The sequence below is a fragment of the Equus asinus genome, chromosome 4, assembly GCF_041296235.1.
Source record: "Equus asinus isolate D_3611 breed Donkey chromosome 4, EquAss-T2T_v2, whole genome shotgun sequence".
Taxonomy (NCBI): domain Eukaryota; kingdom Metazoa; phylum Chordata; class Mammalia; order Perissodactyla; family Equidae; genus Equus; species Equus asinus.
In genome coordinates, this window is record NC_091793.1 from 110278042 (window position 1) to 110566399 (window position 288358).

General features: G+C 37.1%; 2 protein-coding genes across 2 annotated transcripts; one reads left to right on the forward strand and one right to left on the reverse strand.

Moving 5' to 3' along the window:
• The first annotated feature begins 8324 nt into the window (after nt 1–8324).
• GORASP2 (golgi reassembly stacking protein 2) lies at nt 8325–40010 on the forward strand. Its single transcript, XM_014846604.2, has 10 exons — nt 8325–8684; nt 23843–23923; nt 25027–25230; nt 25750–25836; nt 26571–26701; nt 29967–30099; nt 31799–31922; nt 35760–35846; nt 36898–37008; nt 38659–40010. Exons 1-10 carry the CDS (start codon nt 8622–8624, stop codon nt 38997–38999), a joined length of 1362 nt encoding a protein of 453 aa, XP_014702090.1. The 5' UTR covers nt 8325–8621; the 3' UTR covers nt 39000–40010.
• A 19192-nt stretch (nt 40011–59202) lies between these two features.
• Nucleotides 59203–196159, reverse strand: TLK1 (tousled like kinase 1). Its single transcript, XM_014846602.3, has 21 exons — nt 195577–196159; nt 152054–152172; nt 134160–134231; nt 115752–115827; nt 112672–112718; nt 112147–112242; nt 110737–110826; nt 109609–109701; nt 105220–105330; nt 104969–105105; nt 101480–101668; nt 91913–91979; nt 80356–80453; nt 78153–78234; nt 74488–74579; nt 74314–74403; nt 73993–74162; nt 73551–73686; nt 70503–70614; nt 69471–69578; nt 59203–60990 (listed from the first exon to the last, which is right to left on the reverse strand). Exons 1-21 carry the CDS (start codon nt 195713–195715, stop codon nt 60814–60816), a joined length of 2301 nt encoding a protein of 766 aa, XP_014702088.1. The 5' UTR covers nt 195716–196159; the 3' UTR covers nt 59203–60813.
• Between the last annotated feature and the right edge of the window lie 92199 nt (nt 196160–288358).

The following is a 288358-nucleotide window of genomic DNA, read 5'->3' on the forward strand; positions in this document are numbered from 1 at the left end:
AAAGTAACAAGGTTTGTTTATGCAGACTCCTTCCATGAATTCCCTGGCTCTGGTGATAAGGATGCCTGTCCTGCCGTTGTATTTTGTAAGCAGGTTTGATTTCACAGGTTCACAGCTGGCGAGCAATTTGACTAAGATGACTGTCCCACCCATATCTAAGTGTCAGGGGAAAAGAATTTATCTTAACATGAAACAGCTATCCCCTTGGGGTAATTTCTAGGGGGAATGAGGACTAATGTGTTACTAAACCCTTTGTAAGTCCCTGAGAGCCCCTTGGCATGTTGTGACCTTTAGACAAGAGACTTTCAACAATCACCCTTAACATCTCTGTACATATTGTGCTTTAACGAAATGATTTATATTGTCCATGATACAGAGCAGGGGCAAGGAGAAATACACTGCCTAGGCTGGCAAGATAGGTTCTTCTCTGTCACCCAGGACCATATAGAAACTCTACCAACCTCTTCCCCTTTCTGAGGAAGTAATTTGGTACAGCTCATGAGTTTCCATCTCTCCACAATATCAAGGGGAAAAAACCCATCAAGCAAGTAAGATGGGTATCAGGAGGTCAACATTGTTCTGACTGCACTAATCACCAGTCCCACCAGCACTTTCATCTTCAAAGGGCCCACAGGTAATAATTAACCTAAGCACTCATTCCATAAAATTAGACACCTACAAAGTTGCTAGAAGGATTCAGCTGCTAGGAGACAGCTGAAAGAAGTAGATCTGGGAAAGCTGTTTCAGTAGGTTCTTCTACCTGCAAAAAACCAGACAGGCAGTCTACCTCAAGTAATAGAGGTTTTAGTTAAAAATACATGTAGTTGTAAAGGCGATGGAAATGTCAAAGAAATGCAAGAGCATTAGTACATTTTGGGCCTTATTATTGAGCTTGTTTGCTGGGAAGATTGCACCAGCTCTAGAGATTCCCTTTGACAAAAGTGCAAAGACAATTCGACGGAGAAAGGATGGTCTTTTCAAAACATGGGCTGGGACAATCAGATGTCGATATGCAAAAGAAATGAGCCTCATCACACACCTCACACCTTATACAAAAATTAACTCAAAATGGACACGTACCTAAATGTAAATTGTAAAACTATAAAACTTCTAGAAGAAAACAGAAAATCTGTGTGACCTTGGGTTTAACAATAAGTTTTTAGATACAATACCAAAAGCACAATACATGAAAAAAATTGATAAATTGGACTTTTTGAAAATTAAAAATGTTTGCTCTGTGACTGACATTGTTAAGAGAAGGAAAAACCTGGGTGTAAGTCACATATTTGGTAAGGATTCATATCCAGAACATATAAAGAACACTTAAAATTCAACAATATGAAAATAATGCAATTTAAAAATGGTCAAAATATCTGAATGGACACTTTGCCTAGCAAAATATATGGATGGCACATAAGTATATAAAAATATGTGCAATAGCATTTGTCATTAGGTAAATGCAAATTATAGCCACAATCTGATACCACAACATACCTAATAGAATGATTAAAATCCAAAAACTGACAATAACGAGGCTGATAAGAATGCAGAGTAGTAGGAATGCACATTCATTGCTGGCGGGAATGCAAAATAGTATAACCACCTTGGAAGACAGTTTGGCAGTTTCTTCTAAAGTTAAATATAAATTTACCATAAAACCCAGTAAATCCACTCCTAGCTATTTACCAAGTGAATTAAAAATTTAGTTCACATAAATCCTATATGCGAGTGTTTATAGCAGCTTTATTGATACTCGCCAAAAACTGAAAGCAACCAAGATGTCTTTTAACAAGTAAATGGAAAAACAAACCATAGTACATCTATACAATGGAATACTATTCAGTAACAAAAAGGGTGAGCTCCTGAGTCACACAAGATGCATGAATCTTAAATGCATTGTACTAAGTGAAAGAAACCAGACCCCAAAGTCTACAGATTGTGTAATTTTATTCATATGACATTCTAGGATAAGCAAAATTATAAGCATGGAAAACAGATGAGTGGTTATCAGGAGTTAAAATAAGGGAGGGAGTTTATCACAAAGGGGACACACAAGGGAATTTTTAGGATGATTGAAATGTTGTGGATGGTAGTAGGGTAGTGGATACATGCATTTGTAAAACCCATAGAACCGTACATCACAAAGAATGAATTATAATGTGTGCAAATCAAAAGAAAATCAACCAGGATGTCAGGGATCCCAGGATGGAATACAGACTAGAACTAATGAATCTAACTGTACTGCACAGGTAAATATTGCCGTATCTCTTCACTGTACTGAAGAGCGTAGAGGGAAAAAGGAACCAACCTGCGTAACTTTGGAAAATGATGTTTTGACTGGAAAACCTAAAGCGAAAGATAAAAAACTGTAGATAAATACAATACTCCAGTTGGTAAATTTGTTTCTCACAGGAGTTTGTTGTTAGTGCCGTCAAGTCAATTCCGACTACTAGTGACCCTGTGTACTGCAGAGCCAAACCCTGCCTCGTCTTTTTCTTCCATTCTCTCACCATCCTTCCAGTGCCATATCTGACAATGCTCCACTGCTATTCACAGGGTTTTCATGACCAATTTTTTTTTTTGAAAGTGGGTGGCCAGATCCTTCTTCCTAGTCTATCTTAGTCTGGGAGCTCCACTGAAACGTGGGTGACCCTGTTGGTATTTGAAATACAGGTGGCATAACTTTCGCCATCACAGCAACACACAGCTGCCACAGTATGACAACCTACAGACAAGTGATGCGGTTCCCTGACCAGGAAATGAACCTGGGCTGCAGTGCTGAGAGCACCAAATCTTAGCCACTAGGCCACCAGGACTAGCTTCTCATAGGAGTATGCGTTAACAATTCTGAAACTACTTTATACGTATACTAAGGTTGAAAAAAATAAGTAAATAAATGGTAGATAATGGGAGCTAGGTTTCTCACTGTCAGAGAAAGAAGTTACAAATAAGCAAAGGGAAAATGCTAGAATGAATCCTGTGGTTCTCAGTTAGAGTTGAAGACAGTATGAACTCATATTTAGTGTACATACAAATAGACATAGAAATAATTCTAGATATGTGTGTATATATATATACACACATATATATATATATTCACATGTTTCCTAGCTCTGATGAGAAGGCCTAAAAGCAGTAACACTTCCGCAGCAATGAGCACCCAGTACCCAGATCTTGGTTTTTAAATACCATTCTCTGACTAAAGGAATCAGGGCTCCTGGGAGGAATGGCTGATTGCAGGGCTGGAACAGGAAAAATACAAGATGAGCCTGGAGCATTTTATAGTGCCGGAAAGTAGGGAAATGTTCAAATAACAAAGAATGGTTGCATAACACTGTAAATGTGCTTAATACCACTGAACTATATACTTAGAAATAGTTAAGATGGTAAATTTTATGTTGTGTGTATTTTACCACACAAAAGAACTTGGGAGCCTGGGAAAGGGACGCAGAAGCCAACCTGAAAGTGGTCCCAATGGGCAAAGCTGGAACAATTTAAACAACAAAATATGCCATTTTGCATTCCCACCACCATCAAATAACATAGTATTGGATTACAATCAAAGTACAAAATAAATATACATGAGCCCGTACTGATATAAATAAAATGATGGAACAAATAAAAAGGAGAGAAGAGGTAAAATTTCTTACAGAAGAATTCTAAATTATTTCTATGGATGCTCCCCTCCAGGAGGTGGAGCATGAGGGTGAGCTAGACTAAGTGACTTACTTCCAGGAAAAAGGGAAAAATAGTAACTTTACTATTAAGGCAGACAGCGCCTTCACAAAGTGATCGAAATTAACATCACCAGTAATGAGTCATGTTACTAGCATGCACTTCTGATATGACGTAATGAAAAAGGCACTTCACCTCTGTAGTCTTCTTCCCCCAAACCCAAAGCACAGTCTAATCATGAGAAAAACACTAGACACACCCAAATGCAGGTATATTTTGCAAAACACCTCATCAGAGCTCTTTGAAACCATCAAGGTCATGAAAACAGGAAAGTCTGAGATACTGTTACAAACCAGAGAAGACTAAGGAGATAGAACAACTAACTGCAGTATAGGATCCTAGATTGGATGCTGGAACAGAAACAGAACATTAGTGGAAAAACTTATGAAATTTGAATTAAGTTTAGAGTTTCGTTAACACTAATGTACAAATGTTGGTTTCTTGGTTTTGATAAAGGTACCATGGTTATGTGAGACGTTAACAATAAGAGAAACTAGGTGAAGGGCATACGGGAACTCTTTATCTGCAAGTTTCCTATAAATCCAAAATTATTCCAAAATAAAAAGTTTGTTTAAAAAAACTAAATAAAAAGAAAAATTTGATGATAAAATTGTTGAGAACATCAAAGAAACACAAGAACATCAGTTGACAAGGCAAATTGGGCCTTGTCGCTGTGATTGATGCCTAGGAGCATCGTTCTCAGCTCTAGAGATTCTCATTTGTTATCTCATTGCCCACAAAACAGCAGGGGTTTATCGAGCATTGCTCTAGTGGGGTAGTTCTCAAATTTTGTGTGTATTAGAATCACCTGGAAATTAATAAAGACTATTGGGATCCAGGCTCATTGAAGTAAACTAGCACTTGGCTTTCTGTAATTTCACAAAGTTCCCTGATCATTCTGATACATATCCAAGCTTGAGAACCACTGCTTAGCACTCTGCCATTAACATGACCATTCATCATTCATTCATTCAACAACCATTTATTGAGTAATTATTTTTTTAATTGATTTCATAATAGTTTACATCAATGTGAGATTTCAGCTGTACATTATTTCTTGACTGTCACCACATAAGTGTATTGAGCAACTATTTTATGCCAGCCCCTTGTTAGTACTAAGTATACAGTAGTAGTCACACAGGCAAGAAATTCATGGAGCTTACATTCTAAAATGCAAATAAATATACACTGACTGAGTCTTTTCTTGTATTTCCCAGTTCCAAGTTCCCAAAGAGAAAATATGATTCACCTTTCTAGTCACCATCTGTAGTTTTTTTGAGGGGTGAGGGCAGAGCTTTTCTTAACAGGCCACTTCATAGGTTACTGGTTAGTGTAGGTGTTGGTTGCCAGTAGGTCAGGACTCTACTTCAGTCAACTATGGCTGGGGCTTCGTGGCCCATAACGTGACCCCTTCTGAGATTTGCTCCCTTACCAAAACAAACTCAGTCGGGAGGGAGTCCTGGATGAAGGAGCCCTGCTGTCTGACTGTGCAGAGTGGTTGTCATCCAAATGCTTGAGGAGCCAAACTTTCCCAGGGCAATCTGGAGGCAAAAATATTAGGCTACACTAGCCAGTATGACACAATGACGCCCCCATCACAAACTTCTTATTTATGGGAACTCGGAATTAATGAAACCAAGAAGAGACACACAAAATGGCATCTCAGATGCTTCTTCCAGAAAAATAGATTTCTTCTGGTTTGATTTTTCAGTCTGTAGATATTTTCTTTTGCTGGGCTTTGCTTCTCTGCTGCCTGTGATGTTTCAGAATGCCAACTTGCCTGCAGCAGATTCCTACTTCCATTGAAACTGACTTGGACAGTAATCCCCCATGTGTTCCCCTACATCATGTTGTATTTATTTGTATCAGCTTTGGCAACATCTTTGGGATTTTATTCTCTGTCCTCTGAGCTTGTTCCCTAACTAAAAGAGGAAAACTGGAGCAAGGGTAGTGACATTATTTCAGGTGATCCTTGTACTTTACCCTCTACCAATTGCCACTAAAGAAATAACACAGGTTTTGATGAGGCACAAACAGGAGCAGCAGAAGTAATTTATTAACTGATCCGAAAAAGAAAAGGCTTTGCAGCTATTCCTTACACACATTCAATTCAAATCAACAAACACTGCTACCACGTTCCCAAAGCTCAACCAGAAACTGAGGATCTGAAGACGAAAAAAACATGAGCCTCACCCTGAATGATGGACAGGCCTGTGATGATGATGATGATGTTACCAAAAATGAAGGAACTATTTCAGTAGCTCAGAGTGAGGAGAAACTCATTCTGAATTTAGGGATAAATAAGTAACATTCAAGATGGGCCTTAAGGGATGGTTAGAACTTCTCTAAGTAGAAAATGTAGGAAAGAACATCCCAGACATATGGATTAGCATGAATAAAATCAAGAAGGTAAGAAAGTAAATGGCCTGCATGGGGAAGAGTAGGTAGTCATTTGTGGGGGTGAAACACAATACAGCTCTAAGGAAGGGCTGGAGTTACTCATGAACTCCCAAATGCCTGCAGCCTGGGTTCTGCAAACCGTGGCTACTGTCAGGCATCTGGGAAAGAAAAATTTTGATCACTGACATAGCAACAGCTTATGACACCACCATGAAGATTATAATTGCCAAGCTGAAGAAGAACATTATCATCAAATGTAGTTGTTGTTATTTTTTTTTTGAGGAAGATTAGCCCTGAGCTAACATCTGCCAATCCTCCTCTTTTTGCTGAGGAAGACTGGCCCTGAGCTAACATCCATGCCCATCTTCCTCTACTTTATATGTGGGACGCCTACCACAGCATGGTGTGCCAAGCGGTGCCATGTCCACATCCAGGATCCGAACCGGCAAACCCCGGGCCGCTGAGAAGCAGAACGTGGGAACTTAACCACTGCGCCACCGGGCCGGCCCCTAGTTTTTTATTTATTCCTTTGTGCTAAATTTATTAATTTGTTGAATTAGCTCTTAGACACTCTGCTAAGCATTGGGAACACAGAGCTGACCCCACTGCAGTCTGTCCTTGAGGAGCATAATAACTGGAGATTTCATTTATGTGTAAACCTCCTAAAAACCTAGTATTGGTTTGTTGACAGCAAAGAGAAACGATTTTTTATTTTGAAATTTTAAATACTGTTTTATTGTTATAGAAACATTCCATGAGCATTATAGAATATAGAACCAGCAAAAACAAAAAATAAAACATCTCTCTCATCACCCAGAGATCAGCACTGTACCTCTTGGTTCATGTCTTCCCACATCTTCACACATGTGTATAAGTATTAATATGTATCTTGTCTACAAAAATACTTTCATATTGTTTACAGATATATTCTGTCTTGTAATCTGTTTTTTTAGTCAATAATTGCCACTTTTCCAAGCCAATAAGTGCTTTTCTTCTAATACTCAGTACGTATTCAAATTTTCCCAGTAGAGCCACAAATGTCCTTTACAGCTAATTTCTCCAAACCAGGCCCCAATTCAACACCTTTTGTTGCATCTCTTGGTTATGTCTTTCATATCTCGTTTAATCCAGTATAGTCCCTTTCTTATTATTCTGACGATGAAAAGAACTGGCCAGCAGTTCTGAAGAACAGTTGCCTCCTGTATTTGCCTAGTTGCTTCCTTGTGATGTCATTTTACTTGTTCCTCTATCCTCTGTATTCCTGTAAACTGTAAAATCTAACTAAAAATGTGATAGAAGCAAATTAAACGTTTCGGGCTAGAATACTTCATGGGTGACAATATTTATTTCACATTGCTTCACATCAGAATACACATATTCTGATATCTGATTGATCTACCATTAGAGATGGTCACGTTGATCCCTGAGCAGCGGCCGTATCTGTGGGTTTTCGCGGGAAGGAGCAAAAGAGGCAATGGAGTACGAAAAGCATGAATACAACTTGGCCACCTAAAGGAAGCGGGATCAGGGGCTGGCCCCGTGGCCGAGTGGTTAAGTTCGCGCGCTCCGCTGCAGGCGGCCCAGTGTTTCGTTGGTTCGAGTCCTGGGCGCGGACATGGCACTGCTCATCAGACCACGCTGAGGCAGCGTCCCACATGCCACAACTAGAAGAACCCACACCGAAGAATACACAACTATGTACTGGGGGGCTTTGGGGAGAAAAAGGAAAAAAATAAAATCTTTAAAAAAAATAAAAAAAAAAAAATAAAGGAAGAGGGATCAGGCACCCAGCAGCAGGAACACCGAGGACATCCAAATGTGCTTCTCAGTCTGGCATCGCTCAGATTGATCCTCCGATCTTGTTCTCACAATTAGGGAAGGCAACAAACAAAAACAGAACTTGGTGGGTCCTCTATGACTTTTTGGGACAGCTGAGCGGATGCGGTATTCAGCCCACGAAAAGCCACTATCACCTTCCTCTGTACAGCCTGGGACAAGACCTGTAAGCCTAGACTGGGAAGTTGAGTGTGTCTGCATCTTCCCTCTTTTTAGCAGCAGCCCTTCTCCCTGCCTCTGGCCACCAGGGGGAGCTACAACCAAGCAACCGTTCTTTCGGGCCGGGGGAACAGGTCTAGATGCATTTTGTCCCACCCAGGAACCCGTAGTGAGGTGCCGAGGCCGGATGAACCGTATTTCTACTGTCTCGCGAGCACGAGTAGGCTCCGCCCCCGTATTTCTCCTCTGACCTTACCTCCTAACCCGCGCGCTCCGGCCCCTCCCCGTGGCTCGCGGCAGGTGGCGCTGTCTGCGGCGTCCCAGCCGCCTTGGCTGCCGCGGCGACGACCTCCCAGAGGGCAGTGCGGCCCGGCTCTCCGGCGGCAGCGAGTGCCACGTCCCAAGTGCTACGCGGAGGAACGGAGCGGGAGGTGTGTGGGGGGCGGAGAGCAGCGCGGAGCCAGGCCCGGCCTCACTGATCGCCCGCCGCCATGGGCTCCTCGCAGAGCGTCGAGATCCCAGGCGGGGGCACGGAAGGCTACCACGTCCTGCGGGTAAGGGCTCCGACGGCGGCCCGGGAACGGCGGGCTGGAGGCGGGGCCTGGCCGTGCGGAGGTAGAGGCCCCGACGGGCCTTTTCCCGGGACAGCCAGGCCCGACCCCGCGGAGGATCGGCGGCCGCGGGCGCTGCCTTGGTCGAGGCCGGTTTGGGCGGTCGCTCGCATCTCGCCTCCCCGGAGCGCGCCGGGCCCAGGGTCCGCCGCCCTGGGAGGACGGGCTGGAGCCCGGGCTGTCGGCGGGGACTTGGCCGGGGGACGGCCCAGGCGAAAGGGGGACCCCCTTGGCTCTTCCTCCTTACGGCCTTCTCAGCCCCCTCCCTCTTAATTCTTAGTTTCCAAAGTTAGGAAAGGCCTGGGAGCAAAGTCTGCAAATAGGTGATGGTGAAGGTAGCATTTGAGTTTTCCGAGAAAAGGAAGCCTGGAACCCGCAGACTGCAGGAGGGGCATGTGACGGCAGGTGTTAATTCACCTTGGTATTGTCTAGGTGTCCAGAAGGACCAGTTAGGCAAACAGAATACCAAATGACCTAGAAGTAGGTTTGATGGACTTAAATTTATTTGATTTCGACAGGACTTTTTCCTCTCCTATGTCATTCCTGACCTTTCCAACCTTCCTCTTCCACATCTCCTGGCGGGGGGACTTCCATTCTCTTGTTTGTAGAACTGCTTAGGGTGTGGTGGAGATTAAGGTTTAAATCCACAGTGGTAAAAGAGGTAATGGAGAGGAATGTTTAAAAAAAATAATCTAGGTAAACAAAGGAAACCAACCTGAGTCACCAGGATTCTCAAAAACGTTGTATCTCAAAAGGTGTTAGCTAAGCCCTTGTTTGTGAACAACCTGGATTGTACAAAGCGGGTGATCCTTTCCTCGTGGAACTGGGAGTCTTTAAAAGTAGCATTGATGGTTGTGTGCTGTGACACCTGCATGAGTGGTAACATGATGGACTGTCACAAAAGTGGCCTCAATCTGTAGCACCATTTCAGTACGTAATGAAGTGTCACTAAATATTAGCTCCTCACAGGCAAGAGCGTTTTCACTGAAAGTGAGAAAATGCACTCCCTGATGCTACACTCATTTTCTGCCTTAGGTCCCATGTTTCAGGTGAGACAAACATTCTTAAACTAAATTACCCAGATATCTGCGTGTTAGGGCTGTGATCCATCACCTTTCTGATCTTCAGGGTTGTCATGCCTAGTTGCCTCTCCACTCTACTGAAAATCCCTCTTGAAGACAAACTCTTGGTAGGAAAGGGTAATTTTCCCAGAAGATAAAGAGAATGTATAAGTAAACCATATTACCTTCCTATTTCCTTCAGCTAAGCCAACCCTCAAGTGCCACACTGGTGGGGGAATGGAAAAAGTGTCAGATCCCAGATTCAAAATGAAAGTTGGTGGCAGTACTTTTCTGTTACCAGGTTTGATTTTGAGTTCTCTGCTCTGTGCTGTGTTATCCAGAATTACCAGCTGATTCTCACAGTGGCTGATTGTAGCCATGAATCCTTGGGGATTTGCTATATTTTATAATACATGCAATGAGTAAAACACAGTTTGAGATTAAAAAGTCTGTTAGAGAGCTGTACACATCATAAAGATTCCAATTCAATGACTTCTGTTAATGACTATGTTCAACGTAAAACAAGTTGAAGTGTGCTTTCTTTACATAGGTACACCTCAGTAAATCACTGCTCATACACATTCAGTAGTGCAGATATGTTATTAATCTATAAATCTGATTTTTAGAAGCACTAGGGACAAGCTTAGTTTCAATCTGCATCTGAAGCATAAATGTTGCACAAGATGAAGTAATTCTTACTTCATTTGAGTTTTATTAGAGGGAGCTTTAAAATAGTAATTATCATTTAGTTTAGAAGAATCTTTTAAATGTTTCTGAGTTCCTAACCTACTCTGCCCCTGATTCCGTAATTGGTTTCCTTATTTTTATTTTTAGGGGGGAAAGTACTATGTTAAATCTGAACATGTAAAAGTATCTTCCCTTTCATTTGTTATTGCCTAAGTGTACAGCAGTATATTCCTCTGCTGGGTTAATGAACTTGAAAACCAAAGTAAATATGGCAGGATAACCTTGGAATAAAATCACCCATGTTTAGCAAGTTCTAGAATGATTTAATTTGAAGTTTTCTTTAATAATCAATTCCCTGGCCATTTCCTTGTTAGTAATAAAAACTTCCATGCCTGGGTTTTGAAATGTCAGTTATAATGACACCCGTATCTACTGCTGTTTTATTATTGTTATTTCAAAGTCGCTACCATTCAGATAAATTGAACTTTGCATTTTCCCATTATTTTTCTATATCCACTATTAGATTCTGCTGTAAAAAATCTTTAGGGGACAGCATTGAAATGGTTGCAGATTTTCTGCTATGAACGGTGTACTTTCCTTTTGATGTATTAATGCACATTTTCATCTTGTGATCGTATTGAGTACCCAACTCCCCATACCCACCCTAGAAGTAAGCACTGTAGATAGTTTCTTATGTATCCTTTCAAAAATGTTTTATGCATATTAAAGAATCCCCCCCTTCACTCTTTCTTTTTCTTTCTTTTTGTAACTGTTGGGATCATATGATACATACTGTTACACACCTTCATCTTCTCATTTGTTAACTGTCTTGGCATTCTTTCCCTAGCAGCATGCTGAGCTCTGCCTCTTGCTTTTACTTAGCTCCATTGTAGTCTGTTGTACCATAGTTTGGTTATGCAGCACCTCCTGGTGTTGGACATTGAGTTTTTCTAGTCTATTGCTGTTACAAGTACATGTCTACAACCTTAAATCCTACCTTTTGTTTTCCCGTAAAATATACATTTTCCCAAATTATTGAATTTTATTGTTGTCTGTTGATATAAACGTTGATCTTCATTTTAGCAAATTACTGCATTGTTTTCTGATTATCAGCACCTGTTTCTTAGTGATTGGATAAGTTCAAAAAGTATAACAAAGAACCTAAATTACCTGTACTCCTACCATCTAAAGGTAAATATTGTTGAAATATTTTTCCTAGTCTTTTTTTTTTCTGTGCCTAACATTGCCCCTTAGTCATGTGTCACAAAGATTTTGAATGGTATGACATATTCTAATATAGTATGGTCAAAAGTTACCATGAGATGTTGGCTTTACAACTTAAATATCCAACAGCTGAGGAATTGTTAAATAAATGAGAGCCTAATCACAGATTGGAATGCTGTGCATTCAGTGAAAATTGTGTTTCACAACACTCTCTGGGCATAGGTATGCACCTCCACAAACTTTCATATATTTTCTAAAATTTATGCAGTCATCATGAACTATTTGTATATTCACAAAAAAATTAGTTATAAAAAGTTATTTTTAAAAAGTGGACTCCTAGTGGAAGATTTTAAAATTTGTTCAGAAGCCTTCTTTTATTTTTATTTATTTTTTTTTTTGAGGAAGATTAACCCTGAGCTAACTACTGCCAATCCTCCCCTTTTCGCTGAGGAAGACTGGCCCTGAGCTAACATCCATGCCCATCTTCCTCTACTTTATACGTGGGACACCTACCACAGCATGGCTTTTGCCAAGTGATGCCATGTCTGCACCCGGGGCCTGAACTGGTGAACCCCGGGCCGCTGAGAAGTGGAACCTGTGCACTTAACCACTGCGCCACTGAGCCGGCCCTGGAAGCCTTCTTTTAAAAATAACATCATATTTCAGATTCCCTTATGCAGTGGGGCTGATTGTATGTTCACCATGAGTACCACTTTTATTCCCATCCTCTAATCCTAACATTAGGCAGGAAAAATGTTAGCCAAGGCTTCTCAGTCTAGTTAAAAGTAAGTTACTACAGTTGAAATAACTTGAATACAGAATTCTTGCCTAGATTTTCTTTTTCACTTTGGATTCTGAAAAGTGAATCCATCAAGGCCATTTACAAAATTATATTTTTGGAGTTGACTCATGGATGCCCATTATAAGAGCTGTTTCTAAATTAAAATGTTCAAATTAATTCCGTTCTACACTTGATACTCTTTGAGACGGGAGATATCTGAGGACGTTCTGGAACCAGTGTTCACACTAATATGGGGACATAGAAGACATCATGCTGCACTATTCCTTACAATTTCCTCTGAAAGAGATTTTTGAGGTGATGGATGTTTTCCAGGAAGGGCCATCGAGAGAAAGTGATGAAGTGTATCTCTGGTGTAATAACAGGACTTTATATCCTGAGCATTTGCGGCAGATGGGGCAGCATTAGGTACTCTCCTTGGAGGAGAAAGTGATAGTAAGTGGAATTATTTCCACTTACCTAGACCGTGTCTACTGTTATGTGAATTTGCTCTTTTTTAATGGTGCCTCGCTAATCTACATGAAATCCTGTGGGATCTGACCTCAGTACTTATTTTGAGAAAGTGAATTCCCAATATTTGATAGTCATAATTTTTTCTTTATTCTACTAACGTGGTGTTTAGCAAATTTTTTAAACTCGTGCCCCATCTGAAAAACATAAATATCTCACTACTGCCCCCTTCTCTTCTCATTCATTCTGCAAACAGTGTGTAAAAAGAAAACAGTTTAATTATTTGATGTGATTTTCCAAATATAAAGTTACAATTGAAAAAAGCTTTATAAACACCACCTAAAGACTCTGACCTGCTCCCAAAATTGATCTCTTCTAATAAAAGGCTGCAAAGTTGTTTAATTTTTAAAGAATAAGCATTCTTTGAAATTGCTTTCAAGTATAGAAATCAGAATATTTCAGTTTATTAATGCCATGGAATACAATGCATGTGAACCTTAGGGACATTTTTAGGAATTGTAAGTATCATTAGATATAAACTTTTCCAGATATCATTAGGCCTTGAACAAATTAGTGTCATGTTGTTTATATCCACATTCATATTTTTTGTCATGAAATGTGTTTTAGTATATGGACTGTCATCCTCAGGATCCTCATTTGGGGAGACCTGCTGTTGGTGGGTACTTAGGTTTCTGTCTCTGGTCAGTAAATAGTAGAATGCACAGCACTCGCTCTAGTGCCTTCTGGGTAGGATACTGACAGGGCTGTTTAATAATTCCCCCCAAATTTTCCTAAGAATTGAACTTAGAATAACCACTAACATCAGTACATTCATTGTCCTGGCAGTAATATTCTACTGAAACGATTATGTTATTTTGATTCATTCACTAATAAAATATTGGTTAACTATCTGAACTAGAAAATATTTGTCCATGAAGGTTTGATAAGTGCTTTGGAATCTGACTGTAGATTGCCTTGGGAGGACTTGTTTTCGAACAACATGTGCAGAACCAAACTAGTTACTTTGAGACACTGTACACATCCCTCTTGGCATTGCAAATAAATTTACTGTGGCCTGAAGAGAATGATGCTGGGGTTTGTTTCTGTTTTAAGCACCAGTGAGAGATCATTCAAGCATATTATCAGCAGTAAGGAACCTTGTCATCTTGTGGGCATGAATACATTGAGAGACATAGTAGGCCGCCAGAGACCACCCTTGGGAATCACTGGATTCTGGTGTCAGCTCCATCACTTCGTTATATTTTCTTGGGCAAACCCTTCAACTTCTTTGAGCTTCATTCTTTTTATCTGAAAAGTGAGGGTAAGAGTAGTGCCTCCTCCACCTTTTTTACTAAAAACTACATTAGGTATTGCATATGAAAATATTTTGAAACAAAAAATTGAGCATGTTAAATTTCTTTATTAAAACAGTGCTGTCCTTCATTGGTTACCCTGAGGGTTGGATGAGATATTCCATGTAATGCACTTGACATAAGGTCTGGAATATGATAAAGACTCAATAAATGATAGCTGATGCCTTTGTTATAAGCATTTGCATTATTGTATCACCCATTGAGAACCACTATTCTAGTGGCAATGTCAGTTAAAACATTCTTGTTGTAAACATTTTAAGTAGTATTTCCATTTAATCAATCATTCAGCAGCTTCTTTTTGTCCATCTATCTAACTTTGTGCTTTACTGCTGTTTAAAATGAGTTTTGGATCAAATCTGACCATTAATTTTATAAATGTGCCTGTTAATTTTTAACATTCCTCATTTTTAAGGAAATTTTACATGTGTTTTTTAAAAGGTAGTGAGAACCAGTGTCTATTTCATTGCTTTGCCACTGTGTTATTAAATGTGTTAATTAAAATGACTAAAAGAGTCTATGTAATTAAAATGATCTTGCTGGGTTTCATCTACACTGGAGAATCTGTAGATAGCTTAGTGACAGTTAGACTTATTTCATGGTGAGTTATTCAATCTTAGACTGTCTAGTCAGCCTCCTCACCTTACAGCTAAAGAAAGGGAGCGCAGAGAGATTGTTCCTTAGGGTCACATAGCAAGTTTTCTTTCCCTTAAAAAGCAAATACCTAAGTTGGTATGAGATGACAGGTTGTCACAGTTTTTGCTTCTTTTGAAGCTGACTTCAGTTTGTTTCAACATCATTTTCCTAGTGTACAGATCTTTTCTAGGAAGCTACTATGTATTGATGGGTTTTGATTTCCTTTTAGTTACCATTAGAATTGTATTTCAAATTGCTTTATATGTTACAAGTAACATCATAGGGTCAGTGTCAGGAGAACATGCTGTTTGAGTTGTTTGGGTAGAACATGTGAGCAGAATGTTTTAGCAGGTGAGGCTTGAACTCTTCTAGTCCACTGCAGAATTATTTACCACACGTTTGTGTCAAGTCCCAAATAGGAAGACTGGCCCTTTTCAGATGTAGAAGAGCTCCCTCCATTCCAAAAGCACCTTTTTATAACTATGAAGGATTTAGGGTTTATTTTTATTACATCGCATTCCCAAATATTTTCTCATCATTTTGATCCCCTGAGCACACACATATAACACGAGGCTTTATGTGTATAGTTGAAATGAGTCATCATTTAGATGTTACTTGGATTGAATTTATTTTTTAGTCTTATTTAATATCTCTACTGTTTTTAAAAACAGTACAAAGGTGAGAGTATTAACCTTAAATTGAGAGCTAGAGGAGATGATGGTGTAGACAGAAAGTCAGTCAAAGGGGCTTATCTGCCTTCTGTGTGTGGAGAAAGAATTTGTGGTCCAGTAATAAAAAGGAGACAGTTACACATTCCACTGAGCCAATTTTATGGAAACATCTCCATGGTTAGAAAACTTAAGGGAGATAATTCACCTACCAGCCAGAAACTTGGTTAAGTGTATCTTTGTGTATCACCTTATAGAATAGCCAGTCTGATGATATCCTGTGTTCTGAAAGTAGCCTTGTGGTTGCCTTTCTTTCTTTAAGGTAGCAGCCCTGTATTCCTCAGCTGTATGTATATAAGTAAATAGACCAATGCAATTGGGAGAATGCCTTCCCCCCACTCTACTCAAACTCTTCCTCCCTTCTACTCTGCTGTCCCTCTCTCTCCCAAGCCAAGATTTAAAAGAGAGAGAAAGGTTCATGCCAAATAACCCAAACCTGGTATAAAGTACTGTTGTACTTTTAATCCCGGAAGAAGAGCTGGGTGCTTCACTGGAAAGCAACCAACATAGAACAATTAGATCTGTACACAGAGAGAAATTCATTCTAAAGCTGGTAAAACTTCATAATCAGGATCAGAAGGTGAGGAAAAGTCAAAACTTTAATTGCTTTTATTACCTGAAAGTTGATTAGACAAAACAGTTAATGGTATCTTATAGGGCAGTTTTTCAAACTTTTTTTTTCAGCTCAAAGTAAGAAATATATTTTGCATTGCAGCTAGTACATGTTACTACATTTCCTGGAAAATACCCTTATTAAATCATGAACTTTTGATATTTGTCTGTTCTAATATTTTTCTATTTTGCCATTTGTCTGCTCTATCGTGATCCACGAAATTGATTTCAACCCACTGAAATTCCCCAGAGTAGTTGAATGACACCACTTTAGAGATTATTTATGTATTCAACTTCTAATCATTGGTGCTAATTTTTTTTTAACGTAATGAGGATGGATGCCCCTTCACTGTGCAGTTTCCATCACAAGCTTCTCAAATTTTGCTTCTTGAGGAGTAAAAAATCTCTATCAAATTTCGTCTTTCTTACTGTAGCTGTTTTTTTCTAGAGTGCTTATGAGAGCAGTATTCCTTTAGTGTTGTGATTTTTATTTTGGTAACATAACTTCAAAATGTAACATTTAAACTTTTATAAGTGCCAGTAACTGTGCTCATAATTTCTTCTACCTGTCCATGTTTTGGTTACATTTCTAATTATCATTTTATAAGCAAAATTGCTTTTTAGTATTTTCAGCTGCTTTGTTAGGTTTCTTAATTGTTCCAAGTAAACCATGTGGCCTGAGAAGAGTTGGAAAAAGAACAACTTCAACAGGCTTATTAGAACTCTCAGGGAATGGTTTTGTATAGAGTTGGACTTTTCCTTAGAACTGAATATTTTCTGCTTTAAGTATCAAAACTAGGTTATAAGAAAATCCGTTTTTAAAATGTACTGCCTGCTTCTCAGCATCATAGATAAGTGCTAAATATAATTTGACCGCTTTGTGTCTTATTTATTATGATGACCATCAGTGTGCCACATTGGAATACAGATTATACAGTTATTGCCTAGACCTGTGCTGTCCAATACAATAGCCTCTAGCCACACATGGCTATTTAAACGTAGGTGTAAATTAGTAAATGAAATTAAAAATTAGTTCCTCTGTCGCACAGGCCTCGTTTCAAATGCTTCATAGTCACATGCAGCTAGTGGCTACCATATTGGACAGCTCACATACAGAACATTTTCACCATCACAAAAAGGTCTATCTAAACAACTTAATGGCAAAGACTTTTTTATCTTTGTATTCTCTACAACAAGACACCATCACAGGTATACCCTTCATGTAAGTGCACAGTAAGTACTCAGTAGGTAGAATTTGATTAAGTGACTCAGACTGGTGGTTTTCTTTTTCTTTTGGTTTTTGATTTTTGTAATTTTTATTTCTTCTCACTTTTTACCAGCTATCATTTTTTGCTATAATTAAGTGGTAGTAGTGTCTCTTTCCTCTTTCGCTTCTTTCAGCTATTATTCTGCCTATTGGTGCCTTGTAAATTGGGTAGCCAAATTATGTAAATAGAGTTTGAGTGGTCATGAGACCACAGTTCTGAAACTGTGTTCCTTATCGGTGAGGTGTTGGGTATGTTCTTAGATTATAGTAATTTTGTTTCTACTTTTTGGATAAAGGGGGAGCATATCTTAAAACTTTTTATATTAAAAAAAGTGCACGTAAGTGGACAGCTTGATGAATTTTCGCAAACAACACAGTCTTGTAACCAGAATCTCATTCCTTTCCAGTCACATCCCAACTACCCCCCACCCCTCAGGGTGAATACTATCCAGATTTCTAACAGCATAGGTTAGTTTGGCCTGTTCTTATACTTTATATAAGTGGAATCATGATATGTACTCATTTGCATCTGGCTTCTTTTGCTCACATACTGCTTATAAGATTTATCCCTGTTGTGTATTGTTACAGATTTTTCATTTCATTAATATATGTTATACCACTGAGAGAAGACAACAAAATTTATTTATCTATTCTGTTGGTGGGCGTTTGTGTAGTTTTCACTTTGGGGCTGTTACGAATAATGCTGTGGACATTATGCTGTATATATCTTTTGGAGGACATATGTATGCTCATTTCCATCAGATGTATAATAAAGAGTAGAATATTGAGTCAAAGGTGTATGTATTTCAATATTAATAGATATTGCCAAATAGTTTATTAATTTACATTCCTACCAGCAGTAATTGAGATTTCTGATCGTTCCATATCCTTACTAACACTTTGTGTTTTCCATCTTTTTTAGTTTGGCCATTCTGGTAGGTGTGTAGTGGTATTGCATTGTGGTTTTAATTTGCATTTTCTTGATAACTATTGAAGTTGAGTACATTGTTGTATTTATTGGCCACTTTGATATCCTCTTTTGTTTAGTATCTGCTAAAGTTTTTTCCCTATTTTTCTATTAGGTCGTCTATCTTTTCTTTTTAGCAGCTTTATTGAGTTATAATTTACATACCATTAAATTCAGCCTTTTAAAGTATACTTTATACTGTATACTTTTAAAGTATACAGTTCAGTGGTTTTTAGTGTATTCACAGAGTTGTGTAACCATCACCACAGTCTAATTCCAGAAGCTCTTTATCACCCCAGAAAGAAGCTTCATACCTGTTAGCAGCTACTCCCCATACCTCCTACCCCCAGCCCCTGGCAACCACTAATCTACTTTCTGTTTCTCTAGATTTGCCTATTCTGGACATTACATATAAATGGAATCATACAGTATGTGGTCTTTCTGACTGGCTTCTTTTACTTAACATAATTTTTTCAAGGTTCATTCATGTTGTAGCATGTATCAATACTTCATTCTTTTTTATTGCTAAGTAGTATATTCTGTGGGTGTACCACATTTTCTTTCTTTATTCATCAGTTGAGGGACATTTGGGTTGTTTCCACTTTCTGGTTATTATGAATAATGCATTTATGAAATTTGTGTACGTATTTTTACATGGGCATACTTCGTTTCTCTTGGTTATGTACCTAAGAGTGGAATTGCTGGGTCATATATATACATATGTACAGTTATAACTCTTTGTGTTTAACACTTTGAGGATCTGCCAAACTGTTTTCCACAGCAGCTGCACCATTTTACGTTGCCACCATCAGTGTGTGAGGGTTCCAGTTTCTCCACATCCCTGTCAACCCTTATTCCTATCTTTTTTATTTTAGCCATTCTTGTGGATGTGAAGTGATATCTCATTTGGTTTTTCTGTCTGCCTGTCTTAATGCTTTGCAGTGGTTCTAAATTTGTTCTGAATAAGTTCCTTGTTGGGTGTGTAGTTTTCACTCTCTTGTGTCTTTGATGAGCAGAAGTTCTTAGTTTAGTGTGGTTTAGTGTATCACTTTTTTAGTTTATGATTAATGCTTTTGTGTCCAGTTTAAGAAGTCTTTTCATCTCAAAGATACTTAAGATCTTTGATGATCTCAAAGATAGTCTCCTGTGTTTTTCTCTAAAAGCTTTATTGTGTTACCTTTGACCTTTATATCTACCATCCCTTTGAAATTGATTTTTGAGAGAGAACATTTTAAAAAATTATCTCTCTCCTCTTCCTAGCTGACACTTTACTTCTTTTTTTCTTTTCTTTGTTTGAAAGGGATGAGGGATAGTTAGTACATGGTTAGAAAAACAATGTCTGGTGTTCAGGAATTAGTTGATTATAAAGATTTGCCTTCAGGTGGTGATTGCTGAGTTAGGAAGATGAGCTTCAGATTTGTAAGACTCCTATTATATATCAGACTTAGCTAGGCATTTCAGAAACTTAAACTTATTGACTCTCTGCAATATTCTTGTAAAATAGATGACATTATCCCTTACTTGCAGATGAGAAAACTGAGGCCCAGAAAGGTAAATAAACTTTCCCAAGCTCACAAAGCTAATAAGTAGGCAAAGCCACAGCTAAACAGCAAGTCAGTCTGGCTCTAAAACTCGAGTATCGTTTCACTATATGTTTTTTCAAAATCTATTTGTAAAATCTTAATTATTAAACTTTCAGATTTAACCTATTCATCTTAAATTGCTATGATAGATGGCCCAATAATAAATGTTAAATGGCCTATGGAGTCGTGTGTGTGTGTGTTTTTTTTTTTTTAATAAAGATGGTTTGAAAGAAGCAGACGGTGAGTCAACAAAGGAGAGATCTTACAGGGACAGAAAGTATTGAAGTGGTAATCTGATGCTTGAGAGATTAGGTGCCTAAGAGATTCTTGTCAGTGGATAATATTGCCAGAGAAACTTACCCGTGTGGATATTTAATTTGCTGTGTTGTAGATCTTACTTTCCATGCTATGAGATGTAGGAAATTTCTGTTAAGTGTATTAGAGTTGGAGAGCTGTTTTCTTGGGCTCCCTCTGCTGGCTTCCTAGCAGCAATTAAGATACTTGATTGCCAGAATTGTGCTGGTACTAATGATGTATTAGGACAAAAATTAATTTCAAGGTCCATTAGAAACAGAAAGGAGATTGATATTTGTAGCAAATGAAAATGGAAAAACCGAGTTAGAGGATTATTTAAGTTTATTTATTTATTTTAGAATTCAAGTTTAGCTATTGAATGTTTCTTGAGTTATGGGCAAAAGTACTTCTAATGGTATTGGAAACTTTCCATTTCAAACAAATAGTGGTAAAACTTTATACTTGAAGGCGACATGATAAGAATCAGTGTGTGGGATCAACTTTCTAAGTTGTTGATGACATTACAAAAGTACTGTCTTTACAGAGAAAGACAAACACTGTATGATTTCACTCGTGGAAGATAAATACATGGACAAAGAGAACAGATTAGTGGTTACCAGAGAGGAAGGGGGTTGGGGGGGTGGACATAAGTAGTAAAGGGGCACGTACATATAGTGACTGACAAATAATAATGTACAACTGAAATTTCATAATGTTATAAACTGCTATGACCTCAATAAAATAAAATTTAAAAACGTCCTGTCTTTAGTCCTTTTTAGCTAAAAAGTAAACTTTTGACAGCCTCAGTGGAGAAATCTGAAATTGATCAATGGACTAATTGGTTTCTAGAGAAAATGGTCATTTGGAAACACTCAGATTCAGAGAATTAGGTGATTAGATGTGGACCCTATTAAATGAGAAACTCCACTCTGAGGGGACTTCTAGGATCTATGGTAATTAGCCCGTTTTCACACCTGAGGCATTTCACACCTAATTGATGGGCACAAGATGACAGGCATTTCACACCTTAGTAGAACATGACTTTTTTCCCATGACTTTTCCCCCAACTAGCCGATCTCACTTTTCTTCTCCTATTAGGTCCAGGCAACTACCATTTTCCTTTCAGAGTTGCCATTTGAGGAGAAATCTGCCTGCCATTTTGAGTTCTAGACGTTTTGCTTGATAATACATAGAACACAAAATATCCCCCATTTAAGAAAACTTAGTATGTAGAAACTAAACAGGTATGTACTGATTATTTTTATTAGAGTCAACACCTTTAAATAATAAATCCCTTTGGTATTTAACTTGTTTAATTTTCAAAAATGATTTCATCCCAAGTTTGCAGGAAAATTTGCAAGATCAAACAGTTTTACTAAGTTAAATATTGAACCATCTTTATAATGGACGACTAACTGTTCCTTACTGTGACAAATGAAGAAAATCTAGTTTTACTTCTTCAGGGGCAATGATAGTATAATTTGCCTTTAAATAAATAAAAAGTAACATTAGTCCAAGAAGTAAACATATCATTAATCTAAGAGTAAGTGTCATTAATCCAAGAAGTCTGGTATTAGAGGCACATATTCTAGGAACAATCTGGGTTCCAGTTTGAAAGCATTAGAATGATTTGTTACTGTGTAAATAGCTGCAGCTTTGGTTATTGATGAATTTGTGTATCTGTTATTTGCCTAAGCTCAGAATTGACTTTTAGAACTTTTTGGACTTACAGAAAATCAGCCTACAAATATCAAGGCAAACTTCATTTTCATAGCATAGTTTTGGCAGTATCTAATAACATCAAGCAGAATAAAAATTCCTTAATACAGTATGAAAATATTTTGGAAGAGGAAATGCAAAGTAGATTATATTAACTTTTTACTTTTTTGTCATATTACTACTGTTACTAGCTACTAATATTTTTATTACTGCAAATTTAATACTTTATTTCAATCCATTTCAAATTTGGGATGCTAAACATTTGAGTTGTTGAGAAGCTGAGTAATCTTAATCTTCCATTTAAAGTCCTCTATAAGTCTGGCTCCAACGTTTCTTTCCAGCCTTCTTCCTAGACTAATAGTTGAAAGATGGACTTTTGAGTTTCCCCTCTACCACTACCGAGCTATGGGACCATAGGCAAGTCATAAAATAAAATAAAAGAACTGCACAAAATCCTTGGTTTTAGCACTTTATTTGAATTGTGGAGAAACTCTTTGAGAATCTGAGAAAAACAGGGATCTTTATACCCTGAAAACTGCTGATTTGTACAAAATATTGCATAGAATTTCAGGAGCTGCAGGGTTCCCTGAAGCCATCCACAGACCTCAGTGTAAGATCCCTTGGCTTAGAGGACTTCTCATTTTCAAAATCTGTAATTCTGTATTTCTATCCCACACACCCTGTTGTCTCTCTATACTGTATTATGATCCTCATTTTTCAGACTCCTGCTTCTGGATTTTTACTCATTATTTCTTCAACTTTCAGGTGTCCTTTCTTATCTATCCCTTTATCCATCTTTACCTTTGAAAGGTACCCCCCTTTTAAGGTACAACTCAAATTTGTTTTTTTCTGTTAAGTTTCTTCAATCAGGATTAGTCTTCTCTTTAGCACTTTGTACCTCTGTTATAGCCCTTAACCTGTTTGGTCTTGTATTACACTGATTAAAGGGCTGTGTGTCCTCTGTCTCCCCTTCTTCTTTTCGCCTGTTCCTCAGCAGATTATAAATGTCTTGACTTCCATGGCTGTCTTCCTATATTAGCTTTATAACTGAATGGTGCCTTGCCAGTAGTAATCATGGAATAAATGCTTGCTAAATTAATTTAGATTTGTCACTTAATTATAATGATTAACTGCTACGTCATGTGCTAAATGCTGGGAGGATTTAAAAGTAGAAAGTGGAGGCCAGCACTGTTGCTGAGTGGTTACGTTCGCGTGCTGTGCTTCATTAGCCCAGGGTTTTGCTGGTTCAGATCCTGGGCGCGGACATGGCACTACCCATCAGGCCACGCTGAGGCAGCGTCCCACATAGCACAACCAGAAGTACCTCCAGCTAGAATATACAACTACGTACTGGGGGGCTCTGGGGAGGAGGAGAAGAAGGAAAAAAAAAGAAGATTGGCAACAGATGATAGCTCAGGTGCCAATCTTAAAAAAAAACCCAAAAAAACGTAGAAAGTGGTATGAAATAGAACCATAGAGGAAAGCCTCATTTATGAGATGAATTTGAAGAATGGGTAGAATTTAGGGAGCTGCAAGGGCATTATCTGGGAGAGATGAAGAGAAATGAGAGAACTAGTGTGTACCGCTATTTCCTTATCGGTAAAATTAATCTATTTTTACTGAAAAGAAATAGGTATTAAAATTTAGCTTCTAATTTTAAATTAAGTTTTGCATTTTTCACTTTTGCTGTTTTTATTTTTACAGGTACAAGAAAATTCCCCAGGACATAGAGCTGGACTGGAGCCGTTCTTTGATTTTATTGTTTCTATTAATGGTTCGAGATTAGTAAGTTCAGCTTTTTGTAGTTTTTCCTATGATATTTTGTAGTCTTTTGAAATGAAATTTTTCAGATTCTCTGGGATGGATGTTTATTCTTTAGTTACAGACATATAAAGTATGATACCAGTTTGTAAAAATAATAATGTGTTAGTAAACACATGAAAATGTCAAATATAGAATACTATACCTCATACTCCATTGATTATTTTAAGAGAATCAAATCACTGGAGACTTTCAGTTTATATGTTATTTAATTTTTTTTAGCAGAAAGAAATAGTTAAGATGAAAAGGTTTGCTTTTTCAAAGATGTCAGACTTTTGTAGGTTATTGACAAATGAATTAGTAAAGACTCATTATCAAATAATTTTGTCAGTTTTCTTGGGGCCTAGTTCTATGTTATATGAATGATGTTATTAGAACCAAAGAGATATGTTCCCAAAGTGCAGAATTAAAACCACTTTTTACAAGTTGCTTTCAGTTTATCCATAGTAAAGGCCTATAACAAGGAAATTATATAATTTCAGCAAAGGAAGTTCTTATGACAGTAGCTGCTTGCTTGGTTTATTTTTTCACAGTCTTAAGTTTTTGTTCATTACTTAACATCTCCTACATAATGGCCTTTATTCATTTGTGTAATGAAATATTTAAAATATTGCTTCCATTGTCTTTTAATGCCACTTCTTGATAAATAAGTAAAGTGTATATTTAAGAGTAAAGTCCAAAATTAAACTTCAACCCCAGCAAATCTTTTAGATTTTAAAATCAAAGTCATACCAACTCTTAATAATGTGACTTCTAATAGAGTGTTTTGGTTTTTTATCACTGAAGCCCTAGATCACTTCAGATAATGTTGAGTTGAAAATTCCATAATCCATACTCAGCTATTAGAAAAAAAGTCAGAAGTTGTTGCTAACATAAGAGTTATTCTTAATTTATTGACATTCTTTTACTTAGAGGAACATATGAACATTAATGTAACCTTTACCTGTTGAATGTTTTATTTTGTGTTGATTATTAATATTACACCAATAGGGCCGTAGGATGCTTAAGGTAAGATAGTTAACATTAAATTTTATTTATTAAGAAAGATAATTTCTATGTGTTCACAGAATAAAGACAATGACACTCTTAAGGATCTACTGAAAGCAAATGTTGAAAAGCCTGTAAAAATGCTTATCTACAGTAGTAAAACACTGGAGCTGCGAGAGACCTCAGTCACACCAAGTAACATGTGGGGTGGCCAGGGCTTGTTGGGAGTGAGCATTCGTTTCTGCAGCTTTGATGGGGCAAATGAAAACGTTTGGCATGTGTTGGTAGGTATCAACAGTGAGCTATTACTTGCAGTTTAAGAAGCAATGGAGAAAGGGGTTTTAACATGGTTGTCTCCAGTTTGGTGAGATTATAGGGGTATTATTATTATTAGGCTATTTTTAGTGTCTGAAAATCAGAATTCATTGCTTTTAAAATACCGATTAACTAAAAAACAAAAAGAAACCTGAAGAGAAGCAAATATAGGTGCCTCAGAACTATTTTTCTAATGATTTATCCATTAGAAGAAGAAATCTTAAAGCAGATAGCTACAGGAATGTTTTAAATATTTAACAAAGATTATGTGATTTTTATGCTTGGGAGATTTAAATATATATTTATATAAACTCTATGTATATATATTAACTACACTTATATAGTTTCCAGTGTCTCACATTATCTCTAACAAGACAGTTAGAAATATAGGGTTTTTAAAATCACTGTAATTGAGGACTATGAACTATAAAATTTGGAAGATTATTTTATATACATTAATTTCAGGGTATGTTTTTGTGTCATCCTAGGAAGTGGAATCAAATTCTCCTGCGGCACTGGCAGGCCTTAGACCTCACAGTGATTATATTATTGGAGCAGATACAGTCATGAATGAGGTAATTAGTGTGTTTATTTATAATGAAAATTATGTAACATTTTCTCATTAATGTTTAAGGTCAGAAGTATATTTGCATACTTTGCATTTAGAGTTGAAATGTAGCTCTTTGCTGATCAAGATAGCTTGTACCTCAGGGTATTAAATAGAACATCTGGGAGGTGTCTTATTAGTTGCTAAAGCTTTGAGGAAAAACACATACGGTGTGGCAATTGTACAGATTTTGAATATGGCGTACAGAAATCTCTTATATACCTCAAGACTAAATCAGATCCTCATTTTGGTTATTCATTTCATTTTCTGTTCTCCTTTTTAAGGTGACAAAATTGGCTCTCCTCTGTTAGTCAGATCCTTTTCCTTATCTCTTAGCCACTGGAAGTATATATTGCTAAATCAAAAATGAGAGAAAAAATAAAGTGCCCAGATAACCAGGTCTTAATAATGGAGAGTAAAAGTAGAATATGTAGCATTTGAGTGTAGAAAAGTTTTACGAAAATTGTTGAGTAGGTCTTAGAGAACTGGACATAAGATCTTGCACATAGTAGATAGGTAATATATTGAATTAAACCTTGCTTGGAGTAGTGGTTTTAAGAAATGATTTTTTTATGTTTAGAGATAGGGCCCAGAATCTATTTTTTTTTAAGTTCAGGTGATTCTGATATTAGCCAGATTTGAGACCCACTGTTTTAAAGGTCAGTAACATAAAAACATTTTTCTCCTGTAATTCTTTTGCAGTCTGAAGATCTATTCAGCCTAATTGAAACACATGAAGCAAAACCATTGAAACTTTATGTGTATAATACAGACACTGATAACTGTCGAGAAGTGATTATTACTCCAAATTCCGCATGGGGTGGAGAAGGCAGGTAAGGTCATTTTTTTAGACTAAGTTGTGACTGCTTAAACTTACCAGTCAGATGTGTTGTAAACATTGATTGTTTTTATTTTGAAACGAGTTATTGGCTTCTCATAAGATTTCTCTTAAGAAAAGGAAAGAGCTGACCTAGAATATTGAATCTAATAATTCTTTTTTTTTTTTAAAGATTGGCACCTGAGCTAACAACTGTTACCACTCTTCTTTTTTTGTTTTTTTTTTTTCCTGCTTTATCTCCCCAAATCCACCCAGTATATAGTTGTATATTTTAGTTCTGGGTCCTTCCGGCTGTGGCATGCAGAACGCCACCTCAACATGGCCTAATGAGTGGTGCCGGGTCCACGCCCAGGATCCGAACCAGTGAAACCCTGGGCCGCTGAAGCAGAGCGTGCAAACTTAACCACTCAGCCATGGGGCCGGCCCCTAATTCATTTTTTAAAACATATATTTAGGGAGGATGGTATATACTATAGTCCTTTTCCTTTGCTAATCTAATAGCTAACAGCCTTTCTGTTGTTGTTGTTATTTTAATAAAATGGTTTTTAGTTTTGTTTTCCCAATTCCCCTCCTTAGCAGTGAGACAACACATTGTAACTTTCTCCAGCTGCTGGGGAATTTTGTTAGTATTTTGTAGAAACTGTTGGCTTTCCAAAATGGACAGGCTGATTTGAACCAAAAGTTAGACAAAACACAGAATTACAACAACAATAAAAAACAATTTAGAAAGAGGATCAAGCCAAGCAGATAAGCAAATTTAATAAAATCAGTTTTCCAGGACTGGTCATCAAGTCAGTTCCCTAATTTCAAAAAGCCAGACCAAAGAAGCTGACTTACATTGTTTCTTTAGATCTTTCAGCTGTTGTTTAAATTGTACAAATTTTTCATTATTTTGAAACTCTTAACAGCCTTTTTTAATTTGATGAATTATCAAGCATCAACCATAATTATAGGAAAGCCTAGGGTTTGGAAACTTTTCCAAACGTTTTGTAAATGGTCCAGCACTTGCTGGGAAAAGGATAACTTAGTCGATGTAGGCAGAGAAAGCCTGTATTTCCTCCCAATATCTTTACCCACGCTACCTAAAATTCTACAGCTGAATGTATTTTGCCACCCAAGTGCCAACTTGTTGCAATTTGAGAAAATGTGATAGAAGCATCATCTTAAGGATCTGGCCTATCTGGGAAACAGTGATCAAGTTATCATTGTTTATTGTACAGGTTTGTAGACACCTAGAAATATGATCTTCTCACAGCTTTCAAAATTGATTTATTTTGAAAGTACTGCCTCATATAAATTAAATTTGCAAAGAAGCTGCTGTATTCATTAGTTTGGTAAATTTTCAGTTTACAGTGGAAAATTACCCCCTCTCCAGTTAGATGAATACTCAGGTCAGATTAGTACCACAGGAAGTGCTTAGTGACATGAAATCAAAATGCAAGGAAGAGATTCTGTGGATGGTGAAGTCCAACAGCAAAAAAAATCACTAGTTCTTTCATTTTTAGTTACATTGACTAAATACCGCTGTATTCTTTTTCTTGGAGCCCTTCTTTTCTATTCTCAGTGGCAGTTATTCCTTTTCTTTGGAAGACATTTTTCCTTTGACATGGCTTAGTACCGTTGTTCAGCTCTCACTTTAGACAAGCCCATACAGATCACATTCCTGAGTCCGCCTTCATTTGGCATATGTGTGCCTCTGGTTTTCTTTCCTTCCTCAGAGGCTGACTACATTTCATTTCATTACATCATATTTCTGTTAGTTTCATTCTGGGGCTATCTTTAAGTTTGCAGAGGATCTCGCTGTTGCCTCAAGTGCTTTCTCTACCACTACTTTGTTATTTTGATTAACAAGCACCTTGTATTAAAATGCAGCTACCTCTGAAAGGCTATCATTGATTAGTCTAAATTATTTAATCTTCCTTATTTCCTCTAAGTCTGTCTGAGATCCAGTTCAGTGAGAATTGCAGTTTTGATGGTAGAAGGGAGGAAAAGTGAAAAAAAAAGGAGTGAATAATTTTGTAGTATGAAGGATCATTGTGGAATCAAATCTGGATGAGGAAGAGCTGAAATTGGCCACTTCCTGCTCTCCCAGCTTTCAGTGGTAGTGGTACCCATGGAAATAATAGATGCTGTGGCAGGGGAGAGGCACAGAGATATCTGTGCATGGCCTATTCAGAAAGTAGTTTGGGAAATAAAAGCAATCATATTGGGAATGTAAGTTGGAACCTGATTGTGAAGGACCTTAAATACCATGGTCAGGAATTTGGATATACTTCAGACAGTGGGACTGTGATATTATATCAGTGGGGACTCTTAGGTTCCAAACAGTAGAATCTGACTATCACTGTCATAAGCAGACATGAATTTACTGATATGGAGTCACTCATATAATCAAAGAAACAGCTAAAGAATCAGGCTTGGAAAGGACAGGACTCAGAACACCTCTAGGGATTTAGAGAGGACGGACTAACTGGCAGTTTCATCAGTAGTCTACTGAAGGGATAAAGCCGTTTTAGGTTTTTCTGTCACTCCCAAGATTTTCGCCCGTGGGCAAGAGAGGTGGGTTGGCCTGACTTTGGTCATGAGACACTCCTCGGTTTGGGCAGGACAGGCCCCCTGATTGATGGTCCCACCAGTGCTGCAAACTACGGCAGTGAAGTAATTCTCTAAAGGAAAGGAGGAGGAAGGCATATTGGGAGGCCACACGACTATGGAAAGAAGCAATGCAATCGTATCTTACTAGAAAAGTGCCTCGAGTGGCAGTGGGAGGATGAACTAGAAGGAATCTGGATTAAACATACGTGACAAATGATTTGTGTCAGGTTCTGAATGGTAACTATGGGATATGTAAATGACATCATCATGTAAAAGTGCTTGAAGCTCTTCAGTGGAAAGGCTGTGTGTCATTCATTCAGCAAATAGTTATTGTGTCTGCCATGTGCCAGGAACTGTTATGGCTATAAACAAAATAAGATCTCTGCCTTCAAGGACCTTAACATTTTATTGGAGGAGACAGAAAATAAATAAATACACAGTCTGTTAGATGGTGATAAATGCTTGAAGAAAAATAAAGGAGAGTAAGGGTAGTGTCCATGCTGGGAGGGATGGGTGCTGTTTCATAAAGGGTGGTCAGAGGAGACCTCTGATAAGATGACATTATTTAAAAGAATGGAAGTGTGTTTGTATTTGTGTTTCAAAACTTCAAAGAAATGCAAGCTGTGATTGATAACAATAACTTTAAGAAAAAAATGTTTTCATAGCCTAGGATGTGGCATTGGATATGGTTATTTGCATCGAATACCTACACGCCCATTTGAAGAAGGAAAGAAAATTTCTCTTCCGGGACAAATGAGTGGTCCATCTATTACACCTCTTAAAGATGGGTTTACGGAGGTGAGATAACTTTACTACCTGATTATATCAGTTTCCACGAAAACCAGTGAAGCGCTGATGTGTGTGGTGGTGGCACCAATTGAGATAGGGCAGATGATGAGTGAAAATTGATCATGTGGGATTTGAAGTTCCTGTACATATCCAGATGGATATCCTCTGGGTCTGGATTTCAGGAAAGAGGACCAAGGCTAGAGATACAGATTTGGGAATCATCAGCAAAGAGAGGTAATTTAACCCAATGAACATTGATAAAAATTTTCGAAGGATTGGGCCTGGGGGGGTCAGAGGACTGAGGGAGGTCAGAATCTTGAAAATTCCTAGTATTTAAATGGATGGGCAGAGAAAGGGGATCCAGCAAAGGGAGCTCGGGAGAGGTCCAAAGGGAGAAAAAGCTTCAAGAAAAAGGGCATTGTCAGTTATGTGAGGTACTGCAGAGAAATCAAGTGACAGAGGGAGTGAAAAAAACATGTCCTGGCCTAGAGCAATTTCAAAGACTTAGCAGGGTGCAGATAATAAATTACAGGGGATTGAAGGAGAACAGTGAATGATAAGGTGATGGTAGCTGGTGCTTACTATTTCAAGAGGCTTCACTGGGAAAGCAAAGAGAGCTAGGTGTTTGGGGACTGTTACAGGATCAAAGTGAAGCTTTTTAAGGAATAAGAGATATTCGTGCAGGCTTATAGGTTTTTAAAACATTTCCTGTGCAGGCCTCATGAGACAGTTAACTCTTGTCTGACAACCAAATAAAAACTAAAAACCCAAAAAGAAAATGCTATGTTGTAAAGAAAGGTCTGCTGTCACTGTCATTTTGTGGTACACACTTTGGCCATCCCCAGTTCTAGAAGAAGTGAGGCGGGGCTAGTAAGAAGTCTAACCTCTCCTCACTCCCCACCCCCACGATTGGCTTCTGGCCAGAGCCAGTGTAGTTGTCAGTTCAGACTCCTCCTATCACATCTACTGCCCCTAATCAGTGCTTTCTGTCTCAGATGAGCCTCTATGGGCACTCTGAGAAGACCAGAGGGTGAAACAGCACCCAGGGAAATGGGCCAGAACACAAATTGTGTTGGAATGTGCCAAAGGGCGCTGGAGCCAGCAGAAGTTGGAGTTTCAGAGGTGAAACCACCCATCTGTAAAGTCCATCTACACGCATTCCCCACCTCACCTCCCGAAAGTGGAGATCTGGCAGCCACATTCATTCATTGATGAGAAAAGATAAGATAGACTCATGAGTTTAGATGTCTTGAGAAACTTCTAAGGAATCTGTCATGGTATTAAGATTTCCAGCTGATTTCTTCCATGAGCAATGAAAGTTAAAAACAAAAACTGGCTGAGAATTCAGAGAAGAGGAAAGCAGTGGTGTTTTAAATGTTGAGTAAAATGATTTTGAGGTAGCTAGGGAGGAGAGAGTAGAATCTCCTCCTAGTGTAGAAGTAGCTAGAACAGTGTGTGTAATAGGAGGTAGATGCCATGTGTCGAGAGACTAGAAATGACAGGATGGGGAGATGTTTACAGTGCTTGGTCCATGGCGTGTGTTAAGGAAAGAAGGAGTGTCTGAAGGCAGAAGTTCCAGGTGAAAACTTCTGACAGCTAGTATATGATCAAAAAAGGTATCTGTAGGACAGATGAGAGCCAATATTTATATTTTCTTTTAAGTAAACTTAAGTAATTTTCTTTTTTTCTTTCTTTCATTTTTTGGAAGGTCCAGCTATCCTCAGTTAATCCCCCATCTTTGTCACCACCAGGAACTACAGAAATTGAACAAGGTCTGTCTGGACTTTCTATTAACTCAACTCCACCAGCTGTCAGTAATGTTCTCAGTACAGGTATGCAGAAAAAGATACTCTGTTTTCAGTCTACTTTGTTTTACATGATATTCTTTTCTGTTTCAAGCTATAGAATTTTAAAAATTAATTCCGGTGAACTTTGAAAGTTGTAAATGTGCTCTGCATTGACAGACAGGCCTTGTCTGTAAAAGCTAGTGCTAAATCACCATGCACATACATAGGGCCAGCATTTAAACTGTTTTCGGTGTATTTTAGACTCTGGGCTTCTCTTAGATTGTACAAGTTGTAGAGTCATGACTCTACCTTTAAATTCTGTTTAGTTGCTCTGTTTACTCAAATATTTGCATATCCCCTAGGTAGCAGACACTGGGGATGCAGAAGTGAGAAGGATCCTGTTTCTTTCCTAGGGTCTCAGTCTTGCTCAGAGAACATGTACCTTTCTCCCTCCTTTTCTTTCTTCCTTGTTCTACCAAATACAGTCCTTTTTTGTTTTAGTTTTTTTGCAACAGCTTTGTCAAGATATAGTTCACATACTGTCCAATTCACCCATTTAAAGTAGACAATTCAGTGTTTTTTTTAGTATATTTGCAGAGTTGTGCAACCATCCCCTCAATCAATTTTAGAACATTTCATTACCCCAAAAGAAACCCTGTATGCATTATCAGGCGCTCCCTGTTTTTCTCCAACTCCCCCAGGCCGAGGGAATTACTAATCTACTTTTTCTTTCTGTGGATGTTTGCCTAATCTAGACATTTCACATAATGTATATGGTCTTTTGTGACTGGCTTCTTGCACTTAAAATAATGTTTTCAAGGTTCATTGATGTCATAGCATATATTAATGCTCCATTCCTTTTTATGGCTAGATAATGTTCCGTTGTCTGGACACACCACATTTTGTTTATCCGTTCATCATTTGAGGGACATTGGATTGTTTCTACTTTTTGACTATTATGAATAATGCTGCTATGAACATTTGTGTATGTTTTTGTGTGGACATATGTTTTCATTTTTCTTGATTATATATCTAGAAGTGGAATTGCTGGATCACATGATATAGTTCTTGTTATGTTGGTAGAGTTTATTTTTCCCTCTGCTTTTTTTAAATCTCCTGTTTTCTGGTTTTCTTTCTTCATAATACCAAGAGTGTATTATGTACTCAATAAATGTTGAGAAAGTGAATGAAGTACTTTCATGGTTTAGTTTTATTTGCCATTTATTCTTGAGGTCTTTTTAATATTTGTATTCAGAATTTGCTTGTAGTCCAGTTTGGTCTGGAATGGACTTGTAGCAGCCTGCCAAGATGCAGTGAAGTCAGCAGTGTGATCTCTGAAGTTGGACCCTTAGGTTCAAATCCAAGCTCCTGTCAGAGTCTTTGTTTTATTTCCCAAAGATGTGTTTTTCTAGATGAAATTTTAAAATTTTGTTTTATAATTAAAAATTTCATACATACTCAAAAGTAGACGGAATGGTGTAATGACCCCCCACCACTCTGCTTCGCCAGTTATCATTATGCTGATGTGCCTCCACACCTCCTACTCTTTGCTAGTTTTTTTCCCAGCTTTATTGAGGTATAATTTGCATACCATAAAATTAACTCACTGTAAGTATACAGTTCAATGATTTTTTAGTAAATTTATGGAGGTGTCATCACCTCAGTCCAGTTTTAGAACATTTCCTAGATGAAATTAAATATTAATGTTATCAGTATCAAGTCATAGTCATTCAAGTGGTGTTTGAGTCCTTTTTATGACATTAAGATTTTTTTCTTACATCCCATCAGGTGGTCCTCCAGGTTATTCCTGAATAGACTTAGTAAAGGTGGGTTTTGGCATTCCTGAGGAAGTAGCCTGTTCCATGTCTGAATAACTCGTACATGTTTTAGAGTAAGAGTATGCCCATGCCGTACAGGAACTCTTCTGATTTTAGGAGGTAGCTGACATCTCTCTTCAGCTCCCAGTTTCTTTTTGACATTTTAATTCTTCCTTCATTACATTACAGTTATGCTTGTATTGTCTTATAAGCACATGCTCTGAGATCCCTGGCCTTATTACACCGTAGAGAAATGGCTTCTTGAATATTAAAAGACAGAAATGTAAATAAAGCAGTAATTGCTCAAAAGAGACTGAAAGAAATCAACATTTTCACTTTGAGTAAATCTATTTAAAAACACTCAAATCTTCTAGCATCATGACCTGTGAGAAACCACTTTTAGTTAGGCATTTATTTTTCCATCTTTGCTTGTTTTTTTTTTTTTTTAATTTGGAAAAGAACAAAATGCTTTATTAGTCAAAGTGTTGGTGAGATTACCAGACAATGGGGATTGTTTTTTTTTTTTAATTTTTAAAGTAATTTTTATTTTATTTTATTTTTTTATCATTTAACGTGCTTTATTTTTTATTGCAGTAACATTGGATTATAACATTATATAGCTTTCAGATATACATTGTAATATATTTTGAATTCTGTGTAGATTACATCATGTTCACCACCCAAAAACTTATTATAGTCCATCCGTCTTTGCTTTTAATAATATTGCTGCAAAGTAGACCAAACAGTAACTGTAGAAACATAGAAGCGTATGGTTTTTAAGAAAACTTTTCTGTGAATTTGAAAATTTGGGGGTTATGAAATTTTTAGAAAATGAATATTTCATTTTGAAATCACGTTAATCAGCGTGACCTTTTTGGTACACTCCTTCACACTTCCTGTCCCCCTTCTTTGCTTGATTTTTCTGCAGAGAACTTACACTGTTTTACATGCTGTGTATTTTACTTGTTTGATATCTGTCTCCCTTCCATTTCCTGCCCCTCATTACAATGTAATTTCCTAAAGATAGTGATTTCTATTTTCTTTGTATTGTAAAGTGCCTCAGTGCCTGGAACAATGTCTAACGTATAGTAGGTGCCCCCCAAAAGTTTGAATGAATGCACATACCAACCAACTATCCAACCCCTTTGAGAATCTGATGAACACAAAGACACCTCTTCTAGTTTTGCATGCTTCCAATTTCTGTAGAGAAGTAAATATGTGAGTAAGTAAAAAACTATCTGAAAATGGTCGCTTCCAACTTTTAGGCACAATTCATTCTTGCTATTCTACTGAAGCAGATCTTTACAGGACAAAATCTGGAATCCATGTTCAAATATTACTGTTGTTTGGACATTAGCAAGACCTCCCTCCTGAGTAGGTGGTAAACATTAATAGATAGAACTTTATTAGGTGGTATCCTAAGAGTTACTCGTGTATGAAGAACATAACCTCCTCAAGCTAACATCAGAAAAATGGGCCTGTACTAGACTTCAAAGCAGTGTCATAGAACCTAAGGTCAAAAGGAAATGGAGATTCAGGAAGCCAGGTCGTTCCCTCCATCTGTGGAGGTCCACGTGCTCTTTTGTCTCTTTCAGCCCATCTCCTGCACTCTGTTTCACAGACCAGCATTCGCTGTTTCATAGGGCACATGGCCCTCCGCAGCAGGCCACAGGTTTATGTCGCCTCTTAGTTCAGGAGTGCAATAGACATTGACTAGAATCCTTGCATCCATTTCTGAATTTCTAAAACAGTTTTCTAATCTAGCCCTGCTTAGGTCAGGTGTAAAGCTCTTGTCTAGTAAGCTTAGCTGGGGTGGGTTTGCAGAGCCTCCTGCCCTCTTGGCCCAGGCTCTGCTGATTGTCTTTGTTAAGGGCCATGGGCAGAGTAGGTAGATCAGCCGTGACTGAGAGTGATGCAGCCAGAAACGGACTGAATGAAGTCCCACTGAATGAAGACCTGACGGAGGGGGCAGGAAAGGGGACTGAAGACTGTCCTAATATCGTTTGTTCATTCTTTGTCAACTGAGTTTGTTAGAAATTTTAAAAAGATTGTGCTTTTATTTTAGGTGTACCAACAGTACCGTTATTGCCACCACAAGTAAACCAGTCCCTCATTTCTATGCCACCACTGAACCCAGCTACTACATTACCAGGTGAGCAGAAGGAGACTAGAGATGTGTGTAATAATAGTAGCATCTTGAAAAACAATGAAGAAAATCTTACCCCATGTGGTGACTTCTTATGTCTTTTGATCTCATTTTGTCTCTGCTATAACTTTGTGACAAATGAGAGCAAGTGGCAATGAGTTGTTAGTCACCAGCTAGTTAGCTGCTGAGCCTTGGACTCCTTACCCGCAGTCACCTATCACCCCCCTACCCACCCCACCAACCCCCACAATGCAGCATGAGGCAGGAATAAGGAATATGTAAAAGTTCCGTTCTCCAGCACTTTCTTAGTTAAGGCTTTCTCATAGAGTTTATGTGAATAGACATTGTGTGTGGGAAGTGAGTGCTCCTTATTTGGGTCTTTAGTAGCTCTAACGTTGTTCGATTTTTGTTTATTTCTCTTACTGTTCCCAGTGAAGACCAAGTTCCTTTATCCAACCAATAATGATCAAATATTGTTTCAGTGATCAAATACACTTGCATTATGAGAGCCTTTAATTGTATGGCTAGAGATGTCATTGCACAGACTTACTGAGCCATTAACAAAATGTGTACACACCAGGATGATAAAGCAAGTGTGGTAAAATGTTAACATTTGGGGAATTTGAGTGAAAGGTATATATGGGGATTCTTTATATAAACTACTTTTGCAACTGTAAGTCTGAAATTATTTCAGAAGAAAAAAAACAGACTGTAAACCCCAACCATCTAAGAAAAATTCAGTTCCATTACTGCCATACTTGGTGAGATAAGTCAGCTCTTTCTCCAGGACACTCAGGCCGTCGTCATTCTTGTTCTCAGGTTTTAGAAGTATTCCTATTTGTCTTAACCCTTACCCGCTTAGCCCTCTAATTGCTTAGGTCTATAGAGAGACATTTTGCTTAAGTGAGATTTTGTTGTTACGATACAGAACTGCCACACAATAAATGGGCTTCTGGTTTTCTCACTTTGAAGCACGTAGTATTTTTTTCAGTACACAAGGGTTGAATGTTTTCCCCAGGCAAAGTGGTTTACTGTTTGTTCTCTGCCTTCTCTTCAGGTCTGATGCCTTTACCAGCAGGACTACCTAACCTACCCGGCCTCCCCAATCTCAACCTCCCCGCACCACACGTCATGCCAGGTGTCGGTTTACCAGAACTTGTGAGCCCCGGTATGTTGCCCATCTTGCCTTCTTAGGACTCCGTCTAATAAAAAGCTTTATCCAGGAAAGCCAGTCCTCTATTTTAGTTTTTTTGGAAAGGGCAGGTCAGTTTAACAAATTTCAGCTGCTTGAAATAAGTATTAATCTTTTTTATTTAAAAAGCTTAAAAAGGAAGAGGAAGCAGACTGTCTCTGTGCTTCTCCTCTACCTCGCCGCCTCCCCTCCCCCTTTCTCCTCTCCCTGCACCCTGACAGCTCAAGCACTGTAGAGGCCCATTGTGGAAATAAAGACGTGTGGCATGGCGTTTCTGTAGCTGAATTGAATGGGAGGTGTGCAGTTGGCCCAGTGGAGGTTAATGAACTCCCCTGAGTCTCCTCATGTTTTGGGTGGCTGCCACCAGTGGTGCCTGTTTGCGCAGCACAGGCCCAGAAGCTTAGGCTTAGAATTCTTGCCCCTGCTCAGCTGGCTGGGCTTGTTATTTGATTAATATTCCCCATTATTAACAAATGTTTTCATAGTAAAAACTGTAAACGATTTTAGCTGCAAATAGTCCAGTTAGCAGATATTCAGAGTGTTTCCACTCTGATTCAGTGCACTGATGGAAGGAAAGCAGCAGAGTGTCCCACAGTCTGCCCCCTAGGTAATGATTGCCCAGCTTCCCTTTAACTCTGAGATGGCTGCACGTCAGGACTGAGTTTTAATTGCCAGTCTCAGTCATCTGGCCCATCGGTAGTGTCAATAAGTGATCTTATTCCACTAGGGTGTGCATTGTCACGTGTGTGTCTAGATCACAACCTCACTTGTTGCACACTCACCATCTGTGTATATTCGTTACCACTCGTCATTAACCTGTTTGCTTTTCAGCACAATGGTTTAAAAAACAAAGGAAGAGTAGTAGTACACACTAACTAATGGTTGCTGTCTTAGCATTCCCCTTGTCTTTTCTTTTGTGTCCTGTATTCTTGGCTTCTTCCTCTGCCCTTTCCCCAAATTGATGGACAGATTCTAAGAACATTGAGGGTTTCACCAGCCCAGTGCTTACCCTGAACCTTTTGTACAACCTACCTTTCCTTTGTTTCTTAAAGAAGTCATACTTTTTCCCTTCATTCTGCATTTCAGAATCATCACAATAAACCCTACAGGTATAATATGAATAGTTACCAATCACAAGGCTTGAACAGAGGCTGGGTACTTATGGGGAGGTTAATCCAGGGGGCTGCATGATGAGCCTCTCCCTCCATGACCTTCACAGAAGGGCTGACCCCTGTGTCCCCTCTTCCTCTTTGTCCACGGGGCAGCTCTAACTCAGCTGACAGCTTGCCTGGGTTGGCAGGGGGAGTTCATCTGCCCAACACTCAGCGTAGCTGCATCATTTGCTAGGTGGGCTCCTGTCCCTCCTGACTGGGGGAATCCTTTCTTCCCTGAGCCAGGCTGTCATAGGGAGCCTGGAAGCCAGGAACCTTTCCTCCTGGCCAACTGGTATTGCAGTGAATATTTAACTGTCCTGGCCTCCAACTGAGGATAAGCAGAGGTTGTGATTTATGCTCTCTCCTCGGCTTCAGTTTTCTCAATGAAATGCAGATAAAAATAGTTGTATGATGATGACTACTGCTCTTTTAGTGCTGGGCCAGTGTATGATCTATGCCATTTTTGTCCTAGGTTTGCCACCTCTTTCTTCCTTGCCTCCCCGAAACATATCCGGCACTGCACCTCTCCCCATGCCATCTGAGTTCCTCCCGTCATTCCCTTTGGTTCCAGAGGTCTCTTCTGCAGCAGGCTCAGGGGAGCTGCTGTCATCCCTCCCACCCACCAGCAGCCCACCCTCCAACCCTGTCACGACCACTGCAAGGGCAGACACTGCCTCCGCACTCACTGTGGATGTGACGCCTCCCATTCCCAAGGCCTCCACCACTGTTGAGGACAGAGTCGGCGAATCCGCCCCAGCCAATGAGAAGCCTGTTTCTGCGGTTACGGATGCAAATGCCTCTGAGTCACCTTAACTTTGAACTGGTCTTCGGAATTGGCGTGGTGTGCTTATTTAACCACGGGAGCGTGTCTGGAAATGCAAACTATCATTAATTTCATACTAGTTTGTACCGTATCTGTAGGCATCCTGTAAATAATTCTAAGGGGAAAACTAAGCAAGAGGAGGTGGGCTTGTATCCTGCCAAGTGGGGATGGGGCTCACCAGCCGGGGAGGGAAATGTCAGAAAGTGCTTGTATTTTAAAACAACCAAAAAGAATTCTGAGGGTGGCTTGCTGCCAGGTTTCCACTGCCATTCTTGAGGGTGTACATCTTTGGGAAAGGTGGTGACAGGGTGTTCACTAGGCTCCCTGTCTTCCTGCTGCTCCTTCTATAAGAAAGCAGAGTATCTTATGCCTAGTACTTACATGCAACATTTCTTGTATTTTGTAAATCGTTTGCAAGAATGCAGACCAACTCACTAAACCGTGAAGAGAAAAGGTATTTTACTTTTGGTCTCCGTGAGTCACATCTCTATTGAGGTTTACACAGAAATTCCAACTAAAGATGTTTGTTCAAGTTACACAATGTGCACTATTAATTGAACACCTTTTTATTCAGCCTATACACAGATCTTTGTTTTGAGCTCTCAAAATTACTCAGACAACATTTTGTAACTGCTGCTGTTGCTTTATATGTCCACCATAAAATGGCATTTAAAAAGAAATAAAAGAGATGTTGCACAGTTTTAAACCAGAAGGTGGCACTTTGTGGCTACTTAGAATATCATAGTTATACTGGGGAAGCATAGATAAAGCAATAAATTACAGTCATTTTACTTTTCTGCTTGTGATACATTTAAATGACAACTTCTAACTGCCGTGTGTGCACTTGTTACTCTCCAGTATGTCACACATCTTTAATGTAATTTTTCATGTCTTATGTTTGCTTTCTCCTAAGTTTTCTAAGAGATGGTAAGTTAAGTGGAATTGATTTATTGAATGAAATTAAATGCATATTGTATCTCTGTTTTTCAAATAAGATGAAAGAGGTTCATCAGTTATTGGCCTGGTACTAGAATGAATGTTGTTAAGGGAGCAGCACCACTCAGCTGGAAACTGGAGTGATCAGCACCTCCAATGGGAGGCCCGGCACCAGCTAATTTTAGGATACATCCATTCGTGGAGCCAGGTTTATATGTAAAGCTAAATGGTAAAAGAAGCCTCCAGTTCTAATCACAGCTTCTTCTGTTTACATTATAAATATATTTCTAGAATATTTCTCTCAGTTAACAATCCTATTTTATGAAAAGGAGCTTTAACAAGTAGGGAAAATATTCACAAGCATGTTTAAATGTTATAATTTTTTACTTTGCAGGACAGGAAAAGTTGAGCAAGTTGTTACTACTTTCTAAAAGATGCTCATATTTTTAAAAATGTTAAGGTGGTACCTTAGTGGAAAGCAAGAAAGTAATTTTTAAGCTTTAAAAACGATTTTTTTGAAACAACAGCAGTTCTTCTACTGCAGTGATTCTTAACTCTTGTGACATCACAGTTCTCATTTGAGAATGATGACAGCCCTGGACCATCTCCCCAGAAACAGGTCCATAAGCGCATGTAAAACACTAAGCTCTGGGAGGGCAGGGGGAGTCTCAGCACTCACTTGGAAGGTGAGCACAGACTTGGCCTAGATGGGTTCACTGGATCTTCTGGAGGTGGAAAACACTTATTTTAGGTATTCTCTATTTTCTTCAGAAAAACTAGTTTTGGTGTAGTAGTAGATCCTGTAACAGGAGTCAGAAACACGGATCTGAAAGATGGTGTTCCTACCAGGAGGCCACTCACTGTGGGGTCAGTCCTCAGGGCACTGCAGGGTAAGTACTCTAACCATGGAGCTGTGCTCCGTGGCCAACCCGTGAGGCAAGGATCACATACAGTCAGAATTACCTTGGAACCCCTGTATCACTCACTTTGTGCCCACGTTCACACAGGAGGCTCACACGAGAGTCACGAGGCAATGATGGAGGAGGACGCCAATAGGCTCAGTTATCACAGAAATTCTCAAAATAATAGTGGCCTAAACAAGAAAGTTTATTTCTCTTCCATGTTCAAATAGTCAGAGGTGGTCTGGCTGAGGGAGGACTGGCCCATTGTGATGTCAGAGACCTCAGCTCCCATCTTGTAGTTCTACTGGATGTGCTTTCCATTTCCAAGGTCATCACATGGACCCAGATGGCAGCTGGAGCCCCTTCATGCCATCCTCGTTCTAGCCAGAAGGAGAGAAAGGCATGCCCCCCTTTGGGGACAGTTCACAGAATTGTCACGTAGCGCTTTGACTTACATCCTTCTGGCCAGTGTGGAGTAATGTGGCCACTTGTAGCTGAAAAGGGAGGCTGAGTAATGAAGTCTTCAGCCTGCCGTGTCCCCAGCATTACTGAGGAGGAAGAAGAGTAGTGAGGCCCAGGGACAGCCCTGCTCCACCACATGGAGCTGAGCTGAGCCCTCTCTGTGACCCACAGGTAGCGCCGTTTACCCAAGATTTGATGGAGCCTAAAGGGGCGCTGTGGTCAGGGCACTGGGGAGAAGGGCAGGGAAGTTCCTAAGAGATGACATTTGACATGAAGAATTACTCAGGCAAAAGGAAGGGGCAGGGACCATTCAAGGTTAGGAAAAGTCTTAAGTGTTTGAGGAAGGGTGAGGAGTGAGTGCACAGGGGCTGGATCCTGGAGGGCCCTGAGTGCCTGGCTGGGGAGCTGGGGCTTTGTCTTAAAAACAGAAGTCCCTGAGGGGGTCCCCGTCTGCATTGGAGAAAGCCTGTCTAGCAGTGTGGAGGCTGGAGGGGCAACAGCAGTCCCGTCAGGGCCAGCAGCAGAAATAGACTCAAGGGAGGTTGCTGCTCTCACCCAGCCAGTTTGGTAGCTAAGACTGAGTCTATGATGGTGGCTTTGCCTTTCCCCTTTGATTTCTGTTCCTATTTTGTGCTTAGTCCATTACTAAATGCACTTACCTTAGAAGAGCCCAGTTTAGCTCATTTCCTGAAAATTGAAAAAAAAATTGAAAAAGACCTTCCTCATTTGTGAGACGCCAACTAATGTTCAAGGATGGCTCTGCCTTGACCTTTGAAGGTGAAGGCCTCCCTTTTAATTATCTGACCACCCAGCAAGGTTTCAATCCTCGCTGCAAATTAGAATCAGCTCAATTAGAACATGGATTCCTGGACCCTTGGAGTTTTGAAAAGCTTGCCAGGAGATGGAACCGCTGAACACTGACATTTCTCTCCCTCATTGAAGCTGTCCCCTCCCAGGCCACAAGCAGCAGCAGGCTCTGTACCTCCTCCTAGGTAATAATTGAGTCAGACTGGTCCATAACTTGGGGAGGTAATAAGGCAGCAGAAAGGTCATTGTCTACCAAGACACTTTCAGCACTTAGCAAATTGCACACATTAGAGAAGGGATCTTTTTATCACTAATGCTTTTTGCATTAGATCTAGGAAGAACAATTTCCGGTATTGCTAGCCAACACATTCCTTTATAGGCTTCTTGCATATGAGCCAATTTGATTAAATAGAAAAATGGAGAATTAACGCCACAGCCAGTTATTTGAATGCCAGAACCACAGGCCAGTGGAAGGGGAGGTGGGAACTGCTCCCAGGCTGGCATCACCCTGGGACCTGGAGAGGGAGAGAGTACTGTTCACAAGGATGCTGCCAGTGGCAAAGGCATCCATCAGCTGCGGGGAGCCAGGGACAGAGTTTACATCTGTTAAAGAGCAGCTGAGGACTGAGAAGTGCAGAAAAAGCTGCCTCTCCAGGGAGTTAACGTGAACACGGGCGCCCTCTGGCCACTCTTCACCAGTTCAAACAAAACATGAGAAAACACTCTCTGTCTGCTGGTGGAGGTGGGCCCCAGGGACAGTCAATGTTAGAGTGTGAGTTTGCACCATATTTCCTGGCAATAGATGGAAATAGGCCCCTGCTTCACGAAGGCCATGGGGCCCTGGGATAATAACAGTAGCCAACATTTATCAAATGCTCAGTGCTCGTGCCATGAAGAATGAAGCCAGGAGCTGAGCCAGTGCTGTGCAGAGCCCTTTGCAGGACAATCTGTCCAGTGAATGAGAGGTGGCAAAATCAGAAAGTTCCACATAAATCCAGATTGCTGGTTTCTCTTAAGAAGTTCCAAGATCTGGCAACACTGGATCCTCAGTCCCACAAGGAAACAAGCACCCTCTTGAGCCTACACCCTCCTGTTTGCCACAGTCCCCATCTGGCCCACTGGTTTCTGCCACCTTCCTGGCCCTCAGATGTCTGAATGTGCAATGTCTTGAATGTTATCCTAGTAGAGAAGGGTGGGAAACCAGGACTTCAAAAAGTTGGAGGGTCCAAAGCCCAGAGGATTCAGGATCAGAAAACAAAATCCTTCATGGACTTGATTATTTGGGATCCATGAGTCATGGTGGAATGGGCACCGAGGTTGGCAAAATTTGAAGTAGTCACTTAAACCATAAACCCAGGAGAAGTAGGTCTCTGGACAATGACTAGAACAATGACAGGGATTTGGGTTTCATCATACGCTTCCTGAAGCCAATTCTGGGACCCCAAACCTATTATTTACTTGACAAACAACTCTACTGGAATTTATTATCAGTTCTCTTTTTTAGGGACCAAAGAGTAGGTAGTAAGAGGTCCTGAATTCCCGAATGGCTTTCTTGCCCTCTGCCCTGCAGCCTCGCATCCTGATGAGAGGCAAGCCGTTTACCTTTGCCCAGCTCTGGCCAGGCCGGCCTGGTTTGAGACTGGAACTAAAAAATGCCTGAGGGTGGGGGGAAGCGTCTTCGAGAAGCACTTGAATTAGGGTGGCTGGGGGTATGGTTATGGGAACTTCTCGTTTCTTCCCTTAGACACTTGAGTATTGCTAGAATTTTTTAAAAACACATTTGAATTACTTTTTAATCAATGAAAACAATGGAGTTATTTCCACGTAGGGGAGAAATGGGAGACACATAGAACGGGAGAGCCTACCCTGGAGGGGGCTGCTGGCAATGTTCAGCAGCCTTTGAAAGGCTGGGCATACACACAGGGAGCTCTCTACTAAGAAACCCCTACCACTGGCCCCAGATTAGCACCATCAGTGACCTTTGCCTTAATAGTCCTGCACTGTGACTGGTCTGCAGTGTTATGTTGTGATGGTAAATCAGTTTGGCTGGAAATGTCCCGGTGTGGTTCAGACAGCTCCTGTGAGCAGAGTGGCCTAGAGATGTGATGGCAAGAGTCTCTAGGCATTGTTTTGGCATTTAGTTCTCCAGAAATAATGTTAGCCGTCAGGCACATGAAGTACACACAGTGCTCACAGGGTTTCATTTGCCATCAGCCGCTGAACACCCTGTGCACTTTGGGGCAGGGGTGGGGAACATAAATGCGAGAGCAAACTCCATCTGTCTCGTTAGGGAGCTGAATAAAAGCAAGAAGAAACAGGCTCCTGCTGCAGGAGTCCAGGGGCTCAGAGCTTATTCCAATTTTAATGAACAAGGCATTTACCCACCCTGGTCCCCACCAAGTTATTTTTTTTTCTGGAATGACTAGAAATAATAACAGCACAAAACTTCAGAAACAATGAAATTCATTTTTCCAAATTCAGATCTCTACTAGGCAAATAGCATAAGCTGAGAAAAAAACGCAACTCACTTGGGTGTTTGGCACCTCGTGTTGCCGCGTTTCAGGAGGGGACGGGTGAAGGTAGACTATGGTTGGAACATGGAAGAAGGCAGAAGAGACATAAAGAGAAGGGGCCCTTGGGCAGGCACGGGTTCTGGACTTGGTCCCGTGGACTGGTGTGGCCAAGTGTGGTACATGGAGGAAAATTTTTTTTCTTATTTTAACACCTGTATATGAATGAGTTGCTTCGGATGAGGCTAAAGTAGGGTCTTTTACAAATAAACTTTAACGAGAAAAATGAATCAATTTAAAGAGAAGGATTGAATTGACAGCAGGTGCCAGGCACCGAGCTGGGCAAGTTTTCCTATTATAACTCCAGGGCATCCCAGCAGGTGGTAACGATATCTCCACTTCAAGATAAGAAACCTCCAGTTCGCACAGCGGGAAAGCTTTGGGGTAGGAGCTGACCCCAGGTATGTCTGTCTGGTCCCAAGCCTCAGTTTTGTCCCCACGCAGCGGGCGGCCGCAGTGCCGAACACTGACTTTACCCCAGGGCCTCCTGTTCCCCCCTCACCCCCCGGGCCCAAGTGGCGAGGAAGCCGGGCCGGGGCGGGCTCCCGAGCAGGGCCCGCAGTGCGCACCGCGGCCACCAGGTGGCGCCGCCAGTCTGGGAAAGCTGCACCCCACCGGAGGCCGCGGGGTCTCCGGGCCGGCCTCGCAGGGCACCTGGGCGGGGCTGGGGCGTCGCGGGAGTGGCCCCAAGGGTTGGGGCGCTTTTTGTTCTTTGGAAAAGGGCTGTGGGACTTAGTCCCCTGCTTTCCTTCCACCACAGACGTTTATAGCCTCTGTGCGTTCCCCCAAAGGAGTCCCTTTTCAATACAGTTTTAAAGTAACTATATCAACCTGAGGATTAAGATAAAGATGAAAAGCCCTTTAGGTGTCTTGTCAACCCCTCAGACACTCCAAGAAACAGGAGTCTGAGTACCTGGTGAGGGAGGTGCAGGGGTCCTGCTTCCCAGCATTCCCAGCCCCCACACTCCCGACTTCCCCTCCCTCTTGCTCCCCAACCCCAGGCCTCCCCCTAGGGTTAGAGCCTGGCTGTGGTCATCACACCTCCGTCTGCCCAGCAGCCCCTCCGTAGGCACACCGGACTCGGGCCCAGGCCCTGTGCTGGGTTCTTCCAGCCTCTCTAATGTTCCCCACAGCTCCACAAGCAAAGGTTCCTGCTTCACAGACAGGCCCAAAGGCACCCAAGTGGCACAGCTGGAACCCGTTGTTTCTGAATCCAAAGACATTCTACCACACTGCTTTATAGCAGCAATTTAGTGTCCAGGATGATGAGTGTAAGGGAAAGAATACCACAGAAGCAGGATAACTTCCATCTGAGGAGGTCAGGGAAAGCTTTCCTGGGGAGGTGATGTCAGGGCTTTGAAGGATGGATAGAGGCGCTCTCAGGCGGTCAACGTGGAATACATGGTAGGCAGAGGAAACAGCATCTGCAATGACAGGAAAGTATGTAGCACATGGTGTGTGCTGGAACTACAAATTGTTCTGGGTGGCTGGAATGTGAAGGGTAAAGTATGGAGGGTTAGCAGTTGCAGCTGGAGGGGGCGCAGGGCCAGATCATGAAAGGCCCTTGATGCCACGCCAAGGAGCTTAGACTGTGCCACAGTGGGGAGTTGATAAAAGGTGTTTTGTTTGGGGCAGGGGAGTAAAGAGCTTGCCCTTTCCAAAGATCAGTGGTTTTAAAATCTTCCCTTTTAGCAAGCAGATAGCCTTTTGAAAATGAAATATCATGAAACATAGACTTAAAAACCAGGTCAAGGTGGAGCCACTGGCAGTTCTCCTCTGAGCAGGAGAGAAAGGCGTGGCATCCTGGAGGAAGGCGGCCACGGACTCCCCAGAGCTGAATGGAGTGGGGAAAACTTTAGAATCTCATCTTATCCCCAAAGAAACTGAAGCCCAGGGAACTGATGCCCCAGGTCTCCTGCCTCCAAGCCACCTCATTCCACACCGTCAATGCCCTGCTCTAGATGTGGCTGGAGAGAGTCTTCCATTTCTCCTGGTCTTTCAGAGGTCTGGGAACAGCCCAAAGCAAGATGAGGTGAGACCTCTTCCTCTTCTCCAGCCAAGGCAGCCCTTTCCACGTGGCTCAGAAGAGCAGCCCAGTGCTTCTTAGTCTTGGTTGCTTTAAGAAGAACACCAGTGCCTATGGCTCAGGAAAAGCAGCTGGGGGGACCTTGGAGATCTCCTCCCTCAATCCCTCGTTTTGTAAATACAGAAAGTAAAATCCAGAGAGGTTAAATGACTCCCCCTCAGGCTCAGGGCTAGGAGGTGGTAGAGCTGGGTCTAGTACCCGGATGGAAATAGGGACGTGGCTGTTCATGTGGGGATGGGGCGGGTGGAGCAGCTCACATCATGGGAGACACACAGATTACTGAGGCCACGGGAGGGCTGAGGTAGAGGAGGTAAGTGCCTTGTCCTGTGAACGTTCATAGGGGGTACTTTTAATGCAAACCAGAGCTAACAGTACCCTCATTTTTATCAGAATTTAAAATGCCACTGATTTTCCTTTTTTTTCAACAATAAGACAGTGCAGACATCAGGACTCTTAGTTGTGATAGGAACACAACTTGAGGCAGCCTAGTCAAACGGTGGCCATTTAATGGCAGGCTCCTCAGGGAGCTTGTATTGGAGGGAGCCATGCACCTGGGCTGCAGCTCTCTCTGGGCACGGCGTCTCTCTGCTCCTGCAGACAGGATGACTCAGGTGGGAAAGTGCTACAAATGTGACATGTGAGGAGTGGAGGCTGCCCCTAGGGTCAAACCATCTGTCTTCCCACCTTGGTGGCAAGGACGACGGCTGGTTTAACTGTCTCTGTAGCATCTAGCACATCCTTGGCTCACAGCAGGCACTTAACATCTGCTGAATGAGTGACCATCAGGATCTGTCCCCATCTAGCCTGGACTCTAACAATGGGACCCAGATGAGAGTGAACCATCCATGTGGTGAATGCTAGGTTACAGCAGAGTGCCTGGTGCACAGATCCTAGCCCCGACCCCACCATGTCCCTCTCTAGGCCAGGGACCCTCAACAGGGGTTTGACGGGGGAGGGGCTTGCCTTCGCGGGGGGGTGTGGGGGGGATGGTGAGTACAGGATGGGGCAGGGGAGGAGGAGGGAGAAACCACTTTCCTTCTCCCCAGGAGGCGAGAGCTGCATGATGGAGGTTGCTGTGCGTGCAGTCTAGTGACTACAGGGCAAGAGCTGCTCACACCTGCTGCGCTGCCTCCAACTCTCGGGTCAAAGGCTTCGATTCTCTCCTTCCCCATCTAACGGAGGCGGGGGGCGGGGCGGGGGAGAGTGTTAAAAACAACGAGGTTTTGAGGTTTTTAAATTTTTGCCTTTTGTTTTAGTTCTCTGGCTCAAGAGTAAACAGTTGGTAAGTTATGGGCAGGAATCTAAAAAGTATTTGACAGGATTCTCACTTTCAAAAGATGCTATTCAGAGACTTATTCTTTTACTTATAACAGATTGGGAGAATTAATAAAAGTTCTCAACACTGAAAATATAAAATGTTTGAAATATTTGAGCATATCAGAAACTAGCAGCTCTTTGCTTTATCTTAGGGGAACAGAATGGTGTCTGGAGAGCACTGCATTTGATAAAATATTGGCAAAAGGATTAAAATACTATGGTAATATCAATAATATCATCCAGGGATTTAAGAAGGTTCATACATGTAGTAAAAACGACACAAATTGAGAACCTTGTTAGAGAATTACCAAGGAAAGATTTTTAGCTTAAGTGATTTCCTATTTTTTAGGGCTAAAATTTGTCCAAAAGTTTCTTTTTCGAAGACTCAAGCAGGATAGACGGGATTAAAATATACCTACGAGCTTCTTCAGATTAGAATTCTCTAACTACCTGGAGTGTTGTCAGCTATTATTGCCAGTAGTCTCAGTTTGCAGCCTAGAAAATATAATTTTGGGGATATGACTATGTCATATTATTTCATCTCCAAAGTGAGGAGTTTTGGGGGTTTTTTTCCTCATTAAGATTAGCCCTGAGCTACCATCCATGCCAACCCCCCTCTGTTTTTTTTTTTTCTTCTGTATGTGGGACACCTCCACAGTGTGGCTGGTGAGTGGAGCAGGTCCGTGCCTGGGATCAAACCTGTGAACCCAGGCTGCCGAAGCAGAGCCCGCAGAACTTTAACCACTCAACCATGGGGCAGGGCCCCAGAGTGAGGAGTTTTTATAGTGAAATGATCTTATTTTATGCTGGAGTAGCATAGACCTTTGACTTGTTCTATGTACCTCTTTTTATTTTTTTGTGACACTTATCACGTTGTCTGACCACTATGTAATTTCACATTTATTGGTGTGATTCTATAATTGATGTCTGTTTCCTCTGTTGGACTGTATGTTCCACAAGGATGCTTTCCTTCTTCCTTCTGTATCCTCAGTCCCTGGAAAAAGAGTCTGGCATAGAATATATGCTCCATAAATTCTTCTTGGGTGAATGAAAGGACCTTTGAGGGATTTTTAGGCTAAGCTGGATAAGAACCTAGTTTTACAGCATACCTGACTGCATTATTTTCTAAGTGCTCAAAAAGCACTGTAAAGGATTGAACTGTCATTTAGCAGCCTGTAGCTTTTAAATGATGCCTTTTCCCATTTTGATAATCCTTCTTTGATTTAGTTGCATTTATTCATAACTAAAACCACTTAGATACGTTGACTTGTCTGATTTTCCCAACAACTTTTTTTCCCTTCAAGAAAATAACATAACATATATTTGACACTTTTGCCTTTATTTGCAGATGAGGAAATTGAGGTGAAGTAATATTTTTTATTGTGACATAATTGATATATAGCATATTAGTTACAGGTGTACAACATAATGATTCCATATCTGTATATATTGCAAAGTGATCACAAATGTCTAATTAACATGTCACCATAGGTAGTTACAAAATTTTTTTGTTAAGAATTTTTAAGATCTACGCTCTTAGCAACTTTCAAATATACAATATTAACTATAGTCACCATGCTGTATATTACATCCCTGTGACATTTATTTTATAACTGGAAGTTGGTACCTTTGACCACCTTCACTCACCCCCTCCATCCACAACCCTTTCCCCCACCCCCCAGCAACCACCAACATATTCTGTACCTTTGGGCTTGTTTATTTTTTTGTTTGTTTGTTTAAATTTCACATATAAGTGAGATCAAGTGGTTTTTGTCTTTCTCTGACTTATTTCACTTAGCAGAATGCCCTCAAGGTCCATCCATGTTGTCACAAATGGCAAGATTTCCTTCTTTTTTATGGTTGAATATTCTATTGTATATATACACCACATTTTCTTTATCCATTCATCCATTGATGGACACTTAGGTTGCTTCCACGTCTTGACTGTTGTAAATAATGCTGCAATGAACATGGCGGTGCATGTTTCTTTTCAAGTTAGTCTTTTCCTTTTCTTCAGAGAAATGGGATTGCTGGATCATATGGTAGTTCTATTTTTAAGTTTTTGAGGAACCTCTATATTGTTTTCCAAAGTGGCTGCATCAATTTACATTTCTACCAACAGTGCACAAGTGTTCCCTTTTCTCCACATCATCACCAACACTTGTTATTTCTTGTCTTTTTGATAATAGTCATTCCAACAGGTGTGAGGTGATATCTAATTGTGGGTTTGATTTGCATTTCCCTGATGATTAGTAATGTTGACCCCTTTTCATGTACCTGTTGGCCATCTGTATATCTTCTTTGGGAAAATGTCTATTTTTCCAAATAGACCTGAGATCCTCCACCCATTTTTTAATCAGATTTTTTTTTGCTACTTTTATGAGTTATTTATATATTTTGGATATTAACCCCTTATCAGATATATGATTGCAAATATTTTCTCCCATTTGGTAGGTTGCCTTTTCATCTTGTTGATGGGTTCCTTTGCCATGCAGAAGCTTTTCATTTGATGTAGTCCCACTTGTTTTTGTGCTTTTGTTGCCTTTGCTTTTGGTGTCAAATCCAAAAAACCCTCACCAAGACTGATGTCAAGAGGTAACCTATGTTTCTTCTAGGGCTTTTATGGTTTCAGATCTTATGTTCAAGACTTCATCCATTTGAGTTAATTTTTGTGTATGGTGTAAGATAGTGGTCCAGTTTCATTCTTTTGCCTGTGGCTGTCCACATTTATTGAAGAGACTGTCCTTTTCCCATTGATATTCTTGCCTCCTTTGTCACAAATTATTTTACCATATATGTGTGGGTTTATTTCTGCACTCTCTAGTCTATTGCATTGCTCTATGTGTCTGTTCTTATGCCAATACTGTTTTGATTACTATAGTTTGTAATATAGTTTGCAATCAAGGAGTGTGATGCCATCACCTTTGCTCTTCTTTTTAATATTGCTTTGAAAATTCGGAGTCTTTCATGGTTCATACAGATTTTAGTATTATTCTATTTCTGTGGAAAAAAATGCCATTAGAATTTTGATAGGGATTGCATTGAATCTGTAGATTACTTTGGGTAGTATAGATATTTTAGTTATATTTATTCTTCTAATCTGTAAGCACAGAATATCTTTCCATTATTTGTGTCTTCTTCAGTTTCCTTATCAATGTCTTATAGTTTTCAGTGTAGAGGTCTTTCACCCCCTTGGTTAAATTTATTCCTATGTATTTTTCTCTTTTTGATGCACTTATATAAATGGGACTGTTTTCTTGTCTTTCTGATAGTTTATAATTACTGAATAGAAATATGCAACAGATTTTTGAGTATTGATTTTAAATCCTGCAACTTTACTGAATTTGTTGGTTAGTTCTGTTTTTTGGTGGAGTCTTTAGGGTTTTATGTACATAATATCATGTCATCTGCTAATAGTGACAGTTTTACTTCCCCCAATTTAGATACCTTTTATTTCTTTTTCTTGCCTAGTTGTTCTGGCTAGTACTTCCTTTTTCTTTTTTTATTGAGTTAATGATAGGTTACAATCTTGTGTGATTTCAGTTGTACATTAATGTTTGTCATTCGTGTTGTAGGTGCACCACTTCACCCTTTGTGCCCACTCCCCACCCCACCTTTCCCCTGGTAGCCACTAATCTGTTCTCTTTGTCCACATTTTTAAATTCCTCATATGAGTGGAGTCATACAGAGATTATCCTTCTCTAACTGGCTTATTTCACTTAACATAATTCCCTCAAGGTCCATTCTGGTTAGTACTTCTAATCCTATGTAGAATACTATGTTAAATACTATGGCAAGAGTGGGCAATCTTTTCTTTCCTGATATTGGCAGGAAAGCTTTCAGGTTTTCCTGGTTGAGTATGATGTTAGTTGTGGGTTTGTCTATATGGCCTTTATTATTGAAGTATGTTTCTCTGCACCACATTGTTGAGTTTTCTTTTTAAATCATAAATGGATGTTGTATTTTGTTAAATGCTTTTTATTTATCTATCGAGATGTTCATATGATTTTTATCCATTTTATTAATGTGGTGTATCACATTGATTTGTAGGTGTTGAACTATCCTTGCATCCCTGGAATAAATCCCATTTGACCATGGTGTATGATCCTTTCAATGTATTATTGAATTAAGTTTGCTTATATTTTGTTGAGGACTTTTGCATCTATGTTCATCAGAGACCTTGGCCTGTAATTATCTTTTCTTGTATTGTCCTTGTCTGGTTTTGGTAACAGGGTAATGTTAGCCTCATAAAATGAGTTCTTAAGTGTTCCCTTCTCTTCTATTTTTTGCAAGAGTTTGAGAAGGATTGATATTAATTATTCTTTAAATGTTTGGTTAATTTACCAGTGAAGTTGTGTGGTCCTGGACTTTTTTTTTTTAATGTGAGTTTAGAAACATCAGTGTAGAAGTACCTGCACTTGGTTGACAATTTTTTTTTTAAAGATTTTATTTTTTTTTCCTTTTTCTCCCCAAAGCCCCTGGTACATAGCTGTATATTCTCAGCTGTGGGTCCTTCCAGTTGTGGCATGTGGGACGCCACCCCAGCGTGGCCTGATGAGCAGTGCCATGTCCGCACCCAGGATTCGAACTGACGAAACACTGGGCCGCCTGCAGCAGAGCACGTGAACCCAACCACTCAGCCACGGGGCCAGCCCCTGTGTGGTCCTGGACTTTTGTTGGGAGGTTTTTAATTACTGATTCAATCTCCTTACTAGTAATTGGTCTGTTCAGATTTTCTACTTCTTCATGATTCAGTCTTGGTAGGTTGTATGTTTCTAGGAATTTATCCATTTCTTCTAGGTTGTCAAATTTGTTACCATGTAATCCTTCATAATAATTTTATAATCCTTTGCATTATCTATGGTATCAGTTGTCATGTCTCCTCTTTCATCTCTGATTTTGAGTCTTCTCTTTTTTCTTAGTATCCAGCCAAAGGTTTGTCAATTTTATCTTTCAAAAAAATCTGCTCTTAGTTTCATTGATCTTTTCTATTGTCCTTTTATATTTACTTTTGCTGTGACCTTTGTTATTTCCTTCCTTTAACTAACTTTGGACTTTGTTTATTCTTCTTTTTATAGTCCTTGAGGTGTTAAAGTTAGGTTGCTTATTTGGGATTTTTTTCTTGTTTCTTTATGTATTTATCACTATAAACTACCCTCTTAAAATTGCTTTTTCTGCATTCCATAAGTTTTGGTATGTTATATTTCCATTTTCATTTGTCTCAAGGTATTTTTTGATTTCTCTCTTGATTTCTTCTTTGACCCATTGGTTGTTCAGTAGCATGTTGTTTAGCCACATTTTTGTGAACTTTTCAGTTTTCTTTTTGTAATTGATTTCTAGTTTCATAACATTATGGTCAGAAAAGATGCTTGACATGATTCAATCTTCTTGAATTTACTACTTGTTTTGTGGCCTAACATAATGATCTGTCCTGGAAAATGCTGCATGTGCACTTGAGAAGAATGTGTGCTTGTTGCATTGGATGGAATGCTCTGTATATATCTGTTAAGTCCATGTGGTCTAATGTGTCATTTAAGGCCAATGTTTCCTTATTGACTTTCTGTCTGGATGACCTATCCATTGATGAAAGTGGGGTATTATAGTCCTCTAGTATTATTGTGTTGCTATTTCTCCCTTTAGGTCTGTTAATATTTGCTTTATATATTTAGGTGCTCCTATTTTGGTTGCATAAATATTTACAAATGTTATATCCTCTTATTGGATTGACCCTTTTATCATTACGTAATGCCCTTGTCTCTTATTACAGTCTTTGTTTTAAAGTCTATTTTGTATAAGTATAGCTGACTGAGCTTTCTTTTGGTTTCCATTTGCATGGAATATCTTTTTCTAGGCCTTCACCTCCAGGCTGTGTGTGTCCTTACATCGGAAGTGTCTTGTCAGCAGCATATAAATGGGTCTTGTTTTTTGTATTAATTCAGCTACTCTATGTGTTTTGAGCAGATAATTTAATCCACTTACATTTAATTATTGACAGGTATGTACTTATTGTCATTTTGTTGTTTTCTGGGTTTTTTGTACTTCCTCTGTTTCTTCTTTTCTTGCTCTCTTCCTTTGTGATTTTTTTGTAGCGGTATGCTTAGATTCTTTTCTCTCTTTTGTGTATCTACTATAGGTTTTTGCTTTGTGGTTACATTAGGCAAGCTCAATTTCTTATAAAGCTTTTTACTAATAACTATGTATGTATATATCCTTCATCTTTGGAAAGGAAGCTCACAGGAATAAAATTTTAAAATATTCCTACTGATGAAGTTAAAATTGTCAAAAAAAAACCTAATAAATTTTGTTGCATTAGTCCAGTGACCATCATGCATTATTTACTATTTATGTGGTTTGAACAAACACAATCTTGGGATCCAAAGAGCATCCCTAAAGTGAAGAAAAAGGAACAGAACTCTGAACCAATTAGGTCTCCAACTCACAAAAATCAGGTGCCTTGGATGTGCAAACTTCCAAAATAGCTGCCTCTCCTGGAGAAGGGAGTCATTTACAGAGCCTACCATACATCACTGGTGACAAGCAGAGCTCATACTAGGTAGATATGCACAGATACGAGTTAAAATACAAAAACTTCCACACTGGTTGGTGAGTGGCTGCTGCCTGGAGTCTCCTGAGCTCCTCATCCCAACTGCTGCCATCCTTTCCTCAGGGCGTCCCACAGTGACTCTGAGATCGGAGCCTCTTGATCCTCTCTTCTGCACTATGGCCAACATTTGTTTTGATTGGTCAGAGCCTGTGCCTATCAGTTGGAGAAACTTCTGAACCCACTCCAGGTGCTAGGTGCCTGCAAGGCAGGTGCTATTAGTATAAAGAGTTTACATTTATGAAAGGTAAGCCTAGAGAAGTTAGTGACTTCTCTAAGGTCACACAATTATTAAGTAACAAAGCTGGAATGCAAAGCCAGGTCTGACATCAAAACCCATGCTTTTCTCATTTTTCACTACTTAACAGGAAGTTATGAATTTGGTCATTAGCAGACACAGAGAGAGACTCTAGGATGCAATATGAATGACATGAGATAACTTGAAACACCCAAAATGACTAGTATTAAGAACAAATTAGCCATACTCGTTCTTTGGATCAGGTAATTTTAGTGTTTGTTTGACATCTGTTGTATTCTAGAAATAAAGCCTCAGTATCTCTCTGATCACGTCAATGGCACTTACTCCAAACTAAGAACAGTGGGATGTTGGTCATGCACATCTGTTTAGCTCAACTATATGGTTATGGGAACAGCATACGTTTCTTCAGAAGAAAATGGATCACATATTTAAAGAAAAATTTCATCTTAATTACATTCAGATTTTTTAAACCAAAGAAAGAGTCATTTCTTGAAGTCAGGATACTCATTTGTGATCTCTGCACTGGAGTACCGCCCATGGCTGATTTCACCAGACTGAGAAGACTTTTAGAAACAAAGTTCAGGGGCCATATATGAACAACTAGTGAAGTTTCTCTCAAGTTTCCAGGACCTCCTTTGGAGAAAGTTAACTTAATACAGTCAGTTTTACAAAGTTATTATTAGAGACCAACTGGTACCACTGCAAGGAAAGCAGATAGGATCTACCTACCTTCTGTGCTCATGAAAGTGGGCCAAGGATGAGAAAGATGAATTTATCTCTTTAAGTTAGGCAGAACCGGATCTGATCTTTGACTTCAAAATGCAACAGAAAACAAATGTGAAAGCAGGAAAAGGTTTGTGACTCACTCTGCACCTTACCTGGAATGAGCCTGGGACAAAAGCCCCTTTCTCAAATGACTCAACAGCCATCAAGGCACAATTCAGATGGCATTCCTGATCTAACAGTTGAAGAATTCATTAGATTTGGCTTTTCCCCCTTTTTTGGTGAGGAAGATGGGCCCTGAGCTAACATATGTGCCAGTCTTCCTCTATTTTATGTAGGATGCTGCCACAGTGTGTCCTGACAAGTGGGGCTAGGTCTGTGTCTGGGATCCAAACCTGTGAACCCTGGGCCACCAAAGCAGAGCGTGTGAAGTTAACCACCACGCCACTGGGCTGGCCCCTAGATTTGCTCTTTTATGGTGAGAATTATCTGTTTGTATCTATTCAGTTTTGTGTCATCTTTGAAGAATCATGAAGATTTAACAAACTAAAGTTTTATAATAAAGAGGCAAGATGTTAACATGGTAAGAAATCTTGCTCTAGGACTCCAAAAGCTGTGCTTCAGTTCTGGTACCACTCCTTACTAGTTATGTGGCCTAACCGAGCTTTTTCTTTTCTCCAAGTTTGTTTCCTCCTCTAAAACTGGGATAAAAATGCCTATTCTACCTCAGATGGTTGTCACTAGCAAGGAAAAGCCTGGAAAGTATGGTAGAACTGCCTCTGATAAAATAGCATAAATGGTTAGGGTATGATCCTTTTGGCAATTACAATTTTACACAAAGAGTTGCTATTTTTTGTTTTAAATTGCTACTCTTTCTCCCACTTTCAGGTAATCTAATCATCACTGTTTGAAGCTTGAGTCAAGCATTGTAAAACTATTTCTTGAAAGAATTTAAATTATCACAGGAAGCACCGCAGACTGCATTGTATATGTAAAAAGCAAGAGAATACTCTTTGAGTCTTAAGAAAGAATGATGGTAATAGCAGCTTATTATACATGGTATTACAGTGTACTGAGCACGGTTCTAAGTGCATTATATATGTGAACTCATTTACTCCTCACAACCACTCTGTATGGTAGCTACTATTATCCTTATTTTCAGATGAGGAACCTGAGACACAGGTAGTAAATGGCAGTCGACATTTGAATTCAAAGAATCTGGTTCCAAAATCTGAGTTCTTAACTGGTATATTGCATTGGCTTTCTTATAGCAGTCATATGTGAGAATATAGTCAATAATATTGTAATAACTTCGTATGGTGACAGATGATTACTAGACTTATTGTGATCACCTCACAATGCATGTGTCAAATCACTATATTGTACACCTGAAACTAATATAATATTGTATGTCAACTATACTTTAAAAAACAAAAAGTCATGTGTATGTATGTAGGTAATCTATATCCCTAGTATTTTAAATGAGTGACAATTTCCAGGTGAAAATCACACATTTTGGTCCTACCTAAAAATAACTCTTCTAAGTTCTCCTCTGGCTCTGTGCAAATTTTTGAAGTTGGTTTATACACATTTAGTCAAATCTTTCCCATTCAAAAATTAAAGAATTCCCAGGGGAAAAATCCTCAAAAATCAACAGATAAATTATATAAATTCTAAAACTGTTGCAGAATTCCTGAAATTCAGGAATGAGAATTCTAATAGTATGACTTATAAACTAGATGCTAAATGCACTCCCCACCCCCTGCTTTTTCTCCCCAAATCCCCCCAGTACATAGTTGTATATTTTAGTTGTGGGTCCTTCTAGATGTGGCATGTGGGATGCCACCTCAGCATGGCCTGATGAGCGGTGCCATGTTCACACCCAGGATCCAAACCAGCGAAACCCTGGGCCGCTGAAACAGAGCACGTGAACTTAACCCCTCAGCCACAGGGCTGGCCCCTAAACGCACTTTTTGAATTAGATTAAGCCTACAGAACATTAAAGTTTAGTACATTTGGGAGGAAAATTATCACCTAACACGTCAAAATTTAAAGTGGGATTAGAGAAAGATCTGCCAATGTGATTTTAAAGGTATAAATAAGACTGTCTTTTTTCACACACAAATCCAACAGCAATGTAATTAAATTCTAGAGTAAACTAACAATCTAAAAGGACAGCAGAGTCTGCACTGCCACTAAAACATAGCTAATAACATCTGATGATAATCAACATTATTGCATTTAATAAGTAACGATGAACAGCAAAACAAACAATATACTCTTAAAATGTTCCACTGAAGCTCTCCACCACTTTGGCTTCATGTAATGAGGTATCTGTAAAAGTATTCGTTCACATTTTATGTCCCTTTAAACGGAAAGAGTTCTGTTTTTTAGGAGAAGGGGATGGCAGCCAGTAAGGAAAAAAATAGACCGAGACTTTATTTTTGAAAAACAACCAAGTATCTACCCAACTCCCCGACTTACAGATGATTAGGGTGATTTCTACCCTTACTTCCTCTCAACATGCACACACTATAGCTAATTCACATCGAAGAAACTTTAAAATTATATGCAAAAACTGTACATTTTACCTTGCATCAGTGCTGACTCTCAAAGGGAGAAGACCTTGGCTACTGTCTTAGGGATACAAGACATGCTTTAATTCTGAAGACAAAATTCAAGAGACCAGAAAACAATTTAAGCTTCAAAGGATATTAGAGCCAAAGATTGCCAGAACAACTGAAATTATTTAGTGAAAGACACCGATTTCCCACGTGAAGATAACAGTAAATTATTCAATTTGGCTCAGCTGGCCATCTTGTACTTGCTGGGTAACTGACATAGTACCCTAAACCTATAGCTTTTGTTTGGAAAACTTTAAGATGAAGAGACAGTCTATGAGTTAATTCATCTCCAATACATCTTTGATTCTAAATGATTACCAAACCCAGGTCAGGGAAGCAGTTTTATGGCTTGTTTTCCTCCTTTCCTACATTTTGACAGCAGCAGTCATTTTCATTCATTTGAAATTAATATGGTAAAGCAGTGATCTAGGCTAGGTCTATACTAATTCAACTTCATGTGAGATGTACAGTCCACTTAATATCTCACCAAAATTTTAAGCAAAACTGGGCATTTTCTTTTAATTCAGGACTTCAAATAATAGTTACTATATGAACATAGCACTTTATGATTTGGAAAGATAAAAACCCAAAACAACAAAACTGAAAAATTTTCGGGCAGCACCTAAAGCACTCAATCAATGCTAACATTTCATTACTGTGTCAATATTTTTTTTATAGGATTTCTATCTTAATCTACAGAGGAGCAGGTATAGCCCTTACGCCATTCCTGATAGTGCTAAGTGTTACTTACCTAGGATTAGCCTTGATAATGGTTATTAGGTTTACTTTAACAGCTTGAAACACTTTATACTTCTCTTGAAGTATACTTAAAGGATTTATTCAGCTGATTCTTAAGGAGCCAAATCAGTCAATACCCTAAATCTTGAAAGCTCCCTTCGAATGTAATTTTCATAGTCTTTAAATTTTAACTGTCATTGTTTATTACTGTTTTGGCTACATTCTCTACAATTTCAGCAGCATCTTAAAGAGACAATGTGTCTATGTACAACGAAAAAACAAAATGGCTTGCAACATCAGAAATAAGAGCCACAGTTTAACTGTACAATATTAAGGAGAATCTGTTGTAAGTTATAGCCTCCTTTTCGGCAACATGGACAACTTACATGTAAGTATCAGCATTATGAACGTGACAATAAAGAAATAATCTTACAGGAGTGAAATACAGCATCCTGAAAAATAATGGTTTCTACCATACAAGGCAATTAGAAAATGTTCACATTTTAACAAATCTGTACAAACCACAAGAAACTTGTTTATGGGACCATCATCCCATCTTGCTGATAAGAACCTTCTAGAAATGCAGAATAACCATGAACAGTTTATAAATCTAGTATCTATGTGCTCCACAGCCCTAGAACCCAAGAAACTGATTTAGAGAACTCTACAAGTCCAACATGGATCAGTTTTACATGCCTTGATTGTTAATGAATGTCCGCTTTTAATATCACTCTATGATGTACAGTCGACTTGCACCTTTAAGGAGGTCATTCGATTTTTTAGCAAAGAAGCAACATCATTTAGCAGCAATTAAAGCGCCTTCAAGAAGACTTAAAAAAAATACAATATCCAATTAGAAAAGCCCTATTTTTAAACATTTGTACAAGAATAAGCTGCTGAAACTTGGTAATTGAAATACGACATCTGTACAACAATTTACAATAGAGCTAGAAGGGAATTTATCATTATCCTGCATAGAACTGGTCTGCATTTGGTTACATACTGTCACTTGTTTTAATGAACAAGGCCTGGTAATAAAAGAAAAATATCTGTTAATTGTAACATGTTGAAAACACTGGAGATATTACAATTTAGTGAATTCAACTGATTTCAAAACAAGCAGCTCATTTTGTCAAGGGTGTAAAGTATCTGAGCTCTCCCTTTAACATAACCAGTGAAAAAAACGGACATGATTTCGAGGTACAACTTGGTAAAAGCCAGAACAAGCAAATGACAAAGTCTAACTTTGTCCAGAGTCTAACTCTCACATTCTATTACTATAAAACACAACTGTCACTGTCATTCAGTTCTTACTTTGGTTTCAGCAGGTAACTGCCGAATGCTGAAGAATGTATCCAGGCACTATAGTTCGTGTGTGAGAAATATGTCTCATATTTTTTTCATGTGTTTTTAAATAATGAAAAACTACCCTTCATATTAGAACTCTCTAGTAACAACCAAATGTATTTAAGTATTATAAACGTTATTTACAGTGTTCCCCCAAACAAACAAAAAACCATTTTTCTTCTATCTTAACATGGTACTCCTGTTTCTGTGCAACAGGCCGTCATCCTTCACTGCTCAAGGTTATAGTCAGAAGTGTACATTTATTCATTGTCCATGATCCAGTCTCATACAAATGACGCTATGAAGAACTTCATCACAGTTCTCAACCATGTCCTGTGTAAAAAAGAAAACAACAAAAACACTCAAATGCTCTCAAACTCAAGTGTGCATCTGGAAGCAATTCAAAGATATCATGCCAGTTTTGGAGGGAAGTCAGTAAGTAATTATGCTTGAAGAAGGGGGTGTAGGGGATGCTGTCAGCCCAGCCATGTGTAAGTTTCCTGAAGAATTTGATCTTCTCATGTGCGGGAGAAGGTATGGGTCATTTGCCAGTTGGTGCACATCAAATCGATCTTCTTTTCGGTATGCCAAACAGCGTCTTATAAAGGCCTTTAAAAAAAAAAAAAAGTCATCTAAGGCCCCCTTTTAAATATCAATCAACTGAACCCTTTAGAAGGATGGACAAAGTTAAGACAATAAATAGATTTCATTTTATTTGAGGTTCAAGCCTTAAAAAATGTTTTTCTGCAGCAATAAAATTCTCATTCCAAATTCAACTTTTAACTCATAGCCCCTAGTGGTTCACTTTGTAGTCTAACTTTTTTTTTTCCCATCACTGTACAAATGTGCCCTTGTACCCTTTTCGCCCACCCCCTCTGGTAACCCAATCTATTCTCTGTGTCTAAGCATTTGTTTGTTGTTTTTTTATCTTCTCCATGTGAGTGAAATCATACTGTATTTGGCTTTCTCTGTTTAACTTATTTCTCTCAGCATAATACCCTCAAGATCCATCCATGTTGTCACAAATGGCAAGATTTCATCTTTTTATGGCTGAATAGTATTTCATCATATATATACACACCACATCATCTTTTATATTTATTTATTTATTTGAGGTCATACAGGTTTATAACATTATATAAATTTCAGGTGTACATCATTTTTCAACTTCTGTAGATTGCATTACGTTCACCAGCAAAAGTCTAGTTGGCATCCATCACCATACACATGTGCCCCTTTGCCCCTTTGCCCTTCCCCCTGCCCCCTTGCCTTCTGGTTCCCACCAATCTGTTCTCCATATTAATGTGTTTATCTTCCACATGAGTGAAGTCATACAATAATTGTCTTTCTCCATCTGACTTACTTTGCTTTGCACAATACCCTCAAGGTCCACCCACGTTGTCACAAATGGCATGATACGTCTTTTTTATGGCTGAGTAGTAGTCCATTATATACTTCCTTATCCATTCATCCACTGATGGGCACTTAGGTTGTTTACAAGTCTTGGCTATTGTGAATAACGCTGCAGTGAACATGAGGGTGCATGTATCTTTTCAAATTCATGTTTCCATGTTCTTTGGATACATATCCAGAAGTGGAATACCTAGATCTTATGGTGTTTTCTATTCTTAATTTTTTGAGAAATCTCCATACTGTTTTCCATAGTGGCTTCACCAGTTTACATTCCCACAGCAGTGTATGAGGGTTCCTTTTTCTCCACATCCTTACCAACACTTGTTATTTCTTGTCTTTTTAATAACAGCCATTCTGACAGGCATGATATGGTATCTCACTCTGGTTTTGATTTGCATTTCTCTAATAATTAGTGATGTTGAGTATCTCTTCATGTGCCTGTTGGCCATCTGTGTATTTTCTTTGGAAAAATGTCTGTTTACATCCTCTGCCCAGTTTTTAATCGGCTTTTTTTATTGTTGAGTTGTATGAGTCCTTTACATATTTTGGATATTAACCCCTTATCGGATATATGACTTGCAAATATTTTCTCCCAATTGGTAGGTTGTCTTTTCATTTTGTTGATGGTTTGCTTTGCCATGGAGAAGCTTTTTAGTTTGATGTAGTCCCATTTGTTTATTTTTTCTTTTGCTTCCCTTGCCTGAGGAGACACGGTATTCAATAAGATACTGCTAAGATTGACATCAAAGAGTGTGCTGCCTATGTTTTCTTCCAGGAGTTTTATGGATTCAGGTCCCACATTCAAGTCTTTAATCCACTTTGAGTTAATTTTTGTGTATGGTCTAATATAATGGTTAACTTTCATTCTTTTGCATATATAGTCTAAATTATTTTTGCTACCATTTAAACTTACTGCTGGAAAGCTGCATTCTTTCTTTAAGTGCAATAAAATATAAATAATATAAAAAGTAGCATTTTAATCCTTTTGGAGTGTACAATTCCGTGACATTAAGTACATTCACAGTGTTGTGCAACATCACCATTATCCATCTTCAGAACTTTTTCATCATTCAAAACTGAAATTCTGTACCCATTAAACAATAACTCCCCAATCCTCCTTCCCCCAAGCATTGGCAACCACTATTCTATGCTCTTTACCATCTGACTATTCTAGATACCTTATAGTGGAAACATACAATATTTATTTGTCCTTGTGTGTTGCTTATTTCATTCGGCATAAAAGTCATCCGTTGTAGCATGCATGAGAATTTTGTTCACTTTTAAGGCTGAATAGTATTCCACTGCATGTATATGCCACATTTTGTTTATCCATTTATCTGTTGATTGACATTTTTTAGTTTTTTCTACCTTTTAGCTATTGTGAATAATGCTGTTATGAATGATCTGTGTGAGTCCCTGCTTTCATGTTTTTTGGGGTATTTACCTAGAAGTGGAATTGCTGGATCATATGGTATTTTTTTTTTTTTTTGCAGTATAATTGACATATAACATTGTATTCGTTTCAGGTGTACAACATGATTCAACATTTGTATATACTGTGAAATTATCATCACAATAAATCTAGTTAATATTACAAATTAGCACAAATTTTTTTCTTGTGATGAGAACTTTTAAGATCTTTTCTCTCAGCAACTTTTAAATATACAATATGGTATTATTAACTATAGTCATCATACTGTACATTATATCCCCAGGACATTCTGTAATTGGAAATTTGTATCCTTTGACCCCCTTCATCCAAACCAACCCCACTCCCCCCCACCTCTGGCAACCACCAATGTGTTCTCTATATCCATGAGCTCTTTTTTATTTTTTTAAAGATCTGACATATAAGATCATACGGTATGTCTATTTCTGACTTAATTCACTTAGCATAACGCCCTTAAGCTCCATCCATGCTGTTGCAAATGGCAAGATTTCCTTCTTTTTAATGGCTAATATTCCATTGTATATATATACACCACAGTTTCTTTATCCACTTATCCATTGATGGACACTTAGGTTGCTTCCATGCCTTGGCAGTTGTAAATAATGCTACAATTAACATGGGGTGCATGTTTCTTTTTGAGTTAGTGTTTTCCTTTTCTTCAGATAAATACCCAGCAGCAGAATTGCTAGATCATATGATATTTCTAGTTTTACTTTTTTGAGGAATCTTATTGTTTTCCAAATTACATTCCTACCAACAGTGCCCAAGTGTTCCCTTTTCTCCACATCCTCTCCAACATTTCTTGTCTTTCTGATGACAGCCATTCTAACAGATATGAGGTGATAATTCATTGTGGTTTTGATTTGCATTTTCCTGATTTACCAGTGATGTTGAGCATCTTTTCATGCACCTGTTAGCCATGTGAATGTCTTCCTCGGAAAAATGTCTATTAAATTTTCTGCCTATTTTTAAATTGGACTTTTTGTTGTTGTTGAGTTGTATGAGTTCTTTATATATTTTGGATATTAAGCCCTCATCAGATATATGGTTTGCAAATATTCTCTCCCATTCAGTAGGATGCCTTTTCATTTTGATGGTTTCCTTTGCTGTGCAAGCAGCTTTTTCATTTGATGCAATCCCACTTATTTTTGCTTTTGTTGCCTTTGCTATTAGTGTCAAATCCAAATAATCCTCTCCAAGACTGACGTCAAGAGCTTAACTGTCTACATTTCTTCTAGAAGGTTTATGGTTTTAGGTATTATGTTCAAGACTTTCATCCATTTTGAGTTAATTTTTGTGTATGGTCTAAGATAGTGGTCCAGTTTCATTCTTTTGCATGTGGCTGTCCAGTTTTCCCAGCACCATTTATTAAAGAGACTGCCTTTCTCCATTGTATATTCATGCGCCCTTTGTTGTAAATTAATCACTCATACCTGTGTGGATTTATTTCTGTGCTCTCTATTCTCTTCCATAGATCTATATGTCTGTTTTTATGCCAATACCATACTGTTTTGATTACTACAGCTATGAAATATAGTTTGAAATCAAGAAGCATAATGCCTCCACCTTTGTTTTTCTTTCTCAAGATTGCTTTGGCTATTCATGGTCTTCTGTGGTTCCACAGAAATTTTAGGATTGTTTGTCCTATTTCTGTGGAAAAAGCCATTGGAATTTTGATAGGATTGCATTGAATCTGTGGATTGCTTTGGGTAGTATGGACTTTTTAACAATATTAATTTTACCAATCCATGAGCATAGAATATCTTTCCATTTGAGTCCTTTTTTTTTTTTTTTTGCTGAGAAGACTAGCCCTGGGCTAACATCTGTGCCAATCTTCCTCTATTTTATATATTTTATATGTGCCACAGCATGGCTGATCAGTGGTGTAGGTCCACGCCCAGGATCTCAACCAGGGCCACCGAAGCAAACCACGCTGAACTTAACCACTAAGCCATTGTGCTGGCCCCTCCGTTTGTGTCTTTTATCAATGTCTTATAGTTTTCAGTATACAGGTCTTTCATCTCCTTGGTTAAATTTATTTGTAGGTATTTTATTCTTTTTGATGAAACTGTAAATGGGTTATTTTATTTTCTCTCATAAGTTTATTAATGTAGAGAAATACAACAGATTTTTGTATATTGATTTTGTATCCTGCAACTGTACTGAATTCGTTCATTAGTTCTAACAGTTTTTTTGTAGAGTCTTTAGGGTTTTCTACATATAATAGCATGTTATCTGCAAATAGTGACAGTTTTAATTCCTCCTTTCTGATTTGGATTCCTTTTATTTCCTTTTCTTGCCTAATTGCTCTGGCTAGGATTTCCAGTACCATGCTGAATGTGGAAAGCTGCATTTCTTAGAAAATTCTGGAGACTTTTTTTCTTCTAGAATTTTTCTTCTGCTAAAACAATCCTCTCACTCTCCTTCCATTTTATTATCAGTATAGTTTGGCCAGAGGTAATTATGCCATTTTTGGCCATAATATTTTTTCCTGTTGAGCATAAAGACTTTCTTTAGATGAAAGGAATACTGAAGTGACACTTCTATTGGTATTTTCATTTCCTAGGTTAACAGTGTGTATCAGGACACGTTTGAAAAACCTAAATAATGGAATAATGGAATATAATAATCACTGTTTTTTTTATTGAGTTCATAAATAGTTTACATCAATGTGAGATTTCAGTTGTTCATTATTTCTTGTCTGTTACCACATAGGTTCCCCCTTCACCCCTTGTGCCAACCCCCCACCACTCTTCCCCTGGTAACCAGTGAACTGTTTTCTTTGTCCACGTATTTGTTTATATTCCACATATGAGTGAAATCATCTGGTGTCTGTCTTTCTCAGACTGGCTTATTTTGCTTAGCATAATTCTCACCAGGTCCTTCAATGTTATTGCAAATGGGATGAATTTGTCATTTTATGGCTGAGTAGTATTCCACTGTATATATGTACCACATCGTCTTTATCCAGTCATCAGTCAATGGGCACTTGGATTGTTTCCGTGTCTTAGCTATTGTGAATAGTGCTGCAATGAACATGGGGGGACATATGTTATTTGGGATTGTTGATTTCAAGTTGTTTGGGTAGATACCCAGTAGTGGGATAGCTGGGTCATATAGTATTTCCATTTTTCCTTTTTTGAGGAGTCTCCATACTGTTTTCCATAGTGGCTGCACCAGTTTGCATTCCCACCAGCAGTGTATGATGGTTCCCTTTTCTCCACACCCTCTCCAACATTTGTTATTTTTAGTCTTAGTGATTATAGCCATTTTAACAGGCTGAAGGTGATTATCTTAGTGTGGTTTCGATTTGCATTTCCCTGATGATTAGTGACATTGAACATCTTTTCATGTGTTTGTTGACCATCTGTACATCTTGTTTTGAAAAATCTCTGTTCATATCCTCTGCCCATTTTTTGATTGGGTTGTTTGTTTTTTATTGTTCAGTTGTGTGAGTTCCTTATATATTATGGAGATTAGCCCCTTGTCAGATATATGATTTGCAAACAATTTCTCCCAATTGGTGGGTTGTCTCTTTGTTTTGATTCTAGTTTCTTTTGCCTTGCAGAAGCTCTTTAGTCTGACGAACTCCCATTTGTTTTTCTTTTGTTTCCCTTGTCTGAGAAGACATGGTATTCGAAAAGATCCTTTTTAGTTTGACGTCAAAGAGTGTACTACTGATGTTATCTTCCAGGAGTTTTATAGTTTCAGGACATATCTTCAAGTCTTTGATCCATTTTGAGTTTATTTTTGTGTAAGGCGTGAGATAGTGGTCTACCTTCATTCTTTTGCATGTGGCTGTCCAGTTTTCCCAACACCATTTATGGAAGAGACTATCTTTTCTACTGTATCTTCTTGGCACCTTTGTTGAAGATTAGCTGTCCGTAGATCACTATCTTTTTTCCTTCTCAAACTGGCTTTATATATTCTATCCTTGAGAATAGCTTCTTACGTTATACTTCAATAAAGATTTTTTATATTTTTTAAAAAGGTCACAAATCATAAGTGTACAACACAAAGTGAATATATCTATTTAATTCAAGAAAAAGAACTTTACCAGAACCTGCTAAGTCTCTTCATGCCGCCGTCCAGGCACTGGCTCTGCCCCCAGACTACCTGGGTAACCTCTATCCTGACTTCTAATGCCATAGTTGAGTTTTTATTATTTCTTTATATAAATGGAATGATAGATTATTTTCTCCTTTGCCTGGTTTCTTTCATCTAATATTATATGTGAGAGATTCATACATTTTTTGCAAAAGATAAAACATTCTTAAGGGATAACTCTTTCCCTTTCTTATTGCTCACACTAGAAATAACCTTATCTTGAAATTCTTAATTGCCACATAAATTCACGAATTAAAGTATCTGTAGGAAAACTAAGATATATAACTTTAAGTCAAAGTTTAACCATATTAAGAAGTAACTCTTGCATTTTCTTTGCTCTGATATTTATTAAAAGTAATTTTTTTCTCTAAAAACAAACTAGCTCTTCCCATTATCATACCATGGTTAGCTTACTCACATTCTTTCTGATCACATAGGTTTTATCTTTTTAAGTCTTTAATAAATAAAAAAAGTTTCAGAGACCACTCTGAAAATGATTAAGATGGAGGAAAGAAATTCAAGAGTGACTGATATGTTGAAGACAGAGTGTGAGAGGATGAAAAGTACCAACAGCAAGGTTAAAAATTCTGTGAGGAGTAATGTACTTAAGATGCCCACACAAGGTCAACGGAGGTACTTGGTGAAGGAGGACAAGAGGTTAAAAAAACCAACAATGTGACCTTCCCCAGATTCCAAAACAGTGATTGTGGCACCTATAAAGAGCCTAGGCTAGAACCAGAGATGCCTAAATGGGACTTCTTTTTGGCACACTACACTAATTCCTGGTCATTTTTGTCAGTATTAAGAAAAAAAAAGGATCTTGCATTGACTAAATTTAGTTTCTGTTCTCACTGATGCTGTAGATAGAAAGGGAAGACAAAATTCAGACGCTAGTTACTATCAAAATCTTTTTAAAGGAGTCATATTTACCTCTTGAAAATAATTGTGCTTTAAAGAAAGGATATGTTATCTTTTTAATTGTCAAAATCTTCTAAAAATCATTCAAACAACTTGCAAAAAACCAATAAAGATGTTACAGAAAATGAAATAGAGGACATTTCCAATAAATACTGAGATTAACAAAAAGCAGTACATTTTCAATTCAAAGGCCACTATGACCTCGATCAGGGGCAAGATCCAGCAGTGCGTATCTATACTCTGAGAGTATAGAAACTATATAATGCCTGTTTATGAATTATTCTTATGGCCTATTCATACCAGAGAAAATGGGAACTTCATGTGCTTTTTACGAATTTCACAGGGTTTAAAAAAAGAGAAGACTTCAATGGGGGAGTCACAGAAAAATGAGCTTTGTGATGAGTATAAAAAAACAAGAGTAAAAATACAAATGTGAAAGGCCAACAGGATGAAGGGAAGATATTAAATACCATAAAAGTTTTGCTATTTCATGTTATTACACAGGCATTTATAAATTAGAACTACAGGAAGCTGTCTGTTATAGATTCACAGACTGCTACACATAGCAGAGCAGACGATGAGGTCAGGCTTTCTCAAGAGCTAGTGCAGCACAGCATAATGGACAAAGGTGTGCATTCTGGAGTCTAGGAGAAGCGGATATGTTGAGCCACAGCTCTGCCATTTTATTAGCTGGTCTGATTCTGGACAAGGTACTTTTGCTATGGCTTGCCTGGTTTCCTACTTTATAAAATGGGAATAACAAAAATACCTATATTTAAAAAGTTTAAAAAGATATATAAAAAGTATGAACACAATGTCTAGCACATAATAAGCATTAAATAAATGGCAGTTATTACTACTTTTATTATTTCTTACACACTTAAATATCTCAGTATTAACATAAGCTGATATGTAAAACATAAAGGTAACAACAGGCCCAGATCTTATGATTTTCCCTAATTTTCAAAGCAAGTTGGTACAAACAAAGAACCAGGGACCATATTTGGGTCCTTAAAAGATGAAAACTATCACAACCAAGGGCCTAAGCAACTCTTTCTCACAGAGCAAATCACCAGCCCCTACTGGACAGACTTTCCTGTGGTAGCAATCCCTTTTACTTTACTTACTAAGTACTTATTTTGTTTTAAGCACAATTTATGAAATAACATTTACTTCAAAAACATTTACATAAACTTAATACCTTTGCCTCACTGCTTACAACCGGTTTTACAGGGAACTGGACTTCTGTGGCTTTCAATATTGTATTTTCTTGAAGAATGTCTTGTTGAGATTGATTGTGACCAAATGGCTTAAAAAACAACAACAATAATAAAATGTTGAGAAATTTATCTCACAAAATATTTAAACAGAGATATTGTCGTCAATAAATTCCCAAAATACAAATGATTCGTGTTCTAAAAAATCCTGTCAGTTATTTGGAAGCTGGGATACAATCTCATAGAAACAAGGTTATAACTGATAGCAGGCTGCAAAAGCCCATCTAATCAATCCTCAACATGGCTGAAACACTGCAAATACACCATAGAAAATAATGCTGCTACAATATAAGTAATAAAGATAAAATACAAACAAAAAGAAATTTAAAACTTTACTCTGAATGTTTAAAAAATAAAGTTTGATTAGAGAAGAGATAAAGAAGTAGTGGAAATATCTGTAAAAAGCCCAAAGAATAAAATAAATGAAATAGCTCTGGTTTTGGTCCTAACTTGCAGTGAATTCCCAGACAAGTCCCTTAACCTCTCTTTCCATACTGAGGAAGGGATTAGATATCATCTATGGGAACCTGTAGTTCCCACTTTAATATAAAGAGGGGTTTGGGAAGAATTGAGATTAAGTTTGATGGAATTTCCCTGAGGAAGCACAGAGGGAAACTAGGCCTAGGCCAAACTGTGTGTGCATGGGGTAGAGGATGTGAGGAAGTGGGGAGAAGAGAAGATAATGGAAAGTGTTCTGACTCCAGTTTAACAGGAGGAAATGTTAACACTGTTGACAGATAGTTACTTCTCAAGGAAAAAAAGGCAAAAAGCAGGCCAAGTAAACTGTTGTGACATTAAAATAATTCTGATGCATAGAAATTTTAGGAAGAAATAGAGAAGAAGCCTAGCTTTCCTTGGAAGAATTTAAATTGACTTCAAGTTAATGAGACTTTGCATTTAAGAGGGGAAAATTCAACTTATCTCTCTACAGCTGAATCTGGTCTACATTAACTTACCTTTCTACCGTAAAGACACTGAAAGAAGATGACTCCGACTGACCACACATCAACCTTGTTGGAAATCTTTGGTGGTTCTTTTCCAACTACAAAACATTCAGGAGGTAAATACCTATAGTTTTTTTTTTTTTTTTTTTTTTTTGGAGAAAAAAGGCAAAGATACTATTAGCAATCTATAATTTAAAATTTTCTAAATGTAAAATCTTGGAATGCTCATTTTATCCATATACAAAGTTTAGAAATTTTATCAATGAAAATCACCAAACTTTTGAAGCATTTACATCCATGTATCATTTCACTCTAGAGCCAAAGCGTAAAACGTTGTGATACAGTATGCAATATATTTATATATAAAATATATATTATCTACAGAAAGAAAAATTATCATTAGAAATTATGATGTTCTAATTTGAATAAGTCTCTAATAATAGTAGAAGAAATCTTCTCCCATCTGCCTTTACCAGCATTCAAACTGTAGGCAGTTCTCTTCCTAAAACACATATCTGATCAGGTGGTTTTTTTTGTTTAAGGAATCTCAGCATGACTCACCGCCCAGGTGAGACCTCACATCTCGTTTGTAACACAAGACCCATCCTAATCTAGCAGCAACTTAAATTTCCAAAATCTGCACTCACCCCCTCTAACTGGCTAGGCAAAAACAATTCACTTGGTTCCCCACACAACTTTTTTTCCCCATGCTTTTGAATATGACAATCCCTAACCACTCCACTTCACGTGGTGAGCACCTTTTCTTCTTCAAGAACCCCCCCACCGACCTCCATAAGCCCTCTCTGCTACCCTCCAGGCAGAGCTTTCCTTCTTCCTCACATATGATGGCATCACTCTCAACTCACACTAGACTGTGAGCAGCTCAAGGAGCTCCTTTCATTATGCAGTTTCGAACACTAGCAGCGTCTGAAATACACTGAGTATTCAAAAATACTATTTTCTCATTTGTAAGTACTATTTATAAGTTCATAATTTTAGATAAAGGAAAGGTAAAAATAAATGTCACCTTAGGTTATAAGTAAAAAGATCTATAGGGATACAAATATCTCAAACATCAAAAATTTAGATAAGTTAAAAACCCTGAAAAGGAATATTATAGATAAATGCAAATCTACTCTCTTTTTATAGTTTTATACTCACTATGCTAAAATCATTTAAATTTCAGCAGGATGTTGACAGATCTCTTAAAAAACAGATTAAATTTCTTGAAGTAGAACCACCAAAGATGACCAATAACTTACTTGTGATGTAAATCCTTTCCTACCCCTCAAATCAAGTAAAAAGCCAGATTTGTTTTACGAATAAAAGTGGATATTTTGCGTAGGTCTACGTGTGTGTGACTGAAACAAGAATGGCTCTTAAACACTGCTATGCCATCTCTGGAGGCAAAAAGGAGTAAGAAGGGGAGGAATTGTAGGGATAGAGACAAAGCTTTCCAGGAAAAATGAGCGCCAGGATTTAATGGATGAGTGCATTTAAGACCTTAGGGGAGGGAGGGACAAAACTGATTTTCTTCTAACTGATAAAGACAAAAGTTTAAGTTTCTGGGGATGAATGGTAATTTGTAAAAGCACTATATACATGTATTCTAAAAGTTTGAACAGGACATCTCAGTTTACCAAATACATAACTAAAAAACTAATATGACTGTAGAAAACTAACCATGTTTTGGAATGCTGTTTCTACGGGAAATACAGCCCAGGTTCCTACATGGAAATGCCACAACTATATCCTCCTTCCTATACAGCCCTCTAAATATAAGGTTTCCTGTCTCATGCCCAGCTGTCAGAGGGAAACTTCCTTGCCCTGCCCTACACTAGCGAAGCCAGAGTGAGAGGGAAACGACACAGGGGGAGTTTTCCATACTGTTCCAGAGGACCCCGGGTTCTACCAAGAAGCTTTGTTTTTGTTGGTTTTATTTTTTAGGATTCTAAGATTTTCTTGTGAAAAAAGGAGCCTTGTTGCTAAAAGGAAAAAGTCTCAAGACTACTGATTGAGGATACTTTTGGGGTTTACTAGTTTGAATGATAATTTTCTTTAAATGTGAAAAAAAAAAAATCCATGACATATTATCTTATTCGCATTCCTAGAAAATGCCATAAGCAGAATTTGAAACTTTAAAATGGTTTTAAAAGAATACATGAACGTGACTAATCCCTATTCATGAAAGGTAAAGTCCATACAGACCTGCGACATCTTATGGAACCGGTTATTATGTGCTCAGGCTAACTGTGTGCAGACTGTTCCAGAAACCCTCATGTCACATTTATGTTTCTAGCCATTATATTGTTCACTGAAGCTGAGTACAGTTATCTCTCTTACAATTAAAATTTTACCCCTTTTCGTAAACTAATTTATTCTGAAAACTGCGTTTGTTTTGTAATTTTATAGTCTATGCTACTTCACTTTGGTAAATTTAACAGTAAATTTGAAAATTCACACTGAAATAATTTTTATCAGCACCTAGGTACTCTGGAGGGAATGACATTCATTTAGACTTATATCTGTGAATCTATGGTTCTGTCTAAATTTGTATTTACATGTCCGAAGTCATTAAAAGGAATTTTTGAGAGTCAAGTCTGAAGACCAAGAATATGCCAAATTTCTCTTCCATCCTTGATCAACAAAACATTCATCTCCAACAAAAACTGTAAGCAGAAACGTCTACAAAGAGGGCTTGATGATTATGGCTATTGCTTGTAATAGCTAAGATATTGTATTTATATAAGTATTTTTATTCATGATAAACGTCACTAACATTATAGAAGAAAATCCATTAATTCTCCATGTCAGGAGTTTCTGGCTGGTAGGTACTGAAGTCACTTACTAAGGCCAAGTCATTCTCCCTCCAGTTTGCTGATGTTTACAGTTAAGAGGAGATGAGAAAAGAGGACTGACTTAGTCTCCCTCTTGACTCAGAGACTTCATATCACAACTCTCACCACAGTAATCTCAAAGGTAATAAAAATGAAAATTAAACTCTCATAAAAAGACTGGGCATTAATTTAGACATTTTGATATTTTTAATAATACATTTACCAGTAAGTGCCTGCCCCTTGGGAAGTTAGATCCATTCCATCTACACCATAGCTATCATCATCCATAATCTTGGACAGACCGAAATCAGTGATTTTGATTTCTCCACATGCTGTTCCATCTACCAGAAGGATGTTTCCTAAGAACAAAACATACAGTTCCTTTAATGATACAGAAATGAAAAACATTATCTTTACCACTTAAGCTGACTTTTGGGAATTATATATATTTAAAATACATATTTTAAAATCTTAAATATAATTAAAGTATACACTTAAAATGTAATTTTAAAGTGTGGTCATATAATAAAAAGACTTTAAATTCTAGTTTTCCACTGACTTTCAAAAACTAAACTGAAAAGCATGTTTTCAGATAGTAAATATGACTTTTAAAAACTATATTCTTTAGTGCTTAAAAAATTATTTGGACACATTTTATTAATTACCTGGCTTAAGATCATAATGTATAATAGGTGGTTTGATTTCATTGAGATATCTTAGTGCATTTACAATTTGCATTACAATAGACCTAGCTTCTTTCTCTGACATTAATTTATGTTGCTTCAGATAGAAATCCAAGTCATTGCCTTCACAGTATTCTAACACTGTACAAAACCTGCAGTGGAGAAGAGAAAAACATTAGACAAAATATTATCCAATAATTCAGAATCACAATGAGAAATGACAAGTACTAATATCATTACAGAATAGGGAAAACAAAAGCAACTGTATTTTTTCTTAAAAACTAAATCCCTATATTCACTTACGTATCTGTATCCAAGGAGAAATAATCATAGAGTTTAACTATTCTGGGGTGATCCAGTTCTTTGTGTATTCTGTACTCTCTGCAGGCATGTCTACGGGAAGAGACAGTATATTAATTTTCCATGACCATCACATATATTTTCAATTGATAAAAACTATAAAGTATTAATGTTTACTTGTGGTAGTTTTCCTTCTTCTCATCCCTCCAGCTTTTATTAAGCTGATGGATCTTCACAGCAGCATATCTTTGTTCATAAAGGTCAAAAGCCTATGAATCAAGGCATAGAAAAGTTAGGACCAAAGACCAAGTGAATAGCTGAAGCGATTTTTAAAAAAAATTTTGGTGATAATTTTTGCAATATTATAGAATTAGAATATACAGTACAATTTTTGGTGAGCATCTATCTCTGTTAAGATTATATATAGTTCAATGACACATTTATTATCAGAAACAAAATACAAATTCCATGGTGCTAAATCAAAGAGAACCTTAATGTGAATTTTCACATTCAAATTTCATAAATGTCAATATACTGAATCAAGATAAAACAATAAAACTATTACTTGGTTTTAATATGGACCTGGTCCTCTGTACTTGGCAGTAGCAGTAAGCAGCCAGGAAAACAGATGGCTGTAATGCTTTTTTGTGGATTGGATAAAGCAACTTTTTTCTCTACCTTTACCTAGCAACTCTCCACTTTTTTCACTTCTTTGAAAATTAGCAAGTTCCTAACCATTTCCCAACTGTAAAAAAAAAAATATCAACTTTGATTATGAAACTGTTCAAACAAAAGTAAGCATTAACCATATATCATTTGCACCTAATTACATCACACCTTAATCTCATCTAATACCTAACTTATCTTCAATTTTCCCTAATTGTCTCAACAAAAGGTTTTATACTGATTTGTTCAAATCACCAGCCTATTTTCTAAATAAAAAAATAAAGACTGATCAGTATTATTTTAAGGCTTCAGATGACATAATTTTTTTAAGAAAAAAACACTGCATATCATTAAAGAGAGATTTAAAAATTTAGGTTCCACTGTAATTTACATAGAAAGGTGCCCCTTTAACAAAACACTTAAAATTAAAAGCTTACATATTTATTAGAAAGAAAGTCCCCAGGCCCCACTCTCCCATCAATTTAACCTAAAAATAAGTAGTAGGGGCAAACTGTTTGTCACAAAATTATAAATGCGTGAGATCAGAAATAACATAGGATGCAGTAATTAAGGATATTCACTTTAGAATTAAATGAACTTAGCTGCATGACTTTGTGCTAATACTCTCTCTCAGTCTCATTCATAAAGTTTGGGTTGTTCAAAGAATTAAATGAGGTGAAACATATAAAGTGTTTAGAATAATACATGATACATACTAACTATCCAATAAACATTAGCTAATTAAATTATTATTAAAAGTTAAATTTAAAGAAATAGAAAAGAACAAAAATAAAAGAAGTTCAGGATAAAATTCAAAGGCAGTTGTAATAAAGGATAGTAGAAGAAAATAAAATTGTAAGTATACTGCTAATAAAAAGTTATTATCAGTGCATATTGATTATAATAATTAGATAAGACACATCTTTCTCCCAAGATTAGGTGAGTAAAGTATACCTTCCCATAAGGCTAATACGGTAATCACTGAGCAACTGATTCACTATTTTCCACCTTGGTACAGATAAAAGTCTATATTTTTACAACATGTTGCTTTGTGTGTTTCCCAGTGGACTTGACAAACTTGAAAGGACTTTGAAGGGGCTGGAGGGAACTGCTGTTAGTATTTAGGTCAGTACTGATGGCTCAAGTCGTTAGACCCCAATCTGCATTTTCTAATTTCTACATAAGCCCTTGCTTCAAAAAGAAAAGCCCCTTTTAGCTCTATTTATGGGGCTAAAAACAGTGGAAATACTATTGGGTCATGGCAGAAGGTTGTCATGAAAGCCATTAGTAGGCTCAGAAGCTGGGCACCTTTTAGGCTGAGCTAGTGTAAGCTAACTGTACTTCTGGTGATTTTTAGATCCAGAGTGAGCTATTATCATTGTCTTTTCTACCTTGTGCCCTGGGTAAGCCTACTTCAAGCATTAAATGCTTGAGGACGAACTACCATTAGAATCAGAGAAATAGGAACTGGAAGAGAGCTCACAGATCACTCCTGATGGGTGAGGAAGGAGAGGCCCATGATGCTTAATGCTTGTCCAAGTTAAAACAAAAACAAAAAATAGTTCATGGTTGAACCAAGATCAGAAATAAAGTCCTCTGAATCCAAATCCCATAACTTTTTCCAGAGTCAGAACTAGAATCCAGGCTGTCTTCAGAAAACCAAGAAGGTACAGGTGCTTGTCTAAGTGAACAGTGAGGACTTCAAATAATCATCTGATGAACTTACATTTACTTAAGCACCACTGTTCTATGTGATTTACCGGTGATAGCTCACTTAATCATTACAACAGTCCTATGAGGTAGGTATGTTTTTATTCCCAGATGAAGACAGTGAGGATGTTGAGTAATAATCCCAAGTTTATACAGTTAGTAAGAAGCAGTCAGAATTAGTCAAGATTCAAACCCAGCCTATCTGGCTTCAGAACCCACACTCTTAACCACTAACTACACCAACACATAATGAAGCACAAAATGTCACAGGGAGCCTATAAAAGGGCGGACCAATAGGGAAGCCTTCTACAGGAATTAAGGTTAAGGTGAGAGTAAGACCTTCAATATGACTTCATCCTAACTAAGAGCAAATGGGATGCCACTAGAGCTTATAAGCAAGGGAGTGAGATGATCAGACTGCATTTTATAAAAAGGCCACTCTAGCGGCAGCATACACAAATGAACTGGAGAAACTCAATGCCCAAAGGAAAGTGATCAGCTAGGAGGCTCAGGAAGCAACACAAACAAGAGACAATGAGGCCTTGAACTAAGAGAGAGAGAGTCATTGTGGGATTTAGGAGAGCCTAATGACATTAATTAATCACAGCAGGCATCAGCAACTGGTTATATGTTGGGGGAAGTGACTTAAAGGAAATGTGGAGTGAAGGATGGCTTTTATGCTTTCCACTTGTGGGACTGGGCAGGTGAATAGAAATGCTTTGTTTTGAAGTAGGGAGCAGTGTTAGAAGAAGGGATTTCGGAGAAGGGGAAGATAACTTCCATTTCAGACGCTGACTTTGCAGTGCTGAAGAAGGTCTACTCACATAAGGTGAATACGGTCATTCACCTCAGGAGCTCAGAAGGGAAGTGTGGCTGGAGATACATATCTGGGGGTGAAATCAAATAGACCGTAACTCAGAGAACGGGAGGGGATATACTGGAAAAGGAGAATACAGAATAGAGAATAAGAGACCTTAGGAACTACAATATTTAAAGGCTGGGCAGAAAGATACAAGGTAGAGCAAAAAAAAGTAAGGTATAAAACATTGAACATGATGAGTAAAAATTTTGACATTTATAGGACGCATTTGAGAAACACTGGCCTTAAAATAAGTAGAAATTTGGGTAAATTCAGGACACGTAAGACTTCTGACACATGTTTAAATTAAAGGATACAATCTTTCCATAAATGTACTGTTTTAAATGGCCATCTCCCTATCTTAATCCTAATGGCTGTTGGTAACTAGGTGCCAAATATCAGAGGGACTGTGCAGGTGCAAGTATAGTCTTTACACTCTTGAGATAAGACAACATAAGTCACCAGACTCTTTTTTTGTAGTAAGAGTCAAACATAAAATTAGTCAAAAAAATTCTAAAAGCAACAAATAAGAGACAAGTATTTCTTAACCACATACTCCTATATCTTTGCTATATTAGTGTGAAGAACAGAAAAAAATTTACATTACCTTATACACTTCACTAAAGCCACCTCTACCAAGCAGATGAAGTAATAAATATCTTTCATTTAACGTTGGGTGATCCTTGAACCTTCAGGGTGGGGGAAAAACACTCAGGCATATGAAAACACACACAAAAACGTTCCTTCCACAATAAAGTCCCATTCTCTTATTCTACTCCTAGCTATTTCTTTCTCACTCTACTCCTAACTTTGAATTCTGCTGCATACTTCTTTTCTTTCTCTACCTGAATGACTATCACTCATCTTAATGCTTTGGTGTTCACAAAGCTTAACATTTATAGCTGAATATTCAGGTTCAGTGACCAGTTACAGCCTCTGATAAAGACCTACCAACCACTGTATTGCCAAGAGCTTTATGAAATCCTGTGTCTACTCAGCAGGAATTACTTCCCTTGGAAAAATACACTTTTATATTGAAGTTTATGGTCAATCAAGACTTTATAGTATTGACATATGATTAAAAATAATTATATTTATAAATTGGCCTTCATCCATGAATAAATTTTACTATCTTTGGATGTCTATAAATAAAATTTTAATGTTCAATTAAAAAAGGAAAGCTTTTTAAAAAACTTAATAAAGAATCACTCACAGATGATACTACTACTATTTAACGTTTATTGTGCCTGCTATATATTGAGCACTCACATGTATTAACTCATTTAGTTCTCAACCAACTCTATGAAGTAGACCCTGACACTACCTCTGTTTTACAGATGAGGGCGCTACTGCACAGAAGGGTTAAGTAACCTGCCCAAAGTAAACAGCAAATATACGTGAGGACTTAGAAGAAAAATGTGGCACTCTTGGAATTAAAAAAAAAAAAAGTCAATCATAGCTTTGTAATTCCAGATGCACTATTTTATTATTTTATTTAAAATCAATTTACTATTGCTTTGATAATTTTTTCTTGAAGAACTTGTAAATAATAGAGAATTCTGCTTAGTTTTAAAGATAAATGTAAAACTCTAACAATTCACTTAATTTTCATCAAGTAGACTAAGACATATCCACAAAACAAACTTGAACACAATTTTCAGAACAGCCAATTGTAAATTAGCTTTGTCCTATCCGCTTTGTTAGAATTTTCATCTGGTACAATTTAGGTTATTCCATAACTATATTATTTCATTCACCTTATACATTGGAATGATCTGTTTATGAATTACTCATACTCAAATGATCATGAAGATGCCTTCCTTTAAGCAAGATTATTTACATTCACAGCAGAAATTGGTCACCACTAATTCTGACACTCAGATCATGAAGCTTTAAATTACAAATCTTAAAGTGTAAAAAGAAACCTCCCTCTCCTCCACATTGATTAAATCCAAGTAGTGCCTTGCTTAATTTCTATCTTAATTTCTCATAAAGCTCCCACCAGTCCACAGGTATTTTCTCTTCTCTGAATTCCTTTAGCATTTAATATCTATGGCACTCCTTTTGATAACCAGGGATTAAGGACATAGACTATAACTTCTTTTCTATTTCTTCTCCAATTTTTGCATAATGCTGGATACATGGCTCACTGAAATCCCTTTAGTTGAAATAATTTCTCCTTCACTACTGCAATATTAAGTGTGGCACTCAGTCAACGTACATTTATTGCATACCTACCACATGCTAGGCACTAGCCTAGGCTCTGGCAATACAGCAAGAACAAAACTAAGTCCTTGCTCTCATGGAGCTTACATTCAAGTGGGAAGAGACAGATAATAAATAACTGAAAAATAAATTTATAATTCCAAATAGTGATAAATGCTATGATTGTAAGCATACTGAGAGAGGGAATGAAGTGAGGCAAGGACTCATATTTTAGATAGGGTGGCCTAGGGACATCCTCTCAAATGACCATTTGGAATGAAACGAGGAGTAAGCCACTCAGACATGTGGAGGAGGAACATTTTAGGCAAAGGAAATGGCAAGCACAAAAGCCTTGAGATGAGAACATGCTACACGTGTTTGAGGGGGCCAGTAAGTCTACGACATATAAGTGAGGGGAAGATGAGAGATGGGTGAGATGGCCAGAGACCAGATCATACGAGGCCTTTTGAGCCATGGGACAGACTCTGGATCTTTTTCTAAGTGTGATGAGTATGCCCCCAAGAAGGAAATATCATGTTTATGCTCTCCACAGGGGAGAAAAAACTTTTATCATGTAAAACTGTGAAATACAAATAATGACTTACTGCGAATTATCTTCATTATTAATTCTTTTGAGCTCTCGAATGTGAAGATTTCTAACTCTTTCCAAACGTTCAAGTTCTGCCTGGATTTCTGCCTCTTCCTGAAAATGAAGAGAGGGGACTATAACAAGCTCAATTTATTTGCGATATAAAAAAGATATTTTTATCCATGCATCAATTTTTTTACAGTGACAGCAAGAACAGTGTATTATAAAGTACCACTGAGTTAAAAGACCAAATTGCTCTTTTCAATGCCTGAAAGATGGAAAGAGACAAGGCAAAGCCTATTTCAAGAAACTATCCTACACATAAAAATCTGTATCTAATGAGATGCTGAGTTTTATTTTGTACTACAAGAAATCTATTTTTATAATGTCTAAACCGAAAATGACTGCAAGGTAGTCTAAAACTGAGTTATAACACAAAATGAGCTGAAAGTTTTATTTCTGGTACATCTAAATTTTAATTTAAGAGGGAATAATTTACTAGTACAAAACAAATGAAATGAAATATTTTACAATAGTAAAAGAGGAAGAAAGGAAGAAGACAAAACCACTGATTATTCCTAGACCCTACAATATCTAGAATACACAAACGCACACACAACCTGACCACTCACTTTAAATAAATACCCCTAGAACCTTAAAAAGACTCTAAAACAAAATTTTTATGGGTAGCTGTCCAGATCCTTAGTTATTAGAGCAGATCTAGGCAAATCCTAAGGAAATTTACTTTAAAATTTAACATAAAAATGTTGATAAATATTTTTCATGTTTCAAAATGTACAATTTTTAGAACATTTTTAAAAACTAGACAACCAAACAACCAAACATAATCACCCATTACACATGTACATCTCTTTGATTTGTCACTATAAATTTGAGTTATCTACTTAAAAGACGAAGAAGAATATACCAAATTTCAATGGAGAGTTCTAGAAATGCCCAATTTTATAATATTTTTGGATAGATATTTGTTGAGTAAATGAACAAATACAGATTGCCTTGGCCTCAATGTGAACCGACTACCATTATAAATCTATATCACATAGAATAGAGGTTATTTCTGAATATTGCACTTAAATATTTCTGGATTTCATTAGCTCCTTCTCTTTTCACGATTTATCTTCTGATATTCTAAAAAATCCTTTATCTCAAAAAATTAATAATTCCAAAATTCACTTTGAAAATATAAATATTATTTCATTCCAAAGCAGTTAACAGAGGTATGGTCTATTACACCTTTATCTAAGGCTTAAACTGAAAGGAATATTCTAAGTATTATACAGAAAAATGAACGTTCACCGATTAAAAAACTAAATCTAAGTATGTTGTTTGTATTCCACCTGATCCTTAAGATTATTTTAATTATTTTAAAATGAAACTCAACCACTACTTGATGCAAAGAGATTTAATGTAGATGATAAATAGAAACTTTCAAAGTAAAGTTAAATGAAGATAAAGCTTTCTAGAATTTCGGGGAGATGTTTCTAAAATAGATACACTAAATAGATTGTCTTACTTTATCTGAAATTCCTCACTTCATATAGCTTCGGTCACAAATATTTCTAATTGTAATGAAAAAAAAAACAAGGGAGGTAGTAGCCTAGGGGATTAAATAAAGATTCATTATAAGGAAAGGAAATAGATTAAAAAGCTTTTGAACAATAAACCCAAACCACATTTAGTTGTCCTAAGTTAGAGATAGAAAGCAGAATAAGAAACTGCCCATATAGGTATACCTATGAGTATGAAGAAATTCAAATTCATTTATACCACAGAACACAGAAAGCGGTAACTTTTTCTCTTCACGTTACTAACGTTTGCTGCCTTAAAATTTGCCATTAATTTGGTTCTCACACATGTAGGAAGCTACTAAACACTTGGTAGGCTGGTGGATTTTAAATAATCCGATAAAACTGTGAAATACATATTGGAATATCAGGTGAAATACTTGCTTTAATGTTCATTTGAAATTGTGGTATGGGGATACTATTTCAAAAGTTAATTTATAAAACTTAAATTTTACTAGAGTCATAAATATGAGATTCAACTAGATTGTTGATACATACAATTACATTTGTTTTATAATTTTTGGTAATCTTCAGATGTCTATACAATGGCAGTAACCAATATCACAAAATACTTATAAAAGATAGTAAAATGTATGTGTCAGTTAAGCAAGCTTTTCCCCCCTCTATAAAACATGACAAATATGTCCCATAAAATCTCATGATACAAAAAAGCACAGGCAAGATTCATTCAGTTTGAATTGTAAAGTTTACCGGAAAACCCAAAATGTCAGAAGTACTAGGGGAAAGAAAGCTGGATCCTAGGTATTTAAGAGGAAATGTCAAGGGAAGGAACTACATCCATGTCTTACACACAGTAGACGCAAATCCTCTACAGTCAGTGAAATATATTTACATTTTCCATATTATAATTTAACATTTCTTCCACAATATCTTAGACCTTAAAACAAAGAGACACACTTCTGGGGGAAAGATAATTCTGGAAGTCTAAGTAATTTTTCTCAAATTCCACTGAGAAAAAGTATACATGGTACTATGGACTGAAGGTTTGTATTTCTCCAAAATTCGTATGTGTAAACCCTAAACCCCAAAGGGATGGTATTTGGAAATGGGGCCTTTGAGAGGTAATTAGAGTTAGATGAGCTCCAGAGGGTGGGACCCTCATGATGGGATTAGTGGCTTTATAAGGAGGAAGAGAGAGAGAACTCTCTCTACCACCCTGTCCCTTCTTTGTGAGAGCTCAGAGAAACGGCCAGCTGAGGACTTGAGAAGGCAGCGGTCTACAAGCCAGTAGAAGAGCCTCACCAGAAATGAACCCTGCCAGGCCTTGATCTTGGACTTCCAGACTTCAGAACTGTGAGAAAACAAATTTCTGTTGTTTTAGCCACCCAGTCTATGGTATTTTGTGATGGCAGCCCGAGCAGTTTAACGCACATACTTGAGGCAAACACCAGGGCAATACCGCCTAGTACCCTCTCCTTACAGAAAGGAGCAAGGCCCAGTTCTGATCTGGCTCCAGGGTACGATAGTCTAGAATACAGTAGTCTCAGCAACTAATCTATCTTTACTGCAGATCATTTCCAGAGATCTACCCTGTAGGCTCACTCTCCTTGCTTAAGACTGACATTAACCTCTGGGCCATCCTCAGAATCACTTGTTTTCAGAGGGCTCAGGAGAAGCAAGGATGACTTGGGCTTAGAACTGACCTGAATTCATTATAGAATGGAATCCTCAAATGCATGGCAAAGCTAGACCAGATTACTAAAATAAAAGAGAGACAATGGAACCAGCTAGATCGTGCTTAGTAAGAATACCAAGTTTCAATCCTCAAGTCATCCACTAGCTGAGCAGTTAAAGCAGAGAAGGTCTAGAAGAAACGAGGAAACAAACAGCATCTCTGGAAAAGAACCAGTCTCTGTAGGCTATTACAGTGTCGAAAGGACATGAGTGAGAATAGGTTGTATGAAAAAGAGAGGTAGGCTTAGTGATCAGACAATAAAAGGACATGGCTCTTTTCTGTTTAAACAAAAAGATACAGCAATGGGCAAATGAACAGTACACACTACAGCGATTTAAAGACTATTTTAAAAGAAACTCTAATATTTTACTTACATAAAAAAAAGTCATGCATGTATACCACAAAAGACCTCAATATTGTCTCATTGTTTAAGTAACCTTCAAAACACCAGCTTCCACAATTTTTAACTTCTAAAAATTTCTATGAAAGGTAAATTCCACAGCAACTTAATGCTTTCTATTTGTAATCAAAGTCTCTTCTGGCAACTTAATATCCCCTTGGCTCAACATTTTAAGCCAAAAGTCAGTCACAGTAATGTAGAATCTCCATAAAAACACCAGGTCAAAAACGGTAGGCAGATAAGGGATATTTTTGAGCATTTCCTATAATGACAATTTTTAAAAGGGCAATTGTTCAAAGAAAGGTGGGGTGTGTAGGAACCAAACCTGTAAAGCTTGAAGTTATAAAAAGCATTTTCTCATGTAAAACTGATAGATTTCCTGAAAAAATTAAACATACTAGCTTAAACTTCTTTAGCAAATCTTGAATGTATGTTACATGTCATCCCCACAAAACAACTCAATTTCGAAGAGCTGCCTTTCTAATAAAGCCAAGATAAGATAGAAAGTATTTTGATACATCATTCTCAGCTCGATCGATAATCAATGGGGTTGGTAAAAGAAAAGAAATTCTGTGTGGTATATTATGAAGATGGTGGAAGCAGAGAAAAGCCTATCACTTTGAACAGTCTATTCAGCAGCACCATAACAACATTTCTTGGTCTAGGAAAACTAGCTCAGAATAAGGTTTCAAAAAGTTTAACACCAAATTCATTTTAGTAATATGAACAATATTAATCCCTCAAAAGTTAGTATCTCCAGGTCCTCAATTTAAATTGTAATTTCATAAACTATTTCTAATGCCATTTAAAAAGTTTATCACCAGGAAAGTGAAAGGCAAAATTAACAAAAGGCCCTATTAAAAGCTAATGGAAAAAAAGGGCAGTACAGAGAAAAAGAATTAAGGAAAAAATTATTATCAATTTACTTCAAATTTATCCTTATTCTACATCCCCAGATTATTTCTATTATATGCCTTCACATATCTTAAATACAGATAAGAGAGAAATGAACCATTGGAAATATGAACCAATCAACAAACAAACAAAAAGACCACCTAGACAAAGCAGGTCTGAATTTAGAGATGAGTTTTGAAGCTACTGCCCATAATCCCATTTTTGCTAGAGTATGATTGCACAGATTGAGGAGTGGAGTAAGAGGAGGGGAAGAGACTAAAATTATGAAATTTGGAGGTGGGCGGTTGTTTCTTTCCTAACTATATAAATGTTCCCTCCACTCCCATCCCCAGTCACTGAGCTGGCTAGCACTGATGGGAGCCTACTTACCTACCTCAGGTGTGTTTAACGGGCTTAGATAATTATTCTAGAACCTGAATGTTGTTCTCTCTCTGCACTTCATTTCCTTCTTTTTTGGGGGGTGGGGGTGGAGGTGGTGTTTTATTCTCTTTTCAAATGCATAAATACATGCATTAAAACCCCTAATTGGGAATAACTGTCAAAATGGGCAGGTTTTGGTTCTGTCAGTTCCCCTATTCTATATAAACGTAAGAAAACCCTACCTTCCCAGCAGCAAATAATTAACAATTCAAGTGATTGGTAAAATTTAACTATTTAGTACACTTCTTGAAAAAGCAATTACAGCTGCTGTATTAGGGAGGTGAAATTCCTTGATGTTAAACGCCAGTCAAGGTGCTGACACCAAGCCCCAGCACATCAAATGCATTACCACAGTACTTTGGAGCCCTTCTCCCAGCCTTCTGCTTCTTTCTAACCTCTTTCAGGATTTTGGTGGATTCCACAGATTTTTTTTAAGTATGAAAAGATTTATCTTCTAGACTCTCTTTATGCATATGCATATAAATGGTCTGGAGTTCTGACTGGGAACGGCCAGTGGCCAACCAATTGGTTTCTCTCTCTCTCTCTCTCTTTTTTGTGTGTGTGGAACAGTGATCTGTAGACTGAAGTTACAAACCTGAATTCATTAAACCCTGCTCTAATCGACGGCTAACATGACTTCTAAGATCATTCCAAAATTTTTAAAATTCTGTTGCCTACACAACTGGATTAATATTAAACACCACAGGAGTAAAATACATTTTTATCTCTAAATTTTCATTTTGGTAACTGAATATTATCTCCTACCAAGTCAAGATGTATGATTATAAATGGGGAAACACATAACCAGGAATATGTTTGTAGGTCCATAATGAGAGTAGGAGGTAGAATATAAACACTGGGAGCTGTCCTATCTATAGCCAGTTCCATGTTCTCTCAGCACAGTCATCTTTTACAGAATACTATTCATTTTTAAATGAGAAGCAGCAGTAAGGACAAAATGTCAACTTTAGAATTCCAACACTCTTCTTGGCACATTTCTTGCTCACACATGCCAAGAAGTCAGGAACCTCATAACATTCTTCATGGGCTTAATCGTGACACTTTGTAGTACACTGCATTTTCACTAGACTTCCACTGAAAACTACTGCCTACACAAGCAGCATCTTGCATTATGTTCTAGAGAAACATAATGTACAGTGTGGTTGGCTTTTAATGAGAGAAGAATTCCCAAAAGATTTCTTCTAGTCATGGCCGTAAATATAAAGGTGAACACACAAATTTAGAGATTAAGCCCTCTAGCATTATATTGTTCATTATTTTCATATTTTTATTCAAACCTAAAGTGACAAGAAATGTCACATATGCAAACTTATTCTTTGTGGTCATACTAAAGGATTTGATAAATCAGATGACAATGGTATTCTAGAAAGAAAGACCAAAGGAGATATCAAACTTGAAGAATATTTAGGGGTCAATTCACCTAAAACCAATGCCCTGTATTCTCCACTGTTCAAAAGGCTTGTAGACAATCCATTGTCTTCCATTTCAACTAGTTGCATGGTCCACTGTGAAGGAGTGAGAAAAGAGCTGTGTGCTTGTTCTTGACCTGTAAAGATTTCATCATGGAAGATTAATACTGATGTTGCTGCTGCCTGTTACTGGTTGTTTCTCTTTGCAGGTGCCAATATCGGTCAGAGAACAGGATTTCAGTGGCAGAGTTGTTGCTATACTGTTATCTCTTCAGAACGGAGGCACAAGGAGAGATGAATGCCACATCGCAAGGAGCAAAGGAGAAAGAGAGAAAGAAATGGTGTCAGGTGGCATGTTGGATGCGATTTTTGTTTTAGTAGAGATTGAGATGACTGCAAATTGTTTAGCTGATTCCTTCGGTCTGCAAAGATACATTTGTGCTGGTGCTGATGATTCTTGACTAATCCTGTTTCAATTACAAGTTGGTTATGTTTTTCCAAAAAACTTCTGGCACTTATATTGAAGGCTTATAAATCTCTCTCTCTCTCTCACACACACACACTCACCCACTTCGACACATACATTAAAGCCAATCCCTAATATACTATTTATACTGAGATGTCAAATCTCCTATATGCATTCTCCCCAACTAATCAAATATTTAAAATCTAGAAGACAACAAAACTTAAAGACCACAAAATAAAGAGCAACACATATCCACATGCTGTTCACATCACAAACTTGAGCAACAGCAGTGGCAAGACATAGTTATTGGTCCTGAAAATTTTCAAAATTCTTATTTCCTCATTATTTTGGGGTATTATGATTGGTAACCTCTATCTTTTAAATAATATTATGACTATAGAGAGACTCTATTATAAGGAAGATGGTTTTTCAGGGATTTTTTTTTTTAAGTTATTGGTGTTAATTTAGTAGCAATCCATGGAAAGCACATTTATGTAGTTTTCTTCAATTCTAGAATAATGAGCTGAACTATACAACTAACAACCTAGCAGAACTCCTTAAATCACGAAGATAAATTGCTTTCCCCTAACTAGAATTTACCAAAGAGTGGTATCAAAACAGGATCAACTATAAAAGCTAACTGGTATATGGTTTGTAGTTTTTGTAACTCCACACGTGACACAGGTACATAAAATGGGATAATTAGTAGCTCTGCCTCAAAGGAAGAACTTTTTAAAGACAGAAGTTACTCCCATTGCAATGACAAGCTTTCAATAAGTGATAATTGGGGAAGTTTGTACATAATTACCAGTAGCAAAAAAGTTATTTTTAAAAAAGAGTTTCATGAATAATTTGTATGGTCTCCATATACTTTCTTATAGTTCTTTTCTGTTCTACTCTGTTAAATCCTTAAGCTATATAAAAGGTAAAATTATTTTAGAGAGTATTTACACTTTTTATTAAAAAATGTGCTTTCTCTGTTCAGCTTTAAAAATAAATTTAAAGAGCAATATACTAGCTAATAATAAATATTTTAGCTGATACACGAGTCACTACGGAATACCCAAGGAAAACAATTTGCGAGAGAAAGAGAGTGAGAAAAACTTAACTGCTCTCCTCTGTCTGTAATGTAAATGAAGTAGCACATTTCTGAAAAAATGAAAAGCAAACAGCCTCACTACTCCGAGAGATGCAAAGAAAACTACAAGTGAGTTAATTCTTCTAAATACAAGGAATCAACTTTCTATCCATCTACAACAAAAGAACTGTAGAAATAAAGCATATGGGTATTGCCACTGAAACAGGAGTGAGAAAAGGTTCAAGTTTTGGCTTTGCTGGGTACTAGCTGTGTTAATTTAGACAAAGCACATAGAGAAGAAAATCTTGGCATTCAAAAAGTTAACAGTGATGTTCACTCCAGAATGGTTAAAACTTCAAAGTCCATAAAATGTAATATTATGTAATTCTCCTGAAATGGGAATTTGAATCATGCCTGTATCAGGCAGTGTGGAAATAAATCACTTAGTGAATGAGTGAGCAATGGTTTTATAAACTAACTAAAACAACAAATACTAAATAATTCTTGATATATATATATATTTTTTAAAAGATGATACTGCAGTGATTTTCCTAATTTCAGAAGACAATCAATGAGTCCTTAAGTAAGTTTACATTTACTATTTGGTGGTAACCAGAAATATCTAACTATTTTAGCCATGGACTTTTAGAAGTTTCTGCTTAACTCTGTTACTCTATCACACTAACAGCTTTGGATTTATTATATTTCTAACATTACAGTATAGCAAAGAATATAAACTGAACTTTATAATTTATTCAAAGGTAAATATACTTTTTCACATTTAAGTTTATTCAGTTATTATGATTACCTTTATGCAATACAATGCACATCATAAATAAATCATTTCAAGAAAATGTAAATAGGCCTTCTAGTCTCATATGTCCAAATGGCATAGGCATCCTCAATGAAGGAAGTTTTCTCCTTCAGTGCCAACAAATTTAATCTAATAATTCTGCTTAATTTTAAGAGTTTTTATGAAAGGGAGAATGAGAGCGAGAGTCACCCTTGCTAATGCAAGAGTATGCTGGGTGCCAAATCTAAACTCCAAGCTGACACACCACAGGTTGATTCCTGTGCGGGTTACACGGACATCAAATATTCACCAATCAGATGCAGCCTATGGTAGAAGCTATATAGTAACAAGTTGGGGGACAGTTCATGTCAGCTTAATAAACCCAGGAGCAGAGGGAATCAATAAGACAGAGGTGATAACATCTTTTCTCTTAACTCAAGCTTGTTCTCTATGTGTTAAAATGTGCACTCTACCTCATTTTCAGAACACAGAATGACCTATTTTTAATGACCTATTTTCCAACTGTGCTTTAGAATGCCAAATAACCTATTTTTAAAACATGTAACTTAATGATTATGTTTTAATTGTACAACCCCAAAATTAATACCCAGTGGTAAGCAGACAACTGCTATTTATTTGTGCTCTAAGGTGACACTACTTACTCAATTTTGTTCTCTGTATGCACTAGCAAATTTTTTTTATAATGCATTCATTCTTCTCACCCAAAATAGTCTCTCAGAAGAAAATGTGAGATTTCAAGACATGAGAGTATGTTTCAGCATTATTAGTTCATCCACTCTCCCAAAATATTCCATGATGGAGGTCAAAGAAAAGTAATGTTATAAATTGGTTAAGAAGAAGATAAAGTTAGAAATCTAAAACTGCTCAGTAAATTTGCTAAAAGCTGAAAAACAACAAAATAAGAAAAAGATTATTGAGGGGACAATTATTAGAAAGAATGAGTAAATACAAAAAATGGAGAAATCAAACACTGGGAAAGAGGATAACATGGAGGTTAGAAGAGAAGGTGTAGTATTCTAGAACAGCTTACAACTGTTTATATAATATTTAGACATTTAGGTATACTCCTCACTTTAGGAAACAGAAGTGTTTCAGAGCAATCAAATATTTTCAAAGTACCAGGAAAGCTGTAAAATCAACCAACCACCAACCAGCCAAAAACAAACCCTCTTCTAAAGTCTTGTAAAAAGTGAAGTATTTTTCATAATACAAATAGCCAATTTCTAATTTAAATGCTTTATTATTTCAGATTTTATATAACAGGTTTTCATAAAATAAGACACACGTAAAATCTCATCATTAGAAAGAGTAATTTAAAATTTACTATTATATGTGAAAATAACCTTCCAGTTAAAGCTCTAAATATACACTTATTATAACTAAGTAGATACTTAATGTCCTATTATCATGAAAGACTGGTTAGAAAATTGATAAATCTTTATATGGGACATCAAACATAAATCTCTACGAAATCATTATCAAAACAGCTTAGATGGGCACACATACTTGTATTCATTCTCTACTACAAAATCCCCTCTTCCCTTCTATTACCTCATTAACATCTCCATCTGTTACAGAGAATAGACTGAAGTTGTCTACTATATCTCAAAGAGCAGGAGAAAAGTCAATAATTACAATAGAACAGAAGAACTTAAAAATCAGAATAAATCATTTTAGAATTTACTGTTCAAGTAGTTTAGCTGGAAAATGTTCTAAGCAGGGACATAGCCAAATATGGTATTATAAAGAACACTAATGCAAATTACATATACTGTATATATATAAAATATTTATAATTTTTTTCTGTTCCCTGTAATTAAATGGCAGGGGTCTGAAGCATGTTGATAGCATTCCATAAACAAAATATTATATACAGTGTGATCATATCTGCTACCAGAATGAGCTTCTCTGTCCTACCTCACCCTACCCCAGGGAGACAACTTCACAGTTACTATCTACAATTAGTTCACTAACTCTATTTTAGCTACTATTCAGCCTATTAAAAAATTTTAAGTAATGTGACAAGCAGAAAGCAGAAGAAAAAACTGGGTCAAAGAAAAAGAACTTTACATCTGTTAATAACTTCATTTTGAGGGGGAAAATTTACTCTATTATTACTATTTCTCTGAAATCGTTTGAACTAAAAATATGAACTGTAAAAAAAATAAACTGATTATAATTTGAGTTCACAAACAAGTTACAAAGCTATACATTATAAAAATTCACTATAATAACACATAGCAGCATATTTCTAAATTATATCACTTTATACTGTGACTGATTAGGCTCTTCTAAATTTGCCAATGTACTCATTTTAATTGACACATTTAATCAAGTATTCAACAGCTTTAAAGTTAAGCCAAAGGAACAAGTTTGTTATTAATTTATAATTATTTCAATTTATTATAAAATGGATGCAAACAATATGGTGTTTTACATTTCATTTTAAAAATAAAGCATTTTTTACAAAAAGATAGTATTTAAACAGAGTAATCTTAAGACCCTGGAGGTCTGGCCAGGAGTCACTCCTCCACTACAGGGACGTGGTATTATCAGCATCTCAAAGTTTGTAAGTTGCCACAAGGTAAAGGAACGTTATTTTAATATACTCCACATAAAAATGCAACCTTGATGCCCCTCCTTTTTTGTCTAAAACTTTTAATTTGGGATCTTTCTCTCTGAAGTTTTGACTTCTTCAATAAGAGACTTATAACAACCCTCCACAACCTCTGCTAACAAACTAAAAATCCAGCATATACTTCACGTACCTTTTTGAGATGTCCTAGTCTAAGTTTGAAAATTTCTTCCTGTTCATGATATTCTGCCAAAGTCAACCTGTCAAAAACGAAATTGTAATTCTAGATATTAAGATTAACACTTATTATTTCTTATTAATAACCAGCAAAATAAGATAAACTAATCAAATGGAAATACTAAAATGCTGACAACTTTCAGCCCAAAATATATACGCCAAGAGTCCTTTAAGATATTCTTCAAAATATGATTAATACTTATAGATGGAACAATTAACTAATTCATAAATTCAACAACTATTTAATGAGTGCCATCATCAACTGATGTTCTGGAATTTAGATCTTAAGGATACAATGAAAGAGACAGTTTCTCCTTACATTCCAGTTTGAAGTTACACTCTACAGTGGGGGTAAGGAGGTAGAAAAGAAAGAATTTAATAAAGAAATAATCCCAAATACCAGTAAGAAAACAAAAAAGAGTGGTATGACAGTGACTGACTGTATTACACTGGGTGTTATGTAGGTGGTCTTGATCTAAACATCAAAAAGACAACACAGGAGGACCTGGGGAAGTCTGTTCTGGACATAGGTTACAGCAAGTACAAAGATGCTAAGATAGAAACAGGCTGGCAGGGAAGAGGAGGGAAAAATGCAAGCATCAGAACACGGTCAAAGAGGCTGTGAGCAGTAGGAGAGGCAAGCAGGGGCTAGCTTATGTAGAGTCTTGCAGACCAAGGAAAGAATCGGATTTTACTCTGAGTACCGGGAGATCACTACCCAGGGAGTCAGTCCAGTTTGGGCACTGGTTTTAAAACAAAAAGAAAGAAAAAAACTAAGACATTTTCCCTTTCTCTGCTTCCATGTGTTAAAGGAATGCTAAAACTAGTCAAAGCACCAATTCTAAGTAAATATAAATAAACATAAGACTTTAAATCTTGAAAGTACTTTCTGGTTATTTTATTATTAATTTCATAACTTTGAAAAATAACTAGTTTAATATATGTAAAACCATACCAAGACACATACACATTATAACACTTCCTAAGAAAAAATGATTCTGTTTTCTGCTAAAGAGAAAGAAGGAAAAAAAACACTCTAAAACAAAACAACTTCCATTTAATACCCTAATACTGAAAGAAGCTCCTGTTTGTCTGTTTACTTATGTGTTCTGGGGGTATCTGGTTAAGTTCCTAACCCAGGTATGATTATTTATGTTTGGTTCAGGTCCCTCAGCAACATTTAGTATAAATGCTATTTTCCTTTAGCGAGATGCTAATTAAATAATTCTAAAGAAAGGGTATTCAAAGGAAACAAACAAAAACCTCCAAGATATTCAGTTAGTATTCAACTAGAAAGATCTTAAGAGTGAAACAATAAACATTTAAAATTAATCTTTCTACCTAGTCTTAGGTTAACACAACCACTGGATTTTATTATACTGAATATAGCAATAGCAGATAGTTACAGCACTTGCTTGAAGTAAATTTAGAGAATTAAATGCTGCAGTGTGAATGCAGAGTGAAAGAGGGGGAAGAGTGAAAGGTGACATTAAAAGAAAATGAGGTTTGGAAACTAAATTGATAATATCTCAACTAACCCAGTAAAGACAAGCTGTAGGAATTTTAGCAAATAGCTTCTGGATAGGCATATATGCCACTGATGGAAATTTAATTACCTGTACAAAAATATCATAATAATTTCCTATTCTTTTTCTTCCTTTCTTTCTTTTTTGGTGAGGAAGATTGGCCCTGAGCTAACAACTGTTGTCAATCTTCCTCTTTTTGCTCGTGGAAGATTGTCGCTGACCTAACATCTGTGCCATTCTTCCTCTACTTTATGTGAGATGCTGCCACAGCACAGCTGGATGAGTGGTGCTAGGTCCATGCCCAGGATCCAAACCTGCAAACCCTGGGCTGCCAAAGTGGAACACATGAACCACAACACCACCAGGATGGCCCCAGTAATTTCCTGTTCTTAAAGTATGTTTTAAACCCACTGGTAGACCTCAGGATGGGCTCAGAATTAATTTTTTTTAAATATGTAAATACTTTGTTTCTATTTAGGAATAAAATACAAGTCTATATTTTAGTTTTTACTGAGTTACAAAGCATAAATAAAATTTAACATTCATAAACTAAAATGAGTGTGACTTGAGTGTGCTAAAATTTTTGAGACTGTACTCTACTGAGAAGTTTGGCCATCACAGAAAACTGCAAAGCTCGAACACATGCAGATGGCTGGGAACTTCTGCAGTTTGGAGGGAAGGGTGTCTTATCTTGAGCTGGTATTAGTTTTCAACAGCTACTATTCTTGTGAGTTAATAATAAATTAATGTCAATTAGCTCCTTGATGATTTACTTTGTTGAACATTGTTTGGTTAATCTTATAGCATAATGTAATGCATATTTCCTATTTAATAGCATCTACTTCCAGCTGTTGATATGCGTGTGTTGTGGTTCAAATGTGTTACCCACATCCCTACAGCTACAGCGAACACACACAAATACTCCTCTCCAACTGACTTAGTACAGAGAGACCTCACTGATTTCAACAACTCTGACCTCAAGGCATTATATCCTGATATTAAACACATACAATTCCTACTAAGGATTAATAGTAACTTGCAGCAGCAGCAGAACTTTGCTATTTACTTACTGTATTTGGTTACTACTACTACAACTACTGTTAAGTTTCAAATAAATAGTAAAATATATATATTTACTAATTTCTCTCTGCTTGGTTTTGAAGCATTAATAAGCAAATTTTACAGATAGTACTAAATATTAGGCTAGTGACTTTCTAAGGCAGAGATTTTTACCATTTTATGATCATGGATATCTAAAAATAATCTAAAGGAATTTATAAACACTGCAGAAAAATTTCACATATACATAATTTGCGGGTTCACATAATTCAGTTTAAGAATTCCTATACCAGGGGGTCTCATCTCACCAAATAGAATCCAAACCCCAAAACAGCAAAAGATACATTTCTTACGTTTCTCTGCATTTCCCTATCAGAAAGTACCTGACATACAGCTTTTTAAGATATCTCTGTTGTCTATTTCCATTAGTGAAAAATGTTTTTGGATAAAATGTAAAATATATTTAGATAAAATGAATTTGGGACAGTCTTCTTTACAGAAATAGCATTTTATTACATAGAATGAAAAGAGCTAAGCTGGGATAATGTTAATTTTAATGGCTTTTAATTGCCACATCAATTATTTTTATGATTTTTTTTAAGATGGTCAAAAACATCCACCTTCTTAAGTAAGTTAGCTGGTTAAGTTACTTAGCAAATCTTTTATTCACAGACAGTGCAAAGATAAAGTCCAATCCCTCCCTATAAGAATCATATTTGATATTATAGACTGAATTATTGTTCTATTATATGCAAATATACTCATATCATTCATTTAGGTGCATGCTAAAGCTTCTAACTAAACCTCTTTAGTAGGTCTATATTAAACCTTTCAAAGACTGTAAATACAGCTTTAATTTCTTTAATAGTCATAGAACTATTTGGATTTTGTTTCTTCTGGTGTCCATTTTGTTGTTATATTTTTCTAGAAACATTCATTTCACAAAAATTTCAAATTTAAGCTATTTGTAATATTTTGTTTTCCTCTAAATATCTACAGATTCTATAGTAATATTCCTTTTTTCATTCCTGATAATGGTTGTCTTCTCTTTTTTTCAATTTTATTAATTTCCCCCTCCCCCGTGCCAAAAAAAACCCCACACATATCTTTCATTTGGATTTGTTGATTCTCTGTACTGTATGTTTGTTTCCTGTATCATTATTATCTTTCCCTTCTTCCTTCTTTGGTTAATTCCACTGCTCATCTCCTAACTTACTGAGATAGATGCTTAGGTTATAAAGTTTTAGTTTTTCTTCTTTTCATATATATATATATATATATATATATATATATATACACACACACACACATATATATAGAATATATATGTGTCTATAAATTTCCCTCTATACTATTTCAGATTTATCTCACAAATTTTGCTATGCAGCACTTTCACTATCATTCATCTAAAAATATTTTCTCATTTCCATCGAGACTTTTTCACTAGCTTTGTTGTTACTGATTTCTAGTTTAATTCCACTGTGGTCAGAGAACATATTCTGTATGATTGCAATCCTTTAAAAGTTTCACCCATGAGTTCTACCAAACATTTATGGAAGAAACAATGCCAGTCTTATCAAACTCTCCCAATCCTTTGAAATCTGTTGAGACTTACTTTATGACCTAATAGGGTAAATTTTTACAAAAGTCCACACTTAAAAAGTATATACATTCTGCAGATGTTAGGGGGTGTTCTACATATGTTCATCAAGTCAAGTTTGTCAATCTCACTCAAATTTTCTATACCGATACTGTGTGTTCTGTTTTGTATTGTTTTATCTACATGTTCTACTACTAAGAAATGTGTGTGCTGAAATCTCCAGTCATGATTTGTGGATCTGTCTATATCTCCTTAAAGTACTGTCAACTTTTTATTTATCTTGAGGCCATGTTATTATGTGCATACAAATTTAGAATTATTATATGTTCCCGGTGATTTGAACCCTTTACAGGTATGACATATAACCACTTTCTATCTTATAATTTTTTTGTCTTAAAATTTGACTGGGCCTGATATAATGCAGCTTCCTTTTGCTTGGTATTTGCCTGGAATATTTTTTCTTAACTTTTATTTCCAATATACCTTTTTTTCCTTTGGCTGCTTTTGAGAATTTTTTCTCTTTGCCTTGATTTTTTAAAATTTCATTATGATATGTGTCTTTCTTTCTATTCATCCTACTTAGAATTCTCTGGCCTTCATGAATCTGTAGATTGCTCTTGTTCATCTGTTTTAAAGTATTTTGGGTTATCTAATCTTCAAATATTGCTTCTGCTCCATTCAAGATCATTCCACAGACTATCAGCTGACTTGTCAATAGTAACAATTTAAGTCAGAAGACAATAAAATAATGTCTTAAAATAACTACCAACCTAAAATTCTATAACCAGTAAAAAAAAAATTTCAATAATAACAGCAAAATACAGTTATTTTCAGAACGACAAAAACTGAAAGATGTCACTATCAACAGATCTACATTTAAAAAAAATTTCTAAAGGGTCTTCTTAGCAGAAAGATCTTATGAGATATGAAAATCAGAGATATAGGAATAAATCAAGAGCAAAAAAAAAGATAAATATATAGGTAAAGTTTAGATGAACACTGACTATACAATAATGTCTTTAGGTAGATGTGTGTGTGTGTATATAAACACAAACATGCCTCTAAACAGAGAAAAAGAATCAAACAAAAACTGAGCAATCCAATAAAACAAAAAAAGAAAAAAGGACAGAGATTAGGCAGGATAAATAGAAAGCACAAAGAAAGACCAGATTTAAACCCCAATAAATAAGTAAATACATGAAATAAAAATAGATTAAATGCTCCAATGAAAGATTTTCCACACTGGATTTTTTAAAAAATCAATTAATACATTTGTCAAAACCCATAGAATGTAAAATACCAAAAGTGAAACAATGTACACTATAAACTTTGGGTGATAATGATGTGTCAATGTAGGTTCATCAATTGTAACAAAGGTACTGCTCTGTGCAGGATTCTGATAGTGGGGAAGGTTCTGCCTGTGTGGGGACAGGGACTATGTGGGAACTCTCTGTACTTTCTGCTCAATTTTGCTGTGAACTAAAACTGCTCTAAAAATAAATTTTCTTAATTACAAAAACGTCAATTAAGTTATTTACAAAAGACAAGTAATCTAAATAATAAATTTATGCTATAAAATATAATCTTGAATTAAAATTAAAGCTTTAATGAGAAAAAAGTGACCTCTAAAGTTTCATTAATATAAAATGTAAGGTAAAATATTACTGTTTACTTTGCAGTCATCCTCTGTGAAACATGAAATATACAGATAAAATCATAACTTAATTTACAATATAATTAACATGAAGTCAAAATCTTGATTAAAATGTATTAATAATGTACAATTAATGCAAAGATCATTTAGACATTATCTATAAATAATATTAGCTATGCAAACTATCTACTCTCAATAATAAAAGTCTTTGAGACTAAAATTAGAAACTACTACCTAAAAAACTTGACTCTTGCTGGTAGTTAAAAACTAGTTAAGAGCCAGGAACCATGCAAGTACTTCACACACATTGCCCTATCCTTTCAACACTATGATGTAGGTACTTTCCCAAGTGTGGAAATGGAGGCTCAAGGAAGTAAAACAGCCTACAAAGACCACACCTGAAAGAGGCAAGGTTGGATTCCACATCTGTTTGACTACAGAGCTTAAAGTTCTAACCACTACATAGTAGTAACTTCATTTTCTATGTTAATTTCTTTGATAGAAAAAAATACTTAAAGATTCATGGTCTCTATTCTGATTATACTAGATGTTTTGCACACAAGGCAAAGCCTAGTTTCTACTACACAATGATTCAAAAGAAGTCTTTAGAAGACAGTTGCAGAGTACAGCTGTTAAAATCAAAATATAATATATATAAATCAAAGTGCTTCTGTGGCTTTTTTCCCTATTTAAGTCTGCATTTGTATAAGGATGCAATCAAATTGCTATGTAGTATCACTTCATTTGCTACTTCAAGTACAAGTGCAGTATAACTTCAGGTTCTAAGTCAACATATGCAATAAAATGGGATGGAAATGAGACAAGTCTATGATTACTAAACTACAGTAAGGGCTGTCAGCAACTTGGAAGACAGGCAGGAAGCAAAACACCTGTGATAAACTAGAAAAATGGTCTATCGAAAAGGAGAAAATGACATTCAATCAAATGCTTATGTATTGTAATTTAGTATTTACTGACCACTTTCCACATGCCAGGAACTGTGCTAGATAATGAGAATACAGAGATAAAATAGTGAGCTAAATGCTACAACATAGACAGGCACGTATAAAAAGCTATGGGCACCTAACACAAGGGGAAATGGGGGAGACATTGGGAAGAAAAAAGGTTAGAGAGGGCTTCCTGTTGAAACTGGTATTCAAGCCAAGCGTTAAAGGATGAATAAGAAATGAGGCAGGTGAAGAAGGGCAAGGAACACAATGTACAAAGGCACATTTTGAAACCTGAAAGCACAGTCCATTTACAGAACTGAAAGAGTTTAACCTAGGAAACACAGGGCAGATGTTGGGAAATGAAGCTAAAGAGAAAAATAAGAAGACATATAGGGTCTTCATGAGAGTGAATTTTATCTTGAAGGCCAATGAAGGAGGTTAAACACGAAACTGACATGATGAGACATGTAAGAAACAGGAATCTAGGTTTAAAAAAAGAGATGAGGTCCTATAGTAAGTGGTAACGAAGATGGACAGATAAAAAAATGTTATGGAAACAGACACAGAGAACAAGGGAAAGGGAAACATCTAAGATGTTTCTAGTGTCATTAATTGAGTGAATGGTGATGCTGTGGCTGCAGAGACAGAGAGCACTATGACAAGACCTCAAAGTGATGATTAACTCACATCCTTCAGGGGTCTAGGAAAAACTTTCAAGAGGAGAAAATATCTAGTATGGGATTTAAAAGATGAACAGAAATTAAGACAATAGGTTGGAGTTTGAAAGTTGGTGGTGAGGTGAAGGCAGTGGTCAAGGCCAAAAGATGAGGCTTGAGAGGTCAGAAGGTGCCAGATCAAAAGTGCTGTATAAGCTATCTTAGGGCTTCTGGATTATATCATTCAAGCACTGGAAGGCTATGTTAGGATTTTAAGGAAGAGAATAAAAGGATCATATTTCTATTCTGTAAAAAATAACTGACTGCAACATGAAAATGGATGGGAGGACCAGACCAAAGTTGGGGGTGGGGAGGTTAAAAATAACCCAAGTAAGAGATGGCAGTAATTTGAGTTAGAATGGTATCAGTGGGGACTTACATAAGTGGACACACTTGAGATCTAGAAGGATTGGGTGTCTACAGGGGTGGAATTAAAGCTAACACACACTTTCTTCTATATAACCACTTACCTCCTGTCCACCCTTTTTTTAAGCAACAAATTTACTAATTTACAAAAAGCAAATCATTTGCTAAGTTGTTTTTATCAGTATCGATAGCCAAATGCTTTAATTCCATTTAAAACAGCCACCACAAATTAGGAAACACTTGAAGAAGGAAGCAGATTTTGAGGTGGATTTTGAAAGATAAGATTATCACCACCTATTTATTAATGGAAAACAATAAAAATAGATTAAGAAAAATAAATGGAATCTTGAACTAAAACATAAGAGCAAACAGAGGGGTGGGTGTATGTATTTGCGTGTGTAGAGACAGAGACTGAAACGGGAAAGATAATAGTAAATACAGTTTTTGTTTTGTGTTTTTAGTAAATACAGTTTGGAACAGGCTGAATGAGAGGTTCCTATGAGGCATTTAAGTACCAATATCAACTAAGCAAGGAAATGGCATTCAAGATTAAGATATAAATACTTGATACTCAAGAGAGAAAAGTCAGCTAGAGATAGAAGTTAGGATGTCAGCAGGATATACGTGGTAACTGAAACCCTGAGAGCATCTAATATTCAAGGAAAACATGCAGAGTAAGAAGACAGCCTAGGACAGATCCTTAAAAAAACACCTACATTTTACAAATTGGTGGAGTAAATGATGTCCATGGACGAGACTAGGAAGATGTAGACAGGTAAGTTAAAATGAAAATTAGGAGAACAAAGTATTTCAAAAACTAAGACAAGACAGAGTTTTTTGAGGAAAAAATAACGTCAATATTCAGTGCTGCCAAGACAAAGACTCAAACATCTATGGCAGTGAGCATCGAGGAGATAGTTAATCTTTAAAAATAGAATTTCAGTTAAGAAAGGAGAGAATGGAAGGTGAGACAGAAGAAACTGCAAGCACCAAGTCTTCTAAGTAACCTAGTTATGAAGATGATAGAATATGGAGACTACAGGAATTTATAATTGAGGGAGAGTTTTTTTGTTTTATTGTTTTGGTCTATAACATTTTATGATGTTCTTCCAGATTTTCCAAATTTTCTGGGATAAGCATGTAACTATTTATTTTTAAATGTCTTGGTCATTTGAATTATAAAGAGTAATTCATCATTAATGCAGAAAATTTAGAAAATAAAAGCAGAAAGGGGAAAAATAATACCTATGCTCTAACAATGTATTGCTTTCACAGGCTGAGGAAATATATGTCAGTTACATTACTTCAGTTAACATTCTCTCAGAAAAAAAGAACATTAATGGAAACACTGAATTGGAATAATCAAAACTGATCACTGACTACCATTCAGACATGGAAGAAAGAGTGGATTCCAGTCTCGTCTTAGCTACCTGAGTCTTCATTTTAAAAGAGGATTAATAAATCTCCACTTACAAAGATAAAATTCAGATATCTGAGTTAATTTAGAAGTAAATTTTCAATACTGCCTCCTTTCCTGGCTGTAACTATTTTTACTATTTAAATATTAGTTTAATTATAAATAACATCCATTACTAACATTCATGCTCACTGGCAACAATTTTTAAAATGGAAAATTGAAAATGGAGGCTTACAGTTGTGGTAAATTTGGTCTAACAAAGGGATCATTTTCTGCTCCATTGACTGCTTTGTTTTTCCTTTGTTTTGGTTCAGAATTGGTAGAAGGTGCCTGAGAATTATTAGCTGTGGGAGGTTTGCGTTTGGCTAGAAGTTTCCTCTGCCTTTCAATATCTTCCCTTTGCTGATTCACCCATTCTTGCTGCCTGTATAAAAATAAATGTAAAGAAACATATTAACCTTCTATTATTAACCTTCCATTACTTTTCACAGTTAAAACATGAAAATACATCAATAGACATGAAAAACCATATAATATAAATTTGTAACCTTATGGTCCCACCCTTGTGAACCAACTCATGCTCACTGTCCAGGTCTCATTTGAAACATTTATTTTTAAATGAGGTCTTCTCCAAACCCTCTGGACTAGGGAAAGACGTGTTGCCATACATCATCTCCTGGTAACTTGTAGCTCCCCACCTCCTTCTTTCTGACACACACATTCCTGTAGATACTCGATCACAATGTGTCTGGTTAGAGTACATCACTCCATGAGAACAGACACCACAAATATTTTATGTCCTATTGTATCCCTAGTACCCAGTACAGCGATAGGCACATACTAAGTATTCAATAAATATTTGTTGAATGAAATAAATGAGCTATTAAAAATAAAAACTAATGGGGCCGGCCTGGTGCTACAGCAGTTAAGTGCACACATTCCACTTTGGCGGCCTTGGGTTCACCAGTTTGAATCCCGGGTGCGGACACGGCACCACTTGTCACGCCATGCTGCAGTAGGCATCCCACATATAAAGTAGAGGAAGATGGCCACGGATGTTAGCTCAGGGCCAGTCTTCCTCAGCGAAAAGAGGATTGGCAGCAGTTAGCTCAGGGTTAATCTTCCTCAAAAAATAAATAAATAAATAAATAAAACAAAAACTAAGAGTTAAGAATGGGGTAGATTTTCTACTTGCATCTCATCACTTAATGTTTGCAGAAAAACTTAAGAAAGACAAATACAAATTTAATAAAGTGCTATTTTCTAAATTTATCTCTGTTAAAAAGAAATTTTGGAAATGAGAAAGCAATATTTTGAAATGAAACAAAAATTGACATTAATATAAGAAACTGAGGAAGAAGGAAGGAATTTTGACAATTTAAACAAACAGCACAGCATGACTTTGAAAAATGGTCAATTAATAAAAGTAAAAATATTACTGCTTCCCATTCAGGAATCTAAAGCTTACCAATTCTAAAAACTAAATAGATATAATGTCTGTTATACAAACATAGGTTGGAGATCTTAGCAATTTGACTACAGTATTAAGTAGGTAAGTAAGCTTGTTCTAATAGTAGCTATGTTCCTTTTTAGGTCACCTCGCCACGCTAAGAAAAAATTTAAAACTCTCCCTTGTTATGATACTCAGATTTAGAACAGCTTAATGTTTCAATTCCTTGCTTCCCCACCCCCATTCAAATCAGAACTACAGAACTTCTACTCTGCTGACACAGAATTGGCCTTACACACATTTCCTTTCCCTATGGTCCTGGCCAGGTCATAGTAGAATACGGCAGGAATGAAAGAATCAAGAACCACCCTGATAGAGAGTAAAAGGGTAGAGAAAATGTTAAGAATAGCAAAGCTAGAACAAGACTTTAATCCAGTTTCATTTGAAGTAGGAATAATTTCAACTTATTAAAAATGTTAATTTTTAAAGCTAGTTTAGAGCACAGACAAGATATTATAAATGAAAATAAACAGCAGTAACTCTAACGATTAAAATCCTACTAGAAAGTAAAGAATTACTGGAATGGATATATAGCTAACAGCTGATTATTCAGGAATGACCACACAATTTAGAGATTATTAATTTAATATTACTAATTTTTATTTATTTCTCTTCTCATCCCCCAACTACTTTGGGTTCTATCACTGATACACACTGATAAACAACTTGATATAACATATATACATAACACACAGTAAGCTCTCAATAAATGCTTATTAGTGATAAATGCACGTAATTCTTTTAAACCAGATCACTGGTTTATTATAAAAGGATTTAACTCAGGAACAGCCAGATGGAAGAGATGCATAGAGCAAGGCACAGGGAAAGGGAGCAGAGCCTCCACGCCCTCTCCAAGTGTGCCACTCTCCCCACTAACCACATGTGCACCAACCCGGAAGCTCTAATTTCACTCTTTTTTGATTGCTCAGTGGAGAAATTTTAACAACTGGCAGAGTTTATATTTTATATTTATATTTTTAGTTTATATTAAGGCATATATTGTGTAACTTCTCTTTTATTCATTACCAGGACAACTGTAGGTCTGGGTTTAGTAGCAGAGGTTATTGCTCATAAAACATTCAAAAATTATGGTTTCTATCTCAAATGTATCTCCTACTCTACACTTGTACTGTCAAGATTTTAGCTCAAGCTAATACCTTTCACTTGGACACTCCTCCATCTGAACGGCCAAGAATTTATTTTCTTTTCAAGATTATTCCCATATTACCACGAGAGTTAACCTTCTAAAACTCATTTCTGACCTTACACACTACCTCCCTATTATCCACAGAATTAAAACCCAAACTCCCTAGCATCACAAGGACACTGTCCTTCATTATGGTATACCTAACACCAGCACAGTTGTGTTGAACAAAAATTGAATAAATCAACTAAGATAGAGAGAGGACCATTCTGTGGTAAATGCTGGGAACCAGTGTTTGAAACAGCAATGTTTCTGCGATACTGCGTGAAAGAAAGCTTTGCCTCCATTTTCCATATAACTAGATTGACTCTTGGAAAGCTGATGTAGATTAGATGCTGGCACTACTCCTGTTTTTCAGGATTTTACAAATTTCCCAGCAAAAAAGGAGCAGCAGAGGCCCTGGCTCCTTAACACATAAACAATCAACCCATCTTTACCTATCACCATCTGAATTCAAGAAAATACAGTAACAATGATTTCTTTCCTTTAAAGTTTACCTCAGAAACACTAAAAACGCTAGAACTGTTCAGTTCAACTAATTTACGAGTTATTGTATCTGAGGCAAAAGAGGAAAAAGTTCCTGTATCTTTTATACAGACAGAGAGCAGCACAGTGAATATTAACATGGAAGTAAGGATTGGGGAATGGGAAAAAAACTAAGTAGAAAAATTCCAAGATAGATATAGATATAGATATAAATCTGCCAATGAAAATTAAATTTTCACCAATTTTCTTCCCAAATCATCTATAAAAGCTAGAAGGTCAGTTTATATTTTGGAAAGTCATATCTACAATAATACATCATACTGTGTAGATGAATGCTAACTAATCAAGAAGTCTGCTAAAGCTAAGTAACACCCCTGTTTTATTTTCCTTTCAAATATACTAAATTCTATGATTTCAAAGACTAGTAAGGTGTAGATACAGAACAGAATTCCAAAGCTATAATCTTTGAAGGTAATGAAAACCCAAAGGAATACTAAATTTTTTAAAATATAAGAATGACTAACTTCACAAGATTCTGAAATGCAAAACCATCTGTCCATTGTTCAGTAAATGAAGCACCATGTCTAACTGTTGTGAAGTGCCCAAGGCGTAATCTGTCTTGCATACTCTTCTCTCGGCTTGACAGTTTCTCTTGTGTACTCTGAAAAAAGAAGGAAAAATCATCATTTCATTTTATTCATTTAAATTTTGAAAGCGTACAAGTGATAAGGGGCTAGTGAAAGGAAAGGAAAAATGTACTGAACTTTTAACTTACCTTTTCAATAAGCAGTTTCTTGCTCATTGATATGCACTTATTTAATCGTTCTTTGTATTTTTCAAGTAATTTTTGTTGTTCATCTATTTGCCGTCTGAGATCACAGTTAGCCTATAATATAAGAAGAAAATAGAAAATGTCTAAAATTTGTGTATATGAGACGCTTAGGAATATTTTTTAAGATTTTTTTTTTCCTTTTTCTCCACAAAGCCCCCTGGTACATAGTTGTAGTTGTGCATCCTTCTAGTTGTGGCATGCAGGACACCATCTCAGCACGGCCTGATGAGTGGTGCCATGTCCACGCCAGGATTGGAACCAGCGAAACCCTGGACCACGGAAGTGGAGCACACGAAGTTAACCCTACTCGGCCACCGGGCCGGCCCCAGGAATATTTTTAACACTGAACAAAACTGTATAAAGAGAAAAGGTTAATAAGATTAAGTATTTGAGTATGATACTAAAAAATGTTTTTAAACATATACTTACCATGTGATAATACTGTAAAATGCTGTTTGCTTAGTGGAAAGTACATGGAATTTGTATCCACACTCCATGGGTTCAAATTCAGACTCTGAAGTATATAACCTTGGCTAAGTTAAGTAAGTTATCTGAACCTTAGTTCAAGTTTTCTTATTTCTAAAATGGGGGCAATGCCATCTACCTCAGTTAAAAATAACTGAAATATGGTATATAAAGTATATAACACTTAAAAATGAATGTGAATTCTCTTCTGTCTTTTGTAACTAATAAAATTTTTATCTCCATTAAACTTGTGGATGACACTGTAGATGCCTATCCAATGGCTGACTACTCCCACATCTTTCTTGGCAACAAGATACTAATTCTGTTGACTCTGCAGGCAGCCACACGCTTGGGGAAGAGACCTCTCTCTAGGCTCTGGAGACTAGTCTAGTACAGTGATTAGAGAATAACCTGGAAGGCTTGCTGGAACACAGATTGCTAGGACCCACTGCCAGAGTTTCTGGCTCAGTATGTCTCGGGTAGGGTCTGAAAATTTATTTCTAATAAGCTCTTCAGTAATGTTGATGCTTCTGGTCTGGGGATATTTTGAGAACCACAGGTCTAGGCCAATCATGATGGAAGCCAAAAGACAGTGGCATAATAAACTGAAAACAGTGGAGAAAAATAGCTGCCAATCTAAAATTATGTAATAAACAAAATTGGTCTTTAAGGAAAAGGGTAAAATAAAGACACTTTCAGAGGAACATAACGGAGTTTAGCACCAATAAACTCTCACCATTAAGTGAAATCCAAACAAAAACCCCAAATGTGGGGGCTGGCACTGTGGCGCAGCGGTTAAGTGTACACGTTCCGCTTTGGCGGCCCATGGTTCGCTGGTTCAGATCCCAGGTGCAGACATGGCACCGCTTGGCAAGCCATGCTGTGGTAGGCATCCCACATAGAAAGAAGAGGAAGATGGGCACGGATGTTAGCTCAGGGCCAGTCTTCCTCAGCAAAAAGAGGAGGACTGGCAGCAGTTAGCTCAGGGCTAATCTTCCTCAAAACAAAAACAAAACAAAAAAACCCCAATTGTGTATGTGTGTTTAACTTGAAAAACTGATTCTAACATTTTTCTAAGACTGCAAAAGGCCAAAAATAGCCAAAAAGGAGAGGATATATGTTCAACCACATATCAAGATTTAATACAAAGCTACAGTAATTATGAGCACTCAAATCTATTTTCTCCTTCTTCCTTAATAATGGAAAACAAACATTTTATTCTAGATTGATATATGCCTAGCTAAAAGACCACATTTCCCAGCTTCCCTTGCAGCTAAGGATGGTCAGTGTGAAGTAAGCAGAAGTTGTTACATGGAATATCCAAGAAGGCTGCACAAAGAACTGTTGCATTTTTTGTTATTCCCTTTCTCTTCCTGTTTTATGCTTAAGAATACAGATATTATAACTGTGACTCTACTAAACATTTTGTACCTTGATATGACCTTCAAGATGGAAGCCATGAACTAAAGATGAAGCAGCAGAAAAAGTGAAGGAGTCAAGATCCCATATGAAACTATGGAGCCATCATACCTGGGCTACCCACTTCTGTTCTTCTCTCAAAAAATAATATTCTATTTCATTTAAAGTATAGTCATTTATGTTTTCTGTTACTAACAGCTAAATGACAATTGCTAAATGATAAAAAGATGCTGTGGTACTAGAATAGGTACCAGTATAGGAATATACAAATAGAATATGGAACATAGCAGAGAAAACAGAAACAGATCCACCTGTATATGGAAACTAGAATATATGATGGAGCTGACAGTAAAGAGTAGACTTTTAATTAATTGGGCTGGATAACTGGTTATCTATATAGAAAGAAATTAAAATGAAACCCTACTTCACATCATACTCAAAAACTAATTCCAGTGAGATTAACTTATATTGAGAAACCAGACTATTAAACTTTTAAAAGAAAATATAGAACAACAGCTTTATGATCTTAGGGATAAAAAGAATGAATTCTTTAAGTATACGTCTGATAATAATTTGGTACAAACAAAACAAACTATAAACAAGAAGATATGTTTAATCATATAAAATTTTTTAAATGCAACTAATCATCAAAAGAGAACATAAAGAAATGAAAAGACAATTCACACACTGAAAAATCAATATATATGACCAACAAAAAACTGAACTCCATTAAAACAAGACAGCAACCCAACAAGAAAAATGAGCAAAAAACATGATCAGTTATTTCACAAAAGAAACACAATGGTTAAATATTTTAAAAGATGCTCAAAAAATAAATAGGAAATGCATAATAAAAGACACCTTGTTACACCCATTAAATTGGCCAAAAAAACAAAAAATTTAAGTCTGATTATAACAAGCCTTGGCAAGGATAATGAGCAATGAGACTATTTCTTGTCCATTGCAGGTGGAAGTGCAAACTGATCCAACTACTTTGGGAAAAATTTGGCATTACAGAGTAAAGCTGAAGATGTGCATGCCCTATACTCTAGTCATGTTTCTCCTAAGCATATACTATAGAGAAATTCTTCCACATTTGCCCTAGAAGACATGTACAAGAATGTTCTTAGCAGAATTGTTTATATTAGCAAAAAGCAGAAACAAAATGCCCACCAAGAGCAGAAAAGACAAAGTATGTTATACTAATATAATACCTTACTATATAGCAGTGACATGAAGAAAGTACATGACAATCCCAAATATACGGTTTAGTGAAAACAGGGAAAAAGGGTACATACAGCGTAATTCTGCACTTAAAGTTCAAAAACAAAGTGAAATAATATGTTGTTAAGAATGTATAGATATATATAATAAAACCATAAAGACACAAAAAGGCATAATAAATACAGAACTTAGAACAGTGGTTAATTGTAAAGTGATATGAGAGAGTGAATGGAATGGGATCAGGAAAGGCACACTGGATGTTTAAAGGTATCAGTAATTACAGTAGGATCACAGATGCTGGTTTTACTGAGTTTCTATACCAGTGGTTCTCAATGTTGGCTTAAAGTTTAATTACCTGGAGGAGCTTTTAGACCTACCACTGTCCAAGCCCTACCTTACATCACTTTAATCAGAAGCCCTCAGGGTGGAGTTTAGGTATCAGTACTTTTATCAAGCGCCTTCCACCCTTTCCATATGGTGATTCTAATGAGCAGCAAGGGGTGAGAACCACTGCTCCATACCTTACTCGCACTGTAAGTATAGCTTCTGATGTGTCTTTTTATAAAGTTTCCATTAAAAATCTCACAGGATCACAGTGGTTACTTCCTCTTGTACAATATCAAATGACAGGTTTATAACAAAATCAATTAACTTTAAAACTAACATGAAATGGATATCTGTCTTATGATAGTTGATCAAATAAATCTTGTTTCCCTCTATTTCTCCAACTGTTTCTCAATTCATATTTGAAGAGCTAATAAAATAATTTTCATGTTAAAGCTGATATCTTCAATCATCTACTTACACTACCAGAAAAAGATTATTTTTTTCCAGCTATAGAATTTTTTTACAATGCTAAGTGTTTTCTCACCAGTTTTACTATTGCCAAATAATTTACTCAATTTTCTTCCCTCCATGACTTTTTTTTTAAAGCCCACTCTTTTTGTTTTTTTAGGTATGCTTTTTTTGGTGAGCAAGACTGGCCCTGAGCTAACATCTGTTATCAATCTTCTTCTTTTTTTTTGACGCCCCAGTACATAGTTGTATATCCTAGTTGTAAGTCCTTCTATGTGTGACGCCACCACAGCATGGCTTGATGAGTGGTGTGTAGGTCTGCACCCAGGATCTGAACCGGTAAACCCCAGGCCACCAAAGTGGAGTGCGTGAACTTAACTAACCACTACCCCACCAGGCCAGCCCCTCCCTCCATGACTTATTACTTACCCTGAGCAAGTCATCTATACGACCTTCCTTCTTTTCCAGGTCCTGGTTTTTATTACTTTCTAGTGCTGCTAATTTCAGCATTGTGAGATCAGTCTAAATGAATAAAAAGCTATTTTATTATCTCTATTATACATATATCACTACATGCAAACATACAATTAGATTTTACTCTGATTCCACAAAGCAAAGAAAATATGTGTTTGTGTGTGTATGTACAGGGTATCTCAAAAAGTCTTAGTGCAGTTTTAAGTTTTAATATCTTCAGAAGTTTAAGTGCTACAAAAACTTACAAAGAAACATTTAAAAGGTTAATTATTTAAGTTTTTAAAATATTGATATATTCTTCATTAAAATTCAATATAACCACTGCTTTGTGCTATCAACTCGAACTGAGTTTTGAACATGGCAAAAACTTCCATGAGCTGTTCACTGACTGAAAGCAATGTACTTGTAATCCTACCCTAAAGATCATCCAAAGAGAGAAGTTTTGATGCATGTCCAAGAGTTTGGACATGACCCGACAGAAAAAGTCTAATGGCAAATAATCAGGCAACTGAGGTAGCCATGCAAAAAGATCCACCTTCCCAAGCTCTGATCTGAGACACTGTCACCCAAAAACTGTCACATGTAAGAAGTTAAAATGAAAGACTTAGCACTCAAGATTTATAAAACTATTAAGTGTAAAAGATATCTGATTAATTCAATTTCCAAATGATTTTTCTAAGTGTGTAGCATATACAAATATACGTACAGACAGACACCCAAAATGAACTGCTTTAATGTCCACTTAGAACAGCTTCAGGAAGACATCAATGATACGTATTTGGATGTTAAGTTCAAAAAGAATCGGTAAACAGAACTGACATGTTACGGTTGTTCTATTTATTTAATTTGCCTAAAACATCTATATATTTAACCAGTGTGTAACAAAAGATAAGCTGATAGTAAACTGGCTATTTCAATTTCTCACCCACTATAAACTGTTTTCTTTGTTTAGTAATTAGCTTTCTTGATACATAATTTTACTTTATGACTATGTCTAAAACAAAGAGAAGACGACTTAGTTGTTGTACAAAGTTGGTCATTGGTTTCTTAGAAGTCATACAAAACATTTTAATTACAATTTACCTGAGTAATTTTAAAGGATAACTGCTTTGGTTGTACAATAGAGTGGTCCCCAAAAGCTAACGCAGTAGGAGAAGGGCTATTCGGCCGAACCTTAAAAAATATTAAAATTTTTACATTAGCAAGAAAAAAAACAGGTTTCTATTTAGAAACAACTTCTTAACATTTCTTAAGTTTTTATCAGGATAATAACTGAATTAAAACATAACTGACTTTTTAAAACTTTTAACCACCATTTATTCAACAAGCATTCATTAAGTATCTCCCCCCATAATGCCCAGTGAGAGAGACAACCATATATTCCCTGCCCCCGAGGAGTTTACATTCTCGTACCATAAATGGAATGTTAACACTTTCGATCTATTAAATAAAACTAGAGCAAATACATTATTTTAAAACAAAAATATTTAAAACAGATTATGATGGTTCAAAAAGTAAAACAGAAAAGATGTTACTATAGAACTCTTTGTACTAGAGACAATAATGCATGCCCATATGTAGTATAACATGAATTTGCTGATGAGTTTCATGGTTTATCTAGTCACTAGTTTTAAAACACATTCACTGAAATGAGCAGATTACATCACTGTATCAAGGCTATCACCACAACTCTTAAAGTTATTGTAGAGTCTTACACTTTGCTTTGTATATGGCAATATGTACAACATGTATATGGGAAGGTACAAAATGAGTAAGACACAACTAAGTATATGTCTACAGACCAGGACTAGAAAGGGACACTGGAAGTAAAAACAAGGTACTTGAATAAATAGGAGATACTCTGATTTTTAAAAATCTTTATTTCATCTTTAAATTACTGAAAGCCAGTATTCTTTTTCTGGTTAGACACTCAACTTTCACATAATGAAAGTAAAGAAAAAAAATGAAATCCAATATATAAAACAATGCATATAAAAGCACTAGATCTTAAAATATTAGAAACAAACCAAAAAGTTGTAAGATAATTTTTAGGTCCAAGATCCTTTTCCCATGCTGAACTAAATGATCTGAGGTTGACGGCTGCCTAGCTTTTTCTTAAGGATTCCCAGAAAGGAATTATGCTATAATTTTAGCGGGTGGGGGAATTTAATTGAAAAGAAAGTTAGAAATTAGAAATCAGTAACTGAACATGAACTGATACAAGAGTATTCATTTTAGTCCCACAGCCTCAACAGTATTCTATTACAGAAACATTACCTCTTGGATATTAATTAATTCAGGAAATCTTTAAGACTCTCACTTTCAGAAATAAAGTTCTAATAGTAACATCATTAAAAAGGATTCAACTCACCTCACAGAACGATTTTTTTAAAACATAAACACTAACATAGAAGTTCTCAATAAAAACAAATTACAAAAGTTATTCAGTATACATAACCTCCTATACATAAGACTATGCATGTAACAACTCACAGATGAGGAAGGAGTGGAATGTGAATGTGAATTCTGAGGAGAACGGATCGCAGGAGGTATGCCTCTTACTGGACTTGAGCCATTACCACCTTGGTACTGAGGAAAAAAGGAAACATCCCTATTTATTAAAACAGTTTTAAATAAGAATTCATTTAAATATATCTTATTTTAAATTAAATCCAGCAGTTATTTAAATGGCTCTTCCATTTAGAATTCCCTTAGGTGGGCTACTTTACATCTCTGGTCCTCAGTTTCCCCATATGTAAAACAGGAATATTAACACCTACTCTGCCTATCTCCTGAGTTATTATAAGCAAATATGTGAGAAAATACTTTGAAAGTTATGATATAACATACCGATGTAAAAGTAAATTTTAATGTTCCTAGGAAGACAGGACACCACATAGTACTGAAGCTCTGCTCTAATCAGTAGATAATCAAAAGTTGACCTTGTGCTTCAAAGAAAGTCTTTCAGCCCATAGCAGAATTATATTAAGAACTGGAGATATTCCTCAATGAACTTACTTCAAAATAGTCGCTAATTTTGTGGCCACGTCCCCCAATACTTTTTCCTAAAATATAAAAGTAAAAAATTTTACAGATTTAAAGTCAGTCATGACTATCTATCATATCAGAAAGATAACGTGCCAAAATTAACTTCCCTAATACACACAAGAATCATTTATTTAATAAAAAGAATATGATATTTTAGTTGGGTAGTGATGGGCATTAAAAGAACATTAAAATTCCTCAGAGGGTCAGAAGCCAATTTCAGACATCCAAAAATCAAATGACATTTTAATAGAAACACGTCAATTTTTAAAAGTCCCAATTACTGGAGAACAAATAAGTAGTGACACTAAAGGATCTCCAGTTTTAAAACTACATTATTCATATTGCTAAATGGCTAATAATTTCAAAAAAGCAAATCAATGAATAAAAAAGAAAAGACAAGTGGCAGCTGCATAATTGACAACCAATTCATACCTGTAAATAATAATGAAAAGGTTTTGGTTAACACAAACCACAAGAAACTGACAACAATATACTTTAATCTGACTGCTATTTTGTAAAATATTTTGATTTTCTAAAAAGTATTTCCAAATTAATAGGATGTTTTTTAATAAACTAGATTTTAAATATTGTTCTTAAAAGACCATATTGATAAAGTGATCCAAATCATTACAGATGACAGTTCTTTAACTAAAAGTTCTGCTCTAAAATGGACTCTTCATTACTTCTACAAATAGTGAATTAAGAAACTGCTAAGACATATGTGTTTAGAGATACTTTTTTGGATGGGAGGCATCCATCCTTCACTGGAACTACATAGAATACATGATTTATTCAAGTTACAAAAGAAAAATCAACCATACCATGGAGTCAAAAGCTTTGGATAATATAAACATAAACTTATCAATTCAATACTGACATATTCATTCATTCATTTATTTTATTCAACAAATGTTTCTTGAGTAGTTACTTACTATGTGCCAGGCATTACTGAGATGAACAAACAATACACTTAAAAGTTCAACAACCTTAAATCCCTTCTTTTTAAACAAGGTAGGAGGATTTTTTTAAAAACTAAGTAAGTACTCAGAATTATAAACACTATCTAGAAATTCTGAACAAGCATTTTGTACAGATTTATTTAGAGGTCAGAGACAACTGTAAAGGTTTTATACCAAAGGAATTTCTCTTCTGTCTACGACAACTTTCTTGCAGATTCTGAAGAGGTGCTATCTTTCAATGAAGCAGAGATGTTTTTGGTTGCCTACCTAGAAGCTATCTCCCCACTTCTTTTTCTCTAATTGAACCCAAATTTTCTTCTGTTAACATTCCCTCCCCTACACAGCATGAATAACTTACCGGAAGCTGACTCCTATCCGGCCTTCATTTCTAGCTCCCCTTCCCTCCTTCTGATCAGAAATCCAATTTTGTTCAGTTATTATCCCTTCTCCACAAAGCCTGTATTTCCTTTTTTTTTTAAGATTGGCACCTGAGCTAACAACTGTTGCCACTCTTTTTTTATTTTTCCTGCTTTTTCTCCCCAAGCCTCGCAGTACACAGTTGTTTATTTTAGTTGTGGGTCCTTCTAGTTGTGGCATGTGGGACACCTCCTCAGTGTGGCCTGATGAGCAGTGCCATGTCCGCGCCCAGGATCCGAACCGGCAAAACCCTGGACCACCAAAGCGGAGTGTGAGAACTTAACCACTCGGCCACGGGACCGGCCCCCGCAAAGCCTCTACTTCTAAGGGGAACTTTACCCCATTTTCTGTTTCAGAGATGGGCCTGATTTTTACAAGGGCAATAAATACCTCTTTTGGACATAACTGGTTTTGAAATGGACACACGACCCAATAAGAAGACAGAAGAGGTTTGTTCTGGACTTGAAGAAGCTTACTTCAAAGAAAGAGAGGGGGAAAAAAAAAACCACAGAAAGCCAGCCTCTCTCTAAAGCAAATACAAATGAGGAAGCTGAAGCAAATAGATCCAATTAAAACTGGCAACCATCCTAAAACCATAAGAAAATCAGTCAATTCTGTGGATGGTAAATGACAAAGAAAAAAACATTGTTTCTTAAACACATAGGTTAGACCAAGCAACCCAGAAGTCTCATCCTATTCTGGGACCTGCTTTTAAATGAGTCTTTAAATCCAAAGTGAAAACTATCATAACTAATACATCTTTACAGTAAATAAAACTCCTCCTAATCACAACTTAGGGGAACTACACTAAGACAGAAAAAGAGCTCAGGGCAGATTGAGATACACCTAGAGAAAGGTGCTAGAGTTACTTAACGCCTTCCTTCCACAAAGCTGCTGCAAATATAGTCCTTGATGACAGTGCCACAAGTAAACACTAGTAAGCCATGGGTTCACGGCCCTAGATCTTAAGCTAATGAGTGGCTCCAAAACATGTAATAACATATGTATAAAATCATCATTATACATAATTTAAGAGCCCAGTTTATTGTATTTAATGTTGAATGGCCAGATTAAATGACAATACTATTTAGTTGTCTATTATAAGAATTTTTGTAGTCTAATGAAATTAATTTTCTTAGCTCATATTACAAAAGGTAGGTACGCAAGAAGGATGAAAAACAGAAAGAAAACGATGGTGCATTAATAAAAGTCTCTCAATCATTTTTACAAAGTCTTTTTTTTTAATGAAAAGAAATAAGTTTGGGATTTGTTTTAAAGCGAGATCTAAAGTTCTTCAAAAACAAGAAGCCATTTCAATATCATTAATTTATATACAAAGAAAAATGAAAAGGTAGTGCTTGCCAAGTTTGGACATGACACTTGTCTTGCTAATTCTCAAATAAAAAAAACAAGAGAAATGTCAAAAAGCCTAACAACAGTAACCATACGCTAACTTAACCTGTGGTACAAAAAGATTCCAATTTAATATTATTATTATTTCTTATGCAAAGTACATTCCTAAACTATCATTAATGCAGAAATTACATAATAGCTATAGAAATCACAAAAACATAAAATTACTTATTTTACAATTAAACTATTAACTGATTAAAAATCAAAATAATTAATTGTAAACGCCTATTTGGCTCAGAAGGAAGATTTTGCTTCACTTACCCTGACTACTTTCATTCTGGTTTTCTGCTTTTCTCTTTCTTCCTCTAGATGATTCCGATTGTTTCTTCTCTGGTGTCTACAGAAAGCAAGTTAACAGAATTTTAAGTGACAGTTTTAACATACAAAATTATTACAGTCAACATAAAAATCATTTTTATTTTCAAAGTAAAAAACCGGTTTGTTCAATAGTGCTCATGTTATACAAATGTGTAGTTAGTTACATACAAATTATTTAAAAGATAAAAAACACTATTGTGTAAATTTTTTAAATTTGAAGTGTAGAAGACCTTGTAAACATTACTTGAAATTCACATTTAGAGAATTTGACTTGAGGTGGATGAAAAATCTGAGGGTAACGAGCCTTTAATAGACGTCCTTCAAATTCTTAACTGGATATGGCAAACAAAACAAAACACCTTATGTTTTTCCTATTGGTTTTCTACTATTCATACATATTTAGTCTATAAAAGTAAACTTGGATGAGAAAAACGGAGAACATAAACACTGATATATATAATTGCTATTAAAAAGGACCCTTCACCTAAAGGCCTAACAATTATAATACAATGACAATTACAGCAAATTCATAGATTATGCCCACCTAGATCAGGGGTGGTGGCCAAATCTGACTGGCCACTTGTCTTTCTAGGGCCCATAATCTGAGCACAACTTTTACATTTTTAAATGATTGAAAATTTCAAAATCAAAACAAGAATATTTTGTGATATGAAAATTATAAGAAATTCAAATTTCAGTGCCCATAAATAAAGTTTATTGGAACACAGCCACACTCATTCATTTATGTATTGTCTGTGGTTGCTTTCCCGCTACAACAGGAGAGTTGAGTAGTTCCAACAGAGACCATATGGCCCACAAAGCCTAAAATATCTGGCCTTTTACAGGAAAAGTTTGCAGACCCCTGCCCTACATGATGGCTTGTTCTCAAAATACAGGTTTGTTCTTTTAAACTGACAAGCAAGTACTTTCACTAGGCTAAATTAACAAGTAATTTTTGTGGAGTCTGACAGACTGTTGTGCTTAGTGAAAAACTGAAACCAGGAGCAAAAAAGCACAAGGCAATGGCACAGGGCCCTCAAATTGCAGAAGCTTGGCAAGGACGTGTGGTGCTAGAACAAAGAATATTTGAATGAATGAAACATCAATGCAACTTAAAATAAATCTCTAGAGGCAATGTAGTCCCCAAACAAGGAAGGGACTTAATCCATATTTTGATGTCTCAGAGTAGTTCTATGATTAAATAGTATGAATGACAACATATAACCTAACTCACATTGAGCATCTATGGTTCCTCTAAGTGTTATCTTTGGGATTTTAAGTTCTCTTCCTCCATTACCGCCAACAATATAACAGACTTAGAGAGGATGAAGTGAATGTTACTAGTGTCTAAATTCTTTAAAAACAGAAGTTACATCTTCCCCCCAGCTCACCCTCCCACCCCCACAACCAGCATATGGTTTATTTATTATTACTTGATATATACATGAATATCAAATAACTTATTCAAGGTAACTATAATTTAAATCAAATTCAATTCTGTTTATTTCTAAGGCCTAAATGTTCTTTTTTCCCCCTCTCTGTGACATCCTATATGCCCTACATCAAGGCTACTGAAAGAAATCAACTATATAAAAATATTTCGGGTCCGGCCTAGTGGTGTAGCAGTTAAGTTCACACGCTCCACTTCAGCAGCCCAGGGTTCACCAGTTCAGATCCCAGGCACAGACCTACACGCTGCTTATCAAGCCATGCTGTGGTAGGCGTCCCACATATAAAATAGAGGAAGATGGGCACAGATGTTAGCTCAGGGCTAATCTTCCTCAAAAAAAAAAAAAAAAAATTCAAAATTTTATTAAATTCGTAAATAAAATTCAGTATGTCCAATAAATCTCCTGTATGTTTTCACATCACAAACCAGAGAGCTTAAAAAAATACACCCTAACTGGCAATCTACTCAGGAGGTAGACTACTGATATACCAGCAATTTAGGGTAAAAAGTTCATTAGGTTAGTTTCATTGTCAAAATTATCAAACTCAAACTTAATCAATAACCATCTTTTATTTTCCTTGGAATAAAAATATCCCCAAATTAAAAATTCTAAGTTAACATTTTTAGAAAGAACCCTAAAATCTATCGTACAACAAGAGGATTCCCAAAAACAAAAAAATATAAAGTTAAGGAAATATGGTTTTTCAGAACAGTTTAACATTAGACTAATTTTTAAGCATGACAGGATCCCATTTGAATTCTATCTTAAATCTTGACTAATTACTTTTGAATAAACAAAAAAAAAATCACAAAATAACACAATTCTGAACGTTATATTGGAAACATTTTGTATCTAGGAAACTAAAGAAAATATAACGTTATAAAAGGTTCCGTATCATTTTCTAAAATATATTCCAAGGAACACTGGATCAGTGAAGACTGAGAGGCCACATTCTAAATATTCTAAATAAATCTAAGAACCAAAATGCTAACATTATAAGAACTAACTGCTAACATTCACTGGCTATCTCCAAGATGGAATGGAAAGATACAGTACATGTAGAGATTCTCAAACTTATTTGGGACAATATTCATTAAATACTTCATTGGTATATACTTCAAGATGTTTAAGGTCTTTTTTTTTTTAGACATATAGACTACTTAGCAAAAACTTTTTTCTCTGAGGCAAAATTTCCCTAAATCTAAATTTTTCTGGAATGGGGAATTGGGACAGCCCTTTGGGGGAAAATGTGATTTTGTTTAAAACAACAACAACAAAATTCAAATGCATAAGGATTACAGTAAAGGAAAAAAAGTCAACCGCTTTACCTCATTTAAACCAGAGAAGAATCTGAGGAAGGAGGAAAAACAAACGATGACAGAACCAAAATCAATTTTGAGATTATAATGTATGACTAATGTGGAGTAAGAAGTGGGAAATAGGTAATAAAAAACTGAAAAGTTGAATAAAGTAAAAGATGAGAAAGGGAAACCTAGATATACCTAAATTAGCCTATAAAGTAAATGTCTCCATTACAAACACACCATTTTGTCCCTTCCCATGAACTTTACTCTTTTCCACCCATGTCCTAGTATGACTCCCTGGTGTTGACCTTTGACCTCACTCTCACCTCACTGATTGTTTTAGAGTTTGTTCTGGCAGCCCGAAAAGATCATAATGTCCTAAAAAGCAAGTACCATTGGTCTCTGAAGAAACAGAGCAAGAACTTTTCTCAATCAATTTTCAAGATTCAATTTTCTCATCAATTTTAAATGTGACAATACAGGCACAGGAGGATTGTGGGGATTAAACGAGACACATATCAGAAACATACTTAGTACAGAACCTAGAGCAGTGCGTGTACTCTATAAACATGAGCAAGCATCCAATGAATTCTCTTTTTTGAATAGCTATCCTTCTATTACTCCAAATATCTATGCGGTTTTGTGTTTCGAAACTTGAATCATGTATCACCTGTTAAATAATTTACAGCTTCTGCCCTAAAGGTTCACAAATAACTTGTAAGACTTGCAAAATAAGCAATGTTTCCTCTTTAAGGTCCCATTCAACTCTGTTCTTGACTACAAGCCATAAAAACAGAAGTCAAGGCCCTAAGTATTACATTACTAACCCTCAGGCAAGTGAGCACTGGATAGTTTTTTGGTTTTGAATTTAAATAATCTGTGCAACACCAATATTAAACAAAACAAAAAGTCTCCACGAAGCCCACTGCTGCCAATTCTCCTGAGTCACTCATTTGTAAGTAGACTTGTATGGAGATTTAGAACCTTAAGGATTTAGGATGTGCAGAAATTCACCAAATGCTTAATCTGTAAGATGGCTCATCACTGAGGAACAGTTCAGAATACTATCTGGGATTTTCAAACTGTACTCCAGAGACACCTTAGGGGAGAGGAGGCCGTGGCTCAACAGTTCTTAAAGGGGGGCTCGCCCCGTGGCCGAGTGGTTAAGTTCGCGCGCTCCGCTGCAGGCGGCCCAGTGTTTCGTTGGTTCGAATCCTGGGCACGGACATGGCACTGCTCATCAAGCCACGCTGAGGCAGCTTCCCACATGCCACAACTAGAAGGACCCACAACGAAGAATACACAACTATGTACCGGGGGGCTTTGGGGAGAAAAAGGGGAAAAAAATAAAATCTTTAAAGAAAAAAAAAAGTTAATAAAGGGGAGGGAGAAGGGAAGAAGCAGCACGTGGTTGAGCTGAGGCTCTAGCCTACCAGACACACATCCTATGCCACCTCAACCACATCCTGTAAACACAGCACCTCTTCTTCTAATACTGAGATTCTATATTCAACTTCCATTGAAGAAAGAGTTCAATGGCTTAAAAAAGATTTGGAAAAAGAATTAGTGATCTTAACCAATGATTTCCTAGAAAAGCCAAGTGACATCAACCAGGCCACCTTTGTATTCGCATAAATTGTAAAATTTGCATATATTGAGGGGTTTTGGGGCGGGGGAGGTTTGTAAGATTGGCCCTGAGAAACATCTGTTGCCAATCTTCCTCTTTTTGCTTGAGGAAGATTGTTGCTGACCTAACATCTGTGCCAATCTTCCTCTACTTTATGTGGGATGCTGCCACAGCGTGGCCTGAGAACAGTGCTGGGCCCGCACCAGGATCTAAACCTTTGAACCCCAGGCCGCCGAAGCAGAGAGCATGAACTTAACCACTACACCACCAGGCCAGCCCCCATATATTAAGCATTTTATATAGAACATTTTTAAGCTTATTATTGCTCTTGCTAATGCTGTCATTTCTTTCTTCTCATCTCTATTTTTTTCTCAACTATTGCACTATAATTGACCACAATAAGGAAGAATTAACATGGAAGGCAAAATAACATGATTTAGCTTTAAAGTAAAGATGGAAAGACTACAGCAATTATAAAAAGTCAAAGAATTCTGACATACAATGGAACAGTGGTTAGGAGAAAATGATGAAAAGGAGAGAATGCCACTCTTTAAATCAATTTAACTTTATAAATGCCAATTTGTAATCATACCAAAACCTGAGCAATTACTCTGACATCTAAATATTCCAAGGTATTAGTGTGAATTTAACACAGTATTTTCTAGCAGTTAAAAGTATGTTCAAAAAACAAAGACAAATCTAATGGACTCAAGAGATGATACCAACATAATTAAAACAATGCTCCAATTTCATTTGGAAATTAAGTCAGTGATTATTAAAGCTTTCATATCTAATCATATGGCTTCTCAGTTTATCTTAAAATAAAAGTAAATGTATTGTTCTTCAATGCAAATAAGACCAAATAGAAGAAAACAAGAATCTTAACACAATCACAGAATGGGGGTGATAAATCAATATGGATTGTTCCATGAAAACAGATACCACCCCCACACCTCTATCAATCTCTAGAGAGATATTTAAAATTATCAGCATAAATGCATTATAGAAACTGTAACATTATGTGAAAAGATATTACAGCTAATATACACAGATATACTTAATTTCTTTCTATTAAATGAGAAAATACTTTGAAATAAAGAAAAATTACTCTAATATTAAATAATATCCCTAACAAAATATTCAATCTTCAAACTTGTCAGAATGAACTCTTTCTGATCGATTCATATGGCTAAAGATTGGTTTCAAAAATCCAACTCATTGGTTATTCTAATGATTCATATAGTTACTCAGGTATCAAATTCAAGGTCACTACACTCTGAACAAATGGCATGGCAAATCTTTTTGCCTGCAGCTGATGATAACCATGTTCAATTTTTATCCACATTTCTAGGGAAAATTTGTGGAACTAGATGTGATACAGGAAAACGTTGAAGAAATCTTTGTTACTTTAACGGCATACATCAAAACAGTACTGAACCAGAAAGGAAAATCTGGAGACTTATAAAAATAGTCAATGTAAAATAGATGTTCTATTCAAGAATATCAAATGTACAAGATACTGTTTCTTCCAACCTTTTGCTATCAAAATTAGGTTAGAATAATGCACTATAAGAAAACTGAAATTCTGCTGTGAAAATTTCCTTGCTGCTTTGTATCCAATTTGTATTTAGATAAAACCTACCAGGAAATATGTACATCCTAATTTAAAGATAATTTTGAGCTAGCATGACCTGAAATTCACATAGTCTTTCTCTGCCCAAGAGTCAAAACTTTAATATCCAGAACTATTATCTGGAAATATTTGCTGGAATCTTTGACACCTAAAAGAATTCTCTGTTATATTGCCGATTTCAATACTTAGTATAAAAAGTTTATGTATGCAACATTTTGAGATCCTATTACCAAACAAGAGCACGTTTTCTTGCTGTTTGGAGTAAATCCAATCAATATATCAGCAATTTGGGGTATAGCCTATTTTCTGTCTTTATTATATAATAATACATAATATCAAAGATGGTAGAAAGCCAATAAGAAGAAATTGGGTAACCACCCAACCAAAATGTGTGCTATCTTACAGGTAACAAAGTGTGCACGCTCACAACACTTTTAAAAGCCTGAAGGAATTTTACTCCCTTCACAAATATACAACATCCACCAACATATCAGTACCTAAAAGAAATATAATACTAAAACAATCTTACGCTTAATTTTTAAAAACTACCTTACTTGCCATCCTCATAGTCTGACTTCTTAAGCTTCTAACACCTGGACCTATTTTAATTTGCATTCATATAAGTTTAAAAGGAGCATACTAAGTCCTCAATGTCAATGAAACAGAATTTTGTTTGCATTTTCTTATAATTTACGTAGCATAACTATTTCTCAGCATTTCCCCTTCTTCGGCTTTCCCTTTAAGGCTTTACTTGTCAAATAGTATAAACTGTAAAATTAGAATAAAGTTGGACTTTCTTCCTCTAATCATATGATCTTGGAAGTAGTTTTCAAATCATACAATCAGCATGAAACAGCCATACAGAGCAACTGCTGTGGGGAGGAGGCAAATTTTCAAGATAACTTACTCTGGAAATGTCATCATTCTGAGTGTACTTATAATAGTAAAATTTAGAACAATGATTTCATAACTTTTCTTCCATTGTGACAGTCATGATAGGGTAACATACCCCTGTACAATATCCCTGTAGACATTTCCTTGACATGAATCTCTAGGTCTTTATACAATTATTTCTTTGGGATAGACATTTTTAAGTGTAAATGCTGTGTCACAAGGATATGCACGTTCAAAATTTTAAAGATATTGCCAAAGTGCACTTTCAAAGGCAATAGCACGCTATACTTATGCTAACACTGTATGAGAAGGCCCACCAAAATTTTAAGATTTGTCTACATGAGACTGGGGGGGAAAAAGTGGTATTTCCTTGTTACTGTTTTCTCAATAGCGATACTACATGTATAAACAGAAAAAGGTGACTTGTTTTATTTTTTAAAAGAAATTCTTCTATAGTTTATCTATTAGCACTGATTCTCAATGTTGATTATACATCATAATCACTTACAAAGCTTTTATTTAAAGCTCATGTTGGAGTCCCCATTCCAAATTTAACCATCTCTAGAGAGAGACCAAAAGAATCCTTATTTTTAAAAAGCTCCAAAAGTGATGAGGATGTATCATCAGAATTAGCAGCAATCTATATATATAACATAAAGTAATGAATTTCCTGAATATTCCCCTTTTAGAGAAGCTCTAAAATTAACAAGTTATTCTTCATATAATCTTCTAATAAGAATTAAAAATCAAAATTGTGACATATAGCAGAAAACTCATTAGGATATAAGAAGTCCAAAGGGTTGTCATGGTTACTCGGTTATTCTACAAAATGAGACTCAATCTTAAAGAAAATTAGTAAAATAATCACTGTGTCAGCTAACAGAAAAATACAACCAATATTTCTCTTTTTTAAAAATTCTTTTTTATTTTATTGGCAGCTGAGCTAACATCTGTTGCCCATCTTTTTTTGTCCTTATTCTTCTTCCTAAAGCCCCCCCAGTACATAGTTGTATATCCTGGTTGCAGGTCCTTCTGGTTGTGCTATGTGGGATGCTGCTTCAGCATGGCTTGATGAGCAGTGCTAGGTCCGCGCCCAGGATGTGAACCAGTGAAACCCTGGGCCGCTGAAGCAGAGCATGTGAACTTAACCACTGGCCATGGGGCTGGCCCCAAAATATATCTAATATTTCTAAAACTCTACTATAAGATACTGAAACCACATTTCTCAGTAGTGTCAACTTTAGCTGAAAGCCCTTAAAATCCAGTTTAAAAGCAATACTATTTATCAGCTAAAACATGTGTGAAGTGCTATTAGTCCAGGTTATCTTAGATAGGTAAATTTGATGATTACTATAAATCATCTTAAATCTAAATATTTCCAAAAAAGAATACCAGTTTTTTCAAAGGAGCAACTAGGGTCATTTATCTAAGAAGTTCTACACTCTCTTGGTTATAGAGAGAGCGCACAGCACAGTAGTTGAGAGCATCACTTTGAAATAAGGGAGACAGTTGCAAGTAGAATTTTGACTCTAACTTCTATCTGTGGGCAAATTAGCTAATCTCTCTGGGTTTGTGTTTCCATACTTAGAGATGAGAAACTTACAGAGTTGCAATCTAGCTCCACAGGCAACATGCTAACACTTTATTTTCTCTCCTTCATTAATGGTGTGGTTCTCAACCAGAGGAGATTTGCCGCCAACCCCAAAGGATATTTGGCAGTATGTGGACACGTTTTTGGTTTCCACAACTGGGGAGCAGTATGGGAGGGGTGTGTGGACTACGGATCTCTGTATTAGGCAGAGATGCTGCTAAACATCCAACATCGCAGAGGACAACCCCCACCCCCCACCTCAAGAACTATCTGGCCCAAAATGTCAATAATATTAAGGTTGAGAAAACTTGTTTTGATGAATACGTAAGAATCATTTGTAGTTGACACGAAAAACTACCTGTAAAGTATGCTACAACTGAAGTGATGTTAAATTTATTCATTCAACAGTTATGTACTGAGCACCTATATGGTCAAGCACTATATCAGGTTCCACTTTAAAGTATGTCTTCATTCTTAAAATGACCTGGCATTTTTCTCTTCTAATCTTATTTTCATCAATCAGCTTAGAATTTTCTTCCTCTAGAAACAATCAACCACCCACACTAAATGCACTTTTTTTTTAAATGCACTTTTATAAGGAGAAACATTTAACAGCTGTTTGTTTACTGGCTAAATAAATGGCTTACAGAATCATTATTTCAAGATTTCATGATTTACAAGGAGTGAAAAGATTATCTAAACAGAGTGTATCAGAATTTCCAAGCAGGCAGCCTGGGTACTTTTACTTTGAAAAAGCTTTCCAGATGATTCTGACACACACAGTCCTCCAACTTTACGGAAACAGAGGCACAGTGCCAGTATCAGACCCACATTTGATTTCCAGTTCACTATTCCTTCCATGAGACTAAGGATGTATATATTCAACCAGGATAGACCCACTTCCTTTGCCGTGAACTCTGTCATATAACATATTTTAGGGTCAGACACTCAACTTCTAGCTGAATATAGTTCTTGTAACACTATGTCCTTTAAGGGATAATGGTAGAATTAAATACAGCTTTCTCTTTTTAAATAAAAGGAAATTTGCAAAATAATTCCTGGTATTTCACAGGAACTTTTAAATCCTGTAAGTTTGATTATTAGTCTTAATCAGGGAGAGACAAAAAACAAACTTATTCCCCTACTGAGAAAATGTCTTTATTAGTGTTACTAAATACACTATTTTGTATGCACACACAGAATCCTATCCTTCAACATAACACTATTATTAATTGTTAACATTGTTACTGTACATTTTGTATACTGTATACAGCAACACTGTCTTAGTAAAACACAAATACAATACAACGTCTTAGTAAAACAACTGACATAATAATACTTAGTAAAATTTTTGGTATGGCCCACCTAACATAGTAAGAAATAAGTGAGAAAATACTACCAGCAGGAAGCTAAGTAAAGGAGAAGACAGGAACCTATCAAGTAGAAATATATAGAGACAAGTAAAAATTTAATGAATTTTTAAAAAATCTAAAACCGAAAAGTTACAGCCAGTATTACCTCTATTTTCAAACAGAATCATAACTTCCAATCAATCTAGGGTATCCAAGTGTTCACTGAAGAAACATTAAAGCTAAACACTATTAAGAGGACAAAAAAGAATATGAAAAGGTAGAGACAGGTATCTACACAAAAAACAAGGTAAAAACAGAACATGTTCTTACCACTCTCCTAATACAGCCAATCTACTAATATCAGAAGACAACCCATTTAATCAATTTATATATGTTTATGGGTAATTTTGAAATACCTTCTTCAAAAAAAGGAGACTTTACATTTTAAAAAAAAAACCTGTTAAAGAACTCTACAGACAATATCACTAACTCCAAAAACGGAAATGCCCTTTAAAAATTCTTTTAAAAAAAAGAACAAAACAAAGCATTAATGCTTCAACAAAGTATCTTCGATTCCATAACTTCAACTCAAGAGAAAAGAAAGTCTGATTCAATGGGGCCAGCCCAGTGGTGCAGCAGTTAAGTTCGCACATTCCACTTCTTGGCAGCCCGGGATTCACTGGTTCGGATCCAGGTACGGACATGGCATTACTTGGCAAAAGCCATGCTGTGGTAGGCATCCCACGTATAAAGTAGAGGAAGACGGGTGTTAGCTCAGGGCCAGTCTTCCTCAGCAAAAAGAGGAGGATTGGCAGCAGTTAGCTCAGGGCTAATCTTCCTCAAGAAAAAAAAAAAGTCTGATTCAAGCCAGCCCTGATGGCCTAGTGGTTAAAGTTCGGCATTCTCACCACTTCGGCGGCCTGGGTTTGTTTCCCAGTCGTGGAACCACACCACCTATCTATCAGTTGCCATGCTGTGGTGGTGGCTCGCACAGAAGAACTTACTACAAGGACATGCAAAACCATGCACTGAGGCTTTGGGGGTGGTGGGGGGAGAGAGGAAGATTTGCAACAGACGTTAGCGCACAGCAAATCTTTCACCAGGAGAAAAAAAATCTGATTCAAATTTCATGGCTACTTCTAGAAACTTAATTCAAATGAGAAAACTAATCAGATCTTCTTTCATAAAATGACCTTCTTTAATCAACATTTGACGTAAATTAAGACAATCAAGGCACCATATCTATACATTCTTCTTTCATTAAAATCACTACAATTCTGAAAGTGAATCTAAGTTTAAATGTCTATATGCAACAACTGTCCCAGGTTTCTTACATCTATAACTTAAAATCCTTAACCCTAAACAACTCAAAAATCTCCAAATGCACTTGGATCAAAAATAAACAGTAATTAATGCCAGTGGATAGAGGGTTAAAGAACTGATAATTACCCAGGAGGAAGGGGGAAAAAACTTTGGTTCTAGAAAGAGAGAGAATATATTTTAAATTGTCCAACTCTGATTCAGGTTATACAGATGATAAAGAATGAATATTAGAGATTAAATTTAGGGGCCAGCCCCGTGGCTGAGTAGGGTTAAGTTTTTGCACTCCACTTCAGCAGCCCAGGGTTTTGCCAGTTCGGATCCTGGGCAGGGACACGGCACCGGTCATCAGGCCATGCTGAGGCGGCGTCCCACACGCCACAACTAGAAGGGCCCACAACTAAAAATACGTAACGTACTGGGGGGGCTTCAGGGAGAATAAGGAAAAATAAAATCTGAAAAAAAAAAAAAGATTAAATTTAGACAAAAATAGAATAATTTGACATGTGTGTCTGATTTACAAACATTATTATGTAGCATACTATATGTAAGCACACATGTATAACACAGACTTAAAGGTGCTTCTCCAACATTACTAAAGATGATGTGATTCAATATTTATATTCAGGCGCAAATATCCTAACTTGAGTAAGAAATAAAACAAAGCAGAGAAATATATTCTAGGACATCCAAAAGGAGAGGTAGAGAAGAGGAGAGGTTATGGTGTTAATATTCATTATAAATTCCAAATGAGCTACAAGATACTTAATTTATCTTAGCATCTTGGGGCAAGGTAGTGTGGGAACAGCAATCATACAGAATTTAGAAGAAGTAGACATGGTCTTTGTGTTTAAACAGTGAAGGGTCCTGCAAGGAGAATGGCAAATAGGTAGATCAAGGCAGGTTCGAAAACTTGGAAAACACTGATAACCAAGAAATATGGGCTCCTTCTTTTATCCTCATAAAATAATCTGGACTTTTAGCCAGCAGAAAAGGCACACAGACCACGTTTCTTACTCCTTCAGGTGCTCTAAAACAGTTAAAGAATGAGTGACACTCTCCCACCACCACCCGGCATATACTCCCTTCCTTGCCCCTCACATAAAATTTTTATCATTCTCCTCACACCTACAACCCACTCGTGATTCTTCCCTTTGGCTGATAACCTCTGTTTTCACTGTGAAGTAAAAGAAAGATTATTAGGTATGGAAGTTCACCCACCAAAGGAAAGGATGTTCCTAGACAGTCCTGTCCACAACTAACCCTGCCCACCCAGAGTCTGGATCTCACCATTCACACTGCCTCTAAGAAAAGCTGTTTAGTTTGGGCTCTCTCTCCCCTTCTCTCTTCAGCACTGTCCCTGTCCCATCACAGCTCTGCTATGACCCTTTCCCTAGCACATAATACATCAAGCCTGTTAAAAGTCTCTAGATACCGTCTCCTTTCTTTCACAGGCAAGAGTCTGCCAAGAGTAGTCAGTATTTGCTGTCACTATTTCCTCACTTTCCAAGTGCTCATTAATTGACTATAATCTGGCATCTTGCTCCCAACAGTCTACTAAAACTAAGCCTAAGTGACAAATTCTTAGTCACTTTTTATAGTCATTATCTTAATTGACTTCCATGACATTTAATTCTACTCATTATTCTCTTCCTTCACTTCCTCTCTTTCTTCCTTCTCTCCATCCACTTCCTTACCAGGCTACCGCTCTTTCTCCAGCACAGCCATCTAGTCTGCTAACATTTCCTAGCATTACACACTCTATCAGGATGAGTACATTTACAAAAGCAATTTTTAAAACTTTTGGGTCTCAGGACCCCTCTACAAACTCTTAAAAACTACTGAGGACCCAAAAGAGCTTTTATTTATGTGGGTTACAAGTACTGATATTTACCATTTTAGAATTTACAACTAAAAAGATTTTAAAACACTAGAATACACAAGTACACAATCCATAAATCGTCAGAGTGATGTTATCACATGTCATATAGCCTCTGGAAATTTTTACTGTAAATTCATGAGAAAACGAAAGTTAAAAAGCCAATTATGTCTTAGCATTATTGTAAAAAAGGCAAATAATATCTTACCATTGTTATAAAAATAGTTTTGACCTTGTGGACTCCCTGAGAGAGTCTCAGGGACCCTCAGGAATCTTCAGACCACCCAAGCCTTTAACATCTATGCCCAAAACTCCTAAGTCTTCAACTCTAGTCTGACCTCTTCCCTGAGCTCCAGATAGTTCCTACTGCCTAAATGGAGTAGCATCTTCACTTGGTCATATCACAGGTATTCAAACTCAGTGTTGTCCAGAATTTTACTCATTACCTTCTATGCCAAATCTATTCATCTTCCTTCATTGTCGTCTATCTCAGTCAAAGGCCCTATCATTCACCCAAACCTAGATACCTTTAAATAATCCTAGGCTCCTCTCTTTCCTTCTTTACCCTCATCCAATCATCAAACCCTACTGATTCTACTTTTAAAATCTAGTGGAATCTGAGACCTTACTAGAAATGCAAAACCTCCCATGCCAGACCTATAGATAGAAGAACACTTGATAACTCACTCGCACATTAAAGTTTGAGAAGCAGGGCCTGGGTGGTGATAGTATCAATAACCAAAATTAGAGAATCTGAAGGAGAAGGCAGAACCTAAAAGGAAACTATAATTTGAATCTCACACACTTCAAGTTTTTCCTCCTAATATTAAACTTTGGAGGTTTGGATTTTGTAAAGGCAGCAGTATTCCTTAACTAAATGATCTTCCCAACCTAGGTGTCACCTCCCTCCAATCCTATCCTCTATATTGCCACCTAGAGAGGCTTCTTCATCGCAACTTTGTGTTTTGTTTCCCCTGCTTCAACAGCTCTCCATTACCTAGATAAAAGTCCAAATCCCTTACTATGAAATACAAGAACTTTCAAACCCTGACCCCTGCCTATCTTTCACCATTCTTGTATATCCTCCCTATATTAGAAGTTTGCAAACCAAGTGAATCACCTAGGCAGCTCGGTATCTTTTTGAAGCCCCTCAGGTGATCTCAAGTGTAGTGGGGGTTAAGAATCACTGCCCTATGTCTTCAGCAAAACTACTTGTCATGCTTCCCTGCAAAAGCAAAAGCATATCCTAGTCCCTCTGCCTGCCTTCTTCTCATACAGTCATGCACAGCATAATGACATTGCAGTCATCCATGGACCACACATATGATAGAGGTGCCATAACATTAATCCCACACAGCCTAGGTGTGTAGCAGGCTATACCATCTAGATTTGTGTAAGTACTGCAGGGGAGGAAGAAATTTTCCTCTACCCTTCTAGGTTCTTCTGGCAGGTCTAAGAATTAAACTGATGTGAGACAAATTAACAGAAGAAAAACAAACAAAAGTTTAATAACGTGTATCCATGGGAGAAACCCAGGAAAACCAAGTAACTTGCCAAAATGGCCGAAGCCCTCACTTTAAATACCATCCTCAGCTAAAGACAAAAGAAGATGTGGGGGGTAGGGATAGTCAGGGACACCAAAGGAAAAGAAGGCAATTCACAGGTAGGTGAAAAGGAGCAAGTGTTTGGAAAACAAGTGTTTGGCCACACAGAAACAGAACAAAGAGGGGAGCCCAACAGGCTTTTCTAGGTTCCTCCTTGTCTACCACCTAGTTCATATTATGTGATGGTGACAGTTCACTTCCTGAGACAGGTTTTTTTTTTTTTTCAGAATCCTTTCAGGCAGTTAAGGGGGAGGTAACAAGAAAAACTTCCTGAGTCTTTTGTTTCTTAAAAATAATCAACCTAAACTAATCCTCATGTTAAAGAGACACATTTTGGGGGTAGCAAATTTTGTTCACCTTCAGTTACTCTATGATGTGCACACAACAATAAAATTGCCTAATGACACATTCTCAGAACATATCCCTGTCAAGTGACAGACGACTGTACTTTTTGTCCTTGTCCACTGGGATGAATTCATAGAATTTCCTAATAACTCAACTATCATCTCTTCTTTGAAGGAAGATCTCTCTTCAACTCCCTCTCCTCTTCTCCCCTGCAGGCAGATGCCATTAGGGGTTTCTTACTTTTTGCTCTCAGAGTACCTTGTGCTTACATCTATGAATAGCATAGCCCACACTGTTTATGAAGCAGTCTGTCTGTCTAACTAGACACTGACCTCATGTGAACACAGAGACTGTATCCTATTCATCTTTATATTCTCTGTGCCTGGGCACAGAAGCCAGAATATAAATAATATGTAATAAATGCTTACTGAAAATACAGTGAATTTTTGGAGCAAGTTGGATAGATCTAGAGTGATGTAAAATACAGCAAAACAAGACCAATACCTTCCTACGTACTAGGCGATTTCATTAACAAAAGGAAAAACCTTTTTGTTCTACAATTGTACATTCAGAAATGAAAGAGAAATTCATATATGAAATAATTCATATATAAACTGAAAACAAAAAGTTCAGGTGAAGTAGATTCAACCAACCTAACAGTGAATATCAGCTGCTTTTCAGTTTTAACAGTAAAAGGATAGAAGAAAACAGGAGATTTCTGAGTGTCTGAAAAGAGTACTGGGTAGGAGGATAGAAACTAGGGAAAGGGGACACTGGTAAGCTAAAATCTTCATACATACCAAAAGGGAGTCAACAGACAATGACCAACTGATGAACCAAAATAGCAAGATATGCATGTTATTTATATTAAAATGTGGAAATAAATACCAGGAAGAAAAGCTAAAAGAATAGAGTGGGATGAGGTATGAGTGGCTGGTAGAGAAATGCTATTTCTTTTTTTAATAAACCTCTTAGTACTATTTGTTCACAATTAGAATAACTAATATTTAAAAAACATAATGGATCAGGGGATGGATTACCAAAAGAATAAAAAGACATCAGAAGACAATGGAACACTACATAAACTTTGCTACTAGGTGTACTGGAAAAAAAGTACTACTATCCTGCAATTGTTTACTCTCAACAACTTTACTTAATGACCTATGAATATCTGTATTTTGAAGCGTATGAAATTCGCCACAAAGGAATTCATTAATTAAGGTATCTAGTATAGAAACAAAACCTGGGAATCATTTTTCTGATAAGTAGCTTCTTACATGGAAAGAGAAAGCAACAACAAAAAAGAATTGTTTCTTCAAATCTAAAGGAAAATGGATAACCTGTAGTCATTTCCAAAATATCAAGAGACCTGACGTAACCATTACTTTGCAAAAATTCCACATATAGAACACAGAACAGCAAAGGCCAAAGTACTCTTTTTCTAATGCTGCCCCAAATGTCAAAATTTCTATACAAATAAAGCTAAGTGTATCCAATAGTTAACCAAATCGTATTTCACTACGAATGTCACTATGGTCTTTAAAGAAAAAAGCCCAACATTTTAAACTAAAAACATAGCCAAAAGTGATCCTTGGAATTCTTTAAAGGGAAGTGGTATTTTTTTACAGACCAAGTCTTTGAAAAGAATTCAAATACTGAATCTATAACTTATACTGGGGATATGGCTACCTATAAAGAACATAGAAATACAAAACTGTTATAGGTGATCTAACATTTACTATGTTTTGCTATTAAAAAAACTTATCAACGAGGCCAGCCCCATGGCCGAGTGGTTAAGTTCACACATTCCACTTTGGCGGCCCGGCATTCACCAGTTCGGATGCTGGGTGTGGACGTACACAGCACTCATCAAGCCATGCTGTGGCAGTATCCCACATAGAAGAACTAGAATGATCTACAACTAGGATATGCCACTATGTACGGGGCTTTGGGGTGGAAAAAAAAAAAAAAGAGGAAGATTGGCAACAGATGTTAGCTCAGGGCCAATCTTAAAAAAAAAGAAAAAAACTATCAAAAACACCAGATTTGGTGAACAGAAAAGGGAAATATCTAAAATTATTTAAAACATTCTTGATATAGTTTTTGAAAACTCTACTTTGACTAGATCTAAACCTACAATTTTTAAGAACTTAGTATAAGTGTGTTAATTTGCAAAAACTAAACTGCAATAATCTGGTGCTACAGGGCCTACTGCTTACCTCAAGGGAACCTACTGCAGATAAAGTCCCGTCACTTGCACAGTCCTTTCAGCTGCCTGCCAGTTGTCTCTGCGGAAGGGAAAGCCTGATGAGTGAGGAGCCCTATTCCACACTCCTTTGGAGTGTCAGGGTGCCTACATAGAACTACACAAAACTGTCTGTCTAGAGATTCCTAGATGCTTTCTAGGAATAACACAGGGCTTAACAAGATGCCACCTTTGACATTCCCTTTCCACTGAACACCAAAATCAAATGGCTAAGAGTTACTGAGTGCTAACGACCTATTGGTATTATCAAGGTGATATATCTACACTAACCCAAGCAGAAAAAAAGTTAAAATGGATCAAGTAGAAGTAAGTTAACAATGACAGGGAAAACACACACACACACACAATACAAATGTTGAAAAGCAGGTGACAGAACTCTGTTATCTGAGAAAAGGAAATATTACAGGCTGTATCCACAAAAGGTGAAGTTGTAGCATCAAGTGAACTGCTAAGCCCCAAAGAAGTTCCTGTGTACACATTTTAAAAAGATGTCATCAGTTATATCATGCTCAATGTGAACTATACTGTGGATCCAAATGTCTACTTATACAATCCCATGTACTTTCCTAGTGGAGTCAAGTAAGTGGGTGGGAGGGGAGGGTATTTTTCAGATATTTTTAAATATGAAAAGTAAAAAACAGCAGCATGAAATTCCACAAAAAATTTCAAAAGGAGAAAAAAGTGTTTATCTCAGAAAGTAAACAAACCCTTACTCAGGATCAGACTAAGAGGGAAGCATAGAACAAGAAATAATAGAAAACTGTGAAACAACGGATTTTGAAAACCACTTTCATCTCTTAGAATTACGAACGGCTGTAACTGTCTTCCATTAAGAACATCTATACCACTAACACACAAGTTCAGCTACAGAACCAAAGAAACTATATTTTCTTTCTAATGCCAAATACAGTCTTCAGTCTGAATGCCATGCTTCAGAAGGCAGAATAAAATGCTCCTACAAGAAACGCAAAAAGCATTAACCTTTAGCACAAGGATTGATGGGGAAAAAACCTACTTTAAAAAAAAAAAAAGATGATTCCAGCTTTTAACTTTAATAGCACCATATTTTAAATGAAGTTACTTACCTCTGACTCTTTGTCACTTAAAGATCCCAAGCTTCCAAAACTGTGATTAGAGCTTTCATTATTTGTTGAGGCCTGTTAAAGATTAGTAAAAAGATAAAAATTAGGAGTAATTTTAAGTGAAACATATTACAAAGTAAATAATCTGTCTTCATAAATGAAAATAAAGTATGATTCCTTTAAGCAAGAAAGTCAAATGAAGTAAAAGTAAGAAACATCAACTTCTTAAAACTATAAATATCTTGGAAAGTTTTATCAAGTCAAGAAAGTTCTGCTGTGTTTCAGGAACTGACTTGTATTAGCTGATTTTTTAGAACACCAAATTCAGGAGCAAAGGAATTGGGCTTTTGTTAGAATAAAAAAATCTTTAAAATTACTACCCAATGTATAAAAACTAGTGCTTCCTTTAGCCAAAAGTATTATTTGTGCTCCTTAATTTCCTTCACAATCTTATCAAATTCCATCATATCTCATCCATACCCTTTGCCTCTCTTCATATTAACAAACTGGACAACTCCTGGTTTTCTGTTTGTTTTGGCTTAGTCTTTTAAGAAAATCATTTACTATCCTGACCGCTTTAATTGCTTCACTCAAGAGTTTCTACATTTCTGCTACAGTATTTTTGAACTGTGACAGAAATGAGCTATCATTCTGTAGGATGACATTTGCTATGTTTCCAATATGTTTCTATGATGCTTATTATTTTGTGGACTTTTTGGACCATTAGTACATTATATCAATGTCTTCCAGGAATGTTTAGACCAAAGGATGACAGACTATGGCATATAAGCCAAAGATGATGCATGAACGAACTTCATGTATCGGCAGGCCAGCTGATATCCCTGTTTCCCTTCAATTTCTAAGAGTAGCTGCTAATCCTACTATTAAAAGGTTGCAAATTGGCCTATAATTACCCTTAGAGTAATTTCCAAACTGATTACTCTGAGTCATTGCATACATGTCCAGTACTATTCTGGACTCTGTAATGGCTGTTTTCAACACAAAATAGCACTCCAACTGATTAAGATTCAAGCACTATCTGGAGGAAGTTATAATCTAATTAGGGTGAAATTATTAAACTGAAAACAAAGAACACCATAAACAACAGTTAAGAAGTGATAAATTAGGGGCCGGCCCCCCGGCCAAGTGGTTAAGTTTGAGCACTCCACTTCAGCAGCCCAGGGTTTCACTGGTTCAGATCCTGGGCGCGGACACGGCACGGCTCATCAAGTCATGCTGAGGTGGCATCCCCCATGCCACAACTAGAAGGACTCACAACTAAAAATATACAACTATGTACTAGGGGGCTTTGGGAAGTAAAAGGAAAAATAAAATCTTGAAAAAAAAAAAAGAGTGTAAATTAGAAAGATTTAGGAAGAATTCAGGCAGTGGCAACATTTCTGAGCAACCCTAAAATCTCACATAAAACTGGGTGACAAGGATCTCCACAAATTCCCCCAAAACAGCAGGTGGAGACAAATCACCAACAACCATAGGACCTGCATGGTAGGAGAGGAAGCAGAAGGAAACAGAATGTCTGACAGATCTGAGAACAGAGACTTCCAAAACAGCAACAGCAAACTGACCAGAAGGTCAATTTAAGTAGAAGCTGTAATTGGAAGGGTTTCTGCTTCTTCCAATAGTGACTAAGTACAAGGGATCCAAGGTGAAGTCGGAAGAAGTTGGAGCAATCTAGCCGCTGTGAACTCTTGAAACCGATCCTTCACTAAGGGAGTCACAAATGAGGATAAACTACTGGGAATGAAATAAAAATTGATTACAATAGGTACAATGAATATAAAGAAAAGAGAATATCCAGATAGAAGTTGGGAAGGGAGTAAAGCCTAGAAATTTCAGAAAGCAAATGCCACACTTTTGAAGACTGCCCAAAAACAACAGCAGAGTGAGCTCTGTAAGAAAAGCCATCCTAAACCCAAAAAAGTAAGCAACAGAAGATGACATAGGTTAATCCCATGAAGTTATTATAAGAAGAAAATAAAAAGAAGATACAGAATAATATCCTGTTAATAAAAACATACCAGGAACACATATCCACAGAATAGATGATAATTGTAACCTACTATTTCAAAACGCGCCGTCTGTCAGTTGTCACACTGGCAACTGAGTTACTGTGATGCTGAAAGCTATGCCACCTGTATTTCAAACACAACAGGGTGATCCATGGTGGACAGGTTTCAGTGGAGTTTCCAGACTAAGACAGACTAGGAAGAAGGATCTGGTCACTCACTCCCGAAAAAACTGGCCATAAAAATCCTACGAAAAGCACAAACCATTGTCTGATATAGCACCAAAAGGTGAGGATGGTGCAAAAAGACTGGGAAGGGTTCTGCTCTGCGGTACAGAGGGTCCCTCTGAGTCAGAATTAACTTGACGGCACTAACAACAAATTTCAAAATGAGCTAAAAGACGTTACAAAAATACCAAGACATAAAAGAATAACATAAATCAGATTTCAGAAAACTCATAAATAATGAAACAGAACTCAGGCAAGCATAAGAAATTGAAAAAAATAATAGTTTCAGAAATGAAGATTAAGCCTGAATGAACCCAAGAGAAAACACATACAACAGATAATGCTCTCAGAGAACTAGAAGATAAAAAGGAAGAACATATTGAAATCAAAAGAAATGAAGACAGAAAAAGGATTTGAGAGAAAGCAACTAATGAAGTAACAAAGATCCACCATTCAGATAATAGACATCTTTAAAGAGCACTATCAAATAGTAAAAACTGTAATTCAAGAAAACGTTCTTGAAAATTTTTTATTTTAAATTGAAACTGACTGAAAGAGCACAAAGTACACCTGAGAATACCAACCCAGAAGGCCAACATCAAATTTTTCGAAGGTAACACTTTATCCCAGAAGAAAATCAACTAACATATTTAAGATATTCATGGAAAGAAAATGTGAATAAAGTGTTTTATATTCAGCAAAACTGATTTTTAACAAATAAGGCACAGATAAACTGTTATTAAAGTGCTAGAAATCAGGAAATATTGCTCCCTTGAGACCTTCCAAAGAATCTACAGGCTTTAAACAACCAAAATGAATAGAGTTTCAACCTAAGAACTGACGGCAAGCAATAATATTATTTACTTGTTGATAAAGACTAAATGAGAAGTACAAGGAAGAAAGCATAAAATTTTATGGCTAAATGCACAAAGTTGTTAAAAATACAACGTTTTAAAAACTAGGGAATAGAAATTTATGGAAAACACAAGGAAAAAAAATTTTTGACTGTTTCCAGTAATCATTTTGGTCATTGTGATAGTACCAGTGTACAAGTATTGTTATTTTAAACTGCTCTGTGTGTGATATACAGAAAGAATAAATAATTGTGTGACATTCTAATTCTATCATTTGCTTTATGCCCTTAAGAACCACAATTCTTGGTATAGAAGAAGATACAGATGTAAATAAAAACCTAACTGTTCTGATTTGAATTGGAAATAATAATATAAATTCATGAGATATTTTTACCTTTTTAAAATGAACAGTAAAAAACTATAGATTCTGCTACAAGTAATAACAGAATACCTCTTAGCAGACCAACATTCCCAGAGATAACTATAAATTCTGGAAAAAAATATAAAAAACCACCCCCTAAAGGCTCTTGAGCAACTGAAAGTAGGCAGAATCTGGACAGGAGACAACATTTGGAAGAAGGGAATAGAACTGGGTGGGTTTCCTGTTTTTACAGCTTTTGCCTCAGGGAAGGCCCCTAGTCTGAGCTGCACAGAGCAGCTGAAACCTGGATCAAAACATGCAGTATTACTGGCTTGAAAAACCAGGGTTTGAAAAAAAAAAAAAACCCCAGAGTTTGGAGCTACCACAGCAACTGAAAAGTGAGACGGCATATGCTGGAAAATAAAGAACCACAAAGAGAGAGTTTCAAATTCTGCATATTAACTCTACCCATGTCTCTGGCTGGTTACTGATCTATGCAAGAGTGGAACAGACTCTCAGCACTCCAGATAAGGCTAAAACAACCGAACAGAGACGTCGGCTGCCGTCCCCTTTGAGGAGACAGAGCTTAGATTTTAGTCCAGCCAAGTTAACTGCTTGCTAATACAAATAATAAGCAAAAAATCAACAGTCTCCAAAAGAATATGCCAAATCCCAGATTCACTAAAATGTGTCATTCACAGCATGCAGGATATAATACAAAATTTCTAAACATATGAAAGAATAAGAAAATGTGACCCATACTCAAGAGAAAAGACAGTCAATAGAGACCAACCACAAGGTAGCCCTGATATTGAAATTAGTAGAAAAAGACCTTAAAGCAGCTACTGTACATATGCTCAAGAGGACAAAGGAAAATACACTTGTAATAAATGAACAAACTGCAAATCTCAGCAGAGAAACAGAAAAACAAAAAAGAGCCAAATGGAAATCCCAAAACTGAAAAATTCACTCTCTAAAATAAAAAATCCACCAAATGGGCTTAACAGCAGCATGGAGAAAGTACTGAAGATATAGCAAAAGAAATTATTCAAACTAAAGAATAAAGAGAAAAAATATTGAAAACTAGTTGTCTGTTGGACACTATTAAGAGTCTAACATACATGTATCTGGAGTCATAGAAGGAGAGAAAAAGGAGCAGAAAAAAATTTGAAGAAATAAGAGAGAAAATTCCAAAACTTGGTGAAAGATAAATTTACAGATTGAAGCAGCTCACTGATTCCCCCAAGCAGGATAAGTACAAAGAAAAGCATACCTAGGTACATCATAGTCAAACTGCTGAAACCCAAAAATAAAGAAAAAAATTTCACCACAAAGAGATATCACCTCACACCTGTTAGAACAGCTATTATCAAAAAGACAAGAAGTAACAAGTGTTGGCGAGGATGTGGAGAAAAGGGAACCCCTGCGCACTGGTGGTGGGACTGTAAATTGGTATAACCACAATGGAAAACAGTATGGAGGTTCCTCAAAAAATTAAAAATACAACTACCACATGATTGAGCAATTCCACTTCTGGCTATTTATCCAATGAAAACGAAAACACTAACTCAAAAAGATATATGCGCCTTCATGTTCACTGCAGCATTATTTACAATAGTGAAGATACTGAAGCAACCTAAGAGTCCATTAATGGACAACTGGATAAAGAAAATATAATATGTATATATATACACACACAAACACACATATACATAGGACTAGTATTCAGCCACAAAAAAGAAGGAAATCTTGCCATTTGTGACAACATGGATGGGCCCTGAGGTCATTAGACTAAGTGAAATAAGTCAGACAGAGAAAGACAAATACTGTAAGAATTCACTTACATGAGAAATCTAAAAAAAAACCAAAGCAAAACTGAGCTCACAGATACAGAGAACAGATTGGTGGCTGCCAGAGGCAGGGGTTGGGGGTGGGCAAAACGGGTAAAAGGAATCACAAGGCACAAACTTCCAGTTAAAAAATAAATAAGTTATGGGGACAATGTACAGCATGGTGACTATAGTTAACAATACTGTATTGCATATCTGAAAGTTGCTGACAGTAAATTTTAAAAGTTCTCATCACAAGAAAAGAAAAAGCTCCTAGAAATTAAAAATATGATAGACGAAATGAAAAGAAGAAAACCAGATGGACTCAAAGATAAAGCTGAAGAAATCTTCCCAGAAAGAGACGAAAAAAATTTAAAGAAAAAAGAAAACTAGAGAATCAGTCCAAGAGGTCTTGGTCCAAATAACGAGAGTTCTGGAAAAAAGAAAAAGAAAAGGAAAAAGAAAAAGACAATCAAGGAGCTGAAATTATCAAAGAAATAATTCAAGAAACTTTTCCAGAACTCAAAAGCATGAGTTTCTGGAGTATAAGGACACATTTTTGAGCCAAACACACTGGTTCAAGGAAGACTCACACCAACGTACATTAAAATGAAAATTTTAAATGCCAGGGATTAAAGTGAAGATCCTAAAAGCTTCCAGAGCAGAAGAAACAGATAACTTACAAAGGATCAGGAATCAGAATGACACTGGACTGCTCAGCAGTAACACTGGAAGCTAGAAGTCAATGGAACAATGCCTTCAAAATTCTGATAAAATGATTTCCAACCTAGAATTCTACACCCAGACAAACTAACAACCAAGTCGAAGGACAATATACAAGGTCCCAAATACTTGACTACCCAGGTATCTTTCCCCAGGAACAGACTAGAGAATCTGCTTCACCAAAACAAAGAAACAGACCAAGAAGGAAGAAGATCCAGCACACAGGAAACAAGAGCTCAAACATAGGACAGACACAAAACGAATTCCCATGATGACCAAGAAGAAAGATTCCAGGATGACTGGCATCCAGCAGAAATAGAATCAACTAGCCTAGATACGAAGAGAAGAATGAAAAATTTCAGAGGAGATATCTAACGAAAAATAAGGAGAAAAATGAATAAATAATTTTTATTTGAAAATAGTAAAAGATTGACACACCTCTGCTGGAGGGCATGTGGATGCTTACACTGAATATGAAAAAAACTAAAGCAATAAATCAACTATTAACTCTAGAGAAAACAATGAGTTGTACAAAAGAAGAAACATAACCATAGTATCTCACAGATGTAAATAAAATTTATATACTTATAATATAAACAATGAAATAATGATCTAACCAAAAAGTGAAATATATCTAAATTAGGATGGGGTCAGGGAAGTTTCAGTATTTCCATAGCGGTAGAAAAGTAAATCATTTAAAAGAGTCAACTCCTCATATTCCATAAGTCAAAGTTAATAAATACCTAAAACTGAAAAAGACAAAGATGTATAATAAACTTATTTTGAAATACCGACATAAATAAAACAAAACATATAAAATATACAGCTACAAGATGAGGACTGCCTCTGTGAAGAAAGAACGTAGGGCTGGAAGAAGAGGATATGGTTCTACTAATTTTCATTATAGGCCTGGTAGAACGAGTTGGCATTTGAAACTCTGACCATGAATTGTGTGTCTTTTCTTTCTTGATAGTAAGAACTCTTAGCATATGCTGAGTATGAATCCTCCATGACTTGCCTTTTCACTCATATATTGGTGTTGCTGGAACACAGTGACACTTATGAAATGTTTTTCTTTATGGTTAGTGCCTTTTGTGACCCCATTTATGAAATCTGTCATTATTCTTATTAAATCCTAATTGCTTTATCTTTCATATTTAGATCTACAAGTCACAAGAGTTGAGGGTCAAGAGTCATTTTTTTTCTCATATGGATGTCCAATTGATCCAGCATCATCTATTATAAAAGAACACCCTTTGCCCACTGCACTGCAGTGTCACCTTTGTCATATATTAAGTTACTGTATATGAATGCATCTGTTGCTGGACTCTATTCTCTTATATTGGTCTATTTTTCTTTCCTGTGTCAACATCACAGTGACTTAATTCCATTCCTTGGTACCCAAGAGAACTGAAAACATATGTCTACACAAAAACTTGTACCAGAGTGTTCACAGCAGCATTATTCATGTCAAAAAATGGAAATGACCAAAATGTCCATCAACTGATGAACAGATAAACAAAATGTGATACATCAATACAATGGAATATTCAGTCATAAAAAGGAATGAAGTACTAATATATACTACAACATTCATGAACTATGAAAACATTACACAAGGTGAAAGTATGAATTGTTCAGAATAATCAAATCCATAGAGAGAGCAAGTAGACTACTGGATGCCAGGAGGTGGACAGTGGTGTAGGAGAGCAGGAGAATGGGAGAGTCGCTGCTGATGTTTATGGACTTTCTTTTTGGGGTAATAAAACTATTCCAGAATTAGACAGCAGTGATGGCTGCACAACTCTGCGATATACAGTTGGCCCTCCATATCCACGGGTTCTGCATCCACGGATTCACCAATTTTGAATCGAAAAGCCTACACTGGTTGCGTCTGTACTTTTTTTTTCTTGTCATTATTCCCTAAACAATACAGTATAACAACGAGTTACATCGCATTTACATTGTATTAGGTATTATACGTAATCAACAGATGATTTAAAGTATGTGGAAGAATGTGCGAATGTTACATGCAAATACTACACCATTTTAGATAAGGGACTTGAACATTCATGAATTTTGGTATCTGCAAGGGATCCTGGAACCAATCCCCCAAGGATACTGAGGGACAACAGTACTAAAAACCACTGAAACGTATACTTTAAGTGTCGATTTTATAGTATGTGAATTATGTCTCAATACAAAAAGATTATAAAAGTTACAAATTAATTGGGGGAAAGCACAGAGAGGGGAGAAAAAAGCTTGACAAAATCTAGTACATAACCATTTATACACTCAGGTATATATAGTATGTGCACATGCAAAACACACTCACAGACTTTTGAAGCCTTCAAAACAGAAAACAGATTTTTTTTTTGCAAATACCCATGGGGTATTTTTTAAAAAATAAAAGCAACACAGGCACATGGAAAAAAATTCATTACAGAAATATAAATTTCTTGCTCCCACAGAAGTCTCACTATTCAGAGGGAACCACTTTTTAAAAAACTGTTTCTAATTTAAGTTTTGAATAGGCAATATCAACAGGCTGCTTCAGTTTGTTTCTCAGAACCTTTCTAGAGGCTAAATGTTTACCCTAGCAAACTAAATACACATTCTCTGGTTCCTCTCTTCCTACTCAAAAGATAACATTACGCAGACTGTCCTGCATTGCTTTCTTTTCTGTTAATATATCTTGGAGAAATTTCCAAATAAACACATAGATAGCTTTTTCATTCCTTTTTTCCTTTGCTATTTCCTTTCTTTCAAACAGGTGCAAAGTATTCCACTTATGTGCTATATTTCAAAACATTCCTTTTTGACCCTACCGTGAAAGATTAAGAATTTAGTTCACTGGCATCACAGCTTCCCCTTCTTCCTGAAATATTTATATTCTTATTTTTCATTCTTCAAAGTTATTTTAACTTTAAATTTTTTTATTCTTTAAACTCTATGTGACTCCTATGTAAATAAGAAAATAGATCTTTACAGTTTTTAGCTCCCTCTCCAAACATGACAGCTATACATTTAACTTTACATCAGTACAATTTATAAAATTTACCTCTACCTTCTCTCTGCAATCCTAGAATACAGCCACAAACTCATGCCACAGGGATCTCAGGCAAGTAAAATAAACAGGTGAAGCAAGCTTGGGGTAAGAGAAAAGAAGTGGCATATAATGGAATATAAGTTCTTTCTCTCTCCAGTCAATTTTTGTTATCAATTGTGAACACTGAATTAGCAAATAGTGAATCACTGCTGCTAAGGGAACTATGTACAGGGTTACGTTCCTGAAAGCTTCTTGTCTCATTTTCATCCCAACCAATCAACAGGTAACCTTGTTTTATATAAAAGTGTGTTTCTGTTTAAAGACATCTTATGTAGTATATATTGTCTATTCATTCAGATGGAATTCATGGCCAATAGCACTGTAACTCATTCCTGACCAAAGCACATGTATTTTCTCCCTAAGACACATCACAGCCTTCTTGTGCGTAGAACACTAGACAGCACTTCAGCACTATTATCCTTGGAGTCCATTTTACACAGTGAAACTACCAATAAAAAGTATAAAAATGTGGCACTAAGTAAACTGCAAAAAGAACACTGGTTTACAGTATGAGAGCTGAAACACGCAGGCACAGTATTGTTTTGTTCAGCCCCAGGTGACTCAAATTTTTCACCACTTTACATATGCACAGGCCTTTGAATGACTGGGAAAGCAATTCAAGTACTGATTTTGAGGCTACAAATGAATTTTATCAAGTAGGCAAATTTGCAATTACCGAATCCTCGAATAAAGAAGACTGACTGTTGTGTCTGTATGTATATCTAACAAATTAAGCTTATAAATTATATTGCGCAAATCCTGTACAGCTTTGCTCTTTTATATATATTTGAACAGTCAAAATCTAAAAGTATATTAAAATCCATCACAAAACTGTATTTTAATAAATTCACCGTGTATTTTTATAACTATTTGATATATAAAAGTTTACAACTGTCATATCTTCTTTATGGATTCTTAGTCCCTAAAAAATATCTATCTTTGTATCATTCAGGCTTTTGTTTTTGAACAACGTTTTACTTGATATACATTCGTCCACTCGAAAATATTTACTGAGGGTCTTAGTACTGTTGTAGATGGAAGGAATATAGCTGTAAAAAAAAAAGATTTAAGTCCAAGTGCTTATGGAATTTACACTACAAGAAGGGAAGGAGACAATAAACAAATATATAAATATTCAGGATTATATAAGGAATCAACAAGCAGGTTAAAAAAAATTAAGCAGAGAAAGGGCTAGAGTGATATAGGTATCATCTTACATAGAGTGATCAGAGAAAGTCTCTCTGAAGAGGTGAGATTGAGCAGAAATTTTAATAAAGTGAGGGAGAAGTATGTTTGCAGCAACTGGCAAATAAACCAGTGTGGGTGCAGTAGTGGGACAGCTGTTAGCTGAGTAGTCAGTCTAGAGCTAGAGCAGCGGGTCTTATGAGGGCATGGTGAAGACCCTGAATTTTACTTTAAACGCAGTGGGAAGTCTTTGGAAGGCTCTGAGTCAGGGAGAAACTGATCTCAAATTTACACTCAGTTCTACTTTCTTTTTCTTTATGATTACCGGAAATATTTTCTTTCTACTTATTTCTAATCTTTGTCATTTTGGGGGGATGTTTCTTGTCAAAAGCCTACAGATGAATTCTCATTTACTGTGATAATATATACTTGTTTTATTTCTTCCATATTATATAATAGATAAAAATATAGTATTTTTCTTGTTTACTCGTTTTCTCTCCCTCACTTTTATTGGATTAAGTTTCTTTTTTTTTGAGGAAGATTAGCCCTGAGCTAACTGCTGCCAATCCTCCTCTTTTTGCTGAGTAAGACTGGCCCTGAGCTAATATCCGTGCCCATCTTCCTCTAGTTTATATGTGGGACACCTGCCACAGCATGGCTTGCCAAGCAGTGCCAGTCCGCACCTAGGATCCAAACCAGCAAACCCCGGCCCCCCAAGTGGAACATGCACACTTAACCATTGCACCACCAGGTGGGCCCCTGGATTAAGTTTCTTTTTACTCCTCCTTCTACACCCCATCATAGCATTTTGAAAGTTCTATGGACAGTATTTCTGTTGCTTATGCCTACTACTTTCTTCGTTTTATTTTTAGTAACATCTTACCCTGTTTTTCTCTATAGATATGTCAAATCTTAAAGATCACCTGTACTCCTAGATGATCTTCTTTCTCCTCTGTCCCTCCTCTCCCAGAGCACTATCACTAACAGAAATTTGATCCTTAGAATGCTTTTACTTCCACATTACAAACGCCTGAGCTACTATTATTAAAATTTGCCTATCCAATAACACTGCATTTCACCAGCACATTATCACCATCAATTTAAATAAAAACATTATAAGAGGGGCCAGCCCAGTGGCAGAGTGGTTAAGTTTGCAGGCTCCACTATGGCAGCCCAGGGTTTGTCAGTTCGGATCCTGGGCGCAGACCTACACACTATTCATCAAGACATGCTGTGGCGGCATCCCACATACAAAAGAGAGGAAGACTGGAACAGAAGTTAGCTCAGAGCCAATCTTACTCCTCCCCCCCGCCAAAAAAACACATTCTGAGAGTCATTGCTTACCACAGTCTCACATTCTGTAGCTTCACCTATATTTGTTTGTAAATTTAAATGACTATTCTTAAAATACAAGCTTACCTAAAAAGAACAGAAAAACCAACATTAATTCAATATCATCATCCAACATACAGTCCATACTCAAATTTGCCCAGCTGTCTCAAAAATGTCCTTTATAACTAATTTTCTCCCAATCCAAGAGCAAATGAGGATTCACAGATTCACACACTGCATTTGGCTGCTATGTCTCTTTTGTCTCATCTAATCTAGAAGAGTCCTTCTGCTTCCCTTTGTTCTTCACAGCACTGAATACTCTAAAAAGTCCAGGCCAGCTCTCCAGCAGGATGTCCCAGGAGTATTTCCTCATGATTAAATTCAAATCAAACATTTCCAGCATGAAAACTACAGGTGATACGTGTTCTTCCTATTGCATCACCTCAGGATGCACATAATGTCAGACTCTCTGCGACACTGCCAATGTAAAGTTTAATCTTGTTTATTATGGTGGTGACCAAAAAAAATCTCCATTTTAAAAGCACATTTTCTCTTTTGTCATTAATAACTAATCTAGAGCATGAAACTTTGAGACCTTGTAAATATACTGTTCTCCAAAACATTTCACTAAACAGTTTTAAGCATCCACTGATGATCCTTGCCTTCCTTAATCAAATTATTCCTAATAATATTAAATCAAATTAAATGTTGATTCTACATTCCTTCTACTTTCTAAGAGACTACCACATAACAACAAGCATACCTGGCTTGGTTCCTAAGTACCATTCCCCACTAAAATGAAGCAGGGCTCCTTGGAGGTCTGTTCACATTCACTGCAGAGACCAAAGTAATACTAGAGAGCAATGGTAGGAATGTGTGTGTATATACGAGCATAAATTTGGCAAAAATGTTTACATCTCTTAAATCCAGATAAAGAGTATGCAAGTATTCCTTGCACAACATTTCCAACTTTTCTCCAGGTATAACATTTTTTTCAAAGTAACGAGTTGAAAAAAAGGGGGAGGACTGCATAAATATCAGTTTGAGAGAATAGGAATAAATAAACGAATACAGAGTGTCATCATAATGTAACTTTAAAACATCAGGAAAAACTCCATTTGTGGTATTTACAACACATAAACAACTGTCAAATCTAAGAGGAAGGAATATACAAATGTTTACAGCAGCTTTATTTGTAACTCTCAAAATATTAGAAACAACCCAAATGTTCCTCATCTAGAAGAAATGTGTTAAAAGAAAGTATGGTATATTTATACAATGGAATACTATTTAGCAATAAAAAATAGCAAACTATTGAGAACATACAACATGGATGAATCTCAAATGAATGCATTATGCTAAGTTGTAGGAAGTCAGACTCAAAAGTCTACATATTGTAATACTTACTCAATTTATATGACACTCTTGCAAAGGCAAAACTCCAAGAACAAAAAACAGATCAGTGGTTGCCAGGGGCAACCTAGAGGAACTGACTACAAAAGGGCATGGGGGAATATTTTGGGATCTATTTTATATCTTAATTGTGGTAGGGGTACAGATTGTATACATTTGTGAAAACTCACAGAAGAAGTATATACTAAAAAGGGTGAATTTTACTACATGTAAATTATATCTTAATAAAAACCATGGGAGTGGGGGGAGGGGAATCATAACTAAACACTTAAAATTTGTACGTTTTACTGTACGTTAATTATGTCTCTATATAAATAAATACACTAATTCATTCAACTCAATAGCTGGAAGAAGAGCCACGGAGAAAACCCAAAAGAACAAGTAAGTAAATTATGAAGACAAAAATCAATGGTGGGAAAAAAAAACAGTGAAAGATTAGAGCCAAAATCTGAAATAGTCTGAAGAGCTTCTTTAAAATAGTCATTACATTAGTCAGAGCTCTGGCAAAAATGAATAGAAAAGGAGAATATGAAAGAATGATCAGAAAGGAAATAACAAAGGAAGTTTTTAAAAGTATTATAACTACACAGTAATACGTTTGAAAAGCTTAAATGAAATAGATTAATAAACTAAATAATATTAAAGAAATTAAAATGGTAGTAAAAGACCTCCCCTCCCAACAAACCCCAGGCCAACAGAGTTTTAAGGCGAATGTTTACCCATCTTCCCATGAACATTTCCTATCATATACAGGATGTTGAAAAGAGTGAAAGAGAAAGCAGCTCATTTCATGGGGCTAGTGTGGTACTGATTTATAAAACAGAAAATGTTCTGTATCTTGAGAGGGATATGGATTACTACAGGTGTACATGTTTGTCAAAACTCACTAAACTATTACTCTTCAGGTCTGCACATGTATTTCTCTTATAAGCAGATATGTAAGAATCCTAAATAAAACAATTTATCATGTATTAAATCCAGTAAATGTATTTTTTAAAATAGTAAATTATAATCAAGTAGGGTTTATCCTAGAACTGCAAACAAAGTTCAACATTAAAAAAGAAATTAACGTAATTCACCACATTAATAACCCAAAGGAAAAAATTTTATGATTCTTTCAATCAAGAACCAAAAAATATTTTCATAAAGTTCAACAGCATTTATGATTTTTAAAACAAACAAAAGAACAAAAACTTCTAAACTAACCAGGAACAAAAAAGCTCGTTTAATTTGGTCGTGGTCTTATACATAAAACCTACGGCAAACATTCTACTTAATGCAGAAACTTTAGATGATTCTTCTTGAACAAGACATATACTGAAGGTCATGACCAATATAAGGAATATATATATGAGGTATAGGAAATAAAACTGTCATTTTTAGAAGATACTTATTTCTCTTAGAGAAACCTAGAGAATCAACAAACTATTACAGTCAATAGAAGAGACCAACAGCAAGACTGCTAACATATAAGACCAACCTGTAAAAATCAAAAGCCTCCTAGTCAGCAACAACCAACTAGAAAATATAATAAAAAATACTTTAGCCACAAAAACTTTAAAGTATACAGGAATTAGCCAAAAAAAAAATTCATAAAAACTAACCAAAATTTCTTAAGAACTCTATAGAGAGAATTGAATAAACGGAGGGACATTTCATGTATCTGGATGGGACAACTTAACCTTATAAAGATTTCAGTACTCCTGAAATTAATCTATAAATTCAATGCATTCAGAATAAAAATTCTATTTGAATCTTTTAAGGAAAAAGATATAAATAAGCTATTATAGAGAAAAAAATTCCCAAGTGCCACCAAGCAAATGAAGAGATGCTCTAATTTTACACGTGGGAATAAAGATCCATAAATAACTGTCAAACTTACAAAAGAAGATTAAAGACTTGCTCTAACATATAAAAAAGACATACCAAAATACAACAGTATTTTTTTTTAATGTGATACTAGCACAAGAATTCAGACAGACTACAGGAACATACGAGAAATTTCAGAGACAGATGTGTATATATACATGGCATCTTAATATACGACAAAAGTGGCATCACTAACCAGTGGAAAAATACAGATGATTTAAGAAGCATTGTGGAGAAAACTGGTTTACTAGATGGACAAAAATAAAACTGGATCCCTATCAACATGATATAAAAGGTGAGGCCTAGATGAACTAAAGAGCAAATATGACAGTAAAAATATAAAATGAATAGAAGAAACTATAGAATATCTTGGTGGCCCAGGCATGGGGCCGAAGTATTTAACTCATAGAAGACCATCAGGGTCCACTGGACCCAATTTTAGTTTTTAAGCTTCTTTTTCCAGCAGTTCTAACTATTTGTAAAGATTAATATTTCAGTACTTCTATTCTTTCTTGGAAATCATCCAAACAATAAAAATAAAATTTATTTTCAACAGAATAAAATACATTCTATCTTGCAGTTAATTACCAGATGCCCACTGGACCTTTCATAAATCTAAAATACATTATGGGATCTTACTTTTCCCATATTTTGTTACTACATCATCCTAGGAATTACTTCATTATTATTTGTCATTGTTGATCAATTATTCCCAACCACACTAAAACAAACAAAAACCACTATGATGGTATGACAGGCAAAACAATGGCCCCAGTGATACCCATGCCCTAATCCCCAGGACCTGTGAATGTTACCTTATATGGCAAAAGGGACTTTGCAGATGTGATTAAGGGTGAGGACTTTGAATTGAGGGAAATTATACCCAGATTAGGGTGGGGCCAATCCAATCACATGAGTACTTAAAAGTGTAGAACCTTTCCAGCTGTGGTCAGTGGGAGATGTGACTTCCCAAGAGTAAGAGAGATGCAACACCTGCCGGCTTTGAAGATGGAAGAAAGAGACCACAAGCCAAGGAATGCAGGTAAGGCCTCCAGAAGCTGGAAAAGGCAAGGAAAGGGATCCTCCCCTAGAGCCTCCAGAAAAGAATGCAGCCCTGCAGATACTTTGATTTTAGCCCAGTGAGACTGGTGTCAGACTCCTGACCACAAAGAACTATAAGATAATAAATTTGTGTTTTTTAAAGCAACTTTGTGGTAATTTATTATGGTAGAAAATCAATACAGATTTAATGACCTAAGAGGATGATGCAATAGTGAAATAAACTGTCACCTTTCAGTCATGTTCTTGCGTTGCCCAAAGTACTGCATCATCTTTCAAGAATTTTAAGACTAGATACATTATCTTTGTAGTCTGATTTTAGGTTTCATTGACTCTAGACGAGAATTTAAAAATTTTCATTTTCCACCCAAGATGGTCAAGAGAAGAAAATAACAGAGGAAGACATTTTATAATTATTAGAAAAATCGGAAACTAAATACAAAAAGATAACAGCACCTTTAGACTCTAAAACAGATGGTGGTGACATTACTATATAAGTAAAATCTCAGAGTTGCCAAATGACATTATCCTAGATGAATTTTCTCAAATTCAACAATCAATGAATTGGACAATATATTTCTAAGGAAAAGGGAAAGATGATATTCTCATCAGTCATTCAACAAATGGACTTAATCATATGATATTCTGCAACACGAACCTGGATCATCTCATGCTCAAAGGACACATGATAATATCCTTCATGTTTTATGATGCTTGTGCACCAAAACTTACCTGATACAAAGAGGTTTTCAGTATCTTTAAATTCTTATTAAAATTCCTGATAAAGTTGTTTTTCATTATACCTTTATCCCTACTGCTATAAAATACTGGTAAAACAACTTAAAATACAAAAATAGCAAAAGGGTCTACTTGACCCTGATGGTTAATGGTGATGACTATTTTTCTTAGTATACCAAGTTAGTCAAAACATCAGAGGTACAGACCATAAGGCAAAAAATTGGTGAGTTTGATTACAACAAAAGCAAAGAGTTCTGTACAAGGATCTTATACAATGATGGATACCATGAATAAAGTTAATAGACATGACAAAATGGGAGAATTTATTTGCACTGTAGACAACCAAAAGAGAATTAATATGTAGAATATACAAGGAACATGGGAAAATCAGTTTCAAAAAGACAGTAATCCTGACAGTAAAACGGGCAAAGAATTGGAACAATTTACAAGAGACTCCCAAAAAGTTAACAGCAGATGAAGAAATGCTCAAAATAACTTGTGGTACAAGTAAAACAATGTGATGATATTTTATTAAACCATCAAAAATAAGGAATCTGGATGAGGCTAAGTGTTTCTGAGGATATAGAAATACTCATGCACTCTGCTGAAAGTGCAGATTAGTATTGTACAACTGTTTTTGTACAATAGCAATCTTGCACTATTTATTCAATTTTGCTCACAAAGGTCAGTAAGAGATCGAGCACAAGAAATTCAATGCAGTATGAGGTAGTGGGGAATTGAAGACAACCTGATGTCTGTCACTGGAAGGCCTAACAGATACACTATTAAGTTGTATGCAGCAGTTAGAAGCATTAACGTGGATTAATGTACAAAAAGGAACATATACAGATAGGAATATGGGTGATAGGGGCAAAAAAGAAACAAAGGATTGGAAAGGTTAAAAATTATGTAATGGGAAATAGGCAGTACAATCTACCAAACTCCTTTTTACCCCTGAAACCTATCAAGCTGTATGTAACATAATGCCCCTAAAATATGTTATGCCATATTAGAAATCAGGTTTACAAATACTAAAATTTTTTGTATACATTATAAAAATTATAGAAAGTAATAATTTGCTGTTAAACGCATAGGTAGAGATCCTTTACAAAATATTTTTTAGATCATTTAATACAAGAAAATAATGTCAAATGATTACAGTCTTACTCACTTTAGCTCCAACACTGCAACTGCCAGTGCTCCCAGTGCTCCCACTTGCAACTCCTGTAAATCTAGCTTCCAACAATTCTTGCCTTCTTGGATCCAGACTATGAAGCTCATCCATTGCACCTATTAAGGAAAAAAAAATACACACACATATATAAATTGATATACACACAAACACACACAAAATATATATGGTTAGTTGTGATGTCAATATAGACTTGAATGAATTCTACAAACAGATGAAAATAAGAGACTTTAAGATTTATAATGTACACATTCATTTTCAAAAACAACCTACAGTGGTTTTCCAACACTTGTGACTGCAATCCACAGTAAAAAATATGTCTTTCACCCACCTCAGTACACAGATACATACATACATATGTTGAAAAGTTCCACAAATATTTCTTACTGCATTCAGTGCACTCCAGTTTATTTGAGTCCATTAAAAAAGAAAAACACTGGTTGTGAGCTATTAAATTGATTTCATGAGCCATTAATGGACCCTGGGCCCACAGTTTGAAAAATACCACCACAGTGTAATCTACATATTCTAAGCTTAAACAGAATTTTGGCACTAAGTGACATTACTACTTAAGTATTTTGTTTATATATACCTTACCTGACCAAATCTATTTTAAACTAGGAAAAATTGTTTTAATTACCATCACATCCCATTTTTTCTTGCTAAGGAAGATTAGCCCTGAGCTAACATCTGTTACCAATCTTCCTCTTTTTTTTTCTTGAAGAAGATTAGCCCTGAGCTAACATCTGTAACAATCTTCCTCCATTTTATATGTGGGTTGCCACCACAGCATGGCTGACAAGTGGTACAGGTCTGCACCCAGGATCCGAACCCGCAAACCCAGGCCACTGAAGCAGAGCATGCTGAACTTAACACTACACCATGGGGCCAGCCCCCCAAAGATATTTTATACAGTTGATAGTTTCAGTTTTTATCAAGTAGATGAAAAGCACACAAATATATCAAACAGATCATTGAGGTAACATCTATTATAAAACATCACCTTGAGAATTATAGGGGAAAAATTAGCACTCTCATATAATTACTACCATGCAGAAGAAAGCACCACAAATTCTAGCTAAAGGTCAATTAAACTCTTTAAAATTCTTTTATCCATGTGTGCTAATTCTCTACTGATAAAACCTTACAAGTGACATAAATGAGTGGTTCTCAAAGGGAGCAAGGAGGATATTATCAGAATCTACAATCACATGTGGAATATTTTAAACTACACTAGACCCCTTCCACACACCCTGACATTCCTCTCCTAAAGGTTAAGAACTATTCCTGTAGACTTTATCTTTTAAAGGTCCCTTCATTATCTTTCATTTTCATCTGGTTAGAAGACTAGATGGTTAACAGCCATCCCTCTATGTTTATTTGCATCCCTGTACCTGAATATATCAACCCTGTCCACTCCTCCTCCTTCTATCTCAAAGAGGTAACTATCTTTAAAAAGCTAAAGACTTCAATTCGCACTTTTGATCCCATTTCTTCTTGAGATCCAAGGGATCTTGTATTTGCATGTGTCCCATCTCTCTCTTGCATCTTTTCCCTCCTTGACTCTTTCTGCCGTTTTTATATGCCTTTTTAAAAAACAATTTGACTTGAATTTCATGCTATTATCAAATAATTATTTCCTTAAACTGATAATTTATAATCATATCCTCCTTAGGTCTCTGGAATCTGGTTTCTGTGATAAGTACACTCTTGACAATGTACTTTGAAGTATCACCAATACTTCTATTTTTTGCTTGATTCTGCTATTACATCAGAAACTATGTATTACTCCTTTCTCGGGAATTAAAAAACCTCAAAGTCTCAATCCTTGGTTTTTAAAACACCCAGTTGTAGTTTTCAGAATTCAACCATCTCTCTTCTGTTTCTCCTCTTGTTCTCTGTTAACTATGAATACCCACCAAGAGTCAATCCAAGACCTTCTTTTCTCTTTTCATACTCCCTCTGGCTTCAAACTGGTGATTCTCAAATGGAACACCATTATATGTCAAGTCTGTAAGTCTTAAGCTCAGCACTGGAAATAAAGCAGTAATAAGACAGACTGGCCTCAAAGAGCTTACAATTCACTGAGATTTTGCTGTGTAAAAAACTATCAATTCTTCACTGGCACAGAATTATTTTGAAAACATTAAATCACATTTTAAAAATAAGTTTATTGTTGCTATAAATATTCTTGTACAATTACTTTTGTGAATAAATGTTTCATTTCTCTTGAGTAAATATCCAAGAGTAGAACTGATGGATCACAGGGATGTTACATACAAACTATTTAAGAAACTGCTAAAAGTCTCCAAAGTAGTTGCACTATTTTACAGGCTTATATGCTTGCCAATATTTGATGTTGACAGTCTTTTTATCTTTAATTATTATAGCACTGTGAAGTGCTATCCAGCTTTGATTCTGATTTGCATTGCCCTGATTACTAATGATGTTAGCACTTTTTCATGAGCTTGCTGGCAATTTGTATATCTTTATTGCTGATATTAAGAATATTTTCAAGTTGATTGCCCAACTTTTTATTAGGTTGTTACTGATATGTAGAAATTAATTAAGTATTCTAGATACAAGTCATTGTTAAATAGTAGATAGATAGAAGATAGACAGAAAAAACATTTTCTCTGAGTCTCTGACTTTTTTTCCATTTTCTTAGTGGTTTTGTTGACAAGCAAAAGGGCTTAATTTTGATGAAGTGAAAATTATCTAATTATCCTATTTATAGTTATTTTTCTATTCTAAGAAAATTTGGTATGCCCCAAAGTAAAAAATATAATCTTCATAAAGTTTTATGTTTTTCTGTTTAGTTCCATGATTTATCCTAAATTAATATTTGTGTATGGTATGAGGTCAAAGATTTTTTCCCCATGGTTTTTCCTGTTTTATTACCACCATTCATTGAAAAACACAAAGGCAAAATTCTTCCATCCACCAATAAACAGTCTTAGTGGCTCTGTCAAAAGTAAAAAAAAATAATAAGTATATGGTACTTATATAATGACAGACATATAAACCAATGGAATAAAATAGAGAACCCAGAAATAAACCCTCATTTATATGGTCAAATGATTTTAGACAAGAGTGCCAAGACCATTCAATGGGGAAAGGACAGTCTTTTTGACAAATCGTGCTGGGAAAACTGGATATCTACATTAAAAAATATGAGGTTGGACCCCTACTTTAACATCATATACAAAAATTAACTCAAAACAGATCAAATACTTAAACATAAGACCTAAAACTATAAAATTCTTAGAAAAAACACAGCAGAAAAGCTTCATGACATTGGATTTGGCAATGATTTCTTGGATATGAAATCAAAAGCAGGCAACAAAAGAAAAAACAGATAAGCTGGATTTCATCAAAATTAAAAACTTCTGTGCATCCAAGGACACTAACAAGGCAGCCCACAGAATGGGAGAAAATATTTGCAAATTATATATTTGATCAGGGATTAATATCCAGAATATATAAAGAACTCTTACAACTCAACAACAACAAAAATTCAATTAAAAAACAGGCAGAGGCATACACAAAAATAAACTCAAAATGGCTCAAAGACTTGAAGGTAACACCTGAAACCATAAAACTTCTGGGAGAAAACTTAAGTAATATACTCTTTGACATCGATCTTAAAAGGATCTTTTCGAAAACCATGTCTTCTTGGACAACGGAAACAAAAGAAAAAATAAACAAGTGGGACTTCATTAGACTAAAGAGCTTCACGGGAAAGGAAACCAGGATCAAAACAAAAAGACAACCCAACAACTAGGAGAAAATATTTGCAAATCATATATCCAACAAAGGGTTACTCTCCATAATATATAAAGAACTCACACAACTGAACAACAAAAAAACAAACAACCCAATCAAAAAATGGGCAGAGGATATGAACAGACATTTCTCCAAAGAAGATATACAAATGGCCAATAGGCACATGAAAAGATGGTCAGCATCACTAACCATCTGGGAAATGCAAATCAAAACTACACTAAGATATCATCTTATACCTGTTAAAATAGCTCTAGTCACTAAGACAAAAAATGAATGTTGGAGAGGTTGTGGAGAAAAGGGAATCCTCATACACTGCTGGTGGGGAAGGCAAACTGGTGCAGCCACTATGGAAAACAGTATGGAGATTTCTCAAAAAACTAAAAATAGAAATACCATATGATCCAGCTATCCCACTACTGGGTATCTATCGAAAGAACTTGAAATCAACAATTCAAAGTGACCTATGCACTCCTATGTTTATTGCAGTATTATTCACAGTAGTCAAGACATGGAAGCAACCCAAGTGCCCATCGACCAATGAGTGGATAAAGAAGATGTGATATATATATATATGCAATGGAATACTACTCAGCCATATAAAAAGACAAAATCATCCCATTCACAACAACATGGATGGAACTGGAGGGTATTATTTTAAGCAAAATAAGCCATACAAAGACAAACACCATATGATTTCACTCATATGTGGAAGATAAACAAACACACAGACAAAAGGGAACAGTTCACTGGTTACCAGGGGAAAGGGGATCAGGGGTGGGCACAAGAGGTGAAGGAGAGCACTTATATGGTGACAGATAAGGAATAATGTAGAACCGAAATTTCACAATGTTGTAGACTATTATGAACTCACGAAAAAAAATGGCCTAAGGACTTGAATAGACATTTCTCCAAAGAAGATATACAACTGGCCAATAAGCACATGAAAAGAGGCTCAGTATCATTAATCATTACAGAAATGCAAATTAAAACCACAATGAGATACTATTTCAACCCATTAGGATGGCTATTATCAAAAAACAGAAAATTACAAGTGTTAGCAAGGGTGTGGAGAAATTTGAACTCTTGTGCATTACTGGTGGGAATATAAACTGGCACAGTCACAGTTCCTCAAAAAATTAAACATGAAACTGCCATACAATCCAGAAAGTCCACTTCTGAGTATATATCCAAAAGAAGTAAAAGCAAAGACTCAAATAAATATTTGTACATCCATGTTGATAGCAGCATTATTCTTAATAGCCAAAAGGTAGAAGCAACCTAAGTGTTCATCAATGAAAGAATGGACCAAAAAAAAATGTGGTATGTATATAAAATGGAATATTATTCCGCATTAAATACAAAGGAAATTTTTTTTTTAAGATAGAGTTTTTTTTTTTTTTTTTAAAGATTGGCCCTGAGTTAACATCTAGTGCCAATCTTTTCTTTTTCTTCTTCTTCTCCCAAAAGCCCCCCAGTACAGAGTTGTATATTCTAGTTGTAGGTCCTTTGCTTCTGCTAGGTGGGACACCACCTCAGCATGGCTTGATGAGTGGTGCTGGGTCTGCCACACCCAGGATCTGAACTGGCCAAACTCTGGGCTGCTGAAATGGAGCATGCAAACTTAACCACTAGGCCAGGGGGCTGGCCCCTACAAAGGAAATTTTGACACAGGCTACAACATAAACTTGAAGACATTACATTAAGTGAAATACGCTGGACACAAAAGGACAAATACTGTATGATTCCACTTATATGAGGTTCTTAGAGTAATCAAATTCCGAAATAGAAAGTAGAATGATAGTTGCCAGGAGTTGAGGGGCAGGGTGGAATGGGGAGTTAGTGTTTAATGGGTACAGAGTCTGAGTTGGGGAAGACAGAAAAATTCTGGAGATGGATGGTGGTGATGATGGTAGTACAACTACATGAACATACTTAGTGGCACTGAACTGTACACCTAAATTTTATATTACATATATTTTACCACAATTCTTAAAAACATACGTGTGCTATATACAATGTCTACTCTTTGGCTTGGTAGCTGACGGATGGCCCACTGGAATTTAGCAGGGAACATGAGGACATCAGTTCCTACTTTGACCTGGACTAGCTAATAATGTGGTATTTTGTTTCCCATTGTTTTTGTGTCTTAGATGTATAGCTTCCCCTAGGATCTCAACCCTCTCCAATGAGGTCCTGGAGGAAGCTATAGACTGAAGGAACAAACAAAAACAAAACAGTTTCCAACTGAAAACCCTTACTAGGGGTTCCAACCTCACTGTAGTCCTTACCACCTTCTAACAAGTTTTTATGACATTTTAAAGAGGCAATATATTCAACAGCCTCTGGTATAACTCCTGGCACATAACAGATGCTTAACAAATATTAGTCTATCTGTCTAAAAATCTAACCTTGAATACGGGAGCCTCACTTCTCAAAATGCAGTCCATTCACCAGCAGCATCTGTTACTACCTTAAACGCTTATAAAAAATACAAAATCTTGAGTCCCACTCCAGACCTACCAAATCAGAATCTGCATTTTAACAAGATCCTCAGGTAATTACTATGTGCACTCATTTTTAAGAAGCACTGCTACAGAATAGGGGTCCACAAACTTTTTCTTTAAAGGGCCTGATCATAAGTATTTTAGTCTTTGCAAGCTGAGAAACAAAATCATGCAGATGCTTATACAATGAGAGAAAAACTTCCCGCGAACTTTTTATTGACAAAATTCAAGATGTAGTAATAACCGAGTATAATATTTTATAACATATGTCTGCTAATGAAAAGAATGGAATGGGGGGTAAAATTTCACTTAATTTGACTTTCCCATCATCAAAATTCATTGCAAATACTCATCTGATAATGCTGATCAAATTTTATGTATTTAACTTTGAAAATGTCTTTTCTGACAGATAGGTACTGCCGAATACTAATATCAAGCCATAAGCATATGATTTTAATTGAGCATATTCATTACTTGGAAGGCAGTCATAGAAGTCTATTAGATTCTTTTGATATTTGCCTTTTAGTATGTCATTACTAAAATTACAATTGCAAAATACATTGCAATTAATCGCTTCCAATTGAAGGTTAGGTAGAAGTTCCTCAAGTGCACAATTTAATGGATTTTGAAACACAGAAACTTTCTTTGCACTTGCATCAATGTCTGAAAAATACCGCTGGAATACAGTTTGAGGTTGGAAAATACATGCAAGCAAATTCACGTGGGGATGGAAATCTCACTTTGACAGCATGAGAAGTATATAAAGCAGCTTGATGTTACCTGTGATTCAAACATCAGTTGCCACTGATATGACTTTAATGCAGCTAAACTTTGCATATAAGCACTATTTGTCTTTTAATTTTAGGTTAAATGCATTTAAAAACATTTCTAAGTCTGCAGAAAAAGCTAACTTCCAAAGTTAAGCAGTATTTGATAAGAGTGGTTGAGGGCTGGCTGTTCAGAAAAATTTCAACATCAGTCCTAAGCTCAAAGCCTTCCAATAAAATTTTACCACTGCTAAGCCAGTAAAGATATTCAGCTTCTATTTCTAACAAAAATTCATGCAGCTGATGCTAGTTAAGACCAGAGAGCAAATGAAGTTCACCATTGACAATACTGATTCAATAACACATGATAAATTCAAATGTTTTCTGCAAAGTACCTGCTAGCCAATAATACAACGAATAACCATATGCTTTGAACACTTCACATTTTTACAAGCTCTGTAAGTTTGTCCAACTAAGCCTTTTTCTGTTCTACACGTATTTTTACCACCATCAGCTGTAGCACATCTTAGCAGATTCCACTTCAGACTGTACTTAGTGTTTTCTCAACTTTGAAAATATTCTCGCCTATAGTTGTTCTACAGACTAATCACAGAGGCTAATTTTTCTGCCACTTCAAACTTGGCATTTATGCCTCAAAGAAACAACAACAGAGTAGTATCAAGAACATCTGTCAATTCATCAAGAGCCAAGGAAAACACTCTAAATCACTTTCCTTGTTTTTTAATTGACTATCGATGTTGCTTCAAATGTCCTCAAGTCTTCAAGCAACTGTTCTTGCCAAAAAGTTAATAGTCTAAAACAAGTTTATTTTCTCTGGACACATTGTTTTCACTGCTGCAATCACACACAATTTAATTAACTCGCCATCAATAAATGGTGTTGCTTGCTTGGCTAACAAACAAGACACTCAGAAACCTATTTTAGCAGCAGCCTCATTTCCAATTTTTATTTTCAGGAAGAAATTATGCTATCATGAGATATTCCATTTTAAACTATTACTTTAAGAAAACTGAAAGAGTTGAGAATGCTATAGTGTACGCTTAGTCTAGTAATGTCAATATATACTGTATTCTATCACAGCTACGATGTCAACGTATAAGAACAACATTTACCTATGTAATTCAATAACAAAATAATATACGCTCCACTGTGCCTTAAAAACATGTCACTAAAAGTCTATTTTTCTTTTCTTTTCTTGTTTTGACATGATAGATGTGCACTGGTATAAAAAAAATTTAAAAAATATTGCAGACTGGCAATACACGTGGCACTCAAAACAGGTTGTAACTGCAGCGCTGAAATTTGTAGTGCACCAAAAGCAGTACAAAGAGATGAGAATGCCATATAGGGTCTCGGTCACAACTACTTAGCTCTGCCATTTTAATGTAAAAACAGCTGTGTTCCAGTAAAACTTTATTCATGGGCACTAACATTTGAATTTCATGCATCACAAAGTATTCTTCTTTTTTTTTTTACCATGCAAAAATAGTTTGCTGACTCCTACTGTAGCAAACACATTTCAAAGATTCTAATCTTTTATGGAATCAAACTGTCATTTCTGAAACTTACCCAAACATTTGGTCCTCAGTTGCAAGAGGTGAGACTTTCTAAAGAATATATAATTTCGCCATAATCCATTAACTTCTTTACTATACAATAAGTGTTTATACTTTTCAAAAAGAAGAAAGTATAAAAGCCATATGAAGACTATACCACCCTTAAAGAATACCCCTTCTCAAAATACAACCACCTGTCTCCTAATTATGCTACTATTGTTACTAAACTGCTCCCTAAAATTTACTGTAATCCCCAAACTTCACATAAAATATATAATAAGGGATGTCACCTCCCAAATCAGAGATCAATCACATCCTATTCTATGAAGAAAAACTTGGGGGGGAACAAGATAAATAAAGGCCACAATTTGACCCATTAGTGCAGTTTGTCATGACCCCTTCTAATAAACATTTTTTCTCCCTTTCTTTGACACACACACTCACAAACTCACTCAATAAATGTCCGTTATTATAAAAGTATGCTCTCTCAAGGTGGCCAATCTAAAACAGGATGCATGTATTTGGACATATTATTAGTCATGGTTAGTCAACACTACTTATAGTCATGCCATTTTTTATGACAAGGAATCAATTTTTCATTATATCATTTTTTAATTACCTTAAGTTTTCATCTTCCTTGGAAGATAATCAAAACAAAATCAAAATATCTAGAAAGCATGTTTTCCAAATGTTATCAGTTACCAAAACACTAAAGAAAGGAGTTTGTTCACTAAGACCTTTCCAACAGTAAATTCAACTGCTGCTTACCCATCAACTTCCATTTTTAAATTTAAAACTTCCTGAAGTCTGAAAACACTTTAATTCATTCCAGATTTTAATTGTTACTTTTCATATTACATTTGATAAGCTGATTTATACAGAACATTAAAGGTCTTTCTTCTGTCAAATTTTTCACATTATGTCTGATAAGGCAGAGAATTGATTAAAAACAGAAATATCATGTTAGAAATTATTTCAACAAGATAAAATATTCCATTTAAATCATTCCTTTTCATTAGTTTTTTAATGCATTTGAAAGTATAGGAAACAAAGAATTCAAGAAGTCTACACTATTTAACACTCTAGTATTACTTCTGACTCTTGTCTTTAAAGATTCATTTTAACATGGTTAATAAATAGAACACATCTATTTTCATATACAGTATTTTGTACCATGTATTTAGTGAACACAGTTATTTTTGTTGTCTACATTATATACCATCATTTATTCCACAGTTTGATTTTCTATTTAAAACCAAATATTCTAATTTTTTGGCAGTTAAATGAATACGTTAAATGAGCTATCACAAAAGTTGCCCAATTTATTTTCTAATAACCCTTCTCCCCCATGAATCTAATAAAAACACTGCCTACATTTTTTTCTAATATTTTAAATATTAACATTTGGAAATCTAATCCATTTAGAATTTAACTGTTTATACCTAGAGATTTTTTCCAAAGGAAAATGTCATACAATTTCTCACAAATTCAACCTTTTCCCACTGATTTGAAACACCTCTCTGGTCATCTATCACATTCCCCAATAAACATGGGTCTATTTCTATACTTTATTCTGTTTCATCTATGTCTGAGCCATGTATATCTATCCATCTACTTATCCACACATACAAATATATATGTATTGTGTATGTGTATATATATATATATATATATATACACACACACATAAATACACTCACACCCCAAATATTTCACCTAGAATGACTGAAAAGAGTAAGCATAGAAAGCCAAGTTTCTGAATCGAGTCTACACATTCAGTTACATAAGCCTGTGGTAAAGAGAAGACAGATCTGATTTAGAATCACTCCAGTCAGATTAATAGTGATTTTAAACAATTTTGTTGTAACCCTTAGAGCAAAGGATTCAGACATACTGAGATCAAATTATTCATATAAAGAAACACAGGTTGCATCAGAGGTAAAGCACGGAGAGTTTTGGTTTTTGCTCCTCTATACTGTCATGACCCTAAAGAATGAGTAATTTAACTTCAATTTTATTCTTACAAATAAAAAGTAATGTTGGGCAGCTAATTTTTCTTTCATCAAAAAAAACACAACTGATAGATAAGTCATCTAAGTATGGCCAAGTTCTTTAAAGTCTCCATGTTTCAGTTTCCTTACATATAAAATGGAGATTAAAAAAAATAAAAATAAAAAAGTACACACCCTGTAGTTGTTAGAGTAAAATAAGTTTATATGAAGAGTTCTGAGGGGCCAGTCCTGTGGCCAGTGGTTAAGTTTGTGCACTGTACTTCAGTGGCCCAGGGTTTTGCCAGTTCAGATCCTGGGTGCAGACCTAGCACTGCTCATGAAACCATACTAAGGCAGTATCCCACATAGCACAACCGGAAGGACCTACAACTAGAATATACAACTATGTACTGGGGGCCTTTGGGGAGAAGAAGGAAAGAAAAGAAAAGATTGGCAACAGATGTTAGCTCAGGTGCCAATCTTAAAAAAAAAAAAAAGAGAGAGAGAGAGTTCTGAGGGGCCAACCCTGTGGTGTAGTGGTTGAGTTTGGCATGCTACACTTTGGCAGCCTAGGTTTGTCGGTTCAGATCCCAGGCGTGGACCTATACCACTCACAGCCATGCCATGGCAGTGACCCACATATAAAGCACAGGAAAACTGGCACAGATGTTAGTTCAGGGCTAATCTTCCTCAAGCAAAAAAAAAAACAAAAACAAAAAAGAGGAAGATTGGCAACAGATGTTAGTTAGCACAGGAATAACCTTCCTAAGCCCACCCCCCCCCAAAAAAGAGTTCTGAATTACACCTGTCACTTAGTAAGTATTCAATAAATGTAGGTATACATGTATGCTAAACACAAGTGCTCAATAAACATTGGCACATATAATATCTATAAGCTCTGTTCCAGCTTACTCCCTGAGGTCAGAAGATCCTGGTAGGTAGAATGGCATATACGACAATGTCTAATTTCTTTTTGTTAATGTAGTAGTGATATAACTAACTCCTCTGCTCTAGTTTCAGGCTTATAATAATTTGCTATTTTTAAAATCAATCTCTCTATATACGTATACATATGCATACATATAAATGTGTGTACATACACATATACACACATATATATCTATTTTTATACTAGGCTATTTTTCTATTTTAACATATAGCCCTCATTTTAAAGATAAGGAAATTGAGACACTGAGAGAGGTTAAGTTATATTCCTTTTTGTTAGAACTTATATGCACTCAACTAAGGATCCTTGTCCCCAAAGAAGGGCCCAAAAGAAGGGTGGAAGGGTGTGGGTGTGAGAGAGAGAGCAAGTGAGCAGAGAAAGTACGTGCTTGCACATGTATGAAGGAAGATTCTCTAGGAAAGCTCCAAAATAGGGAGTTTGGCAAAAACTGACTTAGTACTTACCTTCTCCTCACTACCAGAAAGTCAACTGGTATCCAGTTCCTAATCTAAGTACTAATTACTTTTTAGTTTCATGCGTTTTCCCATTACTAATGTAACACATGCTTGTTGAAATAAACAATACAGAATATAAAAGTGAAAAGTCCCAATACTTCTCTGTCTCCCAAAATCCCACTCCTCAGAGGTAACGATTTGATATACCCTCAAAAGAAGAGTGATGACTCACTGCCCTGCAGTACCCCTTTTTGGTCTATTCTTCTATCCCAATAGTGCAGGGTGAGCAAAGGGCTACAGACGGTTTTATTTAGTCCATCTCCAGCAGGGAAGTAAACCTCTGACCAGGAAGGAAGCTGCATGTACTGTATGTAAGAAGTCCAAGTTGAGCACTATCTACCTATAAAAACACTATCTAAAACAATTATTATAATAAACAAGGATAAAATATTCCAAATGTTTATACAGTGATTTCAACATATTATTTCACCAACATCATCTCTATCATATCCTCAATGAGACTCCTAAAATAGATTTCTGTGGACATTTATTGTAGCAATATAGCTGTAAGGTTAAGAGCATGGGCTCTGCTGCTAGACTGAGTTCAAATCCCAGCTCTGCCACTTAGTGACCTCCTCATCCATAACATCCTGGTAATAACAGACCCTACCTTGCAAAATTGTTATGTGAATTAAATAAGATAATGTTTGTAAGCCCTTAGCAGATTCCTGGAATATAAAGCCTCAACAATTTTGACTTACTATTATTGAGTCCCAGAAAATAAGCAAGTTGTCCAAAATTGTATCCCAAGTAAATCATGTGAGAAAACAACAAAAGGTTATTAGCAGACAACAGAGCAGTCCAATTTACGCACTTATTTTCAGTTTCTCTAACCTAAGCCTTCAAACAGGGGAGGAAAAAATAAAGTTTCTTAATTAATAAATCCACAAGATTTCCCAAAAAACACACTACTCTGCTTAGGAAACCTACCTGCTCTAAACGCCCACATAGACATGTTTAACACAAATTATCCTGCTTCATGAAAATAAAAATAATCTTTAACCATCATTCCCAGTACTAAATCGCTATAAAACTCTGAAAATGCCTAAAGTTTAGGTTCCAGATACATAAATTAGCGCATAAACCCATTAAGATCATAATGTTCCCCCAGAAAGACATACTTCCAATAATCAATGTCAACATTCAGGTTTATTTTCTTGCCATCTTTTTCTTGTATACTTTTATTCAACAATTAAGATTACACTTTATAGTAGCTCATGGCATTCAAAGGTGTTTCTAGGTTTACAATCTCAGCCACAGCAACCCTGAAAGTTGATAATGTAATAAAATTATCATTTGCTTAGGTGCTGCTAAATGAGAGGAACTTACATAAGCTCCATGTGTCCAATTCTCAGTCTGGATTTGTTTTTACTTATCGGTAGTTAAATATTCAGAAACTCATATAGTTACCCAACCCCCTACTGAAAAGCTTTCAAAAAAGTCCCCCCTAAATAAACTCAATAAATAATATTAATGATGAAAATGACAGTGGCAATTCTTTGCCATAAAAACCAAGTTTCAGATAAATTATAAACTTAAGCATTTATATAATAAGTTCACTGCATGTTAATGTTACTACTCTAATAATATAATGCAGCGTAATGCAGCACTTCCCTGCTGGAGATGGACTAAATAAAACCATCTGTAGGGGTTTTTTGGGGTTTTTCTTGGCTAAGGAAGATTCACCCTGAGCTAACATCTGCTGCCAATCTTCTATTTTGTACATGGGTCACCGCCTCAACATGGCCACCGATGAGTGGTATAAGTTCACGCCAGGGAACCGAACCAAAGTGGAGCACACTGAACTTAACCACTAGGCCACCAGCCAGTCCCTAATGCAGTGTACACATTTTAATGAAGTTTATTTAAATTTCCTTACAAATAAACTTTTGTGCTAAAACTAATGATTGTCAAAGTTGTGCGATAGGTATATTAGGATTCATTGCAATATTCACTCTACTTAAATAAATGTAAAAATTTTTCCATAACAAAAAGTTAACTTTTTATATTTTCCTACATTTTTGTGAGGGAATTTGTGTTTTAAGGACATTCACAAATTTCAGAACTAAAAGAGCTGTCTGACAGCCATCACTACTGTCAAGATTCTACACTAATTACTATTTTATATTCCATATTCTTTCAATAATACAAAAGCAATTTTCCACATTATGACATGTTTTCATGAACATTATTTTCACGGCTACTTAACATTCCATTGAATGGATATACAGTAATATATTTAATTATTCCCCTACCATCGGTGATTCAAGTGGTTTCTAATTTTTTGTTATTAAAAACAGTGCTCCACCAAACATCTTTGTACCTAAAACATTTTATTTGAATTTAGGATTTTTTCTTACAACAATGACTCCCAAAGCATGGTAGGAGAGAGAATATGTAAATATTTATCTCTCCCCAGACCCACCCCAGCAATCTCCACCCAGAGTCACTAGCTAACTCTGTAGAAAAGGGTTAACATAGTAGAGCTGAAGATCCTATCGTCAGAAAGGCCTGCCAACAAAGATATCCCCACCTTTCCCTAACTGGTAAGAGTGGCTCACAGTGCCCAGACTGTTTGTGCAAACATTAGGAAGAAGAAAGTGCCTCCAATAAAAACCTTGAGTGCAGAGTCTCTAGTGGACTTCCCTGAACAAACACGATGCACACATGTTGCTGCATTGTCCTTGCTGGGGGAAGAGTGTGTGCTCCCTCTTGTGAGGGAGAGAACATACAGAGGCCTACATATGGATTCCTCCAGACTCTGCCTAGGCCTTTTTCCCTTACAATCCGGCTCTGTATCTTTACTGTGTTACTCTAATAGATCTCAACCCTGAGTAAAACTATATGCTGAGCCCGCTAGAATTTCTAGCAAATCTCTGAACATGAGGGTGGCCTTGGAGACACTTGACACAGCACTGAAGCCCATTCAGCCTACTAGACAACTCTAAGACAGGCTAACAGAACACCTGATCACTAGTAAGGCCACATGTTCACAGCTCTAGGCAAGAACTGGCGATTACCCTGCTACCCCAGGTTATAGATTACTCTGCTATTCCAGGTTAGAGAGCACCCTGGGTAAATTTCACATATCTCCTTCCCCTGCCAAGACAGGCAAACATTTCTTAGTTCTGAAACTCTCTGGCAGATATAGTCATTCTGAGACTGCAGCTGTATCAATGAGTCGGCCTATCTCCTCTCACTAGAATATAAGCTCCAAAAGAACAAGAATTTGGGGGCTTTATTTGTTCACTGAGATATCAAGGTGCCTAAAAGACTGCTCAACACATAAAAGACTCTCAATAAATATTTGTTGAATGAATTAACGGATATTCTCAGGCATCCCCAAATTCTCAAGTTGAAGAAACCTGGTCTAAAAAACATAACATAATTTGTATCTCAGCACTACTGCTTAGCAAGTCTCAACTTTAGTTTTCTCATTGATAAAATGAGAATAATCACCTAATTTACTGAAGGGAAGATGAACGCAATACTATATATGGGTAAATGCCTCCTGACAAATAATAGACACTCAATAACATGACAGACCTTATTTAGAAAATCAAGGAACTATAATTTCCTATAGCTCATAATAATAAATTTTTTTACAAGATACAAGCTGAGCTACTTTAGTCAGGTGGAATATTAAATACTGTTACTTGGGAAGTATTATAGCTTCTGCATTTCTGCCTAATTATAGATTCCAGAGTGGATTCATGGATACCAGTTAGGCAACCACTGTAGTGATCTGGGTAAGAGAAGACAGTAGCTTGGACTACAACAGTAGCAGATCAGAAAGGTATCTAAGAACAGAAAAGAAACAACAGGACTTGGTGACAGTGAATTTGAAAGGTAAGGGAAAGGGAAGTGTTCTGGTTTACACACAGATAGCTGGTAGTAACAGTTACTAAAAAAAGGACCTGGTGTGGGGAGATATCATGAGTTTCTTTTTGAAGACAGTGAATTTGGTGTGTTTTAGGGACAATGAGTTTCTTCCTGCAGGCCTCACTCATCCTATTCACCTAGCAACAAAGACTAAGGCCCAATCAAAGGACTGTTTTATGGGCAATGGCTCAATTATCATTGGCAAAGAGCATGGGGTGGCAAGAGGAAGAATAGGTACAAAGACAGCCCAGCTCAATATACAGAAAGCAAAAGAACAAAAGATGAAGAAAAACTGTTTTCACTGACCATCTAAGACACTGAACAATTCAACCATACTATGGATCGTTTATATGATCAGCACTATTATAAGTCACTGTGCCTAAAAGATAAATAAGACAACGCTGGAACTCACACTATAAAGAGAAAGACAAATAATGTAAAAGAAGAAAACCTGAAATGATTTTGGCTGGGTACATCAGCACCAATTTTATGAACTATTCACTATGTAAGCCTAAATACCACATAGCATACAAATTCTCTAAACTTATCTACTTAACGTACTATTTGATTACCAATATATAGGCAAGTTGTGATTGAATAATTCTATGTGACACACAAAAATCAATCCTATTTCTTTTTTAGTCACATTATATGTACTTCATCTTCCCAGGGTGCTGTTCATCTACTGTTAAAAATAACTATGAAATGTTTAGCTTCTCTATTAGACTGGCTTTCAGCAAATCAGAACTTCCACTTACCGTGTTCCTCATTCTTGCAAGATACTACCTTTATAAGCAAGGATAAATTATGTCAATTTACTTATCTGTACCTGTAGACACACTGAAAGAGAACAAAGAAACAGTATTCCTAAAATAATATGGTCAGGGGCTTGCCCAGTGGCACAGCAGTTAAGTTTGCACATTCTGCTTTGGCCGCCCAGAGTTCACCGATTCGGATCCCAGGTGTGGACATGGCACCGCTTGGCAAGCCATACTGTGGTAGGCGTCCCACATATGAAGTAGAGGAAGATGGGCATGGATGTTAGCTCAGAGCCAGTCTTCCTCAGCAAAAAGAGGAGGATTGGTGGCAGACGTTAACTCAGGGCTAATCTTCCTCAAAAATAAATAAATAAATAATATGGTCAGCTAACAAATAACCTGATTTCAAAACAAGCAAAGGACTTGAATAAACATTTCTCCAGAGATATACAAATGGTCCAAATGCATATAAAAAGATGTTCAACATCACTAATAATTAACGAAATGTAAATAAAAGCCACAATGAGATGTGGACAGCTACAATAAAAAAAACCAGAAAACTGTTGGCAAAGACGTAGAGAAATTGGAACACTTGTACACTGTTGGCGGCACGGGACCAAAATGGTTCAGCTGCTATGGAAAACAGGATGGCAATTCCTCAAAAAATTAAAAATAACATTACCACATGATCCGGTAATCCCATTTCTGGGTATGTATCTAAAAGAACACAAAGTAGGATTTCAAAGAGATATTTATACACCCATGTTTACAGAGCATTATTCAAAATAGCTAAGCAACTAAGTGTCCACCAGTGGATGAATGGATAAACAAAATGTGGTATATAGATATAATGGAATACTACTCAGCCTTAAAAAGGAAGGAGATTCTGATACATGCTACAACATGGATAAACCTTAAGGACATTATGCTAAGGGAAATATGTCAGTCACAAAAAGACAAACATGTATGACTGCACTTACATGATGTATTTCAAGTAGTCAAATTAATAGACACAAAGACTAAATGGTGGTTTTCAGGGGCTGGGGCAGAGGGGAATGGGAAGCTGTTGTTTAATGGGCATAGAGTTTCAGTTTTGCAGGAGGAATCAGTTTTGGAGATTGTACAACAATGTGAATATACGTAACACTACTCAACACTTAGAAATGGTTAAGATGGTAAATGTGATGGGTCTTTTACCACAATTAAAATTAAAAAAAAAAAAAAGCACGATTGGCTAAAATCTTTTCACTAACACACAGAGCTAACAATTTCTCTCCATCTATTAAAAGAGAAACATTTACTCTTCAACTTAAAACTAGCCAAAACTACTTAGATAACTAGTTAACTCGAAGAGCTCAACTTCCTCAGGGAAAGTTACTCTAGACCAGGGATGGGTAGCACTGGCTATTTTTATACTTCCCACAAACTAAGAATGGTTTTTTACATTTTTAATGATTGCAGGGGGAAATCAAAACAAGAATAATTCACAAGTAGAAATTACATGAAACTCAAATTTCGTGTCCATAAATAAGGTTTTATTGGTACACAGCCATGCTCATTCGTCTGCATATTGTCCAGAGCCGCACACGCACGGCACAAGGGCAGAGAGTAGCTGCAACAGAGATGGTACAGTCTACAAGACCTGAAATACTTACTAACACATCCTTTACAAAAAAGAGTTCACCAACTCGTGCTCTTTATCTAATTCCAAAATAACGAATTAGTTGCAAAGCAGAAATAAAATGAAGCAAATAAAAAGAAGAGGTATCCATTTTTTTAAATGTTGATTCAATGATCTGTTTAAAAGTAAAAAACCACAGTCTTCTATGTAGCTTTTTATTTTCTTTCTACAACCAAGACATCTACACATACACAGAGGCACACAGGCACGTGCACAAATGCTTTTATTTTTAATACCTGCTGTAAATCTGGAGTAACTCTCAATCTTAGGATAAACTTTCGTAGGTTCTTAAGCTCTTTGGGCACTCTTAACAAATATAGGACTTATACACTGACTTAATCATACAGCTTTGTATTCTGAAATAACTGGGCTAACGTTATATTTACTTTATACAAATTTAGAAAAGGTATCCTAAAAACAGTTAAATAAATACACAATAAAACTGCTGAGAACTCATGATAATTAATGAAAAGTTTCTATCATTTTGATCACTTTCTTGCTAAAACCAAGCTCGGGGTGGGGAGTTAATTTATCATTAGCTTTCAAAGATAAAATAAAATCCTTCAACCATCAAGTTTCAGACAGTGTTCTAACTAGCCATGCACCTATGTTTTAGCCAATAACTTAGTAACAGAAAATTTAAGGAAGAACAACATTTGTTAAATCTTAAGATACTTAAAACAACATATTTAACATATTTATCTTGGTTTTAGCAAGTAAAGAGTTAAATTACTGTAAATTGATCCTAGCAAGCAGCTTGTCATACCCTGGTATACTGATCTGAAAAGTCTCTATTTCAAACCCTCAAATTTCAGATGCTAGTATTTTGGCAACAAGCTGAAATAATTTACCCCCCTTTTAAAATTCTGATCATTTTTTTCCACTATTCCCTAATCTAGAGAAGTAAATTAAACAGTACAAAGAAATGCAAGTAATTTTCACATTCCTTGTAGTTAGTAAATATTGTAGTAAAAGTAAGCTTTGGCAGTAATAAACTGTAGTAATGGCTCCATGGTATCAAAGACGTGACCTCAGTTAATTAACTTGGTTCTCTCCTAAAAAAGATACTTATCTAAACAATTTTATGATCAAGCAATTCAAAATTGTCATCGTTTTCAATAAGTCTTAAGAAATTTAAATAATTCTTAAATAACAAACAGAAAAGGTAATGAACATGTGGAAAACTGCTTATGTTCTTGGTAATCATATATATATGCAAGTAAAATAATCTGGAATATCACAACTACTTAACAAGCCAAACACTTTTTAAATATACTACCACTGATGTTTCCATTAAACTGGTTCATATGTGTGCTGCTGGTGGCATTGTAAGTAGATACAATTCTTACAATACAGTAATATCCAGAAAGAAACTGGTACTTTTTGACCAAATAACTTAAATTGAAACAATAACTACAAGGTATGAGGCATGAAAATTTCCAAAGGCATATGAAGTGTTATAGTGTATTTAGCAACCCTAAAAGTCTGTTTCTAAAGCTAAAACAGTTTTTTCCAATAAACTATTGTTCAAAGGGCAATAACTTAAAAGAAGCAAAGTAACAAAATAAAAATGTGTGTCACATTTTTACCTGTAGTGGAAAGAACTGAGAAAATATCCAACCTTAAAGGAACAGTGTCTATGTCCATCAAAAAAATGGATCCCAGCCATTAAGTTATGAAAGAAAGGTGCAAAGATTAACTATGACCTTTTAGAACATAACTCCTGAATGAGATACAACTCCACTATGACTAACTGACTAGAAAACAGTTTTTTCCAGACTCAAAAAGCTATATTTGAGTGGCAGGATTGTGAGCTACGTATATTATTTTAGAACTTTATCAATATATTGCCTTTTCATAATAACAGAAAAAAAGTAGTCCCAGATATCATTTACTCAACGATACATTCATTACCACTATCTTCGATTATTCACAAATTTACCCAGTAATTACAATGTCTGAAAAATATCCAAAAGCCAAGAAGACTACAGCCTGCTGCTGGCATTAAAGACAGCTGTACATTATTCTAGCCAAAAACATCATATACAAATGCAAAACTACAAATTCTTGTAAATGACAAACATTATGATTTGTTATACTTCTTCAGCATCATGCTCACTGCAACCAACTTCATTATAAGTATTTCATGAAGGAAGAAAAGAGCTGGTAAAAAAACACTGTAATGCTCTAAAGATTGTTTATTTGAACCCAAATATAACTTACACCGGTACTACTTCATTGCCCAAAAAATGCTTAAAAATTACAGTAATCTTCAAGGCATTAAAGGCAAAGATATTTTTGCTTCAACTTAAACCTACAACTCCAGATGGCTAACTACTCCACAAGTTGGCCCTATTCAAACTGTTATACATAACCAATTGGCAATTAAAACAAAAGAAAGGAAAGAAGGGAGAGAGGAAAGAAGGGAGTGGCGAGAGGAGGAAAAAAGATTCAAATTCACCCCAAATTTTCAAACCAATGAAAGCATTAAAAATAAAAGCAAATAAGAACTTTTTACTACCAGTAATGGCAATTAGGTAAATCAGATCAATCTTCTGGCTGAGGAAACTTGAAAAGTTGGACTAAAATTTTAAAAGAAAAGTCTGCTTATAGATATTAGGCAGTGAAGAATCATGGGGCCAAAATTCAGGAAAAAAAGAAATTCCAGAGAGTTGAGTCAGGTCTATGAGGCTTCCCTGCCCCTAGAGGCATTTGCTGATTCCAGAACTAGTGACTGAGAGGCTGAGAAGCTATGCAAAACTCTGGCAGCATCACTGGGCTAGCCAGACAAAAAATGAAATCTAGAGCCTCCCCCAAACTTTGGATTGGGATCCCAATCTCAGAGCAAGAGTGGATTAAAGCTCAGAGCAAGAGTACAGTCCAGCTTCTAATCTCAATTCTGAAAAGTGGCTCAAGAAAATATGAGATTTATAGTGTCCCTCTACTTCTGCCAAAATGTAAATGTAAATGTAAACCCTGTCATGGAAGACTGCCATCATTCTAGGCCCAAATTATTTCTATAGTTTTTCATTAAAAAAAAGTCCCAAATGTAATTTTAGAAAAACAACAGAAAGCCAAGAAAATAACACATGACTGAATAGCAAATGAAACATGGAACAAGACCCAAACAGATCTAGAAAATAAAGTTATTTGACTTTCAAACAACCATGCTGATAGTAAAACTGAGAACTTTGGCAGAGAACCTAAAACTCAAAAGAGAACCAAATTGATTTCCAGAACTAAAAAGTAAAAGAACACGGATTAAGAACTCAGTAGTGAGTTTGGTGCATATTAGACATAGTTCAACAGAAAATTAGTGAACTAGAAGATAGCTCAGAAAAACATATCTTCAAAAAGGTACACAGGAATAAAAAGATGAAAATACAGAAAAGGGGATAAGAAACATACAGCATACAATAAGAAAGTCTGATACAAATATAACTGGCATCCCAGAAGGAGATAAGACAACAGGACAAGAGCACTAGTCAAAGAGCTAATGGGCTGAGAATTTCCCAAAACTTATGAAAGCCCTTAATAGTGCTGGCCAACAAACTTTCTGCAATGATGGAAATGTTCTCCATCTGCCAATAAGGCAGCTAAAACTACATGTGGGTGATGAGAATGTGAAATGTGAGAAACTGAATTTTTAACTTTTTAAATGATAATTAATTTAAATAGACACATACAGCCAGTAGCATTGGATAGGGAAGCCCCAAGTTACAGATCTCAGAAGTCCTACAAACACCAAGTAGAAAAAAAGAAAAGCACATCTAGACACATCACAGTAAAACTGCTTGAAAACTGGAAGTAAATCCCCCTAAATCTGAAAAGCAACCAGATGCTAAAAGCTAGATTACCATCAAAGGAGCAACAATAAGACTGACAGCTAATTTCTGAAGAGAAACAATGGAAACCAGATCTCATTGCAATAATATGCAACAGTGCTAAATGAAAATAACTGCCTACCTAGATCCCCATTAGCAGACAAACAATAACAATTTACACTAGATAGGCCCAAATAGAGAAAATACTAAAGAGTATTCTTCAGGCAGATAGAAAATTAACTCAGCTTTTTTGTTTCCTTAAAAAAAAAGGTAAATATACAGGTAAATATAAATGCAATATTATTGTACAAACACTAATATTATCTTGTGGGTGGTTAAGATATATAAAGAACTAAACTATTCAGTAATAATAGCATATAATTTGGGAGAGGGAAATGTACACTTGATGTTTTCTAAAGTTGTTACATTTACCAGGAAGAGGAAAAAGTGCTGACTTACATTACACTTTAACAAGTCAAGAAGGCATATTTTAATTTGTAGGATAACCACTAAAAACAAAAACAAAAAAAAGGATATAACCATTAAGCTAACTGTGAAGGATTATTTGAAATAAAAAATAACAACAATCCAAAAGAAGGCAGAAAGGAAAGTAAGAGAAACTTCAAAGAAACAGGATAAATAGAAATGATTTATTAAGAACATCAATTTAAACCCAAATCTATCAGTAAGTATCTTAAATGTGAATTTACTAAATGTTCCAACTGAAATATAAACACGGTCAAACTAGTTTTTTTTAAAGAATATGTGCTACTTACAAAAGACAACTAAAATATAAACAAAAGTTGAAAGTAAAAGAATAGAAACATAAATACCATGCAAACACTTAGCAACTGAAAGCTAGTGTTATCTGTCTTAACACTAAAGTACACTATAACACAAAATGCATTAGTAGAGATAAAGAGGAACATTTCATCATAACAAAAGGTTTGACTTAGCAGGTAGATATAAAATTCTTAATTTGTAAACACCTATAACATAGTTTAAGTATATAAAACCAAAAATGACAGAAACTATACAGAGAAACAAACAAATCTACAATCATTTCAGGACATTTTAACAAACTTTCTCTGAATAAGAGCAAACAAAAGTAATGATAATTTTAAAAAGAAACAAACAATATAACTGATATACATATTACATCTCATCTAACAAGCACAGCCTACAAAATTTTTTCTGTTGTTGTATATATACAAGGAATAATTACCAAGAAAGACTATATGTTGGGTCATAAAGCAAGTCTCAAATTTTAAAGAATTGAAATCTTATAGATTCAGTTCTTATTATAGTGAGCTAAGTTAGAAAGCAGTAAGAAAAAGCAATTTAGAAAAACTTTACTAAGTTTTTAAGTAAATTAACCAATATACTTTTGAATAATCCATGGATCAAGGAGAAATTGTGGAAATTATGGAATGTTTTGGGCTGAATACACACACACACACACACACACACACACATATATATGGACATACACATGCATATCAAGACCTGGGGGAATGAACTATACACTTTAAAATGGTTAACTGTATGTTTTGTGAATTTCACCTTAATTTTTTAAAAAAGCAAAAAAATTTGAGAAAGGAAGCCAAATTCATGCTTAGGAAACTTTATAACCTCAAATACATGTTGGAGGAAGGGGAAGAAGGCTGAAAATCCAAGAGCTAAGCATTTGTCATGTCACAAAAGTCTAGAAAAAGAACAGCAAATTAAACCCAAAGAAAGCAGCAAAAATCAAATAGAAAATAAACATAAACGAGAAAGAATAATCAAAGCTAAAAGTTGGCTCCATGAAAAGACTAATAAGCTGGTAAGATGGAGCAAGAAAAAAAAAGAGAGCAAAGATAGTGATTATCTGGAATGAAAAAGAGGACATCACTACAGATCCTAGACATAGAAAGATCACAAGGAAATATTAATTACAATTTTATGCAGACCCATTTGAAAGTTTAGATAAAATGGAGGAATTCCTAGAAAACACAATCTACCAAAACTGATGTGAAAATTGAAACTCCAGAGAGTACTTTGACACTATAGAAGTTGAAGCCATTACTTGAAACTTCACAGAGAAAAGTCCAGGCCTAGAAAGCTTCCTCAGTGAATCTTACCAAATATTTAAAGAAGTTATAACACATTTCTTACATAAATCCTTTGAGATAATGGTTTTAAAACAAAGAAAAGCACATCCCAACTCATTTTTATGAAGCCAGTATCACCTTGATACAAAACCTGACAAGGACATTATGAGAAAGGCAAGTCACAGACCTATCTCATTCATGAACATAAGCGCAAAAATACTAAACAAAAGATCAGCAAAGTAACTTGTATAAAAAGAAGAATGGCTTACAATTAAATTAGGTTTAGTCCAGAAAATCAAAGTTGGTTTAATACTTGAAGAGCAATAAAATAATTAATTGCATTAAAAAAATCTGGAGAAAAGTTAAATGATCATCTAACTAGATGTAGAGGGGCTGGCCCCGTAGCCGAGAGGTTAAGTTCACGCGCTCCGGCAGGCGGCCCAGTGTTTCGTTGGTTCGAATCCTGGAAGCGGACATGGCACTGCTCATCAAACCACGCTGAGGCAGTGTCCCACATGCCACAACTAGAAGGACCCACAAAGAATATACAACTATGTACCAGGGGGCTTTGGGGAGAAAAAGGAAAAAAATAAAATCTTTTAAATAAATAAATAAATAGATGTAGAAAAAGCATTTGATAAAATTCAACATCCATTCATGATTCAAACAAAAACAACCTAGTAACTAGCAGTAGAAACGAATTTCCTAATCTGAGAAAGGATAGATCCAAAATGTCTATATACTAAACAATGAAATACTGACTGTCCCCTCTACTTCCAAAATTAGGAGTCACACAAGGATTCCCACTATAACCAATCTATTCAACACTGTACTAGACAGTCACTGTAATAAGACAATTAAAAAAAGCTGTAAGATTGAAAAAGATAAATTATCATTCATAGGCCATACGTTCATAGAAAATGAATCTAGTTGAGATAAACTATCAGAATTATAAGCAAGGTTGCTCATTACCAAGTAAATATGCAAAAATTAACTGAATTTCTACATATCAGCAATAAATAGAAAATAACAGTTAAAAAGTGATATCATTTACAATAACATCAAAAACTAAAAATAAGGGCCAGCCCTGATGACCTAGTGGTTAAAATTCAGCACGTTCTGCTTCGGCAGCCTGGGTTCAGATACTGGCATGGAACCACAACCACTCATCTGTCAGTAGCCATGCTGTGGCAGCAGCTCAAAGAAGAACTAGAATGACTTACAACTAGAATATACAACTATGTACTGGAGCTTTGGGGAGGGAAAAAAAAGTGACAGGAAGATTGGCAAGAGATGTTGTTAGCTCAGGGCAAATCTTTCCCAGAAAAAATAAATAAATAAATAAAAATAAAACACCTAGCAGTGTTAATAAAATTATGCAAGATTATTACAGAGAAAACTATAAATATGATTGAAATGATGCAGAGACTAGACTATATACATGGATTGGAACACTCAATATTGTAAAGATCTGATCAACAGATTCAGGGCAATCTCAATCACACCCCCAATAGATTGGTTGGTTTGTTTTTGCAGAACTCAGCCAAAAATAGCCAAAGCAATCTTGAAGAAAATCAATAAAGTGTGTATTAATTTTCTATTGCCGTCCTAACAATTTACCACAAATTTAGTGGCTTAAAACACCCATTCATTACCTCCAGTTTTTGTGGGTCAGAAATCTTGGCACAGCATGACTCAGCTGGTTCTCTGCTTAGAGTCTCACAAGAATGAAAGCAAGCTATCAGCCAGGTTGTGTTCCTGTCTGGAAACTCTAGGAAAGAATCCATTTCCAGGTTGATTTAGGATATTGGCAAAATTCAGTTCCAAGCAGCTGTAGTGGACAGACGTTCCCACTTCCTTGCTATCCATCAAGTGAGGGTTGGTCTCAGCTTCTAGGAGCTGCCTATATTCCCTGGCACACAGCCCCCTTCCAAAGGTAACAAGAGCAGCTCAAGTCCTTTTCATGTTTCTGAGTCAAATCTCTCTGACCTCTCCATCTACCCCATCTCTCTTCTGCTTTGTCCTTCTGCCTTCTTCTTGCCTTCTCTTCCGCCTCTTCTGTTTCTAAGGGTTTGTGTGATTACCCCAGGGGCCACCCAAATAATCCATGATAATCTCACTATTTTAAGGTCTGTTGATTAGCAGCCTTACTTACACCTGCAAAATCCCTTCACAGGGCTACCTAGATTAGCATTCAACTGAACAATCCGGGGACAGAAATCTTGGAAGAACATCCTTATAACTCACTATCAAAGCAGGAAAGTTTGTTTTACTGATAAATCAAGCTAATCATTAAACTATGGTAATTAAAACAGTATGGTACCAGCACAAGAACATACAAATGATACAGAATATACAGCCTAGTAACAGACCTGTTTCTGGATACAGACATTTGATTTACCAAAAAAGGAAGCACTGCAAAACAGTGGGAAAGAACAATTTTTTTCCATAAATGGTGCTGGGACATCAGATAGCCATATGGAAATGAAACTTACTCCTACCTCACTCCACATAGAAAAATATCAACTTCAGAGGATTATAGATCTAAATGTGAAAAGCATAATAATAATAACAAAGTTTCCGAAGATAACATAGGAGAGTAGGATTTCAGGAACAGTGGCATGAGGAGCTCAGTGGACCATCTCTCCAGTGAAATAACCATTGAACTGGTGAAAATTTTTTTTAAAAAAACAACCAACCATTTAATGCCTCTGGAAATTGTCCTAAGGGCATACAGCAAATGGAGAAACATTTATTCAAGAAAACATACACTAAATTGAAGTGAGAAAAGCAAGCATTTGTGACATTTGAGCCATAAGCCACTCTCACTCACACCCCACAACTTAAGGTGACTGAAGTTCTACACCAGACGGGTGCTACAGGAGCTCCCCTACCTCAGACTAGGACAATAATTTCATTCCAGGAGGAGAAGCCTGCTGGCATCTCTCACCATCCACCCCACCCCCAGCACCATGTTGCAGAAACTCTATGCCAGGCAGGCATGGATGAGAAGACTGTGGGTCCCTTTCCCCAACCCCACTTATAAGCCAAAAGCTCCAGTCCAGGTATAGTACACCAAAAATACTGGGTCCCAATTGCTCACTCATAAGGCAGAGGTTCTTTACTAAGAGAGGCAAGCTAAGAATAGGGGCTACCATCCTCACCCAGTGCCCTACTCCTAGAGTGGGGTACCACTTCAAAAGAAGTGATCTCCAGGGCCAGCCCAGTGGCATAGTGGTTAAGTTCATGTGATCTGATTCAGCGGCTGATGGTTTGCAGGTTCAGACCTACACACTGCTCATCAAGCCATGCTGTGGTGGCATCCCACATACAAAAAAACAGAGGAAGACTGGCACAGATGTTAGCTCAGTGACAATCTTCCTCACCAAAAAAAAAAAAAAAAGTGATCTCCCATCTCTGCTTCTAACTCCACTGCAGCAAAGCAGGTGTTTTTCAGGGGAAAAGAAAGACCATAAAAACAGAAAGCTCTGTTCTCTACCAAAGTAAACTAACTTTATTTGAAACAGACTGTGAGGAAGTTTATTTCTAAGAGCATTGACCAAAACTATGGAGATCTTGGGAGTGAACAGCTAAAAGGAGGCTGGTAGTTCCAAGACAGTGGTAGCAACAAGCAAAGCTACATACCAGCTATAAGAACAAGTCAAAGAGAAGGGTAGTAAGAGCCCTCTTGGGGTAAGCACAAGTCTCAAAGACTAGCAACACTTAGCATCTGCAGAGACCTAACTTAATGCAATCAGACGGTGGAGCAATTTATGCCTTAGATGTTGATGAAAACAACTGAGCCATCAGCTAGCAATTAGTGGAGCCAACAACTGGGTATGATAGCAATAGAAGCACACCAGCCAAAAGCTTAATGGTGAGATCACCAAAAGAAACAAAGAGAACATGGCCAAAACCACAGTCATCTCTGGTGGTCAGGGAGATTGTGCACATGCCTTTGAGAGGGCCCAAACATTGGATTCAGCAATGAGATCAAAGCAGCTATTATAAATACGTTCAAAGAACTAAAGGAAACTGTGCTTAAAGAATTAAAGGAAGGTATCATGACAAAGTCTCATCAAATAGAAAATATCAATGAAAAGTTAGGAATTACATATACAAAATAAGCAAATGAAAATACTGGAGTTGAAGTGTACAATAACTGAAATGAAAAATTTACTAGAGGGGCTAAACAGCAGATTTGAGTTGGCAGAGGAATGAGAGTCAGTTCTTCTGGCTACACCAGAGAATAATTCAAATCTACATAAGAAAACAGGAGTGCCAGTAAAAAGAGTTTAATTGTATATTTTTTCTCCTTTCTTCTCTTAACTGATTTAAAAAGCAATGGCACCTACAACATGTATACAATTGTATTTTGGGGCCTATAATATACAGAAATGTAATATATTTAACAATAATAACATAAATAAAGCAGGTGGAGACAAGCTCTATTGGAGCAAGGAATTGACATCAGATGGTAAATTAAATCACAGGAGGAAATTAAGAGAACTAGAGATGAAAAATAATAAAGTTGGTATAAAAACTATAAATATGTATGTGTTTCCCTTTTTAACCTCAAGTTTCTTTAAACGACATGAAATTATATAAAGTAATAATTATAAAAATGTATTTTTGGGCTTGTAACATAAGTGTACATGTAACAAAAACGGGGAGGCTGGCGTAGCTATATAGGAGTAGTTTCTATATATCACTGGAATTAAGTTAGTATAAATCTGAAGTAGATTCTAATAAGATATGTAATGTAAACTCTAGAGCAATCACTAAGAAAATAACTCAAAAAATAGTTTAAAAAATCATTAAAGGAATTAAAATGTTACACTAGAAAATATTCACTGAATGCAAAAGAAAGCAATAAAGGAGGTGCAGAAGGACAAAAAGATATGAGACATAAACAAAAAAAGCAAAATGGCAGACATAAATCCAACTACATCAATAATATTAAATGTGAATGGAGGACCAGCCCCAGTGACCTAATGGTTAAGTTCGGCACGCTCCACTTTGGTGGACCGGGTTCGGTTCCTGGGCACGGACCTACACCACTGATCTCTCAGTGGCCATGCTGTGGTGGTGGCTCACATACAAATAGGAAGATTGGCAAAAGATGTTAGCTCAGGGCAGATGTTCCTCAGCAAAAATTTTAAAAAGTGAATGGATTAGGGGCTGGCCCCGTGGCCGAGTGGTTGAGTTCGCGCGCTCCGCTGCACGCGGCCCAGTGTTTCGTTAGTTCGAATCCTGGGCGCGGACATGGCACTGCTCATCAGACCACGCTGAGGCAGCGTCCCACATGCCACAACTAGAAGAACCCACAACGAAGAATACACAACTATGTACCCGGGGGGCTTTGGGGAGAAAAAGGAAAAAATAAAATCTTTAAAAAAAAAAAAAAGTGAATGGATTAAACAATAAAATCAAGAGGTAGAGACTGTAGGATTGGATTAAAAAAGAACAAGATCCAACTAAATGCTGTCTACGAACACACACTTTAGATTCAAAGACACAAATAGGATGAAAGTAAATGGATGGAAAAAGACACCATGCAAAGAGTAACCATAAAGGAAGTGGAATGGATATACTAACATCAGACAGCCTCTAAAATGTTTTTAGAGGTGAAGAGGAACATTTTATAACAATTAAAGTGTCAATCTATGAGTAAGATATAAAGTTATAAACATATATGCATCTTATAGCAGGCCCTCAAAATACATGAAACACAACTCAATCAGAGGTAGAAACAGACAATCCAACAATAGCTGGGAGACCTCAATACTCCATTTTCAATAATGAATAGAACAGGATAGAAGATTAACAAAGAAAACAGAAAAGTTAAACACTACAAACCAGCTAGATCTAACAGACATCTAGAGAATACTCCATCCAACCATAGAATACACATTCTTCTAAAGCACACGTGGAACGTTCTCCAGGACAGACCATATGCTGGGTCATGAAACAAGCATCAACAAACTGAAAAGGATTGAAAACATACAAAGTATATTCTCTGACCACAATGGAATTAAATTAAAAATCAATTACAGAAAGAAAATTGGGAAACCCACAAATATGTGGACATTAACTCCTAAATCACCAATAGGTCAAAGAAGAAATCAAAAGGAAAATTAGAAAACACTTGAGATGAATAAAAACAAAAACAACATATAAAAACTTATGGAATAAACAGTGCTTAGAGAGAAATTTACAACTATAAATACCTATATTAAAAGAGAGAAAATATTTGTATGAACTTGAGATACTTCTTAAATATCATAAAGAAAGGGAAAAAGCAGACCATTGAACAAGGGGGAAATGTTTTCAATAAAAAATAAAGGGTACTTATCCAAAACACAAAAAGAATTCCTTCAAATAAATTATTTTTTTTGTAAAGACAAACACCACAAAGGAAAACAAACCAAAAGATCTGAATAGGCACTTCACAATAGGTATCCAATAAACTTATGAAAAAATGGTAAACATCTTAACTCATCAAGGAAATGAAAATTAAAACTACAAATAGAACTTCACATCCATCAGAATAGCAAAAAAATAAAATAATAATACTAACAATTCCAATTGTTAATGAGGATGTGGAGCAATGAGAACTCTCATACACTGTTCATGGGAATGCAAACTGTTACAACCACTTTGGGAAACTGGCACTTTTGACTAAAGGCAAACCCATACATATCCTATAACCCAGGAAATTCACTGTTAGGTATACACTTAACAGATATTAACAGTACATGAAAAGACAGGTATAAACATGTTCATACAGCATTATTAGTAATAGTCAAGAAGTGGAAATCATCCAAACATCCATCACGATTGTATAAATAAACTGGTATATGCATACAAAGTAATATTATAGAGCAACGAAAATGAATACAGTTACAGGAATTAACATGGATGAATCTCAAAACCATGTGCAGCAAAAGTAGCTAGAAACAAAATATATACTGTGTCAGTCCATTTACATAAAGTTCAAAAACTGGCATCATTAAGTCAGCATAGTGATTGCCTTGGGGAAAAGGGAGAAGGTAGTGACAGCTGGAGGCAGAAAGAGGACTTTGGAAGCACTGGCAATGTTCTATTTCTTGACTGAGTGGTAGTTACACAAATCATGGTTTATAATAACTCACTGAGCATTAATTTATTTGTGTGCATTTTCTATATGTGTTATGTTTCAATAATGAAAGTATATGAAAATGAACCATATAAAATTAAAAAATAAAATTGATTGAATCAATAAAATGAGAGTACATGAACTTTAGAGGGTACTAACTTTTAAAGATGTACTTAAAAATATTACAAGGAGGGGCTGGCCCGGTGGCGCAGCGGTTAAGTTCGCATGTTCCACCTCTCAGAGGCCCAGGGTTTGCCAGTTTGGATCCCGGGTGTGGACATGGCACCGCTTGGGAAATGCCTTGCTGTGGTAGGTGTCCCACATGTAAAGTGGAGGAAGATGGGCACGGATGTTAGCTCAGGGCCAAGCTTCCTCAGCAAAAAGAGAAGGACTGGCAGTTGTTAGCTCAGGGCTAATCTTCCTCAAAAAAAAAAATTACAAGGAAAAACTGGTATTGAATTTAATAACAACATAAAACGTTATATAATGGAAAATATAGAAACATACAAAAAGGAAAAACATGAAGGAGAAAATGGTTCCATCAAATATAACAAGGTCTGGCATCACTACCATATTTTCTAATACCTAAGACACACACTTCAAGAAAAACTGGCAATGGACTTTTGATAGAAATATTAAGTTCAATCTCAGTAGCAATCAAGACATACCAACTGAAACAAGAAGATACCGTTTAATAGCTAAATTGGAGGGAAACTATATAATTCTCTTCTCTAGGGAGCACTTTTTTATGCCTCTGTGATAGAAATACAATTTCCTCCCTTCCCACTTTTCCTTTTTAGAGAACATTCCTTCACAGCACTGGAAAAGGTTGCTTCTACGATCCACAAGAGAATAGTGCTACCACAATTCTTGAATTTCCAGTTTCTAGTTCAGTCCCCTTGAGGCCTAACTGGGTTCTAAGAGATACCCAGCCCCTCTTTCTAATAATAAATCTGTTTTGCTTAAGTTTGTTTCTAGCAACCAAATGACCAATGAATATAACACCTTAATATAGTATATGCTACAACTATATTATAATTCGTCTGTTTATATCAGAAGTTGAAAACTGGCAACTCACAGATTGGTTTATCTGATCCACAAGGTGTTCTTTAAAAGTATGAATTACATGCTATGAATTATACTCTTCCTCACTAGACTGTGACCAAGCTCATGGAGGCAGGGACTATATCTTATATATTTCTGTTTCCTCCGTGCTGGGATCCAGCTCCAAAAATACTTGCTAAATGAACAAACTATACCAGTAAACTTTCCATAAAAGTCTTAAGCTATGATAATTGATTCATCTCTGAAAAGCAATAATAGACTTCAAAATTCCAGTTATCCCATTGGGAAAACAATGACAATATATATTAAATGAAAAAAATATTCATCGCCATTTGCCAAATAAAGTCTTTGAAATATATACTAAAGAAGTAATGCAAAAGAAAAAAAAAGATTATATGCATAATAAATACATTATATAGTAAAAAGAAATGAGACTAACAACTAGGATTTTTAGTATACATATCAACTAAATAAGTTAGTATACATTCATTTAAAAGATAATGATGAAAATTGCAATATGAGAACATGTACATATGAGGGAATGTAGCCTAAACGTTACTTTTCAATGACCCTCTAATATGAACTTGTTTTTGTCCCTGACTTTCTTCTCAAAAGAAAAAATTCACCAATGTGCAAAGACACACAAATAACAGCAGCAAGTAACTTGCCCAAGGTCAAACAGCTCAGAAGTGACAGAGAAAGAACACAAATCCAGGGCTATCCATAGAAGGTCCACAATCCTAATCCTTATGCTACACTGCCTACACATCCACTAGTAAACACACATTAGTAAGCACCTGGTACACACAAAGCATTCTTCTTGGTACAAATAAGCACACAAAAACACAACGCAGGCCTCTTTTACAATTTTCAATGCAGTGCTTCAAAGTATATTTGTGCATATCAAAGATAAGGCTTGAAACACTAATCCAAATCTAATGCTTGGTGCTTGCTTAAATGTTAAAAGCATGTCTCATAAATTAGATCACTTCTTAAGCCACAGAAAATCACAAGAACTAACATGATGAAGGTAGCAATTTAGAACATCATTTGAAATCTGCCTGTCAGACACAACTCTGCTAGAATTCTTCAACAGGCCAGGGAGACAATCCATCTCAATCGTGGCTTTCTGTGGGTTCCCCAACTCACCCTACCCACTGCCAGAGTGGCTATCTTGTACTTCATCTCCCAGGTCGCAAAAACTGATTAAGGAATTGACAATTAAAACACATCAGCATCAACCCAGAAATGATATGTGGGCATCAGGAAAGAGAAATAGTCTTTCAAGCATGGTTGCTAAACTAAAAGGTTTGTGTCTGGGGCTCCAGAAGCAAGAGGCTAGAAGAACCCAGAAATGGAGACAAAGAGGCTCAATGACATTATTTGAGATCTTGGATCTAAGCTGTTTCCAAAGCTATTCCATCCTCCTCTACACACACAATTCTCAGTTACACAAACCAATAAATTCCTTTTTTAACTTGCTAAAGCTTGTGTTTTCATCATGAGTAAGCAAAAAAATCATGATTAACACACAACCTAAAGAAGAATGGTTAACTAAATAAATTATAGTACATCCATTCAATGGAATAATAACATTGACAGAATAGTGTAACCGTTAAGAGCACGCACTCACTCTGAATCCTACTCTGAATCCTAGCTGTTACATACTCTCTCTGTGTCCTTGGGTAAGTTACTTAACTTCTCTGTGCTTCAATTTCCTCATCTGTAAAACAGGGATATAATAGTACTTATTTCATATGATTGTAATAAGTTAATGAGTTACATTTACAAAGTGCCTAGAACAGAGCCTATCGTTAATAAGTATATGTATTTTTAAAGTAAATTTTTAAAACCTAATACACAAAGCTGACTAAAGCATATAATTACACTAATTTTTTTAAAAGCTGCATACAGAAAAACAAAAAACCATATTTTTTAAGAAGCAAATACACACTATCAAAAAAGACAAAAAAATGAAACATGCCTCAGGTCTCATGAGAGACAGGATGAATCTGATTGGCTTTACACAAACCCCAGGACCTTCCCCAGTGGCACTATATTCATCATTAGATAGGAAGCACATACATACAGTGTCAAGTGTGTAATCATGAAATCATACAATGTATCACATTTAACAATACCAGCAAGTACCAGGTTAAAGCTTAAGAATTTAAACCTAGAAGTCTGTCATTTTCTCCAGCTAAATTAGTTTTCCAGGAAAGGCACAAATTTATGAGTACAACCAATTCTTAATAATCCATACAAATGAAGAAAAATATTACAAGTCATCCCCCCAAAACCACTCATATTTGGCTTTGCAGTGCATCTTTGTAGAGTACAAGCATTTTTACTTAAATACAAGTATAACTTGTCTTCTTGAAACTCACAGAATTTCATACCTAATAATGAAGCCACATTGAGAAGATTTAAGTGTCACAACCTACCACCTGGATCTTTCGATATCATGCATATCTTCCCATATCATGCTTTGAATTCCTATCAACTCATTCAAATTATCTCTCATTAGATTTACTAAATACTATGTGTTACCAAGGGATTTGTTTTGTATGCGATAAAGTAATTAAAACTAAGGGTTTCAAAAAATACTTCTTATAGATGAGCCAGACTGAGCTTCAAGTCTCCTTTCCCTGCCCATATTGAGTGAGCCAAAGAGCTGCCACTAAAACATCTCGGTTTTGTTCAGAGACTTATGAAACAGGTTATACACCCTCCGGAATAAGTGGACTACTACCCCTGTACTGATACAGCTGTGGTGGGCTCATGAGGCCAAAATGTTAACAAATAAATGGCATTCCAATTTAGATTATTAAACATAAAAATAAGAATTTTCATTAATGAACCTCTAACATTTTCCATGAAAGGACTAAACACATCTGAAAAAGTGAAATGTAAGATTTGCACAGCTGGTAAAGCATTCTAAATTGGGTTGTTTGGTTCTGGGTTTTTACGTGTCTTTTTTTAACCTTATCTTCACACATGTATAAAACTCATGCAAAAAAAAAAAAAAAAAAAAACTTGAGAGGTGAACTGATTGAGCCTAAAACATTGATTAGTAAATTAAAATTTGTTAAGCAAAAACAACTAAAAAATTGCCCCAAACCAAATTTCCATATCTCAGGCAATATATCCTAGTGGTTAAAATGCAGACTTGGTTCAACACTCAACCCTAACATTTACTACTCTGAGTCACACCAGGCAAGTTTCTTCACTTTTCCGTGCTTCAGTTTCTTCATCCGCAAAATGAGAATAATAATTGTATACACCTCACAGAATTATGAGAATTAAATGAATTACGTGCAAACAATAAATTTTAGCTATTATTGTCACTGTTATCCATACCACTCTCTAAATACAACTTGCTTAAGAATTACTAAAAGAAGCATCTTCCTGGGTCTCAAATATGTGTATACTAAGTTATATAATCACTCAGGTTTTTTTAAGAAAATTTAGCAGTCTTGAAGAAAACTTTTTGTTGGGTGCCAACTCTAAAGAGGACATCCTACTATGCACTGAGAATACAGAAATGAACAAAACACAGCCCCTGAATTCAAGACCTTTCTGTCTAATAGGCACATAAATAAAACTTTAATAAAATAAAAGGCAGCATGATGGAGGTCCTAAGAAATAACATCTCCAATCCTATATGACACTAAGGAACAGAGGCACATAGCTTAGGGGGGCAAACACTCCAGAAATAGTTTCTGAGGAACAATCACTAATTACTTCACTTCAGAGCACCACACTGTTATTTATGTAATTTACATAGTGTTCAATATTTCATAACAGTGCTTTAGAAGGTAGGTCATTAAAAAAGAAAGATCACCCAGCACAATACTTACCATGCTCATAAACAAACAAAAATCTTCTGGTAATAACAAAGATGACTATCTTCCTTTAACAAACCAAAACATAACCTTGAGGAGGTCACTGCTTGTTCAAGAAATATTTCTTTCACCAATAAATACAAACTTTCCTCCAGTAAATTGTATTACAACTGATGTCAAAAGAATACTATTTTTGAGCTAGTAGGGAACTTTGAGAGCCTCAAATCCAAACCCCTCATTTTACAGATGAAAAGAAGCCACAAAGTATAATGGAAAAAGCACTAAGTTGAGAATCAGAACACTGAATTTGGGTCTCAACTTTCTTAACAGTAAAAACCTGAGCAAATTATCTAAGTTTCCTCATCTATAAAATGAGAGGTTTGGACTCAACTGGTTCCCTGATCCCTTTCAGCTCTATAATTCTCATTTTTATGAAACCGAAGCAGAGAGATAAGCTACTTGCCCAAGGTCACACAGCTAGTTAACAGCACAGGACAGACTACATTTGGATGCCAATTACAATCAACGTACTTTCTCATCCGTACCATACTGCTTCTCCCACTTCATAACACTATTCCTCCAAGATTTTTGGAAATTATTAACATGCATGAAGGATTTTATAAAACTAAATGAAATATTTCTATGGCTCTTTTATAGAAAATGACCTTTAAATCCAAATGCAACAAGTACATGAAGTCTTAAGCTGTGTGTCACTCACTATACTTATTAAGTTGACCTCAAGAAAGTTATGGGAATTTATGTTTGACTTCCCATCACCTAAAATCTAACCTTTCAATCCAACTCATGGAAGAGATTATGTTCGATATAAAATTAACATATGAATTGTTACAGGTAATGATAAAAAGTACATGCATAATTCTCTGAATAAAATGAAAATTAAAATTCTTCATTTTCTTTTATCTCCTGGTTATATTTAATATGCATTTTTAAATTCAACAGAGATCAATTTAAATATTTTTCTTCATGTATCCTCTTTTCAGACTCTTTAGCTTTAAAACCATTAGAACAGATTAAGCATATTACTTCTGAAATCACAAACAATTACAAATAAAAGACTATACATTTTCAAAACTGAAAATCAACCCCCCACAATATTCTAAAATTCAGTGCCCAAATATATTACAACTCTACTAAACTGTATCGTTAGTAGTATCTAAGTCCCTAAAATATCTTCAAAGCTTATTATATCTCAGGGAATTTAGCAAGATTTCAGGAAGACTGATAGTGTTGATTCCAGAAAATACAGGAAAATCCTCAGAGAAAAAGCACAATAAAAATGCAAAATAGCAATTAAGTCAACAATAGTTTCATCCTACTGACAAGAGAATATTCAAAAACATTCATGGATATATAAGTACAGTTTAACTATATATAGCGATTTTCAAAACCGCACAGATTGTTTACATTTTTAAATTGGACGGGACTTTAAGTCACTTAATCCAATAGCACCCAAAATAAGAATCTACAGAATTTATCTCCACCTCCCCCCAAAACGTTCCTCTAGCCTGCTTTAAATTCTTACAGCTAAATACTTCAAGAGGCAACTCCTTCCATTGTTGGACAAGCCTAGTTCCTACACAGTTCTTACATTCTTGTCAAAAAATTATACTGAATTCAATCTATGCCTTCCTAACTTTCACCTGCTGGTCTACCTTCTAAAATAGCAGAACAGATCTACAGTCATGTGCCTCATAATGACATTTCAGTCAACCGTGGACACATATGACAGTGGTCACACAGGGTTAGTACCATAAAGCCTAGGTGTGCAGTAGGCTATACCATCTAGGTTTGTGTAAGTACTGTAGAGGAGGAAAAAATTTTCCTCTACCATTCTAGGTTCTTCAGCCTGGTCTAAGAATTAAATTGACATGAGACAGACTAACAGGAGAAAAATAAAAGTTTAATAACAAGTATACATGGGAGAAACCCAGGAAAACTGAGTAACTCACTAAAATGGTCAAAGCCCTCACCTTAAATGCTATCCTCAGCTAAAGACAAAAGATGACAGTAGGGAGGCCAGCCTCGTGGCCTAGTGGTTAAGTTCAGTGCACTTCACTTTGGCAGCCCAGGTTCGGGTTCCTGAGCGAGAACCTACACCACTAGTCGGCAGCCATGCTGTGGCGGCGACCCACATACAAAAATATAGAGGAAGACTGGCACAGATGTTAGCTCAGGGCAAATCTTCCTCAAGCAAAAAGCAGAAGACTGGCAACAGATGTTAGTTCAGGGCAAATCTTCTTCAGAAAAAAAAAAGAAGAAGAAAAAAAAGATGATGTTGGGGGTGGAGAGAGTCAAGGAGTTCAAAGGGAAGGAAGGAAATACACAGGTAGGTGAAAAAAGCAAATGTTTGGAAAACAAGTATTTGTCTGGCTACACAGAAACAGAAGAAAACAGAGGAGAGCCCAACAAACAGACTTTTCTAGATTCCTCCCTGTCTACCACCTAGTTCATGTTATGCCAGGGTGATAGCTTGCTTCCTGAGACAGGTTTTTTAATCTGAATCCTTTAAGGCAGTTAAGCAGGAGGTAACAAGAAAAACTTTCTGAGTCTTTGCTTCTTAAAAATAATCAGCCTAAAATAATCCACATGTTAAAGAGACACATTTTGGGGTGGCAAATTTTGTACCCCTTCACAACACTTTATGACATTTGAACAATAACGAAATCGTCCACTGGCGAATTTCTCAGAAGGCATCCCTGTCATTAAGTGACGCATGGCAGTATTCTCCCTTCTACTTTATGTTTTTGAAATACCTGAAGACAGCTATCATGTTCCTCACCCCTTCAGTAATCTCTTTTTCAGGCTAAATGTATGGTCCACAGATTTCTTGTGGGTCCTGGAATCATTTCTGGAACACAACGTACTTCCACATTGTAAGTAACCTTTAAAAAGAACTGCCACTTGTCAAATTTTGGTATAGTATCAAAGAAGAATACGTACAATTTCTAAAAAGGCTCTTAAAATACTACTTATTTCCCAACTATATATCTACGTAAAGCTGGATTCTCGTCACATACCTCAATCAAAATATATCAGAACAGACTGAAAACAGAAGCAAAATCCAGCTGTCTTCTAGTAAGCCAGAAATTAGTGATTTTGTAAAAATATAAAACAATGCTACCAGTCTCACTAAAGTTTCTGTTTTACAATATTTATTCTTCATTTAAAAATCTGTTAATATATAATCCACTTATTTTTTTTAGATAAATATTTTTTAAATTATTTCATTCTTACTATAGTAAATATCAACAGATATAACCCACATAAACAAAATCTCTTTAGAATCCTCAATAAGTTTTAAGAGTAGGGGTCCTGAGACCAAAAAGGCTAAAGCATAGCCGATTTCTCACGGGCAGATTCCCAGACCTCTAAGTCTCCTGGGCCGCTTCTCTCTCTCCACTCTAATGTGGAAATGCGCCTCTGTAAAGGAGGCGCCTACCACAAACCTATTCACGAGCTAGAATCCTTAAACACATAACCCTGTCCTTCTCCAGCTACTGACTTCAGAAATTAAAGGGCCATCGGGAACACCTTTATTTTTAACATCTCCCTACAGATATTTCTCAATCATCTGGAGTCAAATACTTTAATTCTTCTATCTAAGGGATGCAGTCTGTAAATATGGAAACAGAGAGTGCAACACTTTAATTATACTGTGATATTATCTTTCTAACCAAACTACTTTCACTTCTTACATAAAATTAAAGCAAATTATTTATATCCAGTAAGATGGAATAGAAAAGAAAATTCAAGTCTTTTGCATAATCATTAATTTGACTCAGCAATAAGCCATTCGAAAGTACCCATTTCCTGATATGCAAAAAAACCATCTGCTCATCTAGCCAATCTGTAACTAGGTCCTAAGCCTCAACAAAGCAAAACTGATCTTTATTTGAAAATTTACTTAAGTTCTTAACTTCCCACCTCCTTAACCATAGGATTATTAGAAGATCAAATGGAACAGAGACCAGAGGTTTAAAACATCCAACATGAAACCTAGAGCTACAGTGCTGAGCACCTACCTCTCAGAAAACTTCAAGACTGATAAAGGAAAAGCTTTGCGATTCCCACAGGAAAAAAGTAGTCTACGCTATATTATATAAATTCCTAAATTCTAATAAATTCCTAAATCTTATAATATTTAAAGGCATATTTTATTTGCAATCAAGTAAAACTATTAATATGATAATGAGAATAGGGTGAGAAGGGGAGGAAGAAAGCTAAAATATGGAACAATAAAAATAATCAGATCTTAACCTTAGATCTTTTTGGTTTGAAATATATCAAAACTTCAAAATAATTAATTTTTGAGATACTTTGGCAAATTTTTAAAAATAGCCCGTTTTCAAAGTTAAGTTTACTTAAAAGGAGTTCATCACATATATAACCTTTATAAATGTACATATACATATACGTAATTCTTTTAAGTTTAAAATGTTCTTTTATATATTACATTAAATTGGCTCAATTTTTCAAGAAACAAAGTTTGTTCTCTCCTTGATACATACATTCAAGTTTAATTAACATTAATGGTTCTTACTAGCAGTCACCAGAAGCCTAAAGCTCTCTCAATCTGCATCAATTTATACAATACACTAGCATGCGTACCTGAAAAAGATGCTAAATACTTGTTAAAATAAATAGAAATAGAGGGGCCAGCTGGCGGCGTAGTAGTTATGTTCACACACTCCGCTAGGTGGCCCAGGTTTGCCAGTTCGGATCCCAGACATGGACTTACATACCGCTCATCAAGCCACACTGTGGCGGCATCCTACATACAAAATAGAGGAAGACTGGCACAGATGTTAGCTCAGGGCCAATCTTCCTCACCAAAAAAATAATAAAAAATAAAACAAATAAACAGAAACAGAAACATCCCAAAGGAAAACATCTCCATGGTGATACCTGGGGCTTCATATATACAATTCTTGTTAGCACTAGTGAAATCTGAGACTATATCTTCAAGATGAATATATAACCCTAGAGAGGATTAGCACAGTTTTAATTTACATGCTGGTCGGTCAAAAAGAAATGTTCCATTGTGGCCACACAGGTAGTTCATGTGAAGTATAACTTTCACAAAAGCATGTCGTTATTTCATTAATTAGTAGAGACTCACTGGTTTCGGTTACATAAAAATCTATTGTAATCTAAACTGCTGGAAAAAATTCTGGTCATTTGGAAGTTCAAGCTAAATTATCCCCACCCCTCAAAATTTTCAAACATCGGGAAAAGTGTAAATAGCATAAAAGTTTTTTAACTAGAGTTGAACTAACCTCAGAAACTCACAATCTAGATTTTGCAGCTCCAAAACTACTAATGCTGATAATGGACATTACAGATGAACAATTCAACACTACGTCCTAACTATTTAGTACAGCACCTGGCTCACAGAAACGGCTCAATGAATATTTGAGAAATGAATGAAAAAGGTCCTGACATTAAAAAAAAAAAAGAGAAAATAAGACAGTCTTTTCCAAAACCATCGTTTAGTCATTCATAACACTATCATTAAGCATCTCAATGAAACTACAGACAAAAGTAAAAACACGCTAAAAACACCAATTGCTCTATTTACAAAAGATTTTAAAATATTCATTTACAAATTTTCAAGTGCAAAAAGAAAAATCACCAGATGCACTAAATTTGAGTTAGTCAATAAATAAACTTTTATTTTCTAATAACCTGAACTCAGTGTTGGGGGTGAGACGGAAAGGGGAAAATGTCTGTGAATGTATTCAGCATGTTTAATGGATGCCATAAACCAAACCTTTCCATGAATTTTCTAGAGCAAATTCATGCCAATCTTTGAGCCTATTGTCACTTTCACACATGCTCACGGGAACAAAATGACAAAGAATGCTATGCCTGAACCACTGGATTCAGGGCACAAAACACTTGATTAAGAATTGTCAAGGCTGTAAGTAGTAAATATTGACAGATATTTTCAAGATAAATTAATCCCACCCATTCCTACATAAACCAAAGCTCCTGATTAAAGGATTCACTAGACTATTGGACTTCCAGGCGTTGTTTTTTTTTTTAATGTGACTACAGTCTCCCTGTGTGACACAACTGGGAGTGAACAACCCATTTACCAATTGCTGAACACCGCTAAGCGTTTTCCAGACAAAAGAGCGTTAAAAGTGATTCCATGAACATTTACTCTTCCCCCATAAATGCCTGTTCTCCCAAATTTCATTTTATGTCGTATATTAAAGTTAAATACACCAAGTTGAAATTTCAGTCAAAAGCACTCCGGTGTCTCACTAGCTGTGTAACTGCTACATCTGGTGGCAGCACACTTGCATGCAAGAAGCCAGAAAACTTAGAAAACAATTGTAACCGATCTGGTGCGTGTTTGCAGTAACCTTTACGCAGATATTTCCCACAAAACCCACGGCCCTGTCAGAGAAGAACAGTAGCCTACTTGCAGTAGAGAGATAACGCACAAACACGCAGGAGGTGATGGCGAAGGAGAGAAAGTTGCAACCATCTGGAGGGGTGGCTTAAAAAGCCTGCCCACGAGTCAGTCTGTCGTTTAAATTGCTCTAGGGGGCCAGGCAGGGGATCAAGGTCGGCTCTGATAATGTCAGCGGCTCTGCCCAAAGGGCAGAGACCGTGCAAGCGAGGGGCATCCTCCAGGTCCCGGGCAGCAAGGCTTGTAGAACGGGGACCGCCTCTATGGGAGGAGTGCGCGAGGGAAGGGGAGGGGGCTCGAGGATGAATGCTTCAACCGGAGGGAAAACCCACCAGAGACCGGAGGCCAGGAGGTTAAGAGTACTGAGTGTACTAGCAAATGGAGCAGAAAGGGGCTCGCGTCCGGGGGGAGGCTTCCCACCCTCGCAGGACTGGCTCTCAGGTACCCAGGCGAGTCTGGGCGCCGCGCCTCGCCCCGTCCCCTCCAGCGCGCACCCCCTCGTCCGTCACCTCCGCCCCCCGCGAACCACCACCCACAGCCAGCGCACTACGTCCCCGGAGCCGGGCGGCCTCGCGTCCACCTCGCCACCATCCCCCACCCCGGGGCAGGGAGAAGAGCCCCGCGGGGCGCGGGGGCCGCGGCGCGGGAGCGGAGGCCCGCGAGCGGGCGCGGGCGCGACGGCGCTTACCTTCCCTGGGCCTCCCGGATGGCGGCGTGTGATTCAGCAGGGACCTGGCCGCCGCCGCCGAGCCCGGGGTTGGAGACGTGGAGAGCTGGGACCAAGATGGCGGCCCCTCCAAACTTCCACTGCTACTTTGGACACTCATCAAGCTACTTTCTGAGAACCCGACTCCCCCCCTGCGACGGCGGCAGCGGCAACGGCACCGGCACCCGCCTCCGTCATGGCGGGGGCCGCGCTGAGGGCGAGCGAGAGAGCGAGGGCAGGGAGGGGAGAGTCAAGGGGATGGGGGAGGAAACCGAGCAGGGGGGAGGTGGGGAGGGACGAGGTGAGGGGAGGAGAGGGGACGGGGAGGAGGAAAAGGGGGAGAAGCGAGGGAGCAGGCGGGCGCGCCGGGGAAGAGGCGGAGGGAAGGAGCGCGGCGGCGGAGGCGTCGAGGGGGCGCCCGCCGGAGCCGGGGTCGGAGCGCGGGCGGAGCGCGGGCTGCGCCGGCCGGAGAGACTTCCGCGGGCGGAACCTGCCGGCACCTCTGCAGTGCGTCGGCCCCCGGCGTCGCCCGGGTGGCGGCGGCGGGCGGTGGGTGGCGGCTGAGGCGGCGGGGTAACCTCTGCATCAGTTACAGGCGGCGGCGGCGTCACGCGCCGCCTGTGCAAACACTATCGCGAGGCTCCTGCGCCTCCGGTAGCGGCGGCGGCGGCGGCGGCCGCGGGAGCAGGCATGGGGGAGGGACCTGCCAGGGGTTGGGGGCGGGGGGGGTGCGGAGGGCGAGCGCGCGGGGGAGGTGACGCGGGCGCCCGACGCCCCCGGCGTCCCCGCGGATCGCAGCGCGGCGCGGGAGCCCCGGGCCGGCGGACTCGCGTGCGCGGGGGCGGCCTGCCCGCGCCGGCCGGAGGGAGGCGCGCCCCCGCCGCGCCGCTCCGGCTCCCGTGCCCGCTCCGCTGCCACCTGACTCCCCCTCTCCCGCGGAAGCGCGCCTGGCTCCCGACCCACCCCCAGCCTGGGGAGAAATGCTTCTGCTCTCGCTGGCTGTCGTTTCTCGGGAGTTCTCTGTGATCATTTCTCAAAATGGAACTGAAAAGTTGAGAGTGGCTTTTTTTCTTGCCCCTCTGTGCTGTGCGACAAAACCTGTGTGCGCCTCCCTGTCTGCGGAATGGGAGTGATTACCGAATAAAAGAGCTAAGAAAATTTGGGGGCGGGAGGTGGAAATAAAACTTTATGAGTGTTTTCTAATAAGAGAAAGAATCTTTACCGGTGTTGTGCACTGTGTGTGTGGTATTAGCAGTTCTTTGTTTTAAAACAGTAAGTGGAAAATCTAAATAGGAAAATTTTTTTACTGGAGTCACATATTTAGGAAAACTAGTGTTCATCTTGTAGAAGAGGGTATGGTTTCTAGAAAGTTCCAATTTGTTTCCAGTGCCACTGCCGAGAACTGGCTACAAAATCCCAAAGCAAATGGCAGCATTTGCTAAAGTTTATAGATACAATGTAGCTTTCTACACACCCACACACGTACAGACACACCAGGGATTGGACATCTTGTACATAAAGGAGCAGTCTAATAGTTCAGGAAAAATACAACAAGGTTATTACTCTCCTTAAAAAAGCAAATTGAATAGAACACTAAAAAGATTATGATATAGAGCGACTGTACAGGCAGGAGGAAATGGCATGATTACCAGGGGGACAAAAATGTCATTTCTATTTTTTATTTTTATGACTTTGCGTTTCTCATAGTCATGTTTTGTTCGGATAAACTATCTTACTAGAATAGAAGCTTCGTTGTCAGTTATCTCCAGAAGTAATTTTAGTTTTCTCATGCTTCAGATTCTTCAGTGAGGTTTTAGTCATCTTGTGCTTTTCAAACTCGAGGTGAATCTTGCAAATTATACAACTTTGGTGAGGTATAATTGACATAAAGTAAACTGCACATATTTAAAGTATACAATTTGATGAGTTTTGACATGTATACAACCCTGAAACCATTTCTACAATCAAGCTAATAAATACATCCATCAGCCTCCAAAGTTTCCTCTACCCCTTTGAGGTTCCTCTTCCACTCCACTCCCATCCCCAAGTAACCACAGATCTGCTTTCTGTCACTTAAATTAGTTTGCATTTTCCTGAATTTTAGATAAATGGAATCATACAGTTTGTACTCTTTTTGTCTGGCTTATTTTATTCATCATAATTATTTTGAGACTCATCTACCTTATTGCATTTCTCAATACTTCATTTCTTTTTATTGCTGGGTATTTATTCTGTTGTATGAATATACCACGCTGTTTAACCATTCACCTGATGGTGGAAACTTGCATCATTTACACTTTGTGGCTGTTACAAATAATGCCGCTATCAACATTCATGTACAAGTCTTTGTGTGGACTTATGCTTTCCTTTCTCTTGGATGCATACCTAGGTCCTTACCATTAGATTTTTATACCAAAGTATATGCACTCTAAAGGGAAATAGAGTTCCTCTAAGGACATCTAGATAAATGTATGCCCTTTCTGTATTTTAAGAGAAAGCTTACTCAGCTGATTGTGGTGAAAAGAGCGTAGGACAGGAAGGAAGTCAAGGAAGTCAAGTCAAGTCTCAGCAGGTAACAATCGTGCTTGATTCAATGTTCTCATCTGTGAAAAAGAGATTAGAGTCACTAGGTGATGTCTAAAGCTCCTACGAATTCCCAGACTTTATACAGAGCTTAGCTCCTCTTAAGAGTGGTAAACAAAACCCAACCAAAGAGATCTGATGATGGGTTATCTCCCTCCCAAACCTCTCCAGAGCTTCAGGTTACCTTTATACCAACCCGAGTTACTATGCAGACTGACTCCTTTCACTTTAAATGGTAACTAGAGGATCACAGCATATACATAATCCAATTACTTTAGATATATTTTTGTTATGAGTGCTGCCTAGGAAGGACAATTAAATGATTGATTCCTGCTTTCTTGTAGCTTATGATAAAGATAGTCAACAGTGACTTATAAAGAGACTACTGCCAGCAATAGAGAGCTAATTAAATAAACCGTGGTGTAGCCTGAAAATGGAATGTCATGTCATCATTTACAATCGTGTCTTCAAAGAATACTGAAAAAGATGATAAAATTTTCACGCTATAGTAAGTGAAAAAGTGGGTATGATCCCAATTTGTTTGTAAGTATGCGTAACAAATGACTGCAAGGATGCAGCCTAAAAAGTTAATGGCTAGCCTTGGGTTGTGAGATTACATAATTATTCTTTTCTCCTTTACGCTTTTCCATATTTTGTACAATACACCATGTATTTCTTAAGAAATTTAAACATAAAAGGGCCTAGAGACAAATTGTGCAAATTTATAATTTTATAAAATGATTATGATGGATGAAAACTTTTAAATAGTAAGAGGCTCCCCCACACCTTGCACATCAGCTAGTACATAGGCATTGAAAAAATGTTTGATAGAGAGATGGGATAGCTAGAGCGATAGCTTGCACAACAGAAAAAGATACAGAAATGTCAAGAGAGTTCAGATTTAGACAGAAGAACACCTGCCACTCTATGGGGAAGGAGAAATCTCAAGAAAAGATAATTAGGAGGAAGTTTTTGGCAAGCTTCCTTGGGGAAATATTCCCAGAGGGAAAGGCAGCATGAAAACACAGGAGTGAACTGAGCAAGTAAAAGGAGAATGAAGTAAACCTGCCTAGAAAGAATTGAGAAGACACTGGGGAGAATGTTCTTTCTGTGAATTGAGTGCTCCATGAGTACAGACTCAAGCCCCTTGTGGAGTGCCTGGCACAGACCAAGGGCTCTGTCATGTTTGTGGAATGAATGAATGATGTGGATCAGTCAGCTGGGATACAGGTGAGGGAGCAATGCAGGAGAAGAGGTCTTCAAGGATCTCCTGATAGAAGGTCATATACAAAAGGGCAGGTCTGAGCCCTGATCTATAAGTTGATCATAATTTGCAACTATGTTTATGAGACTCTTTTCAATTTATATACCATAGAAAATATATTTACAAAGCATCCAATGTTATAGATACAATAAATGCATTTTATACCTCTCAACATTTGATTCCTTCTCAATTTGAGGAAATAATTAATGCCTAAGCCCCTTTCCCCCAAACCAACCAGAAATGAGCCCAAAGACTGGCTGAAGTGTCCTAAGTACTCCCCCTATAGTGGGGTGCTGGAGCCAGTTTATACTGCCCAGAGAACAGATTGTATATGCGTCTCCTCAACTCAGAGTTCAATGATGTCACATTGGTAGCTTGATATTGGCCATGGTAAGAGTATTTACAACTCCAAAGTCAGCAAAAGTGGCAGATCAGGGCTTCCTCATCAGCACACCACTGCTCCCATAGTGCATAGGTCATTGCCTTACTGTCCTCCTCCATTTCCCCGCCTTGGTTGAAAGCCCAGGGAGGGCAAGGACCTTGTCTGTCATGTTTACAGTTGTATTCCCAACATCTAGCACCTGCTGGCGTACAGTTGGTGCTAAATTTGTTGAGCCAATCAATTACCCACATAGCTGGTTAGCAAGCACTTGAGTTCCCTGAACTAACCTGCTGGTAAACAATTGGGTTGGCCGCTCTAGCAAAGGAAGAAAGGGCCAAATACTCCACCACCCCCTCACACTTACCCTTCATTGGTCCCTGTTTGTGATTTGGTAAAGTTTGTTGACCTTGTTAGGGTTGCTGGATGAAATATAAATCTTGCATGGGCCACACTTATACTAAAAAATTATTTGCTGCTTGTGTGAAATTCAGATTTAACTGAGTGTCCTGTATTTTTATTTGCTAAATATGGCAACCCTAGCCCTTTTGAACTAAGCAAAAAAATAGTTAATGAGGTATTACCTAGTGAAGATACTATGACCTGGCAATTCCATCCCAAAGAATATATCCTATAGGGGCTCTTGCTCACATGCACCAGGAGATCAGAACAAGAATGTCCATAGCACTATCTTTCGTAGCAGTCAAACACTGGAAACCACCCAACTGTCCATCAACAAAAGAACGGATAGAGTTATATATATTCATATGATAGGATACTATACAACAATTAAAATGTTCACAAGCATAATGCTGATTTTTTTTCATAATGCTGATTTAAAAGAACAAATTAAAGAAGGATGAAGTCAGTTTGATTCTATTTATAAAATATTCAAAACTAAATAATATATTGTTCAGGAATATATGAATATATGGTAAAACTAGAAAGAAAAAGGGAATGAGAAGCCAAAATCAGAGTGGTTACTTCTATCAGGGAAAAGGGGGCATGTGATCATGGAGAACCCCCAGGGACTTCAAAGTCATCACTAAATGCACTCCTTGTTTAGTTGGGTGACAGTACAGAGGTATCATGCTTTTTCTTTAAACTGCATGTATATATTAGGTCTATCCTTATATCTATGAAATATTACATTAGAAATGTTTAGGAAACGAAGAGTGCTGGGCCTTCTTATCACAGTGGACTGAGATACCCACCCTGTCTCCTCTGTCTATACTCACCTCCAGATTTGATTTCCTTCTTTACCCAAATGTACACACACAGATTGGATGCCTGCCCTACCCTCGCGAGCTGCCACCTCAGTAGTCTTTTTTGATAGATTCTTAGACAAATGACTCCATTGCATCAGATTATGAGGAATTCTCATTTCACTGAGTTTGTTCTACCTGCCCTGCACAATTCACAACGCCACTGCTTGAAGATTTTGGTTTCCAAATCTCCATAGAGATAGTTCCAGGGTTTTGTGCATAATAGGTTAGGTTATACTTCCTCTGCTCTCTCTAGCAGTGGAAATGGTTTCCTTCAGGTTTGTCCACTCATTTGAGGACTGGGGGGAGCCTTGGTCTGTACCTAACAAAAACTGGAATTACTAGCTTCTCAAATCTGATTCATTTTGCCTAAAGTTAAAAAGTTATAATAACTTCAGAACAACATTGCCTCCCCCAAAGTGCAGCAGAAGCTGTCCTCCAAGGACATGGGTGTTACGAAATGTTTACAAAAACAAAGGACGAAAAGCAAACAGTGCTCATATAGCAGATTTAAAGTCAACAATGTATCTCGTAACGAAGCAGTCTACTTAGAAAAGTGATTAAGAAAATATATAAAACCAATTGCTATCTAGTGTTCCACTTCAGTCATCCTAAATTTTACTAATTAAACTGAAATATAAAGTCATCACACTAGAGGGAAAAACAAAGATTCCCAAAACCTTACGCTGGACTTTGTGTCTGCAATATGAATGTTTTTGTAGGCAAAGAAATTGATGTTTCTTTTCATAAAAAAACTCAAACATCCTTGATTTTTGACAATATCTTTCCAAGTGCACAATTTAAAGGCTTTCAAAATCACTTAATGCTTTCCCAGCAAATATAAAGTAAGTGTTAAACCTTTCTTAATTAGATACATGGCAAAAAATAAGTAGAAATGTACATAACCTCATACATATTTGGAAACTTGGATACAATACAGAAATGTCAAATATTGATGAGACTTTCTTCCCCCTTCTGCCACCCCCAAAAGAAGTCAAAATGCCACCATGAAGCAAGAGGCAGGTTTCTGAGATACAAGTAATATTCTGCTCCTTAATCCAGGTGCTGGTTAGAAGTGTGTGTTCAGTTTGTGAAAATTCATCAAACTGTACACTTACAATAAAAAGTCAGAAAAACTTTGTTAGAAAAAATAACCTGGCACTTGTGATTCTATTACACACACACCCTTAAGGGAAGGTAAATTTGTTGTTTAATGAGGGAATGAAAAGGAGTATCTTCTTCTTCTTCTTCTTCTTTTTTTTTTTTTTTTGGTGAGGAAGATTGGCCCTGAGCTAACATCTGTGCCAATCTTCCTTTATTTTGGATGTGGGATGCCAACACAGCGAGGTGTGATGAGTAGTGCATAGGTCTGCGCCCAGGATCCAAACCCATGAACCCCAGGCCACCAAAGCAGAGCACATGAACTTAACCACTAGGCCATTGGGCCGGTCCAAAAAGGAGTATCTTTTTAAAAAAGAAAAATGTCATTAATACGAGGGGAAATGAATGGTGTTTTCTTACGGGAAGAAGTGAAGAAAACAATGTCTTAAAATCAATAAACATACAATGAAATTTCTAAAACTACCACTATGAGAAAGTCTTCAAGTAAATATCTATGTAACTATTGTTCTCTTTGGGTACTCAGTGAAGAAAGTTGTTTGGGAATTTTTTATAACCTGTATATTCTTGGTTTTGAAAACAGTTATGGACAGATAAACATTCGTTTCAGGAAATACTTGATGAGCGCCTACCCTGGCTAAAGCCAAGTGCCAGGTGCTGTGGGAGTGCAGTGGGGAGTCAGAGGCCGAGCTTAGAGGTGATGAGCAAAGAATAGTCAGGCAAATGACCCCCATCCAATCCATTCGAGAAGTGAAGCATAGATAAATGGGAGAACTTAGAGGCAAGAGAGATCACATCTGAGGCTTCCTACATGAGGAACAATTTCAGCTGGGCCTTGAAGTGCATCAAAGTGATCTAAATTATTATTTCCTTTTCAAGATTCAAAACATCCATCAGAGCCTGGATCCATTCCATATACCAACTTAAGACTCTATTCTATTTTTTATTATATCTTCAGTTTCATATAGTCTTGAGCTCCTAGTTCAATCTTTGCTTTTTTGTCTTTTTTTCCTTGTTTACAAACCTCAACATGCTTTCAAATCCCTCCTTGAACTGCTTTTTTTTTTTTTTTTTTTTGGAGGAAGAGTAGTCCTGAGCTAACATCTGCTGCCAATCCTCCTCTTTTTTGCTGAGGAAGACTGGCCCTGAGCTAACATCCATGCCCATCTTCCTCTACTTTTTTTGTATGTGGGATGCCTGCCAAGAGGTACCATGTCTGCACCCAGGATTGGAACCGGCGAACCCTGGGCTGCTGAAGCTGAATGTGTGAACTTAACCTCTGCGCCACTGGCCAGCCCCTAGAACTGCATCTTTTAATTTACCATAGGCTTCTCCTTGATCTAAGGGTTGGGATGGGTTAGGAGAGCACAGGGACGCTAGTAACAGAAAGTAATTTTCCTCGATGAAACTAAGTCACCTACTACTCAACGTGCTGAAAAGAAAATTCAGTCAAAGCATTAATTTTATTTCGAATCAACAAAAAAGCGTATCAGGAACATTCTCCCATGGGTTTAACACAATTTGATGAAGCATAAAATCGAGAATCACTGAATCATAAAAAGAACTCACAATTTGGAAAATAGGGGTTGGAAAGAGTTGATGGGGATGTCTAAAACAGACTTTAGCTATAGATACAAGTTAATATAAACACTAATAATGAGAGATGAATTGACGCTAAGTCTAAAATTCTAATAGAAGTATAGTAACAAGATAGTTATATTCAGATTTTATTTATAATCATGGGATTTTTTTTTTGGAAAGCAATTTAGCAGTAAGGATTAAGAGTCCTCTGAAAAATTTATTCTTTTTGACCCACCAATTTCATTGTGGGAATCTATCCTAAGGAAATAATCCTAAATTATATTTTTAAAAAATGTGCTTTTTCTCCTTTTGCACAAAGATAACTCTATTCAACATTATTTATGATAATTAAAAAATTGAAAATAACCTAAATGTACAATAATAAGGATATGATAATAACTTATGGCTCATCTACTTTGTAGAATATGATAAAGTCATTAAAATAATTGTGAAGATTTTATAATAACCAAATATAACTGATTTGCTTATAAGGGCATTTCAGTGAATAAAGCAGCATATAAAAATTATGTATACAATATAGTCTCAATCTTATAAAATGTATATGGTGAAAAGATTGAAAGGAAATATACTAAAATATTCACAGTGGTTGTCTTGGTGTGGTAAGATTATGGCAGATTTTAGTTACTGGCCTTGGTACTTTTCGGTATTGTCCCAATGTTTTACAGAAATAGAAATTACTTTATGAAAAAAAAAATATTTTTTTCAAATGACTGGGTTTACTACCCTAGATTAAATTAATGAAGACCTTCATTTTGCTGAAAAGGAAGGATTAACAGGGAGCTGGGGAAAAAAAATGTTTGATGCCTTCTTCTACATCAAGTTTCCAATGGTAATTGTTTGGCCTTTTATTGGTAAATTAACAAATGTAGATTTTAAAGTATTTGTGGAAAGCTCTCAGGAACCCACTAGCAGAATCAGAGGAACGTCCACCTTCAAAAATCACAGTAGAACATAAGAGCAAACAAAACGAAGTCTGCAGAGCAAATGACAAAAGTGAAAAGAAACAGCATCACAAGTGAAAACAAAGGCACAAAAATACAGCAGTAGCGAGATTAAGCATGATACGTTTAGTTATTAAATTTAGATTCCCTATTAATAGAAAAAGGCTCTCAGATTGTGTTAAAAATTAAAATCCAATACTTTGCTGTTTATAAAAAATACATCTAAATAAAATAGCACAAAAAGACTAGAAAGAAAAGGATGAGTAAAAATGTAAGCAAGCTTGAAATAAATTACAGATAGCATTATTAAGTTAAAATAGAATTCAAAGCAAGAAATCTTAAAGGTTATTTTGATTTGATATAAATATTAGATACCCCAAAAAGATAAGTGGCAATAGACACAAACAATTCACAAAGGGGAAAATATGATTAGTTAATTATGGGATTAGTTAATTATTAGTTACCTCTCTGGTATCTGGTTTTCCTCTCCGCCCTGGACACATGGGAAAACTATACTTCCCAAACTTCTTTCAGTGAGATGGGGCCATGTTACTAGGTATAGACAATGAAACATGAGCAGAAATCTGGTGTGTTCCATCCAGGGCATGGATTTAAGAGTCAGTGTGCCACGACCACACTCTTTCTTCTTTTAGCAGGCATTATAGAGACCACCTAATGATATGAAGTCACAAGACGAAAGTGACCTGGATCTCCTGGCCACTGCAGGGAGCCAGCTGCCCCATGAGTTGGCTCACTGGCACTGGACTTTGCATGAAGGAAAATAAACTTACGTTGTTTGAAGCCTGTGAGATTTGGTGCTTTCTTTGCTATTGTAGCATGGCCTATCCTGTCTTGATTAACACAATAGAGAAACATCAAACTGCCAAAATAATCAAGAAATTCAAATCAAACAATCAGGTACCACTTTCCATCTGTTCAACTTGGGGAAAAAAAAGAACCTTAAAATATTAACACCCAGTTCTGTGAGGGAAAGCATAATCTTTTCAATAAATTCAGCTAGGTCAAATAGATATCCACATGGAAATACATGCATCTTGACTCCTACCTCACATCAAACACAAAAATATACTCCAGATGGCTTGAAGATCTAAATATGAAAATAAAAAATAAAACTCTTAAAAGAAAACATAGGGAAATATCCTCATGACCTAGAGGTAGGCAAAAGTTCCTTAAACAGGACAAAAAATGTGCTAACTGTAAGGAACAAATTTGACAGATTGAACTATATTAAGAACTTCTTATCACCAAAAGACTTGCTTTAAGACAGTGAAGACAAACATAGAGTGGGAAAAGATATTTGGAACACATATATCTAACAAAGGACTCATATTCAGAATATGTTTTAAAGAATCTCCTACAAATCAATAGAGAAAAAAATAATACAGTAGAAAAGTGAACAAACACTTGAAGTTACTTCAGAAAAGAGAGTATCTGAAGGGCCAAAGATATACAAAAAAAATACTAAACATCTTTATTTAACAAGGAAATACAAATTAAAGCCAAAGGAGTTATCACTCACCAGAGAAAGATGAAATGTCAGCAAGCATGTGGAGCATTGGGAACTCCCACACAGCGATGGGAGTGAAAAACGGTAACCTTGGAAAACTGAGGGCAGTAACTACCAAAGCTGAACATATACCCATCTTATCATCCATCATTTCCATTCCTAGGTATATTCCCAACAGAAATGCATACATATATTCATCAAAGGACATGCACAAGAATGTTCATAAAGTGGCAATGTTCATAATAGTCCCAAACCAGAAACTACCCAATGCCTACCAGAATAAATACATTGTGGAACAGTCACACAATGGAATACTATACAGAAAAGAGAATTAATGAATCACGACTAAACACAGTGACGTGGATGAATTGTACAAACATAATGTTGAACAAAAGAAGACAGATATGAAAGATTACATACTATGTAATTCCATTTATATAAAATTCAAAACAAGCAAAACTATTCTATGGTATTAAAAATCAGGACAGTGGTTACCCTTGGGGGTGTATGAAGGAGGCTTCTGAGCTGCAGGTAATGTTCTGTCTCTTGATTTAGCTTCAGGTTACATAGTGTGTTCACTTTGAAAAATCATCAAGCTGTACACACATTTGTACACTTTGGTGCGTGTATGTTTTACTTCAATTAAATTTTTAACATATATAATAAAAATATGTTCGTGCCACAAATACATAATATCAAATATGCCAAGTATCTAGTTAAACTTGGATTCTCATACATTGTTGGTATCAAGAATAAACTGGTACAACCATTTTGGAAAGTAATTCAGATATATATATACAAAACGCGTTAACTAGAGTCTAGCCCTGTGGCATAGTGGTTAAGTTTGGCATGCTCCACTTCGGTGACCTGGGTTTGCAGGCACAGACCTATATCACTCGTCAGTCATGTTATGGCGGCAATCCACATATAAAAAATAGAGGAAGAGTGGCACAGATGTTAGCTCAGAGCTAATCTTCCTCAAGCAAAAAAAGAGGAAAATTGGCAACAGATGTTAGCTCAGGGCAAATCTTCCTCAGCAAAAAACCCCAAAAAGCACATTAACTATATAATATATATATATTTTCCCATTTCTGAGAATATTTCCTAAGGAAAAAATCCAAAATATGGGGGGAGAACTATGAATAAAAATGTTTATCACAGAGCTAAAGTCAACTATAACTATAGCATATCCTCTGGGTATACTTTTATTCAGACACAGTTATGACCACTTTGAAAACTCTAGCACAACATGACAAAAGCTTTTGGTATAATGTAAGGTGAAAAGGAAAAAGGAAATTACATATGCCCAATTATTACAACTAAATAAAGATATGAGTTAGAATAAAGTGACTAAAAAGGAAAACACATAAATGATACATATACAATTTCCCTGCCCAGTCTCATCTGCTCTTATGACTCCAAGAATCACATATGTAATGATGACTCTTAAGTCTGTATCTCCAGTCCATACACTTCTCCTGAGCTTGAGGATATTCAAATTGGTCACTACACATCTCCCCTTGGATGTTCCACAGGTCTCTCAATTTCTTCCTCCTATATTTGTTGTCTGGGGTAGAAATAGGACTGGGAATAAGAACAGAGACAGGGATTTAGTTATCCAAACCAGAGATCTGAGAGTCGTTTTTGTTTTGCCCACTCCTCCTTCCCCAGACCCCCATCCCTTACCATTCCCTAAGTCCACCCTGTCTCCTGAAGAGCCCTTTGAATTCATCCCTGTCCATCCATTCATTCATCCATCCCTCCTCTGCCATTGCCATTATCATTTCCCACCTAGATTATGGCAAAAGCTTTCTAACTAGTCTTCCTGCCTTCAGTTTCAGCCCTTTCAGTTCAATTGCCATGGTTATATTTGTAATACCAAATCTGAGCATGCTTTTCCACTTTAAAATTGTTCCTTGGCTACTCAGAAGTGACTGGATGAAGTTCAAACTCTAGCACAGCCTATGTGAGTCTTTTTTATCTTATTATCAACTGCCTGTCTTTCCAGTTTTACGCCTGGTTACTCCTTCATGGGAATCCCACACTCCAGCCACACCAAAGTTATTACAGTAGCCAAACGGGTTATATACTCTGTTTCAATTCCCTTGCCTTCTTCCAGCTCAGAATTTCCTTCTTCCTCCCACCTTTTCCTGACCTTATTTGCCTGGCCCAACAACCAAGACTCAGTTCAAGGCTTTCCTTCACTGGGATCACAATTTAAATGGTTGTAATCATGGAGTACACCCAATTTTCCATCTTGTTTTTATCACTAACATTAAACATGAGCAATTTTCTAGTTTGCCAAGGTGCTCGTCATAATTATCATTTAACATGCAATATTAAGTTCTCTATCTTCTCTGCTCCCACACTATGCTGCTTATAACCTTTATTATATCACTTATCAATTTGTTTTGTAATTATTTTTTTTACATGTTCACTTCCCTCACTAGGTCTTGAATTCCTTGAGGGCAGAAATTTTTGTGGTATCTATTTCTATATGCCAGCACTAAATGAAAGTGAATGAATGACTAAATAATGGTGGCTCTGTTAGTACAACAGAAAATGGGTAATAATTTTTTTCCTTTTCTCAATTGCCCAAACTCTGTGACTATTTATTTAGATTTAGCATCTTTTAAAAAAAGAAGAAGAAGAAGAAAAAAAAAAGCAGGGGTTTAGAATACAATTTTCAGTATTAATATGTTATCTTAACCACTTAAAAATTTCTTTTTATTTATAAGAAGTCTTACAACTCCCAGTTTTGCTTAATAAGTAGATATATAAAGGAGAAAGACTAGAAAAGTTTTTGTCTCCTGTTCTGTTTGTAACACACTTCATCGTGCATAATTAACAATTAACGTTCAGTTCTTGTCTTGCTAGTCCTTCTAGCAGTATTTGACTCAGCCGATTGCCCCCTCCTCCTTGACCCTCTGTCTTTATTTGACCTCGGGGACACTATCCTGGTTTCCCTCCTACCTTGATGGCTGCTTTTGATCAGTCCTCTCTGGATCCTCCTCCTCTTCCGATCCACTAAATATCGGAGTCCGCCAAGCCTTAGTCTTTGATTTCCTTCTCTTCTCTTCCTACAGTCTGCTACCTCACTCCCTTCGGCCCTGATTCTCAAGCCCAGCTACAAATTGGAATCACTTGAGAAGATTTTAAAATGAATTACCAACTCCAGGCCCCTTTTGTATCCGAGCCTCTGGAGGCAGAGCCAGGATTTCACAGGTTTTTAAGCACCCTAAGTGATTGTAATGTGGGACCAAAGTTGGGGATCACATTGGGTGGCTTTAAATACCATCTCTATGCAGATTAGTTCAAGATATATGTCCCTGGCCCTGAGGTCTCTTTGAACTTCAACCTCAAATATCCAACTGGTTCTCAACAGCTTCTCTGGGGCTCTCTAATAACTAGTATATTCAAAACTGAACTCTTGATATTTGCCCCCAAACCTGTTCTTTCCCCAGTCTTCCCATCTCTGTAAATAGTCCCATCATTTAGCAGTTGCTCAGACCAAAACCCTAGGAATCATCTTTCATTCCACACTCCCCTCACTTCCCACGTCCACGTAACTCAGTCCTGATCAGCTGTACACAAAAAGGATTTTCCAAATATCATCATTTCTCCTCTCCTCCAAGGCTGTCACCCTAGCCTGGGCCATCATCATCATCTCTTACTGAGTTAAAGCAATAACCTGGTCATTGGTCTCCCGGTTTCCACTCCTGCTTTCCTATCCTCCATTGCCCACACAGTTGCCAGAGAGATCTTGAACAAATATAAATTTGGTCACATCATTCCATTTCTTAAAACCCTTCAGTAGCTATCTTCATACTTAAGAGAAAATCCAAACTTAGTCCACAAATGACCTGGCCCCTGTCTGGATCTCCAGCCTCCCCTCTGACTCCTTTACACCTTGCTTGCTTTGTTTCACCTCATTGGCCTTCTTAAAGCTATTCCTCAAATGAGCAAACACACTCCCACTTCAGGGCCTTTGCACTTGCTGTTTGCTTTGCCTGGAAATCTTTTCCACCAGACCTTAGCACAGCCTGTTTCCTCACTTCATTCCCATCTATGCACAAATGCCCCCTCCTCAGAGAAACCTCCCTCAACCATTCTATCTGTAGTGCAGTTCCTCCCTGCCTACCTTTATTATTCTTTAGAGCTTCAACACTACCTCAGATATTGCATGTATGTATTCTTATGTTAATGTTCTGTATTTTTCACACTAGAATGCAAGCTCCATGAGGGCAGATGTTTTATTTTTTTGCTGAGGAAGATTAGCCCCGAGCTAACATCTGTGCCAATCTTCCTCTAATTTTTGTGTGTGGGACACCTCCACAGCATGGTTGTTGAGTGAAGTAGGTCAACACCTGGGATCTGAACCCATGAACCTGGGCCCCCGAAGTGGAGCACATGGAACTTTAACCACTCAACCACAGGGCCAGACCCAGGCATATCTGGTTTCTCAGCACCTAAAACAAAATGTGTTTTCACCTATAACACGTTTGAAATCAGGATGCCCCTTACAATTAAGGGCATGCCATAGTTAAATAAGCAATGTTTTCTTCTTTCTTTGTATAATATATAATAAAGATGCATTATATAGTCAATGATTTTAGGCTCAATGAAATATGGTACCAGGCACCCAACAAATAACATAATGGGCTGGGGCACCAAATAAACATATAAGTAATTACAATAAGTGTTAATATACCTGGGCCAAAAACGTTACATCCTGGTTATCATTTACATAGAGGAAATGCACCATAGAAACAGAAGATTTTCACCAGTGTAAGGTGGTCAGAAAGCCCTGGGTTATACCTCAAACACAGCTGTGGGGACCCTTGGCATACAGAACCCTAGAAGTCTTGAGAGTAGGGGGGGAGTCACTGGAAAAAGAAAGCAAATTTGAAAGAGAACTGGTCATCAAAGAAAAAGAGGTATCAAAGATACTGGACAAAGGTATGTCTAGAACCTGTCTCAACTAACAAAGGGATGCAAGTATAGCAATTGTTAGCCTCAAAGTCATTGCTGAATAAGACCCCCAAAAGAATATGGGAGCATCTCCTACCAAGCATATAGTGCACTTTTCAAACAAAAATATTTTTTATATTGATAGCACCAATGTCTTATTAGCTAGCATTTTTCAATGCTTACCATATGCCAGGCACCAGGTAGTGTTTACATGCATTATCTAATTTAATCCTAACCATAAACTCTATGAGATAGATACTATAGTTATCCTCATTTTACAAATGACAAACCTGGGGCATAGAGCGATTAGGGAGCTTGTCGAAAGCCATGCAGGTATTCAAGGAAGAAACTAGGGGCTGGCCCAGTGGCGCAGTAGTTAAGTTGGCACATTCCACTTCGGTGGCCCGGGGTTCACTGGTTTGGATCCTGAGTGCAGACATGGTACCGCTTGGTAAGCCACGCTGTGGTAGGCATCCCACATATAAAGTAGAGGAAGATGGGCATGGATGTTAGCTCAGGGCCAGTCTTCCTCAGCAAAAAGAGGAGGATTGGCAGCAGATGTTAGCTCATGGCTAATCTTCCTCAAAAAAAAAAAGGAAGAAACTAGAATTGGAATCCAGGTCTGCTTGAGGCCAAAGTCCATGCTCTCAACTGCTCTGAATGCTGCCTTTTATTTAGTTCAGTTTCCACAGACTATACTTAATTTCTGGATGGAATGTCATGGAGCTTTCAATTACGTACTGGAACTGAAGCGAAGGGAGCTCTTTGGCTTCTCACCCTTTCCTACTTCCTGATCATGTTTTCTCTTCCTTGACTGTCAGCATAAGAGAGACGGGCTTGGGTGCAGACAAACTTTGTGACAACGGTGGTAACAAAATCTATTGAATAGGCAAAAACAACAGTGGAAAGGTAACTCCAAGCCTGACAATCAAACTAACCAAGACATTAAGCAAAGCATTAGCTGAAATGGATTGAGAATCAGTCAGCTGTATAAGAAAAACCACAGAGAAGTTTAAGATCAATCTTGTCTAAATAGAGTCAAACAAAGCTGCTGTAATGTATATTGCTTTTATTCTTTTTGTTAAACATTTATAGACATTAAACTGAAGAAATATAAGTGGAGTTTAGGCTTTGTACAATTTCCTGGTTTGGGTTATCAATTTAAGTTAACAGTATCAAAACAAGTCAATTTTGAAGTATTATGGCCTTTTACACTGATGACTATTAAATTTTATATATACTTTTTATTGCACTGGATTATTCAGTGCATTTTCAGTGCTGTAATTTTGAATGACTCTTTCCAAGTTTCTGAGGTAGCTTGCACCTGCTCGTGTTACAGCTTTTTACAGCCTCATGTAACGATGGATTTGAAGACTTTTCTAATATTTATTGTTACACCAGAATGGGTCTTATATTCCACATAAGAAGATACGGAATAGCAATTACCACTGTATAGGGAAATTGGCAATGCTACTGTGATGACAAGCACAGTTGTAGTAGTGTGACCAATTTCTTCATTTCCTTAATAACCTTCATAGTTGTAATGAGTCATCCCTGTCTCTTATTCTAAATTATAGGACACCCTTTTATTCCCAAACCAAATGAATATACATGATGACATTTTTTTCTTTCTCCCGCTCATTTCAAAGACCTAATTTTTCATAATCCAGCAGTTAAGAGAATCAGACAGACGTGAGTTGGAATCCTGGCTAAGATAAAGAAAAGGTTAGAGAAGGCGTGGATTCCTCCACTGCCCCCAACTTGTCCTCTAGACGTCTTTCAGAGGCTATGAAACATGGTCAGGCTCTTTGTTGCTGTGAGTCTGACATATAAGCAGCTAGCCCCTTCCATTCCTTTTATGAAAACAGAAGGAGGAAGAGAGGAGGAGAAGAGGAAGTAGTTTCCGGTTTGACAATCCAGCAGACAATATTTACTCTATATATCAATTTCACTATTCACAAATAAGAGATTTTTTAAGGAGCTGTTAAGTAACAGTCATCTGAGAAGACAGAACATATCTGCCTTCCAGGTCCTAGTGTGTTAGTAAGTGGCGTTCGCCACAGAAATTCAGACACTGAGCTCATGAGAAAGACAGCCTCAGCATATTATTAGTCACTTTATCCCTGTTAGTATCTTTTCTTGAGCGTGAATAATTGAAATCACTGATTAGCATCTTAGCAGTGCTGCAAACTAAGGAGACCAATTGTTTTCTCCTATGATTCCTGGAAACAGATGAGGAACTGTCTGAGCTGAGAAGATTGCAACATGTTTTAACTAGTTGCTTCAGTAGCACACAAAGTTTTTCTACATTGGCTTAAAAATGAGTGACTGTTATTTAGACAAAGATTTGAAACCAAAATTTTCAGTGATGTAAATTCTACAGATGAGTCATTTGACCTGTTAAAAGGAGTATGTGAGCATAAAAACAATGGTAAGAGGAAGTATTTTTGACTTGAACATAAACTTCAAAGTTAGAGAAGATGCCCCTCATGAGATATAAAACTATAGGCCTAACAAAAATATTAAAAAGTTCAGAGATGATTAACTCTGATAATGGTGATTGAGGAGTTATATTTAGATCAAGAAACAGATTCATTCTGTAAGAAAGCTTGAGAACAAGAAAGTTTCTGTTTGGATTTTGAAGAAAAACAATAAAGGTCTGCCATTTGTTCTGATCTTTCAACAGAAGCCAGAAGAATTAATGTCTCATTAAGGAAAAGAGTAGCTGAAACAAAATATGGTGTTTCTTTTATGAACTGGAAATAAAACATCAAAGTTGGTGGTGTAAAACTCTATAACATTGGGGCCCACCCAGTGGCGCAGCGGTTAAGAGCACACGTTCCACTTCTTGGTGGCCCGGGGTTCGTTGGTTCGGATCCTGGGTGCGGACATAGCACCGCTTGGCAAAAAGCCATGCTGTGGTAGGCGTCCCACATGTAAAGTAAAGGAAGAAGATGGGCATGGATGTTAGCTCAGGGTCAGTCTTCTTCAGCAAAAACAGGAGGATTGGCAGTAGTTAGCTCAGGGCTAATCTTCCTGAAAAAAAAATAACCAAAAAACACTAACATCACAAAGACCCCAAAATTGTGAGACTCACAAGTGAAAGCAATGTTGATTTGTTTCTTGACTTCAATTAGTATGAATCATTCTATGTGCTTAAACAATGAGGTGTCAATATAAAGACTCTGAAGCATTAGTGAGCATCTGAGAAATCTGAAGAACCCAGCCAAGACTTGAACCCAAGTGCTCTGATGTCTCTGTCTCCAGACCTGCCCGTTCACCATGTTAACATCATCAAAGGTCTACATCTTCGCCTCTCTCTGTTTCCTCCTGATCTATCAGCTGCCTCTGGCTTCACTGTCTACCTAATGCAACCAAACCCTGCAATCTATTCCTTCAACCCCACTCTTGCCAAGACTATTAAGTTCCTTATTCCTTTGAGAGGTCATCCACTCTGAATCAATCCAAACACTGGCTTCTTATTCTCATGCCTAAAAGTCTGGAGAAAAAAATCACCAGATTATCAAAAATTAATGTTAGAAATGGACATCTCTGGGGATAGGGCTATAGGGTAATTTCATTCTCTGTACTAATAAATGTAGAAGAAATGATGGAATTAGAAAAATCACCTTTTGGCAATCAGCACAGTAACATTTCAGGCAAGAGGCAGCAATGGATGCTAATACTAAAGGGTGAAAGTGGAATGAGGAGCAGAATTTTACATAGTCTCTAAGTACTTCCCTCAAAAATGTATTAATTATAAATTACACAATGTTATAAACCATTATAATCCCAATAAAATTACTTAAAAAATTATTAATTATAAAAGAGTGGAGGAGGGGGAAGCCCCCTGGCCAAGTGGTTAAGTTTGTGCACTCTGCTTTGGTGACCCTGGGTTTTGCCGATTTGGATTCTGGGTGTGGACATGGCACCGCTCATCAGGCCATGCTGAGGTGTCAGTGTCCCACATAGCACAACCAGAGGCACTCACAACTAGAATATACAACCATGTACTGGGGGCCTTTGGTGGGGAGAAGAAGAAGAAAAAAAAGATTGGCAACAGTTGTTACCTCAGGTGCCAATCTTTGGGGAAAAAAAAAAGGTTGAGGAGTAATTTTCCAGTTGAGAAACCTGGTAGATACCATCTTAAGCAACTGATCAAATTAATGCTACCAGAAATGGGACAAATTGACATCATGGGCTACCCACTGGGATGCAATAACAAGAATTTGGCTTCACTTCTATGATGTTCCAGCAAGATCTGGGTCTAATCATAAGGAAATTTCAAATAAACCTACATTGAAAGACATTCTACAAAATTATTGACCTGTAGTCTTAAAAAATGTCAAGGTCCTGGAAGTCAAGGAAAGACTGCGGAACTGTTTCAGGGTGAAGGAGACTAGAGAGACATAACAACTGGGTATAATACTACAATATGTGTTTTTTCAACACCACCAAGCAATTAACTCAATTCTGACACTATCTACCTGGAGAAAGCATCAGATCCTACAGGTTAAGGGCTCAGTCCCACAGGTTTGCTTCCTCTGCAACTTCAGATGCCAATCACAAGTCCAGGTTGTTACCTGTCTTCTGACTGGCTATTAATCAGTGGTTCCCACAATCAGGTTTGATTAATTTGCTAGAACAGCACACAGAACTCGGAGAAACATTTACTTATGCTTACCAGTTTATTATAAAAGGATATAACTCAGGCACAGCCAGATGGAGGAGATGCATAAGGTGAGGTATGTGGTAAGGGGCGTGGAGCTTCTATGCTCTCTAAGAGCACCACTCTTCCCGCACATCCATGTGTTCACCAACTGAAGTCCATCCTTTTGGGTTTTTATGGAGGCTTCATTACATAAGCATGATTGACTAAATCATTGGCCATTGGCATTGATTCAACCTCCAATTCTTATCCCCTATCTGGAGGTTAGGAGGGTGGGACTAAAAGTTCCAACTCTCTAATCACACGGTTGGTTCCCTTAGCAACCAGCCCCCAACCTTAGGGGCTTTCCAAGTCACTTTGTTAACATAAACTCAGGTATGGTTGGAAAGGGTTGGAAAGGGTTTATTATGAATACCAGGACACCTTTATCACTCTAATCACTTAGAAAATTCCAAGGGTTTTAGGAGTTCTGTGCCAGAAACTGGACAAAGACCAAATATATATTTCTTGTGATAAATTGCAATATCACAAACACATAAATCTGGAGTGGATCCTTTTCCTATAAAGAATACTGTTGGGACAATTGCCAAACTTGAATAGGGTCTCTGGACAAAGGGTATATCGGAGTTCTTCGCACAATTCTTGAAATTGTTCTGTAAGTTTGAAATTGTTTCAAATAAGTTGTTTCAAAATAAAAAGTAAAAAAGCTCCTGCTTTTCCATTTTTAAAATCATGAATCATTAGATACATACACAAAAAAATAAGTATAATGTATATGTCAGTTATGACATTTAAAAATAAAAATGAACACCTATGGGGACTGGCCCTGTGGCCTAGTGGTTAAGGGTTAAGTTCAGGGTGCTCTGCTTCGGTGGCCCGGGTTCAGTTCCCAGGCACAGACCTATATCACTCGGCAACGGCCATGCTGTGGTGGCGACCCACATACAAAATAGAGGAAGACTGGCACAGATGTTAGCTCAAGGAGAATCTTCCTCAGCAAAAAGAAGAAGAAGAAGAAGAAGAAGAAGAAGAAGAACACCTATGAATTTATCACTGAATTTGAAACATAGAATATTTATCAAAAATCTTAAAGTTCCCCATGGGCTTCTCTCCATCTCACCCTCCCAAGGAGTCATTATCCTGAATACATTTTATCATTCCCTTGTTTTTCTTGAAAGATTCACCACACATATAGAAATTCTTAAATAAAATTTTCTGATAAGTAAAGAGGTATAGCATTTTCCCCCTTCTTTGTTTATTGGTTACTTTTATGTCTTCTTCTTTAAATCATCTGTCTTATCCTTTGCCCATTTTTCTATCTGGTTGGGTTTTTTCCTTATCAGTTTGTAGATACTCTTATATACTATGGATACTATCTTTGTCTGTTGTATCTGTTGCAAATATTTTTCCTAGTCTGATGCTTGTCTTTTAACTTTGTAACTTTTTTGTGGTGCCTTTCATTGTATAGATACTTTAAATGTTTATCTGGTCTAGTCTGTAGTTTTATCTATAACCACTGTGTTTCTTATCCTATCTAGGAAATCTTCCTTTTTTTAAAGATATCCAAATTTTCTTCTAATACTTTGGTAGTTTTGTTTGTTTTTATGTTTAGATCTTTAACCCATAAGTAATTTATTCTTTGTTTATGGTGTGAAGTAGGGATCTAAATTGACATTTTTCACCCGTGATATGCAGAATAATGACCTGACAGAGATGTCTATACCCTAAACCCCAGAACCTGTAAATGTTACTCCACCTGGCAAAAGAGATTTTGCAGCTATGATTAAGGTTATGAAATTTGAAATAAGGAAATTATCCTGCATTATCTTGGTGGGAAAAGCCTAACCACACAAGTCCTTAAAAGTGGAGAACATTTCCTGGCTGTGGTCAGAGGGAACTATGACTATAGCAGAATGGTTAGAGAAATGCAATGTTGCTGGCTTTGCAGATGGAGAAGAAGGTCAAGAATGAAGGAATGAGGATGGTTTCTAGAACAGGAGAAAGTAAGGAAATAGATTCTCACTCACAGCCTCCAGGAAGGATGCAGTCCTGTTGATACCTTGATTTCAGCCCACTGAGACCCACCTCAGACTTTTGATCTACAGAACTGTAAGATAATGAATTTCTATTACTTGTCACCATGATTTTGGTAATTTGTTAATTAGAAAACTAATAAACCCCTCTAACCAACACCTTTTTATTAAATATTCCATCCTGTTCCTACTAAATTAAAATGTCTTTACTGTGTACATAATTCCCATGCACATGCTGATTTCTGAACTCCCTATTCTGATCCATTCATCAGAATGGATCTCTCGGGGCCAGTCCTGTGGCCAGGTGGTTAAGTCCATGCACTCCACTTTGGTAGCCCAGGGTTTCACTGGTTTGGATCCTGGGCGAGTACATGGCACTGCTCATCAGGCCATGAGGGGTGGCATCCCACATAGCACAACCAGAGGCACTCATAACTAGAACATACAATTATGTATTGGGGGGGGGGTTGTTTTGGGGAGAAGAAGAAGAAGAAGAGAAAAACAAAAAGAAGATTGGCAACAGATGTTAGCTCAGGTGCCAATCTTTAAAAAAGAAAAAAAGAATGGGTCTCTTTTCCTGATCCATAACCATATTGTTTTAATTATTGTTAGTTTATAATGTTGTTTTTGTTGTTTTAATGTCTTGAATCCTTCCTCTCCTTTTAATCTCCATTCTTACTTCTTTATTTAGGACCTTATAATTTCGCTCCTCTTTCCTAGCATCGTTTTTTTTTAAAGATTGGCACCTGAGCTAACAACTGTTGCCAATCTTTTTTTTTTCTGCTTTTTCTCCCCAAATCCCCCCAGCACACAGTTGTATATTTTAGTTGTGGGTCCTTCTAGCTGTGGCTTGTGGGACGCCACCTCAACGTGGCCTGATGAGAAGTGCCATGTCCGCACCCAGGATCCAAACCGGCAAAACGCAGGGCCACCGAAGAAGAGCATGAAAATTTAACCACTCGGCTCCGCGGCTGGCCCCTTTCCTAGCATCTTAACCACTCTGTCTTCAGTTTCACTCTCCTCCAGTTCATTCTTCACTCTATTGCCAACATGATTTAAAATGCAAGCATCATCAGATTTCTACTCTTTGAATCCTTCATGGCCATCCTTCATCTTCAATACAAAGTCCAAATTTCTTGGTATGGTACATAAAAGTGGTATGACAAATGACACTGCCTATCTCATCAGTTTCATCTGCCCCTGCCTCACAGGTACCATCTGCTCCAGACACCAAAGAACCTGCAGTTCACAGAGTGCACCACTCTTTCAATTCTTTGTATCTTTGGCTATGTTGCTGCTTCTGCCTAGAATATCTTCCATTCCTCCTCCAAGCCAATCAGCACTGTACATTCAAAACTCAGATAAAGCACCAATTTCCCTCAGCAAACTTTCCACATTCCTCACTGTTAGATTGACCTAGTGCCCTTCCGTTGTCCTCCCACAGCAGCACAAATAGACCTCTTCCAGCAGGTATTATACATTTTTATTGCAATTATTGGTTTACTTGTCTACCTCTCTCACTAGATAGTGAACTCCTTGAAGACAGGAATTGTCTTTCGTTTCTGTATCCACAGTACTTAACAGAGTGCTAACAACCTTGTAATAATAAGAAGAATATGAAAAATAATGAAATAAGTGGTAACATTAAAATCTGGGCAAAGTGCTTTTCATAATTCAATAACTACTAAGTGTCAGCTCATAATTTTGTGTTCTGTGAAACTGATTTTAACTAAAAATAATATTGTCCAGCTTGTTCACTCATCTTATTCACAAATCTTGGCTACAAGTGACTTTGGGATGCTTCCAAAGGAAGAAAGTTTCCTATGTTGAACAAATTCAAAAGAACATGACTCAGGCTCTAAAAGTAATCCAGAAGAGAATTTCTAAAATATTTTGAGTAGGAATGTTATTGCTGGATTATTTTGATAGGAATAAATGCCTGTGAGAACCACCAGATTCAGTGAAGTGCCTCTCCTCTGTGCTCCCATAGCAATGAACACAAACATCTAGCCTAGCACGTGTTGTGTCATACGGAAGTCATATATTTAAATCTCTTCTCCATTACCAGTGGTTTTTAATCAGGGAAAATAATACAACCCCCTTCCCCTACAGAAGCGTTTGGGGAAATTTTTGATTGTCATAATGATGGGGGGAGGTGCCCCTCTCATTTAGTGTCTAGGAGCCAGAGATGCTAAATATCTTACAATGTGCAGGATAGTCCTGTACAACAAAGAATTATCCTGCCCAAAATGACCATAGTGACCCCATTAAGAAGCTGACTTGTTTTATCTTTGATTTCCCTTTGGTTAGGAGAAGGCCAGCACTAGAAGTCACTCTGAACTGAAACTGCAAAGGAATGGGGTCAGGAACACCCAGTCATAGTTTGTAGGCTGTGTGGGCTTAAATGACCAGTCTGTTACTTTGTAGTCACTGTTATAGTTACTTCTATATTTCTCTCTTATATAATTGACGAAAGATGAATGAGTAGAGAATTAAGTCATTAATCCAAGTATTTCTTTTTCTTTTTTTGTTGGTCCAGATAAGGTTAATGCTAATAGAAATATCAAAAAACCTTTATCTTCAGTACTTTCTTCCATCAATCTACCCATCTCTAGGAGTCTCCTTCATATTTTGGCATCTACCTCCAGAACCTTCCCAGTTTGGCACCACTCTAGGAAATAGCCATCTTGGCCTGGAACACCATTCCTTTAGAGTCCGAGGTATACCTGATACGCCATTCCTCTAGGGTCCAAGGTCTTCAATGTTGAAACTGAGAATCCAGGTGGTTCCCACATAGTACGGTTTCTACATTATCTCTAAATTCTCTTCTTTCTTCAACCTTCTACGATTCAACACCACTAAACATCTACAATATTTTCACAAGTCCTTCCTAAACTTACTCATGACTCTAAGCTATTAATGAACATGCACAGTTTTTAAAAGAATAGTGCCTGTGCCATGAATTGAAATGCAAGAAAGAATTTTAAGGAGAAAGGGGCCATTTGAAGACCATTTCAGTCAAGCGGGAGATATTTTTTGGGCTGCTGGATTTCGGGTTTCTCTAATCATGATTTTTAGGAAACCAGCTCTCCACCATTCTGTGGGTCCATTCTTAATTTTAAAACGACATTGTTTATTGTCTGCTTCTGCTAGAATATCAACTTCATGAGAGCAAGAACTTTGTTTGATTTCTTTATACTACATCCCCAGTGCCTAGAACTCTACCTATTATATAGTGGCCCTCATTAAATATTTGTTAAATGAATGAATAAGTAATTTACTATAAGTAGAGATTTAATCATTTACCAATAAAAGAATAGAGTGGTATATTCTACAACAAAAGAAAGTCATGGGAGGGGCAAGGAGCAGGAATCATATGCATAACATGAAATGTAAAAACAAATATCTCTAAATTATAAAGAGCACTTAAGCATGGTGCAAAGGTCAAGTGAAACTCATTTATCTTTTTTGTCTGATCTGGGTGAAGACTATCTGGTAAGCTCTCAGCAAAAATAAGATCGATTCTAAAGTATTACCCTGAAAAGTCCAAAGTCCATTAGCTTAAGCAATAATCCTGGACACACTTAAAACATTATTTTACAGGATCCTGATATGCACATTAAGACCCAAGCAAAATACCTCATAGGAGTAATGTTTGATACCTTACCAACAACATACAAAGAAATTACAACAATCCCATTTAACCATTTGTGTTTAATAGGAACCAGTAACTATTTCCATTTTGCAAAAGGACAAAATAAAGATATTTGAAGTATAAGTCAACCAGGAAAACCATCTTAAATCAATACTGCACCAAAGTGAAATTTCCATGCAACTAGACTATAGTGAAGGAATTTAAATAAAACTAAAAAATCAACTCAGGGGTCAGCCCCATGGCTGAGTGGTTAAGTTCATGCGCTCCACTTTGGTGGCCCAGGGTTTCACTGGTTCGAATCCTGGGCACGAACATGGCACTGCTCATCAGGCCACGCTGAGGCAGCGTCCCACATGCCACAACCAGAAGGACCCACAATGAAAATATATAACTATGTACTGGGAGGATTTGGGGAGACAAAAGCAGAAAGAACAACAACAACAAAAAGATTGGCAATAGTTGTTAGCTCAAGTGCCAATCTTTAAAAAAAAAATCAACTCAAACATTGATAGCATAATTTTAAGACTCCAAATATTTCCTGATTTTAAAATGTCAATGAGAAGTATGAGAAAGACTTGTGAAAACAACGTGCATTATTCACTGCATATGCCAGCCAATCTTTTAAAAGTTCAAAGTGTCACAGAGGGTTGCAAAAGAAATTCTGTCTCCTGGATCCTTAGTTCAAAATCACTCTCAGGAGAAGTGTTTCAACTTGCAATTGCATTAAGCAGCAAATAACAGAAAACGTAGTTGTTTTTTCATGTACCAAGAAGTCTGAAGGTAGACAGTGATATGAGTTCAGGAGGCTTCTATCTTTCTGCACCTCCATCTTAGCATATAGTTTTTCACATAGTCTTGTCATTTCGTGGTCACAAGATGGCTTCTCCACCTCCATCACTGTACATGAATTCCAAGCAGGAAGAAAGTGACGAAGGGCAAAAGGCATGTGTCAGCTAAAACTTGGTGAGAGATTTATCAGAAGCCTTTATTCAGTGACTTTTCACTAAGGGCTCATTGACCAGATCTTGTCTCACACGGCCACCCCAAGTTGCAAGGAAATCTGTGAAATGCAATGTTTTTACTGGTACATTGCCATACTCTTGGTTTTTGTGGGACAGATGCATAGTAGACTGTTACAGATTAATGCAGTACTGAATATCTAACTGGGAGGCACTGAGTATGAAAGGATGCGGACCTCAGAGCCAATTTATCCTGATACTAATAAAGTTTAAACTTTGGCTTCCCTCACTTACATGGACCTCTCCAAGGTCCTGTGAGAGGTCCTGAAAAAATGTTCACGAGGTTGTATGTCTTAGAAAATTTGCACAATTAAGGTTTTTTTTACTTATGGAATTATACTGTTATTATTTTATTTTATTTTATTTTATTTTATTTTATTTTATTTTGAGGAAGACTAGCCATGAGCTAACATCTGCTGCCAATCCTCCTCTTTTTGCTGAGGAAGACTGGCCCTGAGCTAACATCCATGCCCATCTTCCTCTACTTTCTATGTGGGATGCCTGCCACAGCATGGCTTGCCAAGCGGTGCCATGTCCGCACCCGGGATCTGAACCGGTAAACCTCAGGCCACCGAAGCGGAACGTGCGCTCTTAACCACTGCAACACTGGGCCGGCCCCTAAGGTCTTTTAATTGCAATTAATTAATACCACTGCTCTCTTACACTCTGACCTTCCCATCCTCACAACATGAGGTGAGTGTTGTTGGAGTAGCCATGGGTATTTGGGGGATCAAGCTAAGTAGAAGCTAAATGGAGGATACATTCAGTTTGGATTTAGTGAGATATATTAAGGAGGGTCACAGTTGCTTCCGTGTATCGTTGAGTTATTGCCAGCCACTGAAGTGTAGGAATCATTTTCAGGAATACTACTGCTGCCCACTGTGCTAACTCACCTGGCACCGTGATATGAAGGTACAGGGCTCAACATAAAGCTCATTAATAAGCCACCACGCTAACACATTGGTGACAAGCTGTTCAATGAGTGTCTTCAACTCAAGGAGTAGTTACATTAGTCATGAACAAGGAAACTTGAAATGCTCTGAAATGTCATATATGAAAGAAGCTAAGTAAAAGTTTTCCAAAATTTCAAAATAATCCTAAAATTTTACCTGACATTGCCAATAAGTCACGATGCTGAAAGAAACTTTTCTCTATTATCAACAATAAAAAACAAACTTCAAATTTGCTAGAGGAAAGTCTGGATTATCTTTGTATTCTATGTAAAATGTTATTGCAAAATTCAAAATCTTCACATGAAGAGGCAAACAATAAGCATGCAGCAAAAAAATGTTTTTAAAAATAGAGATGTGTCTGTCAGTTAATAAAATTTGTGTTGTTTTTCTGGATTTTGTGATATTCATGGTATTTGTCAGTTTTTAAAATCTAATGTGTTGTGATTTCTTTCCTCATTTTAAATAGTCGCTTTTGTTCCTGATTTTGTATCTTTTCTATTAACACGTTCCCCCTTCCTCCAAATTGGGTAACTTTCAAGCCCCATTGAACCTGGATCTGCCTTTGGGCCTCGGGAACCCAATAAGCCTCCTAGCAAGCAGTAATCTCTAAGGCCTTCCAGATATATCTCCATGTCCATTGGGAGAAGAAAGTGTAAGGAGAGTGGCATTCTCCTTTCAAGGCAGAATTGGAGCTGGCCGGAGATGCCCACTTGAAGTGTCTTTTTCCCTGAGCTGCATCCTGAATTCATTTAGCCTTCTTAGATGAAGTTCACTGTCAAGCATCCCACACCAGCCAGGAGAGGGTTATAGGAAGAAGACAAGAGGAAATGAGTTTTAAATTCTCTTACTCTTCCCACTGAAAACTAAACCTTTTGGTCCCACTGTATCCTTAAGAACTCCATTTTGTCATCGACCCATATTAGCTGTGTCTTTACCTGGACCTAAGAAGGGGTTTACCCAGCAGGTCCAGCACACTTCTCTAGGGGTATCCTGTGAAACATCAATCTCACAAATCTCTGATCCTTTGGCGTAATAAACTGGGGAAATGCTGCATGTTAGAGTCTTCTCTGAAGATGCCCAAAGCACACTAGCATCTCCAAAGCTTTAAAAAGTGCAGAAGTGGGTTGACTTTTATTCCACGTTTCCCAATCTAATTTGACCACAGGATCCTATTTACCCCTAGAATACATCTTGAGAATTTTTGCTCTAAATAGATGTACAAACATTTTATTATTCTTATCATTACCCTCATAACACAAGTAGCATGCCTCCAAAGGGCATTTGGTCTTTAAAGAGCTGTTGGTAACAAAAGAAACCAAGTGTCGTGGCCAAAAGGTTAGAAATGGTTTAAGACAGTGTTAGGGGACTATCTGTACACACTTCAAATTCCAACATCTTGATGACTGTTGTCCCACCATTCATAAGGCAGATCTTGAGTCTATTCCCAAAAGAGAGGATTATAATGGAGGATCTTATTTGTTACTTGATTATGTTTCCATGCTATTATTCTCAGATTTGGAATTAGTTGCCTAACAGATCAATGTACTTTAACACATGCACTTTTTAGTTCTTAGTTACAGAATCTATGGAATGATTGAGGTGTAAAGTCTGCTCATTTTCCTTGGTTAATAACAAAGCCAGTTTAAATCGCTATAAGAAATCTTGTTTAAATTTGCTCTTTAAAACATTCTGCTCAGGTATAAACTTATAGTATTGGTTGGTAGCCACACATTTGGTAAAAGGAGAGGATCTGTGAGTTCAACCATATGCTAAGATAAATCAAGTGCATGAGACCAGTAGGCGTGCTTAGAAACACCAATACTAGGAGTGAATGAAAGGCCTGCTTTAGGAGTGGAATCACTACCGCTAGGACTTCATAAGCCTTACCAAAACCTTGTGTCTTAAAGGACACAAAATACATGTCTGTGGTGACTTTTAATTTCTTGTTTGCTTTTATTATTTATTTGTTGCTTTCATAATGCTATTGCCCTGGTCTTGGCATATCTGAATCTTTTTTCCCTCTTGTGCTAAAAGCAAATGGAGGGCATAGTTGCAGCTCTCCATTGATGAAAGGTATTTCTTAGTTTCTAGTCATATTAACCTGCAAACACAACACTCAGGAAATGTAGGAAAATGAGCCTCTGCAATCAGGGCTGCCATATATAGTGGTATAGGTTGTGGATTGTACAACCTGCACAGCTATACACAGCAGCCCGGTGCTGCAGTCTTCAATGGGGCCCTGTGTCTCCATCTTCCATACTTGCAGAAATAGGTTGACTGAAGAAGAGGGGTTTGTAAAGCAATCTTATGAAATTCTATGATTTTTCTTTTCACACAAGAAGCAAAGTTGATAATTTATGATGTAACTTTAAGTTCCACACTCTTTATTACGGAAAAAGGTAAATTTTTGTATTTGAGAAAAAAGTTCAGTAAAATAAAATTTGAGTAAAAATTAGAAGTGAAAGCCATTGTGATTATTTTCTATAAAGAGAAAAAAAATCCATTTTTTTAACATTAGAGAAAAAGAGGGGGATTAAAATGTGAGGTTCTTGGCAACCACTACATGAATCATTATTCTGCTCATTCTCTGCTCCTTTTCTAACACACCCCTTTCTGCAATCAGTTCAAAATGCAGAATGTCTATGGCTGGCAAGTTGGAGTCAGCAGCAAAATTTCCCTGAGATGCATTTTTATATTTGTCTTCAGTAGAGATGGAACTAGTGAAATTCTTCCAGCTTTCAAAATTAAACACATGAAACACTCTTCACAACCCAAGACACTCTTTTCCCGATAAGATAATGTCAGACACTAAGAAGAAAACAATACGTAAGCAAGATCTATGGTTAAATATATACCATTTTCCAGAGGCCCATAAGTAAATACATCCTCATCTTTTGCTCCTAAAATTACATATATTGTTCCTGAATAATCAACACTGTTCATTTTATAAGATATTGTCTTCTTAGATCTCTTTTGGTTGAGTATATGGATAAACATCTAAAAGTGATTGCTCTTGTATGATTTTCTGTTGACATCCCAATTAGCTCAAAGGCATCGTAGCTGTTTTAAGAGAGATGTGGTGGGACTGTCTCATTTTATTTAAATATAATGTGGATAATTGTCTCCTGCTTATTAGGAAACATCAAAACAGTGGGGAATTTTTTTTAATGCTCTCAAAAAAATAGACATATATATATGACAATATTATATATATATATATATATATATATATAAAATCATTAGATAATATATGGCAGCCAAGCAACTGTATGTGTGTGTGTGTGTATACATATATATGTGTGTGTGTGTGTGTGTGTGTGTGTGTGTGTGTACACATATATATATCCTCAGCGGCATGGACAGAGGTCGTAGAGAAGTAAGACAAGGGGAATTGATTTCCTCTCTGTAGGGTAAGCTAGGGCATCCTTTTAATTGACTCTAAAATACTAAGTAGCTTGCAGTTGAAATGCAAAAATAGTATGCAATGAAGGAAGTAGTCTGGAGCCATTATCAGCTTGGTTCTAAGAGAGACTCCACAATGAGCTGGGACGGGGGTGGTGGGGGACTCTGCCTGACCAAACTTAAGCATTAGTGAGAAAAATACCAAATTCTACCTGTATGAATAGGGCTCTAAAATCTTACTTGGTGAGGTTATTTAATGTTTTGCTTTGTTAAAACTTATTTTCATAGTCTCTTTCAAAGTAGTGGGCATATAGCTGGAATCTGCATCTCAAGTAAATCATAATTTGGGCTTTAGTTGGACTAGAAAAACAAAATGTTTCTTTCCTCCTCGAAGCAGGAGACCCTACTTGCAGGAAAAGTATCTATGAAGAAAAACAGACTCAGAGTAGCAAACTAGGAAATCTAAACTTTTACAAAGTGATAACATTGTTATAATAGTGTTATAAGGTGTCTAATTTTATGGTTTAATGGTGGAAAAATAACAAGGAAAATATATGATAATTTTCTAGGTTTTTAGCAAAGTACTCATATTTTAAATCTTCTTATACTTAACTGGTAATCTCTGAATATGAGAAGATTTCTTATTTAAACATGACAGAAAAAATATTTACAGAAAAGGAAACTTGTTAAGTAACATTTGCCTTTAAATAATATATTTTTTTTAAAAAAACTTCATGGTAGGAGTACAGAACTATAGGCACAAATATGAACCATTCAGTAGAAGTTAATATGGTGCCTTGAAAGTGTTATCAATGGACTACCTGCATCAGAATCACTAGGAGGACTTGCAAAAATGCTCCCTGGGCTCCACGCCAGACTCTTCAAATTGGGGTAGATGAGAACTCCGGAATCCACGTTTCAACAAATACCCTCATATGACTCCCAAGAACACTAAGATATGAAACCACTGCACCAAAGTTTCTTGTAGATAAAATAGATACAATGTGCCCATTTTTGTCTCTTTAGTGCCTAGCATGCTGCCTGACCCAGAGCAGACATTCAATAAATATTTACTAAGAACTTGTATAGAGGAGAAGGTATTTCTCCTCTTAATCCTAGCTTAAGACCAAGCATTTACCTTAGGAAAGTATTCATCTATGTTCTATAGTTTCCAGAGGAAAATGACTACAGCAAAAAAAAGTGAAAGGCAAAGGACATGGGCCGGCCAACTGGAAATACATTATAAATGTATTTGATGTGCATACTTAATGCATGATATAAATGCATAGGCTTAATTAATGTGCTATAAATGTGTCAGCTCAATTAATTAAAGCTCAATTAATTAAAACTTTTCTGCTCAGAGGCACCGTTTAAGAAATAACCATGGACAACATAGCCTCAATTGCAAAAAAATTTGTAAAATATTTGCATCTGATGGATGAGTAGAATAATTTTCAATATAAAAATTAGCACATTTAAAATTGCAATGGAAAAATACTAGAATGAATGTGCCAAAGTAGAGGATTGGAGTGGGTTTGGATAGGATGTACAAAAGGGCCATTGTAACTATTCAATTAGCAGGTTGTGAGAGCAGCTGGGCTGGATAGAGTTGGTGGTTGGGTTGGCAGTGATAAGAATGGGAAGTTAGACCAGTATCCAAAGATGCATCAGAAATAGGTCTGATCAACTAAAGGATGAATATGAGAAATGAATACAAATGGCCTTTAAAACCCTGTATGATCTGAAAAATCTGACCGTAATAAATTTATTCTCCAATCTACAAAAGCAAATGTTTGCTTATTTCAGTTCTTTACTGATAACTTAAAGTCTTCCCTATTTACCCATTGATCAATTTTAGAGTAAATTTATAGCACATTTATTCATTTAAGTACTTTATTTAATAGATTAAAATGAACAAAGCATGGTTCTAATATCACCAGAATCAACTTTTTGGTAATATGTAATATTATTAAAAAATAAAAATTGGGGCTGGCCCCGTGGCTGAGTGGTTAAAGTTCGCACGCTCCACTGTGGCGGCCCAGCGTTTTGCCAGTTTGGATCCTGGGCGCAGACATGGCACCACTCATCAAGCCAAGCATTCCACATGCCACAACTAGAAGGATCCACAACTGAAAATACACAACTATGTACTGGGGGGCTTTGGGGAGAAAAAGGAAAAATTTTAAAAAATGTTAAAAAAAAAAAATCAAGTCTTGTCCAGCCAGTAGGTTTGTAATGAAAGGGCCATGTACCCATTCATTTTTCAAAAGAATGAAAGGATTGTTTTCCAAAATGGCATCTGTAACTACATTGTTTGCTACTTGAAAGTATTTCTCTTAGAAGTAGTGTTATATTACCATTGTGAATCTTTTAGATTAGTTTTCTAGGCTAGCCCACAAAACATACTGGAGTCACTCTGAACTCAAAAATCCCCAAGGGTACTGAGTCATTCTGAGCCTTGAGATCTAAAGCCCAGAGTTATCTCTGAAGTTTGAAGGATCACTCAGCCAGTGGGTCTTCCTGGATGTGTGTGTTGGGGGTGGGTCACAGTCAAAGCCGTAGAACCAGTGGTCCTCTTTGTTGGGGAAGAAGTTTCCAATCAAGGGGAACGGGCATCTTACAAATTCAAAGCAGAATCTGGAAATTTCAGAGCCTAATCTCTTGAAAAGGTTCTACAAAGTAAAAATCATGGAAATGAGGTTTGGTGTTTTCAAGTCTTCATCGTCAGAATACTGGTGAACAAACAACCTGAGATTTTGTTGATATTTTAAACAGAGCAAGTCTAGAGGGAAAAAAAGCTATACAAAGTGGATAATTAGTAACTGTTGAATAGATGGCACACTTTTGACACCACTTACAGTAATAGCTCATGGACTCCCTTTTCCTGAAAACATAGAAACCCCTAGCATAAAAGTGGGAGACTGGAAAGAGAGGCCAATGTGGCAAGAGTTTTTCCCTGTAACTAAATCAGAAGCAATACAGTTAGAAAATAGGGGCCAGCCCCACGGCCAAGTGGTTAAGTTCACGCACTTGGCTTTGGCGGCCCAGGGTTTCACTGGTTTGGATCCCGGGCGCGGACATGGCACTGCTCATCAGGCCATGCTGACATGGCGTCCCACATGGCACAACCGGAAGGACCTATAACTAGAATATACAACTATGTACTGGGGGGTTTTGGGAGAAGGAAAAAAAAAACAAGAAGAAAAAGATTGGCAACAGTTGTTAGCTCAGGTGTCAATCTTTAAGAAAAAAAATCCCAGTAAAATATACAAATAAGCATATTGCTTTCTTTGGAAAACACAATAGAAATAAAAATTGTGGGGTTTACACTTTCTCCTCCCATCAAAGATGCTATTTCTTAGCCTTCCACAGTTATGTTAGATTGATTAAAGTGTGCTTCAGTGCATCCTTCAGGTATTTCTTTGCCATCCCATTTCCTGGGTTGTTAAATTTCAGTTGAGTGATACCATCACATAAAGGAGTTTTAAATTTTGACCTATGCAACAATAATGATTTGAATTCATCTTTATCATATGGCTTTCTGGAAGTCATGGTTCTTTTCTTTGCACACTATTAGGATAACTTATATCGCCCACATTTTACAACCTTGGTGTGATGTATTGAGATCCATAAAGGTAGGCCTGAGCTTAGGAATTTTAAATTGCAGGCAAGTTAAATTGGACAAAATCAAAATTACTTGGGAGATTCTTATCAGGTCCTAATTAGTATCAGAAATACATTAGGATCCATCAGTTTCAACTTGCGTTATTTTTTATCTATCTAAATCATTTAAAAATTGCTCCTAAATCAAATTAGGCACTTGACTGAAACCCCATTTTATATTGTCTCTCTTCTTCATCCTAATTTCATTACAAAAGTCTGTACATTCATAGAGTAAGTTTGTGATTAATTTTAAATTCACTTTACCAATGCTTGTTATGATTTAACTGCCATCTCATTGTTTACAGACATACATGCAATATTTTATCGTCAATCATTATCTAACATTCTTTGAAATCACTAGACAGATAGCCATGAATATTGTGGTAAGAGGCACAATATTAATACCAACCCTGCCTGATCATACTTCAGAGCATCTGAGATGATAACTGGGCCATATATACAACCATTCAATTAAGAAATCGCCTTTATGACACATTTAACAGGAGTCATCCAACCTCAGTTGGCAAGAAACTCACTACTCGTTAGGTCCTAGCTTACTGGATCTACAGACTGCTCCAACCCTTGAGAATTTTCCTCATACTGGGCTAACTTTTCATGCTTCAGTCTCCCCAGCTTTTCTCCAGCTTAAGCAGAACACAACAGAGGGAGGTGAGGCCCTCAGCTCTCTTGGTCTAGACCTCACTATCAATTTAGCTTAAAACTACTTCTATCTATCTATCTATCTATCTATCTATCTATCTATCTATCTATCTATCTATCTAAACAATTTGCCCCACACTGGGGGCTCATGTAGAAGCTGGAGTTTGGGACTGTTACTGGGTTTTGTTAACAGATATTGAGTTCTTATTATGCCTAAGACATAGGGTTGTCACATAAAATACAGGAAATTGAGCTCAATTTGAGTTTCAGATAAGCAACAAACAATATTTTAGCATAAGTATGTCCCAAATATTGCATGACTATACTTATACTCAAAAATTATTCATTGTTTATCTAAAACTTAAATTTAACTGTGTGTCTTGTACTTTTATTTGCTAAATCTGGCAACCCTATAAAGACTTTAACTTATTTTATCTTCATAATAACATGGTGAAATTAGGTACAATTATACTCCCATTTTATAGATGAATAATCTGATGCTAGCAGAGTCCCCCAGCTGGTGAGCATGGGAGTGGGGATTCAAACTTAAGCCGTCTAAAGCCACAATGCTTAACCCTGGCGAGTGTTAGAAACAACTATTGAACTTAAGAAAAATATAGATGTCAGGGCCTACTGCAGACCTATTGGATTAGACTCTTCAGTGGAGGAGCCCAGGCATCTGGATGCTTGCACAGAACTGCAGGTAGTTTGGACGTGCAGCAAGGGTCGATAAGCTTTCTCCTACCACTCCAGACATTTTTACACAAAGTGCTGTTAAGCCAGTGTTCCATGGAGAAATTAATTTTTTGAATATAAAAGCAGAATTTTATATTTATCTGTTAAATTGTTAGATTAGGCTTATTTTGATAGAATTTATTATTTTTAAATCTTAATTCTAGTACGCTTGAAGATTTCCATTTCTGTAGAATGATGGTTTTTAGCTTCTTTCAGAGTCACATAAATTTTGGGGAATTTGATGTAAGCTATAGATTCTCTCTCCAGCGGAAGAGAAAACACATACGAACACCCATGCAATTTTGGGCACAATCTCGGTGGTTCTACGACCCAGTCACAGATCTAAAAATCCATGGACCTCTAGGTTAAGAACTCATTTGTAGAGGATTTTTAACTCTGTATTGCAAAATTTACGAAAAGTGCTACTAATATATTGTGTTATTAATTCTTCCAGTTAACTTCATTAAACTTTGTAGAATAAAGCCAGCTGCTTTTTCCATTGAAAAGTAATTTTAGGAGAAATAAGTACTGCCATACCCTACTGGTGAAAGAGTAAATTAAAAAAAAAATTTAATTGTGGCAAAATACACTAATATAAAATTTACTATCTTAACTATTTTGAAGTGTACAGTCAATAGTTAAGAATGGTTAAGTCCATTTACTCTGTTGTGTAACCAATCTCCAGAATGCTCTTCGTCTGGCAAAACTAAAACTCCATTTGTGTGAAACAACTCGCCATTCCCTCCAGCTCCAGCCTCTGGCAACCGCAATTCTACTTTCTGTCTCTACAAATTTGACTACCCCACGTAACTCTTATAAGTGGAATTATACAGTATTTGTCTTTTTGTGACTGGCTTATTTAACTTAGCATAATGTCCTCAAGATTCATCTACGTTGTAGCACATACATAGATTTTCCTCCGTTTCAAAGACTGAACAATATACCACTTTATGTATACACTACATTTTTTTTTTTTTAAAGATTTTTATTATTTCCTTTTTCTCCCCAAAGCCCCCTGGTACATAGTTGTATATTCTTCGTTGTGGGTTCTTCTAGTTGTGGCATGTGGGACGCTGCCTCAGCGTGGTCTGATGAGCAGTGCCATGTCCGCGCCCAGGATTCGAACCAACGAATCACTGGGCTGCCTGCAGCGGAGCGCGCGAACTTAACCACTGGGCCACGGGGCCAGCCCCTACATTTTTTTTTTATTCCTTCATCCGTCAGTGGGCATTTGGGTTGCTTCTACCTTTCGGCTGTTGTGACTAATGCTGCTATGAGCATGAGTGTAGAGAGTGGAAATTTATACAAAATTTCTTGGAGGAAATTTAGCAGTGTCAATAAAATTACTACAGAATGGTGATTGATGCGATATATAAGGATTATAAAGAGAATGATAAAATTATGGTTAAGAGGTTAAACATTTAAGTAGGTATGTTATATAGAAGACAAACTAAAAATTTGTGTATTGGATCAGAATTTAGAGGGATTTAGAGTTAGACTGGAATATTACTGTTCAAGTGAGAAGTCAATGTAAATTCAAGATTTTCAAGAGAAATACCTTTTCCAGCTCTGCTATCAAAGCGGCCTAGCGGTGTCAGGCTCCTGACTACACCAGTACTAACAGGGAACAATCTAATTTTTAACCCTAGTGTGTGCCCAGATTTTGGTCTTTAATTTTAGCAGCCATTAAAAGTAGCTAATTCCATGTTCTACAGTAGGGAAAAAGATTAAGATAGGCTTAATATATCTTAATGTTTTCAGAAAACAGGGATGTTTTTAAAATGTCTGGATAATGTTGAAAGGACAATGGAGCCAACTTAGAGGTAGGCCTGGTTAACTCATGTCAATCTGAGCATTCAGGAACAAAACCGATAATTATGGCTAATTAAAATGAGTTGCATCTGTGAAAATCCACAAGCCTGTAATAATACTCAAAACAGGAAAAGTCTACATATATTGTATAAAAAGGAAACTGTGACCTAAATAAGGTAAATGCAATAGAATATGCCTAATTTTTTTAATTGAGATTCATAATAGTTTACATCATTGTGAAATTTCAGTTGTATATTGTTTCTTGTCTGTCACCACATAAGTGCTCAATATGCTTAATTTTTAAAAATGTATTTTTAACAAATAGGGGAATGTTGACGTTTGTGGGTGTTCTATGTTTTCCTCTATTAAATATATGACAATTAGTAAATTATAGATACATATTTATTGATTCTAAGACAGTTTTTTTTTTTTTTACATTTTAACATCTCTGAAATTGTGCTTCTACAGAGGATGGTCTTTTTGATCGCTGTTAGTGAAGAGCTGTGTGTGTTCACCCTTGGTCATAACTGTTCATAATATTCTCAGTTCAGTTTAGTAATGTGCATTGTTGGTATTTTATAGATTGAATTCAACTGCCATTTGAAATGTCTAGAAAAAATTTCTTCTGTAATTTTGGCTTTGGCATGAGGTATTGTGTACACAGAAAGGGAATGAAACAGAACAGTGGAATGTGCATTTGCTATTAGTGAAGGCTTCATCTTCAGAGGAATGTCAGCATATTTTCCATATTTTCTTTCAAAATTCAACAAGTAAGTGCTTTATGGAAACTGTGAAAGAAAGATACCCACAAGCAGACGAGCTATGCTATATTTTGTTACTAAGATACATACAAAAAGATTTTTATTACATACCAAGAAATACAACTGAATGCAGGAAAATTTGCCAAATACCTCGTAATAAATAAAAAGCATTTCAGAGCAATAAGAAGTTAGTTTAACTGATTCCTAAATCGTACAAAACTATTGTTAAGGCATTGTGTCATAATTAGCTTTTTCTTTCTTAGAGATATGTGTATAAGATAATATACTGAGCAGCTGACAACCGATAGCATCTTATACTTGATGAAATATGGTATGCATTTTTCTCCATTTGATTAAGAACGGAAAAAGAAAGTCGAAGAACTGTGAGATAGCCAAATAATAATGAAAAAAACTAGGAACTCTACCAAGAATAGAAAGAACTAGTAGAAGAGAGTCCAAGAGAGGTGGAAAGATGATGGATTAGCCACCTGTTCTAAAAAGGGAGGCTAACAGTACAATCTCTATCCCTTGTCTCCATGGAGATGAATCTGTAAAGGGCCTATTACTTCTAGGGCCTAGTAAGGCTTATATGTTTTCGCAATAGTGCTAGAAGACCAGGTCAATACTTAACAGGGACATGATATCGGTTTGTATAATGCCGACCAGGCAAACCAAAAGGAATATGTGATTTCAGGGAAAAAAGTTCATCTTGCAAGAAACTAAAATCTACCTGAAAATGTGGTCCTCTTGAGGGCCGGCCGGGTGGGGCAGTGGTTAAGGTCGCACGTTCCGCTTCTGTGGCCCGGGGTTGGCTGGTTCGGATCCCGGGTGCAGACATAGCACCGCTTGGCACACCATGCTGTGGTAGGCGTCCCACATATAAAGTAGAGGAAGATGGGCATGAATGTTAGCCCAGTCTTTGTCAGCAAAAAGAGGAGGATTGGCAGCAGTTAGCTCAGGGCTAATCTTCCTTGGAAAAAAAAATAGTCCCCTTGAGATGAGTAAAACCTAACTATAAAAAGGGGGCCTACCATAAAAAAAAATACATATATATACAGATGGAAAATAAGCATATGAAAAGATGTTCAACATCATATGTCATCAAGGAACTGCAAATTAAAACAACGAGATACCAATATTACAATGGCCAAAATCCAGAACAATGACAACACCAAATGCTGATGAGAATGTAGAGCAACAGGAACCCTCATTGACTGCTGATGGGAATGCAAAATGCTACAGCCACTTGGGAACACAGATCCGTGACTTCCCACAAAATGAAACCTACTCCCATACAATCCAGCCATTATGCTTCTTAGTATTTATCCAAATGAACTGAAAATGTATGTCCACACAAAAATCTGCACAAAGATGTTATAGGAGCTTTATTCATAATTGCCAAAACTTGGAAGCCACCAAGATGTCTTTCAGCAGGTGAATGGATAAATAAACTGTGTTACACCCAAACAATGGAATATTATTCATTGCTAAAAAGACATGACCTATCAAGCCATGAAAAGACATGGAGGAAACTTAAATGCATACTATTAAGTGAAAGAAGGCAGTCTGAAAAAGCTACATACTGTACATTCCAACTACATGACATTCTGGAAAAGGCAAAACTATGGAGCTGGTAAGAAGATCAGTGATTGCCAGGGGTTAGGTGGAGGGCAAGATGAATAGGCAGAACACAGAGGATTTTTAGGGCAGTGAAACTACTCTGTATGATACTAAAACGGTGGACAGGTGCCATTATAAAGGTTTCCAAAACCATGGAATGTACAACACCAAGAGTGAACCCTAATGTAAACTATGGACTTTGGGTGATAATGATGTGTCAATGTAGGTTCACCACTTGTAACAAATGCACCACTCTGTTGGGGGGATGTAGATAGCGGGAGAAGTTGTGCAAGTGTAGGGTCAGAGGGTATGTGGGAACTCTCTGTACTGTCTCAATATTGCTGTGAACCTAAAACTGCTCTAAAAAATAAAGTCTATTTTTAAAGAGGAGGAGGAGGGAGAGGTATCCTGATGACTGATGACTTAGGTTTGAATCACCTTGGCAGATGCAACTACAAGTCAACTAAATTGACAACCCAGGCTCTCTAACCTAGTCTGGAGCAGTCTTTTTTCTTTTTCTTTTTACTTTTGACCCTCATTAAATTACCAGAAGAGTATAATCCTGGAAAAGTATAGAAATTAGTATTATTATAACCTGAGGAAGGGATAAGAACAAGTATACAGATAATTTTTAAAAAAGAATTGAACTCACAGTGTTGCTATTTTAAAACAGTAAGTATGAGTTCTATTATCACTGCTGTTTAAGACATTTAAATATTCTAAATTACATTATAGGAGTGGAGAGTGCTCCTCTCCATGCTTAAAAGCCCACGAGACTTCGAGAATCCTCAAAATAGATAGTATAGATCAAAAGCCCTAAAAATGCAAGTACTCCTGAAACAACATAATCAACGTTGAGAAATGTATTGTAATGAAATAATTAAAATATGAGCAAAGGAGTAGCTATAAGGATATGAAACTTAGTGTTGCTAAGTGTAGCAAAAGCAGAAACAACTTAAATGTTCAAAAATGAGGCATTTGATATTGATAGACATCGAAAAGTTTGCAACTCCTCCTACTAGAGAAGCGGTGAGGATTTAGTCACTGTCCACTGCGGGTGGGACTGCAAAATGGTGCAGCCTCTATGCAGGGCAACTTGACAGCGTCTACCAAAATTACAAATGCATTTTGACTCAGCGATCCCACTCCTAGGAATTTATCTCAGCAATACACCTGTACTTGTAGGAAATGACATATGTATAAGTTTATTCTTGGCCCCTCTGTTTGTAATAGAAAAAGATGAGAAACAACCTTCATAGAGGACAGTGGTTAAATAAACTATGGTTCATCCACACAATTGTATATTTTGTGTCTGTAGGGGAGAATGAGGATGCTCTTGAGGTACTGATAACGGAGAAGCTCCAGAAATATAAGTGAAAAAAAAAGGAAGGTGCAGAGCAGTGTAAATAGCGTGTTCCCTTTCGTGTGTAACAGAGCAGGGCAAGGAAATAAGAAAGTATATTTGCATTTGCTTTTATTTGCATAAGAAAACACTGGAAGGATACATAAGAAACTAATAAAAAGGGGTTACTTATGAGGAAAAGGGAGTGGGATGGGAATGAGTCTTCTCAGTGCTCACCTTTTCACACTGCTTTGGTTTTTGAACCATGTAAATATATTTTTTATTCAAGAAATTAAATTAAAAATAGAAGAATTGTTAAAGAAATTATGATGTGTCTGTATGATAGATTACTAGGTAGTGATTAAAATAGATGTTGTAGGTGTTTACATACATAAAGAAATGTTCAAAATACACGATGAATAAGAAAAGCGGGTTATAAAAAAGTAAGGTAGGATCCTATAATTTGAGGAATTGTATTTATTTCTTTAGTATAACTTCCTAAAAACAGAGTAACTCAGTAAAATATCCTTTTTTAAGTCTATTTATTGAAGTCCTAACCCCCAGTACCTCAGAATATGACTGTATTTGGAGATAGGGTCTTTAAAGAGGTAATTAAGTTGAAAGGAGTTCACTAGAGAGGGCCCTAATCCAATATGACTGATGGCCTTAGACAAAGAAGAAATTTGGACACAGATATGTACACTGGGAAGACCATGTGAGGACTCAGAGAACATGCTCGTCAGCAAGCCAAGGAGAGAGGCCTCAGAAGGAAGCAACCCCACCTACACCTTGATATTGGACTTCTAACCTCTGGAATTGTGAGAAATGAATTTCTGTTGTTTGAACTCTCTGGTCTGTAGTCCTTTGTTATGGCAGCCCTAGTAAATGAATACGTTATTGATCCACATTCTCAAAATTTCTAGGAGCTTATACCACCAGTGATGTATGAGAATGCCTGTTTCAAAACTTCTACTAGCTAATTAGGTAAGTCAAATTATGGTATCATTTCCTAATTTGCATTTCTTACATTTTTCTTATGTTAAAAAGTTGTTTTACTGTTCTGAATTTGAATGTCATTACACTGTCATGATCTGTGAACCAACTGATTCTTCTTAGATGACTAAAGCTGAGCTGGAGTGTGGTAACAAAGGCATGTATTAACAGTGCCCTGCTGAAGGAGGAATAAGGGTATAATGCCACCCACAGCTTCCTGGTCAGTATTGCTCCCCTTGTGTGCAACAGTCCTGTTTGGGGCTACTTCCCACCATTCCCCCTCGTGCTACCTCTCAGGCCTCACTGTGACTGCTGTTTTCCCCAAGACCACGCCTAGGCAATTATGTGGGACAGGCAAGTATTTCAACCTCAGAAATAATCAGAAAAATCTCCATAATGAGCACATCTAATGGGCTGAGCACCACAGTAAACAAAGAGAATTTCTCTGTGCAATAACAAAACAAAACAAACAAACAAAAACCCAGTCGTACAGCTCAGAGATCCTTTGGACTGTGAAGTTTTTTGCATTGTTTTGCAACATTCTTATATCTGAACCATCTAGTGACCAAACTAAGATGCTTTACATGGAGAACTTGCTGGCTAATTAATTTAGGGAAAAGTTAATTTATCAAGAATGCCATGAAATGTAGAGGGGGAAGCTAGAAACTGCTAACAGGAAATAGGCTCCTCCCACTGTTACCAGCAGGAGAAAGGAAGCTGCATTTGAACCTGAATACATCCCAGAGGCTGAGAGTAGCTTCACTCAGCAGGTACAAACAGCTGGGCATACCAGGGAGAGCAGTTATGAGCAGCCAGTTCAGAAGGCACTTTTAGAAGTTTCTTTAGAGATAGATCTGCTTTATCTCATAAGATCTTTGCGGCACATGAAAACCTTACTTTTGGTTGATTTCTCTACTTCCTGCCCCATGTTATGTTCTCAGAAACTAAAAATCGCTCTGAAGACAGATGCTCAACAATTCGGAGAACTGGAATCTTATGCGGTTGTCAGTGCCTGTAACACGGTACATACCGCTCTAGAACATTTCATGCAACAAAAACTTAAAGTATTGTTTTATTATTTACCTGGCTCACTTTCTAGAACAGATTTTGGTTGTAGGAAGCCTTTTGGTTTTCACCACAAGTTATTTCAAACCATGTGCCATGTTAAATTCACTTCCTCTTCCTTTTCTTGCATAAGCTCATCTGAGACGCCAATATGGTTACCCCATCTTTTGACCCACCAGAAACATAATATATAAAGGTACTTCATTGATGTGCACACCAAAGTTTAATTTTTCAATGCTATTTTCCATTGACCCCTCTCAGTCTAGTATTCTACATCATAAATACATCTGGTGATATCTGAGTTAAATGGATGCTCCTTCTCCCTTCCCTCTTAGGTCAAAGCCTGTCTAACAAGACTTGCCAGTTTGAAACTCAGAAATTGATTGCCATCTGCATAACTGCAGCCTGGCCTCTCCAGCAGTTGTGTTTTGTCACAGAAAAACATTCCTGGTTCCCATCCCCCAAACTCCACTCCTTCTTATGCTGCCTTTTCACCACTTGAACTTAACATCCCCAAATTTCCCAAGATCTCTTGAGTTGCTATTATCTATATATCTTGTAATAAATCCTGACGTTTGATTTCATCATATCTTTCTTGCCAGGGTAAGTTAATATGTTGCCTCAAGCAAATAAGAGACATCCTATTAGACTTTCTTTATCAACGTCCGTGTGGTCTAAGGGAGAAGGATTCTGAACCACGAGATAGAAGATTTCAATTCCAGCACCAGCTCTTTTTATAACTGGGTATGTGACCTTGGAAAAGCAATTTCAGTCCTCTGTACTTCTAGCATGTAGTTTCCCGACTGTAATAAATATTATAAATCCATTCTGTCCTCATCATTTTTACCATCAAAGAACATTTATCAAATGCCTACTTGGTGATGGCACCTTGCAGGGTGAAGCAGGCAATCAGGGCCCCTGTTAGTTAGGGGTCTAAAGCAGAGCCTTTGAGCCTCATATGCGGCTTTGCTCATATGAGCCTCATATGAGAATTTCCTCACAAAGTTTTAATGCTCTTTGGGGAAATAAGAGGAAAACACACAGTAAAAACCTTTTTAAGAAAAATAAAGCCAAACGTATTTAATATTTTTTTTAAAAATCTGTTCTTAAGGGCCGGCCCTGTGGCTGAGTGGTTAAGTTCTTGTGCTCTGCTTTGGCGGCGCAGGGTTTTGCCGGTTCGAATCCTGGGCGCGGACATGGCACCACTCGTCAGGCCATGCTGAGGTGGCGTCCCACATGCCACAACTAGAAGGACCCACAATTAAAAAAAAAATACACAACTATGTATTGGGGGGCTTTGGGGAGAAAAAGGAAAAATAAAATCTTAAAAAAAATCTGTTCTTAAAGATTATGCCTAATACATTTTGTTGATATAAAAATATCATTTCTTTTATGAAATTATGGTCATAGTAGATGTTACTTTCTAAAATTGTCCTCACCAAAATTTTTTAAGAATTTGCCCTTTGAAAACATTTTATCTCCTAAGGTTTTGCTGAAGGGTGAATTCCAAGTTTGAGCTCTGGCCTGGGCCTTATCTGTCTTGAGAAAGAGTTTGCATTCCACCTCTGGCAGCCATCACCGTCTTCCAGACTCTGTGATGTGTAGTTTTAAAACACTCTGAGCTGGTGGTCTCTAGGCAAGCTGGGACTCAGCGCCTGCACTGCCTTTTACTGTCCATGTGGTGTGGGTTAGTCCTTTAACCCCTCTTCCCCTCAGACTCCCCATCTGTAAAATGCGTCGAGAGAGGTCACCTTTTACCCTAGTAGGTGACAAAGACTCTCTCTTTGACCTAACTCTACTCTCTCTCCTCTAAATTCTCAAGGCCCTGACCTTGGGTTCTGTCCTTGAGCAGTTAGCCCAGTTTTAGCAAGAGCCCTGCTGGGTCAGTTTAGCGGAAAATCCCCCACCCTTGATATCTGATCAAATTCCTCATCCCTGCCCTCGATATCTTATCATTCCAGCTTGCCTTCAGCAAAAATCCTGTTGAGTCGGTCTAGCAAGAATCCCATTAGCCTTCATGTTTTATCATAGCAACTTTCCATATGCTGATCTCCACCCGGATCTTTGGCTATAAATCTCCACTCATCCTTGTTGTATTCGGAGTTGAGCAAGATTCCTCTCCCTTACTACAAACCCCATTGTAGTAGTCCCTTTGAATAAAACCTTCTTTTTAACAAGTCTTATGAATAATTTTTTTCTTTAACGTGGGACACCTGAGAATTGCACGTGCCTATGCATAGCTCTCTGTGCCCCATTCCCTGGGCGCTAGTTGTATACAACTTCATCCTTTTCACTTTCCCTTGATAAAGCACACCTGGATGCCAGGTGAGTTAGATTAATGCTATTTTAACAGAGGTTCTCAAACTGAAGTGGGTATCGGAATAACCTCCAGTGCTTGTTCATCACAGGTTGCCAGGCCCCACCCCAGAGTTTCTGATTCAGTAGGTCTGGGGTAGGAGTTAAAAACCACATTTCTGTTAAGTTCTGAAGTGCTGCTGCTGCTGCTGCTATGGCTGGTCCTGGAACCACACTGTGAGAACCAATGTAGGATAAGAACTTTGAATCCATCAGAATTAGTAATCAACCAATCAATCAGTCAATCATTCACAAACCACACTCTTATTATTTGTAATAAATTACTTTCTACACTTTGGTTCAACTGCTGAATTAGTGACCCCTCAAGGGCTTTCTGGTTAAAAAATTCTATAAGGTTTAAGTGAGGCAAGACAATGAGTCTTGATTCGACAACTGAAGCCTGACTTCTTCTGCAATCATCTTCTCTTTCAACTCTTCCCAGTATCCCCTCCACCCCACCTAAAGACCCTAACACTCAGCATCATAGGGACCAAAGATGGCACACTATGTTTCAGTTTCCTGCACGAGTGCAGAACGGAGCGCTCTTCTCCAAGTTTTGTCAGTTGTGATGAGAATCTTCTATTTCTCTCAGAGCTTTCTCTAATGGGATCAAATCTACATTCTGGCTCTTCTGAGGCTGCAGGGAGGTCATTCCAGGCCCAGCAAATACTGCAATTTGCTTTTAAGAATGTCCAAGACGGGCACCACAGTGATGTATTGCTCTTTCTCTGATAAAGCCTACAGGTCATTTTAAGTTGAAATCCAAAAGGAACCAAAGAAAATTTAAATTCTATATATAGGCTTTCCTAATAGTGATGTATTTTCTGTGAAAACATTTCAATCAATTGTTCTTCAGAGGCTGAAGAAAGAAGAAATCTTTCTCCTGGAGTTTTGAAAGTCCACTGGCTTTACAGTTGGCCAGAGCCAAGAAAGGCAACTTAGCAGCTTGGGGAGTGAGAAGCACACTGGGCAGCTGCCCGCTCACTCCAGGGCCAGTTTCTCTGAGAAGGAGGCTCTGATAGGAGCATTCACACTGTGGTCTGCTTTATTCCCTCAGGCTTTTTTTTTTTTTTTTTTTTATTAATGTTATGATAGATTACAACCTTGTGAGATTTCAGTTGTACATTTTTGTTAGTCATGTTGTGGGTACACCACTTCCCCCTCTGTGCCCTCCCCCCACCCCCCCTTTTCCCTGGTAACCACCGATCAGATCTCCTTATCAATATACTAATTTCCACCTATGAGTGGAGTCATATAGAGTTCGTCTTTCTCTGACTGGCTTATTTCGCTTAACATAATACCCTCGAGGTCCATCCACGTTGTTGTGAATGGGCCAATTTTGTCTTTTTTTATGGCTGAGTAGTATTCCATTGTGTATATATACCACATCTTCTTTATCCAATCATCAGTTTCTGGGCATGTAGGCTGGTTCCACGTCTTGGCTATTGTAAATAATGCTGCGATGAACATAGGGGTGCAACGGACTCTTGAGATTTCTGATATCAGGTTCTTAGGATAGATACCCAGTAATGGGATGGCTGGGTCATAGGGTATTTCTATTTTTAACTTTTTGAGAAATCTCCATACTGTTTTCCGTAGTGGCTGTACCAGTTTGCATTCCCACCAACAGTGTATGAGGGTTCCTTTTTCTCCACAACCTCTCCAACATTTGTCACTCTTGGTTTTGGATGTTTTTGCCAATCTAACGGGTGTAAGGTGATATCTTAGTGTAGTTTTGATTTGCATTTCCCTGATGATTAGTGATGATGAACATCTTCTCATGTGTCTATTGGCCATATTCATATCTTCTTTTGAGAAATGTCTGTTCATGTCCTCTGCCCATTTTTTGATCGGGTTGTTTGTTTTTTTGTTGTTAAGCAGTGTGAGTTCTTTGTATATTATGGAGATTAACCCTTTGTCGGATAAGTGGCTTGTGAATATTTTTTCCCAATTAGTGAGCTGTTTTTTTGTTTCAATCCTGTTTTCCCTTGCCTTGAAGAAGCTCTTTAGTCTGATGAAGTCCCATTTGTTTATTCTTTCTATTGTTTCCCTCAACTGAGGAGTTACAGTGTCCGAAAAGATTCTTTTGAAACTGATGTCAAAGAGTGTACTGCCTATATTCTCTTCCAAAGACTTATTGTCTCAGGCCTAATCTTTAGGTCTTTGATCCATTTTGAGTTTATTTTGGTGTGTGGTGAAAAAGACTGGTCAATTTTCAATCTTTTGCATGTGGCTGTCCAGTTTTCCCAGCACCATTTGTTGAAGAGACTTTCTTTTCTCCATTGTAGGCCCTCTGCTCCTTTGTCGAAGATTAGCTGTCCATAGATGTGTGGTTTTATCTCTGGGCTTTCAATTCTGTTCCATTGATCTGTGGACCTGTTTTTGTACCAGTACCATGCTGTTTTGATCACTGTAGCTTTGTAGTATGTTTTGAAATCGGGGATTGTGATTCCACCAGCTTTGTTTTTCTTGCTCAGGATTGCTTTAGCAATTCGCGGTCTTTTGTTGCCCCATATGAATTTTAGGATTGTTTGTTCAATATCTGTGAAGAATGTTCTTGGGATTCTGATTGGGATAGCATTGAATCTGTATATTGCTTTAGGTAGTATGGACATTTTAACTATGTTTATTCTTCCAATCCATGTGCAAGGAATGTCTTTCCATCTCTTTATGTCATCGTCAATTTCTTTCAAGAAAGTCTTGTAGTTTTCATTGTATAGATCCTTCACTTCCTTGGTTAAGTTTATCCCAAGGTATTTTATTCTTTTCGTTGTGATTGTGAATGGGATTGAGTTCTTGAGTTCTTTTTCTGTTAGTTCATTGTTAGTGTATAGAAATGCTACTGATTTATGCACGTTAATTTTATACCCTGCTACTTTGCTGTAGTTGTTGATTATTTCTAATAGTTTTTCTGTGGATTCTTTGGGGTTTTCTATATATAAGATCATGTCGTCTGCAAACAACGAGAGTTTTACTTCTTCGTTACCTATTTGGATTCCCTTTATTTCTTTTCCCTCAGGCTTTTTTACAACTTACCCACCACCACGCCTCTCTAGTGGGACTTGATCATAAGAATAGTCAACTCATGGTTACTCATTTTTCATAAAAAAAAAACTAACATGTATCAAGGTTCTCTATGTGGTGGGCATTATTATAAGGACTTTCCTGCTATTAATTCATTTAATCCTTACAACAGTCCCATCAGTACTATTATCATCTTCATTTTATAAACAAGGAAACTGAGGCACAAAGAATTAATTAATTTGCCCAAGATCCCACCAGTTAGTAAGAGGTAAAGAAAGGATTCAAACCAATTCTGGCCCCAAAGTCACATTTTATGCTGCCTTTAAAAATTTTTTTTAATAGAAAAATAACCTTCTAGATTAATTAAATCCATAATTCAAATGCTTTGTTGAACCACTTGACAATGAGAACCTGTTATGGGTTGAATTGTGGCCCCCCCAAAAAGATATGTTGAAGTTCTAGCCCCCAGTAGTCTAGAATGTGACCTTCTTTAGAAATAGGGTCATTGCAGATGTAATTAGTTAAGATGAAGTCATACTGGAGTAGGGTGGGCCCTTAATCCAGTAGGACTGGTGTCCTTATAAGAAGAAGGCCATGTGAAGACAGAGACAGACAGAGATAACGCCATGTGACTACAAAGGTAAATATTGGAGTTACACAGCTGCAAGCCAAGGAACGTCAAAGATTGCCAGCAAACCATCAGAAGCTAGAAAGAGGCAAGAAATGATTCCCCTACAGGTTTCAGAAGGAATGTGGCCCTGCCTACTGACGCCGTGATTTCAGACATCTAACCTCCAGAACTACGGAGACAATAAACTTGTTCTTTTAAGCCAACCAGTTTGCGGTACTTTGTTATGGCAGCCTGAGACACTGATACGTAACTGATGGGTTTAGGATCTGTTTTCCTCACTTCTCCCTTTTAACTTCCAACAGCAGTGCTACAGAACAGCAGTTCTGCTTAGTAGGACAGGAAGCAAAAACCTGAGTTGTTCATTCATCCAGAGTCCAGCATGATTCCTGGCACATTGCAGGTGCTTAATAAATGCTTGTTGATTAAATGAATTCTTTCAACATTTACTAAGGGACTACTCTGCCAGGATTATCTAAAAATGGGACAAGTCTTAAAAATCAAGAGTATACAGTGAGTAACATTCCCTCTCTCAAATCCACAGATAACTTAATAAATATTAGCCACCAAAGCGTCTTCCAGCATCCCTAATACAAGTAAAAACGACTGGGCCCTCCTATTCTGTGGATCTCTGTCTATTTGTTAGTAATGCTTTACCTCTTTTCTATTTTCTTGCCCCTCTCTGGTTGGAGGTGCTAATGAATGGAGAAAGATGTGAAAAGCTGAGAGCAAGAAAGAGAAGTACAACCCCTAAGCCTTATCATGACAACGAGAGGATAATAGAGAGGACACCACTGACAAACTGTAGAAAGAGTACTCTGAACATGTCTTAGACACTAGCATCTAATGAAGATACTAATTCATTAGGGTAACTAACGAAGGCTTATAAAGGTCCTTTAAAAAACACTTGCCCAAAGACAAAGAATAAAATGATTATTCTGAAAGTAAACTTATTAAACATGTTGAATGGAAAGAGCAAATAAAAGTGTGTATAATATAGTCTCAGTTTTGTGAAACAATGACAAAAATTCCCAAGCATATATGTGTGTGTAAAACTATGTACATTTATGTGTACTTAAGACAGTATGAACATGGAGAGAGAGGTAGAAGAATACTGTATTAGTTTCCCATGGTTTCTATAACAAATTGTCACAAACTTTGTGCCCCGAAACAACAGTGAGCAGTTAAAAACTCACAGAGATAGAGAGTAGAATGGTGGTTTCCAGGGGCTGGGGAGAGAGGAGAGTGAGGGGTTGGTATTGAACGGGCATAGAGTTTCAGTTTTGCAAGATGAAAAATTCTGGAGATTGATTGTACAACAATGTAAATGTACTTCACACTAAATGTACACTTAAAAATGGTTAAGATAGTACATTTTATGTTACATGTATTTTACTACACTTTTATTTTTAAAAGATTTAAATCTTTGAGGTAGGTATTAATTTTAGCCCTATTTTGGAGGACATGAGGCACTGGAACTTGCCCAAGATCACAATGAGAGTAACTGGCAGAGCTAGGATTAAAATCCAGGACAATCTGACTCCAAAGGCCTTCCTCCTAATTGTCATGACATATAAAAGGCAAAATAAATAGTCTCTACCTATTTATAAAACAAAAAAGACACCCCAAAACCCAGAACATTTTCTCTTACAGTTCTGGAGGCCAGCAGTCTGCAATCAGCTTCACTGGGCCAAAATTAAGGCATCAGCAGGGCTGTACTCCCTCTGGAGTCTCTGAAGAGAATTCTCTTCTTGCCTCTTCCAGATTCTGGTGGCTGCTGGCATTCCTTGGCTTGTGGTTCCATCACGCCAATCTCTGCCCCCGTGGTCATATTGCCTTCTCTTCTGTGTGTGTCAAATCTCCCTCTGCTCCTTTCTCTCTCTCTTTTTTTTTTTTTTTTTTGAGGAAGAGTAGTGCTGAGCTAACATCTGCCGCCAATCCTCCTCTTTTTGCTGAGGAAGACTGGCCCTGAGCTAACATCCATGCCCATCTTCCTCTGCTTTCTGTGTGGGATGCCTACCACAGCATGGCTTGCCAAGTGGTGCCATGTCCGCACCCGGGATCCGAACTGACAAACCCCAGGCCGCTGAAGCGGAATGTGCAAACTTAACTGCTGAGCCACCAGGCTGGCCCATGCTCTTCTCTTACTAGGATCCTGTGATTGCATTTGGAACACACCCAGAAAATCCATGATGATCTTCCCATTTCAATATCTTTAACTTAATCAAATCTGCAAAGACTCTTTTTTCCTATGAGATCACACTTGCAGATGCCAGGAATTAGGACCTGCTGTCTTTGGGGGGCCATTATTCATTCTACCACAGATGCATACTACATCATTAACATGGGGAGGGGTAGCATGGTAGCTAGCCTTCAAGATGGGTCCCAATGATCCTTTCCTCTTGATATTCATGCCTTTTTATAGTCTTTTCCCACACTGAATGAGGGCCATCTGTGTGACAAACATAATACAGCAGAAGTGACAGTGTGTGATTTCCAGACTAAATCATAAACAGTGTTGTCATTTCTGCCTTGTCTTGGATAGCTTGCTCTGAGGGAAACCAGCTATCATGTGAGGATGCTCAGGCAGCCCCACCGACAGGCTCATATGCAGAGGAACTGAGGCCTCCCACCAACAAGCAGCACCAACTTGCCAACCATGTGAGTGTGCCACCTTGGAGGCAGATCTTCAAGACCTGGGCAAGACTTGAATAATGACTGCTTGTTCAGAACTGCCCCATTACCCAGCCAAGCTTCTCTTGAAATGCAAAATTTATGAGAGATAATAAATGCTTATTGCTGTTTTAAGTCATTAAGTTGTGAAGTAATTTGTAACATAGATAGTGATGTGGGAGGGGAAACCAAGCCAAACAAACCAACTTATACTGAAAAAAACTCCTCTTTGTACCCATGCATTTAAGTAAAATTATGTATTTAAAAAATTTTTGCAGAGAATATTTAGGGCTTATAAGATATTAATGTCTGAGAAAAAGAAATGGGGGGGGGCGGCCTAGTGGTGTAGTGGTTAAATTCACATACTCTGCTTTAGCAGCCTGGGGTTTGTGGGTTCGGATCCTGGTTGTGGACCCACACACCATTCATCAAGCCATGCTGTGGCAGCATCCCACATACAAAAGAGAGAAAGATTGGCACAGATGTTGGCTCAGGGCCAATCTTCCTCACCCCCCCAGAAAAAAGAAAAGAAAAGAAGAAAAATTAATTTGAGTGGCACACAGCATTCTACATTCCTGGGAGCAGAGAGAAAGGAGCCTGCAGCTTTGTTGTGGTTACCCTGCATCTTCTTATACTGGGTAGTGTAATTAATACCTATTGTTATTGCTTCCCCAGTATCCATTCTCCATTCTTCTGGTAATAGTGGCCCATTATCCCTCTAGGGAATACCCTTGAAGGACATAAAGAAACAAGAGAATGAAGAAACAGCCAGATGAGAAGGCAGAACAGATTGAAATAAATAAATAAATACATAAATAAATACCTAAAGCAAGCAAGCCCCTGGATGCTCTGCTTATGACTTCAATAATCTATGTGAATCAAACATTTAAAGGAGTACCTAGTTACGTGTGTGATACCAATCCACTCCTCTCCTAAACCTCATAAACCCCGTGGAGGAAAAAAGATGACACATTGCTGTACAAGCTGTGAAAAAGTCCAAGGCTTTCCACTGCTTAACAAGTAAATATAGATTAAGTCAAAGCATTCTTCAATATGGTCCAACCTATTTTTCTAGTTTTTCCTCCCTCGATGCGGCTGAGATATTGTACTAGTTGGTTCAGGCTGCTATAACAATGTACCTTAGACTGGGTGGCTTAAAAACATACATTTATTTTCTCACAGTCTGGAAGATGGAGGTCTAAGATCAAGGTGCCAGCAGGGCTAATGTCTGGCGAGACCTCTCTTTCTGGCTTCTAGACAGCTGCCTTCTTGCTTTGTCCTCACATGGACTCTTCTCTGTGCACATGTATAAAGAGAGGAAGAGAGATCTCTGGTGTCTCTTCCTCGTCTCATAGGGATACCAGTCCTATCAGATTAGAGCCCCACTCTTATGACCTCATTTAACCTTTATTACCTCCTTAAAAGTCTTATCTCCAAATACAGTCCATTAGAAGTTAGAGCTTCAACATATGAATTTTGGGGGGACACAACTCAGCTCATAGCAGACATTTTCTGCTCACTAAATATCCATGTGCTCCCTGACATTTCCCAACCCTTTACAGCCAGTCAGGGTCATGTGACTAATCTGGCCAATTGGCAGTTAGCAAAAGGCACATATATCACTTCTGACTGAAACTTTTAAAAGCTGGCACATGACCCTTCAGTTCTCTACTTTTCTCTTGATGACCTGGAAGCTGTATATTCCAGATAATGCAGCTGTATGATCACACAGCTTCCATTAGCCTGGGTCTTTGAATGACTATGTTGGAGCATAATCCTCAGTCAATTTGCACTCGGTATGTATCACAAATTAGAAATAAATCTTTGTGGTGTTGAGCCTTTGAGATTTCAGGGTAAATTTGAAATTAAGCAAAACCTTGCATTTCCTGACTAATTCTTAAACTTTATCTTTTGACCATAGTGAACTACTAAGTAAATGGAAAGACATCCTATGTTGATGGATCCAAAGTCTTAATATTACTAAGATAGTAATACTCCCTAAATTGATCTACAAATATAACACAATCCCTATTAAAATCCCACTTGCGGTTTTTTTTTGCAGAATTTGATAAGCCAATTCTAAAGTTCATATGGAAATGCAGAGAACCCAGAATAGCCAAAACAATCTTGAAAAAAGAACAATGGAGGATTCAGATTTCTCAATTCAAAACTTACTACAAAGCCACAGTAATCAAGATATTGTGGTGTTGGCATAAGGATAGACATATACATCAATGGAATAGAAGTGAGAATCCAGAAATAAACATTTACAGCCAACTGATTTTTAACAAATTTTCCAAGACTATTAAATAAGGAAATAATAGTTTTTTCAATAAATGGTTCTAGGACAACGGAACATTCACATGTGAAAGAATCATTTTGGGCTCTAATTCATACCATAAACAAAAATTAACTCAAAATTAATCAAAGGCCTAAATGTAAGAGATAAATATGATAACAAAAGCACCAAGTGACAAATGAAAAAAATAGATAAATTGGACGTCATCAAAATTAAAAACTTTCATGCTTCAAAGGACAATCATTAAGAAAGTGAGAAGCAACACAGAGATTGAGAGAAAATATTTGCAAATCATATATCTAATAAAGGCCTTGTATACAGAATATATAAAGAACACTTACAACTGAACAATGAAAAGAAAAATAATCCAATTTAAAAATAGGCAGAGGATCTGAACAGACATTTCTTCAAAGAAAATATACAAATGGCCAATAAGCACATTAAAGATGCTTAACATCATTAGTCCTCAGGAAAATGCAAACCAAAACCACAATGAGACACCCTTTCACATCCCCCAGGATGGCTATAAGAAAAAAACACGAGGAAAAAGCAAGCATTGGAGAGGATGTGGAGAAATTGGAACCTTTGTACATTGCTAGTGGGAATGTAAAATGATCCAGCTGCTTCGGAAACCAGTCTGGCAGTTCTTTAAAAAGTCAAACATAGAGTTACTATGACCTGGACTTTTTACTCCTAGATACATTTCCAAGAACACTGAAATAGATAACCACAAAAAACTTGTATATGGATGTTCACACATTATTATTTATAATAGCCAGAAAGTAGAAACAATCCAGATGTCCATCAATTGTTCAGTGGATACACATGTGTTCCTTAATGCTTCCTTATTTTCTGGAACAATCTTTCCCTGACCCAAGCCTAGAAATCAGCCATTTCTCTAAGGAATCCTGGTTTCTTTCATCCTTGGTAAATGAAATTTAGAAACCAAGATCTCAGTACTAGGTGTGCTCATTGCTACTGGGCTATAGTTGTTTCTAGGCACTTTTAGTGGACAGAGTTGATTTTTCAGGCATTAGTTTTTTAAAAAAAGTATCTTAATTTATAAACTTACAAGATTCCCACTCACTCCCTGTAGTCTTCATATAGAGTATTTATGGATTTTCCTTGGTGGAGTCCCACATTCTAGAGCCCCAAGGAAACAAACTGCATGGTAATCTGTGGAAAATGGTGGAACATGTAGTGAGAATGAGAAATAAGCTTTTGTTATTATGAACAATTGAAATATGGGGTCATTTGTTACAACCACATAATCTAACCTATTCTAACTGTTATAGTAATTGTGCACAAAGCACTGGGCTAGATACAAATAGTTGTTTTAATATAAGTAACAAGAAATATTAAGAAATTAAAATCTTGTTTGCTTTCACATAAATCAGGAAAACATCAAAAGAGCAGAAGACCCATCAGAAATTTCAAAGTGGCCAAATTTCCTAAAAGGCATCTGGTACTCACCTCTGACAGGATAAGGGCCAGCCTCTATACAACAGAAGTTAAAGCCCAAGAGATATAGGTAACAAGGGCCATGTTTTTCCACATAAAAACCACTTCCCTAGAATCTGAGGACTCCATGTCACTGTGCAGATTTATGAAGAAAACAGAATTCTTAATAGAGCCTTGGGCATCTGCTCCTATCATAGAGGGAAAGCACTCCCAGAAGCAAGGAGACAACATTTGCCTAGAACCTGCTATTATTACACTCTGTGCATATGGTAGCTAAAAACTCATTAGTTCTATAATTCTGGCTGAAGTTGGCAAGCCACCTCCAGAAATATTTCATACAAGCAAAGTGACAGATGGCAATTTCCTTTGTTATAGAATGAGCTGATTAAGGTAGTGGTCATGCACACAAAAATCATCCAGACAAGAGTGAAGCTACTCATATGTAAAGTGATTTATTTGCAGCTCTGATAAGTCAATTTTTGTGTAGTAGGCCTCATTTTTGTCACCCAAGAATACATTATTGGTCAGACTTAATTTCTTTCACATAGGATTAGAAAATAAATTTCAGTGGCCACAATGAGGTAGATAGGTAACATTTTGTAGCAGCAAAAAACCAGAGGGTAGTGATTTTGTTTTAACTTCCTTCCCACAGCTGCAGTTCCTTCTGTAGGGACTGTTTGTTTGTTTTCCTCTCCAGCACACCATCTCCAGTCTCTTTCTTCTAGTAAAATGTCCCAATAATACTTTAAGGCTCCCTACCAGCCCTCCAAGTGCGTCAGGTAGAGCTGATCCCCACCCCTATCCCCAGGCTCTAGGGATGAATACATGACCCAAATCTGGCCAATCAGAATACTGTATCTCTTGCCCTCGTGATTGGTTCAGATATGGGTGTGTAATCCAACTTGGGCCAATGAGAGTCTTCCTCCAGTTTTGTGCTAGGACTATCAGGAAAGAGATACTCTCTTTCCAATGGATAGAATGTAAGCCTGGAGTTGCTTTTAGAATCTTTTCGATCACTACAACAGAACTTGTCTGACTATGCAGCTGTACAGAGGAGAGAAGAACCAAGGGATTCCTGGCTTCATCTTTTGTGTATGTGGATCCAAATAATCTTGAAGCCACCATACCCTGGACTTCATTTACATGAGTCAGTAAATTCCTTATTTTTGTTTAAGCCAGTTGGATTTCTTTCTTTTGCAACCATATGAGTTCTGACTAATGCACTCACTTTTATAAGACAGTCAGAAAAATACTACAGTCCTCCTTGGTCTTATCTCTATGACTTAGTTATTGAACCAGAAACACAACACAACTAAAATTCCTTCCCAATATAGTATATTTTCCTGAAGAATCTCAAAGCATTTACAAACTTCAGAGAACAATACTCTGGAGGCATCTTGGAAGAACAATACATGAGGCACCTTGGAAGAACACTAACTCTTATTAGTAGAGTTAAAAATAGATTTGACCCTTTCCTGAGAATAGGCTATGTGCCAAGAACTGTACGAGACATTTTCTAGCTTTACTGTACTTAATATTCACAACCATTTTATTAGGTTGGTATTATTATGCCCACTTTACAGATCAGGGAGTTGAGGCTCAGGGAGATTAACTTTCCTGAGGGAATTCAGCTCATAAGTGACCTCTCCAAAATTTAAACTTATGTCTTTCTGGCTCAAAGTCTGTGTTCTCCTAAATGACATTTCCTGTCTCTTTTCTTATGTCAATATTATGTCAATATTGACCTTTTTGTCAATACCTTTCTACTCACCCCTGCCAATTGGCCTTCCTCCTCCTGGGGTCCTAGCTGCATGGAGCAGAAATGGACACCTGACTTGGGCAAGCTAATTAGATCCACTCGCTTGAGAATTTAAATATGAGACACTGAAAGAAGTTCCACTTAGTAGTACATTCTTCAGCTGAAATGGTATTTATATAACTTACAAGACACACTTTTCCAGCTTAAGAAATGATATGGTCTTATATTTTTTATTTTTCCAAAAATTTACCCAAATTCTCACATGTTCTTTTCCAGGATCTTCCCTGTGAGGACTTCCGACTGGATTGTCCAAGACTCTCAGGGGCTTTCTGGTGCAAAAGGATCCACTCTGTCAAACTTCAAAAAGAAAGGACTGGAAATCTGATTAGTTCCCTAGCAGTGTTAGTCCAGTCCCTGCCACACAGCATCAACTTCAGCTGGCCTTGTGCAGGGTGATGGATGCTTGTCTGTCTTCATTAGCCCAGAGTCTCATGCTTGGCCTCCAAGATCAGAGTTTTCTTGGCTTACATTCACTTATTCAACACAATGCCAGGAGAGCTGAGTCTCACAGAGAATCTACTTGTGGAATTTCATGCTTAGTCCAGGTGACTAGCTTAAACTCACCCTTCCCTCTTGGTGCCACCCCTTTTGGGAACTGTAGTGTCCAGCTCTCCTAGAGGACAGGACCAATTTGGTTGATCTGATAGACTACTTCAATTCTCAGGAAAGATGGGTAGGGTCTCTGTGTCAATGGCCCTTATATTTGCATAACTAAGAGAGGGGAAGTCAAAGGATTCCTCCCATAATAATGAAACTCTGCTCATGGTTTAGTTATTGTCTCCACCTAAGAACACAGATACCTCTAAATCAATGTCTAAAGTTGTACCTTACCAGGCACCCCGTGCCATTTTTGTTGTTGTTGTTTTAAAGATTTTATTTTTCTCCTTTTTCTCCACAAAGCCCCCCAGTACATAGTTGTATATTCTTTGTTGTGGGTCCTTCTAGTTGTGGCATGTGGGACGCCCCTTCTATCTATTTCACTTCATCCCCAGATGTAACAACTGTCCTAAGTGTCACTGCCATGTGTTTTAATACTTTTGCTATCTTTGTATCAGCAAAGAACATGCAGTTGTTTAAATATAGACACTTTTATAAGATAAAAGATTTCTGTAAATGATAACACCTTGTACATTTTCTTTTTCATCTTGTTTTTTCACTGAACGTTAAAATTTTAAGATTTACCTATGTTGATACACGTAGCTCTGACTACACTTATTTTGACTACGGTATGAATATCCCACAATTTTTCCATTCTCCTGTTGAAAGAGGTTTAGTTTTTTATGATTTTGGGTATTATAAACTTTGTGGTCACAATCATCCCAGGATGTTTCTCCCTATCCTTATACACACACACGTGTGACAAATTCTCCAGGGTGAATCCCTTGAAGTGGAATCAATAGTTTTGTTTCTGTATTTTTCTATTCTCTCGAAGAAAATAGGTAGATGTTAACTGTTGTTTGTTGAAGGTTTGCTGACACTAGGCAATAAACTGTCTGGGCCTCATTCTGTTTTGGGAATGGATTGCTTTTCACTGTAATTTAATTTCTTTAATGATTATAAGTATATTAAAGCTTTAAAATTTCCTTTTTCATTACTTTTTGTCATTTATATTTGTCTGGAAAATCATCCACTTTATCTGTATTTTCAAATGTTTGGACTTACGGTTGTTTATAATAACATGAAATTGTGGTTTTATAAGGTCAAAAGGTCAAACAGTGGCAATTTCATAAGACTTGACAATAATTTCTTGTAGCTTTAAATTTCCCTTCTTTATCTGTAATTATGATCTCCTTTCATTCCTAATATCATTATTTGTACCTCCTGTGTATTTTTGGCTTATCACCAAACATTCCTCTATTTTATTAGTTTTTCAAAATATAAGATTATTTCTGCTGTTTCTTCATTTTTTATTTCATTAATTTCTACTCTTGTTTTTATTTCTTCTTCTTGCTACCATCTTGCTATCTTTGAATATACTCTGTCACTCTTTTCCTAACTTCTTGAACTGAACATTGAACTCACAGATATTTAATGTTTCCATTATCTGATTTACACACATCTGAGGCTGTACTTTTTCAGATGTATCCAAATTTTAATAAGTAGTATTTTCATTGTCATTTGATCCCACATACTCTTTATTTCTATCTTGACTTTTCTTTGAAAAGTAAATTATTTAAAAGTGTATTTTTTAGTTTCTACAATAGATGAGAGTTTTATTTATTCATTTATTGATCTTTTCAATAATTCATTTCAGATTTTATTAGTTTTTGTTAAAAATATATCAATTTCTTGGAATTTCCCTTCTTCTATGGCCTAATTTATGATTTGGTTTTTTGTTGTTTTTTTAAAGATTTTATTTCTCCTTTTTCTCCCAAAGCCCCCGGTACATAGTTGTGTATTTTTAGTTGTGGGTCCTTCTAGTGTGGCATGTGGGATGCCACCTCAGCGTGGCTTGACGAGCGGTGCCATGTCTGCGCCCAGAATTCGAACTGGCGAAACCCTGGGCCACTGAAGCAGAGCACATAAACCCAACCACTCAGCCACGAGGCCAACTCCTTATGATTTGTTTTTGAAAGAGTTGATGTGTGCTTGAAAAGAATGAGCACATTATTATTTTGATGGTAGAATACTATTTTTATAGGAAGCTGATAATTGTGCAGTTCAAATCTTCTAGAGGCTTACTGGTTCTTTTTTTTTTAACTCTGATCTATCAGTTTTGGATAGATATATTAAAATCTTCCACTATGATTCTGGATTTGTAAAATTTTCTTGTGATCCTGTTCATTTTTGCTTTTTATATTTTGAGGTTTTGTTGTTAAGCATATACAAAGATGGCAGTTATTTTCTCTTAGCAATTTTAAGACATTAATTCCTTTTGCCTCTGACCTCTATTTTGTTGTCTATCTAACTGTTGATCCAGTGAAGGCAATCTGTCTTTCCTTTCTGTTTATTTTAAAGATTTTTTTCCTCTGTCTTTAATGTTTTGCTATTCTGTGATGTTTCTTGATAGAAATCTTATAGAATTCCAAGGCTGTATAAGTGCTGCCACTCAGCACCCATCCCCTAGGGCCAATATCCTGGTTTGGTCTTACTCTGAGCTATTGGCAACTTCTGGATCTTATTACTCTGGCTTTGAGGTTTTGTGCCATTTTCAGAATCAATTGTTTTATTTCTCTTATTTTTTCTTTATTCATTTCTTCCATTAAAAAATGTTTTAGTAATGTTTTACCCAGCATTTCTATGTGTTTATAGTGGGAAGAGGTTCTTTGTCAGCTCTGTTATCAATACTGATGAATCAGAAGGGTATGGAATCCTCTTTATTCTTCTGTGAGATCATGAGGAAGAAAGAGTGAACTGCTTTCCACTGAGCTCCTGGCATTGAGAATCAAGGAATAATATTCTCTTCCATCCAAAATCCCTGGGTGACTTAAGATCAGTATAATTAAAAAATGTGATGACTGGTAGATAAAAAGGTTGTCTAAAAGTGAGTGATGCCATTGTGAAAGGACGTGTTATTATTCATACTTTATAGAGGAGGAACTGAGGCTCAAAAGTTAAGTAACTTGCCCAAAGTTAACAATGACAGTAAGTGGGAGAATCAAGATTTTAAGCTACAATGCTGAGACCAAAGCACATACTTTCTCTACAATGTTGCCTCCTAGGAAATTGTAATCTTTATAACAAAAAGAGACACTTTTTTTTTTTTTAAAGATTTTATTTTTTCCTTTTTCTCCCCAAAGCCCCCCGGTACATAGTTGTATATTCTTCGTTGTGGGTCCTTCTAGTTGTGGCATGTGGGACGCGCCTCAGCGTGGTCTGATGAGCAGTGCCATGTCCGCGCCCAGGATTCGAACCAACGAAACACTGGGCCGCCTGCAGCGGAGCGCGCGAACTTAACCACTCGGCCACGGGGCCAGCCCCCAAAAAGAGACACTTTTAAAAGATAAAAATTAAAGAATCAGAATATATTTAAGGGCTAAACTGTGTAGTACAGAACAAACTATAAAAGGAAGCTATCAAGGTGGAGTATATATATCTCTTCATTCCTGTTGAGAGAAACCAAATAGCTGCATGTCAGTTGAATGCATTCCTCACAGATAGAATTACCTGTCGAGTATCGTTTTTGGAAGAGCTCAGCAGATGGCATTCCAAATGAGAGATGCCCACATGGGCTGTGAAGGCTATAATGGATTTCAAACATCTTATGTCTGTCTCTCTGGCAAATGACATTGCTTTGAAAAGGTGGGTTTTTTTCTTTGTCTTTTGAAGCCTGTATCCACTTATAAAGAGAGGCACACCTGCCTTATATGGATTGGATCTAAATCTGTGTAGACATCAGATTGTGTGTGGTAGTTGACTGAATGATATTGGGTGATTCTGAGCTTAGAGGTGCTTTAGCTGATTTTATTACCCCTATTATTAGCCCATTCTTATTTCTTCCTACGATAAAGGGATCTGATTTCCTGAACAAATGCACTGTTCCCTGATGTAAAGCTGGTGATAAGTGAGGTCTCGGGTTTTAATTCCAATGCATTGGTTGTATATAACAAAAAACTCAAATAAACGTGGCTTAAATAGTAAGGAATTTATTTTCCACATAGGAATTCTACAGATAGAGTGATTTCCAGGTTAGTTAATTTAAAAGCTTAACAATGTCATCAAAAGCTCTGGCTTTTTCCATGTTTTCTTGCTTGCATCCCCAGTGTGTTGGTTTTTGTCCCCTTGCTTGTCCCATCACAGTTCTAAGATGGCTGCCTCATCTCCAGGCATCTTCCCCTCAAACAGCAATATTGAGTCATCAAAAAAGGGCAATTTTTCCTCCCAGTTGGAGGAAAACCTCTGCGAGAAGCTACCACTCACCCCAGAAAAATTTCTGTTAAGTCTCATCTGCCACACCTGCCTCACACACCGATTGCCACATCAATGGCAAAAAAAATGGAATTTCCACAATGGACTTTGCTAACAGAGACTCACTTTTTGGGGTTGGAGAGAGGCTCCTTCACTGAGCACATGGCCATGATAAGCGTGAAGCAAATTATGGTTCTATTGGTAAGCAATACGGGAGGCACTGCTTGTTGATAGGCGACCAATACTACCTGCCACACTTAAGTCCTGTTGGACTGGGGAAATGTGCTAACAATGATTACTTTGGTCAGTTGGTTGAAGAAGGGAAATTATCATTATTTAACCAGCAAAGTGCTATGAACGACAGTTTGTTTTTGACCAGAAATATTTTATCTTTTTCAGCTCATGAAGCTTGAGCCTATATCTTAAAATACTATAGTTTTGTCTGCTCAAAACAGCATTCCGTCTTTTTTTTTAATCAAATTTTTCACCACTTCAAACAAGTGAATCTTTGAGCACTGCTGATCGCTCTCAACCCACCTCCCTGGCCACAGAGCTGAGCATGTGACCCAGGATGGGCCAAACATACTCTATCTCTCTGATCACAGTGATTGGTCTATGGTGGGTTCACAGTCCAGGCTAGGCCAAGTGTCTTTCTCAAGATTTTTCTAACTGGAGATAACAAGAAAATACTAATTTATTTGAGAGTTAGGGTGGGATTCAAACATAGAATTATAGAGCCTGGACACAAATGCAGCCATGATGCTAGATGCATAATTATAGCTGGCCTGAAACAATGAAGCCACATGCATTAAAAAATAGAAGCAAGATATGGGGTGGGGGAAGGAGGGAGAAAGAAAGTAGGACAGAAACTGAGACATGGTAGAGTTTGATTCCCTGAACCTGTCATTTGTGCCCTTTTTAAGGTTTGGGATTTTTGAACAATAAATTCTTTTTCATTTAAGCTAATTTGAATTAGATTACTCTTAATTGCAACAAGAAGAGTCCTGACTAAACAGAGTCTTTTAGTTACCTAAGCTATATAATTGAGGAGAATCAACATTCAAATTGTACAATAGAGGCACAGTATCAGTCAAGGTCCAATCAGGAGGCAGAAATCATACAGTAATTTGAACAGAGGAAGTTTAATATGAAGAGTTATTAACCATAACAGGGGATCATAGTAATGAGGAAATGAGTAGTAACAAGTAAAGAGGACTCTAAATAATACAGGAATAGCAGCTGTAATGGAGCAGCTACTACCCCTAGGACAGAGATAGAGTAATCATGGAATCATTCTCCAGCCCCTCTAGGCTGAGAGCCAGACCTTGTTGGAGTGAGTGGGGTATGTGGCTCACTGAACGGCAGAGAGATCTCTGTGGTACCAAGTTAGTGCAATCTGCTGGAAATACACCCTGCCAAGAAAGCTGTTAAAGGAGAGGTGTCTTGCGGGAGGTGTTCTACCATAAAACTGTCTGAGTGGGGTGCCAAGAGAAGCCGCTGGCTGCTGGGCACTGCCGACCACCACCCACCATGGTAGTTCAGTTCTGGAGAAAACTCCTGTACTGCTGGTTGCCAGAGAAGCCACCTCCACTGCAGGAGCTGCTGCAAGACACACAGTAACCAGGAGGGAAAACAACTGCTTTCTGCAATGTCTCCAGCAGACCCTACAGACAAAGCTTAACACTGTGTCAACTGACAAAGGAAAAATATTTAAAGGGTCCAGCTCCATTTTTGCAGAGCAGGCAATGCATAGTGATTTTGGAGCTGAGAGGTAGTAAATGGAGAACTGGCAGAGGTATCTAACTGGAATGTCTTGAGAACCTCACAACATGCTGAGTCAGGGGTCCAAGAACAAAGACAGCCTTACTTGACCTTAAAGAAACATAAAACTTTAGAAGTGTTTCAGGATAACTGTTCCTTAAGCAATTTCTTTCAGTAATCAAAAAACAAGACCCAGGGTCACTCAGCTCACTTTATGGTTGTTTCATAAACAAACTGGACTTCAATAGAAGATTCTGTCATAGCAAAGCTCTTGGTGGATATCCTCTCCCCTGCTATGAAAGACTGTAGAGCTTGTTACAATCATTTGGTAACTGTTAGTCCAGGGCTTAGAAAAAAATACATTCGTCTTTAAAGGGAAGAGCATACTACCTAATGGACAGAGTACAGGTTCTGGAGTTGGATGGCCTGAGTCTGAAGCTTCATTTGGACCCTTACTAGCTATGCATCCTGGTACAGGACACTTACCCATTCCCTTCCCTATTTCCTTCATCTATAAACTGAGGATAATAATAGTCTCTCCCAATGGTTGCTTTGAGGATTGAGTGAGATGATATGCTCAATTGCTTAGAACAATTCCATGCCTCATAATAAGTAGTTGATAAATGGTAGCTATTATTATTAAAATCGGACCCTGGAAAATACAACCACCAGAGATCTATAAAGGAAAACAAGGTTAAATTACTTGCAAACACAAACCCCCATGTGCTCTAATTCTCAATAAATTTCTCTACCGAAAGACCTCTTCTAAGTGGATAAAACCAAGAGAGAGTGGAGAGTAGAGGAGAGAGAGAGAGAGAGAGAGAAATGACGGGTCTCATTCATCAACTGTATTCTCAGGACCTCAGTAACCAAGTGACGGTTTCTGCTCTGTTTTGCCGTGCTCCTGATTAGGCTGTACTTGACTAAAGAACCCAACATTCTTTGATTTCTACAGTGAAGTCGAGGTCAGTGGCAAGAGGAGTCTCTATCCTCTTTGGCTGACACTTTCTTAGAGGAGAGAGAAGCTCTTTTCTGATTTTATTATGTAGCAGATGATTGATAAAGTGAACAGTCATTGTGTCAGTTTAAATTATGCCCTCTATCCTGACACTGAACAAAAATTTGCAAAAGATACTCTCTTCAAATTGCTATGCTCAGAAGTACCCTCCCTCTGACGCTTATCCTTCTATTCATGGACCCCAAAATGCAGCAATGCGAGGGGGCTGGGGAGAGGGGGAGCCTGAGAAAGGGAAGGCCTATGGCAGTGGGGGCAGGACACATTTGCTGACTATGAAATAAGGAAGTGACTGATTGTGCAAATACCAGGTGGCAGAACAAAGACCAAAAGTAGAAATGAAGGGCAGATTTTGGCTGAATATAAGGTTACATTTCCTAATAGAGTTACTCTCAAGATAGGCTACCTTACTAAGTTGTGATTTCTCCAAAGTAGACATGTTCAGGTGCAACTAATGAAACTGGGGCCCAACTTGCTTTAACTACACTCAGTTAATTGTCTGTTTGCAAAAGTAGTTAGATAATGCATTACTAAAACCCACCCTACAGATAACATCTCTGATGCTTGGGTCACCATGGTAATAGGTGCTTAAGTTTTTTTGGGAACTGAGAACACACTCCTTGTACAGTTCAGGCTGGTTAAGACCACTGACTCACCAACTGGGCCTGCTGGGATGATCGATATGTAGCCCTTTGACATCAAGGAGCTGAAAACTCCACCCTCAGATTGTAGTAACACTGCCATTTCGTGAATATGTGTCCTATGAAGAGCCATGAAGCTTGACTACAATTGCAGAGATCATCAATTACCTCACTTTGCCTTACCTCCAATTATCCATTCCCATGCTTCAGACTACCCTGCCCCCTTATCCCACAAATATCCCTAATTCCCATTTTTCAGGGAAGTGGATTTAAGATTGATTCTCCCATCTCCTCACTTGGTTGCCTTGCGATTAAATCCTTTCTCTTTGCAAACTCATCATCTCAGTGATTGGCATAATCATGCGGCAGACAAAATGAACCTGATTCAGTAACATTAATGGGTATTGTAGAACAGATTCCTGCCTTGGTGAGAGAATGGATGAGGTGACCGCTAGACTTTTGATGATTCCATAGTACTTGATGGAACAAAGGGACAGCTATGCTCTGACAATCAGTCTTATAGAGAGATACTTCATCATGGTTACTGGTTCAAAGGCTCAGGCATAAACCAATTCTTATTTGGTTATCCTGACTCACCAGACTTTGTCAAATCTTTCATTATTTAATCCCCTCAGCAAGCTGATATCAATTATTATTCCACTTTACAAAGGAAGGAACCGAGGCTCAGAGAATTTAAGTTGACAGTCGTAATTAGACTCTAGTTCTGTCTTTAAAGACTGTGTTCTTAAACATTTTACTAAACTGAAACACTGATTACGAATGTGTAAACGTATTTTAGACACTATACAAAATCAAGCAAACTTTAAAAGTAGTCAAACAAGTTTAGATACAAAATTTTGGTACTATGTCATTAGCAGCCACTCCTTAACAAAATCTTGATTTTTCTCTTTTACTTTTCAGAACCACCTTCTTTTTAATCCCCCTCAATTTTAAAGCTTCAAGACCTATGGCATGTTATGAATAAATCACTCTTTAAAAGTCATGGTAGACATCACAGGGGTTCTTCTTCTGTGTGTGTTAATTCAGAATTCTGAATAGTATGACTTTCATGTCTTTAACGGCATCAATCTTTCTCTAATATCTCCCTTCCTGGTTCTTTCCTCTTCCTGTTCAGAAAAAAATAATGTTCTTATAAGGGAGGAAAATGTTTCCCTTCTATCCTTCTCAGTTCTGTGGCTGGTCTAAAATTAAATTGACATAAAATAGATTAACAGGAGAGGGAAAAAAAGCAATTTTAATTATGGCCACGGAAGCCTCACAAAGATAACGGAACTCAAAAAAGCAGGCAGGCAATTGGGAGCTATACACCATCCTGAGCTAAGGAAAGGGATAGGTGTCTGGGGCTTCTAGGTGGTGGTCGTGGCAGGGAGGCAACTTTTGAGGAGGGTGAGAGATGGAAATGCGTGGTAAATAATGAATGCCTTGCTAGGCAGATAAGTCTCTCAGGTGAAAAAAGTTATCTCCAGTAGTAACTCTCTGCCTGGTCCAGGTACCCTTTCTAATGGAAATTTCCTTTATAAATGTAGATTTCCCCCACAAATGAGGAAAATCACACTTACTTTTAGGCAGTTAAGGGGGAGGTAAAAAGCTTTTCCAGAATCTGCTGGGTCTCAAAATAATCCACATAGAAAAGTGGCATATTTTGGGGTGACATGTTCCAAAACTCTTCACTCTCCTCATTTTTTTCTTCTACCACTGTCCAAAGTTTGTATCTAACCACTCTGTTTTCTTTCAACCAGGAAAAATTTACTGAAGTAACCAAGTTACTAATTCACTCAATTAACTTCTTCCTTCATCACGTCTCAATCAGCTTAAGTGACTTCTTTGCTAAACCCTGCAGTTTTACAATCTGCTCTGGCCAACCTGCATCTTCAAAGAGACATTTTTGTTTAATGAAAACACTTTAAATACTTCTTGACAGAATAGAACCATTTAAAAATAAGTTATCTATGATAAAGGCATAGGTATAGGGAGTCCAGACACCTCACCTGATTTATATTCTCAAAAATGCTGCTATCAATAAAAATGATATAAATTGAATCTGATTTTCCCCTTGGAAGCCATAGGAAGGAGATGAAGCATCTGACTAAGGGTCTGAAGCCCATGATTTAATGAATGCTATGAATTCATTAAAATGAAAGAAGTGAGAAACTGGAAGGAACCTTAAAAATCAACCAGAGACTTTATTTCTTCTATTTTACAAGTATAGAACAGCAACCTCACACTCCACAGTCAATAAATTATATATTTAATGCTGAATAGTGTATAGTTTTCAAAAATATATGTAACCCAAATAGTAATTCATCATACACAAGTTCAATTTTCATAGCAACATATGAACACACCATAAAAGGTCTTTTTTAATATTCTTCATAATTTATTCCTTATTTTTATCGTAGCAAAGCAAAAATTAAAGGATCATTACACCTTGGGCGGAGGAACTGAAAATAATTTCTGATGAAGATTTTGAGAAAGCTTCTTGGGAAAGTAACTTTGGGGGATATTTTGGGGAGAGTTTTTGGGTACCTGGCTCAGGGAAGCTTGTTTCAATGTCTCACTTCCCAGCTTTATAAATCAAACTAATGGTGTTGGATCCTGGTATAATAAAAATATATATTTGGTCTTTGCCCCCAGTTCCTGGCACAGAGCTCCTAAAACCCTTGGAATTTCCTGAGTGACGGGAGTGTCTTTTGTTATTTGTAAGGAGTCCCTTTCAAACATGTCAGAGTTTATGCTAATGAGATGACTCTGGGTGGAGCCCCTAAATAGTTTCAGAATGGAGGCTGGACACCAGAAAGACCAAAAGTGTGATTAGAAGGTTGGAACTTTCAGTGTTCAACCAGAGGTTGAGTTCCATCACCAATGGCCAATGATTTAATCAACCATGCCTACTTAATGAAACTTCAATGAAAACTCTTGAACAATGAGATTCAAAAGCTTCTGGGTCAGTGAAATCGATGTGCTAGGAAGGAGGGCATGTTAAGCTCTGCACCAACCCCACCCTACCTCCAATACCTTTCCCTATGGATCTCTACATCTGGCTGTTCCTGAGTTGTATCCTTTATAATAAACTGATAAAAATAAGTAAAGCTCTTTCCTAAGTTCTATGAGTAGTTCTAGACAATTATCACACCTAAGGGAGTGTCATAGGAACCCCCGAATTTTTAGCCAAGTCAAACAGAAGTACAGGTGGCCTGGGGACCTGGGACTTGTGACTGGCATCTGAAGTGGAGGCATCTTGTGGGACTGAGCCCTTAACTTGTGGACTCTGCACTAACTCTGGGTAGTTAGTGTCAGAATTGGATGGAATTGTAGGACACTCAGTTGGTGCGGGAGAACTGAAGAATTGGTGCTGGAAGAACATATTTATTATTGGAAAGAAACCACACATTTGGTATCAGAAAAAAAACACACATGGATGTATGCAAGATTAGGATCTGTTATGGACTAAATGTTTGTGTCTCCTCAAAATTCATATGTTAAAATCCTAACCCCTGGGGCTGGCCCCGTGGCCGAGTGGCTAAGTTTGTGCGCTCCGCTGCAGGCGGCCCAGTGTTTTATTGGTTCGAATCCTGGGCGCGGACATGGCACTGCTCATCAAACCACGCTGAGGCAGCGTCCCACATGCCACAACTAGAAGGACCCACAACAAAGAATATACAACTATGTACCGGGAGGCTTTGGGGAGAAAAAGGAAAAAAAATAAAATCTTTAAAAAAAAAAAAATTCCTAACCCCTGATGTGATGGTCTTTGGAGATGAGGCCTTTGGGAGGTAATTAGGTCATGAGGGTGCTGCCTTCATGAATAGGCTTAGTGCCCTTATAAGAGGATGAAGGAACCAGAGCTTTCTCTTTTTGCCATGTGGGGATACAATGAAGTCAGCAGTCTACAACTTGGAAGAGGGTCCCTACCAGAACCCTATCATGTTGGCACTCTGATCTCAGATTTCTGGCCTCTGGAACTGTGAGAAATAAATGTCTGTTGTTTATAAACCACCCAGTGTATGGTAATTTGTTATAGAACTGCCTAAGACAGGATCCATTTTCCCCTAATTGGTCAGATGATGCCACATGGCAGCACCTGTGACACTATGTTGAACTCTTCGTTTCCTTGTCTGTCTGACCTACTAAACTGTAAGCACATGGAAGATGGAGTTGGGCCTTAATACATCTGCATTTCAAAAGCCATATAGCAGGAGCAAATCTAAGTTCTGTGGGCCGAAAGCTTATACAATTTGGGGGAGGGGTTCTTCAAAAGAATGCAAAATTAGATGGGAAGAAATCAGAACAAATTATAAATATAAAGAGCTGATAAATACCATAAAATCTATAAAAATGAAAACTGCCTGGCACATATCTATAATTCATTTTTCCTACTTTTTTGACTCATACTCTTTGATTACCTCTTTCTTATAACAACAATTTATAAGTTCATTTTCTATAAAGATTAGAAAGATCATGCTTTTCTCTAGCATGGTTGATCAACATATTTCTATTATTGATAATTTTAAAAAGCTTCTTTCAGTTTCCCAAGTCATTATTGATAAGTCATGTACATTTCTAGGAATGTTGTCTAATTTGGGAAACCTCTACGAAGTTTCTTTCATATATGCGCCGTGATACTTCAGGATATTTTGAATTATCTTGTACAGTGACTAGTCTTAAATATTCTTTGAACTGACCATACTCATATTAACCAGTGTGTCATCAATGGCTTTGCATCTTCAGGTCACAAGAACAGGTGAATTGGCACACTGAAGGGTAGGAGTATTCCTACAAGCCATTCCTAAGCTGGGACAGCTGGCAATAACTTATCTATTCACAGAAATGACCACCAACCACATACACTAATCCCACTAAACCCAAACAAAATGTGTTCTCAACTTAACTTCCCTTAGATGAACCCTTGAAATGACCATGGACTCTCCAAGGCCATCAGACACAAGGGAAAATTATGACAGAGGGGATGTCAGATTGGAAAGAGATAATAATCTTAACGAACTGTGGTTACAATATTTTACTTTTGCAAATTTTGCGAAACACAACCTCATGCATATATTGCTCGGTGCCCCCTGGGAAGAGGTCTATGAATTTGTGAGTCCCTGAAGATCAGGCTTCTTTGGCTTCACATCAAATTCCCCTCTCCCTAGCACAGTGCCAGGCACAAAACAGATACCTAACAAGTATGAATGAGAGACTTTATCTGTGTGCAGCCTGTCGGAGGGCAGTAACCCTAACACGGACAGGGAAGGAGTAAGCAAGCTCTTGGAGTCAATTATTCTAAGTCAGGGACTGCCTGAGCTTTCCTTTTAAACATTTGTTCCAATGTAGTAAAAGAAATGAAAGGTTCCTCTGGTTAAAAACAGTGAAGTGATTAAATCCCAACAGCTCCGAAAATAACTTTTGCAGCACATCCCTCATAGTCTCTTCTTGCTGCATAAAAGCAAGAAGAGGGCTGGCAAATCCACCCGGTGATCAGGAGCCTTCCAATTCCCTGCTGCCCTGATTCTGAACAGCCCCCTCGTCACTCAGCCTCATCACTCTGGTGAATATCTCCATAATTTGGGACAGTCTTTAAAAACTTTGATATGATAAGGTCTTTCTTATCTTCAGGTCAGAGCTTAAGTTTTATTTTCACCAAATAAAAATGTGAAAAGAAGCTTTAAAAAATTTAATTGGCACACATAGGCACCATCAGGAGAATGCCTTCACAAACTGTTTAGGGAACATTTCTGATCATGAAAATAACTAACATTTCCAAAGTTTGAAAGAATAACTCTAAAAGTTCCCATAAAAACACTCCCCATCCTAATAATTTGGGCTACTTATATCTTGGCTGAAAAATGATCTATTTGCTAATATTATGGGGTATAGGTATTGGTAAACGTCTATATTGCTATGTGACATTTTTTTCTCTTACAGCCTCAATTCTGGGTTGTGTTCCAAGTTGTGGCTTATGAGGGGGCAAACAGTTGTTACCTAGTTGGGAGTCAGAAGTGGGTGTCAGAGTTGGCCAGCAAGAAGAGATCCAAAACTTGAGAAAACTAAAGCTAATAAAAATAGGCTACACTATAAAGGATAAAGGGTAACAAAGAGGAGCACTGGGAACATACCCAGGTTGGGGGCCAATTCTGCAGGATGTGTCTTTGTAGTTTCTCCAACATTAGATAGTCATTCCCCCCTTAAAGATCCCACAGAAGAGATATTTCCTGTTGTTGGGGTACTACTCAGCATCTGAAACTCCTTCCTATGTTTGGGGAATGAAAGTTACTTTATGAATCTCAATGGGAAACAGTGCCTACTTCTCACTTTAGAAGCAGAAAATGCCAGATTCCCATTTCCCAACTTCCTTACTGGAAAGTTATGTCACAATGTGAGCAAAGCCAATGAGAAATAACTGCCTTAGACTTTGAATCAGTGACCCAAAGACATACATATTGCAGAGAATCTTTTTTTTTTCAGCAAGGGGCAGTGGCATCAGTAGCAACATCAAGTGGGGGGCAGCGTTTGGTGACATGGTTTTGGCCATGCACCTGGCTGCTTTCTCTTCTCTTTATTCTTACCTATTTTTAAAACCTGGTGATTGTGGGAGTTACTCAATGTTATTTCAAAAAAATTTCTTTCTCTCATGCTCTTTTTAAAAATTATTATTATTTTATTTATCTTTTTTCTTAATCAGCCAGAATTAGTTTCTGTTGTGTGAAACTTGTGACCAAATCATGGCTCTGACGACTTGGTCACAATGGAACTGCTATTTTAGGGGGCTTGAAAGGCATTTTGAAATTTTGATTAGTTCTCTTTAAGTATTTAAATATGACCTTTTCCTGCACTTTAAACTTAAAAAAAGTTGACATCTATTATGATCATTGACCCTCATAGCAACACTTAAACAATTGGGGCACATATTATGAACCCAATTTTACAGCTTAGGAAACTGAGGCACAGAGAGCCAAAGGACCCGGCCCAAGTAACAAAGCCCATTTAATGCCAAAGCTGAGAGTGTTGAAATCCAGTCCTAGATCTTTCTCTTTCTTTAACAAATCTTTATTGTGAAAGCAAAAGAAAAGCAGAGGGAAAGGTACAGTATCAGAACTCAATCCATATAAGGAGCAGACAGGTGAAGCCCAGCACCAAAATGACTTGAAGCAGCTGCTTCTGTCAAGGCAGCCCCCCAACTCGCAAAACAGGACCTAACGGCAGCGGGAGGGAGTCTCTCACTGGTTTTCCTGCAAAAGAGGCAAATCAAGACATTCCTCCTTTTTCTATGGCCAGCTTAGACTGTGACCAATTGTGAAGGGCAGTGACAAGATAATCAATCATCAATTCTTTCTGGTTAAGGATGACCTCTGTAAGGTTATCTTAAGGGGAGGAATTACTGCTAAAGACACAGTCAGGGAGTAGTAATCAGAAAGGCTTTCTCTAGTGCAAGTCCCAAAGGAGATATTTGTACTGAATAACATACTCAAAACAAACCTATTCTGCAGAATACATTTCAGTTTCTTGATAATGCTTCTGCTTTATATAAAACTCAGCTCTGTAAAGAGTAACTTGAACACTCATAGCTCCCAGGATATCAACCCCAAAACGGTAATGTGCATTTAATGAGAACTTCAAGGAACGTTCCTTAATTTGGAAGAGGTGCTGTCTATAGGCAATGATTGTAGTTATTGCAGGCAACCACTGAGAGTTCAGCTGTTGTGTTAAAAATAAAAGGTCGGATTCCATCTTGGAATTTCTCACAGATTATGTTCTATTCACACTGACAAATAACAAAATGCTTGGGGAAGTTATTCTGTTGTGCACACTGCTTTAATTCCGGTTTTTGTCTAGATTTAGTTAAAAAATGTTTAGCTGATCATTTATATCCTCTATTACCCACCTCAGATAATGAACTGCAGATTGAGCTCAATGTAGGTAGCAACTGCTGTCCCTGGTGGGCTGTGGAGGGCTGGAGAATAAGTCTAGCAAAAGGGAAAGTCTCCTTTTTTCTTTCTAATATACAGCTTTTTATTTTAAAACAGTTTTAGATTTACAGAATTATCGTGAAGATAGTAAAGAGTTTCCACATACTCCACACCCAGTTTCCCCTATTGTTAGCATCTCACATTAACATAGTACATTTGTCATAATTAATGAAGCAATATTGATATATTATTATAAACCAAGTCCATAGTTCGTTCAGATTTCTCAGTTTTTCCCTAACGTCCTTTTTCTGCCCCAGGATCCCATCCAGGACACCACATTATATTAGTTTCATGTCTCCTTAGGGTTTTCTTGACTCGGACAGGTCCTCGGTCTTTTCTTGTTTTTGACGATCTTTTAAGGTGATACTGTTCAGGTATTTTGTAGAATGTTCCTAAAATCAGATTTGTCTGATGTTTTTCTCATGATTAGACAGGGGTTATGGGTTTTGGGGAAGAAGACCCCAGAGGTAGAGACCCAGTCTCATCACATCATATCAAGGGTACATATTATCAGCATGACTTATCACTCTTGATGTTTAGAAAGTCCACTTTTTCTCTCACTCACAAGTACCACCTCTTCTAAGTCGCCGAATAACACTGACTTGGTTTCTCTTCTGACTATTTAATTATTATAATTTCACAAGTAAAATTGAAGATGCAATATTCAAAGGTAGACAGAGTCCCTAATGCAGGCAAGAATTCTATAAATTCCAGACCTGTAACCAAGGAGAAGGCAGAGAGAGGCCTTCTTGTCTAAGCCTCTGCCTTCTCATTGTTCCCCTGACAAATCAAATCACCTCAGACTGATGAGGCTTTCCCATGTCACAGTGTCTACCAGGTGATTCTGTCAGTAAAGGACAAGAGGCACTGCCAATTGTGTCAATCTTATTGTCCAGTACATTTTTATGCAGCTTTGATTTGGCTAAATATAGCTGTAATCCATTTCTGTTGCTAAGCATCATATTTTTATTAGGCAAGGCACTCTATTTGAAAATGCAAACAGAGGCTGGGTCTTGTAGTGAAGTACCTGGAAAAAAAGGGGCAGATTCTAAATGTCAATGACTTGGGTCAGTTTGAACTTCCAGAATGGTGTGGTACAGTTTCCTAAATCCACCTTACAAATGAGTCGAGGGAATGACCTGCTTTCATCTTGCAGCCTACTTTATTTTACTGCCATCTCTGTGTGTCTTATTTCACATATCGTTCCTGTCAGCTCCAGAAGGGCTGAGCTACAGCTATGGCTGCTGAGCTGTGTCTATCCACAGTCACGTGGTTCAGGTGACAACAAAACAAATAACTCACTCAGACGAGCAAGGGCTCTCCAGAGCAGGGTAATCTATAGCTGAGGGAAACAAAAACTATTTAAAATCCTTCCTCATGAAGAGACTCTGGGAATATATTAGACAGTGCAAAGAGTCTATGGGTTGCTAAAAATTGCAGCAGGTGACCCATGGAGGTTTATGTAGAAAATTCTTCTCTGGCAGTTGAAGAAAAGCAGAATAGGTGTTTGTCTATCTCAGCAGCTTAAGAATAAGCTTCTCTTGAAACAGTCATAGACTAAATGTATTAGTCAGGGTTCTTAGTTGCAAATCAGAAACCAACAGTAGGTTGTTTAAGCACAAAAGGCGTGTTTTGGCAGAGGTCAGCAAATGTGACCTGCCACTTATTTTTGTATGGCCTGCATGCTAAGAATAATTGTTACATTTTTAAATAGTTGGACAAAAAAACTCAAAAAAGAATATGACATGACCCATAAAAGTTATAGGAAATTCAAATTTTAGTGTCCATAAATAAAATGTTCATGGAGCACAGTCACACTCATTTGTTTACATATTGTCTATCTGCTTTCATGCTACAGCAGCAGAATCGAGTAGTTGTGACAAAGATTACCTGGCCCACAAAGCCTAAAATATTTACTAATGTCTTAGGCAGCTTGGGCTGCTAAAACCTCATAGGTTGAGTAGTTCAAACAACAGAAATTTATTTCTCATAGTCCTAGAGACTAGAAGTCCAGATCAAAGCACCAGCATGGTTGGTTTCTGGTGAGAGCTCTCTCCTTGGGTTGCAGATGGCTGTCTTCTTGTCGTGTCCTCACATGGAAGAGAGAAAGAGATAGCAAGCTTTCTGGTGTCTCTTCTTATAGGACACCTTATGACTTCATCGACATCTAATTACTCCCCAAAGCCCCATCTCTAGATATCATCACATTTGGGGTTAGGGTTTCAACATATGAATTTTGGGAGGACACTGTTCAGTCCATAGCAACTAACTCTCCTTTTACAGAAAAGATTTGCTAACCCCTGTACTAAAGGATATTAGGACACAGAGAGATTCTTCAAGAGGGACAGAAAAACATCCTACACATTGTGTTGGAAGCAACACAGACAGGAAATTCACAAAATCACACTGTAAACTGGTTCAGGGAGATTCCACTTCCACCACTCCAAGGTGCTGCTAATACTCTCAGCACCAGGCACTGGCCAAGACTGCCAGGAGCCTTGGCACTGCTGCCTCTGTAAACTGGAATATTGCTCTTTGCACCTCACCAGAATGGGTTCAGCCAGTGCCTGTTACTTGCTCACAAGCTTTTTTTTTTTTTTTTTATTAAGATTATGATAGTTAACAACCTTGTGAAATTACAGTTGTACATTATTATTAGTCATGTTGTAGGTACACCACTTCACCCTTAGTGCCCTCCCCCCACCCCTCCTTCCCCCGGTAACCACCAATCAGTTCTCTTTGTCTATATGTTAACTACCACCTATGAGTGGAGTCATACAGAATTCGTCTTTCTCTGTCTGGCTTATTTCACTCAACATAATACCCTCAAGGTCTGTCCATGTTGTTGTGAATGGGACGGCTTTGTCCTTTTTTATGGCTGAGTAGTATTCCATTGTATATATATATACCATATCTTCTTTATCCAATCATCAGTTGCTGGGCACTTAGGTTGGTTCCATGACTTGGCTATTGTGAATAATGCTGCGATGAACATAGGGGTGCATGGGACTTTTGGAATTGCTGATTTCAGGTTCTTAGGATAGATACCCAGTAGTGGGATGGCTGGGTCATAAGGTATTTCTATTTTTAACTTTTTGAGAAATCTCCATACTGTTTTCCGTAGTGGCTGCACCAGTTTGCATTCCCACCAACAGTGTAGGAGGGTTCCTTTTTCTCCACAGCCTCTCCAACATTTGTCACTCTTGGTTTTGGATATTTTTGCCATTCTAACAGGTGTAAGGTGATATCTTAGTATAGTTTTGATTTGCATTTCCCTGATGATTAGGGATGATGAGCATCTTTTCATGTATCTATTGGCCATCCGTATATCTTCTTTGGAGAAATGTCTGTTCATGTCCCCTGCCCCTTTTGTGATTGGGTTGTTTGATTTTTTGTTGTTGAGCTGTTTGAGTTCTTTATATATTATGGAGATGAACCCTTTGTCTGATAAATAACTTGTAAATATTTTTTCCAATTAGTGGGCTGTTTTTTGTTTCAATCCTGTTTTCCCTTGCCTTGAAGAAGCTCTTTAGTCTGATGAAGTCCCATTTGTTTATTGTTTCTATTGTTTCCCTTGTCTGAGGGGTTATGGTGTCCGAAAAGATTCTTTTGAAACTGATGTCAAAGAGTGTACTGCCTATATTCTCTTCTAGAAGACTTATTGTTTCAGGGCTAATCTTTAGGTCTTTGATCCATTTTGAGTTTATTTTAGTGAATGGTGAAAAAGAATGGTCGATTTTCATTCTTTTACGTGTGGCTGTCCAGTTTTCCCAGCACCATTTGTTGAAGAGACTTTCTTTTCTTCATTGTAGGCTGTCAGCTCCTTTGTCGAAGATTAGCTGTCCATAGATGTGTGGTTTTATTTCTGGGCTTTCAATTCTGTTCCATTGATCTGTGCACCTGTTTTTGTACCAGTACCATGCTGTTTGGATCACTGTAGCTTTGTAGTATGTTTTGAAGTCAGGGATTGTGATGCCTCCAGCTTTGTTCTTCTTTCTCAGGATTGCTTTAGCAATTCAGGGTCTTTTGTTGCCCCATATAAATTTTAGCATTCTTTGTTCAATTTCCGTAAAGAATGTCATTGGGATTCTGATTGGGATAGCGTTGAATCTGTAGATTGCTTTAGGTAGTATGGACATTTTAACTATGTTTATTCTTCCAATCCATGTGCATGGAATGTCTTTCCATCTCTTTATGTCGTCATCGATTTCTTTCAAGAAAGTCTTGTAGTTTTCATTGTATAGATCTTTCACTTCCTTGGTTAAATTTATCCCACGGTATTTTATTCTTTTTGTTGCGATCGTGAATGGGATTGAGTTCTTGAGCTCTTTTTCTGTCAGTTCATTGTTAGCATATAGAAATGCTACTGATTTATGTATGTTGATTTTATACCCTGCAACTTTGCTGTAGCTGTTGATTGTTTCTAATAGTTTTCCTATGGATTCTTTGGGGTTTTCTATATATAAGATCATGTCGTCTGCAAACAGCGAGAGTTTTACTTCTTCGTTGCCTATTTGGATTCCTTTTATTTCTTTTTCCTGCCGAATTGCTCTGGCCAACACCTCCAGTACTATGTTAAATAAGAGTGGTGAAAGTGGGCACCCTTGTCTTGTTCCTGTTCTGAGACGGATGGGTTTCAGTTTTTGTCCATTGAGTATGATGTTGGCTGTTGGTTTGTCATGTATGGCCTTTATTATGTTGAGGTACTTTCCTTCTATACCCATTTTATTGAGGGTTTTTATCATAAATGGATGTTGGATCTTGTCGAATGCTTTCTCTGCATCAATTGAGATGATCATGTGGTTTTTCTTTTTCTCATTTTGTTAATGTAGTGAATCACGTTGATTGACTTGTGGATGTTGAACCATCCCTGTGTCCCTGGTATAAATACTTGCTCACAAGCTTTTGATTCAAAGTCTGGTGTGGGTGCATCTGATTGGTGCATCCTAGATCACATATCTGTGTTACTTACAGCTGCAGGAGAAGCTGAGACAATGAGTGTCTGACTTCTGCAGTGATGGGGGTGGGAACCTATAATGTGGGGGATTCCCTAAATATCTAAGTCTATCTAATATCAAGTCACAGTGTTAAAATAACTTGTTCCTACATTGTTTCTCCTCCACTATTTTCCCTGAGAATTGTCACCTCTTGAATGAACCCCTATTCTCTTTGGGAAGTATCCCCATGTAGCATCCCAATATTTGACAAGCCTTCCTAGATCCAGAGATTGTTGTTGACAAAATGGAAAACAGGAGAGCCAGCCCTGATGGCCTAGTGGTTAAAGTTTGGTGCACTCCACTTTGGTGGCCCAGGTTTGGTTCCTGGGTGCAGAACCACACCACTTGTCTGTCAGTAGCCATGCTATGGCAGAGGCTCACATAGAAGAACTAGAAGAACTTACAACTATACACAATTATGTACTGGGGCTCTGGGAGGGGAAAAAGGAAGAAAAAGGAGGAAGTCAGCAACAGATGTTAGTTTAGGGTGAATCTTCCCCTAGGGGAAAAAAAAAGGGAAATGGGAAAAAGTGGGGCTCAGTGATTAGGAACCTCTCTGCAGTGGCATGACATGCTTGTGTCTCTACCTGCTTCTCTTGTTAAATTCTCTGCACCAGAGATTAGCTGCTATCAGTCTTTCCCACTTTGGAATTAGGATTTGCCTCCTCTCTCTGGGTCAGAATTTACTTTGACTCTTTTAGACCACCACAACATGGAAATTTTGGGAAAACTATAAAGAAAAAAATCAAACACTTCCACATTCCTTTTATTCTCTTTAAAATTCCATGTCAGGAGAACTTTTACTTTTCACCAAGATGGGGTAAGAGGGAACAGATTTGCCTTCCTGTGCAGAACAACTGAATCTTCCCTTTTCCATCAACAAAAACCCCAAACACACAAAAAATCCACACAAAATACATAAAACAATGGGTTTCACAAAACCACCGGACAACAGGAATTGAAAGACACAAGATGAGCCCTATGATTGACCTAGCTTACTGCCTTGAGAGAATTTCTAGATAACAGTGCAGGGAGGGGGAACTCAGGAGGAGTATGGCAGACTCTGGGAGTTGAGGAGAGCAAGTTGAGAGTCCTGGGTGATAAAGAGGCTAGAGTTCAAGGGGGGAAATTGCTCTACAGAAAAAAGAACTCTAGAAATCTGCAGAGTCCCACTTGAGCATTCATCAGAGTGATCATCAGTCTATGTGAGCAAGGAAACTGTCCCAGGCTGGAAAAAGAGCAATCTTAGGATATGAAAGAACAGTGTTCATTGGTAGCACAGGACCAGGAATACTGCTTGTTCCCACCAGTTAGAGTGCTAAATCTCAAAATTTACAGGGCATTTAGGAGACTATGAAGTAAGACTTAGTGGGGAACTGGTCTCACCCAGCAAATTTTAAAAGCAAGATGCAAAATGTCAATCTGTTTCCAAGTAATTTAACTTCATCCTAGAACAAAGCTCAAGAACATTGATAAGAATACAAAAATAGCCAGCACCCAATAGAGTAAAATTCACATTTGCCTTCAGTAAAAACTTACAGTCATGCAAAGAAGCAGGAAAATACAACTCAGAATGAGGAGAGAAACCAACCAACTGAAACAGATGTGAAACTGACACAGATATAGGAATTAGTGACAAGCACATTAAAACAATTGGTATTACTGTATTCCAGATGTGCAAAAAGTTAAGTAGGCACATGGGGGAAAATCAAATTTCTAGAGATAAAAACTATAATATGTGAGATGAAAATTACACAGGTGGGATTAATGGCAGAAGAAAAGATTATTGAACTTGAGTACATAGCAATAGAAATGATTCAAAAATGAAACAGAGAAAAAAGAGGATTTAAAATAAAATGGAAAGAGAATCAATGAACTGTGGGACAACTTCAAACATCCTAATATACATGTAAGTGGTGTTCCCAAGTGGAGGAGGGACAGAAAAACTATTTGAAGAAATGATAGCAGAAAATATCCCAATTTTGATAACAACTATAAACCCAAAGATCCAAGAAGTTCAATGAATTCTAAGCACAAGAAACATGAAGAAAACTACACCAAGGCACATCAGAACTAAATTGCTCCACATCAATGATGAAGAGAAAAATTTTAAAGGCAGCCACAGAAAAAAGACACACTATGTACAGAAAATCAAAGATAAGGGATGACAGAAAATTCCTCATAGGAAAGAATTCAAGGAAAAGATGGTGGAGTAACATCTTTAAATTATTGACAAAAAACAAAGTGTCACCTAGAAATTTATACCCAGTGAAATATCTCTCAAAGAGGAGATTGGAACAAAGACTTTCCCAGATACACATAAGTTGAAAGAATTCATCACTAACAGACCTGTACTACAAGAGATGTTAAAGGAAATCTTTCAGGTAGAAGGAAAATAACACCAGATGGGAATATGGACATACACAAGAATACAGAGCAATAAAAATGGTTACTACATGGGCAAACACGTAAGATTTATTTTTGAATAATAATAATTTCAATATCTTTAAAAGATAACTGATGGTTTAAACAAAAAAAACACAATATATTGTGAGTACTATAACATATACATAAGTAAAACATAGGAAAACAATAGTGTAAGTGTTGGGAGGGAGAAAGGGAAGTATATCATTATAAAATTTACATAGTATATGTGAAGTGGCATAATATCACTTGAAATTAGACTGTGATAAGTTAAACATATAGTAACAACCCTCAAACAGACACTAAAATAACAAAACAAAGAGTTGTAGCTAATAAATCAACAAAGAGATAAAATGGAATTATAAAATATACTCAGTCCAAAAGAAGACAAACAGAGAAGAAAGGGGTAATGAAGAATATATGGGTGGAATAGAAAACAAATATCAAGATGATAGATTTAAACCTGTGACAATAATCACATTAAATGTAAATGGACTAAATACCCCAATTATAAGGCAGAGACTGTCAAGTTGGATAAAAAAGCAAGACCCTGCATCATGCTGCCTAAAAGAAATCCATTTTACATATAATGGAAACAAATAGGTTAAAGAAAAAGGATGGAAAAATATATGCTGTGTTAGCACTGGTCAAAGAAAGCTGGAGTCGCTACGTAAACAAAAGAAAAAGAAGATTACAGAACAAAGAATATTACTAAGGAGAAAGAAGGTCATGTCATAGTGATTAAAAGGTCAATTCATCAACAGAACAAAATGATGAGCTGCAAGGAGAAATAGACAAATCCATAATTATATCCAGAGATTTCAATACTACTCTTTTGATAATTGATAGAACAATTGACAGCAAACATTGAAGACTTGAACAATACTAGCAAACAAGTTGACCTAATTGACATCAACAAAAATCAGCAAAATAACATTCTTTTTAATTTCATACAAAATATTTACCAAGATACACTTTGATATTAAGGTCTATATAACAATTCTCAATAAATTTAATAAATTTAAATATACGTTCTCTAACCTCAATAGAATTATATTAAAAATCCAAAAGCTCACAAATATTTGGAAATTAAATAACAATCTTCTAAGTAACCTAGTGCTCAGAGAAAAGGAGTCAAAAGAGATATTAAAAAGCATTTTGACTTGAATAAAAATACAACACATCAAAACCTGTACGATGCTGCTAAAGAAGGTCACTTATGGCTCTAAATGCCTATATTAGAAGAGAAGAAAGGACTCAAATTAATGACTTCATTTTCCACCTTAAGAAACTAGGAAAAGGGGCTGGCCCCATGGTGTAGTGATTGAGTTTGGCACACTCCACTTTGGCAGCTTGGGTTCACGGGTTTGGAACCCTAGCATGGACCTACACCACTTGTCAGCCATGCTGTGGCAGTGAGACATGTATGAAGCACAGGAAGGTTGATACAGATGTTAGCTCAGGGCAAGTCTTCCTCAGCCAAAAAAAAATAATAATAATAATAAAGGTCGGAGTGGAAATCAATGAAATAGAAAACAGAAAATCAATAGAGAAAATTGATGAAACCAACCAAAAGCTGGTTTAGTATCCTTATTTGGAAATAGAGTCTTTTGCAAATGGGCTCTGTAAAGCGTACATCAAATAAAGGATTTGCATCCAGAATATATAAAAAACTCTCAAAACTTAAGACGAAGAAAACAAGCAATCCAATTAAAAAAATGGGCAAGAGATTTGAACAGATACGGATGGCAAATAAGCATATGAAGCATATGAAAAAATGTTCAGCATCATTAGTGATTAGGAAAATGCAAATTAAAATCACAATGAAATATCACTATATACCTATTGAATGGCTAAAACTAAAAAGATTGACCATATCCAGTGTTGACAAGGAGGTAGGGGAACTCGATCTCTTCTATACTACTGTGGGAATAAAAAATGGTACAACCACTTTGGAAAACAGTTTTTCAGTTTCTTAGAAAGTTAAACATACACCTATCATATGATCCAGACATTCACTCTTAGGTATTTACCTAAAAGAAAAGAAAGCATACATCTACATAGACCTGTACATGAATGTTCATAGCACCTTCATTTGTAATAGCCCCAAACTAGAAACAACCCAAATGGGTGAATGGATAAATAAACTGTGGTATAGGCAACCAATGGAATATTACCCAGGAATAAAAAGAAATGAACTATTGATACATTCAACAACTGATGAATCCTCAAATCATTATATTGAGCAAAAGAAGCTAGACAAAAAAAGAGTATGTACTGTACGAGTTTATTTACATAACATTCTAGAAAATTCAAACTAATGTATAGTGACTGAAAACAGATTAGTGGTTTCCTGGTGGATGAGGAGATGGGGAGGTATAAGAGGAAGGGATTACAAAAGGGCACAAGGAAACTTTTGGGAGTGATGGCTATTTTCACAATCTTGATTGTGGTGATGATTGCATAGGTGTATACATAAGTCAAAACTTATCAAATTGTACATTTCAACCATGTTATTTATTGTATGCTAATTACACTTCAATAAAGCTCTTTAAAAAAATGAGTCAGTTATTAAAAAAAATCAGTGTCGGGCATTACTCATACTGTGTCCATCCTCCTAACTCTTTGAAGCTGAGATTCTTCAGTCATCATAATGGTTCAGGCCCAGAAACTGGTAGTTCTTCGTGGAGTTTGGTCTGCTCTCTTGCAGTCAAGTCTTTGTAAGCCATTCAAGGGGATGGGAAGGGGCGGGAGCCACAGTGTTGATCTTTCATATTTCTTTCTTCAAGGCAAAAATTAAAGGCCCTTGGGGTCTTCCAAACACAATTCTCTTATCTCATTTGAGTCACTGCAGGCAGGTTTCTGTTTTATTTTATAGAAACATAAAGAGTGAGCATGATTCCTAAACAGAGGAGGGTATTTGCAGATGTTCTTGTTCCTTGATGCGATATAAAGTCTATCTTTTGAGAAAAGACCAAGAGATTCATATGTGCCTTGCTTAAGAACAATCGACAAACATCGCAGCCTGTTAATTCCATCTGCTTCCCACGAGAAGAAAGAATTTTTACCATGAGGTGTCAGAGGGTCTTCAGGCCCCACAGAGGGGATTTTCCTGAGTGGATCCCCTAACAGCCTTCCTGTGTATTTAAACCAACAGGCTCCACCTCCTAGGGTAGTTTGCCTTATCTCTGAGGAATAAAATACTTTGTCTTATTAAAAGAATTTGAGCCATGAGGAGAATGGAAAGTATTTTGGTTGATAGGGGGTGAAGTCACATGGTTGTATACTTCTCTGGCCGTGATGAAATCATTTGTGTAGGGAAGAAACATCCAAAGTAAAGTACTGTCTGTCAGTTACCATATTCTAGAAATTGTTAGCTTTCCTGAGGCATTTGGTGACTGGAGCAGACAAACAGCTAGCAGAAGATAGTAAGGACCAAAAAAAGCAAACAGGTTCAACTTTGAAGGCCATATTTCTCCATCCTTTCTTTTCTGGGTTCGTGGGGATATGTTTGCATAGCAAGGAGTGCCCCTTTCCTTCTGTCCCTAGCAGAACGTCCCAGACCTCAGATGCCTCCCTGGCCCCGGGGCTGCTATCCCAACAGGCTAAGAGGCAGGCTGCTCTGCAGTGTGGTGCATGAGTGTCCAACAGGCTCCCACCCAGCAAACGTCCCTTCCTCTATGACGATTCTAGCCATCTTTCTAGTCTTCTGCATAGGTGGCAGAGTGTGCGAGAGGAATCCTCACAGGGGAGTTACTCAAGACTGCAGACCCTACTCATGGCAAGTTTCCCTGCCAGGAAATTGGGTTTTGGCCTCAATCAGCTGGATGCGGCTGGGATGTATTTTGTGTTTCTGGATACCCAGGATATGCTTTCCTGCTTCATGAGAGTGTGAAACTGAGGGTCAGCTGTATGGCTGGAGAGACGTGAAAAACAGTGTGGGCATTTTGTGTTAGGCCTGACAATTACTACGGAACTCCACGGAGAGCCTCAAAAGTGAACAAAAATAAAAATAGTCCTCTTGTATGTAATCTCTCCCCATAGGGAATATCTCAGAGACTATTTTCCAACAAAGGTAAGATCTGAATAAAATGAAAAGTGTTACTTTTATCCCCGTAACCTGATGGGCATTATTAGCCTATTCTATTATTCAGGGCCTGGTGAGTAGTTCCAGAAATCCTCTGAGTACAAGAAAACTTTGGATGGACATAGAGCATTAAAATAAACCATATTGACTAACCTCGAGTGAACCCCAACTCTATGTTTTGTCTCCCTTTAAAAAGTACCTAGTGAATTAGTTTGAACAAAAATGAAACCAAAATTTGAGAAATAAACACATAAAAACGAAAAATATTCAACAATATAAAAGGAGGAATACAATGAAAGTAATTCCTCATTTAGTCTCTGTCCCTTGTTCCCTGTTCCCCTCCATGGAGCATTGTTAACAACTACTTAATCTATACATGGTATTGATATGTACATTATCAATGTACACACACAGAGAAGATAGACAGATAAGTAGATACAGATACATAGATACATAGATATCTCATATATCCTTTTTATTATTATGAATTTCTTCATACATACAAAAGCATATAATATATAAGAGATGGGCAAAGATTATGACTAACATGAACATAACTGTATCAGTCATGGTTCTGGAAACAGATGGCATGCTCAAACTAGGAAATTGAGGAGAGTTTAATAAAATGAATATTTACAAAGTTGCAGGCAGGTTTAGAGAAACCAATAAAGGACAGTGCAGTACACAACGGTTTATTCAGGTTTAAAACATATTCAATTTTTAAAACCTTCTTTAAGAAAAAGGATGCAGGGCTGGCCCAGAGCATAGTGGTTAAGTTTGTGTGCTCCACTTCAGCGGCAGGTTCGGATCGCAGGCGTGGACCGAGCACCACTTGCCAAGCCCATGCTGTAGTGGCATCCCACATAAAATAGAGGAAGATTGGCACAGATGTTTGCTCAGAGCCAATCTTCCTTACCATAAAAAAAAAAGTGCCAAATCATTGATACAAAAGTAGGTACAAAAGTGAATTTAGAATGAGAAAGAAAGAATATCAAATTACAAATTTATAGAACTTCAAATACTACAAATGTCACAAAATCTAGATAATATTATGAACATCACATTTCTTTAATACTTTTTATTTTTGCGACATGCTCTTTGATCACTGTGTCATATGACATTGACATCATCCTCTACAGAAAGAATAGAGAGCTAATTCAGTCTTTCCTCTACCATAATCTCTTTCTGGATTCTCTATTCTATTCAATTGGTCTATGAGTTCCTTCCTACAACAGAATGAGAACAGTCCAGTGTCACAATTGGAAAAACAAATTATAGCACATATCCTGATGAGCACTGGTCAGAGGCAACATTTTTTTAAGTGTAAAGGTCAGGGTATTTTACAAAGCTAAGGAAATCTCAGCCCATCTTCCACGCATAAGAATGGTCTTGTCACTGCTTACACCAAGTACTTCAGTGGCTCCTTATCCCTTCAGGATAAAAATCTAAACTTCTCCGTATGACAAATAGGGCTTTTCATCTTCCTAGTCCTTCTTAGTGGTCTGGCCTCAGCCCTCATCACCTGCCTTCAACCACCTCCATCTGTTCCTTTATACTCCAGTAACACTCAGCTGTCTACAATCCCAGAAGCTACCATGCTCAGTCTCATCCCTGAGCCTTTGCTCATGATATTCTCTCTGCTTGGAATACCCTCGCCAGCTTGTCCACCTGGCAAACTCACCCTATGCCTTCAAGTCGCAGACGCAATGCTATTCCCTCTGTAACGCTTTCTTTGACTCCCTCAGATACACACCTCAGGTTTTCTTCTCCTTTGTTACATTGTGTCTCCATTGACACAACGATCTTTCTCCAGTGCAACTGTTTGCAGGTTTATCTCCTCATCGGCCTGTAGCTTTCTGGAGATCACAGACTGAGACTTCTCATCCTTGTATCCCAGGCACCCAGCACAGGGCCTGGCACACAGTTGGCACTCAATAGGCGTGTTTTCAATGAATTAGCATTGAACCATGTTCTACAGGCCTAGCACTGTACTAAAATGTTATCTCATCTTGAGCTTATAACAAGCCTATGAAGAAGCATTATTATCCTTATTTTACAGATGAAGAAACTGAAGCTCGGTGAGTTTAAATAATTTGCCCATAGCTATTTTAACCCACTTCTGATGCCAAAAATGTGTGCTGTTCACTCCATTACACTGTTTCTCTTAGCAGGTAAATTGTGCAGTTGCAGTAGCACTTAAGTTACCTGCATATTGCACGGCTGATCCAACTTTTTCTGAAATAATACACTATTCTTCATTCTCTCAGAGATCAAAACCACTATTATGTTTCTGCCCCAGTCACTCCCACTGAAATTGCTCTTTTCAAGGTCATAAGTGACTTCTTTGCTGTGGAATCTAATGACTACTTTTCTCTTATCTCTTTTGACTCTCAATAGTTTTCCACAAACTTGACCACTCCCTTCATTCTGAAAATAATTTTCTTTCTCAGTTTTTGTGACAAACCATTCTGTCAGTTTTTTTCTTGCCTCACTGGGCACTCTGTCTCAATTCCCCTTTCTGGCTCTTCCTCCTCTTTCCTACCTCTAAATACCAGACTTCCTTAGAATGACAGTTTGAACTAGCTCCTCTTCTCTGCCCATCTGCTGCCCTGGGTGAACTCACCCAGTCTCGTGAAATTAAACAAAATCCATACCCTGTATGCCAATTGCATATCTCCAGCCCAGTTGTCTGCTTACATTCATATATCCAGCTAACTACTTGATATCTCTACCTGATCGTTTCACTGGGATGCCCTCGATTTTCATTGGCATCTCTTAATTTCTCCCTCTACCAGTGTTCCAGTTATTTTTGCTATGTGACAAACTACTTCAAATCTTAGTAGAGCAGGAATTTGGACAGGGCACAGTGAAAGTGACTTATCTCTGCTCCAAGATATCTGGGGCCTCAGCTGAGAAGACTCAGAGACTGGGGGAGACTTAATACCAGGGGCTGGAATTACCTGGAGACATCTTCACTCACCATCTGATGGTTAATGCTGGCTATCAACTGGGACCTCAGCTGGGGCTGGTGACTGGGACATTTACACATGGCCCCTTCCAGTGGCCTAGGCTCCTGCATAGCAGGGTGGCCTCAGGGTAGGTGGACTTCTTACATGGTGGATTAAGCAATGTCCCAGCAGACAGGGCAGAAGCTGCACAGCCTTTTATGGTCTAAATTCAGAAGTCCCAGGGTCATTTCCACTGTTACTTTATTGGTAGAAGTAGCCACAAACCTGTCCAGACTCAAGGGGATGGGATGTACATCCCACTTCTCAGTGGGATAAATAGATAAACCTGGTGCAAGTTGCCATCACCTTGCACCTCCTAACTGGTCTCACTGCTTCCGTTTTTGTTCCCTTCCAATACATTTTCCACATAACAGTCAAAATGATCTTACTAAAATATGTCAAATTTTTTTCTCTTGCTTGAAAGTCATCAGTATTTCCCCATGCACTCAGAATCAAATCCTAATTTCCTGTCTCTCCAACCTCATCTAGTATCACTTTTCCCTTGACTCATCATATCACACTAGATGCATGCCCCTTTGTTTCCATTTTATGACCTTTGCACTTGCTGTTCCCTCTGCCTGAAACATTCTTTCCTTTCCTGTTGTTTCCAGAGAGCTGGCTCTTTCTCATCCATCAAGACTTGGCTCTATGTGACCTGACCACTCTAACTAAAGTGACCTTTATTCAATTGTGTGACCTTTTTATTCACTCCCTCATCATCTTGTTTATTTTCTCCAGAGCTCATTTACAATCTATAAGTATATTATTTATTTGTGTACTTGTTTATTTTGTGACTCCTCCATTAGAATGTAAACTCCATGAGGGTCTCATTAACTACTTTATCCCCTGCACCCATCACAGTACATGACACATAGTAGATGCTGAGAAAGTATTTGCTGAATATAATAGGTAGATAGACAGATAGACAGATAGATAGATAGATAGATAGATAGATAGATAGATGATCTATTTATCCAATGGCAGCAAAAAAAGAGACAGTTCCTCCTGAGTGCCTCTTTAGTCAAGAAGAAAAAATAATTCCCTTAACAAGCCCTCTCCCATAAGAGCCCAGGTCCAATTCCCAGTCTTCTTAAGATTTCAGACATCAGATCCGGGTCCTGGAATGCACCTGGCATCTTGGATCACACTCTGTCCCTGGAGGAGGCATGCTTGTCAAATGATTGAAGCAATATATCATTTTCACTGTCTTAGAGGTAGTGACATCATTAAAACATGCCGGTTTCTGGAGCTCAGAGAGGTCTGTGATGGGTTTCCTAGGATCCCCTTTTTGGTTCAGGCAGCCATTGGTAGCCAGGCCTGACCATCCACTTTTAGATCATCATCTCCGTAAACATCTTACAATTCCAAACATACAAAGACACAGATACAATGGTTTCCAAATACTTTGGATTCGTTACAACACTACATTTATGCTTTTTAGTCCCCACTCATCTAAGAGCTATAGGCATCTATTTGATTTTCCTAAAGAGGAGCACAATAAAAGATTTTGAAAGCATTTTTGCCAATTTCTCTAAGCTCGGTAAACAGCTTCAGGTGTCAAAAAACCAGCACTCCAAATCCCCATCTGAAAGCTTCTTGACAATCTCATTAGTACTGAAGGTTGGTTTACCATTTCATTGGCCTTATCAAGATGTTATTTTTTTCCCTTTTATTCACACTGGATCTTTAGCCAAGGAAATGTACTCCCAGCTTCCCTTCAAGGAAGAATTTGCTTTTATTGTTTTCACACTGCACTTCTTTCTATTATTTTTTTCTCAACTTATGATGGCCTGCTATGTTCCCTCTAAATTTTATTCTTAAGAAGGTATTTAAGCCCTTTACAATCTGCTACCTTTATTGATAAAATGGAAGCTTATTTGTCTCTTCTCCTTGAAACTCAGGAAGGATTTGTCAAATGTGACGTTTAAAAAAACCCAACAAACCAACTGTATCTGTTTGGCAGAGATTCACTGCTGCATTTGCAATTCTCCTCTCCAGTGCTTTTCCTGGGACTGACAGTTTTTTGGTCTATTTTACTGGCTGCTGTAACATGTTCCCTTACATTATCTCATTCCCAATAGTTTGGTAGCAAGTCTGCAATGAATGAGTCATGGGGAACTGGAAACTAGAATTAACACTTGCAGCCCTCCACACTCTCCCTGGACCCTTGTAAAGGCCACTTCACATCCTTTGCCTGTCACAAAGAGCCAAATAACTTACTCTAATACCCATTCATCTGTTTATGAGTGGAGCTTGTGAAGCCTTTGTGAGAGCAGAACATGGCTGCCATATTTGGGATTTTCTCTGCTCTCTCTTTCCCTTTGGAGAGTTTACACTGTTTACAATTTAACTTTCCTGATATCTAAAGGATAATCTTATGGTTAGGAAAAAAAGAGAGTGAATGTTAATGAGCAACATTTTTATCAATTCTCTCAAGCTTTACCCAAACCATTCAACTATCTTATTGCTAAGAAGAATTCTACAAACTCTTCAGATGGAAATCCTCTGGACTGATGCCGTATAGATCAACCTTGCGAACAATTTATTGTGACGGGGCTTTTATTGTTTGCAGTTTCTTCAGAGAAAGGCAAATATTTACTACATCTGATACTTTGTCTCTAGTCAACTTATTTTTCAAAAAGACAAGGTCTTTTGAGCACTTGATTTTCTCCTAAGTACTCTGAAAAGTATTCTGTTTTGCAATGCTCTTTATAATGTTCCATCTGTTCTGATTTTTCAGAGGCTTTTTTTTTTTTTTTTTTAAATCTCCTCAGAAAATTCAATGAAAAAAGGTAAAGGCTTTACTGCCAGTAAATTTTTGTTTCTCTGCTTTCTGGGAAAGAGCCAGTTTGAGTTTAAAAATAGACCTGAGAAATGTCTACAGCTTGAGGTTCATTCAATCCACTAATATTTGCACTAGAATAATAAGGAGATTTGATACATTTGAATTAAAATGATCCCCATATTTGTCACCTTTCCACCTCAGATCAAATAAAACACCATAGCAGCCTTCTGTCGAAGCAAACTTCATTATGTTAACTACCTCCTCTCTGATTTTTAATTTATCCTGAAAAATGTGAAGTTGGTAGTTAAGGTCATTCTAAGTGTCCCATGTTAAACATTTATCCATTAATGCTATTTATTATTAATTTTCAATAGCAGTCCCTGTGATCCCAACAGCAGATATCCACTGGGATAAAAACATTGGGGCAATAGAAAACAATGACTTAATTTTAAAGCTTCTTTAAAAAATCAGAATTGTTGAGGTACAATTGACATACAACAAAATTCACAAAATTTAAGTGTACAGTCAATGAATTCTCATAAGTACATACATTTGTTTAACCACCCTCACAATTATGGCATAGAACACTTCCATCAAGCCAAAAGCTTCCCTCTTGCCCCTTTGCTATTCTCTTCCTATCTTTGGCACCAGGCAACCACTGATCTGCTTTTAATAACTCTAGTTTTGACTTTTCTAGAATGTCACATAAATGGAATCACACAGTGTGTGGTCTTTCATGTCTACTTTCTTTTACTTAGCACAACACTTTCATCCATGTTGTTGTGTGTATTACTAGTATGTTACTTTTTATTGAGTACTAGTCCATTGTATGGATACAGCACACGTTGTCTATCCATTCATGATTTGATGAACATTTGAGTATTTCAACTTTTTGATTATTATGAATAAAGCTGTTGGAA

Bases quoted from the DNA above. Each gene is read 5' to 3' on its own strand.
- GORASP2 (XM_014846604.2), top strand. From the start codon at position 8,622: ATGGGCTCCTCGCAGAGCGTCGAGATCCCAGGCGGGGGCACGGAAGGC. The intron at 8,685-23,842 runs GTAAGGGCTCCG...TTATTTTTACAG, and splicing joins AAGGCTACCACGTCCTGCGG to GTACAAGAAAATTCCCCAGG. The intron at 31,923-35,759 runs GTATGCAGAAAA...CTTTTATTTTAG, and splicing joins CAGTAATGTTCTCAGTACAG to GTGTACCAACAGTACCGTTA.
- TLK1 (XM_014846602.3), bottom strand. From the start codon at position 195,715: ATGAGTGTCCAAAGTAGCAGTGGAAGTTTGGAGGGGCCGCCATCTTGG. The intron at 134,232-152,053 runs GTGAGTAAGACT...AATCTTTAACAG, and splicing joins GTTGCAGTGTTGGAGCTAAA to GCCTCAACAAATAATGAAAG. The intron at 73,687-73,992 runs GTAATTAATAAA...TTTTGTTCTTAG, and splicing joins ACATTATGATCTTAAGCCAG to GAAACATCCTTCTGGTAGAT.